The sequence below is a fragment of the Eumetopias jubatus genome, unplaced genomic scaffold, assembly GCF_037043125.1.
Source record: "Eumetopias jubatus isolate StellerSeaLion01/CBP00866 unplaced genomic scaffold, mEumJub1_p1.0 scaffold_6, whole genome shotgun sequence".
NCBI lineage: Eukaryota > Metazoa > Chordata > Mammalia > Carnivora > Otariidae > Eumetopias > Eumetopias jubatus.
Genome location: NW_028274812.1, coordinates 51,448,010 through 51,668,045, shown reverse-complemented (window position 1 = coordinate 51,668,045; position 220,036 = coordinate 51,448,010). Strand labels below are relative to the sequence as shown.

At 41.2% G+C, this 220,036-nt stretch overlaps 1 protein-coding gene and 1 pseudogene across 4 annotated transcripts; one reads left to right on the top strand and one right to left on the bottom strand.

The window, feature by feature from the left end:
* Positions 1 to 8,457: 8,457 nt before the first annotated feature.
* FIG4 (FIG4 phosphoinositide 5-phosphatase) lies at positions 8,458 to 138,041 on the top strand. 4 transcript variants are annotated; one of them, XM_028104172.2, is made up of 24 exons: positions 8,458 to 8,741; positions 23,780 to 23,878; positions 25,339 to 25,462; positions 32,812 to 32,968; positions 36,709 to 36,759; positions 41,604 to 41,752; positions 45,164 to 45,292; positions 47,607 to 47,707; positions 48,929 to 49,091; positions 49,507 to 49,604; positions 53,326 to 53,459; positions 54,950 to 55,066; positions 56,828 to 56,873; positions 57,551 to 57,699; positions 58,915 to 59,081; positions 72,560 to 72,698; positions 80,487 to 80,545; positions 81,931 to 82,078; positions 85,099 to 85,182; positions 87,336 to 87,531; positions 90,073 to 90,155; positions 95,902 to 95,988; positions 102,021 to 102,060; positions 137,707 to 137,793. In XM_028104172.2, the coding sequence occupies exons 1-23, from the start codon at positions 8,676 to 8,678 to the stop codon at positions 102,037 to 102,039; spliced, it is 2,565 nt and encodes an 854-aa protein (XP_027959973.1). In that variant the 5' UTR covers positions 8,458 to 8,675; the 3' UTR covers positions 102,040 to 102,060; positions 137,707 to 137,793. The 4 variants fall into 4 exon arrangements, with proteins under 4 accessions (XP_027959973.1, XP_087880019.1, XP_027959974.1 ...); XM_088023893.1 differs by lacking the exon at positions 137,707 to 137,793 and adding an exon at positions 102,550 to 102,642; XM_028104171.2 differs by lacking the exon at positions 102,021 to 102,060 and having other exon boundaries at positions 8,459 to 8,741; positions 137,707 to 138,041.
* A 7,916-nt stretch (positions 138,042 to 145,957) lies between these two features.
* Positions 145,958 to 147,235, bottom strand: LOC114209934 (large ribosomal subunit protein uL4 pseudogene; annotated as a pseudogene).
* Between the last annotated feature and the right edge of the window lie 72,801 nt (positions 147,236 to 220,036).

The window sequence follows — 220,036 nt, the reverse complement described above, 5'->3', positions numbered from 1 at the left end:
GAGGTTTGCTTTATGGCCTAGTACACTGTAGTTTTTTAAAAGATTCCCTGATTCCTTGAAAAGGATATGTGATTTATGTTTTTTTGATGTAGTGTTCTTTAAATGAGGTTTACATCAAGTTTGTGAATTTTATTGGTTAAATCTTCCATAATGCCCACTGATTTATTGTCTACTTGATCAAACAATATTAGACACAGAAAGGAGGAAGGACTACAGAGTAACAATGCTACAGATATAATATAGATAAGGCAAGGATATCATAAACAAAGTTATACCAAATAAATTTGAAAATTTAAACAAAATTGATAAATACCTAGAAAAATCAGCTTCTCAGGAAAAAAAAGAGAAAATCTGAGTGGTTCTATAACTATAAGGAAACTGAGTCAATAACTAAAAATCTTCCCACAAAAGAAACCAAATGGTTTTTTGAAGAGCTCCAAGTCTTAGAATCTTACACTCTTTCAGAGAAAAAATAAAGTGGAGACTTCTTACATCAGTTTATTGATCTTATATAACCTTTACCTAAATCAGAGAATAGTGTGAAAAAGCAAAATGATGTACTAATTTCATTCATGAACAAGATTTACAAAATCCTAATTAGCTAATTGAATCCAGCAATATATAACAAGATAACATCATGACCAAGCTGGGCTTTCCCCAGGAATTCAAGTCTGGCTTAATATGAAAAATTAATTTATCATATTAAAATAAAAGAGAAAAACTGTATGATTGTCTTAATAGATGTAGAAAAAGTATGAGACAATCTACACCTTTTAATGATTAATAAAGGATAAATCTCTTAGCAACTAGGAATAGAAGGGAATTTCTTTAATCTGATAAAAGGTATTAACAAAAGACAAACATTACATTTAATGATTAAATATTAAAAATGTTCTTTTCAGGTCATGACAAGACAAAAGAAAGAAAACTGTGATTATTCCCAGTTGATATGATTGTCTACATAGGAAACTAATATATCACAGATAAATTTTGAGAATTAATCTGATAATCCAATTTGCTGGATTCAAAATTATACAAAATTCAGTTGCATTTCTATACAGCATGAATTGCTAGAAAATGTAACTAAAGATAAAAAGACTTATCTTTGCAGCAAAATAATAAAGCAACCAGGATTAAATATTATAAAAGATATATAAACCCTTTAGGGAAAAATCACAAAATCTTATGAAATGACTTTAATAAGCAGACTTCAAAAATGGAACAAAACTATGTCCCAGTGGTCTGGGACACTGTTCATGGAACAATGAAAATGTATTATGGGGGCTATATGCTTCCTGGTAAATGGGATATGCTTATATTTCTCTGTGGAATTTAAGAATATTCAAATGGGCTTAATATACCAATATTACTTTAAGATGTCATTATGAAACAAGACATTATAAGAATTATTACTAGTATGTTAAAAAGATTGAGATGAAAACTTCATGACAAAAGAACTAAAATTTCAAGTTATTTTTAGTACCAAAAAATAAGTAATGCTACTATAAAATGTAGTTATAAAGGAGACAATGCATCTAAACCTTTTAGAGAGATGGTACATTTATTAAAGAATATTAAGTACACTAAAACCAGGGCCCTAAGGCCTGGGATGGAACATTTAGGTGGATATTTAAGTACTTTGAACCCCATGATTACCTGTGTTAGGCAGGAAACTAGGCATGAGTGATAGGAGGATGGACCTTAGACATCCTGACAGAGAGCCCCAACTGAGGACTGCCCAGGGACCATCCTCTCCACCCATCTAGCAGTCTGTTTGCAGTTACAACATCTCAGCAGGGGAAGAGTTGAGTTTGTTGTGCTTATTGCACTTGTGCAGAAAGTAGCCTCTTGTCCTTATTTAACCTATGCCTCTAGAATAGCAGAATATGGAGTAGGGTGTGAAAGGCTCACAGAGGTGACATGTTAGATGGATTTGTTAAATGAGGACGTTAAATGAGGCGAGAGAATGCATCAGCCAACTCCGCTCTTTGGGATGGCCAGAGGATACTCCCTTCTTTAAGGCTACAAGGAATGAACTAGTAAGGAGGCGCTAGTATCATTAATAAACTCAGTGGTGGCTATCCTTTGTAGGCCAGGATTGGAGGTAGGAGAAAGGCTGCAAAGTAGGTGTAATTACTAGAATGGGCAGCAAGTCCAGAATGGCAACAAGCAAGACCCACAGAGATCTGTGGTGACAGCTGATAAGCCACAGAATTTCTAGGGGTGAAACAGATGAGCAGTAAGCAAAAATGCTGATGAACTTACATTTCTAAAAATGACAAAGGGCAAGTGAATCAAAGGCTGATGTCAGCAGCCAGAGTGGAAAATCATGATTCCTTGCCCAACTCTTAGTTCCAAAGCCCATTTACTGAAGGCGAGGCAAGGAGCCCTCGAGAAGAGACCCTACAACACCTAACAAGTATGCACAATAGGAATTCCCCAATCCTTCTCCAAGAGAACCTACAACCATTAACTGGGAAAATACACACTGAGGAAATGGGACTATCCTCTTTCCAACTCAATAGGACACAGGGTCTGAGCTGACACCAACACCAGTGGATTCAAAATGCCATCATGGCCCCCTGTAGGAGTGAAAGCAAATGGAGAACCAGTAATAAATGGAGTCTTGGCTCAAGTCTATCCTATAGTACAGGGTCTGCAGAATCATCTCATGGTTATTTTCCTGGTCCCTGAGTACATAATGGGGATTGCAGCTGGTAAAACCTTCACAGTGGTTCCCTGCCTGTGGAGTAAGAGCCAATGTGGTAGAAAAGCCAAGTGGAAGGTCATGAAATTGCTTACCTGCTCCTTGGCCCCTAGGCCAGATAAATAAGAGTAAATCATTCTGAATGAATGAAATGGAAAGGTGCTACCCAAAACTATTTAAAAGATGCATAGCCCTGCTTAATTCTCCAGTGTGGCTTTTTGAAAAAACAAGATAGATCATGACAAATGATGGTGGACTACTGAAAACTTAAACAAGGGATAGCCCCATTTGTAAATGCTGTGCAGATGAGACCTTTACTTGTTGGACACAGCTTCTTGTACTTGGTATGTAGTTATTCATCTGGCAAATGTGTTATGTTTTTTTAAATCCCTGTCAGAATAGAAGATTAGAAGCAGTTTGTATTCACTTGAACAGTCAGCAAGGGACATTCAGTTTTACACCAGGACTCTCCTGTGTCTGTAGCAAATATAGTACAAAGGGGTCTTGTTGATCTACAATATTGGGTGAGCAGGAAGTGGCAAGTGTTCTGGATGCCTTCATAAGACACATGAGCAGCAGAAAGTGGAAGATACATTTACAAAGATTTAAAGGCCTATTACTTTGGTGAGGTTTTAAAAGGTCAGAGGTCTGGGTCATTCCGAGATATTCTCTCCAAGGTAAAGGACAAGTTATTGTACCTTACGCATTCTACCTCTGAAAGAAGAGGGGCAGTATTTATAAGTCTCTAGTTTTGGGAGACAGCACGTAGCACACTTGGGGATACTTTCTGATCCATTTAATGGGTGACTTGGAAAGCTATCAGTTTTGAGTGAAGCTCAGAGCAAGAGAGAGCTCTGCAGCAGTTTTAGTGTATGATACCAGAGGCCTGCTTCTTAGGCCTTATACCTGGCCTGATCCCATGATGCAATAGGGAGGTACTGAGAGTACGTAAGAATACTTTTGGAGTCTTAGCAAAGCCACGACAGAAACCTCTCATGTATATCACTGCTGTCTGTGGCAGAGAACCATTCCCCTTTCAAGAAGCAGCTCTTGGTAATACTCTGGGCTCCGGGAAAGAATGAATGCCTGGCCATAGGACATCAGGTGACTATGGAACTGGACGTGCCCATCATAAGCTGGGTATGTCAGATCAAGTCCTCAAGTTGGGCAGGCAAAGCAGCAATCCACCAAATGATAAAAATGGAACATTTCCAAGTGTTCAGTTCCAAGCAGGTCTGGAGAGTACAAATAAGTTTCATAAATAAGCAGCCCAGAACCCATGTCACCTATCTCTTGCTCACCAATGTCTCTCTTTCAGCTCACACCTCATATGGAATTCCCTAAGAATAGCTGATAGAAAATTTTTAAAAATCATAGATGCATCATGATATATTGGTGCAAGCTGTAAATGGAATGCTTCCAAACTTTAATCCCACTCGGGGGTAGCCGTGAATGATGATGATTAGGGAAAATCCTCCTTGTGGGCAAAGATTTTTTTTTAAAGATTTTATTTATTTATTTGAGAGAGGGAGTGAGAGAGAGAGAGAGAGAGAGAGCACAAGTGGAGGGAGGGAGAGGGAGCAGCAGACTCCCCACTGAGCACGGAGCCTAATGTGGGGCTCCATCCCAAGACCCTGAGATCATGACCTGAGCCAAAGGCAGACACTTAACCAACTGAGCCACCCAGGCACCCCTGTGGGCAGAGATATAAGCAGTATTCCTAGGTCCTCTGTTTGGAGGACAATATTGAATGGTGTGGTCAAGGGCCTGAGAGGAGCAAGATTGAAAGACAAGAGAAAGAGTTCTGGGGAAGAGGTACGTGAATGAAACTATGAGAGGGGTGTACAAACACACTCTATGGTAACCCCTAACAAGTCACACCCTGTGTGATTATTCCCTTCTCTTACGTGCGGATGGAATCTTTGACTTGCTTCTAAATCTAGTGAAAGTGTTAGAAATATTATTCTCATGATTACACTATATTACATAAGATCCCATTTAGTATACTAGAGAGACTTCCTGGTTGGCTTTGAATTAAGCTGCCATGTTGTCAAAGGACTGCATGGCAAGGAATAGTGGGTGGCCTCCAGTCACTGAGAGCAGCCCCTGGGCAACAGCCAGGAAGAAAAGTGGGACCTCAGTCCTACAACCACAAAAAGATGAATTTTACCAACAATCTAAATGAGCTTGGAAGCAAGTTCTTCCCTAGTCAGGCTTCCAGATGAAAATGCAGCTCAGCCAACACCTGACTGCAGCGCTGTGAGACCCTGAGTGGAGGACCCAGCTCAGCTATGCCAGGACTCCTGAACATGGAAACTTGAGATAATATATGTATGTTTTAAGCTGCTAAATTTGTGGTAATTTTGTTATGTCACATAGAAAATAAATACAGGTGGACACAAAATATGTGGATTTTTGTGTCTCACAAAGCAGGATGATTATCCAGTAAATGCCAGCCATTGTTTATCCTTGTCACCTCAGTGCTTCCAAAATGGCTCATGAATGGAGGAGGCATGATAGTGGGGATGGAGGCAATGGAGGCCATTCATGGGCTCATCAGGCTGATTTAGCCACTTCTACCACTGAACACCTCACCTGTCTGCAGCAGAGACTGAGGCTGAGCCCTCAATACGGTATATCCATTCAGTGAAACACTGATTACATGGGACCCCTTCACCTGGGAGAGGGCAGCAGGTGACATGTGTCCCTAGTATGGGTGTGCCTTCCCTACCCACAATGCCTTGGCCAGCACCACTATCTGAGGGTTTGGAGTGTGTCTCATTTATCACAGTGAGATCCATATAATATTGCCTTGGATCAAAGGACCCTCTTTATAGTAAAGGAGATATGATAAGAAGGTTCCACTGATTCTACTACATACCACTTTATCCAGAAGTTGCTGGTCTGACAGAATGTTGGAATGGCCTTTTAAAGGTACAATTAAAGCTCTGTTTGGGATCACGTGGGATTGAGATACTACTTCAAGATGAGAAATATGCTTTGAACCAAGGGTTAGGAATGGTCCCTCCTACCATCACTCTGTGATTGACATGAGGAATTTGTATCACCTTTCCTCATGACTTCAGGCTCTGCCGGACTGGAGGTCCTGGATTTGATTGATGGGAGAGAGATGCTTCTATCAGAGGATCCCCTTAGTTAGGTTTCACTAAACCTAAAACTGCTGCCTGGTCATCTGTGGTTCCACATGCCCATAAGGAGTTACTACACTGGCAGCTGAGGATAGAGTTGCTGCTACATACTTGGAGGAGGGAGATGTATGTCTTGAACTCAGGGATTTCTCTAAGACACCTCTTGTAATTATAGCAAGCACAACCTGACAAAGACACGGTAACAACAGGCTTACACCCCTCAGGGATGAAGGCTGATTACCCTACTGGGAAAACAACAGAGACCAGCAAAAGTGCTGGCCAATGGTAAGAAAAATCTAGAATGGGTGGTAGAGGACAGAAGTGATGAATTATCAGTTACAGACCTAGGATTAATTGCAGTAGTGGATTCTGTAGCTTGTCCCACTAATCATCTTTTAGTAAGTCCTTTTCTTTTAGAAACTGGGATCAGCCACCACCGTGAAGAATTGGTGAGGGGATGGTGTGAACTTAATGTGGGGGCAGGGTGGATATGAGTAGTGCAAAGGTTGGAATGTACCAGATGCTATTAGTACCCATAACCACTTGACATGTACCTTTTCCATGCATGACCAGCCTGACTTCCAAAGGCTAGCATGTGTGACTCTTTGCCTAAGGGCTCTTTCCAGCTGCCATACCTAGTCGGCCTGAGCACAGGGCACACTGGAAGTTCCAGGGAATTAATGTTCTGCCATAGCAGGCCTCAGACAATAATTGATGGCAGTTGGTGAATAAATGCCCCAGCTCTTTTGCCCTTAAGAGAGAATTACTCTGAGACATACATCTCAGGATTATCCAGTGAATTCAGCCCACAGAGAAATTTGCTTATAATATTCCCTTGATCAGCTTCCTTCTGCTCACTGATGTTTCCTGGGATTACTTCCCATATAAAGCACTTGCCGTCGAATTTTTGTCTCAGGATCTGCTTCTGGGGGAAACCAACAAAGACAAAGTTCAAATGGAAGTGCTATATTACAGTATAACATAATAATTGAAAGCTAAATATTGGAAACCAGAAGTCTATTATAAGAGTTGTTATCCTAAACAAAAACATAGTGCAAGTATTTAATGCTTATATTCAGAAGAATTGGTTTCCATTAGGAAACAAAACAGAACTAAATATTCTTCCCAGTTGAAAGATCCAGGTCAACCTAAAATGCCAGAACTAACGTGATGATCTTTCTAGTTCTTAATAAAGGTAGGACTAAACTATGAAAGACAATTAAAATACTAAATAAACATTTATTTTTTAAAAAATTGGTAATCTCTCAATTTTAAATTTACAATATGATCTCTAGCATCTTCTTGTTGTGTAACATAACCTCGAATATCACATTGCGTTATGCGTTTATACTATAATTCAATAGAATTTTTAAAAGTTCCCTCACATTTTTAGCTGTTGGGAAACCCTCCAGCAGTGGGTTCTGTGGTTTACAGGAGGCCCCTCTCCTGGGAAACCTAGTAACTTCTGCTGTGGCGACGCCTTATACTCTCCTAATAGGTGCTCAGTAAATATTTGTGGAATGAAGACATTAGTCGTTGGAAGGGAAAATGGCTTTAAAAGTACTTTACCGAGAGACCCCAAAGTTCAGTTTTGTAAGAAAAGGAACTGGTCTGGGGTCCCCGCAGGAGGTGAGGTTCCATTCAATTGATACAAAAGGCGTCAGGGCGGGGGACTACTTACTCCGCCACAGCAGAGTCGTCAGAAGCCCACAGGACCCACTCGCTGGCGGCAGCAACCGCCTCCCGTGCCTCTCTGTCTGTGGACCGGTTGCCTAGGGAACCCGTGGCGGGGCTTCGCGCAGAGCCTCTTGGGGAACCCGGCCTCGTGAGGCGGGGCTGTAATTCATTCATTTTTTAAAAATTTACGTATTCACTTTTGCACTTAACTTTGTATTTATAACACATTCCTTTTCACAGATATAGAAGGTGACGATTAGAGACGGTGTGTACACTACCCACTTCTGTTCACTTACATCAAATGGAAGAGACCTTATTTTAACCCACAATTGCCCGTCTCCAAAGCCAGTGCCGCACCACAGGGCACTACACTTGGCAGGCAGTCCATTTGTAGAATTTACAAATGGCCAGTCTCCGCCACAAATACGTGGCAAAGTCCAAAATGTCCAACTTCAGGTGATTTTTTTTTAAAAAGGTGATTTTTAAAAAATTCCTTGAACCCCACAGCCTCAAAACAATATGGTTTTTGTTGGCTCTCACAAGGGTTAAAATGGATAACAATGAGATGCAAGGGGAAAAAAAAACACCGACACTCAGGGAAGAGCTATCAGATATGTTTCTAGGAAAATAAGGGCAGAAGTAGGCAGAGAAAATAAGACCAACTTCTATTGGATCTATCTACAACTCGGAGAACCGCTTCAAAAGAAGCAATCCAGTCGCAAATCGTCTCCCTTTTCTAAAAAGGGAGACCAGATGAAGCGAGAACCGAAACTAACCACGCGACTTTTTCTCCGCCCACTTTTTCTCTTGCCCGCACCAAAAATGGCGCCCTTAGCTTCCTCCCTAGGCAGCACGCAGGTTCTGGGAGCCTCTACACGACCTCTCTACGGTATATCCTCCAGTCCCGCCCCCGACGCGCCCGGGGCGGGGCTTGCCTGGAGGTGGGGGAGCTGGGATCCGGAAGCACCTGAGCTGTACCCGGTCTTCTGTATGTTTAGTGTCCAAGTGGTGTTTTCTGGCTGGATCTAGTGTCGGGGGTCTGAGGTGTCTTCTCTCCGGGCCTCCTGGGACTGTCTGGAGGCTTGCCGCACCCTGGGCTGCGGCCTGGTGCCCTGTCGTGGGAGCCCCAACTTCCTCCTACCATGCCCGCGGCCGCCGCCCCCATCATCAGCTCCGTCCAGAAGCTGGTTCTCTATGAAACCAGAGCTGTAAGTTCCCCGCGCCGCGGGGCACAGTGGGGCGCGCGCGGGATCACGGTGGTAGAATCCCCCTCCCTGGGTCCCTAATCCCAGCCTTGGGCATATGTCTGAGGAGGCTTCGCCTTGTCATCGCACCCAGGGCACTGCTGCTTTTGCTTGTACATGTTTCCACTTAAAAGTCACGGTTGGAACGCACTGGAAACAGGTGCTTGTGGTATCTCAGAAACTGTTTATGAAGTTCTGAACGAGTTACTGGATTTTTTAAAAAAACTTTCAGAAAGCCTGTTAGTGTTTTGCAGTTCTATACTTAGAGTACAGGCAAGGGTATGAAAAAATATTTTTGACCTTTGAATGGGTAATTTGTGTGTTTTCCTATTCCATGGCATACCAGTCACTATGAATTGATGTTAATTATGTGCACTTTTGTTGCTAAAATACTTGGTTCTGTTTATTTGAAAGGAAAACTTACTTTGTTTAAAGACATTTGTTTGGATAACATTATTTTGCTTTTCACTTTTTTACAACACTTTTTGTTTGTTTTATTACTTCGAGTGGCCATGTAAACAGGAGTAGAATAGATCAGTTTTTGTGTTTAGATTCTAGGTCCCTAAGATTTAATGGAATAGTGTTTATAGAAGTACATACTTTGTCATTTGTGTGGTTGGAAAATAAAGTATAACTTTTCTGAGTTGAGGTAACAGTGATGTTAGGATCTGTGTTTAAAATTGCACTTCATGGTAATAGAATTGCATATGCCAGAAACCTTCCTATTGTGCTGTAGAGTGTTTTATAAGGCATATTCAACGGAACTTGGGTTGTCTTCCATTAGATAAAGTAGGTACTTAACAGTTTCTTGGTTATAACATGGTTCTAATAGCACATCTGCCTCGGGTCACAATTAGTGAAGAAACATTGTTGACCCTAAGTTAATTTTGTTGGCAACTTCATTTGATTGGATCCAGTCCAAAAGATGAAATTATCTAATATTCATAGATTCTTCAGTTCTGTGAGAAGAGTCATACAGAAGTATTTTGACATTTAAATAAAACCTTCTGCTTTCTGTACAAAGTGCTGGTAAATGTCCCTGTAGGAAACATAAATACTATACTTAAAACACAGAAACTTCAGCTCCTTTATAAGCTGAGCATTCATTAGGACTGGCTGAGATGTTAGTGTTTTTTGAAAGCACAAATTGTATTATAGGGCTCTTCTCAGAAACCTTCAGTAGCCTCCATTTGAGGGGAGTAGATTCTGAATCTATTAGTTTGGCATTCAAAGCCGTATGTGATTTGTCCAAAACCTGTCTGGTCTTATATCTAATTTAATATTAATTCAACAAATATTTACTGAGGATTAACTCTGTGCCTTTATGTGCCTTATTCTGCAGCAAAACTATATTGCTTTCAGTTCCTTATACCTACCCAGAGTATTTTCTGCAGCTCTCTCTTTGTAAAGTCCCACCCCTCCTTCTCCTGTCACAACCTGCTGGTCCTCACAGCACAGATCTGGTACAGGGCCTTGCAAACAGTAGGCTTCCAATAGATGCTGGTTGAGAGTGTCTAACATGAAGATATCTGTGTTCTAGAACTTAGTTGTTACCCCTCTTGGTCATCTAAGGAATGGAAACTAACTCCAGCCAGCTTAGAGATAAAAAATGAGTTTATCAGAAGGATGCTGGAGGAGCCATTGCATGGAATCACTGGAAGAGCCTAACTCCCTAGCTTCTGGAAAGGCAGGGTAAGAGGACCCACTCAGAGTGCTGCCAAGGGCATACCATAGGTACTAGGAGAAGGAATCTGATTGACTCAGCTATGATTGGGAATCTGCCAAAGTCTGGTAGTACTGACTTTGTTCCGAGGAATGGTTGGAACCAGGGCAACCACCCTGAGAAATGTCTGCTGCATTTAATCTTTGAACCTCAGTTTCCTCATCAGTAAAAGTATGTGACTTTTCTTTTTTATATTTTTGACTTAAAAATTTAAGCAGAAAGATTTATTTGAGTAATAAGCTCAAAGTTTAAGGGACATAGATAATTCAGAAAAAGGCATAAAATTACTGGCAACTAAATAGATCCTAGGAATTAAAAAAAAAAAACTGTAGCAGGTTTTATTAATGAGAAGAATAGCTAGTGTCTATGGAACTTCTATGCCAGCCACTGGCCAAAGAACTCAACATATATTTTATTATTTAATCCTCATAAAACCTCGAAGAAGTAAATCCTGGTACTACTACTATGATTACTATTCACTATTATTCAGCGAAGAAAAGAATGAGGCAGAGAGGACTGTGCTATTGAGAGTATGGGCTGATACCTGGTGCCAGGCATAGATAGTTTATAACTGGACTGGGACAGATTATATTTAGAAACTGAGAGTCAGTGGTTAGAAACTTTTATGGCTGTTTGACAGAGTAATTGTATTCCTGATGAACCAAATAATTTAGAACATTGAATTTGTGGTTTGTGTGTCTTTGGGTTTTTTGTTTTTAGCTTTTTTATTATGGAAATTTTGAACAAATACAAAATAAACAGAATAATATAATAAACTCCCACATATCTATCACCAGCTCCAAAATTACCTTTATTTTTTAAGAAGATTTATTTATTTTTGAGAGAGAGAGAGAGACAGAGACAGAGAGACAGAGCACTGCAGGGGAAAGGGGCAGAGGGAGGGGGTGAGTCCTAAGCAGAGTCCATGCTGAGTGCAGAACCCGATGCCGGGCTTGATCTCAAGACCCCGAGACCACCACCTGAGCTGAAACCAAGAGTCAGACACTCAACCAACTGGGCCACCCAGGTGCCCTCAAAATTACCTTTATTAGCTATAACTCGTTCCACTCCCCACCCACCACTTATTTTATTATAAGTTTCTTTTTCTTTAAAATTTAGATAAATTGAAATGCACAAATCTAAGCTGTAAAATTTGGACAGAAAGTATACACATATGTTAACCATACCCCTGTCTTGCCCCAGAAAGTTGCGTTGCATCCCTATCTGGTCAATTGCCCCCTTTTCCTTACTGACAACTAATATTCTTTCCTTTTTAACCTTAGAATAGATAGGCCTATTGAAAAATTTCATATGGGTGGATTTATACAGTACATACTCTGTTGAGTCTAGCTTTTTTTGCTCAGCATGTCTTTAAAGTTCATCCATATTGTATCAGTAGTTTGTTCCTTTTTATTATTGAGTAGTAGTCCATTGTATACATATTCCACAGTTGGTTTATCCATTTTCCTTATTGATTTAGACTTGTTTCCACATTTAGGCTGTTGTCAGGCCAGCTATGGACAGTCTTGAACAAGTATGTTTGTGGACGTAACTTTTCATTTCTTTTCGTAAATACCTAAGAATGAAATTGCTACTCACAGAAGTGATGTTAGGTGCTTACAACAGCAAGGTATGAAAATCTTCATTGCTCCATATCCTTGCCAGGATTTGGTGTTGTTAGTCTTTTTAGCTTTAGTTATTCTCGTGCCTGTATAGCGGTATCTCATTATGGTTTTGATTTGCATTCCCCTAATGACTGATGATATTGAGCATCTTTTCATGTGCTTATTGGCCATTTTTATATCTTCCTTTGTGAAGTGTCAAAGTCTTTTGCCCACTTAAAAATAATTGGGCTGTTTGTCTTTTTATTTTTGATTTGTGGTTTTTTATATATTCTGGAATCAAGTCCTATGTGATATATGTTTTGTGAATATTTTCTTGCAGTCAGTGACTTGCCTACTCCATTTTCTTAATTTTTTTTCAGCATTACTGTGATATAACTGACAAAATTGTAAGGTATTTAAAGTGATCTTTTGATGAGCTAAAGTTTTTCATTTCAATGAAGTTGAATTTATCAAGTTTTTCTTTTGTGTTTATTGCTTTCTGTGTCCTAAGAAATCTTTACCCACTCCCAGAGCACAAAGATATTTTCCAATGGTTTCTCTGAAAGATTCATACTTTTAACTTTTACATTTAGAGGTGAGTTTTATATTAAAATAATTTTGTATGTGGTTGTATTACTTATCTAATGTGGTGTAACAAATTAGTCCTAAACTTAGTGGCTTCAGACAACAATAAATAATATTTCACAGTTTCAGCAGGTCAGGAGCCTGGGAGTTATTATATGTATAACCACTCAGGACTTAGCTGAGTGGTTCTTGCTCAGGGTCTCATGAAGTTGCAGTTAAGATGTCATCCAGGCTACAGTCATCTGAAGGCTTGACTGGGCTAGAGGATTTACTTCCAAGATAGCTCACTTCACATGCTTGGCGGGTTGAGCTGGTTGTTGATGAGGCTTCAGTTTCTTACCTCATGGACATTTCCACAGGACTCCTGTAGTGTCTTTATGATGTGGTAGCTGGATTTGTTTGGCCAGACAGGGTGTTCTAAGAAAGAAGGATGATCTGTTCTAAGAAAGAAGGATGATGCTACAATGTCTTTTGTGACTTAGCCGCAGGATTCACACTCCATCATTTCCACAATTTCTGTTGGTTATGCAGGTCAGCTCTGTTTAGTGGGAGAGGACTATGTAAGGACATGAATACCAGGAGATGAGAATCATTAAGGATTCTTGGAGGTGGCAGCCACAGGGCTTGAGGTTCCATACATCAATTGTCCAGCCTCATTTATTGAAAAGATCACTCTTTCTTTATTGAATTCCTTTGGTACTCTTGTGAAAAATTAGTTGGAGAAATGTGAGTTGATTCTTAAGCTATTTTGTTCTCTTGATCAGTTTACTTTTCTTCATGGCATTACCACCTTGTCTTTATTATTACAGCTTGATAATAAGTCTTGAAATCAGGAAGTACAAGTTTTCCAACTTTCTTTTCCAAAGTTGTTTTTGCTACTCTAGATCATAGGCATTTACATATGAATTTTACAATCAGCTTGTCAATTTCTAATAAGCCTATTGGGATTGGGATTTGGGTTTCATTGAATTTATAGATCCATTTGGGGAAAACTGAATCTTAGTAACATTGAATCTTTTTTGAAATTATGAGATTATTATTTTAATTGAAATATTTCTATAAATTAAAATTATTTAAAATGAAGATTTATTAATATTTGAATTATTAAGATATTTCAAATCTGTATAATTCAAGTTTATATAAAATGAAACTCTATGCCCATGACCTACTACAAGAAGATTTTCTTCTTTTCATTTTTGCTTCATACATAGGGCACTTTTTTTCATATAGAAATTTAAGCAAGCAAGCAAACTAACAAGATGAAACCAAAAACCTCTCTTGTAAGAGTAATAGTGAAGAAAATAGGAGCAGGGAAAGAAAAACAGAGCATAGCAAACATTGATAAAGGAAAAAGAAAAATAAAGTTACCTTTAGGTGATAATATGCTAGAAGGACACTCAAACCATGTATATAGAGACTATTTTCTTTCAGTCAGTTTAGAACACATGGACTCTGCATTACAGATTAAAATGTTTGTAATTGGGACTATCTAAAATTATACATTTTGGGATGGTATAATATTGAATCTTTTAATCCATGGTATATCTATCCATTTATTAGGTGTTTACTTTCTCTTAGCAATATGTTGTAATTTTCAGTGTAGAAATTTTACTACTCCTGAGTATTTTATGAGTTTTGATACTATTGCAAATGGGATTTTAAATTTGATTTGACAATTGCTTGTTACTAGTATACAGATATTGAGTTGATTTTTATATATTGACCTTATATCCTGAAACTTTACTAAAGTCACCATGTTGAGAAGCTGTAGCTGGTGTGTTGAATTAAAAATATGTGGATTATGACCTGCCGAATTGGGGGGCACAAGCCACTCACATGGGGTCAGCAGATAGCTCCCTCAACACTGAACTTTCACTTTGGGAAGTGAAACCCACGGGGTCATTTTGATTGAAGGTACAGTTTCAATACACCTACACAAAGGACGTGAAGTCACAGGATTTAGAAGTGGCAGAGGTGGGAGGGAATGATTTAGGAGAAGGGCAGTCCTCTGTCCTAGGTCACAGGTCACATGTGAGCAGCAGATAGAGAGCAAGGTAGCAAGTACCTATTACTTAAAAGGTGGCAGGAACAGAGGTCACTAACTTTTTGTGGGCTTAACTCTAAGTAGTTATTTTAAAAGGTATCATGTAAGAGCAAAGTGGGATGGTGGGAATCCTAAACTCAGGTCCTAATCCAAACGTTCAGACTCTGGGTGTGAACAGGGTTATCATACTGTAAAATACCTAGGCTTTGACACAAAATAGTTGTTTTTCTCATCACACTCACTTATTAGTTCTAGTAGGGTTTTTTTTTTTTTTCCGTCATTTCCTTACTTTTTCTACATAAATAATCATATCATTTAGGGAGAGGAACACTTCTTCCTTCCCAATCTGGTTACCTTTTTTTTTTTTTGCCTTCTGGCATTGTCTAGGATCTCTAGTACAAAGTTGAATAGAAGTGGCAAGAACAGACATTTTCTTGTTAGTTCCTGATCTTATGGGGAAAACAGTCTCACCATTAAATGTGATATTAGCTGTAGGTTTTCAGAGATGCCCTTTATCAGATTGAGAAGGATTCTTTTCTGTTCCTAGTTTGCTGAGTTTTTTTAAATCATGAATAGATACTGAATTTTGTTGCATGTTTTTTTCTGCATCTGCATATGGCATTTCCTTTATTTGCTTAGTATGGTGGATTACATTAATTCATTCACAAAGGTTACAAGAACCTTGAATTTGGGGGATATACTCTTCTCCATTATGCCCGATTATTGTTTTCATACATTGCTAGATTCTATTTACTGATAGTTTGCAGGGATTTTTATGTTCAGGATATTAGTCTATCATTTTCTTTAACATCTTTTGTCTGATTTTGGTTTTGGGGTAACTTGGGTCTCATAAAATGAGTTGAGAAGTGTTCCTTTTATTTTCTGAAAGTGGTTGTGTAAGATTGATATTATTTCTTTGTTTAAATGTTTGCTAGAATTTACTACTGAAAGTGCTTGGAGTTGCTTTGTGGGACAAATTTTGATCATCAATTTCTATAGCAGCTATAGGGCCGTGAAGATTTCCAGTGGGTCTTGAATCACATTTTTTTTAGTGGGGGAGGGGCAGAGGGAGAGGAAGAGAGAGAATCTTAAGCAGACTCTATGCCCGAGGCAGGGCACAGTCTCACAACCCTGAGATCATGACCTGAGCCAAAATCAAGAGTCAGACTCTTAACTGACTGAGCCACCCAGGTGCCTCTTGAATCACATTTGATAAATTGTATTTTTCAAGAAATTTGTCCAGTTCATCTTAGTTGTTGAATTTATTGGCGCCAAGTTGTTCATAATATTCTCCTATTACACTTTTTTATTTTATTCTAATTTTTTAAAGATTTTATTTATTTATTTGACAGAGAGAGAGGGCACGTGAGCACTAGCAGGGGGTAGGGGCAGAGGGAGAGGGAGAAGCAGACTTCCCAATGAGCAAGGAGACATGGGGCTCAATCCCAGGACCCTGAAATCATGACCTGAGCCGAAGGCAGATGCTTAACTGACTGAGACACTCAGGTGCCCCTCTTATTAAACTTTTGATGTCTCTAGGATTTGTAGTAAAACTTCCACTTTTGTTCTGATATTGGTATTTTGTGTTCTCTCTCATTTATTATTGATCCATTTTGCTAGGCATTTATCAATTTTACTACTCTTTTGAAAGAATCAACTTTTGACTCAGTTAATTTTCTCTATTGTTTTTTATTTAATCAGTTTCTGTTCTTAGGCTTATTATTTTTTTCCTCTTATGGATTTCAGATTAATGAGTTGATCTTTTTCTAACTTTATTTATAAGGTAGAAATTTAGATCATTGAGATTTTTTCTTTTCTAATAGAAGGCATTTAAAACTATAAATGTAGAAGAGTCAAAAGACTATGAAGAAAGTATTAGTAGCCTGAACAACAAATAAAGCAGTATATTCCTATATACAGAAAGTTTTGTAAACCATTCTGAAAAATAAAACACCCACCAAAGAAGGACAAGGACATGAATAGGCAATCTGAAAAAAAGAAGTATGAATATAAAAAGATAATTCAACTTGCTAATAATTAAAGCAATAAAATGAAAATAGATTCCCATTTTCACCTGTCAGAATGGCAGAGATGTGAAAGATTGACAAAAGTCATTGTTGGCAAGTGTATGAGTCAGAATAAGGGCATTCTTATTTTGGTTGATGGGAGTGTATTAATTGGTTATGAAAGAATTAGGGGAACAAAAGAACAGACGAGACAATGGACAAAATGGGCTGCTCTTGTCCTGAGCCTTCGTTTAGAAGGATAACTGGGCAGAACTGCTCCTGAGGTGACAATCAGGTGGTCATTGTTACCTGTGTTTGGAGGTGGATTTTGAGGACGCTGGAGAGGAAAGGGGTTGGTAGATAGCATGCAGGAGTTGTACTTCTGGCCCACTGGCGGGGGGGTGGTAACCAACCTAATAAAATTAACTTCACAAGGGGGTTTGTAAACTATACATGTTTGTTAGCAATAAAGGAAGCCACCTTCTTGGGGGTCTGCTTCCTCCCAAAACTTACCTGTTCTCTCTGGCGCCCAGCCCTCATGCTGCCCTTTGGCTTCCGTGCTGATGCCCTGGGCCCTTGTCTGTCCTGTGACCAAAGCTTTCAGGTAAACTAAGGTCAGATCCAGCCCTACTGCTCATACAGTCCAGTGCAACTACGAGTTGCCCACAGGGGATTTAGCAGCCTGAAGTTGTGCTGGGTGAAAGTGCAGTTTACCTTAGGTCATTTCCAATTTATAGCCCTTACTTAATATATAATGCCCTAGGGGTCTTACATTGCAATAAGTGACCATTTTCTAACAAATTAACATATAGTGGTTGAGTTTAAAATTGGTAGCTGAACAGAACTGAGGTGGATTTTTGTGTCTGTATGTGTAGGGATGAAGTTGTTAGGATGATCTTTACTCTTACTAGTTCAAAATTGTTAGTATGTATGTATGTGTGTGTGTTTATTTAATTCCTACCTTGTTCAAAAGGATTCAAGGAAGCTTCTCCCTCCTCTCCATCCTATCATACAAAATAGAATAAAATAAGTAAGAACCACATCATGAAGAATGCAAGCTTACTTAGCCCAGATGTCAGCCTCAGTTTGTGTAGTGAGGGAACAGGAGAGAACAATATAAGATGTGGTTGGCTAAGGGATTGGAGCAGGAAATCAAAGGATATAAAACGGGAGAGAGAAGCAGAGTGATTCTAGCTGATTTAGAAGGTAAGGTTGAAGGTGACCAAGTTTCCACTTATTTCTAGAGGGGATTTGAAGCTTCTCCAACAGTAAAACCCTGAAGCTATAAAGAGTGAAGCTGGAGACATCCTTTTTGACTTATTAGTTCTAGTAGGGTTTTTTTTTTTTCCGTCATTTCCTTACTTTTTGACTCTCAGAGGCTCATTTCTTTCGAGCTGCATTACTGCTTGTGGGATTGCTGGAATAGGTGAAGAGGCGGGCCTGCAATACTGTTAGGTTGTGAGAAGGAACTTCATGGTGATCTTTAAAAATAATACTTTTATTCCAAAAGTTCAAGTGAAGTTTAACATTAATTGAAGCTGTCAGGCAACCTAAAATTTCCTCTCTTTGAAGAAAGCTGATTTTCTTCCCTCAGATGAAAAGTGAGTGATTAATTAGCCTGTCATTATAAAAGGAGATAATAATGTTAGTAGATACTGAATTTCCTGTTAAATGGATTACCTATTATATTCCATTTGCAGTTCCTGTATATATTTTAGAAACACCTTCATCTTCATACTAAGTCACCACTGTTAAAGCTACATATTAAAATGTTAAGCTTTTTCTTGAACAGTGATACTTCACTCTCAGAAGAGGGCCAGCTCAGATCATCTTCCATCTTAATGGGCATTTAATGCAGCTTTCTTGGGGTATCTTACTTCTCCACCGCCATTCCTGCCAACCCCCACTCCCCCGGCATATATACAAACACACACACAAGTGTTTTCCCCAGTGGGTGTTGGGTCATACGTACCTGCATGTGCGTGTGCACTCGGGCAGTCCAGCTGGAATGATTTCCCAGATCCTACATCTTCCTCTTTCCTGATTTACGCCCTCATTTTGGTGGTGTACCTCCTCCAATTGCTTCATGAGAAACGGTTCATGGGCAGAACTTTTTTTGAGCCTGTACATTCTAAAAATGTCCTTATCCCATCCTCACATTTGATTGTTGCCATTGAGAATTTCTAATATCATTCTGTTCTTGATGTTTGGTTTGAAGCATGTTCTTTGTTTTTTCCTCTTTAGAAGCTTGAGCTATCTTCTTTTTATCTTCAATTTTCTGAAATTTTATACTCCTACCACCAGAGATAAGAGATGCCACACATTTCCACGCCTTTTGGAAGTTCTGTAGTGTAAATTGGATTGTTTCTAGACTTCTCCACTGCCGGCTTAGAGTTCAGCTTTCTTGGGCGTGCTTTTCAGTTTCAAATGATTTTTTTTTTATTGCTATCTCCACTCTTCTCTTTGCCCTTGGGCCTTATGTCTAAAAAAATGAACATAAAAAACTTTACTATAGTTTTAGTAAGGTTTGGGAGGAACAGAGGTGTTCACTTCTTCATCTTTATCCAGATGACTATTCATTTGCCCTTCAAACACCTGCGTTGTGCATTTTGTCCCCACCGTATCACTGAGATTGCCTACAGAATGGCCACTCAAAAGATCCTGTTGTTAGATTCCCTGGGCATTTCTGTGTCTTCATCTTCCTTGACCTCTCGGGAGCATTTTTTGTTTTCGTTTTTGTTTTTCTCTGTTTCATTTCCTTTTTAAAAATTTTTTTTATTTAAATTCAATATAGTTAACATATAGTATATTATTAGTTTCAGGAATAGAATTTAGTGATTCATCAGTTGCATAGAACACCCAGTGCTCATTACATCAAGTGCCCTCCTTAATGCCCATCACCCAGTTACCCCATCCCCCACCCACCTCCCCATCCCAGCAACCCTCAGTTTGTTTCCCAGAGTTAAGAGTCTATCTTATGGTTTGTCTCCCTCTCTGTTTTTAATCTTATTTTATTTTTACTTCCCTTCCCCTGTGTTCATCTGTTCTGTTTCTTACATTCCACATATGAGTGAAATCATATGGTATTTGTCTTTCTCTGACTGACTTTGTTCACTTAGCATAATACTCTCTAGCTCCATCCATGTTGTTGCAAATGGTAAGATTTCATTCTTTCTGATGGCTGAGTCATATTCCATTGTGTGTGTGTGTGTGTGTGTGTGTGTACCACATCTTTATCCATTCATCTGTCGATGGACATCTGGGCTCTTTCCATAGCTTAGCTATTCTTTGTGGACATTGCTGCTATAAACATTGGGGTGCATGTGCCCCTTCAAATCACTATGTTTGTACCCTTTGTATAAATACCTAGTAGTGCAATTGCTGCGTCACAGGGTAGCTCTATTTTTAACTCTTTGAGGACCCTCCCTACTGGTTTCTGGAGTGGTTGCACCCAGTCTCAGCAGCATTTGATGTGGATGTGACTTCTCCCTCCTTTTCCAAATGGTCTCCTCCCTTTGCTTTGATGACTCCATGCTGTCCTGGGGTTTTCTCAAAAACACTGGCCATTTTTGTCAGTCTTCTAACCTGGTTCCTTCTCTATATCCATCCTCTGAATAATTTTATATAGAGTGCTTCAGGCTAGTTTTTTGGGGCTCTCTCTCTATCTTCACTCTCCATACTAGGTTTAATCCAGTCCCATGACTTTAAAGGCCGTGTATGTGCTGCTGACACACTCTAAGATCTCTCCTTGCAGAAGTCTCCTCTCAGAGACTCAGAAGTTCTCACTTGACCTCTTTGGGCATGTTGTAACAGAACTCTTGGTTTCCCCTCAAATCTGCCTCCCTGCAGTCCATCCCTAAATCAGTAAGTGTCACCACCAGGCTCAAACAAAAGTAATTGGATTGACTAGGCGCTTAAAAAAAAATTGGTGTAAAAGTTGATGGTCAACTGCCCACCAGAGGGCAGTGCAGGCAAGTGATTCTATCCGCAGCAGGCCAAATGAGAATTGTGATTTTCTTTCCCACATAACTGGCTCCCCAAGAGGTCGCTCTTCTCTGCACAAAACATTTTTAGGCTTCTTGGACCACTTTGGAAGAAACAATGTGGATAGTTAAACTGCTTCCTGTTTCTTTTTCCCCACTCAAATCTATTTGTAAATTCTGTGGATTTTAGCCCTTGGTTCCTCTGCTTCATGGAGTCTTTGGAAGAGTCTGGATATGTTAGGTGTAGGTCTGCCCTCCCATGTGGGTGCTCTAACAGCCCATAAATCATTGGCCCACTAGTACTCAGGAATCACAACTGTCTTTTTACGAGAAGCTGCCAAATCATAGTCCTACTGTAATTACTCCCTAAATTTCCTAGGATCTATTAAAATTCTAGGAATTTCATTCAGGGATTTTACCTCTCTTAAAGCTGTGATGTGCTTCCTTCCTGAGAGACTGACTTACCGTAACAAAGAAGATGGGTTCACGCAAACCTTGTAGAAAGTTACCCAGCAAATTAAATGATTCATCCGTGGTGGGTGCTGCTCTTTACCTAATATTTACTCAATGCCTGAGGAACCAGACTGTGCTACCAGACCAGGGGTAACAACCACAGAGATTAGGGAGTTAGCCCCCGTCTCTCCAGTGCATATAATTAAGTGAAGGGGGCAGACATCCTAAATGAATTTAGATAAGGCCTACAGAAGTAAGTGCTATAGATATAAATGAAAGTGCTTCGGGAGGGAGCAGGTGATGAGAGAGGATTGTTGCAGGCGGAGATGGTAGGTATCACTCATCTTACCTTGGCTCCAGACATGGAGTCCTTTTGAGAGGTCCTTCAAGGCCAAACTCAGCGTCAGGACACTAGCCACTGGATCGCTTGTTCTGACCATCCCCAGATGAGTTAAGTGCCCTTCCTGTGTTGTCACCATCCAGTTCATCTGTCTATTACAGCATGCTATTCACGGTTGTTCATTTGCAGTTGTTCTTTTCTGAGGACAAAGACTGATTCCTAGTAGATTTGTGCATTCTCCTATTCTGGCTCCATTCTGGTCCTGTACATGTTTTTCTTTCTCTAAAGTACTCTCTTTTTTCCTTCTGTTTTTCTATCACTTTCTAAATGCAATGGCATAGACTCACTGACATCTTAAAAAGTAAAGCGGAGAAAAGGAACTAACAGCCACTGAGTGCCTTCTTTGTGTTAAATGCTATTCACCGTGTTAGCTGTTTTATGAGCATTTCCTCACTTAACCTTGTTCCTCTAACAAACACACCAAGCTTCTTGTCTTTTAGGTCTTTGCATTTGCTGTTTCCTCTAGTGGGGACTGTTTTCCTCAAGTCCTCAAGAAGGTGGCTTCCTTTATTGCTAACAAACATGTATAGTTTACAAACCCCCTTCTGAAGTTAATTTTATTAGGTTGGTTACCACCCCCCCCCCCCCAGTGGGGGCGGATCACAGGGGCAGGAATTAGCTGAGGCCAGGCCAAGAATCTTTGACCTCCTCCCTCTCATTGTCCCCGCCCTTCTGGTTGCTCCCCACGCGCCCCCCCCCCCCCCCGTGCATCAAGTCCTGGTCACTGGATGTCTCAAGTTAGTTTACTAATTTTTATTAAAATTGCTGTATTTATACTTCATTATAACTGGTCGTGTCCTTCAGACTGTACCCCTTCCTAGGAGATAAGGGATTCCTTTTTTTTTTTTTTTTGGCTAGCTTTCCTCTTAAGATTGGGCTAATCAATCATCTTTTAATTGAATTTGTGTTTAATAATTACAGGCACCATGCCTCCCCCCGCAACCTCCCATCCACGCGTTAGCAGGGGTGGTGCAGGGCCTGGGGCATATGCCCCCAGAACCAATCATCTTTTAATATATAGTTTTGTTCTGTATAGCCTGGAAGTCTAGAACAGACCTTTGTAAACAGATTTATACTTAATAAAAAATTCACCTATTTCTGCAGATCTGGTGTTAAAACAATATAACTAAGTGCTCATCTTTTGATGTACACTAAAATCTTACTTTTAAAAATCTTCCCCATCCTTTAAGGCTCAATTCAAGTCCAGACTCCTCTGACATTTTCTATACCTATAGTACTGCACATTAATCTTTCCTGCTCTGAATGCCCATGGTCTACATACTTAAGTTTGGCCATTAATCTAGAGGATCTTATTTGTTATTTGTTTTGTGGATCTAAATCTTAACTGACCAATGAGATGGTAAGATGCCAGTTGATTGTAGCAATGTTTTCTCAGTTTTTGCTATGTTGAAAAAGCGCCACTTTTAAGGACATTTTTAGAGCGAAATATCTTTATGTATTTTTCCTAATGGGTTTTACTTATTTTCTTAAAAATTACTTACCTTGTTTAAATTCTCTTAAAAACATTTTCTTTAAATTTAAGATTATTTTTTTATATTTTAATTATTAATTTTATTCTTAGTGTTTATTTAAGAAGACTAATGTGCTCAGGTAAAATGCACCAAGGAAGTATTCAGAAAAGAAAGAATATTAATTATTTCCTGTAGCTTATCTGTAAAAAGCCATCTCAGAAGCTACACTTATTTAAATCTTTTATAGGACCTTGGGGTTCTTATAGTTGCTATATTAAAGGCATTTTCAATGTTTTGCAGAAAATTTATAAAGATTTATTTGATAAAATTTCAATATTTTCATAGCTATAATTGTCTGAGCATTCCTAATTACATGTTGAGCTTTCTAATTCTTACTAGAGCTGCTTCTTCCTGGCAAAGTTTAAACATCAGTCTCCAATCAGTTAGGTTAATCTCTATATAATATAATTAAATTAATCTGACCTGGTTACTGGGTACATTTCAAATACCAGACTGATATTTATCGTGACTTCACTAAGAATATTTCAATTTTAAAATTGACCTTTTAGAATCAGCCTTTCTTTACTCTGCCAGTTATATTTAACAGAAGTATTTCTTTTCAAAAGTAACCCAACTTTATTACAGTATTTAATTTCAAAAACCAAAGTGGTTTTAAAATGTGTAAAAGGAAAAGTGCCTTAAAAAACTAACGACATTTCTTTTCATTTATAGAGATACTTTCTAGTTGGGAGCAATCATGCAGAAACAAAATACCGTGTTTTAAAGATTGATAGAACAGAACCAAAAGATTTGGTCATAATTGATGATAGGGTAAGTATCTTGGAAACATGAATGCAAACAGTAATTTTTGTACCTGTTAAAGGGTGTGAACTATCTTCACAGCTTTTATTGATATATTTTTTCCTTTTTTCATCAGGCATCTGAAAATTTTAATTATTTTTCATGGTTGGCTGGAATTTAAATCTCTAATCTGGCTTCTAGGAATTACTGATGTTACAAAGTATGCTGGAATTATACTTTATACTTCATTTTGATTTGTTTTACCAAGCAAACTCTTTGGATAAGATAATGAATATATTTTTTTAAAGAAGTGGTATTTTAAGGATTTAATCTAACTCTTAATATTGCATATATTGAAGAGATTATTTATTACTGTGCTTTAATATGAAGCCACTTGAAGTCAGGGCAGACTTCTGTGCTGCAGACTTTTAATGATGCTGCTAAAAATCACCTCTAGTTGATCTTCTGGTGACTTGCTATGCATGAGAGAAATGTGAAGCTTATCCAGATGTTATATTATCCAAAGCAGGAATACAGACTTAATTCAGGTAGCGCAAAAACATGAGACTGTTAGTCAAAAGTGAAATACAGCATGGTGGTACTGAATAGTTAATTTTAACCCTTTCAAATGAGAGAACCTAACTTACCCTTTGTATTGAAGTTCTGTCTGAATATTTTGAATCCGTGTCGATTGCTGGTTTCTCAAATATGTTGGTAGCTACAGTTTGCAACCCATTTTCACTAAGTTCTTTGCAAAACTATTTTCTATGTTATAATAATTTTGGATAAATTGTATGTTGTGATTTCCAGCACTCATGGGTGTTTTTCTTCATTCCCCCCCATTCTGGGAATTTTTATTAGTATAATGTATTGATTCTTGGTTTCACTTGGGGATGGGAACAGTTGATCAGGGATTTCTTTAAGAATCTAAGAAAAGCTGTGGGCCTCATAAAAATACACATATGTATGTATAATCAAAAGTTTGCACACAGTTCTAAGGAGTTCACAGATTTCTTGAAATTTGCCTATCTATAATCCTTTAAATGTGTGGTTCAGAAGGTAAGGGTTTTTTTTTTATTTTTAAGGATTTTATTTCTTTGCGAGAGAGAGCATGAGCGAGCAGGGAGGGGTAAAGGGGGAGGGAGAAAGAATCTAAAGCAGATTCTGCACTGAGCACAGAGCCCGACACAGGGCTCGATCCCATGACACCTGTGAGAGATCATGACCTGAACCAGAACCAAGAATTAGATGCTTAACGGACTGCTCCACCCAGGCGCCCCAGAAGATGAGGTTTTGACAAAGTTTTTTGGTATAGCGACTTGTGATCCAGTAACCACCCATAATTGCTAATGTTAGGGAATTTGTTGGCTTTTAAAATTATAACTTGGTTATGCACTATTATGTACTTCTCTATGAAATAGCTAATGTTTCTTACAGGCAATAAATAAAGAATAAGCACAACCTTTTGGATTAAATTTGCTTATTTTTAGCACGTATATACTCAACAAGAAGTGAGAGAACTTCTTGGCCGCTTGGATCTAGGAAATAGAACAAAGATGGGACAGAAAGGATCCTCCGGGTTATTTCGAGCTGTTTCAGCTTTTGGTGTTGTAGGTAAGAAATATACCTCCTTCTTACTACCTCTTTTTTTTCCTATATAGACTACTAAAAGATTGTTTTATGTAGTTTTATAATTATAACCCGTCAGCTATGGCTTTGGTTGTTTAAAATTTCATTATCCATCAGTCAGATATCAAATAGCCTTTATATAGCATCTGGTATGTGCTGCTCAGTTTCATATAGGATATGAATTAATATAAAAGTGATTTTGGCCTTTTTGAAGTCTGTTGTCTAGCTTGATAAGGAATGAAAAAGTAAAAAATTAGCTTGGACTATAAACATCTGCTTCACAGCCCAGACTTGATGTTGATCACTTTACATACAGTTCTGCTTTGGTTTGAACCTCTCTATTTAAAGTTTACTTAAATTCCATCATTCCCTCAAATCCGATAATGACTCCTTTACTTCATTTTTTCACAAATATAGACTTGGTTTTGGCTTTTAAAGATTCTGTTGTCTAGCTTTGGGACAGCAGTGAGATGCCCTACAGTTCTGGTGTGGATACCATCTTTCTTTGCAGTGAGTCAATACACGTGTCTTTGCTGTCCTGTGGATCTGTCCCTGGGAGTCTTAGGCTGACGACACCAGGATGAGGGACAAAAACTAACATACACGAGGTAACGCCAAGATTGCGGTTAAGAGCCAAGCTGTGTAGTGAAAGTAAAATGGGAGTGGAGATTATACAAGAGGTAGATGACTTGGACCAGGGACGTCTAGGAAAGATTTCCTAGGAAAAATGAGACTCCAGCTAGATCTGAAGGAGGAACAAGATTTGGATGGATGTGGGGAAGAGGTGAGAGAACCCCAGTAGGGATGACGGCAGAGGCAGAGGCGTGAAGACGTCCATGGGTCCTGGAATGTTGGCATGGAGTTGGGTGAGGCCAGATTGCATGGGGCCTTGGAAGTCAAACAGAGGGCAGTTATATCTCTGCTTCTCTGTTGGCAGAGCCTTATTTTGAGTCTGATTTTTTTTTAAACATTTAACAACGTTATCTTTGTATTTTTTAAACCTCTGGACTGTATGCAATGTTGAATGATTGTTATCTATAGATGTTAACAAAATTAATATGGACTTAACTATGCTATATAGTTTCAAATTCTTGCATTTTTCTGATTAGCACTTTCTATTCTGTGACTCTGTATTTGTTAAAACTTTGGTTACGTTCTGCCATATTTGAAGTTTTTCTCATTGTGCTCTCAGAGCTCTTCATAGGTAATCCCTTCAGGTCTATTTTGTGTCTAGGTGGCTGTTAGGGAAGGTCAAGAGTGGTAGGGAGGTTTAGTTTCTTCTTGGGACTGGCCCCTTTTCTACATTTTCAGCTCAGTCTTGACAAGTATGTTGAAGTTATATATTCAACAGATAAGTGCTTGTAGATGGATGTCAGGTGAGTTCATGTGTTCAAATTCCATAAATCCTCTTAAGTGTTAAGTTCCACTTTAAGTGTTGCATATATTTTATTTTATTTTTTTAAAGATTGTTTATTTATTTATTTGACAGAGAGAGAGAGACAGCGAGAGAGGGAACACAAGCACGGGGAGTGGGAGAGGGAGAAGCAGGCTTCCCGCGGAGCAGGGAGTCCAATGCGGGGCTTGATCCCAGGACACTGGGATCATGACCTGAGCCGAAGGCAGATGCTTAACCGACTGAGCCACCCAGGCACCCCTGCATATATTTTAAATTAAAAAAAAACCTGGAAATACAATGTGTCTTAAATACAGTAGGTTTAATTTCAGTATTAGTTACTTATTAGGTTAAACTTATTTCTTTAAATGCCGATACTTTATTATAACTTTTTCAAGTGGAAATTTCCTAAGGTGTATGTAATATTGAATGCCTCATTAGCCAGGGTTTATTATCCAAAACTGAACCTTCCTTGAATGATTAAGAGTAACGAAGTGAAGATCAGTTATTGAACCATTTAAAAATAGCTGCCCTTGGGTATTCTGGAGTTGTATTGGGCAGTTTGCCTTTACATTAAATGGCCTCTAGACCGCTCTATTGTTTTGTTTTTATGGTTCTTTAGTCATCCTTCAGTGTTCTTGGCATAGTTCTTCTAGCAGTATTCTTTGCCTCATTTTAAATCTATTGATAACTAAACTTGTAAGACCAGAAGCTTGATTTTTATCAATTGATAACTAGGTTTATAACCAGTTATTTATTGTATACACAAGTATTAGTAAACTTTGGGTGAGAGCTGAGGGTTTCTTGTTTCTCTGAGAGGTGACATTCTTAGATGTTGTGGTAGCTGTTTCTCTTATGGTTAGAGGCCTCTTAGGATTGAGACTGTCCTTGGGTAATGAAGTCACTGAAAGACTGACCTACCAGTAAAGTGACACAATAATGTACTATGTAAGGATTTATTATTTTTATGGAAATGTATTTTTTTGTATTCTTGTTCAACCATGTAAATAAAGCTTAGAATGAGTGAAGAGTAAATAGGGAGTTAATGAAAGTCTATGATTTGTCTAGTAAGTACTGTCTTAGAAACAATGAGGGATACATAATAGCAAAACACAAAATGCCTGTCTTTGAAAAATGTGTAGTCTGATTGTCAGAATAATGCGTTACGAGAAATGACTAGAATGGTTGCCTTCTATTCTGTGGCCAAAATATTTTTCAGTTAACTTTTTCAGCATGCTTAATTTGTGAATAGTATTTTGCTGGAATGTGTTTAGATAATTATCATGCTTAGTTTACTTCATCATCTGTAAGAATCCTAGAGCAGTTTGTCTCAGTTATCTGTAGTAATGGACCAGATTTTTTCCACCAATATGTCACAGACCAACACATGATCCTACTGGTCTGCAGCTTGGAGCACATGTGACACATCACATGTTACAGTTACAAGTTCAGTAATCCCCAAACTAGTCTATGCCCTATTCAAAGCAAGTTCATTGGTCATGCGCTTGGATGTTGTAGCAATCTCAAATTGCTCTAAAGTTTCTAAACTCTTACTTTTTATTTACTTGTCTTTTCATGGGCTTAGTACCCATGAAAAGCTCACAGATCATTGCTGGTCCCTAGACATGGGACATTTGTCTACCTTGTACATTTTTGACCTGCTCCATTGTTATTTGATGGCCAGTAGGAGGTTTGGGAAACCACTGAATGGGATCATGAGCCTCCCTCCTAAAGTTGTTTTATCTGGTCTTGGGGCACATGGATGGAGTTGGTGGATGGTTACCTGTAGTCTTTTACTTTCTTTCTTTCTTTCTTTCTTTCTTTCTTTCTTTCTTTCTTTCTTTCTTTCTTTCTTTCTTTCTTTCTTTCTTTCTTTTTCTTTCTTTTCTTTCTTTTCTTTCTTTCTTTCTTTCTTTCTTTCTTTCTTTCTTTTCTTTCTTTTCTTTCTTTCTTTTCTTTCTTTCTTTCTTTCTTTCTTTCTTTCTTTCTTTCTTCCTTTTCTTACTTTCTTTTTTCTTTCTTTCTTTCTTTCTTTCTCTCGTTCTTTCTTCCCTTTTTTTTTTTTTTTAAGAGAAGGGGAGAAGGGGGTGTTGGGGCAGCGGGAGAGGGAGAGAGAGAGAATCCAGCATGGAGCCCAATGTGGGGCTCATTCTCACAACCCTAAGATCATGACCTGAGCTGAAATCAAGAGTTGGATGCTCAACTGACTGAGCCACCCAGGTGCCCCTGGTTACCTGTGGTCTTCACTAGACTTAGCTCTGTGACCATCCCAGCCCCTTTTGGTACATAGCTTCAGGTTTATGGCCTTTTTCTGCCAATGTCACCTGTCAGAGGATAGTCTTTTTAAGCTGCTAGTATGTTGAGGGGGAGTGGTAAAATAAGTATCCTTGTAGCCGACTAAGTGGTGGACTCAGTTGTTATTTAAAGCAACACCCTTAGAAATGGATTGCAGATCCAAGATAATAATGAAGACAACAACAACAAAGTGTGAGCCTCAGGCTAGTGAGGAAGCAGTAGATGTGGTGTTAGAGAGTCACTTTGGTTCTAGAGGGCTCTGTTGTGCAAAGGTCCTATGTACCTTGTGGAGGTTTTTCATGTTTCTCTGCCAGAGTGCTATTCTCCCTGAAAGCTTTTAAGATAATGACTAGCTGGCATGGTGACCCCTGAAGCAGGGATATTGCATTCTTCACTGTTGGTGGACTGGTGGGGTCCTCTCCAGCCACCAGCACGCTCACTACATCTTCTTACACTGTCCTTTTTTATGTACTTTGCTTGGTGTCCATTTCAAATGAAACAGCCTTCTCTACTTGGAGAGAGACAAATCACTTTTTCATGATGACTGTCATCTTGGCTTCTTGGAAGTACTCAGTGAAATTGGTCTGGGGTCAGAAGTACACAGAATGAAGATGAAAAAACTTGTTCTCATTTTAGTGTGTTAAAGTGATGAATAGGCTAACTCCTGGCAGATGTCTATGCCATACTAAAGTCTTTTAATTGTTGGCTATCTTTAATAGGAACATTTTAAAAAAGAGAGCGACAATTCCCATTGGTAGTAAAAAGGAAGAAGAAAATAATTTCATTTATAATAAGCTGAAGACATTTGTGCTGGTAGAAGAGTCTCCTTTGTGCAATATATTGGCTTCCCTTTATTCAAATTATGAAGAGAAAGGTAGAATGGTATAAATAGTCTTGAGCTAAAAACATAAAATTAAAATTCAGTTAGAATGTAGGTTGAGAAATTATTGCAGAGATTTTTTTTTGTATAAAAAGTAAGTATAACAAAAATAAAAGGGAAACTCATTCATTTTGGAAATATTTATTATTTAAGCCCTTGAGTGTTTTTATGCTGCTTCCAAGGGCTTTATTTTTATAAGTTTTATCCTTCTAAAAGGATAGCTTTTTTCTAACTTGCTTTTAATGAGATTGTCATCAGCTTTTTTCCTCCCTATTCCTATGTCCTTTATCTTTAATCAGGGAATTTTTTGCTAGTCTCTAAGGCAAAGAAAGGACTAAATGAACATTTTTAAAGCAGTTTGTGCTTTGTGGGTCTCTGAAATACAAGTATTTTTCACTATTTTAACGACATCTTTTCCTCAGTAATCTGGCTCGTAAAATCCTTGAGGCATCTTTTTCTTACATATTTTAGCTCATTTATGTTAATATAGTCAATTACTAGTTTCCTCTTTTTGTCAGCTGAGAACAAGACACATTGGGAATTTGTCACTTCTAGAGCAAAAATTCATAGCATCAGGATCCTGGCTCAGACTTTATAGAATATAACATTCTGAGAGAAACAGAGAGAGAGTGCAAGGGTGCATGAGCACATGCACACACGCACATGAGAAAGTTAGTTTTGAAAGATAGTTATGCTAGATATAAGATTCTTGGTTGACAGGTTTTTTTCTTTCAATGCTTTGAATATGTTATCCCACAGCCTTGTGGCCTCTGATGTTTCTGATGGAAAGTCAGCTGTATGATTTTATTTGACTCATCATATGAGTGAGCTAGGGTGAGGGCAATGCAGACTCAGTATTCTTGACCAGTCCTGCTGGGGTAGAGCCTCCACTTTATGAGTAGGAGTTGGGGAGAAGAAGGAAGCCTCTGATCCCAGAGGGGCTTGCCTGGGAATAGAGTTCCAGTTAACACTGAGCTGGAGACAGATGAGACATTCTGGTGGCCTGCACCTTCTGAGCAGGAACCCTGGCCTTAGACTGAGAAGTGGGGAGAGAAGGGAAAGCACTATCTTCTTGGCTACTTCTGCTGGGAGTAGATATTCTGTCACACTGGACTGGGAGAGAAGCAGGTTATGACTCAGACACCACACACTTGCTGTTCTTACCAAGGTTTAGTAGGTTTTCTTCAATAAATATTTCTCCATTTGCTATATGCCATTAGGACAGTTCCCAGAAACTTCAGTTTTGTTTTGTTTTTATAAATTTCACCAGTTATGTTTGTTTTACTGGAGAGAAGTTCTGCTGGGCTCCTCATGTTGCCATTTTGGAAATGACCCCTACCCCCAAAGGGAGTTAGTTTTCACTCCCAAAACAAAAGTTATGGGAGCCAAAAATTTTTTAACCAAGACTATAGAGTAATTGGTGTGTTGCTGAGAATTTAGTGCTTCTGAACATAATACATATGGTCTTTCTTTAACCATGTGTTAAATGTACATTTGTGTACTCCAATGATTTGACATAAAATATAACTTTATAACTCTCCAACATTCATAAAAAGCTTAACTATCACAAATGATACTTGTGGAAGATTGCATGAAGGATGTGCAATTTACTGGATATATTGTTTGCTGAAACCATCCACTTTTCTGGGATCTGGCACCACCTCTCCTTGCTCCACCTAAGTCACTTAGTTATTGTATAAATGGCTTCCAGTGCAGTGTGAGTCTATAGCTTGGCAACTATTGATTGGTCCAGGGCTGGGCACCCAACCCAAGTTAGGCCAGTCAAAGTCCTTCCCTAGGAATTCTGGAATTGAACTTGATAAAAAAAGTTGTTTCTTCCCAGTGAAGCTTTTGGATATAAAGCCTAGAACTATTAGGAGCTGTGTTTCCCACCATATCACCCAGAAATCGAGGAGGCTAGTCTGTGGAGAAAGACAAGAAGAGAGCACATGTTCAGAGATGCTTCTTGACTAGGTGTTTTTCTGAGGCCCAACCATATTGTTGCCTTTTGGTGTCATGGATCACCTCAGTATGCTTAATATAAATTTCTTTTTTTTAAAGCTGCCTCAAGTTGGGTTTTGCCACTAGTAATCAAGAGTCTGTGTAGTTTGTTCTAACTTTTGAGTTATCCCAAAGTATGTTCCTCAGAACATTTATTCATTGGTTAATTTCTTTTTAAAAAATAGGATGAGGTTCCATGATTAAATGAATCTAGAGAGGTGCTTAATCTTTATCCCCCATTGAGGTTCACAGTGCATGTTAGCACAGTTCTGTAAGTTTCTGAGAACCTATTTGGTTTTCTGTTTGTTTTTATAGACTTTTTACTAGTATACATATTGATTTATTTTACATGTATATTACAGTCTTAGCCATTTTTAAGTGTACAGTACAGTAGTGTTAACTATATGTGCCTTGTACAACAGATCTCTAGGACTTTTTCATCTTGGGAAATGAAACTCTATACCTATTAAATAACAACTCCCCTTAATCTTGTGTATGTTTTTGCTTAAAGCATCTCAATCCTATTTGGAATGAGACTAAATATAAAAGAATGAATGAAATAAAATTGTTTAGAATGATATTTTTTAAGTGAGATAAATGTCAGTATAGATATTCCTAGAGATTATAATATGACTGAAAATTTGTATAGCTTTAAATCATAGAAATAAGGTAGGAAATGTGTCAAAGATCTTCTACCTTCCAAATATGTATCTAAAAGCATTACTAAGTATAGGAAACATTATATTTGTCTCTCTTTTTGTGTAGGTTTTGTCAGGTTTTTAGAAGGCTATTACATTGTGTTAATAACTAAAAGGAGGAAGATGGCAGATATCGGAGGTCATGCAATATATAAGATTGAAGATACAAATATGATCTATATACCTAATGATTCTGTACGAATTACTCATCCTGATGAAGCTCGGTATGTAGTGGTGGTAGCTTCTGTTTGGTTTTTTTTTTTCTTTTAATGTGATAGACCAATTAGAAGACAAAATATACTCAAAAGATTATAGATATTATGTTAAAAATGTAAAATACTAGCTCACAATTCTATAATTTTGTTCAAGGTCTATTATTAAGCTCCATTATAACATCGATTTAAGTGAAAATCAGCAAAAGCTGCTAAAGCCATTAGGTGAGATGTTATCATTGAGGAACAGAATATTCACTCAGTCTCAACATATACTTCACGAATCTCTTTATTTACAAAGAAAAAAATGGCAAACATAATTACCCAAATGTTCAAACTTAGCATCACCAATAATGAGAGAAAACTGACATTATTTGCCTCTCAATATGAAGCAGCAGGAAGGACACAGATTACCTGTGTAGTTTTCTTGCTAAAAATATATATTTTTTTGTTTTATTATGCTGTGCTTACCACAGTGAGTGCAGTTACCATCTGTCACCATACAACGTTATTATAATATTATTAACCATATTCCCTGCGCTGTACTTTTCATGCCTGTGACTTATAATTGGGAGCTTGTACCTCTTAATCCCCTTCACTTACTTCACCCATCCTCCCCTCTGACAATACTTCACTAAAAACATTTAACCTAAATCTAAGCATGGGAAATAATCAGACAAATCCATCCTTGTGGGATATTCTGTAAGACAACTGGCCTGGACTCTTTAAAAATGTCAATGTCATCAAAGACAGAAAAAGCCAAAGGACTGCTAGATTTTAGAACAGGCATGACAACCAAATGCAGCACCTGAATATCTGTTGGATCCTGGATTAAAATGTATAACTGAGGCATGTATGCACACCCACACACATAGGTGTAAAGAACTTTATGGGGACATTTTGTGTATGGATAATATACCAGGTGATAGTGAATCAATATTAAATTTTAAGTGTAAAAATGATAATCTTCTTTAAGAGATTTTGTTTTTTCATATTTAGGAGTGAAGTGTCATCATGTCTGCTACTTACTGAAAATGGTTTAGGAAAAGAAAATGGAACTTGTGCATTTAAAGAGAGAGAATGTATATGTGTGTGAGAGAGATTTAATAGTGAATTCAGATGAAGGACATCCTGGAATTTATTGTACTGTTTTTCCTTCCAATTTTTCTGTAGATTTGTTTGGAGGAAAATTATTGGAGCCTTGGGAATGTGGGAAAAGTCTATTAAGTTGGTAAAGAGTAGAATTGATTTATTTTAATACATAAATATATTTATTATAAACATAAGGGTTAAAACGGAACAAAGTTAGGCATGCTTATTAGTTTTTTTCCTTTTTTAGTAATTTTTTTTAAGGAAGAGAGAGTGGGGGAGGGGCAAAGGGAGAGGGAGAGAAAATCTCAAGCAGGCTCAACCCCCAGCATGGAGCCCAACATGGGGCTCAATCTCATGACCTTGAGATCATGACCTGAGCCAAAATCAAGAGTTGGATGCTTAACTGACTGAGCCATCCAGGTACCCCTTATTAGTTTTTAAGTTTAGATTTTAATTATACTCTGTACTTTTATAGTGTTGTTCTAGATACACAAACCAAAATTTAAAGGTGGTGTGGCTCTCTTGCTTAAGGCCCTCTTAGATTGTAGATTTTGGACTCTGGTGATACTGTCTTTGATGATATTTGGAAGTGGGGTTGTTAAAAAATAATCTGTTTCATAGATGAAAATAAGAATTTAATAGATAAAATGGTCCTTTGTCTTACACTAACTGAAAAAATTATATCTTACATAGTTTACAGGCAGGCATGGTATATTAACTAAAATTGAATTAGGTACTCCCCAAAGAAAATAAAAACTTTGATTTGAAAAGATACATGTACCCCAGTGTTTACTGCAGCATTATCTGTAATAGCCAAGATGTAGAAACAGCCCAAGTATCCATCAGTAGATGAATGGATAAAGAAAATGTGGTACACACACACACACACACACACACACACAAATACACACAATGGAATATTAGTCATAAAGAGAAAGAGCTCTTGCAATTCATGACAACATGATGGACTTAGAAGGTATTATGCTAAGTGAAATAAATCAGACAGAGAAAGACAAATAACATATGATTTCATTTATATGTGGAATCTGAAAAACAATACAAATAACAAACCAAAAAACAGAAACAGACTCATGAATACAGAGAACAAACTGGTGGTTGCCAGAGGGAAGGGGTGGGAGGATGGGCAAAATAGGTGAAGGGAATTAAGAAGTAGAAACTTTCAGTTTCTTTCAACTTCATGAGGATGAAAAGTACAGCATAGGGAATATAGTCAATAATATTATAATAATGTTTTATTGCAACAGATGGTAAGTAAACTTATTATGGTGAATGCTGAGTAATGTATAAAATTGTCGAATCACCATGTTGTACACCTGAAACCAATATGACATTTTTTTGTCAACTATACTTCAGTAATAATTTTTTTTAAAACAGTGAATCAGACTAGCACATATGAATCCAAGGGATGGGAAAAAGTTGAAAAGGTTTATATTATTTATAAACCTCATCTTTATGATTCTTTAGCCAGGAGTAGTAAAACAAATTATGTTGTTCTATGTAGTGATTTGACTTTCTTTAGAGAGTGAAATTATTTTAGGATTAATACTGTGTAGCACTGGACATTATACAGAATAGGATAAAATTATATTAATAGCTTGTTATAGGTAGACTGAAGTACTATTACTAGATAGGTAAAACTTTTAACATATTTATAAAACTATATAATATAATAATTCATTTAAGTAAAAAGATTTGGTGGGGTGCCTGGCTTGCTCAGTTGGAGGAACGTGTGACTCTTGATCTCAGGGTCATGAGTTTGAGCCGCATGTTGGGTGTAGAGATTACTAAAAAAATAAATAAATAAAGATTTGGTAAAATATTAGGAAATAAAATACAGTACTACTAAACATTTCATATATAATGACAAGTTGAGGTTATTCCTGCCACGCATGGTTGTATCAACACTGGAAAATTTTGCTAGAGCAGTTCACTACATTAAAATATTGCTGGGAAAAATTATGATCATCTTAATATTTGTAGAAAATATATTTGACAAATTCAGTACCCATTTGTGATCAAAAGTCTTTAAAAAGTTGAAGGAATATGAAAGAAATGTTAACATTTATTAATCCTGAGGGGTAGATAGGCAGATATTTTATTCTGTACATTTTTTTCAGTTGCAAACTTTGCAATTTAAAATTATGGTTTTTGTAAACATCTTTGCTTGTTTTTGCTACTCTCCTCTCCAACCTCACAGCATTTACAAAGCACATAATAGTAACAAGAACAGTGTTTACTTCTTGCCCCGAGTCTAAGTTACCCACACATGTAAGTGCATGACTTTCCCTCTCTGGCATAATCAGTGATGAGGAAATGGTCAAACTGTAAAGTTAAGGGACTCTGAAGGGACAATCAACAGACTTAGAAATTGCTTCAGATGAAATCCCTACTGCAGTTCTGGATTGAATTCTCAGTTTTTGGTTTTTTTTAATATTTTATTTTTAAGTAAACTCTGTACCCAACATGGGGCTTGAACTTAACCTCGAGATCATCAGTTGCATGCTCTACCGACTGAGCCAGCCAGGAGACCCTGAATTCCTCAGTTTTAATGAGAGCATTTACAAGTATAAATGTCTATGTCAAGCTATGAAAAAATAATAGTATTATGTGACTGTGATATGCTTTTTTTTTTTTTTTAGGTATCTACGAATCTTTCAAAATGTGGACCTATCTAGCAATTTTTACTTTAGGTAAGTTTGAACTTAGTTTTTCTCCTGACAGGAGAAATGTATTTATATTATTTTCCAGGGTGGAAAAACAGAATCAGAGGACACAGTGGTACTTCCTCTATTTTTTTTATCGGCCAAATGATTTCATCTAAAAACATAAAGATAAAGGTATTTCTTCCTTTTAAAAATCTGATGTTTGAATATTGAAAGGACAAATTACAGGGGAATTATTCTCACTATAAAAATCATCTTTGTTTTAGGTAGGATTTTAATGAAATATTCTTGTATTGTAATTTTTAATTACAAAAATGAAATTTGCATTCAGTTTCTAATACAGAGTTTTAACAATTTCACAGATTGTTTTAGTTAACAATCTAGTAAAATTAGGTAAAAATAAATCCATAATAGAAAGAATTGTTATAATACCAACATACCGCTAATGAGCGTGTAAATTAATAGTTTTCCTGAAGGGGAATGTGGCATAAAGTATTTATGAAAACATATCCTAAGAAAATAAATTAGGAGAGAAAATATTAATTCCTACTTATAAAGAGACACTTATAGCTTCTCTATTTATGATAGTCCCAAACCAGCAAACCAGCCAATTCAGGGACAACTCAAATACCAGTAACTGAATGATGGGCAAGTAAATTCTAACAGCGCATTAAGTATTATACCACCACTGATGTGACCAATATGTAGGCCTAGGAGATGCAGTTATTGTGCTAAATGGAAAATTCTATCAGCTGTAATATCCAAGCTAAAAACGGAGAACACAAAATAGCATGTACCAAAAAGGACTTGAGTCCCAAGGATCAAACAAGGGCTTAGAGTGTAGTAGCTATTGGTGCTGTGCACTGATGGGGTACTTGCATTATTTTAAATTTATTTTTAAATTGTTTCTACAGTTAACCATTTATTTATCTGTGAAATAAAGAAAAACATGTTTACTATATAGAATGGGTTATGTCTTCATTGTTGTGAAGCTAAAGGAAGTTCATTATTTTAACAGTGGTCTAGTGAACGGTTCCTAAAGAAAGAATTTTTGCTTTCACAAATGTTTGTTGAATGTTTATTTCCATTATGTTTATCTCAGTCATCTGCTTTTCTGTCTTTATGGCTTCATTTTATGTGTATAGCATCTGCAAGTTGTTACTGAAACTTGGTGGTACTGTTAGAAATGGTTTTCTCCACGATTTCAACTTCATTTGCATCCTCATACTGAGCTCTGGGATCAAGTCATCCCAGAAGTAAAAGTATGTCAGTTATGGTTTTTGTGTCTCATAAGTAAGTTTAAAAAAGGATATACTACATTCTAAAGATTAGGCTGGAATAAAGCAATTATTCTAACTAGGAAAAATTGATATTTAAAAAAGTTAAAAATCAACATCCTCCCCCCACTGCCGCCTGTTGCGATATTATTGACATATAACATGTGTAAGTTTAAGGTGTACAGTGTGATGATTAGATACACATATGTATTGTGACATATTACCACAATAAGGTTAGTCAGCACCTCCATCCCCTCACATAATTGTGTGTGTGTGTGTGTGTGTGTGTGTGTGTGGTAAAAACATTCAAGATGTACTCTCAAGAGACTTCAAGTTATAATTCATTAATGTTAATTACAGTTACCATGCTATGCATGAGATCCCCAGATACTATTTATCTTATAGCTGGGAGTTTGTACCATGTAACCAGCATCTTCCAATTTGTCCCACCCTACCCTTTTCCCGTGCCCCAGCCCCTGGCAACTACCATTCTACTTTCTATTTCTATGAGTTTGGCTTTTTTAGGTTCTGCATAGAAGTGAAGAACATATAGAAATAATTAGACTTATTTCCCTTAGCATACTGCGCTCAAATTCCATCCCATGTTGTTGCAAATAGCAGGATTTCTTTCTTTTTTTATGGTTGAGTAATATCCTATATCCATTCATCTATTGCTGGACTCTTAGGATGTTTCCATGGCTTGGCTATTGTGAATAATGCTTACAGTCAACAGGGGGCTGCAGATATCTCTTCAAGAGGGTGATTTCATTTCTTTGGGCTATATACTCAGAAGTGGGACTGCAGGATTATATGGTAGTTGTATTTTTAAAATTTTTAAGAACCTCCATACTGTTTTCTATAGTGGCTGCACCAATTTTCATTCCCACCAACAGTGCACAAGGGTTCCTTTTTCTCCACAGCTTAGCCAACGCGTGTCTCTTATCTTTTTGATAATAACCATTATAGGAGGTATGATTTGCTATCTCATTGTGGCTTTAATTTGCATTTCTCTGATGTGATGGTGAACATTTTTTCACGTATCTGTTGGCTATTTTCTTTGGAAAAATGTCTATTCAGGTCCTTTGCCCTTTTTTAATTGGATTTTGGGGGTTTTTTGTTGTTTGTTTTGTTTTGCTCTTGAGTTTTATGAGTTCCTTATGTATTTTGGACATTAACTCCTGATCAGATAGATGGTTTGTAAATATATTGTCCCTTTACATAGGTTGCCTTTTTATTTTAACTTTTTTTCCTGTGCAGAAACTTTTTAGTTTGCTTGTTGTCCCACTTGTTTATTTTTGCTTTTGTTGCTTGTGTTTTTGGTGTCATATCCATAAAATCTTTGCTAATAGCAATGTCAAGAGCTTTTCCCCTTTGTCTTCATCTAGTAGTTTTATAGTTTTTGTCTTATATTCAAATATTTAATCCATCTTGAGTTAATTTTTGTGAATGTTGTTAAGACAAGGGTCCAATTCATTCTTTGCATATGGGTACCCAGTTTTCCCAGCACTACTTATTGAAGAGATTATCCTTTCCCCATGTGTCTTCTTGGCTCCCTTGCTAAATAGTTGACTCTCTATGCATGGGTTTATTCTGGGCTTTCAGTTCTGTTCCACTGATCTATGTGTCTGTTTTTATGTCATGCTACTTTGAATTCTGTAGCTTTGTAAAAGAGTTGGAAATCTGAAAGTGTGATGCCTCCATCTTTGTTCTTTCTTAAGATTGCTTTGGCTATTAGGATTGTTTTTTCTATTTCTGTGAAAAATGTTATTGGAATTTTGATAGGGATCTATGGATGGCTTTGGGGAGTATGGACATTTAAACAACATTAATTCTTTTGCTCTATGAACATGAGGTATCTTTCCATTTTTTTGTGTGTCTTCAGTTTATTTCCTCAGTATCTTATAAATTTTCAGTGTAAAATCTTTCTCCTCCTTGGTTAAATTTATTCCTAAGTATTTTATTTTTTTTGATGTTATTGTAAATGTGATTGAAAAGTCAATGTCTTAATACAATATTTATCCCTGAGATTAGATGCTAGTAAAATTAATGGCTCCATCTAGCAAATATGGTAAAATTGAATTTCACAGATGAACCAAATTAATTTCAGTCAAATTATATGAATAAATTAAAGAAGAAATAATAATTGAAATAATATGTAAGTCTCCAGGCAAAATTGTAACCACCTTGAAATATTATTAAAGTACTTTATGAATTTGTGTAAATCTAAAGAATTCTAGATACCTTCTGAAATTCTGTGCTAAAATATATAGCTAGAGATACTTTAAAAATTATTAATTATGTGAAATCAGGATTGTAAAATGGGTTTCTTTTGGCCTCAAGGCCAAATTTTATTTGCAAAGACTTATAACTTTTTGGATGGTTGTTACTCTCCTACAACATGTTTTATCGTAATGGCTTGTATTGATTGCTTATTCCTGTTTTATTATGAAGTCAGTTATGGTACTGCCACTAATAATTAATAGAATTATTTTTGTTCATATGTAAACTAGAGTACAGACCGTGCACTATTAGATATTGTGGATATTGTAACATCTATGGAATTCCATTCAGATATGTATGAGAGTGTGACCCCTTTACACAAGGCTGTGAAGTTAGAGTGATTTCACTGTGAAGCAAAAACTGCAAATTGCAAGTCAGTGAATGTTGATCATTCACATTGTATTGTATATTTCTAATTGTGCAAATGCCTAAGCCATGCAATAATTTTTTTAATTGAAGCATAGTAGACATATAGTATTATGTTAGTTTCAGGTGTACAACATAGTGAGTTGACAATTCTTTATATTTCTCAGTGTTCACAATGATATAGTCATCTGTCATCATACAACATTATTACGATATTGTTGACTATATTCCCTGTGCTGTTCTTTTCATCACTGTGACTTATTTTATAACTGGAAGTTTGTACCACTTGATATCCTTTACCTGTTTTGCCCATCCCCCATCCCCTCCCATCTGGCAACCACCAGTTCTCTGTATTTGTGGGTTTATTTCTGTTTTTTTTGTTTGTTTGTGTTGGTTTTTAGATTCCACATATAAGTGAAATGGTGCAGTATTTGTCTTTCTCCGTCTGACTTATATGACTTATATATCACTGATTTAATGCCCTCTAGGTCCATCTATGTTGTTGCAAATGGTAAGAGCTCATTTTTTTAATGGCTGAGTAATATTCCATTGTATAGATATACCACATCTTCTTTATCCATTCGTCTATCAGTGGACACTTAGGTTGCTTCCATATCTATATCATGATTATTGTAGATAATGCTGCAGGAAACATAGGGGTGCATATATCTTTTCAAATTAGTGTTTTTGTTTTCAATTGGTAAATACCCAGAACTGGAATTACTGGATGTATAGTATTTCTATTTTTAATTTTTTGAGGATGTAGTGATTTTTAAGTTTCTAATTATATTCATGGTTTACTGTGTTTTATAGTGTTTATTTGAATAGTTTTGCTTCCAAGTAATTGAACAGGTGCTAATGTGGTTCAGTTTTTAATTCCATATAGGAGCCAAGACTGAAATATGTTTTGCTTTTATAGTTCTTACTAAGTTTCAGTTATGTTCTCAGTTACAGCTATGATTTGTCCCACTCACTTCAGTATAATCTCACTGTCTTGCGAATGCCCCTGGAGATGTTAAAGTCAGAAACAACCCAGCCTCGCCAGGAGAGTTTCGACATCTTTGAAGATGAAGGATTAATTACACAGGGTGGAAGCGGTAGGTGGTTTTCAGCACATCTAATGTAGGTTAATACAGCATCCGTGAAATGGCATCTCATTAAATTAACTCACATTTCCTTCATATTTCTCTGTCCCTTATTGCTCTGTGTCCTTATATGATGTTGTTTTGGATATATAAACTTGACCAATTCATTTTTATAGAACTCATTAATTATGATGTGATTTCATTTGTGGGCCAGCCAGAAAATTGTATGCTGACATTTCCTAGCAAATATTCATGTATTTTTAATGGAATACATTTAGGTCTAGGCTTTTGGTGAAGTTTGAATGGAGAATTGGTTTTTTTGAATATTGGAGAATACACACCACCACCTTATTTTCCTTCATAGAGAGTTTTGGCAAAGATTCACCATGGATTATCTCTTGCATCCTAGAAATTTACTACAATATCTCTAATTCTTATAAAAACTCTGCTCAGTTGGTATGATGCCACTTTTAAAGAAATAAAGACTAAGTAGGAAACTGAGGCGTAGAGATTAAGATCACATGGCCAATGTGCCAAGGAACCAATGCAGCGGGTCAGAGGTTGTTCTTATTTTGATTGGTCCCAGCTTGACCCAGGTGTCCCTCACAGGCCTTGCTTCTGTTAGGACCACTGTAGGATCACTACAGAACCACATGTGGGGGTCATCCTGGAGATCCTAAATGAACCCGTCACACAACAGGATGGTTACCTTTTATCCCTAGATTTTTGGGTTGGCCTAGAACTTTAAAGCCTGAGGCATTGCTAAAATGAATGTTGGGAAGGAATCATTTCAGACTTAAAGCTGTTTAGCTGACTTGGATGTACTTTGGAAACATGGTAGGTCAATAATGTCTTGGGCACCTTGCTCTGTGCAACCTGAATAATAGTGATGACAATGTGGGTGCAGAGTTAGCATGTAATATAAAGTTCCAAAAGGTTTGTCCTTGCAGTACTCTCAAAAAGCCTGTGCTCTCTTACCATTTTGCCAAAGGTTCTTTTTTTTTTTTGGAAGATTTTATTTATTTATTCATGAGAGACAGAAGGGGGGAGAGAGAGAGAGAGAGGGAGAAGCAAAGGGAGAAGCAGGCTCCCAAGGAGCAGGGAGTCCAATGTGGGACTCGATCCCAGGACCCTGGGATCATGACCTGAGCCGAAGGCAGATGCTTAACCATCTGAGCCACTCAGGCGCCCTGCCAAAGGTTCTTGTTCACTCTAAGAAAACTTAGAGTGTTATTTAAACTGGATGCTATCCCTGGCATTGCCCTTAATCTATTAGATTGACTGTCCCTTGCACTAAGGCCAAACTCAGTGCACCCTCCCTGCCTCAGAACCTAAATTTGCCCTGGTTTAGACTCCCAAATTGTAACCTATACTACTAGAGACAGGTGGAGATCAAAATAATTTGTGCCTAAATATTTGCTTGCATCGTTTCTTCTAAATATCCCACTTAGGAATAGGAAAGCTAAAGGTATTACTAAATTTGCACTGGATGTCATCCCAAATCTGAATTTGAATATTTGTTCTGGAATCTGAATTAAGCCTCTAAAAGCTACTTAATTTTTTTACTATCTCTGGAGCAGTTCTACGTGATGGATATGAATAACAGTGTGTATTAGGTTTTTATAGCTGCTATAACAAATTAACAACAAACTTAGTGACTTAAAGCTAGACAGATTAACTGTTACAGAAGTCAGAAGTCCAAAATAGGTCTCAGTGGACTAAAATTAGCGTGTTGGCAGGGCTGCGTTCCTTTTTTGAGACTGTGCAGACATTTTCTTGCCATTCCATCTTCTAGAGACTGCCCACATTCCCTGGCTTCGGGCCTCTTCCATGTTCAAAGTCAGTAATATAATGGCCAGCCGAGGCTTTTCTTTCATTACATCGCTCTGATACTTAACATTCCTGTTTTCCTCTTTCACTTACAGATGATGACCCTGTGATTACATTGGGCCCACCTGGATAATTCAAAATACTCTCCCAATCTCAAGGTCATCTGATTAACAGTCTTAGTTCCATCTGCAAATTTAATTCTTCCTTGCCATGTAACATAACATATTCACATGTTTTAGTGATTAGGACATAACATCTTTGGGGGGGCACTATTCTTCTATCACACAGGGGGAAACTGATAGGAAACAGAGTGAGGGTAGAAGATAGAGGGGTAGGTAGAAAAGGAAAATAATACATTTTTTAAAAAGTCTCTACTATGTCAGGCAGTGCACTTTGCATGTATTATTTAATCTGAACCTATCTCTGAGGTGAATAGTAGTATCATTGTTTTACAGTTCAGAAAATTGAAGTTCAGAGATGTTAAATAACTTGCCAGAGGTTACAGAGACTAGTAAATGGCAAAGACAGGACTCTAGTTCTTGTGTGTACTATTTGTGCTCTGTGTAAAGCATTGAAAGGGCAGAGAAGGTTCAGTTTTTAGGAATCAAACCAAGTGTATTTGACACAGTATATAAACACTTAACATACCATGTTTTGAGCAGAAAAATAGCCTGCTATCCAGAACTGTTACAGTCTTTTTTTAAAAAAATATTTATTTATTTATTTGAGAGAGAGAGAGAGAATGGGCATGAACAGGGGGAGGGGCAGAGGGAGAAGGAGAGAAATCCTCAAGCAGATTCCCCACTGAGCTCAGAGCCTGGCCCAGGGCTCGATCTCAGGACTCTGAGATCATGACCTGAGCTGAAATCAAGAGTTGGACACATAACCAACTGAACCACCCAGGTGTCCCACTGTTACAGTCTTTTAAGCCATAATCATAAATATACTTATTTCTTATTTTGCCCTTTATATAAGTTTTGTAAAAGTCATCAATGTTTAATAAACGTATCTGGATATGTTGAAATGATGTTTGATGAAATTAATTTCTTCATATAGAAAAAGCCTGATATGGTAATAACTACCACTTACAGAAGTATCAGTAAGGCACCAGGCTTGTTTGAAGCACTTTGTGTGCATTACCAACATTACCATCTTTACAACAACCACGTGATACAGGTACAGATGAGGAAATGGGCACTGAGGCAGTAAGTAACACTCTCGGTCACAGCTGTCACCCTGCTGACGAGAGTCAGGGCCTGTATTTGGACCCAGGCACTTGGACCCAGGAGCAGTGCTTCCAGCCACTGCCCAATGCTCTCTCTCAGCCTTAGTCATGTATTTGTCCATGTGTCCTTAATTTCCCTCTTGTTTACTTTCCTCTTAGGTTAAAAAACTCTCACAAATCAGAAAAATGTGTTTATTCTCTTACTTTGTACAGAATCAGCGCAGTGTTCTAGGTGATAATATGGGTTATATCCACTGAAAATGGCAATTCTATTAATCAGGCATTTTATTTTGAAGTTAAAAACAAAAACTTAAAGATGAATATAGACCAATTTCCTTATATTTCTGGTACCAACTTTTATTTTTCAGGTGTATTTGGGATCTCTAGTGAGCCTTATATGAAGTATGTGTGGAACGGTGAACTTCTGGATATAATTAAAAATACTGTGCATCGTGACTGGCTGTTGTATATTATTCATGGGTTCTGTGGGCAGTCAAGTATCCTTTTTTAAAAAAAACTAAGGTATATATTATTAAACTTATGCTGTATCAATCTGTAGAAGACTGTATAGGAATTATAAGATTGTTAATTACCGTTCTGTGCACCCAGCAGGAAAACTTACTGATGATATCAGATAGTAGAAATACAAAGAGGAATGCAGATCATTTGACCAGATCTCTTATGTACACAGAAAGATAAACATCAGGAAAGAAAATCTATGTGCACAGGAAGTGATATAGGCAATGAGTATCATTCATACCTGAGAGGAGGCACAGAATCACTGATGGGTGGGGAGGATGGGGCAGGCTCATAGGAAAAAGCAGGCTTGGCCTGGGCTCTAAACAAAAGTCAGACCTTAGCAGGAAGCAGGGAGCAAGCTCCTAGGTGGGGAAAGCACCATGAGTGTAGGGGTAGAAAAGTTCATGGGAGTGTTTTGCCTTGGGTATAAAATCCTTGGGAGGTACAATGTAGTGGGTTGTGGGGAGTCAGATTGCAATTCACCAGATTGCTTTGGTGGTCAGACTGCGTAAGCATTTTGGGTTTGGTGCCTGAACATTTGAAAGTTTTTTTCAAGAGGGTAATGTAGAGGGGAGTACTTAGAAAAGTTGAGTTGACAGCTATTTTCAAGCTGGATTAAATAAAATGTGACTAGAACAGGGGGCATGAGTTAGGAAAAGATTGCTGTGGTTCAGGCATAATGTGATAAAGCCCTAGATTGGAAAGGGACAAAAGAGATTAAATAGATGTAGGTTGAACCTTGGGTTACGCTGATTTTGAGTTCAATTTTACAAATACTTTTTTCCTTTTATTTAATTTCTAGCTATGGTTTAAACTTTTCCAGAAAGTGCTGTTATGCTATGAGGCTTAGAGAGGCAGTGTATACTTTCTAGGAGTAGTTTCCTGTCCCTTTTTGAGATCATGTAGGGCATTTGTACACCTAGCTTGTTTTCCAGTTGACATTCTTTCTTGTGTCTTAGGTTGTTTAAGGCCTATGGTGAAAACTTTAAAGGAGTGGTCGTTTTGAGATCATTAAGTGGGTAAACGTGATTACTGATATTTTTTTCTTGCACTAGAACATTTGGGAGGAGTGGGATCAAGGGGTATAGCCGGAGAGGTTAGTCCTAAAGAGGACTGGTGGTGCTTTCTTTCTGGCAAATGAGGAAGAAGAGAGGCTAGATGAAGACACAAAGGAAGCTTAAAATGAGGATGAGTGAGATTTATGCACCACACTTGCAAGTAAGGCTCATTACTTTATAATCATTTCCAAGCAGTGAGTAGTATTATCTGCTTGGTTTGTTCACTGAATAATGAGATTTGGCCCTGAATTACTTTTTCTGCTTCCAAAAGTGAAATGAACCTGGAAAGAACACAAGGTCTTCACCACCAAGGACACCAAGAAGAATGTGCTACAGTTTCTAATGGCGTTTTCCAAGAGGTAGTTCTAAACTATTTTGTATCATCAAGAGCTAACTCAGGGCCAGGCATATATTAAGCACAGTAAATGTTGGTGTTTTTAAAATAGCGAATAGCACCATGGATTATAATTTTAAAGCTCATTAGTTTAGATGATGAAACTAGTTTCCTAGTTGTCAAGCATTTAATGAATTCCAGAAGTCTTTATGGTGATAAAAGAAATTGCTATATATTCAGCACTCACTATAGGACAGGCACTGGTTTACACACATTACCTAACCTAGTCCTCCTAACCACCTCATAAAGTTAGTTACTTTACTAGTACTTACACCATTTTACAGAAGATGAAACTGAGGCTCAGAAAGCTAAATAAGGTGACATAATTGATAACCTGCATATCAGTTAAATAATTCACAGTGTTTAGTTTTCGCAATTAGGTGACAAATTTGGGTAACTTTTACAGTATTATACTTACTCCATTCCCTAAGTATTATATATTCCTTCATATTTAACCCCCTGTTAAATGACATATGCTCTCTTTGAGAGGTGTATGATCTCTGAAGACTAAAGAAGGATTAGTTGTACCCATTTACATCGTTTAGTTGGCAATAAGGAGAGACCAGATCTTCCCTTGGCCGCTAACCCTACACCTTTTTACCATTTCCTCTGAAATTCATGGAAACCACTCCTTAGGGAGGCCTGTTTTTGCTTTAATACCTGCCTCATTTGGAAGAACAGTTAGACGCAATGCTGTTCCATTCTTGGGTAGAACTTTTTGATGTTCTTTAACCTTCCAAACAAGATATATTTAAATGCATATTTAAGGTCTAAGGATTCTCTTGGTGTGGTGTAACAGTTCGGTGTGAATGCTCAAACAGCTTTAACTTGATTTCTAAGAGCTGTTGATCTACGGACGACCAGTCTATGTGACTCTAATAGCTAGAAGATCCAGTAAGTTTGCTGGGACCCGCTTTCTCAAGAGAGGTGCAAACTGTGAGGTAAGGTGGAGAAGCAATGGCACTGCTGCCATCTTAACCTTTCACATCAACCTTGCTGACAGAGGAAGCCAAGGGACATGATCAAGAGAATATTTAATGCTCTGGAGTATCTGAAACTTGTGAGGAATGTGACTAGTATACGGATGTTCTGAAAAATCAACTATCTTGGAGCCGGTTATGCATTGCCTTGGGGAGTTATGACTTGTCTCATGTTTTGGAGAATGAGCCATTTCTGTAAGATATGAAAAAATGTAGTGCATATTTAGTGTAGTGACTAAAATAGCAAAGCACCTCCATCAGAGGAGTAAGTGGAGGGGAGCACTCATTGGAAATGCATCCTTGATGAGAAGACAAGGTAGAGCGAGGTATGGAAGCCCCTTCCCCCCTTGCCTCTGCTTTAGTTTGGCTCCAGGGAGGCTCCTATTCTGCTCGGCCCTGGAAAATAACCACAACAGAAGTCCTATCCTGCCACCAGTCATGTCATCTCCTCCAAATGTTTCATCTCTATTTGCAGTAGACAGCTTGAGTCTTACGCAGATGTGTGATTGGGTAGACAGACTGAGTGAGACACTGGGTTGGAATCCTGGGTTAAAATAGCAACATTGTTCTTAAAACTATATCAACAATGAAAATAGTTATAACTGGTGCCCTAAGAAAATTCACAGTTTTGCTATGTTACTTGTTTTTTAATATTTCACAGATAATCAAGCAGACATGTTATTAATGCCTCAAATTATTCTTTGTCGTATCCTTCTATACTTTTATAAGTCAAGCTAACTCAAGACCTTTTTTCCCCCTTCTGTCCGTCAGGAATTACTTGAATCTCACTCTTTTGTCCTTTCATTCCTCCCTGGTCTTCAGAATTGAGGTTTTATATTCTGCTGGTCTTCCTAACCTCCTGTATAATTTCATGTAATTGTTTTCCTTTTCTCTCCCTCTCTGCCATTTATATCACTCAAGCTGTTCTCTGTCTGCTACTTGTATTATTAGCTATTTAATTTGATTTTTTCCTAGTCTATTCTCGGCTATTTTTAATTGCCTTTCTTTGTTGCATTTTAATGGTTTTCCTTTCCTAATGTGCACATTGAATATTGATCAACATTTACCTCTTTTAAAATGCTCTAAGGATGGGAATTATAATTTCATTATATCCTTGGAAATTTTTTCCACTAAAAAATTCTAAGAACATAAAATATCTTTAAATGCCCCCTTTCTTTTCAGGGTGATGTTGCAAATGAAGTGGAGACTGAACAAATACTCTGTGATGCTTCTGTGATGTCTTTTACTGCAGGAAGTTATTCTTCTTATGTCCAAGTTAGAGGATCTGTCCCTTTATACTGGTCTCAGGACATTTCAACTATGATGCCGAAACCACCCATTACATGTGCGTGCAGCAGTCTTTTTAATTGTGACTCTTCTTTACCCACACTTTGAGATGATGAACTGTTGTCACAGAAATCCATAAATTCTTAGATGCTAACAAAGTTTTAGTACTGGAAAGTAGATAATTTAGAAGAAGGACTTCTGTTAACTTTATTCAATAACTTTATCATTTTTCTTTTGTTTTGGCTGCTAGTAAATTATATTTTACTTCAGAAATGTAAGAATCAGTCAAATTCAGTAAATGCATGAAGAATGAGTATCTGATAAGCTCAGGAGGAACTTGGGAAGTGGAACTACTAGATTAGCTGAATTGCATTTCTTTAAACATTAAAAAAGAAAATGAAACCCTATACTTCTTTTATTCTTGCTTTATGATCTTCATTCTGGTATTTATTCATCCTTTTTATCTCCCTCAGTGGATCAGGCAGACCCATTTGCACATGTGGCTGCCCTTCACTTCGACCAGATGCTTCAAAGGTTTGGCTCCCCCATCATCATCTTGAATTTAGTGAAGGTATGATGTGCTCATCTGTTTGGTTATGAAATTCAGTCACACTGGAAAATTTTTTCCTCAGCACAAAGGGGTTATTCTTGTAGCCTGCTTTACCTCTCCCCAGAGGAGAGGTTTATAGACTTTCTGTGTTGTGACAGAGCACTGTGTCTGACCGTCTAAGCCACCGTCTAAGCCTTAGGTTCAGTGTGGCTTCTTCCCTGGGTACCTGGGAGAAGCAGCAGTATATTTCCAAGGGAAGAAAGTTTTGCTGTCAGTCTTCTGATTTCCTTGGGTGAACTGGAGATGAGTGAAATTCTGCCTTAGTTTCCAGGAGAGCCTGGAGAAGGAAACATGGAGATCACAGAGCCACAGCCTAACCTTGATACAACCCATTTCCTTGACAGTCCAGAGATCTCTTAGGAAGGTTAATATGTAGTAGTAAGATCTGAAGGCTGGATTCAGAAATTGGGGTGTTGCCATGGTTCAAGAACCAGGTGGACAAAGTTGTGGCTTGGCCTTATGGTTCTGTGCTTCCTTGTGAGAGTACACTGTCTGGTCAACATAGCTCGTGTATATGAGTAGGCCTTCGGGTCAACAGCCTAGGATGGAGAGCAGGGGGACCAGATAATAAATTGTATCTGTATCTGCCACAACTGTGTGCATTGAAAGAATTTCAGTCCACAGCCAAGAAAACCCTGAAAGGAGGAAAAGCAAGGGTTTTGTTATGTTATGGTTGTAGCAGTGGCCAACGACTTAGAGCTGAGATTATTCTGAGAGGTTGATTAATAAATGTAACTCAATTGAATAAAAAAACAAGGAATCCTGTGTCCATTTAGTTCATTATTTAACAAGTATTCTTGAAGGTTTCCTTTGTGCCAAGGTGGTCATAGAAATAATTCATGCCTTCACAGAGCTAACAGTGTCAGGGTAAAGTAATGCAGAGGTACCAACACCAGCTAAGCGGTGCCATGAGAGCTTATAACGGCAGAGAAGTTTCCCCTGAGGCGGTGATGAGTCTGTGCAGACTGAAGGAAGAGGCGTTAACTAGGCCAAGAAGAGAGAGAATAGTATTCAATTCAGAATAGCAGGTTCCAAGGCCCTGGGTCAGGAGGGGATATGGTGTGTTTGAGGAAGGAAAGGCCATATGGTAGGGGTCCTGCCGATGAGGGCCAGAGAGATGGTGAGCGTACTGTTGTGGGATGAGGCTGAAGAGATAGCTATGGCCAGACCATGCAGAGCCTTGTAGGGTGTGTCGATGAGTCCGGTCTTTATCCTGAGAGTATAATGGGAAGCCATTGAAGGTTTCGCATGACTGAGAAGATTGTGATCAGATTTTTATTTTAAAAAGACTATCCTGACCTCAACAAAGAGAACATATGGATTGGCAGAAGGTTAAAGAGTGCTGGAAGACTACATAGAAGGCTATGCTAATTGTCCAGGGAAGGGGTGACCCTGGCTTAAACCAGGATGGTGTGGTAGAGCTAGAGAGAAGCGTGTGGAGGCCGGAGACTCAGTGATGGGCTGGCTGTGAGCTGAAGGAGAGGGAGAGGTCTGGCTTGACTCCGAGGTTTCTGGTTACTCAGGTGGCTGGATGGTGATGCCATTCACCGAAATGGAGCAGTGACTTTTCTCCATGTTTTACAGAGTCCTTATACTGCCATCAAAAGCTATGGCTAAATGGAGATTCAGTCTATGATGTTTGAAATAATTCTGCATTAAATACACAGATTCAAAACATAATATCCGATACATGTGATTGTGAAGTGTTCTTGCCCAGGTTTCTCAAATGTACGTTTATTTTTTAATCTTTAAAGGCTAGTCGGTGGACTTCAAAATTGTACTTGTTTCTCATTCCATTGCCATAAAAATCCGGGTAATAACTGGATATTAACTAGAAAAGAGTTTAGAGATTAAGCTGCTGTTTTGTGGAATAGAAAAAAAGGTTTTTTTGTTGTTTTTGTCATTATTTTATTCATAGGACAAAAGAAGATGTTTATTCAGTTCAGTCGGGATAGTATTAATTTGTGATTAGAGTCAAAGAATGCATTTGTATGTGGAATGATACTGAGGGATCCTCACTCTTTATTCTGCCTCCATATGAAGTCACTAAAGTAGAATACTTTCCTTGATTTCTTTTCTCTCTTACCATGTGTTGTGAACCATCCCTCTCCCCTCCTTCCTTGGTTGTGGAAGTTTGAGGCGCTGCTTGACATTAGGTAGCAATCCACGCACCTTTGGTGCTGTTACTGGGGAATCAATAGGAAGTCAGCCTGGAGTCAAGCAGTAACTGCATTTGGAGGTTTTTAGTCCGAGGGCCATGGATGGTCATTGAGGCAGTCTCTGAACCCTTGGGATGACAGGCAAAACCACTTGTACATGTGATGTTTTCATTTGGTTGTAAAGGGGTCTGTGACCCTAAGGAGGTTGGCTAAACAACCCACTAATGCTAATCCACGATGGTCAGACAGTGCACAGAACAGATTCTTTACACACAGATGACCAAAGGTTGATTAGATAACCTGTTCTCTCCATCTCATGAAATGTCAGATTTGATCAAAGAATTTCAAATGGCTTTTGTTTACCTAGTTGATTTAAGGTGCTTTTGAGAAAAATTCCGGAGATATAATTTAATTTTCTCAGATGTAAAAAGCTAACTACATGTTCGTCCTAAACTGATTTAACACCATTCTTAATCAGCTCTTTTCTAATTCCTCCATTTGATTTACTCAGCTGTGCAAAATAGTTACCCTTTTTGTTTCCACAGTGGTTATCTAATTAAATTCATGACAACTGATAACTAATCACCATGACTGAAAACAGCCGAGACCCGTTTTGATGCCAGCAATAGTGCCCCACACCATGTCAGTGGTACTACCTTGTTTCTAAGTGAAGTCCTGAACAGGATAACAATAAGAAGAGTTAATTTTGATGAATAGTTCCCATGTGCCAGGTGCTCTGATAAGAGAGTATCGTGTTTTATCTCTTGTAAACCTCACATTATTGCTGTAAGGAAAATACTATTGTATCCATGTATTGTATTGTGCCCATTTTATAGATGAAGAATTAGAGGACTAGGAAAGTTGAGAACCTTGCCCAAGACTATGTGGCTAGCAGGTAACAGAGCCAGCATTCCAGCCCCAGAGCTCTGGAATGAGAGGCATGTCATATGTAAGGGGGTACAGCAGGCAGAGGCAGAAGGTAAGATTCGGTCCCGTGAACTCCTCTTACTACCTCATTCAACCACAGTGTAAAAGGGGGGAAAAGGGCCTGCCTTGGCTACCTCACAGGGTGTTTTATGAGAGTTAAATTTAAAAACACATGTAGGCTGCAGAAGCACTCTCAGCCAGTTGAGGGATGATCCATCCAGACCCAGTTGATTTCTGTGTGGTTCTTGCCTGGCTGGAATTGGGGGTTTCCTTCTTCTGGTACTTGGGGAGTTCTCTGCCAGAGTGAGATGTGGACTGTGTAGACCAGGCCCAGGAGGGTGAACAGGGCTTCTTAGGGCTACAGGAAGTTATTAAAAAGAAATCTCATCTCCTTGAATTTTTGAAGCTAATTATCTGTTGATTTTAATTCAATGAAGTGTTTATTTCTTTGCATTTATATTATTTTTATTTTAGGTTTTATTTCAGTATATTTAAGACTTAGGCTTCTTGTCTTAGCTGAAAAGTAAAAATGTTAAAAGTCTGTTCCTCTGATTTAAAGTAATTAGAACCCTGAAAATGTTAAATTTTTGATAAAGGAACGAGAGAAAAGAAAGCATGAGAGAATTCTGAGTGAAGAGCTTGTGGCCGCTGTGACGTACCTCAACCAGTTTTTGCCTCCTGAACACACGATTATTTATATCCCTTGGGATATGGCCAAGTACACCAAAAGGTGACTAGATATTCATATGTTTGGTTCTGGTATTTTCCTTTTCTTGTGGTATAAAATAGCAGGAAGCTGACCTCTATGGTAAAGTAACTGTGGGTGCCTGGGTGACTCAGTCGGTTAAGCGTCTGCCTTTGGCTCAGGTCATGATCTCAGGGTCCTGGGATCGAGCCCTGCATCGGGCTCCCTGCTCAGTGGGGAACCTGCTTCTCCCTCTCCCTCTGCCCCTTCCTCCTGCTTGTGCTCTCTCGCTCGCTTGCTCTCTTGCTCTCTCAAATAAATAAATAAAATCTTAAAAAAAATAAATGGTATCTTTTAATTTCCTTCAAGAACCTGCTGAAGGGCTTTTTTTGCTACTGGTGTATAATTTGAGTGTTTAAATTAATTGACCAGACTCTTTTTTTTTTTTTTTTTTTTGCCCACGACTTAGACCATTTGCACATTCTCTTTGAAGTAGCTAGTCATTTCAGGACATCCCTCCTCCACAACTTTCCCTCACAGATACTGGCTTCACTTTTCCGTGTTTCATCCTGTCCCCTGTTTAATCACTTTCTCAGACACCACTTTCAGATGATCTCACTTGTGGATGAACCTGCAGTAACTTCTGAGTGTTCATAGTAAATCCAAACTCCTCAGTGTAGTGTTAAAGCCCCATCGCCTGATTGGTTCCAGAACGTAATAACTTTTTCTTTATTCTGGGGCCATTCTGTTCCTGAAAAATGAAACTGCATGTTCAGCCCCCAGCATAGCAGCCAGGGTCCCATTCCTGAGCCTTTGTTCCTGCTGTTCGACCCCCACCTTCCTGGGGTGCTTTCCCACCCCTCCTTTCCTGCCAAGATCTGACTCAAAACATCTCATCCAAGGGACCTTCTTTCATTAACTTTGCAGTCTCCTTTTACGCATTTCCTAGGCATCATATACACACAAGGTTTATTTTGCGGTCTCGTTAATTTTTTTAATGTTATTGTATTGTTTTGTACTTTAACTCATTGTACTTTTCTCTGAATCATTTTGTGTAGTTAGATACCCATGCACACACTCACACACACATATGCACACATTTTCCTAGAGTCTAAGCCTGATTACAGGTGGGCACCATTTATATTTATTCTCCGGGGTTTTTTCCCCCCGCCCCCCACACTGTGCATCACGCTGTCCTCACAGTCATCTTATGAATGCATATGGACTTGATTGATGTGACTCTTAAGTAGTGAAAGGCTTTGGGAAAAGCTCTCCAGGGGATGGAATGTGCCAAGATTAAGGCTTGCCAAGAGTTGATACAGGCCTTCATGTCTCTTTGCACCAAATCTTGTTATTGAGTAGACATCATACTACAGAAACTAATTATTACAATGTTCCTGTTGGATACAAACCAGAGATTTTAAAAATTAAATCGCTGAATATCATTACTATGAACTTCATTTGCTTCAGATGTAAAGGTAAAAATATATTAAATGGGCTCTTCTCACATTTCTCATTCTTCCTCCCCTCATCAGCAAGCTGTGTAATGTTCTTGATCGACTGAACGTGATTGCAGAAAGTGTGGTGAAGAAAACAGGTTTCTTTGTTAACCGCCCTGATTCTTACTGTAGCATTTTGCGGCCAGATGAAAAGTACGTATGGTATTTAAAAACTGAAATCAAACATTTTGCTCTTATGGATAAAAATATTCTAAATATGAGCAGTTTGTACTTCTTGAAAGATGGATGAATTTATTGGGGCAGACAAGATATTCAGGTGATTGTGGAATGAACATTCACTATGGGCACAGGGTTTCCTCTGGTTTTATATCTTGAGATGGAAGCCACAGAATCTTTATCTCTTACTTTGTGGAATAAACATTACATAAAATTTTTCTGTAAAGTAAAATTTTCTGCAGTGAATTCTATTTTTCAGCATTAAATAGGAACAGGAATTCTTTTCTATTGACTAAATACTAACATTTTTATGAAAATAATGTTTATCATTGTATTATAATTATTTGCTCACAAATCTTTCTTCATTACTACTCTGTGAGCTTCTTCAGATCAAGGATCAGGTTTTATTTATCTTTTAAGGAACTAATATTGTATATCCCCAGCATTTTATTTTCAGCTAACAAAGTTAACGATAATAGTTTAAAAAAAAAAAAGCAAAGAGCGAAAAAACACCCAACTATATATAGTGTGTATGTCTTCAGAAGTGATCCTTTTGTTATAGTTTGAATTTTAGGGTACCTGTGACAGTGGTTCACAAGACCGTTCCCAGGCTCAGTGATGCACTAGGAAGACTCAAAGCACTCAGCATATTGTTGTTCTCATGGCTGTGATTTATTAAGATTAAAGGATACAAAGCAAAATTAGCACAGGGAAAAGGCACATGTGGCAAAGTCCAGAGGAAATAGGTGAAGCTTTCGGAGAGTCCTCTCCTAATGGAGTCACACAGAACATGCTTAATTCCCCAGCAACTTGTTGTCACAGCATGTGTGAAATGTTGCCAACCAGAGGAGATGATTAGATAATCAGTGCCAGGGTTTTTCATTGGAGGCTGGTCCTCTAGGCAGCTTCTGCTTGGCACATACCAAAATTCCTGACTCCCATAAGGAAAGAGGATGTTCAGCAAAACACATTGTTTCAACAGACAGTTGAGGCACAGTGAGCCACTCTTGTCCATCTGAGAATGGTGGGAACACAAGTTCCCAGATGCCAGGCAAGGGCCAACCGTATAAGCAGGCCTTTCTGAGGATAGCAGTTAGGCCTGTTGTGTTAACTGTTCTCTGTACTGCACCTTCTTTGAAATAATGATATTTTAAGAAATTAAAAGGTTTTAAATCATTAAAATGCTTTAACTCATTAAAATAAAATATCAATATCATTATATAGTACTTAGAACATATTCCCAGGCATTCATTAGCACATGGAGAAAATAAGTAGGAAGAATAATAAGGAGATCTGTAAAAACAACCAAAGGAATGCAACAAAGCTCCACGAAGAAATGCTGGAGGAGGTGGAGAATCTTAATGTTGAGGGGAGAAGGATAAGGCTTAATGCCCTGCAATTACTCTTCATGTCTGTAGAAACCAAACAGGAAATGGGCTTAAATTAAAGCAAGAGAGATTTTGGTTGAACATGGGTGACAAATGCCTGAGTGTGGGACACTGGGGCAAGATAAGATGCTTCTTTTCTGGGTTCCCTGTGAGGAAAGAGAGCATGGATAGCATTCCATCTCAGTTATTTGCATATTCACTTACCAGAAAGTATGAAAGTAAGCAGAATCAGTTGATTATTCCGGCGCATTCGGCCCTATTACTTTGGTTCTTTATAAAGAGCTGGAACCAAAAATGAATGTAGATTATGCTATTAACTTTTTTCTTAAACATCTATTTTTAAACACAGGTGGAATGAACTAGGAGGATGTGTCATTGCCACTGGTCGCCTGCAGGTATAGATGATACTATATTAATAATAAAAAGAATCTGTATTCCTGGTGTATGATGTTTTCTGAAAGCAGCCGTGAGAGAGAGATACTTCTTACTTAATGCAAAATTATTAACTGTTTGGGATAATGTTTAAAAGCCTAATTGCTAGTATTTAACTCTTACAAATGATATACAGCTAAAATAATGCCTGTGGAGTTTTTCTATACATAATAAATTTTATTATTGGAAATCAAAACATTAACAGAAATGGGAAAAGAATAAATTAGAATCACTTTGGAAAATGAGCCAGAAACAATCACTATATATATATATATTAATTATGCTTTAAGAAAGATACAGCCTCAACCACTGAATATTTGGTTTGTACAATAAAGGAGGTGTATCAGGGAAAAAAGCATATATTTTACCTATTGGTACATGAGGAAAATATTCACTACCTATTTTATTTTAAGCTCAGGAAGAAAATTCAAATATAGACTAGAAGGTGTAAGGATGCCATTGCAGCAATATTAAGTGGGCAGCAAATAGAACCTTTTTATAACGTTCTTCATTATTTGTTCAGGAGTAATACCCTGCCTACGGTTTTTCTTCTATTTTTTAAGAAAAGAAATCTAAAGTGGGATAGAAGCAGGTTTGGCCACTGAATAATGGTTGAAAGTCTTACGGTATTTCTCTTCAGACGGGTGTTCTTCGAACCAACTGTGTGGACTGCTTAGACCGCACCAACACAGCACAGTTTATGGTGGGAAAATGTGCTCTGGCTTACCAGCTGTACTCCTTGGGACTGATCGACAAGCCTAATCTGCAGTTTGATACAGACGCAGTTAGGTAAATCTTATTTTCTACCTTTTGAATGCTGGTAATGACAGAAAGCAAAACTGATTAATAATAAGGACTTCTATGAACTTATTTCTTCTTTTAACTTCTCACAAATTATGTTGCCAAAAGATATTTTTCAAATTAATTCTGTAATAAATATTTCCATTAAAGACCTGTGTGTTGTTGCCATGGTTTTTATTTTTTTGTGTTGATTATGAATAAATGCTGTGCTCTTTATATAAATCCAAAGTGCTTTAGATAAATACAAACTCGTGGGTTTTTCCAAAAACAAATCCAGGGGTGCCTGGGTGGCTCTGTTGGTTAAGCATTGACTCTTGGCTTTGGCTCAGGTCATGATCTCAGGGTCATGAGATCAAGCCCCATGTTGGGCTCCGTGCTCAGCATGGAGTTGGCTTGAGATTCTTTTCCCCTCCTTTTCCTTCCCCCTTGTATTCTGCCTCCCCCCCCCCCCGCTGCCACCGGCCCTGCTCATGCGTGCTCTCTCAAATAAATAAATAAATAAATAAATAAATAAAATCTTTAAAAAAACCCAACCAAATCCAGACTGCATTAGAAAGAAAAAATCACGTGCCTTCATACATTTTGAACTAAAAATATAAGATACATGAAAGATTGATTCTTCATTAAGGATTACTGTTTCTTCACTGTCCATTGGATCTATGGCATTGCATGAAGTGCTATTTCTTGAAAATACAATAACGGTTGTTATTGGTCATCTGAGGTAGTCATAAAGGCTCTGTCGAGGAAAATGAACAACTTCCAAATGGCCAGATCCACAGATATCACAGCACTGAAAATCTTAACAGGCACTTGAAGAAATACAAGTTTCAAACTTATGTTTTTAGGAAAGAATATGGTTTATCTGTCAGAGACAAGAGCATGTCCTTTTTCCAGAAAGGTGGAAAATTCTGTTGTGGGAGGTAAATTGATCTGGCAGCCTGAAGAAAGTTAGGAGTCTTTCGGTAAGGTTAGAACCACCTTGGTCTGGCTTTGGTGGTAGTGGTTTTTGGTGCTCCTACTTCCATTTTAGTGTTTTCTATGACTTTTTTTACTTATTAGACTATTACTATACATATATTTTGCATGTGGATTTATCATCAAGAGTCTACTTGAAAGGCTCATAGGAGTTCATATGTGGCTAACTGAACAACGTGTGTAATACTTCTGGTAAAATTTTGTAATGTTTGGTTTTCTTTGGTTTAGGTTATTTGAGGAACTCTATGAAGATCATGGGGATACCCTATCCCTTCAGTATGGTGGTTCTCAACTTGTTCATCGTGTAAAAACCTACAGAAAGATAGCACCATGGACCCAGCACTCGAAAGACATCATGCAGACTCTGTCTAGATATTACAGCAATGCTTTTTCAGGTAATTTTGGAATAATAAGCATCTCTAAAATTTTACCTGATACCCATTTTTCTTCTTATACATCTGCCTTTTTTAAGCAATCTGGCTAAGTAAGATCAAAATTAAATATTTTAAAAGTTTAAAATAGAATTTCACTTAGAAGGTGCTTAATAAACATTTCAATAAATGAATGAATAAATTTTGTGTTTTAAATAGTTTAGTTTTGCATTTTGCCACCCATAAGAGGAGCTTTTAAATAATGCAGAAGACTTTTTAAAAATTTTTTTAACTATTTTATTTATTTATTTGAGAGAGAGGGAGCAAGAGAGAGCACGAGTGGGGGTGGGGGAGGGGCAGAGGGAGAGAGAGAAGCAGGCTTCCCGCCAAGTGGGGAACCCGATGCAGGACTCGATCCCAGGACCCTGAGATCATGACCTGAGCTGAAGGCACTCAACTGACTGAGCCACCCAGGCACCCAGTAATGCAAAATACTTTGATTCCTTGGCTTCTGTCACCTTGCAATACATAAATTTGTTTTAGGGTATTTAATCATTATTTTTAAAATAGGGTTCATAGTCTTTTTTTTTTTTTAAAGATTTTTATTTATTCATGAGAGACAGAGGGATAGAGAGAGGGGGAGAGAGAGAAGCAGAGGGAGAAGCAGGCTCCCAAGGAGCAAGGAGCCCGATGCAGGACTCGATCCCAGGACCCTGGGATCATGACCTGAGCCGAAGGCAGACACTTAACCATCTGAGCCACCCAGGTGCCCCAAAATAGGGTTCATAGTCTTGACAAGCTAATTTTTAAAATGTCAGCTAGAAATTAATAGTAGCATTAGCACTAAATTGTATCTTTTTTTTGTTTTATGACTTGTGAATACTCAAAGTAACAAGTTGCTAAAATGGTACTTCTGCTGCCTCCATTCTGATGGAATTTCCAACACAATAGATATCACAGATCAAATCCTCATATTCTGCTATTGGAGGGACCGCATAGAGCTGTTAACTTTGGATTGCTATATAGCAAAGTTGAAGTAGAGGGATGGGCTGAGGAGAGGGCTGCTATGTTGGGAAGGGCCTGCCCTCCTAGATATGGTTGGGCCAAAAGATCCTTTTTTTTTTTTTTAATTTTATTTATTTATTTGACACGAGAGAGAGAGAAAGATCACAAGGGAGGGGGGCAGAGGGAGAGGGAGAAGCAGGCTCCTGGCCAAGCAGGGAGCCTGATACGGGGCTGGATCCCAGGACCCTGGGATCATGACCTGAGCATAAGGCAAACACTTAACCGACTGAGCCACCCGGGCACCCCAGGCCAAAGGATCTTTGAGTGTTTACTGGTGACCAGATGTAGGCTTCATGAGGGAGGGTAGTAGCATGGGATTGACCTCAGTACTGGCCAGAGGGACCCTAGCAGCAAGAACCAGGAGGTGATCACTGGATTCCTAAGGAAGGAGTTGCAAGAAACTGATAAGAAAAGATGCTTGGCCCACACCAAAGGAACTGTGAGAGAGTCCCCAGTGACGGGAACTTCTGAAGCATGCATGAAAGCACCCATAGAGTCAGCTTTCAACATTTTTCATTCCCAGAGAGAATGCAAAGTCAGTTTGCTATGCTACAGTATAAGTGTATCAGTTTTTCATACTGTGTAACAAATTATTAAAAACAGCCTAAGACAACATGTGTTTACTATCCTACGATGTCTGTGTGTCTGTGGGTCATCTGTGTGTCTGTGGGTTGGAAGTCCAGGCACAGCTTAGCTGGATTTTCTGCATAGAGTCTTACAGAGCTGCAAGATATCGGGTCAGGCTGCAGTCTCATCCGAGGTCTGACTAGGGAAGGATTTGCTCCCTACTTGCGTGTTTGTTGGTGGAATTCAATTCTTTGTAGTTTTTTGTGACTTTGGGACTCTTAGTAACTTGCTTCTTTACAGCCAGCAAGGGAAAGTGAGTCTCTAGAATGAGTCTGCTAGCAAGAGAGTCTTGTAATTGTGGGAGTGATGGCCCATCCCTTTGCCATATCCCATTGTTTAGAAGCAAGTCATAGATCTCACCCCCACACAAGGGAAATCGGTATCAGTTTGCTAGGGCTCCTGTAACAAAATAGCACAAACTGGGTGACTTAAAGCAGAAGAAATTTATTATCTCACTATTCTGGAGACTGGAAGTCCAAAATCAAGTTGTTGGTAGGGCCAGGCACCTTCTGAAACTGATAGGTGAGAATCCTGACTTGCTTTTTTCTAGCTTTTGATAGTTTGCCAGCAATCCTTCATGTTCTTTGGCTTGCAACAGTAGCACCTCAGTCTCTGCCTCTGTGGTTACATGGCCTTCTTCCTTCTTGTGTCTATGTCAGTGTCAGATTTCCCTGGTCTCACAAGGACACTAGTCATATTGCATTAGGGCCCATCCTAATTTAGTGTGAAATTTTAACTTGATTACATCAGCAAAGACCCTATGTTCAAATAAGATTATACATTCACAGGTATTGGGATTAGGCCTGCAATCTATCTTTTGGGGAAGACAGTTCACCCCAAAGCAGAGAGTATCACACTATGGGGTGAACACCAAGAGGGAAAGGTGGGGATCATAGGGTCCACTCTGGAGCTCACCACATCAAGTGAGACCTTCCCTATTCACCCACTTTGGAGGAGCCAGAAGCTCGTTGGTAGCCTGGTGGGTGTGGGAGGGAAGTACAAGGCAATCTGTAGGTCTTACGTGGTCTCCCCTGCCTACCTCTAATGTCCTGTCATTTACTCCATTCCTATCCTCCATTGCTACTCTCCAAACACACTGACCCTCTCACAGTTCCCTGAATAAATCAGGCTGCTTCTGCCACAGGCTTAATCGTATGTTGTTCCACCCACTGGAACACAGGACTGCAATCTTCTCCTAATTCCTAGCCAGCCTTTAGAGCTCACTCTACTTTCACTTGCTCAAAGAAGGTCCTCCAGTGTTTGTTTTAATGGCATTTTGTGCTTTTCCTTGTAGCACTTAGCACAATTGCAGTGAAATCATTCATGATGCAATTAGTTCTTGCCATGAGACCTGAGAGCCCCATGTGCAGCTTGTTCACCGCAGTGTCCCCAGTGCTTTGCTCATGGCACACTACATATTTGTGGGATGAATTAATAAATGCATGAGTTCATTTATTACCCATGTTCTACCCAATTCCCCCTTTTCCCTGAATTACAAAATTGATAGGACCAAGTATGCCAGCCTAGTAGCATGTAGCTTATCAGCGATGCTCTTAGGCGGCTCAGATTATTTCTTTTGAATTCGCTGAGCCCATTGTAGTATTCTGGGTAAGCTCAATGTATAACATAAACCACAGAGTCCACTGTGGACCTTATGAGTATTTAGATATTCCTCTTTATGCCTGCTCCTTGAACTGGGTTTAATACTTACAAATCAAAGTAGAGTAATCCAAGCAAAAATTGAGAGTTAGGGAAATAGAATTTAGAGATTCTGGCCAGTGGCATAAGTTTAAATTTTAAATTTCTAAAGTAAAAACATTAAAGCATTTCCATCATCCTTTATTATACCTAATGCTCTGGTCACCAGTGAAGACATTAATATGTTTTGATGTATTCAAATTGGCTACAATGCGAGTTAGAAGTAATTGGTTATTATCAATCACTAAAACACAAAGTTACAATTGGTTTCACTTGTTTTTACCAATTAGAACCTTGATTAAATTCAGGTTATCTCTCTGAAGGCATTCTCACTGGCTCTGCTTTGTTGCACTAGCTTCCTAGGGCTTCTGTAACAAAATACCGCAAGCTAAGTGGCTCAAAGTAGCAGCGGTTTATTATCTCCCAGTTCTGGAGGCTCGAAGTCCAAAATCAGGGTATGAGCAGGGCCATGCTCCCTCTGAAGGCTCCAGGGGAGGACCCTTACTTGCTGTGTAGCTTCTGAAGATTTCTGGTGATTCATGGCTTGCAACTGCAGCACTTCGATTTCTACCTCTGACATTGCCTGACATTTTCCCCTTGTGTCTGTGTCTACATGACATTTTCCCTTCAACTCTCTCTCTCTTCTTGTAAGGACATGAGTCATACTGGATTATGGGCTGCCCTACTCTAGTGGCACTACATCTTAACTGGATTATATCTGCAAAGACTCAACTTCCAAATAAGGTCACATTCACAGGTCCCAGGGCTTAAGGCTTCAACGTATCTTTTGGGGGAGGGGGGGACACAACTCAGCCTGTAACACTTGTGTAAGTTGTGTGCCAACAGTACATATCTCTCTGGGGGTGGGTTACCCTGGGAAAGGTGGAAAACTGCCCCGATGGAAAGGAAACATCCACTCTTTTGCCCTCTATCATCGTTGTCCCTGTAATGGGAATCATTATTGACAGATGAGGACCAAGTGAAGTGATTTTTAATAATACTAGGGGATAGAGAGAATGAATGTGGAGCTGTATGTGATTTAAAAAGCAAGGAGGACTATTAAAAGATAGAAGATGGTCATGAAAAAGTGTAACATGCACATAATGGAAAGGTAAAGCAAAACTGTACAACTGAAAGAGGAGCTACTTTGAAAGCAATTATTTTATGAATAATGTGGCTAAAACAGACTTTATATTGAGAAGCATGGTGTTGTCCTTGGGGCATACAACTTACTTTAAAACTACAGTGGATATCATATAATGTTAATATTATTTCTAGAACCATTTTCTTTAAAGCACTCAAGATAACTTTACAGAATTTAATCTCCTCATGTTACTCCTCTGGGGTGGGCAGGAAGACACTTGACATTAGGTTGTTAAGAATTTTTTTCCTCTCATTACCAAAAAAATGTAATACAGACAGACAAAGAGCAAATTAAGTCAAAAGATAAGCTAAGGAGAAATTTGAAACCTACCAAAAAATGCTAATTTCCTTTAGATGTAAAGAGCCAGTGTTTCCTTTAGATGGACTAAGCCAATATAAAGAGACCAATAGTTCAAGAGAAAAAACGGGCAAATGACATGTACAGTTCATTGGGAAAGCAATGCAACTGGATTCTAAACATATGAAAGAGCTCAACTTCACTCATAATAAGAAAAATAAAATTATAGTAGGTTACTACCACTTCATGCATCAGCAAAGATCAAAAAGGTTGGTGCTACTTTGTTGGCCTAGGGGGAAGCAGGACCATTCATAGAGTGTTTTTGTCATTGAAGTGTAGTTGATGTACAATATTATATTAGTTTCAGGTATATAACGTAGTGATTCAGCATTCATATATATTACGAAGTAATCATCATGGTAAATCTAGCTACTATCTGTCACCCATACAAAGTTGTTACAATATTAACTATATTTTCTATGCTATACATTGCAACCTCCATGTCTTATATTATAATTGGAAGTTTGTACCTTTTAATCCCCTTCCCCTAATTTGCCCAGTTCCCCCTCTCCTCTGGCAACTACCAGATTGTCCTCTGTATCTATGAGTCTGTTTCTGTTTTGTTTTTTTGTTAATTTGTATTGTTTTTTAGATTTTACATGTAAGTGAAATTATACAATATTTGTCTTTCTATGACTTATTTTACTTAGCATAATGCTCTCTAGGTCTGTCCAGATTTCATTCTTTTTTATAGCTGAGTAATATTCCATTTTGTGTGTGTGTGTGTGTGTGTGTGTGTGTGTGTGTGTGTGTGTGTGTGAGAGAGAGAGAGAGAGACATCTTTTTTATCCATTCATCTATCGATGGACACTTAGGCTGTGTCCATATCTTGGTTATTGTAAATAATGCTACAATGAACATAGGGGTACATCTTTTGGAATTGGTGTTTTTGGGTTTTTTTGGACAAATACCTAAAAGTGGAATTGCCAGATCATATGGTAGTTCTAGTTTTACTTTTTTGAGGAACATTCATGCTGTTTTCCATAGTGGCTGCACCATTTTGCATTCCCACCAACAGTGCACAGGGGTTCCCTTTTCTCTGATTCCTCACCAGCACTTGTTATTTCTTGGCTTATGATACTAGCCATTCTGACAGATGTGAGGTGATATCTCATTGTGGTCTTGATTTGCATTTCCCTGATGATTAGTGATGTTGATTGAGTATCTTTTCATATGTCTGTTGGCCATCTGGATGCCTTCCTTGGAGAAGTGTCTCTTCAGGTCCTCTGCCCACTTTTCAATCAGTTGTTTGTTTTTTTGGTATTGAGTTGCGTGAGTTCTTAATATATTGTTGGTATTACCCCCTTATTGGGTATATCATTTACAGATATCTTCTCCCATTCAATAGATTGTCTTTCATTTGTTGAGGGTCTTCTTCCCTGTGCAGAAGCTTTTTAGTTTGATGTCGTCCCATTTGTTTCTTTTTACTTTTGTTGCCCTAGGTTGTTAGGAATTTTATCATCGGTTTGTATAGACAGATGGATGCTTTATAGGCAACCCACCTGACTCGCTTTCAGGCTCATTTAAAAAACTGTTCTTTAGGCTTCACATATTAGCATGCTTTGAGGTTTGTCTTTAAGAAGTACCTTTGGTTTCTAACATAGCTGGTTACATCGGCAGTTGAAGAATGCCAACAAGAGATACCTAGGTACTCCCTTCAGATGTTAGGAAGAGTTTTCTAATTATAACTGAAAGACCTTGTTAAGCTCCTTCTAACCTTTTTTTTTTACATTTACATTTTGATAAGCTGAATTTTCTTGCTGAAGCTTATTGAATTTAAATCCTGTTATAAGAAAGAAAAAAAGATACAGGATATCTTCAACAGTTAATAATAGATCTGCTGTGTACATGCACACATGCATACATACATACACACACGTGCAATTTAAAATTGTGGTGAGTGTGTGTGTGTGTGTGTGTGTGTGTGTGTGTACGCATGGAGGGGAATCATATCCTTCTCAGATATTTTAAAGAAGAGACGTTCACAAAGTAAAGACTATAAAACTCACCACACATGGGAAACATGTGTAGGTGGCATCACTCAGCTTAATGATCATGCTGTAAGGTAGTGGAACAGTTTTTCTCCCTTTCTGCTCACCACTGGAACAGGGGTGTGCAAGGGAGGAGAACATTTTAGTTTATCAAGACTAGTGAGACAACCTTCTAAGGTCATCATTCTAACAGCAGGTTTAGAGTGGACAAGCGTGTTTGGCTCTAGCGGAAGAAGGTACTTGGCAAAATGTTTTGTTTTAATAACATTTTAAATAACATTAATAACTATTCACCTGTGCTGCAACCAAGGCAGTTAAACATGCAAGAGAAAAAGTTGTAACTAATTACACTCTGTTTTAAACTGATTGCATTTCTCCAAAGGACACTCAAAACAGTTCTACTACGTTTCTCCAATATATTCGTTTGAGAGGAGTGACCATATGGAAATGACCACTTTTATCCATTCATCTCTCAATGGACACTTAGGCTGTGTCCATATCTTGGTTATTGTAAATAATGCTACAATGAACATAGGGGTGCATCTTTTTGAATTGGTGTTTTTGGGGTTCTTGGACAAATACCTAAAAGTGGAATTGCCAAATGGTCCAAAAGGACCATTTCATACCATTTCATGTCTTCTCCTAAAATCTACAGCACCCCAATCTCAGCCATGGAGCTTGCTTGTACTTCACTGAGAATGTGTCATTGAGGTGAACTCCCCCTTCATCGTTCCTCTCAAAACAGAGCCTGTCCTTATCTGCACCTAGTTTCTGTATTGTGTTACAGTGGTTGGAGTAGCCCCGTCCCATCTTAGGCCAAGCCCTCTGCCATGCTTTGAATCCCATCCCTTTGTGCTTTCCTATAAGTAGACTCTCATTGCTGTACATCATCAGTTTCCCCTTCTCTGCTGCCTCATTTCCATTAGCATGAAAGCGCTCCTTAGTATTTTCCATCAGACCTTTCCCCAGTCCCACGTCCCCCTCCAGCTACAGTCCTTTTTCCTTACGTTCCTAAGCAAAACCTGTTGAGTGATCTGCGTGCCTGTTTCCTCTCCTATCCCGTTCTCTCCTCCTGCTTCACCGGGCATCTCTCCACCACTGAACCTGTGCTTGTTAAAATCACCAGCCATCTCCATATTTAGCCAAATCCAGGGTCACTTCTCTGTCTTCATCTTGCTCAGCCTTGCAGCAGCTTTTATCACGGGTGACCACTCCCTGTTTCTTAAAACTTACCTCTGTGATCTCTCAGTCTCCCTAGTGACATCTCCTGCCCCATTTATAAATCCTCTTCTCTTTTCTCTTTACACTTTTACCTTAGGGGCATCTCATCCAGCTTGTAAATACTGTGCATTTGACACTCATCTTTGTGTCTCTAACCTTGACTTCTCTACTGAACTCCAGACTCATGTTTTCCAAAAGCCCACCTAGCTAGCATCTCTTCTTGAATATTGTGTTAGTTTTCTATAGGTTCTATAATAAATTAACACAGTATTGGTGCCTTAAAATAGCACCCATTTATTATGTCACAGTTTCTGTGGGTCAGAAGTCTGGGCACAGCATTACCCAGCTGTGTTCTCTGCTTAGGGTCTCACAAGGCTGGTAAAAATGAAGGCAGTGAAGTCAAGTAAAGTCAAAAAGAAGCCAAAATTAGGTCGGTGTCAGACAACTGGGCTCTTACCTGGAGGCTTCCAGGCTCATTCAGGGCAGAATCCCATGCAGTTAAAGGACTGAAGTCCCTATGGCCTTGCTGGCTGTTGTCTGGGGGTCATTCTCAGTTCCCAACGGCTGCTTGCTTTCCTTGCCTTACAGCCCACTCCGTCTTCAGAGCTAGCAGTGGTACATTGAATCCTTCTTGTGCTTCTAATCTCTCTGCCTTCCTTTCTACTTTCCTCTTCTGCCTTTGCGGGATCCGTGTGATTACAGTGGGCCCACCTAGGTAACACAGGAGAATTGCCCTATCTTGAAGTCAGTGATTAGTAGCCTCACTTACATCTGCAAAGTCCCTTTTGCCATGTGATATAAACTCTTTATGGGTATGACACTAGGGAGGAAAGGTCTTGGGGCCCAATTTCTTTTTTTTTTTTTAAACATTTTATTTCTTTATTTGTCAGAGAGAGAGAGAGAGCACAAACAGGGGAAGCAGCAGGCAGAGGAACAAGCAGACTCCTCGCTGAGCAGGGAGCCCAATGCGGGACTCGATCCCAGGATTCTGGAATCGTGACCTGAGCTGAAGGCAGACACTTAACCGACTGAGCCACCCAGGTGCCCCTTGGGGCCCAAATTTCCTAACTACGGATATCTAACAAGAATCTCAAACCAATCATTTCTGAGACAGAAACTCCTTACTCTGACTCAAACCTATTTCTCCACTTGCCTTTTCCACCTCAGCACCCGTTGCTCAGTTCAGAAACCTTGGAATCGTCCCTGATTCCTTTTTTTTCCTTACTTATCCTTGCTGTCCCAGTCCCATCTCTCTGCAAATCTCATTGTCTCAACCTCCAAAATATACCCTAAACGCTTCTGTTTTTCATCTTGGCTGCTGCCGTGCTGGTACAGGAAACCGTCAGCTCGTATCTGAACAACTGCAGTCGCTCCTGCTTCAGCTCTCTGCCTCCACACGTGGGCCCCTGTTCTTCACAGCAGCCAGAGGGGTCTTTTTAAAACTGAAGTCAGATAGCATCACGTGCCTCTTTAAAAGCCCTTCCAGGGCTTTCCATCACACTTAAAATATGACTCTTTGAGGTAACCTAAAGGCCTTGTGCGGCCTAGCCCCATCTGTCTCAAATATGGCTGTCCCCTGCCCGCCAGCCTCCCAGGCCTTCTTTCTGCTCCTGGAGCTGCCCAGTCTGTTCCTCCTTCAGGCCTTTGTGTGTGTTTGTCCTTCTGTGTGGGTACAGCCCCCAGAGCTTTGTGTAACCACCTCTTCCTCATTTGTACACTTCAGATGTTACTGCCTCAGACCCTGCAGCCTCTACCCTGCCCTACGCAACTCAAGGGGTCCCGTTCTCTCCCTTTGCTCTCCTGTCACTCTGTGTCATTGTCTTCATAGAACTTACATCCCCTGAATGTACCTGGTCCATTATTCACTTGTGTATATGTTTGTTTGCCGCCACCCAGAGCCAGAGTCAGTCTTGTCTATTACTGTGTCCCTAGTGCAGAACATAGTAGGTTCTTGGGTGAGTGAATGAAGGGTAGTTCTTCTTTTCAATGATGAAAGTAATATATGTTAATTATAGAAAGTACAGAATAACTCACAATGAAGTCAGATAATCTTCACCTTCCAGAGACAGCCATTTGTTCATATTTAGAACACGAGCCTTCCTTACACATAATATTTATATTTTGCTTTTGCCCTTTAGATAATGTGAGTAATCTTTATGATCTTAAATATTCTTCTGCAACATGATTTTTAGTAGCCTTATGGCAGTCTATCCTTTAGAAACATTGTAATTTAGTTATTTAGTTATTATTTTGCATTTAGGTTCCTTTTAAACATCTTTAAACATACTTTATTTTTTTGCATATCTTTGATGTTATCTTATGGAAATTCCAGAAGCATATTTATTAGGTCAGATAGTATAGATATTTTCAGGGCTTTAAACATATATATATAATATATTTATATAATAAAATATTTTATTTTCAGGGCTTTAAATGTATGTTTTATTATATATATATTTAAAGCCCTGAAAATATCTATATCTATACATAAGTACATATGTATTTACACACACATATATATGTGTGTGTGTGTGTGTGTGTGCGTGTGTGTGTATACCCCATGAAAACTTTGGTAAGCTGAAATGGCATAAAGGGAGGAGTATCCCCCCACTTTCCAGAAGTTTGAGTTACACCACTTTGCTTTTAGGAAAGACCTGCATTAGTATAGTAACAGCTATTTTCATAAAAGTTAAAATCCTCTTCAGATTTCTTTCCATTAATGTGAGCAAGTACTAATGTAGGTCTTTCCCAAGCAGAGTGGCATAATGCAGACTTTCAGAAAGCAGGGAACACCCGTGTTGCCAAATTGCCTTAGAGAAAGGATGCTGTATAGCAGTTAATGCTCCCTCAGCAGAGTATGGAAGTGCCCATTTTGATAAGTATTTGCCAGCTTAAATAGGTAAAAAATGGTATTCTGTTTTAATTTGCATTTGTTTGATAACTAGTAAAGTTGAATTTTGGTAGGTTTGTTGTCTATTCCTGACTTTCAAAAATTGCATGTTTCTCTTTTTCTATTAGAGTGTTGATCTTTGTCTTTCTCACATTTAATTGGTATTTATTTCATTATATAGTATGAAGTAGGGATCTAACTTTATTGTCCTCTCCCCTGCAGTAATTAAACAGTACTATTTATTGAATAGTGTTCTTTTCCATTATTGATTTCAGAGGCCACTTCACCACAAACTTAATTTAATATTAGAATAATGAATATTCTCGTTCTAAAATATTTTTTTGCTAATTAAAAATAAAAAGAATTGTTATATTCAAGCCTGATCTATTTAATATATACATAATAAAACTGGTTAGTGTTTAGCTATTTGAGTGAGTGTGAATGCTACATTACTCTTTTTTCCTTTAAAGCATGATTGAGTACAAAAATAGGTAATCATTGCCCTCTTATTATCCACAACTACAGAGAACCCACCTGTGTTAAGCTCTTGTCCATAGCCAAAGTTCTGCTGTCTTCCTGAGGGTAGTTGTCTTATTTGCAGTCAAGAGTAGCCAGGAAAAGACCCTCAGGCTCATTAAACTGGCCTTAGAGTCCTTAGTTAGGGACCATATGCATCATAGATATATATTTATAGAAGCAGCACATTCAGCAAGTCTTCATTACGATCCTTTGAAGGAATATCCTTTATTTGGTTATGTTTTTCACATCTTACATTTTACCATACTTGTTAAAAGTTAAAGGAAGCAACTATGAGGTTTAAAGGATGAAAGGCTCCTTGAAAACATGGCTGAAAATGGAAAGCTTCTCTAGATAGTATTAAGATATCTTGAGGTAGGTCCTGCATAGTATGAATTATTAAGTGCCATTAAGCCTATTCAGGAAGCATAAAGAATGTAATTACTATAAAAGCATTATGGGGGTACCTGGTTGGTTAATCATCTGACTCTTGCTTTCAGCTCAGGTCATGATCTCAGGGTCCTGAGATCGAGCCCTGCATTGGACCCCATGCTCGGTGTGGAGTTGGCTTGAGACTCTCTCTCTCCCTCTCCCTCTGCCCCTCCCCCTGCTCTAAATAAATAAATAAAATCTTAGGGAAAAAGCAGTATGTTTACTTTTGTGTTGTGTAAAGAGGGTGCAAATTGGGGCGGTAATGTCTGCATTATTTAATACTTGTTTTCTCTCAAAAGTGGCAAAAAGGCCCCAAATTTGCTCAGCATATAAACGCATCCCTTTTATATATTACTTTTGGCCTGAAAGGTAAATGCTGCTTTAATGGAACACTTCCTGTCAAAAAGTAATAACACTAATACATGTTTGATGTGCCATATTTCATTTATTGCTTTTGCTGAGATGACCAAATAGTCCAATGAGAACAATGTTGCTAATTTTAGAGATATCTGTGTTCACTATAGCTGTTGGAAGATTGATTTTATGGTAATGTTATCTTGTTTCGAAAGCAGTCATTTCTACTGTGCTGTCTTTTTAGTTCTATGCTCATTTTCAGAAAGAGGGTATTATTTAATTGTGGATGTCTGCCCCAAACTTGAATACACAGGGCTCTGAGACAAGAATGGAAGGCAGGAAATGAGGGGAAACAATGAAGGATGCTGGGGGGGGAGATGGTGCAGAATGGGAAGGGTGCTTCATGAAACCCTCTAGTGCTTATCATCATTTTTACCAAAATATAATTAGAAAAGGGAGGAAATACAATATATGTGCATATGTCGTTAGTAATTTTGGAGTGGTTGAATAGTTAGAATGAGGCTGTTATCCATGTGCCCACTCTGCCTTCATTATCAAACACGGAAGGGAATGGGCCAGGCCCATAGCTGAGGGGACAGAAAATGTTGTAAACATTGTTTCTGCTAGAGAAATGGAGAATAATCTCTCTCTCAAATAAATAAAATCTTTTTAAAAAGAAAATAAAGAAATGGAGAATATCTTTTCAAGGATTAGAAGTGGAAACTATGCAGACCAACTTGTTCAAGGTTGTACAACAGAATACGGATAGCGTTGGATCGTTTTGTTTATTTGTTTCTGACGGTCTCTGCTTGTCATTGTAACAAAGTGAAGATGTATTTGTTTCTGGTAGACTAAAGAATGGTGAAAATGTGCTCTTATCCTAAAAATAAAATCACTATGGTATTATGGCAGTTCTTGAAGATTTTTAAGAGTCTCAAAATTCAAGACAGTGTGTTCACTGTCCTCTAGATTATGAAAGGAATGGAGCAAAAAGGAAACATTTGGAAGCAAGATTTTAATTCTGCTCAAAATCTTGGTGACTATTTTAGATTTTGTGTATGTGTATGACTTCTGACGTATAAATACTATTATTTTCAAAGGTATGTTTTATGAAATCACAGTTGTACTCTTCTCCTCCTGAGAAAACATTCTCCTGAGTTGTATCCCTCAGTAGTGATTTCCTAAAATGTCTATTTTTGCTTTTTAGATGCTGATAGACAAGATTCCATTAATCTCTTCCTGGGAGTTTTTCATCCCAGTGAAGGGAAACCTCATCTCTGGGAACTCCCAACAGATTTTTATTTGCATCATAAAAATACCATGAGACTTTTACCAACAAGAAGAAGGTATTTTTCTTCTAGTCTACTATGTAAACTCAGATTTGATGTTACTTTGAGTATGAGATGCTTTCATTTTTGAGCAATAATCGCATAGGCTAAATAGTCTTACTACATGTTTGCTGTGAGGAATTCCGTATTGTTGGTGTCCTGATAACTAGGTCGGGAAATTGTCATTAATAATTGGTGGCTTGCATTTTTCGTGAGATAAAAGTTCCAGAACTTCATCACTGAACATAAGTTGTAGCTCCACTAAGACAAACCATCAACATTATTTCTGAGTGCTTCCTACAAATGTGGAACTTGAAAGAACCCTCCCATTTAAGGATCCAGTCTTTAGTATTTCAAGTGAGGCGTCTAAGCAGCATCACTTTGGAATTCTAATGTTCTTTCTTTCCAGAAGCACAACCAGCTCTTGGTGACACTGGTGAAGACAGGGAACTAGAGCAGTGACTCTGGTGGCAGATACCACTTCCACATCTCCTTCTACTCAGGCCTTTCTAGAGTCAATAGCTGTTTCAGGTTCTGTTCATGACAGTTGAATTGATATTAATATTCTCAAAAGAAATAAGGTACTTACCTGTAGTGTGGTCTCAGGGTCAGTTTGACTCTCTGTAGTTGTCTGACCTTGGATTATTTAACCTCTCCCCACCTCATTTTCCTTACCTGCAAATGTGAATGATGGGACACACTTCACAGAGTCATTGTGAGGGTTCAGTGAGGGTTTAGTGAGAAGACTCTTGAGTGTTTTTAACTGAGGCATCACGTACTAACATAGTGAATTTTGCCACATGAGCAAAATTTTCACACACAGGAGGCTGGAGACTGGTGTATTCCGCTCAGAAGCCTACAACGTCAAGTTCTCTCATAATGCTTTTTCTCACAGCATCAGTTTAATATGGCCCTTATTTTGTGCAACGGTGCTTCCCAAATACTAGGGGGGGGGTCACTGCCAGTCTGGGCTTAATTGTGTGGATAGGCCACGGGCAACTGGACAATTAGCAAGTGCTGATGTTAAACAGCTGTTACCAAATTCTGTGTTACTTCAGGAGTGCTTAGAATATATAGGGATGGGTCAGAGTTTCTGTTTCTCAGATTTGTTCCTCTAAGTGCCTATTGTTGGACTAACCAACTTACTATCTGAGTTTATTTTCCCTGTTAATGAAGCACTGCTGGTTTTCACATTAAATGATTGCCTCTGAATTTTTGCTGATAAAAGAAGTGGAACTAATTATGTTTATTGGGTGAGAGATGAGTGTAAATACCCATATTTAGCTCTGGTGATGCAATTGACTATGGGTAAATGTGGGTGATTTTCCGAAATTTTATATTACCTTCCAGTATTAAAACTATTAACACAAAGGTTGGGAAGAACCAAAACTCAATTTTCTACTGCAGAAATTAGCTCATGTATTACAAGTGTACATTAAACCACTTGCGTACCTTGAGTTACATAACTGATAACGAAGGCGCGGCGGTGTTGGAGCTTATTTGTGACATCAAAAGAAGCTGCTGTTATAGCCCCATTTTCTAGGGAAAAAAAAAGGAAACTGAGGTTGCAGAGAGAATGTGTCTTGACTGAGATAATTCAGCTCATTAGATGATTCAGCAAGAATCAGCTACAAGCCTGCCACTGAAAATAAAGTTTTATCAAAGTAGATAATATGGCTCTCTTAGTTGGTTTGGTCTCCTGTTTTTGTGGGGTTTTTTTTTTCTCCAGAATATCACAATTCCAAAAATCAGTTTATACTATCAACAGTAGATATTGCTCATAAACAGTACTTACAAATACTGTAAGATAAATTTCAGTGTTTTTATTTTGGACTTTTGGGTGTCACCCACTTATCCTGGTTATTTTGGTGACAGTTAATATTATAATTCTCAGATAAAATGAATAGTTTAGCCAGAGGCAGTTAACTGGGTGAGAGCATGGACTTCAGGGCTGGGTGGGGCTGAGTTAGAATTTCTGTCAGTGTGTGACCTCTGACCTATTAAACTCTGGAAATCCTTTTCCTCATCTGTAAAATGGAGAGGACTATGCACACGTCATGGGTCATTTTGAGGATTAAGTGAGAAAATGTGTGGGAACTACTTAGTACTGGGTCTGACACAGAATCAACACAGTCCTGAAGCTGCCAGGCTTTGGAGAGGTGGCCTCCGGTTAAAACCCGTGTGACTGTGGGCAAGTTACATAACTGGTCTCAGTCTCAGTGGCCATTATCAGTAAAATAGAGATAATAATACCATCTAACTTGTACATTTTCTGAACATCAGATGGGATAATATAAATGCTTAGCACATAGCAAATCCAACAGATGTCAGTACTGTGATTATTCTCTAAGGAGAATGTATTCCCTAGTTGTAACATTTATGAAAAAATCATACAGGATGACCATAAAATCTGGAAACTTAGGTAATATTATTTTATCATTTATTATAATATAATATCAGTAAACACTTTATATGTATTTGCTTGTGTTTCCAAACTGGGTGACCATCCTGTATTTTATATTGTGTTTACCAGTGATTTATTCTGGTATATTTTTATTGAATGGTAAGGGAAAGGGGAATAATTCTAGCTCAGACTAGAGTTCATCCAAACCAGGTCCTCTTGAGGTAACTACTTCTGTTACTCAAAATCCCACATTTACTGATCTGCCTAGAACCGCTAGATGAAGCTTTGTTCTGAATTAGGTTAATATGTCATACATCATCTAAGATGCTATTTATTGATACAGTGTTTATCATGTCACCAAGATGTTTTTAGATATTAAGCACTAATTACTTCATTGACTCAGAGTTGGACGGCTTCCTGGCTCTATTCACTGTCTGATGTGTGAGTTCCCTCTGTGTCTCCCCGGGAAAGGTCATCCGGCCTGTGCATGACTAGTCCTGGTTTGTCCTCTGGGCCATGTCTGGCTGAGGCAGTTCTTCTCAGACAGTCCACTTACACAGTTCTTGCCCACATTACCCTGAGCTCTGTTGCTAATCCCAGTTTGACCCGCTGAGACCTTAAGAACACGATTTCCCTATCCACTTTATAGTCTTTTAATTATTTGAAGACAAGTTCACACCTTCTCAAAATCTCTTCTTCGGGTTAAATAGCCCCACTCTCTTCAGCTGTTCCTCACAGACTGTGATTTCAAGTCTCTTTGGGGTTCCGAATGCTCTCTTATGGATTCCAGTGCATGTCAATGTTCTTTTTAAACTGTGGTACCCAGACCTGGGTTCAGTAATGGTCACAGTTTGATCTGATTTGTGCCAAATGTTATGGAACCATTAGAGCCATTACTCCTCTTGTCCTGGTTACTCTGTGTTTATCATTAACTATAAGATTGCACAAGCTCTTCTTAGCAATGCCATCATAATGTTGACTCTCTGAGCTTCCTGTCCATTAGAACTCTCAAGTGTTTTTAACATGGCCTGCTACCATGCCTTATCTATACCATTCTTGTATGCTCATTCAGGCATTCTCGGTCATGTTCATATATGCTTTGCCTGCTTCCAAAAGAGAGGGTTTAAATGTATATCCTTTTTATTAACTATTACTATAGATTTGCAGCTTCTTCAGTCATCTTGATTCTAATACAAATCCTCGATGAAAAATGTTTAATAGAATAAGGTAGATGGCAGAGCCCTCTGGGACACCAGCAGACAACTCCTTCCACCTTAACATTGTTTCATAATTTTTGGTTTGGAATTATTTAAATGGATGTAACTTACTCTGCTGTCACCATTTAACTATATTGCCCTCCTGCCCCCATTTCTCTCTCTTGTTCACAAATATTAATTGCTTTGCTAAAGTCCATGTGTTATTTCAGAGGGCTCCCATGTTTGTTAGGAGAATGAAAGAGTCTTTTTTTTTAAGCCTCCCTAATCTTCCTATGTGAGTGAGCCAGTGGAATTGAGCACTCTTCATACTAGGGACTCAAAGAAGAGAAGAGCAGCTGACTTACTAGGTATTGTATACGAAGGAAGAAGTGGCACCAACTTGCAGTCTCAGTCCTCTGATCCCTGGTCCCAAAGCAGGTTTCTGTCCTGCTTCCGGTGCTCTTCCTCTGAGTAAACGTACTCAGGGGTGGGCTGAGTCCTCTCAGATGCTCTCAGCTTCTATCCGTCTCAGCTCATCTTCCCTGGGGCGGGGATTTCTCAGGGGCTTCTGTGCTTCTGAGACCCACCCAGTGGTGTTGGACTTTTTAAAAAGTATTGTTACGTTGCTTTATCTTGCTTAGGGAAATAAAGTTTAGAAACATTCAGAAAAAAAATCTATGGCCTGTTTCAAGTCACTAACAGATTCTCTCTTAATTCTTTTTCTCCACATGGTACGTTCTGAGCTTAAACACATTCTTTCTCATGTTTACTTCTTTATCTTAGGTAAGCTAATAGTGAGCAACATTCTTTAGAAAATTCCTTATGTACTAGCTGATACCTTCTTTATTTTCCTCCTCTGCCAAGATTAAGTGATTACAAAATAGAATTTACACATGTGTGCACATGCATGTGCACACGCACACACACACACACACCTTAAATAATTAGTCCACACTTTTTCATTCTTCTGATCTGATAGTCTGATTCTCCTATGATAAAAGCAACTGAGATTAGACTGGTGTATTTTGGATGTGGATTCATGGAAGTCACTGGTCATCTTTTTAGGTTACTCACAACACATCTCTATGTAATACTTGATTCTGTTATCTTGCCGGAATTGACATCACACTCATTGATATGTAGTTTTTGGAATCTATTACCCTCTCACTTTTGAGCATCAAGACTGCATTTGCCCATTTTTAGTGTAAGTTCCATTCTTCACTCTTGGAAAGATGACTGATCCCAGTGGTACCAGGACACTTGAATTCTTTTAGAGATGCTCTGCTGTTCCCTTTCATCTCTTGGGCTGTGCATGCTTCTCTCTTTTGTTTTTATCTTTCCAGCATGAAATTTCTCATGACTGTTGAAGATAGAAAGAAAGCTGGAATTAAGTAGCTCTCCTTTCTCTGTCATTATTTTCAACATGGCATTTCTAACACCGTTCTATGTGTCAGACACACAGTAGGTGCTCAATAAATGTTGAAAGACTGAATTATCCACAAGCAGCAGGCACAACCCTTTTCTGTTCTTTTCATGCTATAAACATTGCTATTCAGAAAGCAGCGTGAGGACCTGCCCCTCTGGCCTCACCCAGGAGCTTCTCATCAATGCAGAATCTCAGGCCCCACCTGCTGAATCAGAATCTGTCCTTTTACAGGATCTCCCAAGTGTTCGTGTGTGCACTGAATTTCGAGAAGGACTGTTCTAAGCATAACTTCGGTCTCAAGCAAAACTTGAAGAGCCTTTCATATTATCATCTCACTTCCCCCCCTTCACAGTTCATTAGGCGTCATGTTCCTTTTTTCCATCATCCTTGGTTATGTATTCTGCTTGCCATCTCTAGAAGAGTTCTCTCTGTTGCCTGTTTCATTTAAATACCCCCTATTCTTCATAATTGGGATTATTCAAGATTGTAATGTCAGCGTTTTATTTTCAGAAAGTCTTTCATTTATTTAAAATGATCTTTGTAGCATCCATCTTGGCAGAGGAGGTTATAGGTTCTTTTTTTCTCTTCTGAACCTTCTGAAAAACTATGTCTTTAATACACTTTGATATACCATTTCACATCATTCCCCTTCCTAGAGCTCATGAACTTTGATATAGCATTTTCCCCCTAAAAATACAGTTTATCAGAATTTGATTTAGTATTAAATCCAATGTTTCAGATTCTCGGCTCACAGCAGATGACTCTTCTGGCGGAAATCCAGGTGATTGAAATTCCCTACTCTCCTCTGCCTGGCCTCTGTAATCAAGGAGTGAATATTTACAGTTAAAGATTAACAGGGCCTCTACTATTTTCTTAGGGAACTTGTTCTTTAGGACTATCCATTCACTTAATGATTTTGCTTAACTGTTGTAATTAGCTATACACACAGACCCATATACATAGAGCAGAGTGGCGGGGGGAATAATCTAGTTCTCAGAAAACCACGTGCAAGAGAGTGTTGGTGGTAGAACTTGGATCAAGGTCCTGCTGCTCATTGGCTTGCAGAGTAATGCAGGCACATTCTCTGGGGAGAAGTAAAGAGCAGCTCCTAGAGTCTGGCTTAGTATACCCAAATATTTTTTAGCTAAAAGCCGATAACATCAGAGCATCTTGACTCTCAGGTGTGTTCGTGGCATTTTTGTAGATCTTTGACACAGTTGAAACAAGAAAGGGGTTGGGAAATAAATGAACGTGTTGAAGACCTCCTATGCCAAAACTTCACAAACATGTTTTAAAAAGATAAAAAAGGAGAATACAGGTAGCAACCTCTTCGACCTCAGCCGCAGCAACTTCTTCCTAGGAACATTGCCAAAGGCAAAGGAAGCAAGGGCAAAAATGAACTGTTGGGACTTCAGCAAGATAAAAAGCTTTTGCACAGCAAAGGAAACAGTCCGCAAAACCAAAAGACGACCGACAGAATAGGAGAAGATATTTGCAAATGACATATCAGATAAAGGGCTAATATCCAAAATCTATAAAGAACTTATCAAACTCAGCACCCAGAGAACAAATAATCCAATCAAGAAATGGGCAGAAGACATGAACAGACATTTTTCCAAAGAAGACATCCAAATGGCCAACAGACACATGAAAAAGTGCTCAACATCGCTCGGCATCAGGGAAATCCAAATCAAAACCTCAATGAGATATCACCTCACACCAGTCAGAATGGCTAAAATTAACAAGTCAGGAAACGACAGTTGTTGGCTAGGATGCAGAGAAAGGGGAACTTCCTACACTGTTGGTGGGAATGCAAGCTGGTGCAGCCACTCTGGAAATCAGTATGGAGGTTCCTCAAAAAGTTGAAAATAGAGCTACCCTATGACCCAGCAATTATACTACTGGGTATTTATCCCAAAGATACAAATGTAGGGATCCGAAGGGGTACGTGCACCCCGATGTTTATAGCAGCAATGTCCACAATAGCCAAACTATGGAAAGAGCCAAGATGTCCATCAACAGATGAATGGATAAAGAAGATGTGGTATATATATACAATGGAATATTATGCAGCCATCAAAAAACCGAAATCTTGCCATTTGCAATGACGTGGGTGGAACTAGAGGGTATTACGCTAAGCGAAATAAGTCAATCAGAGAAAGACATGTATCATATGACCTCACTGATATGAGGAATTCTTAATCTCAGGAAACAAACTGAGGGTTGCTGGAGTGGTGGGGGGGTGGGAGGAATGGGGTGGCTGGGTGATAGACATTGAGGAGGGTATGTGCTATGGTGAGCGCTGTGAATTGTGTAAGACTGATGAATCACAGACCTGTACCTCTGAAACAAATAATACATTATATGTTAAAAAAAAAAAAGACAGTAGGAAGGAAAAAATGAAGGGGGGGAATCGGAAGGGGAGATGAACCATGAGAGACTATGAACTCTGAGAAACAAACAGGGTTCTAGAGGGGAGGACGTGGGGGGATGGGTTAGCCTGGTGATGGGTATTAAAGAGGGCACGTACTGAATGGAGCACTGGGTATTAGACGCAAACAATGAATCATGGAACATTACATCAAAAACTAATGATGTAATATATGGTGATTAACATAATAACATAATAAAATTTTTTAAAAAATTAAAAAAAGTTAACTTTGAAGTATGAGGCAGCATCTTACAATAGACCATAAACCCCTCTAACACAGTGAATTATAGAAAGCCAGCATTTAAATTTGGTCCATCTTATCCTTTTATTTATTTTTTTAATTGTATAGTTATACTTACTGGTGGACACCAGAGGTAATAAAACATTTACCACTGCCGTATGATGAAGGTAGGTACTGTTTCTCTTTTAGTTTTTATACCAACGGATTTTGGAATTATTCCTAAATGAGCTTGAAGCATTAAATTCTTGGCATGTAATATTTCATTAAAAAGGAATGACTACTCAGTTTTATGTTGCTGCTATAATAGGGGATTGTAACATCTTAGACAACTTTTTTAAGGGCAGCGATTGTGTTATACCTCTTTTATCCAAGTAGGCCAGTACTTTGTACTGTGTTTTATAGTTATTAGGTATGTCCCTGAAATGTCTAATGGATATATTAGTTTACCATTTTAAATTAGTACTGATTATATTTCTAGATATTTGGGGGTAATGGGAAGGAAGTGAAGACCCACTCACAAGGAGAAATAAAAACTTCCTGTGTCTAAGCAGTGGAAAAAGATACAGATGTGTATATAAAAGTACATTTTAGTCACTGAAGTTTAAATTTCATTTCATTAATTTGTCTGAAGGGCAGGAAAATTTTTATGTTAAATGAATGAACTCAAATGTACAATACATTCGAATGATGTTTCCAGTTGAAATAATTGCTCGATTTTAAATAGAGTGTAGTGCTGTTACTGATTCCCCTGACCTTGAACAAGCCAGTTTTCCCAGTTGTGAAAGGGCACTAAGTAAGAGCGACTCCCAATCTGGAACATTCTGCTTGAGGACTCCCATCTAGTCATGGTTAGGTATTCCAGCTTTGGGTGGTAAAGGCCATAAACCAAGATTACAAATGGTTTTTAGTTCTTAATAAATTATTAATTTTTAAAAAGTATTTGTAACCTTGAAATTCTGGGGAAAATCATAACTCATATTGCAAAGGTTTGTTGTTCTAGGAGAAATGAAAGGACTTTAACAGTCTAATGTTGGCCAAAAATAGGATTTGAAATATAAAGGAAAATTTAGTGAAATAGCTACATGATTTTTATCTAGAAGGCAGGGGGTATTTATTTAAGAACAAAAAGGAATTTAAAGAGCTGAGTATTTTTTTTTTAAGATGTTTATTTATTTGAGAGAGAGAGAGAGAGTACAAGTGGGGTGAGGGTCAGAGGGAGAAGCAGACTCTCCGCTGAGCTGGGAGCCTGATGCAGGACTTGATCCAGGGACTTCAGGATCTTGACCTGAGCCCAAGGCAGATGCTTAACAACTGAGCCACCCAGGCGCCCAGAGCTGAGTAGTTTGGTTTCTAAAACAACTCCCTGCTCCCACCCAGACTTTCGGGGGCCCTCCTGCCTCCTTGGAGCTTGTCACATTTGGCTTTGCACTGTATATTCTGTGCACATATCTCATCTCTTTCCCAAGTATATGAGTGCTAGAGGCAGGAGCTAAACATTGTTTGCCAGATGTCATCTAAAGAGTTTACGGAGTAACAGGCTTATCTCTCTTAGTTATCTGTGCTGCGAACTTAAAGAAGCTGATAGTGAAGAAGTTCCACAAATATGAAGAAGAGATTGACATCCACAACGAATTCTTTCGACCATACGAACTGAGTAGTTTTGATGATACCTTTTGCTTGGCTATGACAAGCTCAGCACGGTACGTTGTGAGTGCCCTGAGACTGTTGTAAGGATTTGGGAACTTTAGTTTTCTTGGTCTATATAGGTATGTCTTGCTTTGCCGCAAGTCCATTCCGCAAGCCTGCTAGTGGGGATTGTACAGCCTCTGAATACCACCTATGATGGGGAGCCCGCTGCTTCAGGAGGCAGTCCGTTCTAGTGTTAGATAAATGGAGTTAATTTCTTTCCTTTGGTAAGTTGAAACCTGCCTCTCATTGGTCCTAGTTTGTCATTTGGAATAAACTCGCTTTTTAAAATTGAACATAGAAATCGAGAGCCAGCATAAATTAGTTGGAAAAAAGCGTAGTCTTTGGTACCAGAAAGGTAGGAATGTGAATCATAGATCAGCCGCTGCCTACCTGTGTGACCCTGAGAAAATTATCTAATTTATCTACCTAGAAAATTAGTCTCAGTTTCTTCTTTTATGTAGATAAGGGCGTGTGCATTATACACGTATATACACATACATGCCAAGTGCCTTAATGGGGTGCCTGACACAGGTGGGTGACTAATAAATGGTGGCTCTCATTATATTATTATTTTTATTAGGAATAGGACAAGTGTGGTTCTTTTTCTGTATGATAGCCCTCCAGATATTTGAGGAAGCAGTGTTAATTTTTTTCAGGTAAATATCCTTCATTCTTTCTTTTCACAATTACTGTGTCATTGTTTCCAGACTCATCATCTTGGTCTGTCACTTTTGAATATATTACATTTTTTCAGAATTTGGTGGGATCTTTTAGAAAAGTGTTGGGACAAGAGTAAGAAAATTAGACAAAGCAAATCACTTCTTGGTTATTATATTTTATATTAAAGTTTGCATTTTTGTATTTTACATTTTCTTCCAATGTGATATAGGTATGCTAAACTTAATGTACATGTAGAAACATATCCTATGGTTTTGTTTCCGAGAAACCATTCTATATTTTGCTTTAGTTTCAGATGGAAAGTTTAGAATTTTTACTTGGTTGACTTTCAGTTAAACTTATTAAAAGTTTAGAAGTTTTAACCATAAGGTTATTGTCATTTCCAGAATATTTCACCTCAGCAAAGGATGAATGATTTTATGCATATGTATATATACAGTTGATTTTTTATTTGCAGGGGTTATGTTCTGTAAAGTTCCTGAAACAACTGGATTAGAGAGTACTGAACCATTGCTTTTTGGGGAAATATAGGGCTAGGTTCCTGGCAAGCCTCGGGTCACAACATTTTTATCAGCCAGTCAAAACATAACCATGGGGGCGCCTGGGTGGCTCAGTCGTTGGGCGTCTGCCTCCGGCTCAGGTCATGATCTCAGGGTCCTGGGATTGAGCCCCACATCGGGCTCCCTGCTTGGCGGGAAGCCTGCTTCTCCCTCTCCCACTCCCCCTGCTTGTGCTCCCTCTCTTGCTGTGTCTCTCTCTGTCAAATACATAAATAAAATCTTTAAAATATATATATATATATAACCATGTTATGTTGTTTCTGTTTAAAGATGCCTTATTAAATATATATTGTTGATTTATTAACATTGAACTCATAGCAGAGAACACTTTTTATTAACATTGAACTGACAGCAAACAACAGTATAACTCATATGAGATCAAAGCTTCTCCAACACACGTATTTCCTTTTTTTTTTTTTTTGAGGTTTTATTTACTCATTTGACAGAGAGAGAGAGAGAGAGAGTGAGCACGCACAAGCAGGGGGAGTAGCAGAGGGAGAGGGAGAAGCAGGCTACCCGCTGAGCAGGGAGCCCAATGTGGGCCTTGATCCCAGGACCCTGGGATCATGACCTGAGCTGAAGGCAGACACTTAACCGACTGAGCCACATGGGCACCCCAAAACACATGTTTTCTTTCTAACACACAGCTCTCTTGTGCCTAGAAACGCTAGAGAGCTTCAACACTATGCTTGGGGTCATTTGAGACAACAAGGTTACCAACAAAAAGCACAAAAAGGTGAAAAACATGGCAGTAAATAGACCGTGGAAAGGACACTTGCTTATAGCATGAGAGGTGAAACAAGAAGGCCGAGTGTCGCCTTCTTCTCCATCAGCTGAGAACATGAGCTTTGGGTTACTCTAATTTTTCACTGTTCTACACGTTTGCAAGTGATCATGAAAGCTCTGAGTGTTGGTTTTGGGGTTACAAGTAAATTTTAATGAGCAAACAAATTCTCAAATAAGGAGTCCACAAATAATGAGGATCGACTGTATATGTTCAAAAAGAAAGAAAAATTAAACCACTTACATTTTTAAAACAACATTTTCTCTTGAAGAGGCATTCTGGATCAGATTCAATTTTACTTTCTTTTCCTTCAAAAAATGTAGTGGGTCACACTTGGAGCGTTATCCTTGCCAAAGCCATAATTCTCATCAGCATAAACCATGCAACTCTGGTCTTTCTGGCATCTATGAGGAGTTTGGTCTGGTTATAGCAATAATTAGGAGGTAGGTTTTGCACAGTGCAGAAGTAGCTTCAGCTTATCTTCGTATGTGGTAAACTAAAAGTTTCTATTTAAAGTGTTCTAGTATTTTAATGAATTAACCCCAGCCTAATGAGGTAGATGCTGATACTTCAGTTCCAACACTCCTGTGTTTTTGATTATTGTGTCAGCCTCCCTGAGTAGTATAGTGTAATAAAAACATTGTGCTTTGCCATTGGTTTTATGAATTTAGTTTTACCTGAAAAGTAATTCTGATGTATAAACAAAGTGTATACATTGTGGCAACAATTTAGATATAACTCTGTTCCAACAGAGAAAATCTTAAATTCAAAACCACTGGGTCTCATAATCACGAAGAAAATTCATAGTGAAGACCGAGAGCTTGAAGTTACCTGGTGCCATTAGTTCATGGGGGTTTATGGCCTGGATCACCTAAGCTCCCCTGAACATTTGGCTCAGAATATATGTAGCTCTGAGGGCTAAGAAGGAATAGTATGAGAATGTGAATTGAACAAAAGTATCCTGTGGGTGGACAGTGATTCATATGGAATTTCTTTCCTCTTTCTTCAGTGACTTTATGCCTAAGACCGTTGGCATTGATCCAAGTCCATTTACAGTGCGTAAACCAGATGAAACTGGAAAATCAGTATTGGGGTAAGATTTGCATATAGAATGAAATTTTAAAGATTCATGTAAAATAATATGGCACTTGCAATATAATTTTCACCAAAAAGAATAACTTCAAGTCACATAGTTTGGAGCACATTCCATTTATTGCATCTGTGCAGGTGATTTATTCATAGTTCTGGGATCACTAAAGAATTCAACATTGAAAGAATTTATAGGAATTTCAGCAACGTGGTGCATTTTATTATTTTAAATTAGAAATATCACAGATGGCATAGGGACAGGTAGCAGATATTATGTGTTATATCCTATAAATAACTCAGCGTTCTCAGTTTCCCACAACATAAAATACTTAGGTAAAAATTTATAGTCATTTTATTTATTTTTGTTGGCATCCTGAGGAACCATTAAAACAAATATGCTCAGGTAGAGAAATTAATAGATTTTCTGTATATTACTGTAACATTGTTTTGGGGAAGACTGTTAAATCCAATAATTTGAGGAAGAAGTCAAATCATGTCTCCATCTTCATGCTTAGAAACTGGAGTGAGATGTGATATGTTCTGGCATGAGAATCTGTTACTGCCACTGACCTGAATAATCCCAGTGATGAGATTTTTTTTTAGACTCTGGCCAGAATCCCTGGCTAGACTGTAGATATTGAGTCCTAATTGTATTTGTGAGTGTGTATGGGATCCTGGTTGGACTCCAGCTACATGAGTGGTTTATGCAATGGGATGTACATTACTATTTCCAGATATACCATTTCTGTGGCTTTAAATAGCTGCATGTTAGGCCTTGGACTGGAAACTATGGAATTTAAGAGATGTTCTCAGGAATTCAGAATTCAAGGAGTTCCTGGAATAAATACATAAATAACCAGCTACATTATTGTATGGCACAGAAATGCCACTGACTTTAATTTTTACTTTACAGAAAGTCAGAAACTAACTTATTTTCTATAATATCTAACCCATAGTCAGATAGTACTTCATTTTCCTTTCCTAGAACGGTTCAGGATATTATGGCATTTTAACTCTTTTATAGAGAGTAGTTTTTAAAGAGTGAAATATTAAACATTTTTCATAAAAGCCAAAAATTTTACTATAAAATATTTTATTTTTTTAAAGATTTTTTTATTTATTCATTTGTCAGAGAGAGGGAGAGAGCACAAGCAGGGGGAGTGGCAGGCAGAGGGAGAAACAGGCTCCCCCCTGAGCAAGGAGCCCGAGGACCCTGGGATCATGACCTGAGCCAAAAGCTTAACCGACTGAGCCACCCAGGCGTCCCTATTTTCTGAGTTTAAAAGTAAACAGTATTCTTAACTACTCTCATACTTGGAACTAAAAGTAAATACTTTTATAAGTCTGAGTTTTGGGTTTTTTTTTTTACCCATCTATTCCCTACTATTAGTAGGAATGTCTAGCAGATATAGTTATTTACTAATAACACAAATTTTAAAATTTAGTTTATGTTCATTGGTTGCTCATTACTATGGTACAAATCATCAGCTGATGCTGTGATTGATAAAAATCATAGAAGGAAAGGAAATTTACATGGATTTGGCTATTGACCTTTTCTTGAATGTTTTACAAGTTGTAGCAAGATAATATTACTAATGTCCTAAACACATAGTTTACTATTATTGTACCATAAATTTTGAAAATAATGATTTCACTTACCAAAGGAAGACACAGTAACCAAGTGGTGAGAAGACTTTTCTGCATTGGTTTACACGCACTTACTGGTTTATTTTCTGAATTTATTTATTTATTTATAAAGATTTTATTTATTTATTTGACACAGTAAGAGAGGGAACATAAGCAGGGGGAGTGGGAGAGGGAGAAGCAGGCTTCCTGCCGAGCAGGGAGCCCGATGTGGGGCTCGATCGCAGGACCCTGGGATCATGACCTGAGCCGAAGGCAGACGCTTAACAACTGAGCCACCCAGGTGCCCCTATTTTCTGAATTTATAATAGGGCTTAAATTCATTTAAGGTCAGTACATGTACATGGTAAAACGTTAAGGTTTTCCCTTAATCACAACTTGAACCCAGGAACTAGTTTCTCACAGCCATTTTCTTGTGCTTCACTAGCACTAAGGTTTTGGACAGAATCATACATAGTGAATGTCAAGGATTTGGCTTAAAGATGCTTTATATCAATATTCATCTTTTTAAAGGAACAAAAGCAATAGAGAAGAAGCTGTCTTACAGCGGAAAACGGCAGCCAGCGCCCCGCCACCTCCCAGCGAGGAGGCTGTGTCCAGCAGCTCTGAGGATGACTCTGGGACCGACCGGGAAGAGGAAGGCTCTGTGTCTCAGCGCTCCACCCCAGTGAAGATGACGGACACAGGGGACAGTGCCAAAGTGACCGAGGTGTGCGGGAGAGGAGCTTGTGTCTGGCATGAGGCTTTGGACGATGATCTCTAAAATCCTACTTTCTGTTAAAAGGCTGAGAGAAAAGGTCGCATTATCTCATGCACACCATTCTAATGTGAGGTGTTTGAGGCACTGCAGAGATGAATACTTTTTTTTTTTTTTGGCTGAAGTATAATTTGACATACAATATTATATTAGTTTCAGATCACAACATAGTGATCCCACAATTCTATACATTATTCAATGCTCATCATAAATGTAGTCACCTATGACCATACAATGTTATTACAACATTATTGACTATATTCCCTATGCTGTACTTTTCATCTCCATGATTTATTTATTTTATAACTGGAAGTTTGTACCTCATAATTTCCTTCACCTTTTTTTCCTATGCCCGTACTTCCTCCCCTCTGGCATCCACCAGTTTGTTCTCTGTATTTATGAGTCTGTTTCTGTTTGTCTGTTTTTTAGATTCCACATATAACTGAAATCATGTGGTATTTGTCTTTTTCTGTCTGACTTATTTCACTTAGCATAATACCCTTGAGGTCTATCCATGTTGTCAAAAATGTCAAGAATCTCATTTTTTATGGCTGAATAATATTCCATTGCTTGTAGTATATGTGTATAAATACCACATCTTGCATATCCATTTATCTATTTATGGACACTTAGGTTGCTTCCATATCTTGGCTATTGTAAATAATGCTGCAATAAACATAGGGGTGCCTCTATTATCTTTTGAATTTGAATTGTTTTTGTGTTTTTTAGGTAAATATTCAGTAGTAGAATTACTGTATCATATGGCATGTCTGTTTTTAATTTTTTGAAGAACTCCATTCTGTTTTCCACAGTGGTTGCACCAATTTACATTCCCACTAACAGGGCATGATGGTTCCCTTTTCTCCACATCCTTGCCAACACTTGCTGTTTATTTCTTGTCTTCTTGATACTAGCCATTCTGACTGGTGTGAAGCGATAGCTCATTGTGGTTTTTATATGCATTTCCCTGATGTTGAGAGATGTTGAGCATCTTTTCATGTGTCTCTTGGCCATCCAGATGTCTTCTTTGAAAGAATGTCTATTTATGTCCTCTGCCCATCTTTTTAATCAGATCATTTGTTTTTTAGGTCTTGAGTTGTAGATGTTCTTTATATATTTTGGATATTAATCCCTTATTGGATATATCATTTGCAGATATCTTCTCCCATTTAAGAGGTTGCCTTTTGATTTTGTTGATGGTTTCCTTTGCTGTTCAAAAGCTTTTTATTTTGGTATAGTCCCAATAGTTTATTTTTGCTTTTGTTTCTCTTGCCTGAGGAGACCTATCCTTAAATATATTGCTAAGACTAATGTCCAAGAGATTATTGTCTATGTTTTCTTTTAGGAGTTTTATGCTCTCAGGTCTCACATTTAGGTCATTAAGAGATGAATACATTTAGCATAGACATTATTGAAATGGTTTCATTTTGAAATAAAATCAGTGTTTTTCAGGATGAAACCAGAGAGGGAGACAAACCATAAGAGACTCTTAATCTCAGGAAACAAACTGAGGGTTGCTGGAGTGGAGGGGGGTGGGAGGGATGGGGTGGCTGGATGATGGACATTGGGGAGGGTATGTGCTATGGTGAGCACTGTGAATTGTGTTAAGACTGATGAATCACAGACCTGTACCCCTGAAACAAATAATACATTATATGTTAATTTAAAAAAATTAAAAAAAATTGATGTTTTTGTTCCCATGTATAACAATAAATTTCTTATCACTTCAGAATTTTTAACCTGTCCGCTTTTGAGCAGCACATCCACTTGAGGTCCATTTATTTCCTTGCTTAGCACGTTGTTGGAATGTAGGGTTTGGACCTGGATCTCACAATCTTTGCATAGCCCCAGTGGGAAATTCATCCTGTTCAATTTGACATTACCAATATAAGGGAACATAAAAGGAAATAAACTACAAAAGAACCAAATCTAGCTTTAGGTAAATTTAATTCCCGGAAGTAGCCAAAAGTCATAGAAGTAGATATGGCAAGTAAAATGTGATAATATAAGAACTGAATCCATAATTCCAGGAGTTGGCAAATGACAGCCAATTGTCAAAATCCAGTCCACTGCCTTTTTTTATAAATAAAGTTTTATTGGAACTCAGCCATGCCTACTTGTTTACATATTGTGTATGGGTGCTTTTGCACTCTAACAGCAGAGTTGAGTAGTTGCAGCAGAGATGACATGACCCAAGGAACCTAAAATATTTACTATCTGGCCCTTTGCAGAAAAAGTTTTCTAATTCCTGCATTATACAAAAGGAACTAGTAATTATTTAATAGCTTTTTACCCTAAAACAAAGTATTTTTAGTGGAAACAAAATCAGATTTTTAAAAAACCATTCACTGAGAAGTTTAATGAATATATTGAAGAAATATTGTGATTGCTTTTGTGGAAAATTTCCCAGGTTCATTTTCTTCATCTTTGGAAATAATTAATATGCTAGATGTCTAAAAATTCTTCCTGGTTCCTTTTTGTTTTTAATTCCAGAATGTGGTCCAGCCCATGAAAGAGGTATATGGAATTAACCTCTCAGATGGTCTCTCAGAAGAGGATCTCTCCATTTATTCAAGGTAAACTACTTCTATGTAGAAATTAAGAAAAAAATGCAAATGTATTATTACAATACCTTACAGCTAGTATAACTTCTAAAAATGAAAATGGTCAACAATACAGAAGGAAATGAATTCCACTTGGAATACAGTAAAAGGGGGCGCCTGGGTGGCTCAGATGGTTAGGCATCTGCCTTCGGCTCAGGTCATGATCCCAGGGTCCTGGGATCGAGCCCCACATCAGGCTCCTGGCTCAGCAGGGAGCCTGCTTCTCCCTCTCCCTCTGCCTCTCTCCCTGCTCATGCTTTCTCTTCTCTCTCTCTGTATCTCTGTGTCTCAAATGAATAAATAAAATCCTTTAAAAAAAAAAAAGGAATACAGTAAAAGGTCAAATTCTGAAACATTGGTTTCTATTTGGAGTTAAAGGGCCTATTGCCTAAGACTCTCAGTCCCCTCAAAGATAAAAATTTATGATGTGTCCATGTATCCCAACCAGCTATGTATAAGCTGCAAGCTGAAGTACACATATATTTCTTTTTTTATTTTTTTATTATGTTAATCACCATACATTACATCATTAGTTTTTGATGAAGTGTTCCATGATTCATTGTTTGTGCATAACACCCAGTGCTCCACGCAGAACGTGCCCTCTTTAATACCCATCACCAGGCTAACCCATCCCCCCACCCCCTCCCCTCTAGAACCCTCAGTTTGTTTTTCAGAGTCCATCGTCTCTCATGGTTCGTCTCCCCCTCCAATTTACTCCCCTTCATTCTTCCCCTCCTATCTTCTTTTTTTTTTTCTTGACATATATTGCATTATTTGTTTCAGAAGTACAGATCTGTGATTCAACAGCCTTGCACAATTCACAGCGCTCACCATAGCACATACCCTCCCCAATGTGTATCACCCAGCCACCCCATCCCTCCCACCCCCCACCACTCCAGCAACCCTCAGTTTGTTTCCTGAGATTAAGAATTCCTCATATCAGTGAGGTCATATGATACAGGTCGTTCTCTGATTGACTTATTTCACTCAGCATAACACCCTCCAGTTCCATCCACATCGTTGCAAATGGCAAGAGCTCATTCCTTTTCATGGCTGCATTGCATTCCATTGTGTATATATACCATATCTTCTTTATCCGTTCATCTGTCGATGGACATCTTGGCTCTTTCCATAGTTTGGCTATTGTGGACATTGCTGCTATAAACATTGGGGTGCACGTACCCCTTCGGATCCCTACATTTGTATCTTTGTGGTAAATACCCAGTAGTGCAATTGCTGGATCGTATGGTGGCTCTATTTTCAACTGTTTGAGGACACTGTGCATTAGGTCTCTTTGGCTTATTTATTACACATTACACATTTGTACCCTTAAATACTATTCATCTTATCCTCCCCCTACCCCTTATCCCCTGGAAGCCACCAGTTTACTTTGTTTTTTTTCTTTTTATAGGTTTGACTTTTTAAATGAACTAAATCAGATAAAAAGCTGGGTTCAAAAACTGGTGACAATGACAACTAGGACTTATTTTAAAGTTGCTCTCATTTTAGTTTACTACCGAAGCAGCAATCAAGCAGTACAAAGGATACGCACCAGGATACAACCCCAGTTCCCGACAAGGTTACGCATGAGGCTCGGTGGTCAATGCAGCAGCCCTAATGGTAAAATCTGTCAGGGAGAGAGAAGCCCACTGCCCTGTGCTCACTGCATGTTTCACCACTGGCTCAGGAAGGGGCCCCATCAGCATGCCAGGATCTACCTACCAGCATAAAAGGCAATTCTCACACTATTATACTTTCATTCTCCCAGGTTCTCAGTCTTATTGAGTAATCAGACCTGCAACACGCCTGGCTATGCCTAACCACTTAAGAACATACCACTAGACATCAACAACATATCATTTTACATGCCAATATTATTTGTGGGATTATCTATCCCAATGCTACTCTCCATTACGATATAATATTGAGAATTGGCCTATATAAACTATTTGCTTAAAGCAGTTTATTACATATTGATTCCACAAACTATTACTTAAATGTAATTTGAATATATATAAGTTGAATAACTTATTTATAAGTGCAGAACAACTAAGGCTTCAAAGTAAGTTTGTTCATAATAAAAATAAAACATCGGGGTGCACATACCCCTTCGGATCCCTACATTTGTATCTTTGGGGTAAATACCCAGTAGTACAATGGCTGGATCGTAGGGTAGCTCTATTTTCAACTTTCTGAGGAAACTCCATACCATTTTCCAGAGTGGTTGCACCAACTTGCATTCCCACCAACAGTGTAGGAGGGTTCCCCTTTCTCCGCATCCCCGCCAACGTGTGTCGTTTCCTGACTTGTTAATTTTAGCCATTCTGACTGGTGAAGTACACATACATTTCTGTATTCTTGCATTAACAAAGTCCCAAGAGCAGATACCTTCTTACAAAATGAACCTGGGATATTGACGATTGAGGACCTTGCATTTGCGTTAGCTCTGGGGTGCTGGTGGGAGTGATGGTTGAGGAGGAAGAAGGAAATGGTGATATAAGGGCATCAAGTCAGAATGTTCTAGACCTTATTAAATAGACTAAGCTGAAAGAGGATCCACTGAAAGGTTTTCCCTGAAATCATATACATAATTTTGTGTGTGTGAGTGTGTGTGTTTCTGAGGGGAAACACAAAATTATAGTATCAGATTCTCAAAAGAATCCCTTACCTAGAAATCCTCAAGAACCTATGATAACCACTGTAAACACTTCCTCAGCTTAATACATGCACTGAGAGGACCTAATTATTGCATGTGAATACCATCCCACTTCATTCAAAGAAGTTTGGCCTATGTCAACTCTATAATATAAATGAGCACTGATGTTAAGGGGAGTATTTCATTTGCTGAATCCATCAAACTGGATATTGACAGCTTTTTACTTCAAATTAGTAAGATCTGCTATAATATGTAGAATATAAAAGTGCACAGCATCTCCTAATGGCAAAAGCACTGGTATGGCTCTCTTACTATTACTATCTTAACAGAAGCCCGTTTAGTCACCCAGAATTCAGGTCTGAACACACAGGTGCACAGTCACTTCTCCATCACAGCTGTCCCAATAGTGTGGCTAAACTCTTCAGCATTTGAAGTGAGCCTTTATAAGCAACATGATCTGGAAGAAGGAATTGTCTGGGGTTAGTGACTGCATAATAGCACTTTGCTTATTGCAGAGAGCAAGAGCACTTCAGTCAAGGACTGAAATTTTGGCTCACATTAATTAAGACAAAAGAAAGTGTCTCTTGCTTCAGGCATGACTTTTGCTTGGAGACTTTTTAGCTCAGACTGCCTCTGAGGCCCACTTTTAGTTCTCCCTTCTCAGGGAGTGAGATGCAACCCTGTTCAGCCACAATATCCCTGGGAACCAGTCTAAGAAGGGGACAAGGGCAGGCCCACAGGGAAGGGAGTATGCAGGGGAGGAAGGAATCCATGTCCTGGAATAAGATTCTGTGTTTGATATTCTGAAGAACAACACCTCCTCCTTTGATTTGTGTAACACTTTACAGTGTTTTATTTCTTCTTTGGACAACTGCGTAGTAGGCTGAAAAGATATTATTATCCCTCTTTATATGGGGCAAGAGCACAGAAAGAGCCATTCAGTGACTTACTTAGGAGACCTTTCCTGTGCTTCATGGGTACCTGTGATTTTAGACTATGCAATCGTTTTTATTCTCTTGATAATAGCTGCCCCTGCTTATGATGCAGACCTGGGGCGAAGGGGTGAAACAGACGTCTGGTCATCTCTTCCCCTCTCTGCAAGGCGCTCTTTACTGTGGGCAGACTGCTTCTCCTGGCGGCAGGGGCATCTCCCCTCCCCACCTGTCATGGACACTGTGATGGCAGAAGAGGCCTCCCTCCATCAGTACTGGGGGTGTGGCTGTGCCAGGGGGTGGCCAAATCCTTGGATTTCAGGAACTGACTGGTACCCTTTCTTGCCCCAGCTGGGCTCTGGGGCTCTCTTAGTGCCTCCTTGGATCCAGAGGGCAGAGCTTCAAGGGCAGGGCGAGAGTCCATGTAGTTCTGGCCTAAATTGACCTCAGAAGTTCTGCCTTCTCCCACTGCAGTTCTGCACCCAATTGGCTAGTATCCACCAAAGATTGTGTGTGTAAATACAGTGCCCTGGCCTGGCTTGCCTGTCGCAGCTCCCAACTGGGCAATCACAGGACGACGTGGAGAGAGAAGGAAGGCATTGGAACTGGCATCCGTAGCCTGTCTTCTAGCTTCCTGTTCTCCTGCTTGTTTTTCCTACTTTTGGCCTCAACCACCTTCGAATTCCTGAAGATCTCTTGGTTTTGTAGTTTGGTTCTAATCGCTTAGCCCTATTCTCTATACCTTCCTTTGCCCTCGGCTTTTCTGATATCTTTGGTTTGCTATCTCAACCGGACCTGGAAGTTTTCTACTTACTCCCCAAAGCCTCAGCCCTGTGCCAAATCATCTTTAAAAAAAAAAAAAAATTCTGGCAATGATTGTGCACATGATTTGGGAAGTTTAAAGTTCTGTACAAGTAACAGGTGTTATGTGACATTGTTCCCCAAAAATGGATCAAAAATGTTTACTTACTAAGATAAAAATTGGATAAAATTAAGTTATTTGAAAGTTTTCCAGTAGCACCCTAACAACTTAGTAATTGGTAATTTCTGCAGCACTTTTCTTGACCTTTAAAAAAAAGCTAATAAAAAATAAATTATTGGGGAGGCTATGTGCTATGGTGAGTGCTGTGAATTGTGTAAGACTGATGAATCACAAACCTGTACCCCTGAAACAAATAATACACTATATGTTAATAAAAATAAATAAAAATTTTCAAAATTTTTAAAATTTTTAAAAAAAGAAAAAATAAATTATAAAAGTATCAATAATTATCAAAGGAAAATATTTTAAATAGTAGAAAATTGGGAAAGGAGTCAGCCCTTTAATCGTGCCCCATAACCTCCCAGGGCACATTAGAACAAAATTACAAGCCATGCCCCTGAGGGGAAGATGGATGCCTGGAGCACAGCCCACACTAGGACAAGTATGCACTTGAGAAATAGTGGGTGGTGCTTGGCCTATCAGCCCATTGGCCCATTGCAAGGGATCCTCCTGTCCTGTGGAGCTGGCTGGGGGCGAGTCCCTGTGACTCTTAGCTTTAGGGCTGGATGAGTGTTGTTCCGGGCTTCTCTAAGGAGGGGTGGTGTGGCTGTGGGGCTCAGCAGGTGGTCTCCTCCACCCCCCCCCGCCCCGCCCCACAGTTGAAAGTACGTGAGTGGCTGGAGTACACTTGGGGATTCTTGTGGCCCTAAGGAGACAGAGTCCACATGCTGGGTTTTCAGCAGTGTCCCTGCTTTGGGAGATGGATCCCCGGCCTGATCCTGTTCTTTGTCATTTGTCCCACCGCGAATGCCTCTGCTCGTGTTCTGCTAGCATCCTGCTGCAGTTACCCTTAGATAAGGGAGGCTCTGAAAGTTCATCCTCCTGGCTTCAGAAACACTTTGGTTCAAGTTCTGTGTCACATTGAAGTAAACTGAGACACAGAATTCCTCCTTCATTTGTAACGAACCCACTGTAAAATCAGGCCCCCACTTGTAAGGACAGTCTTGGGTTGCATAGGGCACTCTCGTGCGCTTTTCTAAAATAAGCAGACTGCTGTCATTTGAAAGCTCATACCATTTTGTGTAATCTGCTGCATTTATTGCAAGTGGTTCCTTCTTTAGCTTAGTTTTTATCTATTGTAATTTGTAGATTTGTTCAGCTGGGTCAGCGTCGACATAAACAAGACAAGAGCAGCCAGCAACTCTGTTCCAGGTGCCCAGATGGAGTTATAAAGCTGTAAGTACTGGATGAGACCTTTCAAAAATCTTTGTATTCATGCTATTCACAGTACTTTTTTTTGTAGACTTTTTAAAGAAAATTATTCAGTCTTGTCACCATATTAGTATAAGCACTAAAGCATCTCTTCCTGATGTCTTATCCAAGAATAACTGGGTAGCTGTGGGGATGGGAAAGAGATCAGCAGCTTTGACTTGAAATGTGCCCTTTGGAGGTGGGATTGGAGTTGCTGGAGGCTTCCCTCCATAAACTTGGCTCTCCACTGGGTAGAGATGGGTTTGACGAAATAGCTCTGATCCTGGAGACAGGATCCTTGGGTTCAATACAAGACCCTTGAGGGCACTGATGGATTTGTCTCTTCTAGCTGTATATCCCCACAGTTCTAATGACTTGCTGTAAGTTAAACAGGTGTTTAGTAAATTTTTAAACAGAATCGGGTTCATATCCTAGATCACAGCCCTACTACTTATTTTTTTAACCTTGATTAAGTAATTTAAGTCTATGTGGCTATTTCCTCATCTGCAAAATGGGATGGTAATAGCACCTACTTTGTAAGAGGGTGGTAGCCTTAAAAGCAATAATGCATTCAAAATGCTGAGAAACAGTATCTGGAAAAAGTTCTCAGTAAATTGTAATCACCACCACTATCATCATCATCTTCATCGTTATTCTCTGCTTTTTGGGACCAAACAAAGCAAAGGTTGTGACCAGGAAAGGCTCCTAATGCCATATGCCCAGTTGAGTTTCTTCTAGAAAATGGGTCGCTGTGGATATTAAATGAGGTAGTATACGTGAGGTGTCTAGATCAGTGCCTTGCATATAGTTGACATTTAGCAAATATTCTCTTCCCTTTTCTTAGAGCAACTTTATCAGATTGTTTAATACATTTTTGATCAATATTGATTGCCTAACGTCTCTGTGTACTACGTCTGCATGTTCCTGATTGATAGTTAAGAGGCGGTTATAATAATGCAGGCAAAGACTGGAGCCTTGGAGAGTACTGGCTAGGAGGAGTTAGGAAATGGAATAGATTTGGGGAATATTTAGGAGGTGAAATGGGACCTGGATACTGATTCATCATGGAGGGAGAGAAAGAAGTCCTTATCAAGAATGACCCTTAGATTTTTTGGTTTGTGTAACAGGTTTCATTGATTGATTGATTGACTGATACATTTATTCATTTAGCAGATAGGTATTGAGTACATCTGTGTTAGGACCATTCCAAGCTTTCATTTACTGAGGTAAGGAGTGCTACGGGAGGATGCAATTTGCATTTACAGTAGCATCCAGGTGGCCGTGTTTAGGAGGCAGTTGGGCCAACTGATCTGGAAGTTCTGGGGATAGAAATGGGGATAGTCATTTCATTCTGGGGATGTGCATGCCTATGGGTGATAATTAAAGCCACTGGCTAGGGATTAGACCACCTGAGAAAAGAAAATAGAGTGAAAAAAGGTCTTCAACTGAGTCTTGAGGGGATCTGAGTCTAGCAGCTGAGAGAGAGAGAAACTCCCAATGAAGGCAGAGATGGCTAATCCAAGAAGGGGAAGGAATGGGACAGTGTTTAATCACAGCCTCCCAGAAGGGCTGCTTATCCCTCCCTTCTCTCCCTGTCACTGTTTTTTTCTTTTTTTTAAATATATAAACTCCTATTAATTTAGAGACCATTTTTTCTTTAAGTCTAATTAGCAAATGGAAGTTTGGGCTCCCAAATGAATTGAAATAGATTGGCTAGAAAAGGAAAGTATTTAAATGTGTTAGTAACAAAATAGACTCTGTTAACTAAATCATATTATACAAATTGATTATTCCATTAAAATAGTATGGCACAACTTGGGAGAAAAAGATGAAGTGACCAGAGCATACAAAATAAAAGTATTTTGTGTTTTCTTCCATATTGCATCTACTTTGATCCACAGTTGGCCTTGCAGTAGTTACTTTTAAATTCTTTTCTTAAAATGTTTAGTATTTACTTTTCTGAGTCCTAGACCTTATGAAAACCTTATGGATCTAGAATTTTTTTAACCTTTGCACTTAATTAGTAAAGAATCTAACATGAGTGTCTTTTTGCACAGCATCTTCAATAGGGTAACAGAGCCCAGTAGGTTCAGCATTGTGTTGTCATGGCAACTGCCCAAGAGTGTTGTTGTGGTTGTTTTGGGGGGGATGTCTTTGTGTATGTGCATGGGTGCCTGCTTTAAACTGAAATTCTCTAACTAGAATCTTAAAATGTCAACTATTCATTTTTAGATTTTGAAAGCTATGCCAAAACCAAGAGCAATTAGATTTATATGAGATTATTGAAATCCTCATCTTGTTATGTTTTAGGTTCTAATTTTAAAACAGTAATGTGCCTACTCATCTCTAGATAATTTGCAGTCTTACCAATTTTTCTTAAAATCCTGAGGCAAACCAATATTCCTTTTCTAAATGTGAGGTCAATACAACACCAAATGTAAAAATATCAGCGGTAAACAACTGACAAGCCAGTGTAGCAGGGGCCCTCAGTACGTATGGAGGTGCAGAAACCTGGATGGGCTAGCTGGACACTTTTCATCCAAGATTCTGGGGACATTTCTTAGAAGTGGATGTTGAATCCAAACTGGTCCGTGTCTACACTGTTAGCCCAAATATCAAAGCTGTATTTCATTTGAGTGTGCCTCTCCCTTTGACTCTTACCACTCCTTGAGTGTATGGGTGGCGACTAGGGAGAAATGACGTCAGCTGACATTCACTAACACTCACGTAATACCTTAACCTGAATTAACTCAATTCTCATAGTAACCCTATTATCTTCCTATCATCCTCACTGTACAGATAGGGAAACTGAAGCATAGAGAAATTGTGTAGTTTGCTCAAAGTCAAACAGCTAGCAAGTGGAAGAACCAGGATTCAAACCCAGACGGGCTGGCTCCCCATTACTATACATGCCTCATGTTACCAGCTGCTTTTATAACCACAGTGGTAGAAATACTGAGTAATTAGTGTGAATAGCCCTCACGTTGATCCTCTGACCTCATCTGGGTTTGTAGACATCTCTGCATGCAGACATAATGTTTCTGCTCTGTTAATACTGAATTTTGTTTTCATATTTAAATATAATATACCTTTATTCTTTTCTCAGGACCCAGCATATTGTCCCCCATGTAGACACCCAGCATATTGTCCCCCATGTAGACATGCTTCTTGAGCAAGGGTAGTTTGCTTGACGTAAAGCTCGGTATAGAGGCCATTTAGCCATTATCAGAATAGCGCTACTGCTATTTATGATGGTTGCTATCCCACTAGGTTATAAGTTCCTAGAAGGCAGCCCATCTTTGTACGGGTTGCCCTCAGAATAATATGTTAAATTGAATGCTCAGTAAATATTTGTTGAAATGTCCCGAATCTCGTCTCCTCGCCCCCTGCCCCATTACTCTCAGAGTCTGTATGAGGCCCTGAGCATCCCTACCTAGAAGCTCACCTCACCAGCATCTCCCTGGTTTTCAGCCACCCTCCCAGTGGCTCCTTTCTCCCCCTATCCTTGAACATTCTTTAGTTTTTCCCCTTATTCTGTTTCCTGCTCATAAGCCCTCTGCCCTCCCCTACTTCTTTGTTCCCTTCTGATGGAAGAAAAAAGCAAGCAAGCACACCAAATTTTTAGCTTTTTTTTTTCTCTCTCCTGTTTCCACTTGCACCTGTGACCCAATGCAGAGTGAGAAGGCCCCAAGTGGAAGGACTGGCTGTGCCAGGGCAGGCAGGGTGATGTGCGGCCCGGCAGTGATTCACTGTATTCATGCAAGACCAACCTGTTCTCATTTTACACTCCTACCAGTTCTCTGCGAGTTTTTAACTGAGCAACAAATGCCAATCAGTGTAGGTTAAAAAGAACATGAACACACATATTATTAGTGCCTACTATTCTGAGCCAGGAATAGGTCTCACTCGTTTAAAAACTACCTCTAAGAAATGGTTCAAAATATAATATATAGGGTTTGGATAAATACTATCTAACTTAGGGTTCGTCCAACACAGGGTGAGCTGAAATGTAATATAAGGTAAATAAGGATGTTTACTCTTTCAGGACCATCAGGTTAATTTATTCCCTAAGTCCATTTCACAGTAAGAAGCATTTCATATACTGACCTTACAGTGAATGCCCCCAGGTAAGGGTTTCTGTTAGGGGATGCGCTTCATGAATCACAGAGTGCTTTCACACAGTGAGAATTAGCGCACCTTTTCACACTGATGAGATGAGCGTGGCACAGTGGCCGTGATGAACTCAAGTTTGTTTTCTTTTCATGAGTCGTTTTCAGTAATGTATCCCCAATATGCGAGGCACTCTCTAGGGTCCCCTGCACTGATCTCATCTAGTGCCCTGCAGACAATGTTCTGGGCTCTGGGCTGCCGGCGCAGTATTTCTACCTTAATGGGTAACACTTGTCACTTTCCTAAACACCTGAGTACAGTCTTTAAAGGTTTAAGGATTTAGAGCAGTTGGGAGGCAGTGGTCAGTGATTCATCAGCTAATTCCCTCCACACTTCGGAGATGAAAGGTGACAAGGAGGCCCGTCTGTGACCTCTTCCTCATCCCAGAAGTTACCACGACAGTCTCTGCCCCTTTTTCCTTCTGGGCTTTACTTTTCTCTCTTCTTTTTTACCCTCTTTAGCTTTTCCTTTTTATCTTTTCTGTTCCTAAACGCCCTCATTCTGTCCACTCCCTCCCTTTCTATATTTCTTTTACTTTTACCTTCCTCTCTCTGGCCACTCCTCTCCCTCGCTGTCCTCTCTCCATCCCTCCAGGGTAGTTTTAACTATTTTTTTTCTTTTTAATACAGTAACTTCTCCAAAATGCAAGTTTCCTTCATGTATTTTACAACAGTGCTTTTCAGGGATGCCTGGGTGGCTCAGTCGGTTAAGCATCTGCCTTTGGCTCAGGCCATGATCCCAGACCAAAGGATTCTGGGGTCAAGCCCCGAGTTCAGCTCCTTGTTCAGCAGGGAGCCTGCTTCCCCCTCTCCCCACCCGCTCATGTTCTTTCTCACTCTCTCTCTCACACATAAATAAATTCTTAAAAAAAAAAAAAAGAACAGTGCTTTTCAAACTAATTCTTACTCATAAGTGGGCCACGAAATTATTCGAGTGGGCCTCCCACACGGTGAAATAAAATAAAACTGAACTGAATCCAAAAGAGAATTCCAGTGCATGGCACAAAGTATAGTTGTCTTGATGAGTGGAATTTTCTTTCTCTGCATAAATACAGCTGTATATTGGTTTGCTATGCAAAGCGCATTTCTTATTGTAGGTAATAGTCACAGGTTGGATTTACGTGAATGCACCTTCTCTGGCACTATATGAATTAAAAAACTTAGCTCAGTTCTTGGCATGCAGGCATTTAATAAATGTTTGTTGATTGAAAATGTGGTGTGTGTGTGTGTGTGTGTGTGAGAGAGAGAGAGAGAGTGTGTGTGAGAGAGAGAAAGAGTGAGTGATTTCTCTTGGGAATAAGTAGAAACAGAAGGGAGGTCAGGAAGAAAAGGGGTCAGGAAGGGATGAGAGACTATTCTGTGGTACGTCCATAGTGGGTAAAGTAAATGGAGGCCTTGAAAAATATACTCTCATTATGTAAAATGAATCAAGAGCTAGGATGGGCCTGTAAAAGGGAAGAGGTAGCAGGAAGCTGCAGCTGAAAGTCAGAATGAAAGAGCCATTAGATACATAGATAAAGTGAATGTCTCTTTATTTGAATGTTATCTACAATGGCATCTACCTACAATGTTAAGATAAACTTAATGGAACAAGGTGAATTTGGTGAAACTTTCAGGGAGGGCTATCCTGAAAGATTTCTAGCATATAAGGAATAGTAAATATAAATTTAATTGTAGGTACTTAATGTTATTAATTTAAGGTATCAAAATGACTTTATTGTATATTTTTTAAAATTATGTATATTGCCTATTTTATTTTGGTGACTCCCATTTATGGGAGCTTTCACAGGTTAACATGAGGTCTTAAGTACCCCCTTAACATGGGTTTTGTTGTTGTGTTGTTTTCAGGAACATAGCTCTTGTGTAACGTGAGGTTAACTTCTGTAAGGTAAGCTCTTACCTTACTCATAAAACATTAAAGGCATTAAATGGCGGATATTCAAAGCATGCTCACAACTGTGTGTTTGCAGTGCACAGTTGAAAGGGATACAGTCCCTGCCTCTGAGGGTTTGCATTGACCCATGGGGTCAGTGTTCCTAGGTGGTGGGGAGGTGCTATGAAGCTGTTAGCAGAGCAGGCTTTGGGGGTGCAGAGAAGAACCCAAATCAGACAGATTCCTGGGTAGGCTTTATTCTCAGGCTAGATTCTAAAGGAAAGATGGAGTTACTTGGTTGAAGAAGACAAAGAGGGCTCTGGGCAGAGGCTCCAGACCATGCACCGCTTTTGGAGATCCATACATAATTCTATGTGTAATGTAAGGGGATTGTCAGGTAGGTAGGAACAAGATCAAGCGGAGATGCCAAGTGAGAGAGCATGACCCTTATCCTTACAAGTGGGTTTTAATCAGAGGAGTGATAGGCTTATATTTGCATTTTAGAAAGGTCACTCTGGAAATAGCGTGGAGAATGGATTGGAGGCTGGGAGATAAACAACGTATCTGTCGGAAACATCAGGACAAGAAAAGGATTGGAGTCTGCTCTTGGCCGTTGAAATAAAGAAGGGGCTTTATTTTGCAAAGGTAGAATCTATAAGACTTGGTAGGACTTGGTAAGACTCGGTGTAGTGGATTGGGTGTGAGGAACATGGAGAGGCCAGGTGTTTTCTAGTTTGGTTGACTAGATTTGGCAGTGGGTTACTGGGATTGGAGATACAGGACAGACTTAAGTTTGGGGGCTAAGATATTTCATTTATGACAGTAATAGCACTTACAAGATGATTTATCTGGGGCTCAGGAGGTTTTAGATTATAGAGATTAGATAAATTTCAGTTTCGGGTTTTGTTGTTTGCTCTTGATTTAAACAACAAGCAAGTTAAATTTCTTTCTCTAAAGGGGTTCCAAGTTAAATAGATTATTATACATGCTTTTACATTTTTCTGGAGACCCATGTTCAGATTAGAGGACAAAAAAATCCTTCAATTGCTGATAGAGATGAAGAATTCATTAGAGTTTTAAGTGTATTTTTAGCCCTTAAAACACTGTCTTATTTTGTATACGAACAAGCTGGTTAATCCTGAGCAGATTTGGATATCTGATATGGCCATGTGAGGGGTATTACTCATTGGTTTTCTTCGCTCTACATACAGGAATCACATTTTGTAACTGTTTAACCTTTTGTTATTTTGTTAGTTTACCTAGTTATCATCAGTTTTCTGTATGGAAGTTGAGTGGGATGGTTTTGGGCAGATGGGATGATGGTTGAGCCTCGTGCTGTGTCACCGTGGCTTCCCCACAGCCATTCCTTTTGCACAATGAGAATGTGTGCCCAGGTATGATGCATTCGTGGCCCCTGCCTCCTTTGATCATATATGAGAAGTCTTTTCAGTTGAGATAAATTTTTGGTTGAAAGATGAAAAAGCTTCTGATTTCTTATTTAAACATAGCTGTACTACCCAATGTGTTACTCAGAATCCATTGGTGCTTTTACACATAATATAAAAAATGAAGTGCAAATCCCATTAAGTCCTGATCGTGTTTTAATATTCACCAACAGGTGTCAGTCGTCTTTTAATGTTATAGAAATAATTTTCCTTATTTATCATTTTATATTATCACTCATTTTCCTTGTGGTCTTATGAAGAAATCTGAGGAATACTACCATGGAAATCACTTGCATTATGTTTTCATAATTAGAAGTCTGCTCATATTTTATAAACATCCTTTAGCCATTCCCTCCCAATTTTATGAGAATAGAAAGTCCTTGGTAAATAGAACCCAATATGTGGTCTTTTTTAAAGAGATTTATTTATTTGAGAGGGAGAGAGGGTCCTAAGCAGACTCTGCTCTGAGCAAGGAGCCCAACACAGGGCTCAATCTCACAACCCTGAGATCATGACCTGAGCCGAAACCAAGAGTTGGATGCTTAACTGACTGCGCCACCCAGGTACCCCTAATATGTGGTATTTTTAATCTAAAACCAATCTAGGGATGACTGGCTGGCTCAGTTGGTGGAGCATTCGACTCTTGGGTTGGGGTTGTGAGTCCAAGGCCCACGTTGGGTATAGAGAGTGCTTAAAAATAAAATCTTTAAAAAAAAAAATTCAGAAATAAATAAATAAATACTTGAGGGCTGTGCTTATCTACTTTTGAATTCCCAGGCCCTAGGAGGATACCTGGTACACAGTAAGCATTAAATAAATTATGAATGAGTACTAGTCAATATTTAATAGTTTTACCTTTTTTAGGAATATCATGCCACAATTAAGTTTGAGGGAGTAGTACCAGGGTTAACCAATATGAAGCAAATGGCAAGATAAATGACAACTATTTGTAAGTTTTGGTAGAATCTATAACCTTGAACATAATGGGGGTTAGGGGTGCCTCAACACCCCCTGTCCTGCACAACCTGAAATCTGTGTTTTATCTGCAGACTTTCCCAAAGCTTAACTACTAATTGTCTACTGTTGACTGGAAGCCTTACTGAGAACTTAAAGTCGAGTAACACATATTTTGTATGTTTTATATTTTATATATTATATTCTTACAATAAAGTAAGCTGAAGAAAATAAATTGTTAAGAAAATCATGGGAAGGGGCGCCTGGGTGACTCAGTCGTTAAGCGTCTGCCTTCGGCTCAGGTCATGATCCCAGGGTCCTGGGATCGAGCCCCGCATCGGGTTCCCTGCTTGGCAGAAGCCTGCTTCTCCCTTTCCCACTCCCCCTGCTTGTGTTCCCTCTCTCGCTGTGTCTTTCTCTGTCAAATAAATAAAATCTTAAAAAAAAAATCATGGGAAAAGAAAATATATTTATAGTACTATACTATATTTATAAAAAAAAAAAAAAACTGCCTACAAGTGGACCTGTACCGTTCAAACCCATGTTGTTCAAGGATCACCTGTAGTTTATTTTCAGTTTTAGAGGTAGCAACTCAAATTTCTTTTTTTTTTTTTTTAAGATTTTATTTATTTATTTGACAGAGAGAGACGGTGAGAGAGGGAACACAAGCAGGGGGAGTGGGAGAGGGAGAATCAGGCTTCCTGCTGAGCAGGGAGCCTGATGTAGGGCTCGATCCCAGGACCCTGGGATCATGACCTGAGCCGAAGGTCCTTTTGTGTTCCTGTTGGCCATTTTGTATGTCTTCTTTGGAAATATGTCTGTTCAGGTCGATTGCCCATTTTTAAATTGGGTTGTTTAGGTTTTTTTGTTTTTTACTTCTGTGTTATATGAGTTTTTGTACATTTTGGATGTTAATCCCTTAGTGGATGTGTGGTTTGCAAATATTTTCTCCCATTCTGTAAGTTGCGTTTTCATTTTGTTGATCATTTCTTTTGCCGTATAGAAGCTTTTTAGTTTGATGTATTTATTTTTGCTTTTGTTTATTTTTGCTTTTGTTGCTTATGCTTTTGGTGTCATATCCATAAAATCATTGCCAAGACCAATGTCAAGGAAATTTGTTCCTGTGTTTTCTTCTAGAAGTTTTATGGTTTCAGGTCTACATTGAAGTCTTTAATCCATTTTGAGTTCATTTTTGTGTGCAGTGTAAGATAGGGGTCCAATTTCATTCTTTTGCATGTGAATATCCAGTTTTCCCAGCACGCTTATTGAAGAGATTGTCTTCTTCCCAGAGTATTCTTGGCTCTATTGTCATATATTAGTTGATTGTATATGCATGAGTTTATTTCTGGGCTTTCAATACGATTCTGTTGGTCTCTCTGTTCTTATGCCAATGCCATACTGTTTTGATTACTGTAGCTTTGTAAAAAAAGTTTGAAATCATAGTGTGATGCCTTCAGCTTTGCCTTTCTTTCTCAGGATTGCTTTGGCTATTCAGGTCTTTTGTGGTTCCATGTAACTTTTAGGGTTGGTTTTTTCTATTTCTGTAAAAAAAAATGCTATTGGAATTTTGATAGGGATTATATTAAATCTAGAGATTACTTTGGGTAGTATGGACTTTTTAACAGCTTATAGTCCGTGAACATGGGATATCTTCCCACTTATTTGTCATCAATCTCTTTTACCAGTGTTTTATACTTTTCATTGTATAGATCTTTTACTTCCTTGGTTAGATTTATTCCTATGCATTTTATTGTTTATTATTATTATTATTATTTAATATGCTCAATAAACCAGCTATTACTGTGTTGCTGTTTATCTCTCCTTTTAGTTCTGTATTTGCTTTATATAGTTAGGTGCTTCAATGTTGGGCGCATAAATATTTACAATTCTTTTATCTTTGTGGTGGATTGATCCCCTTTACCTTTATATAATTACTTTCTTTGTCTCTTTTGACCATTTTTAACTTAAAGTTGCTGCTGTCTTTTTGGTTATCAGTTGCTTGAAATATCTTTTTCCATCCCTTCACTCTCAGTCTGTGTGTGTCCTTAAAACTAAAGTGACTTTCTTGTAGACAGCATATTGTTGTATCTTGTGTTTTATCCATTTAGCCACTCTATATCTTTTGATGGGAGAATTTAATCCAGTTATTTAAAGTAATTAAAGATAGGTAAAGACTTACTGTTGCCATTTTGTTCATTGCTTTCTGTTTTGTACTTTCTTTGTTCCTTGCTTCCTCTCTTGCTGTCTTCCTTTGTGATTTGATGACTTTTGTAGTAGTATGGTTTGACTCCTTTTGTTATCTATTTTTAAATAACAACAACTTCAATAGCATACAGAAACTTTATACTTTAACATCTCTTCCCCTTTGCATTTTATTAGGTTACCGATGTTATGGTTTACATCTTTTTAATATTATATATCCAATAACCTGTTATTGTAGTTATGTTTTTTAGACACATTTATTTTTTAACCTTAAACTAGAGTTGCAAATGAATTACACACTACCAATACAGTATTAGAGAATCTGACTTTGATTATATATTATTACCAGTATTACACATTCATATGTTTTCATGATGTTAATTAGTATCCTTTTATTTCCACTGCCCACCAAGCCCCCTTGCCAGACAGGGCCACCAGCTTGGCAATGCAGATAAGCACAGCCACTGCCTAGGATTTCTGCTGGGGCACAGCTGCAAAGAGAAATGTGGCCTGCCAAAATTAAGCACTGGTTACTGTAAACCCTGCCTACCTTCCCTGCTTCTGATTCTCAGTAGTCCAGGCCTGCAGAGTTCCTTTGACCCTGGTGAGGCAAGATCCAAATGGGCCTCCTGGGAAGGACCCTGCAGTGCTGGGGGAACTGGATGTCTACTTTGGGCTCTTTTTTCCTCCTACTGTAGAAACCCCTGGGGGCCCCTCTTGGGTATGGCACTGTGCTGGCCTGGGAAGGGGCAATGCAGTCAGAGTGTAGCCACTCCTCTTAGTCTTTCTAAGGTCATCCTTCTCAGTCTTTGTTTTCCAGGGGGGTGCTTCAGCCTCATCCCTGGGTTCTGAGATTTTCACATTGCTGTCTTGTCTATGGATATTTGCCAGTCGGTCTTGGGAAGGGGACTGAAGTTGGGAATGATCTATGTCACCATCTTGAGCCATACTTTCTGATTTTCAGTTCCCTGCTGCTACCAAGTTGCTGAAGCTCTTCAAAAGAATTCTTCAAAAGAATTCCTTCCCCATATGTAACTAGCTCTTAGAATCCCATGATCAGCATGTCTAGAATAGAACCATGACTTCCTGATTTCCATTTGCCTGTTGTTTTCAAATACATGAAGCTCTAAAAGTTTTCTTTGTTTTTATATTTACCTTACCCTTAGAATCTTATGATTAAAAAAAATTATGGCAGTTTGATCTCAGTTGAAAAGAATGAAAATTTTTCCATTTTTAAAAATCTTTCCTCTCAAACACACTTTCCATTAGTTTGTAAAAAAAAAAAAAGCTCTCTAAGATGGTTTATATCCATTAGTAGAGGGTCATGGTTTCTACTCTGTATGTGTGATGTCACCAAAGCACTAATTAAGCCCCAGAATATCTGAATAAAATGTATCTTGTCCTTCTCCAGAAGTAAAAAGGGATTGAGACTATCTTGACTTTCTTAACCATTTTGTTTTACTATGTATAATTGTGTTAGGAATTTGTTACTTACTGTTAAAGTCAACCAGCACTGTACCTCAAAGTGATATTTCTTTGAAAATAAAACTTTTAGGCTTATTTCAAAAGATGAATAGCTAAATTGATAGTTCCGTTATGATTTGGTTAGAAAACAGAAAAATAAATTGACTACAGTTAATATGTTAGATACATTTAATTTTTTTGAGTCTCACCCACTTCTTCCCTGCTTTATTTTTTTTTAATTTTTTATTGTTACGTTAATCACCATACATTACATCATTAGTTCTTGATAATAGTGTTCCATGATTCATTGTTTGTGCATAACACCCAGTGCTCCACGCAGAACGTGCCCTCCTTAATACCCATCACCAGGCTGACCCATCCCCCGACCCCCCTCCCCTCTAGAACCCTCAGTTTGTTTTTAAGAGTCCATCGTCTCTCATGGTTCCTCTCCCCCTCCGACTTACTCCCCTTCATTCTTCCCCTCCTGCTATCTTCTATTTCTTTTTTCTTAACATATCTTGCATTATTTGTTTCAGAAGTACAGATCTGTGATTCAACAGTCTTGCACAATTCACAGTGCTCACCATAGCACATACCCTACCCAATGTCTATCACCCAGCCACCCCATCCCTCCCACCCCCCACCACTCAGCAACACTCAGTTTGTTTCCTGAGATTAAGAATTCCTCATATCAGTGAGGTCATATGATACAGGTCGTTCTCTGATTGACTTATTTCACTCAGCATAACACCCTCCAGTTCCTTCCACGTCGTTGCAAATGGCAAGATCTCATTCCTTTTGATGGCTGCATAATATTCCATTGTGTATATATACCACCTCTTCTTTATCCATTCATCTGTCGATGGACATCTTGGCTCTTTCCACAGTTTGGCTATTGTGGACATTGCTGCTATAAACATTGGGGTGAACATACCCCTTCGGATCCCTACATTTGTATCTTTGTGGTAAATACCCAGTAGTGCAATTGCTGGATCGTATGGTAGCTCTATTTTCAACTGTTTGAGGAACCTCCATCCTGTTTTCCAGAGTGGCTGCACCAGCTTGCATTCCCACCAACAGTGTAGGAGGGTTCCCCTTTCTCCACATCCCCGCCAACATCTGTCGTTTCCTGACTTGTTAATTTTAGCCATTCTGACTGGTGTGAGGTGGTATCTCATTGAGGTTTTGATTTGGATTTCCCTGATGCCAAGCGATGTTGAGCACTTTTTCGTGTGTCTGTTGGCCATTTGGATGTCTTCTTTGCAAAAATGTCTGTTCATGTCTTCTACCCATTTCTTGATTGGATTATTTGTTCTCTGGGTGTTGAGTTTGATAAGTTCTTTATAGATTTTGGATACTAGCCCTTTATCGGATGTGTCATTTGCAAATATTTTCTCCCATTCTGTCGGTTGTCTTTTGGTTTTGTGGACTGTTTCTTTTGCTGTGCAAAAGCTTTTTATCTTGATGAAATCCCAATAGTTCATTTTTGCCCTTGCTTCCTTTGCCTTTGGCGATGTTTCTAGGAAGAAGTTGCTGCAGCTGAGGTCGAAGAGGTTGCTACCTGTGTTCTCCTTTAGGATTTTGATGGACTCCTGTCTCACGTTTAGGTCTTTCAACCGTTTGGAGTCTATTTTTGTGTGTGGTGTAAGGAAATGGTCCAGTTTCATTCTTCTGCATGTGGCTGTCCAATTTTCCCAACACCATTTGTTGAAGAGACTGTCTTTTTTCCATTGGACATTCTTTCCTGCTTTGTCAAAGAGGAGTTGACCATAGAGTTGAGGGTCCATTTCTGGGCTCTCCATTCTGTTCCATTGATCTATGCGTCTGTTTTTGTGCCAGTACCATACTGTCTTGATGATGACAGCTTTATAATAGAGCTGGAAGTCCGGAATTGTGATGCCGCCAGCTTTGCTTTTCTTTTTCAATATTCCTCTGGCTATTCGGGGTCTCTTCTGGTTCCATACAAATTTTAGCATTATTTGTTCCATTTCTTTGAAAAAAGTGGATGGTATTTTGATGGGGATTGCATTGAATGTGTAGGTTGCTCTAGGTAGCATTGACATCTTCACAATGTTTGTTCTTCCAATCCATGAGCATGGAATGTTTTTCCATTTCTTTGTGTCTTCTTCAATTTCTTTCATGAGTATTTTATAGTCTTCTGAGTACACATCCTTTGCCTCTTTGGTTAAATTTATTCCTAGGTATCTTATGGTTTTGGGTGCAGTTGTAAATGGGATCGACTCCTTAATTTCTCTCTCTTCTGTCTTGTTGTTGGTGTATAGGAATGTCACTGATTTCTTTGCATTGATTTTATATCCTGCCACTTGACTGAATTCCTGTATTAGTTCTAGCAGTTTTGGGGTGGAGTCTTTTGGGTTTTCCACATAGAATATCATATCATCTGCAAAGAGTGAGAGTTTGACTTCCTCTTTGCCAATTTGGATGCCTTTGATTTCTTTTTGTTGTCTGATTGCTGTGACTAGGACTTCTAATACTATGTTGAATAGCAGTGGTGATAGTGGACATCCCTGCCGTGTTCCTGACCTTAGGGGAAAAGCTCTCAGCTTTTCCCCATTGAGAATGATATTGGCTGTAGGTTTTTCATAGATGGCTTTTATGATATTGAGGTATGTAGCCTCTATCCCTATACTCTGTAGAGTTTTGATCAAGAAAGGATGCTGTACTTTGTCAAATGCTTTTTCTGCATCTATTGAGAGGATCATATGATTCTTGTTCTTTCTTTTGTTAATGTATTATATCACGTTGATTGATTTGCGGATGTTGAACCAGCCTTGCAGCCCAGGGATAAATCCCACTTGGTCATGGTGAATAATCCTTTTAATGTACTGTTGGGCCCTGTTGGCTAGTATTTTGGTGAGAATTTTTGCATCCAGGTTCATCAAGGATATTTGTCTGTAGTTCTCCTTTTTGATGGGGTCTTTGTCTGGTTTTGGGATCAAGGTAATGGTGGCCTCATAAAACGAGTTTGGAAGTTTTCCTTCCATTTCTATTTTTTGGAACAGTTTCAGGAGAATAGGTATTAATTCTTCTTTAAATGTCTGATAGACTTCCCCTGGGAAGCCATCTGGCCCTGGGCTTTTGTTTGTTCAGAGATTTTTGATGACTGCTTTCCTTAGTGGTTATAGGTCTGTTCAGGTTTTCTATTTCTTCCTGGTTCAATTTTGGTAGTTGATACATCTCTAGGAATGCACCCATTTCTTCCAAGTTATCTAATTTGCTGGCATAGAGTTGCTCATAATATGTTCTTATAATTGTTTGTATTTCTTTGGTGTTGGTTGTGATCTCTCCTCTTACATTCATGATTTTGTTGATTTGGGTCATTTTTCTTTTTGATAAGTCTGGCCAGGGGTTTATCAATCTTGTTTATTCTTTCAAAGAACCAGCTCCTAGTTTCGTTGATCTGTTCTACTGTTCTTTTGGCTTCTAGTTCATTGATTTCTGCTCTGATCTTTATTATTTCTCTTCTCCTGCTGGGTTTAGGCTTTATTTGCTGTTCTTTCTCCAGCTCCTTTAGGTGTAGGGTTAGGTTGTGTATTTGAGACCTTTCTTATTTCTTGAGAAAGTCTTGTATTGCTATATACGTTCCTCTCAGGACTGCCTTTGCTGTATCCCAAAGATTTTGAACAGTTGTGTTTTCATTTTCATTAGTTTCCATGAATTTTTTTAATTCTTCTTTAATTTCCTGGTTGACCCATTCATTCCTTAGTAGGATGCTCGTTAGTCTCCATGTATTTGAGTTCTTTCCAACTTTCCTCTTGTGATTGAGTTCTAGTTTCAAAGCATTGTGGTCTGAAAATATGCAGGGAATGATCCCAATCTTTTGGTACTGGTTGAGACCTGATTTGTGACCTAGGATGTGATCAATTCTGGAGAATGTTCCATGGGCACTAGAGAAGAATGTGTATTCTGTTGCTTTGGGATGGAATGTTCTGAATATGTCTGTGAAGTCCATTTGGTCCAGTGTGTCATTTAAAGTCTTTATTTCCTTGTTGATCTTTTGCTTAGATGATCTGTCCATTTCAGTCAGGAGGGTGTTAAAGTCCCCCACTATTATTGTATTGCTGTCAATGTGTTTCTTCGCTTTTGTTATTAATTGCCTTATATAATTGGCTGCTCCTATGTTAGGGGCATAGATATTTACAACTGTTAGATCTTCTTGTTGGATAGACCCTTTAAGTAGGATATAGTGTCCTTCCTCATCTCTTATTACAGTCTTTGGTTTAAAATCTAATTTTTCCGAAATAAGGATTGCCACCCCAGCTTTCTTTTGGTGTCCATTAGCATGGTAAATGGTTTTCCATCCCCTCACTTTCAATCTGGGGGTGTCTTTGGGTCTAAAATGAGTCTCTTGTGGACAGCATATTGGTGGGTCTTGTTTTTTAATCCAGTCTGATAGCCTGTGTCTTTTGATCGGGTCATTTAGCCCATTTACATTCAGGGTAACTATTGAAAGGTATGAATTTAGTGCCATTGTATTGCCTGTAAGGTGACTGTTACTGTATATTGTCTCTGTTCCTTTCTGATCTGTGCTGCTTTTTGTCTCTCTCTTTGCTTAGAGGACCCCTTTCAATATTTCTTGGAGGGCTGGTTTTGTGTTTGCAAATTCCTTTAGTTTTTGTTTGTCCTGGAAGCTTTTTATCTCTCCTTCAATTTTCAATGAGAGCCTAGCTGGATATAGTATTCTTGGTTGCATATTTTTCTCGTTTAGTGCTCTGAAGATATCATGCTAGTCCTTTCTGGCCTGCCAGGTCTCTGTGGATAGTTCTGTTGCCAATCTAATATTTCTACCATTGTAGGTTATATATCTCTTCTCCTGAGCTGCTTTCAGGATTTTCTCTTTGTCTCTGAGACTCGTAAGTTTTACTATTAGATGTCGGGGTTTTGACCTATTTTTACTGATTTTGAGAGAGGTTGTCTGTGCCTCCTGGATTTTCATGCCTGTTTCCTTCCTCACATTAGGGAAGTTCTCTGCTATTATTTGCTCCAATATACCTTCTGCTCCACTCTCTCTTCTTCTTCTGGGATCCCAATTATTCTAATGTTGTTTCGTCTTATCGTATCGCCTCTCTCTCGAATTCTGCCCTCGTGATCCTGTAGTTGTTTCTCTCTCTTTTTCTCAGCCTCTTTATTTTCCATCATTTGGTCTTCTATATCGCTGATTCTCTCTTCTGCCTCATTTATCCTAGCAGTTAGTGCCCCCATTTTTTATTGCACCTCATTAATAGCCTTTTTGATTTGAACTTGGTTAGATTTTAGTTCTTTTATTTCTCCAGAAAGGTTTCTCTAATAACTTCCATGCTTTTTTCAAGCCCAGCTAGTATCTTTAAAATCATGATTCTGAACTCTAGGTCCGACATCGTACTAATGTCCATATTGAGTAGGTCCCTGGCTGACGGTACTACCTCTTGTTCTTTTTGCTGAGGTGATTTTTTTCGTCTTGTCATTTTGTCCAGAGGAGAATAGATGAATGAGAGAACAAAATGCTAACAGGTTAACAACGTCCCCAGCAAATATACTCTATACAGATCAGAAAAGACCTGAAACCAGGGGGAAAGAAAGGGAAAGAAAGAAAAAAGAAAGAGAAAAGAAAGAAAGAAAAAAAAAAAGAAAAAGATTAAAAACAAAAACAGAACAATACCAAATAAACCAAATATGATCAAATATGATCAGGCTAGTGCATAGATCAGTGCCACACACTTGATTTTGGGCGTATTTTGGTCTGTTAGAAAAAAGGGCCTCCTAAAAGTTTGAAGGAAGAAAGACTTATATATGTACAAAATAAGGGTTGATACAATGAAGGGATGGAAGATGACTGTAAAGATGAAAATTATAAAAGATTTTATAAAAGGAATTGATACGATAAGAAGTTGTTTGAAAAAAGAAAGAAGATTTAAAAAAAAAAGGGAGAGAATGTGATCAGGCAGGAGACTAGAACAAAGCCATACACTTTGTATTTGTATTTGTTAAATACACTAGTGATTTAGGGTATATTTTGATCTGTTAGAAGAAACTGTATCTCAAAATTTTAAAGAGAGAACAGCTTATATATATATGCCAAAAATAAGGGTAATTACTATGAAGGGATAAAATATGACTCTAAAAATGAAAAATAAAAAATGTTTTTTAAAAAAAAGGGATTGATAAGATGTTGGTTGAAAAAGGGAAGAAGAGAAATTAAAAAAATAGTTAAAAAATTAACTTTGAAAAACTAATGAATCATGGTAAAAAACGCCATGAATTCTATGTGCAGTATTCCCCTAGTGCTGGAGTTCTCCCGTTCTCCTTGATCGGTAAACTTGGTCTTGGCTTGCTGGCTGTTCGTGCTGATCTTCTGGGGGAGGGGCCTGTTGCCGTGGTTCCCAAATGTCTTTGCCGGAGTCGGAATTGCCCCGCCCTTGTTGGTCCCAGCTAAGCAATCCGCTCGGGTTTGCCCTCAGGAGCTTTCGTTCCCTGCATGCTTTCCATAGGGCTTTGGAGGACGACAGTGAAAATGGCGGCCTCCCAATCTCCGCCCCAGAGGAGGCAAGAACTCCAGTGTACCCCCAGAGAAAAGCAGCCAGTCACTCCCATGTCCCCGGTCTCCAGCCACACTCCGTGCTCACCCAGCCTGTGACCGAGCATTTCTATCTCTGGCCCCCGACCCTGTGTGGAGTCTCCAAACCCAGCAGATCCCTGCGGTGCGCTCCCACGCCGCTCCTCCCCGGGGAGGAAGGGGAGTCTCCCCAGCTCTGCCGCTTGTTGGGTCCCTGCTGGAGGAGCAGTGGCCCGACTGGGCCGCGGATCACAGTTTATGGCAACCCCGAGCTGAGAGCCCGCGCCTCGGCTCCGTCTCTGCAGCCGGCTTCCCCGCTCCGATACCTGGGAGCTCTGCCGCAGTCAGGCACCCCCGGTCTTTCTGTGACCCCGAGGGTCCTGAGACCACACTGTCCCGCGAGGGTTCCACCTCCCGCTCAGCCACTGGAGCGACGTCCCTCCGCGGAGCCGGCTTCTAAAAGGTCTGATTTTGTGCTCTGCGGCTCTAGCACTTGCCAGAAGCGGCCAACGGAGGCTCCCTCCCCCACCGTCTATCCTCTTGAATATCGCCTCGGATTCACTTCTCCGCTCCTCCTACCTTCCAGTAAGTGGTCGCTTCTCTGTTCAGAGAGTTGTTGCTACTCTCCTCTTCTATCTCCTGTTGAGTTTGTAGGTGTTCAGAATGGTTTGATCCCTATTCAGCTGAATTCCTGAGACCAGATGAAATCCAGGTCTCCTACTCCTCCGCCATCTTGATACATTTATTTTTAATAGAATAGAGCTAGGAAAAACATTCTGATAATCTCAGAAGAATCAGTAAATGTTTAACAGATAGAAAAAGAGCAAAATGTTATTTTAGGTATCTTTTTGGGGACTCTAAATAAAATTGCTAGCATACCTCAGATATGCGTTTGGTTTCAGACCACTTCAATAGTAAATATTGCAAGGAAGCAATTCAAATGAATTTTTTGTTTCCTAGTGCATATAAAAATTATGTTTACACTACAGTGTAGTTTATTAAGTGTACAATAGCATCATGTCTACAAAAACAATGTACAGACCTTAACTTAAAAATACTTTATTGCTAAAAAATGCTAACCTTTTAACAAGTCATAATCTTTTTGCTGGTGGAGGGTGTTGTCTTGATGTTGATGGCTGCTGACTGATCAGGGTATGGTTGCTGAAGGCTAGGGTGGCTCTGGCAATTTCTTAAAATAAGACAACAATGAAGTTTTGACACATTGATGGACTCTTCCTCTCATGAATGATTCTCTGTAGCATGAGATGCTGTTGATAGCATTTTACCCACAGTAGAACTTCTTTCAAAATTTGAGCCAGTCTTCTCAAATCCTGATGCTGCTTTATCAACTAAGTTTATGTCATATTCTGAATCCTTTGTTGGCATTTCAGCAGTCTTCACAGCATCTTCACCAGGAGTAGATTCCATCTCAGGAATGGAGCTCCTCATGAGATTAACGTTTTCTCCTGAGATTGCAGCAATTCAGTCCCATCTTCAGTCACCACCTCTAATTCTAGGGATCTTGCTATTTCTACCACATCTGCAGTTATTTCCCCCACTGAGGCCCTCAGAGTCATCCTTGAGGGTTGGAATCAGCTTCTTCCAAAATTTGTTAATGTTGATATTGTGTTGTACATCTCCATTGCAACTAGCCTTTAAGAAACTTGTCAAGGGGCACCTGGGTGGCTCAGTCGGTTAAGCGTCTGACTTGGGCTCAGGTCACAATCCCGGGGCCCAGGGATTGAGCCCCGTGTCAGGTTCCATGCTCAGTGGGGGGTCTGCTTCTCCCTCTCCCTCTGCCCCTTTCCCCCATTTGTGTGCTCACGCACGCGCATGCACTGTCTCTTTGAAATAAATAAAGTCTTAAAAAAAAGAAACTTTTCAAGTTATAGTGCAGTATCGAAGAAAAGTATTCACAATTATCTGGAACGATTATTAAAATACTCCTTCATTTTCTAACTACACATCTCTGTGAGGTCAGAGTTTCTTCATATACTTCATATACTTCGACCAAAACAACATATCATGACAGATTCAGCCAGATGCAGATTTAAGAATTCAGACGCAGATTTAAGAATTTAATGTCTTAATTAAAACATTAAAGAGATCATGCATATGTCAGACATTACTTCCTTTGTCACTAATTTTCTTTTGTCTTGGAAAATGTAGCTATTTTTCATTAAAACATATTATGTTAACATTTATCAGGTTTTCTATTGTTATTTTAAATGAATAAATATTTTTTTAATTTCTTAGTTTTCATTTCTCATAAATATCAGTAGATGTAACCCATATAAACCAAGGCTTATTGGGGTCCTCAGGAATGGTTTTAAGAGTGTAAAGGGGTCCTGAGACTAAAAAGTTTGAGAACTTAATGGCATAGAATGCTTGACCATGTATGTCAGCATGCAGCGCCAAGGCAAACAAAGCATTACTACATTGCAACCTTGCTCAGTCCTTGCCAGCAGAATGAAATCCCTGATTGGTTGAAGAAGTGTTTATTTTCTGGTTTTTTATTGTTTAAGAACTCAAGGAAGCAAATATTTTCTTTTTAAAGGTTTCTATCAAAAAATGGTTTGAACCTCTCAGGATACTTCCAGGTCCAAATAACAGAACACCTAACTCAGCTGATGATTTATAATTTCACTTCACTGAAGGATTGCAGATAGGGCAGGCTCCAGAGCTGGTTGGTTGAGGAGCTTCATGGGATCATGAAGCGCCAGTTTCTTTCCATCTCTCTGCTCTCCCTTCTTCAGTGTAGCCTCATCCTCAGAGTGGTAGCAAGATGGCTATAGCAGGTCCACGTGCCGCCGTCAGACATGGTAGTGCCAAAGGGAAAAGAGGGATGTTTTCCCTGTGTCTCCTTAGTAGCAGGGAGCTCCCGAATTTGCTTAGCAGATTTTTCCCTCATGCCTCAGTGGCCAGGATTGGGTCACATCCAGTCCTTAACTGTGTCGCTGCCAAGGGTTGTGGGCTTACTGTGTTGGTTAAAATAATCATTTTTGGGGAGGCGGATATGAAGAAGTCATCTACAGTGACCTAGTTGTTCAAAACAAAACAAAACAAAACAAAAAGTCCTTTGTGCCTATTCAGTTAACTGGAAATTGATTTGCACAGAAGCCCAGTAAGAGAGGCAGCATGAATCTGTGGAAAGTGTTCTAAGCCTGAGAACCAGGAGCCCTGGGGTCTGGTCCCGCATCTGACACTTTTGGGCCCTGAGTCCCCTGTCACAGCCTGACTTCCTCATCTGTCAAAGGAGAGCTCCGACTAGAGCACTAGTTCCGAGACCCTCTGGTTCACTGGTTCCTTCATTCACTCACTCCCTCTTCCATTCAATAGTATTTATAGAGTGCTTACTCTATTATGGAAGTCACTGGGTACAGATATGCACCAGACTGTTGCCTGTTTAACCACAACCATCTGTTCTTCCTCCCGCACTACACACAAAATGAAAGCCCCAAAGGGAGTCGGATCCAAACTGGTTTTTTTTTCTCAGAGAATAAATTGTTTAATGCCCTTGGCAAAGAGCCTGTGCCACACAGCTCATTAGCAAAGAGTGACATCACAAGAGTTGTCTCTCATCTTATTAAAATGTGGAATTTATCCAGAACTGAGAACACAGGGCCACAATCATATTGTGACAGAGATGGGTGTTTGTCTCAGAGAAGACACTCCTGGGCCCGTGATTGCTGTGCTTCCCTCAGTACCGGGAAGGCTGTGAGGCAGGGGAGCAGTCATGAAGAGAACAGGACAGTCGTGAGAAAGCACGCTGTGTTCTCTGGATACTGAAGGGCACTCTTACGTTTTATTTTTCAGATAAGACGTCAGAAAGGTTTTACTGTTTTAAACCAAATTGCTAAAATTTTGCAGGCCTTTCTCAGACGCTGTGTTGGTTCATTTTTCATGTCACACAAAGCGTTGAGATAGCTGCGAGTATTTATCTGGGAGAAGAGAATTCGGAGTCATGTGATCACTCCCTCAAGTGATATTTGAGTCGCTGTCAGGTGAAGTGGGGCTTTTTCAGTTGCTTTAGGGACTAATATAAGTGGAATGTAGAGGGAAGAAGATCTAGGGTCACTGAAGAGAAAATCTTTCCAACACATAGAGCTCTCAGCAATGACATGGAAATATTCCATTATGAAAAGTCGTGAGTTCTCCCATTACTGAGAGTGCTCAGGCAGGGGCTGGATAACCTTCTGCCAGCCGTGTTGTGAAGAGGTTCTTCATTTGACCTGAGTGTGGACAAGGTGACTTGGGAGGAAGGTCATCTCTTAGATTCTGTAGTTATAGCTGTGAGACCTCTGACGGCTTGAGATCAGTAGCAGTTTGAAACAGAAAGCAGGTGATTCATTTACTTACCAAATATTTATGAAGCACCTACTATGTGTTAGGCACTGTCCCAGACACTGGAGATACAGTAAAGAACAAGACTGGCAAGACACTCAGGGCGCTTGTGTTCCGGGGTAGACAGACAAGCACTGAACAAATAAATGAATAAATAAGATCATTTCCTATTAGGATATATCCTCTGAAGAACACAAGCCAGCATGATGGGAGAGAAGGATTGGGGCAGGCAAGGGTGGGGATCTGTTTTAGATTAGGTTTTGAGGGCAGGTCTCTTTGAGGAATTAACACATGAGCTGAGACTGGAATGCAGACAAGGCATCTGCCCTGCGATGACTGGGGAAGAATGTTTCAAGCAGAGAGGACCTGCATGGAAGAGCAGGGTAGGAACAAGCTTGGCAGGTTTGAGAAGCAGGCAGAAGACTGAGTGAGAGGCCAGGGGGATGCCTATGGGATGGAGTGGGCCCGGGCAGGGGCCAGATCTCACAGGAGCTCCCATGAGAGCTCAGTGTTCCTCCGTCCGGTGGGAAGCCACTGCAGGGTTTTCTGTAGAGTGGCATGCTCCAGTTCACATCTGTACAAAATGACTGTGCATGTTTTCTGGAGGGTGAGTTGTAGGGGGCGAGGATACAAACAAAGAGGAAAAAAGGAAACTCAAGAGAAATGTGGTTTCACAGAAGCCAAGAAAAGAAAATGTCTCAAGAAGGAGGGAGTGGGCAGCAGTGTTGAACAGAAAAATCAACAGGAAAGTTATTGATGGCCTTGATGCGCAAACGTTTATGGGTGGTAGCTTTGCAAACCGATTTAGAGTGAGTTTAGGGCAAAATGGGGAGTGAGAAGACATGGGGAATAGAAACCATTCTTTCAAAAAATGCTGTGAAGGAGTGCAAAGAAATAGGAACGTACCTGGACGGGACTATGAAATCAGGGGATTGTTTCTAAGATCAGGTTATTCCAGCAGCTTCTCTGTGTGCTTATGGAAGGGGGTCTACAGAGAGGCGGATGCTAGGGACGCTAGACAAAGAGTGGGGGGGTGGCAGGAGAGAGTTCCTCAAAATTGTTTTGTCTTTTTATTGAAATCCATAATTTCATTATCTTTGATACTGATTAGTTTATTGGGGTATTCTTGTATTAAGTTGAACCATATGGAATTACCAATATTCACACATTTTTGACCTACAAAAAATTACTATCATGTAATTCTACCTATAGTAGAATTAGGATTTTCCCCCTTAGACACTTAAATTTCTGTCATAGGTCTTTATAATTCATATACATTTTTAATATGGAAACAAGTTCAAACTTCCCTAAAAGTTGCAATTACAGAAGAACATCTCCCTCCCCAAACCATTTGAGAGTAAGTTTCAGACCTGATGTTCTCTCTCTCTCTCTCTCTCTCTCTCTCTCTCTAGCAGTTGAGTGGGCATTTCCTATAAATAAGAACATTCTCCAACAAAATCACAACTTACAATCTAGTAAAATTAGGAAACGAACATCAATACGTTGCTACCAACTAATCCCCTGACCCCGTCCAAGTTTTTGCCAGCTGTCCCAGTAATATCCTTAATCCCAAAAGGATCTGGTTTCGCATCTCACATTGCATTTAGTTGTCAGGTTGCTTTAGTCTCTCTCACTCTGGAACAGGTCCCCCCCGTTCTTTCTTGATTTGCATGACCTTGACACTTTGACGGATACAGGCCAATTATTTTGTGGAGTAGCCAGGGATTTGGGTTTGTCATGATTATCTTCAGGTTATGAATCTTGAGCAGTGTGATAGCCAACCTTCAAATTGGCCCACCTCCTGTTATCCCCACCCTTATGCAGTCTCCTCCCACCTGATACCAGAGTTGATCTTTGTGACCCAGAGCGTGTAGCAGAAGTGATTAAGTTGTGAAGCAATCTCTTGGATCACTTGCTCTGTGTGAAGCAAGCTTCTGTGTCATGAGCAGCCCTGTGCATAGGCCTACATAGCCACTGAAGCATCTAGCCAACAGCCAGTGAGAAACTGAGGCCTGCCAACAACGTTGAGTGAGCTTGGAAGTGGATTCTCCAGCCCTGGTTAAACCTTGTCAGTTGACTGTCACCCTAGCCAACTATTTGACTTCAGCCACAATCACCTGACCCCCAGAAACTATGACACAGAAAATGTTTGTTGACTGAGGGTACAAAATGAATACATGCAGAAATATCACAGAAGTGATGATGGTGGGTTCTTTCCATTGCGTCCTATCAGGTGGCACACAATTTCAATTTGTCCCATTGCTAATGATCTTTATTTCCATACCTTGGTTAAAAGCGGCATCTTCTGGGCTTTTCCCCTATGAAGGTGATCTTTTTTCTTTTAATCGATGAACATTTTGTGGGAGATACTTTGAAACTATGTAAATATCCTGTTCTTTATCAAACTTACAACTTTTTTAGTTATTTCTCTCAGTATGAGGTCTTGGCTTTCTATTTTATTAAATGGGATGTAATCTGTTACAGTCCTGATTTATTTTGATGCTCAAATTGTCCCAAGTTTCACCTCAGCCCCTTCAACCTGGCTCCTATGTTCTTTGGACATGTCCTCATCATTCTTTGAACACTTCCCTTGATTTCTGGCACAAGATGTTCTAAGCTCATCATGTTCTTTGCCTGCCCCGGTCATTTCTCCAAGGATCCCTGGTTCTTTTTAGTGGAAAATGGTATAAAAGCCAAGGTCTGGGCACTAGGTGTGTCTGTTGTTATTGAGGGGGATGTTGCTGCTCCCAAGCCCACTCAAAAGACACACACACATTTGCATATGTATCTGTGTAAATATGCATAGACATATGTATAAATACAGACACATACACAAATATACATATATGTATATACAAGTATATACTACATGTATGTTTTTATATATTACATAATACAAGTGTATATATTTATAAATACAGTAAATTTAAATTACATATATTTAAATCTGTAAGTTCTTATTGATACCTCTAATTGTAGGGTATCCAGGGTTTCTGTCCTTCTCCCTTTCCATATTAGTGGCTCCTTTCGTCAACAGTGAGAAACTTGGCTCCTGTTACCCTTATTATGTTTATTTATTTGATTAACCCCTCTGATATAATCAGTCTTCCATCTCCATTACACCTACCCCTTTCCGCATATGGACACCCTCCATTCGGGCTCTGACTTCTATTGCAAAGGTACCCACCCTCCTGAATGGCCTCCTCATCCCCTTGGACCCTAGGCCACCCCTCCCCATGGATACCCATACCTGCTTCTCCCTGCTCAGGCCCTGACATAGCACCTCAGGCTGCCCCTACATGTGGATACTCTCCTCACCCACTAAGGCCTTAACTCCCCTCAACCTGCCCTCTGTAGGGACGCCCTCCTTCCCCTGCTTGGGCTCTGATTCTCCACTTTGAGCCTTCCCTCCCGGTGGGGATGCCCTCTTCACCCCACTTGGGCTTGGACACCCACAGGCTGTCACAGGCCACCTCTCCTTGCTCTGCCCCATCTAATGGCTTTAGAGCTAACTTGTTCAGGGGAGGCAGGGGAAGAGCAGAGCTTTATGATTTTATAAAGGATGTCATTCTGAGAGGGCCATTCTGTCCCTCCATAGCTGAATTGTGACTTCTTCTGTAGTGCTGAGTTCTGAATTTCTGATGACACCAGAATATCTTGGGAAACTTGTTGGAGTACAAATCCCAGAGCAAACAAAAGACAACAATAGAAATGGAACAACCAAAATATCCCTAGAAAATGGTTAAATAGATTATAGGGAGGCATTCACTTTTCATTTTGGACTTTTGGTTACTCTTTAAATTTTCTACACATACTTTTATTTATATTAATAATACTAACAGACTATGGGCCATGCTTTATAATTTTCTATATCAAAAACATAATTAACATTATTATTTTTTTAAAAGAGATACAAAATACAGAATTTAAGACCCTGTTGGTAGAGATTTTGATTCAGTAACCCTGGGCCAGGGCTGGGAATCTGTGCTTTATAAAGTTCTTCACTTGAATGTAATGATCAGCCAGGTTGGGGAGCCCCTGCTCCATAGGCATTCCCTCAGCAGCTGTCCACATATCCACCGGGCAGCGCACCCAACTTTCCATCACAGCTGAGCATGGACAGAGATAAAGCCATAGGAGTCTTTCTGAAAACTCAGGACTGTTAGGTTTTGTTTTGAAGGCTCATGATCCATCTAATACCTTCTTCCAAAAGACCATTTTCTCTGATTCTCCTTGTTAGTAAAGTGAAGGACAATTTTGAAAAGATGCCAGCTAAGTACTCTTCAAAACTATCAAGGCCATCGAAGACAAGGAAAATCAACTGTCACCGCCAAGAAAAACTAAGGTGACATGATGACGAAATGTAATGGACCTTGAAGGGACCATGGACCAGAAAAAGGACACATATGGACTTTAGCTAATAATAATGTGTCAATATCAGTTCATTAATGGCAACAGACGTCCCAGACTCATAGGTGTGAATAATCGGGGAAACTGGGTGTGGCTATGTGGGAACTCTCTGTACTCTGCACAATGATTCTACAAGTCTCAAGAGGTTCTAAAATAAAAAGTTTATTAGAAAAAAAGACGCAGGATACAAGAGATGCAGTGATGTGATATAGCAAACTCAGTGGTAGCATTTGGTAAATCGACAAGGTAAAAATACCCGAGTGGGCATGAAGAATGTAAGTTGGGTGTCATCACCTCTGTGAGGGAGAAAAGACACATGACCATACTGTAACCGATTGGCCTGAGTTTTCAGGAGTGACAGGCCACTGCTGCTGATGTTCCGGGAAGTTTGAGGACAGATGGGACACACTGTTCCCAGAGGTCACTGTGTAGTGTCTGATGGATGACCGGTTGCCCCGAGAGAGAGTCTGGGCCTGCATACAGGCAGGGAAGAGCTGACTCTGGGAGGTGAGGTTATGTTCTTTGCCCTTTGAGAACAGCTGTTATGTGCTTGATGTGCACCCTGTCCTTTGTTGGCAGGACAGCCCCGGTGCTGTGCAGGATAACCAGCCCCTGTTGCCCGTGGCTCAAAACCAAGTGTGCTCACATTATACACCAGCTGAAATGTTCAGGTTATAGCCTGAAAACAATGCAGCCAAATATCGCTCGCTGCTCTTCTGGTGTTTGTAATAAAACATAGCTGAAATAGAGGAAAAACTGCATTTCTTTTTTTTTTTTTTTTAAGATTTTATTTATTTATTTGACAGAGAGAGAATGAGAGAGAGAGAGCATGAGAGGGAAGAGGGTCAGAGGGAGAAGCAGACTCCCTGCTGAGCAGGGAGCCCGATGTGGGACTCGATCCCGGGACTCCAGGATCATGACCTGAGCCGAAGGCAGTTGCTTAACCAACTGAGCCACCCAGGCGCCCCTGCATTTCTTTTTATATGAAGATAATGTGTGCTGCAAATGGGAGGGAAACCATACAGTTTATAAATTCCATCCTAAATTGGAGGAAGCCTTTTACATATTTTAGATCTGAAAATCTTCCCTCTTCATTTCTCTAAACCCAACAGTCTTTTTTTTTAAATTTTATTTTATTATGTTATGTTAATCACCATACATTACATCATTAGTTTTTCACATAGTGTTCCATGATTCATTGAACCCAAACGTTCTTTTAAAAACACAAATGACATTTTTATTTGACAGTTCTCAGAGAGAATGTGCAATGTCGTTCTGCCATACGTGGCTGAACAAAAATATCAGTGGGTATGGCCAAAACATAGAAAGTACCAGCATTGCTCATCAGTGTGCTTGTGGTAGGCTGTCCCTTCCGTCTCCTCAGGCAGCAAGCATACACATGCCCAAGTGCTGGAAGTATCCCCTCCCTGCCAGGACCATCTAGGAACAGGGCTCACCTGGGAAGGTTGGCTGCCTGCCCCTTGGTAAAGAAAGCGAGAGCCGGAGCTGTATGCGTTTTGTTCATTGGCTGACTCTGTTGGTCAGAGATCAGTTGCAGAAAACATAATCCATTCTAGGTAGAATAAACTGGAAGTGATTTATTATAAGATTTTAAGTGACTTTCAGAATCACTGGAGGGCTGAAGAAAAAACTCTAGACCAGGTTTTGAGGAACAACTCCCCAAAGCATATGGCAAACCCTCAGAGTGGCTTCTGCATTTGCCCTAATCAGGAAACTATCCCAGGTAGCTGCTAGATGCAACACCGGCCACCTCAGCTCTCATCAGGAAGCCACCACCGCTGCGGCCAACTTAAGAATGTGTTGCCTTTGCCGCAGTCTGTTGAACTGATACCCAAGAGCTCACTTCTTTCCATATGACTCAGTTCTAAATCAAAGCCTCCTGTGACTACAAGTGGTGAGTAGAACCTAAACCACATTTTGAACCCGAATTGCAGGGGAGTGTGGGATTTTTTTTTTCCACTTTTCAGCTCCTGCACACTAGAAGGGGGGAGTTCAGGTAGATATGAGGGAATGTAAATGCTGTTATCTGTTACAGTCTGCCCCTCCAGCCACCCAGGTATCCATGCATACTCCTGTGCTGTTGTGCAACCCACTTCCTCCCCCCTACATTACTGCACCCCCATCAACGCCCACGATCTCGAGGTTCTGTGCAGCTGTCTTTATCAGGTTCAGATGAGGCTTCTTGTAATCTGCTGACCTATATACAAAAAGACTCCCTGTCTGCTCCCAATATACAATGGTTGCAAAGGAAAATAAAAACTCTCAGAAAGGGAGAAGATAGGAAACATAACGGCCGCCATTTGCATTAGCAGCCTTCACTCCCATCAGGCCAGAATGGTGAAGGCACCCTGCTCAGATAGTGGAGTGAGGTCCTGGGGCAGCCCTCTGGAGGGCTGCCTTGTCCACTAAGCTCCGTGACCCAAATCTAACCAGTATACTAGCCGTCTCCCATCCACTGCAATAAAAGAACAACTGATTTTCCTAACTCTGCTTGGACTGCTGCTGCTTGGGAGGTGCTGCCTTGTTAGCCAGATGCAGGTGAACCAGAAGATGAAGGGCTCCACCACCTTCTGCCTACTTCCCCCCTCTCTGCATCACTGAATAGCTGCCACATCTGGACATCTGTAGTATACTGCTGTCTTGGAGGAGAGCAAGTCCTGACCGAGGAGAAGCGGCAATCAGGCTGGAGAAGACTTGCCCCCAGAGCAGCCCTGGATGAGCAGAGGTGTCGTGGCAGTGTCTGCCTTGGCAGCAAGGACAGTGTAACCATGCAGGCAGTGACGTATCAAATTTAGAGATCAGCTTTAGAGATAGATGAAAAATATTCTTTTAAAAATAGCTATGTCTAGGGGCGCCTGGGTGGCTCGGTTGGTTAGGCATCCAACTCTTGATTTTGGCTCAGGTCATGATTTCAGGATCCTGAGATCCAGCCCAGCATCAGACTCCACTGCCCTGGGCATGGAGCCTGCTTAATATTCTCTCTCCCTCGGCCCCTCCCTCCCCTCTAAAAATATAGCTATGCCTAGTTGGTTCTGGGAAGAAGACAGCAACAACATAGTTTTAAACTCTGAATCCTCACATAAAACTGAACAACCAGGTAGCAAAACCAAATACCCATAGGCGTTTACCTCAAAACTATGTGATAAGGTATCCCCACAAATCCCTAAATATAAGCAGGCGGTGGTGGTAAACCACCAAGAGCCACCAGACTTGCATTTTATCAGGGTTTATACAAGAGGAAGGAGCATGGAAGGAACAACAGGGTATCCGACACATGTGAATAGCTAGCAGGAGATCACTACAGGCCAATTTGAGCACAGCAGCTGAGACTGGGGAGGGCTTTTACCTGATTCAGTACCAGCTGAGTGCGGGGGCTTCCGGGTGGGTTCTGAAAGGAGCTGAGGCAGTCTAGGCCACATCAGTGTTTGAAACCAAACCACCAAAGCTCCCTTCCAGGCCTGGGGACCCATCTGACTCCCCATGGAGTCAAAATTGAGCAGGACAATGACAGTAGATATGAAGGAAAGAGAAAAGCCAAGAAAGGGAAGAGGTGCAGGACATCTCAGAAAGCAGTGTGCCATGGTTTTGAATACTTCACAAAAACAACCCAAGAGGGAGTTCTGTCAAGTCACTCAGATTTGCTTGAATCACACCTTCTAAAGGTTCGGGAAAACTCATTTTGCATAATGAGCATCAGAAAAGTATCAAGATCCAACGTCATATAAAGTGATGAGAAGAACAGAAGAAGACAGAGCAGGGATGTTTCCCTGCAGACCGTGAAAGCATGCCAGGAAGACATCAGTAAAAGAGATCAAAACTGAAGTGTGCTGTTTCAAAATGTGCTTAAAATACAAAACTTAAAAATGCAAAAAGAAAGGAAGAAAAAGATTTTAAGAGAAAGTGTCAGATACTGGCAATAGGCAAAGAAGATTTACTATGGATAATAGGAGTCTTGAAGAAGAAAAATAAAGCAAAGGAACAACAACAAAAAAATACTAGGGGCGCCTGGGTGGTTCAGTCCATTAAGTGTCCAACTCTTGGTTTCGGCTCACGTCATGCTCTCAGGGTCATGGGATCGAGCCCTGTGCTGGGCTCTGCTCTCAGCAAGGAGTCTACTTGTCTCTCCCTCTCCCTCTGCACCTCCCCGCCCCCACTTTCTCTGTCTTCAAAATAAATAAATAAATCTTAGAGAACAACAACAAAAAAATACTAAAAACTGTAATGCCAAAAAACCCTTCTGAAATAACTACTTAAAACTATATATTGAGAGAGCACACCACATACATGAGAGTGGTAACCCAGAATGATACAGTATAGTAAGTAAACTAGACTTTAAAGGGAAAAAAAAGTCCTTTAGATATCAAACCAAAGGAAAGACTTCTAAGGGAAAAAATTAGATCATCAGATTTTTTACATGTAACTCTTTATATAAAAAAAATGGAGTAATATATTTAAGATTCTCAAGGGAAAGAAATGTGAGCTGAGGATATTATTTCCAAATCTTTTAAGTATGAAAGCAGCGATAAACTGTTACAAGTAAGAACTTGGCATATTGTTCCCATGAGGCCTTCCTGTGCGATGTAGAGGAGAAGGAGCTTGAGACAATCCAAATGACTAGAGAGGCAGTGACATGAAGACCACTGTGAATTATAAACTCATAGAATCAAAATGCAGGTTAAAAGGGGGAGAGTATAGTATGTGGAAAAAATGGGGAGGTACTGCGGGGAGCATAGGCAGATAGAGTGTCTCCAGGAATCATATTGGTGGTGGCAGTATTGTTACTCTAGTGTTTAGATGGAGGTTCAGTATGGGATAAATCAAATGAATAATTACGGGCTGTTCTAATTCTGTCATCTTCTTTGTCCCTGAGAAGCAGGATTCTCTCCAGCGTGGCATAAACACACACAGGTATATGTGTAGGTGCCTGCATGTACACATACAGTGGCCCAGGAACAAGGAGAATCCCTAGTACCCACATTGTGGCCTTAAAATAACCAATTCCCCGCTAAAAGGAACCAGAGCTCTGGGTGAAGTAGCTGATTCCAGGTCAGTGTCAGGAAATGGACACAAGGATCCTGGAACATCTTGTCAATCCAGATAGCAAGAAAGTTATTAAAGATTGCTGGGGTCATATCAAGAGGACTCAGGAGTGAACTTGAAGAGGCTCCCCCTGGACAAAGATAGGATGATTTGAACTTCAATAGTAATAATAGTTGCAGTGGAATGGAACTCATCAAATATGTTTAAATCCATGAGTTTATAATTTAAAAAAAAAATCCTAATCACTTTGGAAGGATATAGGGAACCATTTCATTATCCAGAAAACTGGAAAATAAAGGGAAAAAGAATCAAGTATATGACACTTTGAATCGTATGAATTACACCACTGGATAACCAAATAAGAGGTGAGGGAAAGCATCTTTAAAAAGAAAACATAACAGTGTTTCAACTAATTAATGAAAAAGAAATAATTAACATTGGCAGTCCCCAGTGTTAGCAGATGTAGGCATTGAGCATTATTGGCTGTTAACATCAAAAGAGATAAACAACTTAGACAGTATGGCCCTCCTGATGAAAGAGCATACCACCACCCATAGACTTGCCAAAGCAATTGAAGCAAATTCTCACCAAGCTTCTGGAGGCAATTGCTGACTTGCAGAAATATAAAGGACACAGGAACATTTTGAACTGCATTATAAATACGCAGTCAGCAAAATCCAGGCTGAGAGAAACTCTACAACCTGGACTCTTCAACCGATGAATTGTAAGGAAAAGAAAGGAGAGAGAATCTGTAGATTAAAAGGCATATCACACTTTTGAAATGGGCAAGATTAAACTAACATCTAGGGATGCACATTTAAATGAAAAAGTCGTTTTAAAAGTGCAAGGAAGTGATTACTATACAAGTCAGGATAATGGCTACTATAGTTTTGATGGGAATGGGGCACATGGAATTTTGGCTTAGCTGCCAAAATTTCTGTTTTTTGACCTGGTGGTGTTCACCTTATAATATTTCTATGTGTCTGTTTTGTGTGGTTTCCTGTATCTGTGTTTTATTTTGCAATAACAATGTGAAATGCATTGATAATTCTGAAGCACAGTTTTTCCATGGTAAGTATTGGGTAAACATTGTTAATTTTTTATGTTTAATTGACGTATATATAAGGCAGTGATGTAATATCACCAAAAACTGTACCCTGACAAACCTGTAACAGGCTTTAAGGCCCTTATGTGTATTACATTGATTCTTTTATATATAACAATATAAAAAGTCACATTTTAAGAGCAAGATGTTCCAACTCTATCTAAGAAATAGTAAGTATTACAATATGTTATCTAAATTTACTGGCTCCAATACCCCAGAAGCTCATCAGCTATACTTTTTGTTCCAGTATCTGCACATTGTAAATGTCCATAAAATGGACATGGTAAAAATGAGTTCACATGGGGTCATTTGGAGTATATCATTTTGTGGGGAGGGATGAAATATATGGATTGCCCTTCCCACAGCATTGTGTTGAAAGAATACGTGTGTGTGTGTGTGTGTGTGTGTGTATATATATATACACACATATATATATAATGTACATAAGCATAAATATGTATTTTAGTGTATATGAGCATCAATCTATATTATATATAAATATTTTATATATGTAGCATGTTTGTGTGTAAACATATGCTATTTCTTCATCTAGTAGATCTGATGAAAAATGACAAATGAGTCTTCAAAAGATAGAGTTTAGCAGCCTTAGATGTGACATATGCATATATTTTTTGAGACATGTTAAGGTCATCATGTTCTATAAATAATTGTTCTGTGTTGTTGCTTAGGTTTAGGCATAAAATCTTCCTTTTCTGTGAGACTGCCGTGCTTTCTGGGTGGCCTGTCATTGACATGGCTCCTGACAGGTTGAAGGCAGATGAGTGTTTGAGAAACACACCCAAGAAGGGTTTTGCTGTCTTCGTGCTCTCTCCATTACCAAAAAGCCACCTACTCCTGTCCTGTCAAAATCTTTAAAGACCTAGTCTGCTGTGTGGAGTCAAGGTTCCTTAGTGCTGAGCCTTTGAAGGGCCTCATATACAGACCGAGCAGCCTGCATCTCTAGTGTGTGAGATTATACATTTTATGTTCCACCATCACAGATTATATTCTTCATTTCCTTCTCATCACCACTTTTTGCTTCTTCTGTGGTAGATTGTTTAAAGACTGGCATTATTGTCCTCTTCTCCTTAATGAATTTTAACCTGCCTATGAGATTTCCAACCTCCCTTTCAGTGTCTCTGCTGGAGGACAGCCCAATCATCTTGTTATAATAGCAGCTATTAAAAGGATTCAAAAATGTTTGTGTATAAAGAAATCAGATTTGTTCATTATTCTGTGACATGCTCATTAGCTTTCAGCGGCATAATAAGGCTGAAATAATTGGACTTTGTTAGGGATCATATATTAGATTCGTAGCATTTTTTAAAAAGATCTATTTATTTGAGAGAGAGCGTGTGCGCGCACAAGCAAGGGGAGGGGCAGAGGGAGAGGAAGAGAAGTAGACTCCCTGCTAAGCGTGGAGCCCGATGCAGGGCTCGATCTCATGAGCCTGAGATCACAATCTGAGCCTAAATCAAGACTTAAAGGCTTAACTGACTGAGCCACCCATGGGCCCCCTAGATTCATAGCATTTTGTGTGTTAATATAGACTTGCTGTCTTTTAGTAGGAATAAAAAGGAAATTAATTTCTTTACCTTGATAATGTTTAGAATGTCACCAGCAGCTACTTACATGGCTTAATTTCCCAATACGTGGGTAAGCATTTGCCCCTCAAGCCCATCACCTTTACTCTATGGTATCACATGTATATACCCAAAGACATGTGAAAGTGTCCTAGAGGGGCAAGGCAGCAAATAACGAGGGCTTACCCATATTTCCGGTGTCGAAATGGGCATGAAAGGTATGTAAAAGTGAATAGAGGCAGTGCCTGCCTTCTCAGATCCCAGAACAGAGGGGTGTATTTTGTCTTTTGTTGTATTAGAGGTGATTTGAAGATCGACACGTTCCTCTTGATTTCAGCCCGTTTAGTAACTTCGTTAATCTGCCTGAGTCACTGTTTTCTCACCTCTAGAGGGTAAGGACCCACCCCTTCTGCCTCACCATTGTTTTTTGAGCAACTTTGATAGCTTTACCCCACTAGAAGGCACTCAGTTTCCTTGTCCACTTATGGATTATCTGAAGAAAGGAACTGAAGAGCAAGGCTTCTGATGGGAAACCCTAGCTTTCTTATCATCTCAAGTAATCCAAATCACACTGAATTTAGGTTCTGAATTTAGAAACCCAAGATAAAATCTTATTCCTTAACCAGAGGTCATTCATTCATTCAATGAATAACTTTTGAGCGCTTACCGTATGCCAGATGCTCTTCTGGGCATTGGAGATAAAGAGGTGATCAAAATGGAGTTCGTATTCCTAGTAAGCATATAAATACACAAATAAAAGATCAGAGTGTGATAAATGCCATACAGAGATATATTAGGGTAATGGGCTTAGAAAGACCTAAAATTACCCAGAATTTGTGAGGAAAAAATAATAGGAAAGAGGTTCGAAAACAGTCTATCCAATAGATCTTTCTGTGATGATGGAAATATTCGATATCTACACTGTGTGCAACAGTGGCCATTAGTTGCATGTGGCTATCAGACACTTGAAATGTGACCAGTGCTACTGAGGAACTAATTTTAAATTTTATTTAATTTTAATTAAATTTAAATAGCCACATGTGGCTAATGACTACCATATTGGACAAGTGCAGTTTGAGAGCTACATTTTGGATTTAGGTGTCTTTATGCACAGAATGTGAGTAATATGCCACATTCTCTTGAGATTTTAACATGATAAAGCAAACACATTCTCACCACATCATCTTGGTAAAATAGATTCATGACTAGGCTTCACTATAGGAGTACATTATTGGAAGAATACAAGCAGCCTAATAAGGCAACTAAAGACAAGCAATGGATGATCAAAAAAAAATGTTAGATTGGCATCCACACACCGAGGGCTGAAAGCTCTGAGCAGCAGTAAAGGCTAGAAAGAGAGAAATTTATTTCATGGTGATGTGTATCATAGACCCCTCTGCTGGTTAGGTGATAAGGGCTATTGTTTTCTAATAGAAATTATAAAACCTGCAGAAAGACAAATAGACGAATAATCAAGGGCTGGTGCTTTTAAGGCATTTGCTGAGGTTTTACTCCACTGAGACCAGAGCATCTGATCAATTTTGAACCTGCCCTTGTTATAGTTTTCTCTTGGAAAGCAGAGGAAATAATGAAAGAAATGACCTAAGGATCAGTTATGACCAACAAAGAATTGTTTGGTGCTGTGAAAGAAGCAAAACTGATAGCAACAGAAGGGAAAGAGATTCTGTGATCAGAAGCATTACTAAATTTTCTGGAAATGCCAAATGGGGTTTGATGTATGCCAAAATGATAATCATAGGAAAAATAGAAGATTTTAACAGATGCGCAAGTATCACATGTATAATATTATTGAAATTATATAAATATTGTCCCGTTTTTCTTTCACCAGCCACAAATTACCTGGACATAACTAAATTCAGAAGACATTTCAGTCTGACCAATTAAATATTTTCTTGTCAGATCAACCTGTTTATTAAGTATTCAGTGTGTGTTAGGAAATAAGCCTCAGTAGGAACTGAACTTTAAAAGGGACTCAAACATTAGTTCTGCATCCAAGGATAAGATAGGTTATTATCAGACATGGTCATGTTATAACCAAATGAGTAAGACCACGTTTAAAAAAGAGCATAAAAGGGCATCAGTAAGTAGTTCTTTAAAAACATGTGGTGCACCTTATGAACTTCTGCCTGAAGTGTGTCTCTTCTGTGAATGGGAACTGCAGTGAAGGCCAAGTGTCATTGGTCTTTGGTGTTTGAGCACACTGAGCAGTATGAGTTAAGCAGCCCATAAATGAATTGGCAAATATATTATTTTAAATAAGACTGTAACATTCCTTGAGGGGAAATACAAAACTCTTCTTTGAAGATGGAACTAGGTTCTGTAGATAAAAAGAAATGAGCCTGCACATTTGTAATTATAATATTTTATCTCCAGAAATACTACTGGCATTTGGATTAGGGGCAGGAGGTCTTTGGGGGCTGTGAGGAGAAGTTGAAAACAAAATCCCCCTCTGTTTATGGTCGGGAGAGAAAAGTGGAGCCATTTTTTCCACCATGAAAGTGTAGTAATAAGCCAGCTTTCCCCAATAGAATGAATAAAAGAAAGCAGTTTCACAATTTCCACATCATTTAGTGTTTAAATACTGGTCTTTTTATCTAGAAACAGATGCCATCTAAGCTAGTAAAAAGACTGTTCCGTGTAGTACTGAAAGCAATCTTCATTTTAAAGGTCCAGGTTAAAAAGGTTTGATCCTGAATATTATCTGTCATTAAAGAATTCTAGCATTCTGGAGATAAAATATTATAATTACAAATGTGCAGGCTCATTTATTTTTATCTACAGAACCTAGTTCCATCTTCAAAGAAGGGTTATCCATCTCCCTCCAATACCCTCAGAGACAAGGTGCTGACCAGCAGCCCCTTAATGAGGGTCTTGGATGTTTTTGTATTTCTTTCCCACCTTGTAAATGTGTAAGCTAATGGGGAAATCAGACGTATCTCCTCATTAGGAAATGTGTGGTGCATCTAATATTACTGCTCGTATATTTACAATTAAATGTCAAATTATGATTCTTGATGGAGGGCTAGTGGTAGTATATCATTTGAAAAGAGATTTCTTGCTTACCAGTGTTCAGTGCTGCTGACTGACCACAAATAAGATGTTCTTTAGCATTTTAGATATATTTTGGTTAGACCAAAGAGTCTCAAGCTTTGGCAAGTGTCAGAATCACCAGGAGGCCTTGCTAAACATCTTTGCCGGGCCCCACCCTCAGAGTTTCTGATTCAGTAGGTCTGGAGTAGGACCTGAGAATTTATATTTCTAACAAGTTCCCGGGTGATGCTAATGCTCCTGGTCTGGGGACCACACTTGGAGAACTACTGCCTTAAGACCGTGGGGAGCTCGTCATCACTGACTTCTTGACATCTGAGTAAAATGAAGAAACAAAAGTTTATCTGTGAATCGGTTTCTTCCTCCTCACTTGTCTGATTATGCCAACAAGATTGGGTATGTCTTAAGCATCTTTCTGGCCCCAATCCAGTAATAACCATTTTGATATTACAACTTTGTTGTTTAACATAGACTTCGAATCTAGAAGAATAAAAAGGACAAAGGGGACAGTTGAAGCATTTTCGGACTCCCTGCGTTGTTTTGAAACCCCAGTGAGGTGGTACTAGAGCCCTAAACCCACCTGCCACTCAGTCTGATGACATTTCAGGCTGATGTCTGGCATTTCATATTTAGTGTTTGTAATGGTTTCCATTACTCCACGCGGCAGTGAGGTAGTTAACCAAGAAGTAGGGTGAGGACTGGTCAGAAAGCAAAGGCCCTGGGTGGAAGTGACTGGTCTCCGGCCCCATTCAAGGTTGTCCTGGCCCCACATCTATGGGTGGTCACTGTGCCCAGGCGCTATGACATTCCGCAGCCGGCCCACCTGCGTAGTCAGCGGAGACCTCTGAAGGATCAAACAATGCCTTGGTCACTTGGCATTTCCCCTTTCTCAACCCAGGAAGGTTTAGTACCCAGATGGTATCTTCCTATATCTGTTGACTGTCTGGTGTGATTTCTGCCAAAGAGGTCGTCCTTAATGCACAACGGGTCCTGGGCAAAGGTCTGGCTTCAAAGACAGGACAGAAACCATTAGTTCCATTTTTAAATTGACTTTAAATATCTCCTCTGTGGCATGGAGGGTATAATCCCAATGCTTCCTGCCTCCAGGATGAATGTGAAAATTAAGTAAGATCATATATGTAAAAGGGATTTGAGAAGTTGAAGACATTAGACAGGTGTAGATGGTGTGGTGTCAGGGCTTGTTGCTGTGTGTGGCTGGTACTTTGATGACAATCTCTAAAAACCATAATGGAATCTTCATTTTAAAGGTTCAGGTTAAAAAGGTTTGATCCTGAATATTATCTGTCATTAAAGAATTCTAGCATTTCAATGTGAATTATGTAAATGACTGGAGAGTTACTATGTTTTTGTGAAAATTGAGGAGAAGAGTTCATATTATTAATCATCCTAATTGTTCACCATTATAATGTGCTCTCCCCAGACATCAGAATAACTGTAACTCGTGTATTTTGAAGAAAGCACTGCAGCCAGGCTGGAGGACAGATTTGAGATTCAGACATCTCAGGACTCTTTCACCTTTGTCTTTCATTTTTTTTAACTTTAAGTAAATCATTTTCCTTTGGTTTTTATTTACTTAAATAAGGTCACATTCTAAGACTGTGTGAAATTATTTAAGTGCTTTAAAGAATGGGAGCATTTCACAAACTATATACCAAGTTTGAGTTGAAATATACTATCCTGAGGTGAAAACAGTTGAGGCTGGCTTGCAGAAAGAATACTCCACCTCCAGTTATATTTTATTTTAACGTAATTTAGTACATCTCCAGCCGTAGCAGGATGTGTTAGCATTCCAGGTAAAGACAAAGCACGGTGAGCTACCTTGACTGTTTTCTGGGTAAGAAAGACCCCCATTTGATGGTAATGCGTCCTAAGAGGATGGGGGAGTTACTGTACAACTCCTGCCTTCCACTGTGTGTCTGCATTTCCTGATGTCTTTTGAACTGTTGACATCCCAAGGCCAGACCTAGCTGGGGCTGAGGCCTAATTCTGCCCCTGACAGCAGAGAGTCTCCCCCAGCCGCAGGGGTCCCAGCTAACCCAATAGCCACACATCCAGGATGGCTTCCTGACACCTCTGGTATGATGAGCAGAGCTAGGGTCCAGCTCAGCAGAATAAATTCTTCGGATCTTCTCTCTCTGTGTTATCTTGGTGCCCTGGTGTAAGAAGTGCCTACCTCCCAGGGCCAGCCCTGGGGTACGTGGTGGAATGTGTTGTCATTGTACACCAGTCCCTCACAACACCATTTTCATTGATTGTCCTCCCCATCAGTGGCCCCTTCTTGACCTTCTATTCACACTCTACACACATGCTCACTCTGCATCACACCTGACTTGGCTGACCGACTCATCCCTCAAAGGCCTGCTCTCAGCTAAGGATAGAATAACTAGTAGGTGCTCAATCTTCAATGAGTAAAGGTTGTGTCAGACACCAAACTGCATTTTGACAAGGCCTTTCTGGAGACAGCACCTTCTCCAGTGGGTGGAAGGAAATTTCATGCATTAAGTTAGGCTGGGTGGTTGGGAATGGAGGGATATTTTTGAGTAAAGAGATTCTTGGGTGCTTTTCAATACCTTCCAGAAAGGAAGGAAGCTGCCTCTTGCAGATTACAATCCCTCAGCAAAAGCCTGAGGCCAGATGTGTTTCAGAATTCACAATTTTGGGGGTGTTAGCATAACAGGATGGTCCATCCCCAGTGTGATCTGAGGACTTGTCTGTTAATTAAACACATTAATATTCACACAAAGTAGGATGAATGTTGTTGGTTCAGGTTAGGATATGCCACCAAATGAATTTCAAATGGGTCAGGTTTTACCATCAAAGTAACATTTGGTTATTAGAGCTTTTAGGATTTCAGAATTGCAGATAAGGAATTATACACCTGTAATTATTAATAATAGTTCACATTTACTGAGCACTTACAGTGTGCCCGGCATTATGCTAAGTGAGCACTTTATACATATAAACTCATTTGCTCTTCTTACCAATGTGAGGAAGGAATTCATATCCCTTACTTCACGGATTCCTACTAAATCTTCCTTTAAAAACTATAGATAACCCTTAGAACTAACAAACAAATTCAATAAAGTTATAGGCTACAAAATTATTATAACAAAAAAAATTGAGTTCCTATGATGTGTCAAGGAGGAAAATGTACAGCCCCCACCTGAAGTTAGTCCAGTCACGTGAGGGAGGCATGGGTGCACAGGCATAGGTGTGCCTGGGGCTGCAGGAACAGAGGAGGGGTGCCCACCTAGCCTGTGCTTCAGGGAGGACTCCCTGGGCAGGAGACGAAGCCAGCTTAGAGGATGGGGAGGTCAATACCATCACTTATTACTATTAAGTCCACATGGTCAAGGTCAGCGGCTCTCAAATGCTTTGAGACCATAGCTCCCTGTGGGTCCTTCACTTTATTTTCTTTAATGTAGCCTTGTCTTCTCTTCCCTTTTATAGAACACCTATCTCCACTTTCTCGCAAGACAACATCTATGAAGTTCAGCCTCCAAGAGTAGACAGAAAATCTACAGAGATCTTCCAAGCCCACATTCAGGCCAGTCAAGGTATCATGCAGCCCCTTGGAAAAGAAGACACCTCCATGTACCGAGAATACATCAGGAACCGCTACCTGTGAAGAGAGAGCAGGTCCACCCATGAATTTGGTTACACTGTAATCTGTTTTGTCTCATCTTAAAAAGTTCATTTCCTAGGAGTCCTTAACATCTAAAAGTTTTTCCTTTTTGTAACTGGGGAACTATAAATTATAGGAAATAAAGACATGATTGAATATATTGCTGTTATTGCCTTTGCTTTATTTTAGAAGTACTTTGTTTAGAAATATAGTCAATAGGGGCGCCTAGGTGGCTCAGTCGCTTGAGCGTCAGACTCTTGATTTCAGCTCAGGTCATGATCTCAGGGTTGTGAGATGGAGCCCCATGTTGGGCTCTATGCTCAGTGCAGAGTCTGCTTGAGATTCTCTCTCTCTTTCCCCCTCTGCCCCTCCCCCCCACTTGCAATCTCTCTCTATGTCTCTTTAAAACAAATAAATGAAATCTTTTAAAAAATGCTGTCAATATAGTATCACACCATAATTAAGAAATTAACAGGTATTTGTCAAGCTCCTGCTGTGTACACAAGCACTATGGTAGAGTCTGGGAGTATCACAGTAAGCAAAACAGGCCAAGAAACTCCTCTCTTGTGCAAAATGAAGTCAGAATATTTTTTTTTGTAGTTCGTGTATTTTTTTTAATGTATTCTGATTTTATGTTAACTTTGTGGTTTGATTAAAAAAAATGTATTACTTTGAAAACCCTTGTTCTTGGGAAATAAACGCTGAAATATTTATGGATAAAGGGACAAGATGTCTACAGAGTGCTCTCCAGTGGTTCAGGAAAAAAGAACAAATGGAGCAAAATACTAATAATCAGTAGATCTGGGAAAGAGTAAATGGGCGTTTTTTTGAACAATACTTACAGTTTTTCTATAAATATGAAATTATATCAAAATAAAACATTAAAAATGTGTTACCCTGCATAACTTCTGTGGTGTGCAGTTGTGTTACCTGATTAGACATTTGGTATCCAGTCAGGGTTGACTCGTCATGTACACGGATTGCTCTCTGTAGAGTCATATGTAACATGGACAACGTCCTGCATTTTCTGACAGTTTGACACAAATGATGTGATCTCATTATGCCTATGCTTTTTTTTTAATAAGTTGTTTCAGTTCTCCCTCCTCACAAATAGAACAGAGAAGAAACCCAAGTTGTCTAATGGGAGAAGGAAAACTGACTAACTGCCTAAATGACCTTAAGGTGTCTCTAAACCCTGAGAAGCTCGAATTCTGTGGAAGGTTCTACACTGCAGGTAAAAAAACCCCTAATTAGCAGACCTTTTTTTATTAATATCATCATAAAACCAGGATTAGAGAATGACAGCAGGCAAGAGAAAATTTGTGTTGGCGTGGTTTTGTTACCTACCGCGGTAACTTGCCTTACTGCATGTGGGATCTCTCCCGAGTCTTCCCAAGTCAAAAAACTATCTCAGATTGCTGGGAAAGTGTCAAGCTATAGATCAAACCCTGATCTTCATTTTTAAAATTTATTTTTAACATGCCTTTTGGGAGGTCTATCTCTTTATGATGAGAATGAAGTCTTTGTGAAGATCTAGAACCTAGGTCTTCTTTCTTAACATTCTTTAGCTGTGAAGTAAGGCTCACAATGCCTCCTTTGTTGGTATGTTGTGAAGTTTAGAGGGAATGTGTGTGAAACATGTAGCCATGATTCCTGGCACATAAATGATGCTCAGAAGGGGGTGGGGGGATGGGTTAGTCTGGTGATGGGTATTAAAGAGGGCACATTCTGCGTGGGGAACTATATTGTGATACTATATTGACAGCATTTTTAAAAGATTTCATTTATTTGTTTTAAACAAAAAAAATTATTAAAAAAAATGATGCTCAGAAAATGGATAGTTGCCGTGTGCAGTGGTGATGATGGCTCGTGATGGGGGCGGTGCCGACAGTGTTCTCAATATAAGGCAGCAGCTTAAACATGATTAACATGGTTTTCAACATAACAAATTAACATTATCGTGACATAACAAAGATGGGATCTGAACTATTAATTTTGCCATTAATTCAGACAACTACCACTTTAGCTGTACAAGGAAGGCCTTACAAATTGATGCCAAAGTAGATACAACATTTAATCTCTAGCAAGAGGTTATTGAACTCAAGGAGCATGTAAATGAAGTGAATGTATATATGAAAACACTAAAAAGCTAATATGTGAAAGAAAGTATAGAGGCTCCTCTAGATTTTAGAGCCAAAGAGAAGAAACACATACTGGTTAAGAGCATGAGCTGTGACCCTTGTCACTTACAAGTAATCTCTAAGCCCAATTTTCTCATCTAGTATAGAGGGTGGTTGAAAGAAATAAGAGAATACCTATAAAGCATCGGGCATGGTGTCTATCACGTAGCAAATATTCAGTAAATGTTAGCTCAATAAGATCACCAATAATACGTAGTCACCACCACTTGCTCACCTGGTGCCGAGCATCATCTCAGAGCAAGACCCTGTCTGCATTGTCACCATGCCATTGTCACTGAAAACAGAGAAGCCTTCCTGCATCAGCTTGGCATTGTCGATTTTTAATTCTTTAGATCAAGCAATATGAAAGAACCTTGAAACACAGTAGATCATAAATTGAAATATTAGCAAACGATGATGACATCCTATGACATAAAATTCTGTTGACCACGTTATCATACCTGAGAGCAAAGTAAAAACATTCATATCACAGTTCAGTGCGAACTTCTTAGGAGTGTGTGTGTGTGATGGTGGGGGACATGCTTTCTTAAAGCCACTTTGTATAAATCTACGCACTACAACAGAAGAAGGTATGTCTTATTTCGGGAAACCAAGAGATGCTTTGGTCCCGGTTGAGCTTTTCCAGCTTACACGCCATGCTGTTGAGAAGGCTGGAAGCATCTATGGCACAAATGATCGGGCATGAAAAATCATTCTGTGGTCGTGAGGCAAAATCCCTATGACTGTGACCTGTCCTCAGAAAAGTTTAATTTTAGATATTGTGGATCCAGATTGAAATTGTTTTATGTGAATTCCATTTCTCCATAGAGAAACAACTCCTGTCAGAATTCAAATTGATTTTATTCTTACATGTGAATAAATTAATTGCCACTTGAAGATGAGATTCCAACTTTGTTGGGTTTCTGCAGGTAGAGAGTTCAAAAATCATCCTGTATCTTATTATATGTTTCACAGTAAAACTTTATTTTCCCAACTCCATGGGTTTTCTCCTTCCCAGAATTTACCAGCTGCTGAGTCCAAAAGTGTTTTCTCCTTTTGGGAAACAATGTGCCTCACCATTGTCCTCACACATGCCACTGGGGCTGGCTGGTCAGAATAAATCGCTTTAAGTAGCCAGAGAAGGTAAAGCTGGCTATTATCCCAAACACGCTTTTCTAGCAAATCATGTTTTGCTCTTTTAAAATCAGTTTAAAGATGCATTCCCTTTTTCTGGTTTGTACCCCTGGCGTTTTTTATTTGTTCTGCTGAGATTTGTACCACCTCTCAGAATCTCTCCTACCTGACAAACAATAGAGCTAACTAATGATGATTTTGGCTAAGTGAATCCTTTACTGAAGGAAAAATGATCTATTTTATTTCTGTATTGAAACTTAATTCGCTCCCTTTGGAAGAGATGATAGATTACTCTGGAAACTGCACGTGTTCTGACGTGCTCCTAGCAAAGGTCAGGTTTCTCTATCTGCGTGCACATGAGCAGCTTTCTTCAATGGACTCTTGAGTCCCCTTTTCATTTTCAGAAGCTGGAGGGCCATTTACAATAAAGAACAGTAAGCTACCATTTAACTCTTGCTACCCCCACACACAATATTTTATGGGTTCATTTCTTCAGTACATTCATCTGAGTGGACTCCCAGTGTAATTGCCATCCAACCGGTAAGTACAAACTAGAGCCTCCATCATTGAAGAAGACTTTTCATAAAGAAAATCACAAAACTAAACCACTGGTATTAGTTTATAGAAAAAAGGAAAAAAAGAACTGGGAAATAGGATTTGCTAAACCAGGCAGTAGCCAAGATGCTGACCAAAGAGAAACATGGCTTGGCTGACCGGAAGAGGATCACAAATCCTGTCACCCCAAGCTTAGTTACAGAGACAAGAAAGTGCCACCATCTGCATTTTCGTTGCTGCTGAAAGGTAACTCATTCCAGCACTCCTCAAATCATCACCATTTTTCCTTTTGCAATGGGAATTCCAATTTAAATACAGAGTTTTCTTCTCTTCCCTTGTCCCTCTCCTCACCCCTCAATCATTGGACTTTGGAGGTGATTGGGCTGATGATAAAATTGACCATCTCGTCCCAAGGTGGCAGAATATCTAAGGCAGGTGCATCCCAAAGATCCGGCTGTCAGGGAAGAGTGGTGTCATGACATCATCTCTGGTGACTATAGGATAGGATTCTCGATGATTTCCTCTGGGGCGGGAGTGCATGCTTAAATCTGTTGGGGGGGGGTCTCTGGCTTCTGTTAGAAGACATTTCTGGAAGTACCTAGGGGAAGGAAGAAGGTGTGCGTGTGTGCTGGGCAGCTAGGGTTCAAGTGTGTGTAACACAGGCCCTTTTCTGGGGAATGCCCTGCCACACCTCCCGCTATGATCCCTGTCTCTGCCCCAGAGTCCTCAGGTCAGGGCAGGAGAGTGAGATGAAATTCCTCTCCTCTGCCACTTTTCTTCTTGAATTTGTTGAGCATCAGCAGTGTGCTTGGAGCCAGGCTAGCTGCTGGAGTTTAATGAATTAAGGGTGAAGAAGATTGTTCCTTGCCCCGAGGAGCCTACAGCATAGAGGGAAAGACAGTTGTGTAAACAATCTCATACAAAATGATTTCTCAAGATCCCTACTCTGCACAAAGCCCCCGGGAGCCCGAGGAGGGTGTAACTAGCTCTGTAGGACAATGAGGGAAATTTTTACTGAACCTGATTTTAAGAGAATGAATAGAAGCCTGAGAAGGAGGGATAGCAGAGAGGGCATTCAAAAGAACAGTAAGAAAAAAGAGTGCAGCCTATTTGGGGGGCCAGAAAGGCATTTGGCATTGCTGGACAGAGGGATGGTGACGGAAGGAGGGGAGGGTGATGGAAAGGGAACGGTCAGGAAAAAAGTTGGAAAGATTGTGAAGGGCCTGATAGGCTAATGCAGTGGTTCTCAAACTTTTTCGTCTCAGAACCCCATTACAATTTTAAAAATTATTGAAGACCTCCAAAGAGCTTTTGTTTATATGGGTCTTATCTATCAGTATTGACCACATTCGGAAACTGATAACTCTTTTTTTTTAAGATTTATTTACTTATTTTAGAGAGAGAGAGCACGAGCAGGAGGGGCAGAGGGAGAGCGAGAGAGAAACTCAAGCAGACTCCGCAATGAATGTGGAGCCCGACCTAGGGCTCGATCTCACCACTCTAAGATCACAGCCTGAGCTGAAACCAAGAGTCAGATGCTTAATCAACTGCACCACCCAGGCACCCCAGAAACTGGTAACACTTACATATTTATTAATTCATTAAAAATAGCAATAATAAAACCATCCCACCTTAACAGCCTATTTTTAATGAAAAAGAACCTTTCCAAAACAAAAAATAATAAACCCATCGCATGTCAACAGAAATAGCATCTTTTATGAAAAATAACTTTTCTGAAAAAAAAATTTAATGAAGATTGGCATTATTTCACATTTTCAAATCTGTTTAACATCTGGCTTGACTTAATGGAAGACAGCTGGGTTCTCATATCTTCTTCCTTCAGTCTGTTTTAATATGTTGTTTTGGTTAAAACATTTGAAGAAAATCCATCTTCAAAGATACAAAGTTGAGAAATGGAAGCGTATTTTAATAATAGTTCTTTTGGATTATTGTGGATTTTTTTTTTTTTCCAATACCAAAACTCAGTAAGTGGTAGTTTCTTAAAGGTTAGTTTCATTGTGAAATCCAAAACTATTATCAATGAACTTTTCACAGTCTGTGACATTAAAACTGGTATATCTTATACTTGGAATGGATCTTTTACCCAAGCTTGATTTTATAACATCACGCATTGGTCATTTGGAAAATACTGGTTCGCTGAAATAGGCGGATCTTCCATATGTTGCCACGTTCGTGTATAGCCAACTTTCAGAATTGAGAAGCTGCCGAGCACATAGAATTTCCAAAATCCTAATGTTTGCTTGAAAGCTCAAATGTTATCATTGGCAACAAATACAGCCAGTTTTCTATATAATGACAGACATGCTGATTTTATTCATTTTCAAGAAAAGAGGCTGCCAAATATCCAAGCCTGATAACAATAATTTGTCTGACAGTCCTTTTCTCAGGTAAAAATGGTCTTCCTTGGAAAGAGTGGCTAATTCAGCTCACAACTCAACAATTGCAATATTCCTCAAAGGCAGTCACTGTACTTGGGTATGCAGCCGCTTAGGTGCCCTTCCCCTATCATCACACAATATTTCAAAAGACTATATTCAAGGGTGGAGCTTGAATAAAAATTTTTACTGCTTTCTCAGGGACATTCTTAAGTGAAGCTGGCTGTTCGTGGAAGGCGGCAAGGCACAGCAGACTACCGTGTATCCTTGCCTTGATTCGTGCTCGGGCTCCAACAATTTTCTCCCCATTGCTTTTGTACCCTCAGTGCCATTGTCAACACAGTGAGAACAGCAAAGAGTATCTTAGTGTCGTTATGAAAATAGCGTGACCTGGCTGACTCCCTGAACGAGTCTGAGGAGCTCCCATACACCCATGAGCCATATTTTGAGGACTAATACACTAAGGGATTACAGGCTTTGAGTATCAACTTTGGGACAGGTGGGACCCACTGACAGGCTTGAGGAGAGTACCTCAGTAGGACACATTCTCCTCTGGGTACTCACAGCATCCTGGCTTCTTATAGCATGTACCACACTGTTTGGTGGAGTGAGTTAGGTGTCTATCTCCCCAAGAAGACTGAGCACTGGGAGCATAGAGCCAAGCCACCCTCCTCTGCATCTCCCAGCCCAGAGCCCCTCTAGCCGGCCCTCAGTACCCACTGTGGAGTGAATGCTCAAGGGCGACTCTGGCAACCATATGACACTGTGGAGGCTCAGGACCAGCAGGAGGCTTGAATCATCCTCTTGCCTTTGAGTGTCAAACCCATTAAAACAATGTTCATTCATTCCCGCTTTCAAAGCCATCCAAGGGAGATTTGAGTGCATCTTCCTTTAACCCCTACTCCCCAACCTGTTGCATGCCTCTATCTACTACCACCAGGGGCGTGCTACGCACAGACTATAAACCTTGTCTTTCTGGAGAAAAGAGATTTATCTGAATATAGATTTTGCTTTTATTTATCACATCCAAAAGAATCAGCCAGTGCCAAACCCTAATTTTGTCGGATTAGGTCACTGTAACATTAAATACTGTACTGACAAAGTTGAAAATTCTTACCTATGTATATTTTCACCTTGTGTATTTACTTTTGTTGGCTTTTTAGCAGGGGAAGGTATACTAGAGGTTGTATTAATGTGCTTTCTTTTTTTTTAACTATTTACTGAACTATGGAGAATTATAGTGTAATTTTCCACTTCCAGTTGAACCATAAAGGTCTGGGTTTTTCCGAAAGATATGGATAAAAATTCTGTTAAGTTTGGCATTGCCTCAATAAAGTCTAATGCCTCTGAAAAATCAATTTGAGAAAAGATACCACATGTTGGCAAATCACGTGTGATAAAAGCTTTTATGAATCTCTCTTCCCTGATTATGAAGTCATCTTTAATTCAGTTCAATAAAACATTTAATTTTGTCTATATCTTCAGAGACAGAAATTTGCAGGTCAGCTTGTTCACAGAAAACATTTAGTAAATGGAAATATATGGCCTTTCTAATCATCATTTTAGGTTAATGAAGGTTGTATAAAAAATCTGTTTTATCTTTTCCTTATGAAATCTTTGGGATAATAGAATTAAATGTCTCTGCATTTAAAAAAAAATGGCCTATTCAGGAAACTCAAATTACTACCTGCATTAAGGATCTCCATTTTACATGCTTCTGAAGATGAGTTTTTTTTTTTTTGGCTTTGATCAGATCTTTATTAAAAATTAGCTGTCCAAAATGATTTGACTTTTAGAATAAACGTAAGTTTTTAGGCAGCAGGCTTCTCCGCAGTGGGTTTCTTTTCTGCAGGCTTGTCAGCTGCTGGTTTCTTGGTAGCTGCAGCCTTTTTCCCCACCACAGGTTTCTTCTGCTTCTTCACACCAACAGCCTTCTTTCCTTTCTTCCCTACCACAGGCTTCTTGCCTGGAACCCCCTTCTCATCTGATTTAGCTTCAAAGGCTGCTGCCACCTTATCCATCTGGAGTTTGTGATTCTTGGCCTGGCAAAGAATGGTATTCCGGCGCATGGTCTTTGCATATGGGTTTAGCTTCAACATGATTCTCAGGTTCTTCAGTGGATTCTTCTTCAGGACTCTGTGATGAATCTTCTTCCGTGGTGCTCGGAGGACTCTTTGGATCTCTGAACTTTTCAAGATTCCGCTAAGGTCTATATTAAGCATCTTATATATGGGAACGTTGTAGTTACTCTTGAGGGAGGCAGCCTTACGCCAAGTGCCATACAGATCGTCTAACTTGCAGAAAGCACTTTCAGTCCAAATGCAGAAACGTCCCACATGCCCACCAGGAGCAAGTTTCAAAATGTTCAGTTTGCTTACATTAAGTCAGGTAATTCCAGGGATGTTTCTGAAGGCCTTGATGATACCGCTGTCTTCACTGTAGATGATGCAGGGCCCCCTGCGCTGGATACGACAACAGTTTCTCATTCTGCCCTTGCCGGCTCTCATTCGCTGAGAGGCATAGACCTTTGTGATATCATTCCAGGCTTTAAGTTTCTTAAGAAGCAAAACAGCCTCCTTGGTCCTCTTATAGCCTTCAACTTTATCTTCAACCACCAAAGGAAGTTCAGGAGCTTCCTCAATATGATGACCTTTAGACATGACCAGCGCTGGTAAGGCTGAGGCAGCCTGGGCAGAGCAGATGGCATATTGCTTCTGTGTTGTGTTCACTCTGCGATGCCAACGGCGCCGGGTTTTGGTTGGTGCAAATACGCGGCCCCCATGACACATATTTCCAAAAGCACCCTGGCCAGAACGGTGGGTCCCTCTGCCTTGAACTCTGGGAATTCGAGCCACAGCTCTGCCAGTACCCCAAGACTCAGCACGGGTTTGATGACCTGCTAATTCACTGACAGCATATGGCTGTCTGTTTTGCGCAAGTTGGTGTGAACAAAGTTCACGATATCAGGTCGAATGGGAGCCTTGAACACAGCAGGCAGAGTAACATTTTTGCCAGATGATTCCCCCTTTTCGGAGTACACAGATATCAATGGATGAGCACATGGCCATCGCGGGGAGAGGAGAGGGCCACGCTCCAAGTTTATTATTCTTTTAAGTAAAACTTACAGGGTTTGGCAGCCTGGGGCTGCCAAGGGCTCATCTGGATCTGGGTTGGACCTGGCTGTCAGTGGAAACGTCCCACACTCACACTTGCCCAAGGGACTTCATGTACTCCAGGGAGCTAGGATCAATCCAGAACTATGGGAAACTATTCTTTAATAGTGGCACTAATCTCCACTTCATGCCCTGGGGTGTGGTATTTTGGATTCATGACCTCAGTCCATGGGGAGGGAGCCATCTCAAGGGTTTCCACTCAGCCATGCTTACTCTGAGAATTCTTAACCCGCAGTCAGTCCAAGGATCCAGCATGGAGATTACTCCAACTGCCAAGTACATCAGTTCCAATGACACCGGGGGAGGTGGCCACTGCAGACCCAGTGGGTCCATGGTGAGCTGGACTATAGCCTGGTCTCCATTTATTACCTGGCCTCTGTGAGCGGCCACTCACTCTGACTGGGGCGGGGGGTGGAGCACAATGACACTCTGCCTCTCCAGGTATCAGTGTCAAGCCAGCTCCTTGTCTAAGACGCTTTGAAAGGTCTGGGTCATTTCTTCTCCCCAGGGTCTCAGGTCAATGGCCATAGGTCACATGGAGGAAAGTCAGGAGGAAGGGCCATGGAGGACACTTGTCAACACAGCCCCTTGCTCGGTCAGTGGGCACTACATCTGAAATTGCTCAGGTCTGGGAACTGAGCAAGGCATCGTAGCTCTTTATTTTTATTGTGGCCTTTTTTATTGGGGTATCCTCAGCCTCCTGCTCCTTCAGTCTCTCTCTGCTTTAAGTAGCATGCTTGCTGGATGCCCATTTATCCACCCCCCCCCCCCCGCCAGGGACATCGTGCTTTCTCACTTTCACCTTGTGGGGCAAGGCCCTGAGCTGCTGGTCCCACTTTATTGGTCATTACAGCAATCGTGGCCTCCTGGCTCTGGCAGGTAAGTGCCACCACCTGACCTCTACGGTTTCAGACCCCCGCGACCCCTGGTTATGGGCAAGCTCAGCTCTGCGACCACTTCTCCTGCCTACGCTAGTCCTGGCCCACCAGAGGAGGCCGCTGCAGCCCTTCCTGGTGATGTCAGCACCCTTCTCACCAGCCCATTCCTGACAGCCTTGCTGAAAGCTCTGTGTTCTGGCCTCACATAAGAAATCCAACCCAGGGTTCCCACTTCCTTGAGCCTCTCTATTCCTTCCTCTAACACCTGCCAGGGCAATCCAAGCATTTCCATTTTGCGCAGCATGGAGCATCACTTTTCCTGGGCTTCTAAGAGCCACGCCAGCAGCAACTTTGTCTCATCCTATAGGGTCCCTGCTAGGAAACAGAGTCCTGTTCCTGAGAAAGTGTCCCCAAGTCAGTGTATTCTTGCTTACCCAGGCTTTCATTCTGGCTTCTTGATCAAGCCCCGCGAAGAGGTGAGTGTCCTTGCAGATACAACGATTTAGGCATCAAAATCCAGTTCTGGGGCACTGCCTAGTCCTGGCTCCTGCCACCCGTGCTGACTAATATAGCTCCTTTTGTGTATAATCCCTCTTCTCCCTTACCTGCCTCGCACACCCCCACCCAGGTTATACTGGGACTTAACCCTGGTTATAGGCGTGGTGACCTATTACAGAAGCTGTAAGGGCAACTCGGAAGGGGTCCCCTGTTGTCTTGTTGGGGACAGGCCTCAGCAGCACATTCTGGCATGAGAGAGGTGCTAGCTCTTCCTAACAAGAGTTCTGCAACCCCTGAGAGTTCCGGGGGTCTGCAGAGCCAGTATCCTCCCAGAGGCATCCATCCAGATGTTTCTATCCCATATTTCAGAGTCCCAACTTTTCTCAGTCAAGCAGCATAACCAACCTGCCTGGACTGAGCATTTAAGCATTTCTGGAGCTCTGTGACTCAACACTTTAGTCCTCAGGATGCTGCTTGGCTGTGTTTGCTCTTCCACTATAGGAAAAAAAGGCCACTCTTTGGCTACCCAAGAGGTCCTCTGGCTTTCAAGTAACCCTTGAGAGGGGTTGTTACTGGCCTTCAATTTCTCATTGTCCCTTGCAGAGCGTCAGTGCAACCCAGCAGTAACCAGCCATCCCCACTGTCCTTGTAGGCACTCTTCCATCCACATCTTCCAAGGGCCTACATCATCACACCTATATGAGTCTTCACTCCTGCCAGGACGTTTTCCCAGTTCACCACCAAGGAAATCTTTAGCAGTTGTGCCCTGCTCAGGTATGTGGAACACAGTGTCTTCTCTGCGCACCAGGAGGTGCATGAATATATCTTAATGCCTATTTTCTTGGATTACTCCTGTCTAAGTTTGCCAGATAAAATACAAAACAGGTAAATTTGAATTTCAGATTAATGATGAATTTTTTTAGTATAACTATATTCCATGCAATATTTGGGATATACTTAGGCTTTAAAAATTTATTATTAGTCTAAAACTCAAGTGTGACTGGTGGAATCCTGTATTTTTATTTGCTAGACCTGACACCCATACTCCTAGTACCACTTCTATTAGTTCAGGTTCTCCAAGAAGCAGACAGATTTATTGGGGACGTGTCTATGAAGGGTAAAGGAGAGGGACCCAGGCAAGTCTCTGACACTTGTGAAAGGGAGAATGGATGGAAGGAGAACAGGGGAGGAAGAGTCCCAGACTCTGGCACCGTTCGTGGAAGGTTTGGCCAGGCTGCCGGGGAGTCCTCAAGCCAAAATCACCCATCAGAGGGGTTCTGTATCACTCCCCCACCTTGCTCTGCATATCTCGGAGCAGTCTGAAGGAATGTGGCCTCAGCACGATTGCAGTGGTGGGCCCAGAGGGACGGTGGCTGAGGCTGAGGCTGAGGCTGTCAATCAACTATGCTCCCCGTGGCAGGAGATCTGAAGAGCATCACATTGGTCACTCTGTCGATTCAGGTCCTTCAGGCAGCAGAGGCCAAGTTAGGAATGTAAGAGGTTTATTGGGGGCAAGCCTGTGAAAGATTGAAGGAGACAAAGCAAGACTGGGCAATGAAAGCCTTCAGATCGCAACGTTAGTCTGACCTCCATGTGAGGAAACGGGGAAGGAAGCAGAATTTGGCAGATACCTCCCAGTGTGATGCAGGTACGACAAAGTCCCATCCAACTTGACAGGGAGCTCTAAGGGAAGATTGCCCGGTAAAGGAACGCCATCTTGAAAAGAGATGACTAGACCTTAGTACCGTCACCTGCCCAGTGATGGGCTGGGGGCTCTCCACAAAGAGCACAGTCTCAGCTCCAACACCATGCAACTGCAGCTCGGCATTGTCAGCCAACTGCACTCCTCACGGCTGGATGGCAGATTCTTGAAGGTAGTTGTGAAAGGTGTACCCACATGGCTACCACAGTCACCACTAAACAGAGTTCTACACCATTTATTAAGTACCCGTGACTGTATCCAGGCAGGGAGTAAGACCTAGGAACATCCCTGTCCTCAGAAGCTTATGGTTTAGTTGAGCAGGGAAGAAAACCAGGAGGAAATAACTAACACAATGTAGAAAGTTAGGGGTGCTGGCATGCTATAATTTCAGGGTATAAAATTGGCCCAAGCTCAGTCATTAGGTTGCTGATGACTTTTAAAAGGTGTGATTACTGCTCTGAGACTGTGTACCTAGAATTGGATTTAGAGTCAGAGATCCTGGGTTCAAATCCCTGGTCCTGCACTTAGTGAACAAGGACTTTGAGCAATGTTCAACCTCTGTGGACCTTGTTTTCTGTTTCTATTATATGGCATAGGATGACTTTTAGAATAGTATGAACCTCATTGGGTTTGCTGTAAAGATTACATGAGACATTTCATTCAAAGAGTTTAGAAGAATTCCTGGCCTGTAACAAGCACTTTAAATGCTAGTATTATTACTAGGAAACTCAAGGCCATGGAGATTCTACAGCTGGGGAACACTTTGCTGAAAGTTTGAAAAGTCTACAAAGATGAGGCAATCCTCTATAGCTCAGAACCTAGTTCCACTCTGATTTAAAGATGAGAAATACAATGGGAGGTGGTGAGAGGTGAAGCAGCTGATCTCAGTAAAGTTTCTGACAACGGTATTCACACACAAGGTGCTGGGGAGGGGTCCTGACTCAGACACTAGCCCTTGGGCGTCACTAAACTTCTGCCAACTGGCTGTGCTCTTGTGTAGCAAGGAGATATATACCCAAGAAAAGCAGGGCCCAGAATGGTTCTTTCATCCATGCAAGAGTCCCAGGCTCCTTTTTGGATTAGAAAATATTTGCTAAAGGAAGTGTACAGAACCGCCAAGACTGGGATTTTGGACAAACATTATGGGCTTAGAAGAGTAGCCTGAACTGGATGGGCGGGCAACCTACCCTTGCAGGGAGGGCACGGTGGGTTGGCTTTATCCATCTGCATATAGCGGAGTGGAGCATGTTTACTCACTCCAGTTCCAGAGTGGCAAATTCTCACTAGGAAAGTCATCAGGGGAAGATTATACACATGCTGGGGGCACGGAGTACGTGAGCAGTGAGGTCTGGTGGGGAAGCAGACGGGGAGCACGTAATGGCAAGAGAAGTCTTCACTGGGAGATGTAGTACAGAGAAGGAAGGCCGAGAAAAGTCTTAAAAGGATTGTCAAGAAATGAGTTTGAGAAGGAATTTCACTAGGCTGTGTGTTCGTATAGGTATTTTTTTATATAAACATATTTTACAAAATATATATCTGGACTACTTTTTGTAATGTGACATCACAGAGAGACACCTGGGTGGCTCAGTCGGGTAAGCGTCTGCCTTCGGCTCAGATCATGATCCCAGGGTCCTGGGATCGAGCCCCACATCGGGCTCCTTGCTCGGCGGGAAGCCTGCTTCTCCCTCTGCTGCTTCCCCTGCTTGCACTCTCTCTCTCTGACAAATAAATAAATAAATTCTTTTAAAAAAACGTGACAGCCCCTTGAGACTGGTCGCCAAGTTGTATCTGGGTTACACACATGTGCCCCAAAGGCTGGCGGATGCCTTGGGTTAGAACCTGAGGACAGTTGCTGTTTCCACAGTGCCGGGGGCGGGGGCGGGGGGATGGGGGGTGGGCGGCAGCCCTGCCTCTCTGTAGACTCACTGCACAATTGGGACCATCCCCCTTGGCCACAGCGCTATGAAGCACAGCTGAGACTGCCTCTCTGACCAGACACGTAGCACCTTCCAGAACCACAAGAATTCAGGGCAATGATCCCGAGTTCAGAGCAAATGACCCCAAGACTTTCCCTCAGCTTAAAGCATGCAGATTAGGATGGGGCAGGCTGTTTTCCGGTCTTTGGGATGCAGTCCACCTCTCAGGCCCTCTCCACCAAGAGCTGCTCTATAGAGGGGAACAGTAGGGTAAGCCCTTAACCTCAGCAAACATCAGGATTCCAACTCCTGGGGACGACAGATACTTAGGAAAGAAGGGGGGCTTCTCATTATTGGGGGTGAGGCAGGGCAAGCCAGGAACTGAGTAACTGGAGGAGGCCAACAGGACCAAGTTGCTTCCTATGGCAGGCTGAACTTAGAGTCGCATATGCCAGGGACAGGAGCAGAACGCCACACCGGGGGATGCTTTCCTTAACACTTCAAAGAGACCATTTCATTTTCATTTTAAAAAGTCATTCTGTTGGGCGCCTGGGTGGCTCAGTTGGTTAAGCGACTGCCTTCGGCTCAGGTCATGATCCTGGAGTCCCAGGATCGAGTCCCGCATCGGGTTCCCTGCTTGGCGGGGAGTCTGCTTCTCCCTCTGGCCCTCCCCTCTCTCATGTGCTCTCTCTCTCTCTCTCTCGCTCTCTCTCATTCTCTCTCTCAAATAAATAAATAAAATCTTTAAAAAAATTTTAAAAAAAAAGTCATTCTGTTAAGGTTGTGGATAAACTCATCTGGCACCATGAAAAACCCTGTATGTGAAAATCCTTCGCTCATTTAAAAATGATGTGATGAGCCCTGGGTGTTATAGGCAACTGATGAATCACTGAACTCTGCCTCTGAAACTAACGATGGCCCATATGTTGGCTAACTGAATTTAAATAAAAAAAAAATAAAAATTATATATCGCGGGAACATTTTTTTGTGTACTTAGGGGGTGCCGGGCGTGTGCCGATGGGCAGATCTCACATCGTAGTTTGAGGCCCAGCACTGACTAGAAAGTGCTCATTGTTAAAGGAGCCAGAGCATCCTGGTCTGTCTGATATGCAACTCGGGGTTCTGAAGAGAGTGGCTCTTGGTTGCCCTGGTTTTCTGACTCTCCCCTTTAGTACATGTCAACGCCATGGGTTTTGAATGAAACTGGTTTATGAGGCAGTTACTGTGTGTGTGCTAATGCACTGAGGTGAGTTTCAAATTTAAAAATGCCTACATATTTGAAAAACATAGGTGTGGTTCCTCAACACGAGAAGGCTTTCTGCTTGCAACTTCGGGAGCCACCTATGTCAACTATTTCTTTCTTTGGGAAATATGTTAAGAAATAGCATGTGGAATTTGCCGTGGGGCAGACATTTGCTGTGGAGAAATCTACAGGAGAGCTTCCTTCCTCTTTTGGAAAACAGTGTTCTCTGGGGCCCATATGGAATGGAGAGTTCCACCCGGCCTCACGGGGTGGAGATAACACTGCAGGAAGGTGGGGCCATGGTGCCCAGGTCTGGCTGATGGGAGCCCTAGTACCTGGAAGGGAGCCCAACTAGACAAACCTGGAGCCCTGAATAACTCCTCAGCCTTTGTAGTGAGCCACAAATCTCTACTTCCAGACACATTTCCAGAGATGAGCACTCCTGGGGGCTTCTGAGGCTAACGTTTCTGGGCATTGACCCTTCCCATCCCCCACTATATAGCCACCAGCCTTCTATGTGACTCTTCCTGTCTTAAGAGGTCCACATCCTCCTCCAACTGAAATCCCCAAAGACTATGAGCAGATGGCTGCTGAGCTAAATGAATGCATCCATTTTACTCTTGGACTTAAACACACCTCCAGCTTAATTCATTCACCAAACATTTTTTTTTTTTTTTTTTTTTTTGGTGCATCTGCTATGTGCTAGACTCGGTACAAGCATAGAGAGACTATAGAATTAGGGATCAGGTCTCCCCAAGTGTGTCTGCCAGTTACCAAAAGAAAAATGCAGCTCAGTAGAACCATTAATTACAGGATTAGACCTGAACACCTGCTAGGTGTAAGGCCGTTTGCTAGAGACTGGGAATACAGCGGCAAGCAAAACATTCCTTTCCTCAAGGAGTCTATGGTCTGATAGGGAAGACAGGCGAGGAAAGGGTACTTTGGCTGCATAATGGCAAACATGGTGGTATCTGGTGAGTACAGGGCATCAGGGGAGAGCATGTGGGAGGGCACCCAGGCTGGTGGGATTTTGCTGGTTAGGTAGAGATTAATACGTCAAACAAGGCTTCGTGTGAACACATTATCCATTTGTGCGGGAATCCCTTCACAAACGTGCTAACGGGTTGTCCTCGGTGCATATAACTCATTTGACGACCACTGAGTGTTGGCACAGCAGGGCCATGCGGGCAGACGGCAGGCGAGCTGGGCCGATCGGACCCAGGAGATGCGGAGTGGGTACCATGGCGGCCGAGGTAAGAGGTGAGGCATGGAACACAGTGGAGCCCCCTGCACAGAGAGGACTCCTCCTATGGGACTGGGGGAGAACGTGGCCCCAGAGCACCTGAGAGGCAGCCCAGGCGGCAACCACTCTGTCCAAACACCCAAACGGCCCAGACAGTGACCGCAGCGTCAGACAATCACTGTGCTGTGTGGTGGTCAGGTTTGTGGGGCAAAGGCTGTTGGCTGGTTTTGCATGGATTGTCGCCTTTCAACGGCTTCACATAGATCGCCAAAGAATTTGGTGTTAGAAAGAATGTTGTGATCACAAAAGCATCGGCTGAGAATTGCCGCATTATAGCCGGAACCACAGAGAGGCAAAGGTGTCACTTTTCCTGCTTCCAACAGCATGAACAACAAACTCCCCTGTCTGAGCCCACTGCAAGCCTCTTCCCGGCCCGGAGAGGGTAACCGCGCCACCAGTCAAAGGGTTTAGGCAAACTTTCCACTTTGCCGTACATGACAAAGCAATTTCTCCGCACATTTTCTTGAAAAATTGTTTTCATTATGAGACTTGACTTTCCTCCCATTTTCTGAAGAAAGGGCAGAGGAGATGGTAGCAGATTCTCTGTCACTGCAGGCAACAGATTATCCAAAACATTGTTCAAGGCAGGAGCCCTGCGTGGACACCACCAGTGGCTGTGTACGTCCTGCAGGTTGGCTGCCTGAGGAGGGGACAGGTGACTCCTTGCCAGCAGGGGTGACATATGTTCCTACCCTTTCTGTCCTCAGCTGCGGGATTTAGTGGTCACTTCACAGGCTGCAGCGCTTGAAGACTCCACTCCTGGGGGACCCAGACATTGAATTTGAAAAAGCACCACTCACCCCTAAGCCCAGCCAAATGCCCCCCAGAGCGGGCTTCCTCGGCAGCTCACACAGATGGTCTGGTCTGAAATGAGGCGCTGCCAGAGTGACTCTTGGGGCGCTGCAAGGCCAGTGAGTGGAATGGTTCTGAGGCAGTTTAGAGCTGTAAAGGGCCTGAGGAAACAGCATTTCCCTCTCCAGATGCTCTTAAAGGACTACTTACGAATCTCTACCATCAAGTCCAAGTTTGTATTAATTCACTCTCCTCAAGTCAACCCTGCTTAGCAACAGCAACTCCGCAGAAGGGCTATGCCCTGCATGAGGTTGTCTCTACAGAGGAAGGGCAGACAGGTTCAAGTTCAAGTGTGTTGCGAGGGTTTTTGTGTATGTTCTCACTTTAATTCTCACAGGTCTCTGGGATCCTTGTTATTTTCCTTGTGGTGGGAGAGTATCTGGAGAGATACCCCTGATGGTTCCCACCAGGCCATTTAAGGACAGCAGCCATTGACTGCAAAGGAAACAAGAGGAGCATTTTTTTTTTAGATTTTATTTATTTGAAAAAAAAAACACCATATAGATTTTATTTATTTATTTGACACAGAGACAGAGACAGAGAGAGCACAAGCAGAGGGAGAAACAAGCAGACTCCCCACAGAGCAGGGAGCCTGATGCAGGACTCAATCCCAGGACCCCAGGATCATGACCTGAGCTGAAGGTGGACACTTAACCGACTGAGCCACCCAGGTGCCCCAAGAGGAGCATTTCTATCTTGGTTTCCACAAACCAGTGATGGGGAAGAAAGAGAGGACTATTAGAATCACCAAAATGGGGGCGCCTGGGTGGCTCAGTTGGTTAAGCGACTGCCTTCGGCTCGGGTCATGATCCTGGAGTCCCGGGATCGAGTCCCGCATCGGGCTCCCTGCTCAGCAGGGAGTCTGCTTCTCCCTCTGACCCTCTTCCCTCTCGTGCTCTCTATCTCTCATTCTCTCTCTCTCAAATAAATAAATAAAATCTTTAAAAAAAAAAAAAAGAATCACCAAAATGTCCAAGGATTAAAAAATAAAAGAGGAGTCCTCTTTTGCACCCCTCCCCCCACCCAGCCACGCTAGGAAAAGATGATGGAGAAACCAGAATAAACCTTGGAGAGTCCTGGAGGGGCTGTGGCTGGTTACAGTTTCTAAAGATGGTCACAACAATGTCTCCCATCCCACATGCTCTCCCTACAATGTGACTGTGGCAGGCTTCTCAAAAGGAGGGTCTATGCCCCCTCTCCTTGAGTCCAGGAAGGCTGGAGGACTGGTGGCAATAGCATGATGTGGGTTCTGAGAGTCGTCTTAAAAGGCCATGCAGCTCTGCTTGGGAGCTGAGACACTCGCCTGTGGAGCCCTGAGCAGCCATGTTGTGAGGGAGCCCAGGTCACATGGAGGGGCCACAAAGAGGTGTCCTGGCCAGCAGCCCCAGCTGAGGTCCCCACTGCCATCCACAACCACACACGTGAAGGAAGAAGCCTCCAGATGATTCCAGCTCCCAGCTATCAAGTTGTACCTATCTGAAGCCTCAAAACAGAGAGAGGTAAGGTATCCCCATATTATAGATTCCATGAGCATAATAAAACGGTTGCTATAAGGCCCTAAGTTTTGGGATAATTTGTCATGCAGATGTCACCAGAACAGGGCCCAGAATTCTTTTTCCAGGGCCGAGGAAAGTCTTAGATCCTATTGGTGGGTTAAAGGATTCCAGAACTCAGGATCTGTGCTTCTTGGGAGTTCTGGGGTAAGATCTCAGAGACATATGGCTACATGGTGGTAGACAGGGCTTTGGGCAGCCTCTCAGATTCTAGAACTTAGCATGCTCTGGAGTTAGCAGGACAATTCCTCTATCCTTGAACATGGCATAGATGGAAAGGGATGGAGAGAAGTGGTCACCTGTGAGGGCAGTGACCAGGGTCAGACAGGGTAGTTCAGAAAACATCCATGTGGCCGGATGGCACTGAAGACCAAATGCCACTCTCTGCTGCAGCCCCACCGAATGCTTGGCAACATGTGAGCCCCCCAGAACTGAGACACAACTAAGAATCTGTGGCTGTGCTGCTAGCACAGCACAGAGCCCTTCCGGATTCCCAGGATTATAGACTAGGGACAAAATCTTGGTCCCAGGAGAGAACCAGTGTGCTGAGAAAAGGGAGAAACATCTCATATTTCAGTGTCCAGCAGGCATGTGTCTCACATGGTAGCTCCTAGCTGGAGGCAATGCAAGCATGCTTCTCTGGCTTTGCTTGTGGGAAAACCAAGAGTCTCATGATGGGCCATACCCATAAAGAGCCCACAGGTAATACCAAGGAGGCTAAGGTGCACTCAAGTGAAGTTATCTGGGACACCAGAAGGAACAAAGGTGGGAATTCTGAATCTACAGGAGTGCGGTACTCACTTCCTTCCCTGCAGTAGGCTACCAGAACCTGGAAGGAAAAGGCTGATGGGTTCCACAGAGAGTTTCCTTGATAGAAGCCCTGGAAGGGGAAATGGCCACATGGCCTCCTGAGTGAGATCTTGAATATTTTCCCATATGAACTTTGGCCTTGAACTTCCCCAGTGAGATCCCTGAACTCTAAACTCTGTTCTAGCAAGTCCGAAGTCAAGAGAGACTTAGAAGCCGCAAACTGCCAATGGGTACGGATAGCTTGCCGAAAGGAACGGGAGGGTCTCAGCAAGTGACTTGGGCCACTAATGGCTGACAGATGTTCAAGTAGATTGAGAACCTAGTAGGACCTTCCCCAGCACATTGCCCAGTATGTTCCCCAGTAACATGTGGGCAAGGACACAATTCTGGAAAATATGAATGGGCTAGGACCCTGGAAGAGATCAGGACATGCCACCCGAAAATATGCCACTTTGGCATACTGATAATTTTGACCTGAAGACAACCAAGGAACATCGGATGCAGGAATGGCTCTCTGACCTCCCCATTTCTACCTAAAAGCAGGGCATACATTTTCTGAGAAAGATGACCTCCTGGTGTCAGGAAGAGGAGAACATTCTTATTACTGGAAATGGGGAGTCAAAGCAGAGATGAATCTGCATAAACAAAAATCTTCCATTAATTTCCCCCATATGTTTCCAAGTCACTTTCCCCCTGTCTCCTGACCCAGCCCAACTGCCCTTTTCATTTGTCTTGTCATCTGCACAATGCATAGTTTTTTGTTAAAATGGGATAGAAGCTCTCAGGCCTACTTACTTCTTTAGGGCTTCATTTCTAGTACTTGAAGGCCTCCATGTACATATAAAAATATTCACATGAAATAAAACTTGTGCTCTTTTCTCCTGTTAACCTGTTTTTGTCAGTTTAATTCTTAGGTCCAGTCACAGAACCTAAGAGGGTAGAGGAAGCCTTTCCTCCCCTTTAACACAAAAGTGTCAGAAAGTCAGCCTCCGACAACTTAAGGGGATGGGGGACCAAATACAGAAATGGAGTTACAGAGAAGCAAAGAGATCTATTTCAGACACACCTGAGTTTGTGGTCCGAGATTTGTACCAACTATCACAAGCTGGCTCCCCAAAGACCACCAGGAGACTCTGTTGGTAAAACAAAATTGAATTTATTCTTTAACGCAGGAGATAACACTAACTCCACCCTGGTGGTGTCTCAGATTGGGGAGGGGAAGGTCACAATCAATTGAGAATTAGAAGTTTGGCTCAAGGTGGGTCTTACAATTTGGACTGGGTAAGAATGATATGACAGCCCAGGACTGGTGGAAACAGCAAGGTGAGGATCTGGAGAGGAAAGCTTCAAAGGATCTTTCCTGTTGACGCTTTCCACTGAAAAGCTGATGCATCTTATAGGAAGTTCCTACAATGGGCAATCAAACTTTGCCTGGTCCTAGAAAAGTCAAGTCAGGCTAATGAAGACATGCTAAAGAATTGCCAATGAAGACAGCAAAGTCATGTTACTAGACAGTAAGGGTGGTTTCAGTTCCGGGTGTGTGGGCTGAGTGTGGGAGTGGATCGTTCTGTTCTCACCACTACAAAGTATACCCATTTTACAGATAGTAAACCTTAGGTTTAGAGAGGCTAAGTAACTTACCCAAAGTCACAAAGCAAGTAAAGCTTAATAGTACAGTGGTTACAAGCACGGGCTCTGAAGTGAAACTACTTGGGATCATATACAAGTTTAGAAAGTTACTTAACTTCTCTGTGCCTCAGTGTTATCATCTGTAAAAGGAACGCACCAATGGTAACTAGCGTAGCCTTGCGGTGAGGATTCAAGACAGTGATGGCCGGAAAGCCCCCAGCACAGCGCCTACCGCTGAGCCCAGGAAATAATAGCTAGCAGTAGTAATAGTTGCGCAAATAGTAAGAACGGTGGTAGTAATAATAATAAGTGTGGATCAGAGTTCACACAAGTTCTGATTCCAGAGCAGATTCCGCTCCATAAGTTGCCCAGTACAAAACAAAACTGCAGACCCCCTTGTCCAAAAATGAAGGATTTCCAGACAGGGACAATAGCACATTAAACCTAGCATGGGACCCTTCTAAGTGCCAGGCCTTGGGTGCTTGCACAGGTCCCACACCCATGAAGCTGGCTCTTCTCCAGAGCTCCTTTGAGGGAAATCTATCCTGCTTTCAACTAGCACTGCATTGTACCAACTGGTTTTTCCCACATCACGACTACCATCTGAAAAGTCTGGAACCTCAGTGCAAGGCTGCCTTCCTGCAAAATCTATAGCTGTTTTACCAATGCAGATCATGCAAAACCTGACCTTCCCATACCAGACTAAGTTGCACCAAGAAGCAAGTATCCATGGCCTTTTGGACAGACTCTTCTGTGGAAAGGAAGGTAAAAAAGAGACTGGGAATATTTGTAGCCCTTACCCCATGTCACCAAAGCACACCAAGCTCAGACTTCAAGTCTGGTTCTCTACATCTTTCATTTGAAAATCAGCAGAGTCTTTTGGTGGTCTTTGGGGAGCCAGCTTGTGATATTATATCTTCCCCTGATTAGAGGAATTGTGGGTGAATCAGTTTTGAGATGAACTTGGTGAAATTGTCTAGTTCCATTTGGGACAAAGCTGAGGGGAATGTTTTACTTGGTAAAAGCCATTAGCAAGAGAAAGCAAAGCAAAAGAACCACAGTAGAAGGTGACACAAAAAGTTGATGTTTGGTTGTGGCATCAAACTGCTCCCTGGGCATCTAAGACTTTGTGCAATGACTTTCCAATTCCAGCTTCACTGGGAAAGAAAATTTCGAATGTTACTTTACGGCATTGGATCAAATGAGGTAAGACTCCTTTAGAAAAAACTATTAGAGGGGCACCTGGGTGGCTCAGTTGGTTGTCTGCCTCTGGCTCAGGTCGTGATCTCGGGGTCCTGGGGTTGAGCCCCTTGTGGGGCTCCCTGCTCAGCGGGGAGTCTGCTTCTCCCTCACCCTACTCGTGCTCGCTCTCTCTCTCTCAAATAAATAAAATCTTAAAAAAAAGAAAAGAAAAGAAAAAGCTCTTAGAGTTAAAATGTCATTGCTTTTCCTGATTCTTGTAATTAAAGTCTGTAGCTTCATTTGGGGGAAGATGATAAGTTGTAATGTTTTTCAATGAATGATGCAGTTGGGGAACCAAGGAATATGGGGGACAATGACGTTCACACATGATTATTGCTGCTCGCTCTTCCCAAGCACCTGATTTGCCAGTTGGTTCTCCCCGGGAGCATACCTCTGTTTTCTAGATCCAGGGCAGTATTTCCAGATGGGTGGTCTGGTACCCAAGCTCCCAGCAGGGAAACGGGGAATGAAGGATGTACAGTGATAGCTGGTAGGCGGTGGAAGAGAAAGCCAAGAGGAGGAGAGAAAAGGGAGAGGGGCGGGCTCTTGTGGAGCCTGGCTCGGTGCTGATATTCTCAGGAGCCAGCCACAGCTTGTCACCCGGATGGCAGACATGTCCCTGGGTGGGAACAGGGCAGTGACATTTTGCCATACATGCAAGTAGGGTCTGAAAACTCCAACTGTCCAATGATGGGCAGGTGGACAACTCTTCAGTCTGTATTGCCGCATAAAGCCCAGAGATGAGTGAGACTTACACACGTGGACTCACTCACATGACTTACACTCTCTGCCTCCTTTATGAGAGCTCCTCAGTCCCTGAGCATCTGCCATCTGTAAATGTGCAGATGCAAGTATACATTGAGCACTTACTATGTGCCCAATGCAGTTCCGAACGTTTGACGTGTGATATCTCAATTAATTGTCATGACGATCCTTTGAAATAAATAATGTTATCATCCCATTTGATGCAAGAGGAACTGAAGCCCAGAGAGAAGTAATTTGCTTCTAAGTAGAGGAACCATGATTTAAACCAGACATTTCGGCCCTGGATCCTGAGCTCTTAACCACTATGCCCAAACTGTAGTGTCTCTCAACAAACCTTCTGGCAGGACAGGGTTTGTGCCTGGGTGAGCACAGGGGCTGGGTTCAAGAGCACATGTGTGACCCACCTCAAAATCTAAGAGATACCCCAAAAGGGGCTTCCCTGAAGAGATCCAGGGGTGCCCCAAGTGGGGAGGTGGAGAAGAGCAAGACGTTCACTTTCTAATTGTTCGTGTTGCCCCCAAGCCTAGTGAGAACTAGGGAGATAGAGTTTGTGTCTAGGATTTCAGGTTCCAGGGCACAGGTGCTTATAGGAAACTGAGTTTCACTAACAGTGACAGGAAAAGAAGCTTGGCATGAATATAAAAAGTGGAGTGGAAGCAGCCTCGCTTCTTCTCCACCCAAGCCCTCAAAGTATAAATGGGCACACTGAGACCTGGAGACACTGCATAACTTTGAGATCACACGGTTAGGGTGTGTGAACGCCAGGTCAGGCTCTCTCGTGTATCGCCCTGTGTTCTTCGGTCTGCTGTTACAGATCATCAGACTACAGACATGAGGGTGGGATTTTGCCTTCTTTCTTTGTATCTAACCCATACCCGATGTATAACAGGCCTCAAGGAATGTGGGCCGAGGGAGGGCAGGACCGCTGGTTGTTCTAGAAGTGCAGCTGGAGAAACAGGTGTCTATAGCTACTTGCCCTGGGCCGTGCTCCCACCTGTTCCCAGCATGTGCGTGTGGCAGAGACTGATCCACAGGCTTTCTCTGGATGATCTTTTAACCCCTGAAAAGATCTTACCTCCTAGAAAGTTCTGGTTTAGCAATTCACTCCTCACTTTCAGGACAACTTTTCATAATAGTTGGTCTCTGAGATTGGCTGAATTTGCATTTCTTTATTTCATAGAGTTTATTCTTCAATGTCTTTGCATTTCTTTATTTCATAGAGTTTATTCTTCAATGTCAGTGCTCCCTTCAAGTTCTTCTTTTCCAAAAATTGGTCTGTCAGTGTAGCATTTCGATCTCCCCCTCTGTCCGGTTACTCTGAAGCATGTGTCTGCACCCTTAGGAAATACGCTGTCTCAACTAGTGATCTGGGCTGTGATCCCTCTGCGGGAGCCAGGTTTATTTATGTCACAGAGGTGTTTTTCCTTCTTTCCCTGTTGGACAGTTTTATGTTGCCATGAAGTATGGTTTTGTGATTTTTGAATGTGGTGGGACAGCGAGGGCTGGCCTACAGCACCCACCCCTTCCTGCCATCATGGTCGTCCCCTGCTTGGCTCCAAGTCCCCCACAAGTGGACACCCCAGCCTACATGTCCACACACCTGTGAACAGCCACCCTTGGCTACCCCTTAGGCCCAGGGATACAAGTCCCAGTGTAGTAGTCAGCGATGGTGGTGGCCTGAGGAAGAGACCCACTCGGGACCCAACAGGGGGCTCAAGGACACTGGGACGGTCCCCAGTTAGTCTGTTTGAGGTGTTATAACAGAATACCATAGACTGGAGGGCTTAAACAACAGACATTTATTGCTCATACTTCTGAAGGCTGGGAATTCTAAGAGAAGGTGCTAGCTGATTCATGTCTCTTCCTGGTTTACAGATGGCAACATTCTTGCTGTGTCCTCACGTGGTGGAGACAGAGATCACCTCCCTCGTGTCTCTTATAAGAGCACTGATCATGTAAGGGCTCATCATAAGGGCTCCCTCTTACGACCAATTAATTACCTCCCAAAAGCCTTACCTCTGAATACTATCATACTGGGGACTAGGGTTTCGACACATGAATCTGGGTGGGGGGACTCAAACATTCCGTCCACAGCAGATAGGGAATACCAGGTACTGGATTCCTGGAGGCTGGCCCAGAAGGAGAGGGTGCCCAGGCTCTCGGGGGGCGGGGGGGCACATCTCCTTGACTCAGTAGATGCCTGGCCCATGGGGAAAAGACCAGAGCTGGGCCCTCTAAAGCTCAGAGCTCAGGGTCGGCCCCTCTTTCCTGGTCCAAGGGGATATAACCTAGCTCCCCATGTCTCTAGGCTCTCACTGGCTGATCTTCAGAGCAAATTGAATGGCCAGATGCGAGGCTGTCTGACAAAGATATGGAACAATTACTCAGAAGGCCACCTCGCAAGTGAGAAAAGAGAAACTGAGGGCAGGGCCACTAATTTCTATTCTACTTTTTGTACTTAAGTACAAAAGAGATCCTAAACTTGAACCTGGTCTATCCAAGTCATTATGAAGATATATTTGTCAAAATAGGACACTAGAACATATACTGGGAAGTCTGTTAGCTTGACATATCTTTTCAAACATTAGACTTGGGGGTACAGGCCTTCCTTTGTACTTCTGTGTGGAGGTTCAGCGTGCAATGCTCAGGGGCACACAGCACCACGTGTATCAAATACATGACCTAACTCTCTTCATGTCAAGAGCCTTTCTGCATTTTTACTGGATATTATGAAGAACGTTGTATATAGAGGTCATTTCCAGTTGTTGAGTGTTCTAGTCCTCCCTAACTGATTGTCTACCATTTGACTTGGAAATCATTGTGCTCTCACAGTTGTATGAAAAGCCGTCACTTTACAAGCAATGTGTCGGTGTTAAGATCTTATGACAGCGTTCTGAAGAGTCAGGGGAATATTAACAAGTAAATCCTTTCTTCTTTAGTGGAAAACAATTCTAAAAGCACCTGCTTCCCAGGGTGCAGTTAGTCACTCTTGCTTTGAGTCCAGGAGGAGCATATTTCACAGCATTTGCTGAAATTTGTTTTGTTCCTGTCCTCTCCATTAGAACCTGAGGTCCTCAAAAGCAAGCACTGAACCTTCTTCCTTTTTTTAGATTTCCAGCACCCAGCCCTGTGCTAGGCATATAGATAACGAGTATTATGTTGTGCTGTAGTAAAAAAATATACATATTTGTTCTTTGTCTCTGGTTCTTAGCATACAGTCCCTAAAACCCTTGGAATTTCCTGAGTGATAGGAATGTCTTGCCTGCCAATGACCTGACTCAATGGGGGGCCTAGATAGCTTCAGGATGGGGGCTGGTGGCGAGAAAACCAACCATGTGATTGGAGTTGGGACTTTCAGCCCCACCTCCCAACACCTATGGAGGGGAGAGAATCTGGAGATTGAGTTCAATCACCAATGGTCAAGGATGTCATCAGCCAAGTCTAGGTAATGAAGTCTTGATCAAAGGAGGAGGAAATTTTGTGTTGGTGAACATGTTGATGTGCTGGTGATGGAGAGGGGGCATGGAAGCTCTGTATCTCCCACCCTATGCATCTCTTCCATTTGGCTTTTCCTGAATTGTATTCTTTATAATAAGTCAGAAATCATTAGCAAAGTGCTTTTCCAAGGTCTCTGAGTCATTTTAGCCAACTATCAAATCTGAAAGGGGGTATGGGAACCCCCAAATTTGTAGCCTAGTTGGGTGGAGTAGGGGTAGCCTGGGGACTCTGGTGTTGCAACTGGGATCCGAAGTGAGGGGCAGACTTGTGGAACTGAGCCCTCAACTTCTGTCTGTGCTACTCCAGATACTCAGTGTCAGAATTGAATTGAATTGCAGGACACCCCTTCTATTGAGAGATAGAGGCCATGTCCCCTCCCTTGCATAGGGGCAGGTTTGCAATTGCTTCAACCAATAGAGTATGGTGGAAGTGACACCATTTACCTCCAGAGCCAGATCATAAAAGATCATGCAGCTTCCCTCTGGTTCTAGCTTAGAATTCTCCCTTTGGGGATGTTCCCTTTTGGAACCCAGCTGCCACGCCGTGAGAAGCCACAGCTGCCAAGTAGAGCCACAGGAAGGTGCCTGGTTGACTGTCCCAGCTGAGGCCAGCTGTCAAGTGTCTGCCAAGTGCCAGCCATGTGAGTGAAGAGGGCCCCACACATTTCTAGCGCCCCAGGCACTCAACTCCCCAGCTAGAACTCCAGAATCCTGGAGAAGACACATGCTATTCCTGCTGTATCTTATCCAGATCCCTGACGCACAAAATCCAGGAGCGTAGGGCACCTGGGTGGCTCAGATGGTTAAGCGTCTGCCCTCAGCTCAGGTCAGGATCCCAGGCTCCTGGGATCGAGCCCCGCATCGGGCTCCCTGCTCCACGGGAAGCCTGCTTCTCCCTCTTCTACTCTTCCCCCTGCTTGTGCTCTCTCACTCTCTCTGTCAAATAAATAAATAAAATCTTAAAAAAAAAAAAAATCCAGGATTTTTTTTCCACTGTGAAAAGCTGTTGTTTCTGCCACTGTGTTTGGGGTAGATTCTCCCAGCAATAGTACCTGGAACACAGTGCCACTGTGTAATGGCCAGATTCCTAAAACTCTTTTTCTTTATTCTGAGTGAGTCTGTTTATTAAAAGGGCTGTGTATATAAAAATTAGGCCATCAGAATTTGGTTACCTGATAGTTATTGAAAGAACAGGTGTTTTTTTTTAACATACAAAATTATGGCTTTTCAGGATGTGGGGAAATACCTTTTGTGTATGGCAAGTCTCTTAGGACGTAAATCTTTCCACACATCTTTGATTATTCTCTTAGATAAATTCCTAGAGATGGATCTGCTGGGTTAAATGACATGCATATTTTATTACTGATTATTGTTATTTTTGATCCACATGACCAGATCGTTGAGTCGTATCCCCAACTCAATGCCCTACCTCCCCCCAGGCTTGGGGAGCTGCCTGGGGAGAGGGCTGGGTCTGTTCTTTCCTGCTTTTTCCTCCTCTACATTCACTGCTTCTAGGTCCCCTGGAGCATAGCGTGGGGAGGAGTGGAAGAGATAGAAAAGGGACAAAGTCTTTGTACCTGGTATGGTTCTGTCTTGGGTGGCGTTTCCCCTATTGCACATCCAGGTGCCCACTGTCCTGTAGGGCACATGATAAGTCCTTTGGGAGGTCTTTGGGACGCTTCCCGTCACGTGGGAGATGTGCCTGCTTCAGACCTCATCCTTTCCCCTCAATTCCAGCCCACACTGGAAAGCCCGCAGGCTTTTGCTGTTGGTCCATTTCCCTGCAGCCAGTTGTCGCCTCTGGGCAGGGTGCCAGCAACACAGCACAAACCTGGCTTCCTGCCACAGCATGCACTTGGCCACAGGCAGCTCATGCCTCCTTATCACTGCAGATGGTGGGTGGGGCAAGGTGGGCTGTTCCCCCTCTTTGCAGTGCCATGGCTAACCAGTTCCTTTCTCCTGCTCAGTCAGCACAGGATGCAGATCAGCAACTGCTCTCTAAACAAACGTTCAGAGGTGAGGGGCCTGTCTCTCCTCGAAGATGCTCTCAAATGCTATGATCCATCTGGATGGGGGGCCAGGGGAGCACTCTCCCCTAGGTCAGGAACTCCCTATCTGATGCCTCCTCCAATTTCCACACCTTGGGCTTATAGAAACCAGGCTGGAGTGGCAGGGAGGTTAGTGGAGCACTGGCGATGGGTCTGGGAGCCCTCCCTCTCCCTAGGATGGAGAGATAGGGCATCTGCTTCTCAGCTCTGGGGCTTACCCCATTAATCAGGCAATGGGAGGGTGCCTGGGTGGCTCAGTTGGTTAAGCGACTGCCTTCGGCTCAGGTCATGATCCTGGAGTCCCAGAATCGAGTCCCATGTCGGGCTCCCTGCTCAGCAGGGGGTCTGCTTCTCCCCCTGACCCTCTTTCCTCTTGTGCTCTCTGTCTTTCATTCTCTCTCTCTCAAATAAATAAAATCTTTAAAAAAAAATTCAGGCAATGGGAAAAATTCCATTTGAAATTCTCTTATAGTAGTTGGTTAAATAATTATGGTATGTTCTCTACAAAGGAATAAAATTAGGCATTCATAATCTGAAGGCTAATTAATGGGAAATAATTATCAATATGTATTTATTGACATTTATTTAATGGTATATTGCTAAACGAAGAACTTGAACTCCAAAGCCACATAATTCCATATTTGTAAAATACACATTATGTAATTTATCTATGCGTAGAAAAAAAGTCATTAGAACATTCACCACACCATTGTTTTCCCAGGAATTTCCCAGGATAGAATTATAGGTGATTTTCTTTTCTTCTCTATGCTTTTTGAGGGATTTTCACTTTTCTATGAGCACACGCTCCTTTGATAAGCACAAAAATTATCTCTGAAAAAATAAAATTACATGTTCACCCCCCTCTTGTCCACATCCCTCCTCCAAATGTTCTCTTTCCTTATTAACTTTTGAGTTTTCAGTACGGACGAAGCTGTTCTCCTTCAAAGCAAATGCAGGTACAGAAAGAAAACCCACACTTGCTGGTGTTAACTTCTCAGCAGTCAGCAAGAGCACTCATGCGCCGGACCTGCCTCCATGGGGACCCGTGGAGCTCGGAGCTTGGTAAGGCAGCCTCCCTGCAGCTGTTTCCAGGACACTGCCTGGAGCTGAGGTCTGCACGCTGGAGCCACTGGGGAGGCTCTAAAACCAACCGATGCCACGGCGGCAGCAGTAAAAAGCAGAGTGGGTTCGGTGTGCAGCCCAGGTAAAGAACCCCTGCCCAAGGCCAGGAGCCTCACCTTCTCTGGGAGTCCCCTATGTCTTTCTCCTACATTAACTGTCTGAAAGTATTTGATTACAAATGCAGTCTCCAAAATTATAATTAGAAGTAGGAAGCAAGAAGATAAGGGTTTTAGGGTGTTTTCCGGATTGAATAGTATCCTCAAAAGATTTAAGTCTGGGCATCTGGGTGGCTCAGTCGGTTAAGCGTCTGCCTTCAGCTCAGGTCATGATCTCAGGGTCCTGGGATCGAGCCCCGCTGCTTCTTCCTCTACTCCTCCCTCCTGCTTGTGCTCGCTTTCTCTCTCATGCTCTCTCTCTCTCTCAAATAAATAAATAAAATCTTAAAAAAAAAAAGATTCATGTCAACCTAGAACCTTAGAATTCGAACTTGTTAGGGTTTTGCAGATGTAACCAGGGTAAGATGAGCTCATACTGGATTAGGAGGGGCCCTGAAGCCCATCTTCTTGCAAGGACGGGAGAGTTGGAGACTCACACAGTGGGAAGAAGGCCACGAGCCACACGCAGAGGCAGAGATGGGCGTGATGCAGCTGCCGGCCAAGCTACGCCGAGGATTGCCGGCCCCCTCCAGAAGCTAGGAAAGAGGCATGGCATGGACTCTCCCTCAGAGCCTCTGGAAGGAGCCAACCCTGCCGATTCCAGACTTCTGGCCTGAACTGTGAGAGAATAAGCCTGTTGTTTTAAGCCCCCCAGCCTGTGGTAATTTGTTCCCGCAGCCCTAGAAAATGCATACCAGCCCTTTCAGAGGTCTCCCCCAGAAGCAGAGAAACGACACCCCATCACATCTCTGTAAGAGGGAAATGCTCTCCTCAGCACAGCCCTTTTCTGGACCTCAAAGGTCTCTCCCTTGCGTGTCCAGTTCTCTCTATGCACATGGGAAAAATGCCTCTTGGATAATACATGTCAATTTTCTTTCAATTACGTGTAGCACAGGAGCTATTTGGTTAGCAAGGTGGGAAAAATCCCCACTATACATTTTGTTCCATTGCTTTTCCCAGCTCAGTCAGAAGACTTCTTATTAGATTCACTCACCTGGTAACTAATGAGAACTGCCAGTCTTTGAAAAGCAATTACTTCTAAGTAAAATAAGCACTTCTCTGAACAAGTCAGAAAAAGCTGTATATACTGTAAACAAAGCACTACAGGAGTAGCATTTTGCTATTTCTGCTTCAATCTTAAAAAACGTCCCTTACCAGGACCATCTTTAATACAGGATGGGAGAACGGCGAGGCCTTAAGTGGTCATTTACTTTATTTTCCAGCTTTCCCATGGGCAACACCAACTAGGTAAATTAAGTTCCATTGGGTTGAATAAATCATTACGGCATGTCCTCTCTGGGAGGGGTTGGGGAGACAAGGAGACCGCTGTCCTCAGAAAAACCACAGTCCACAGGGAAAGCAGACAAGCAGCCACGGATTAGAGCCCGAATGTAATGCAGAAGCATCTACGTGCTAAAGAGGTGGCATGGAATGACCTTCCAATGAGACAGGGTGGATTCCACATGTATGTGTATCTCTGCTCCCATGCAGTAAAATGAGAGTAACAGAAAAAAAATCTATGCACAAACCAAAAGGGGCAAAGAGAATTGGAAAATAGACCACAACAAATGAGAAACGTCATCAGATTTGGTAGGACAGAGAATAGAGGAAAGAGAGGAACAGAGCAATCTGACCATCAAGTGCCCACAGAGGGTGCCCACAGATTTAACATTGAAAAAAGCCCGCCACTCTGGAGTTGTGAACTATGGGAGGCGGGGGTGGGTAAGAGGTGAAAAACAAGAGGTTTGGTTGAAATTCTGTTTAAGGAGAAATTAGATCCCAGGTTGCTCTCCAACTGGAGCAGCAAGCAGGGGCCTCCCCTCCCCACTCAAGTAGGGGATTTCCTGTTGGAGAGCCGAACCAAGAGGGCTGAAGTCACAGCAGAGAGGTGGGGGGCAAAATGCTGTTCTGAGAGTGAATGCTGACATCTGAACAGGAGGCTCTCAGCCTTGCGCTTCGTTCCCCACTCCCAGGAGACTGACACCAGGCATAGAGCCCGCCAGCGGGAGACTAGTACATTCTCTATGAAGACAATGAATGGTCCCAAAGAAAGGGTATAAGGATAATGAGAGTTGGGGCTTCTGGAGGGGAAAAAAAAAGGAAAAAGGGGGGAAAGAAACCCAAGTCTTGCCCAAATCACCTTGTAGATCCTTGCCCTGAACCCTACACATCCATGGACAGGTGCCTCCCCACAGCCCACAGAGTTCAACCTTTCAGTGTTCAGTGAGTGACCCAAGTATTCTCAGACATTTGAGGAAAGTTTTCCATATGAAAAATAGAAATAAAAATAAGTAAACAGCAAAAAGCAAACTCAGTAGAAGGAGAAAAGAAAACTATCGCCGCCCCCAATCCTATAGTTAATAGCTTTGGAGACAGAAGGCATCCCCAACCGAAGAAGAGCTTGCTGTTCAAAAAAGAATGTTATTCACAGGAGCCGAGAAGTGGAAACAACCTAAATGCGCATAAACAGAGAAACAGTAAAGAAAATGTGGTATGACTACACACAATGGGATATTATTCGGCCTCAAAAAAGAAGGAAATCCTGTCACATGCGAAACACAGATGAACCTTGAGGACAGTCTGCTAAGTAAATAAGCCAGTCACAGAAGGACAAATACTGCATGATAACAATTACATGTATCTGAAGAAATCGAATTCATAGAAACCGAGAACAGAATGGTGGTTTCAGGGGCTGGAGGGAGGAGTTGCATTTCAGTCTTGCAAGATGAAAAAGTAGATTTGCTATACAGTGAGCATATAGTTGACAAGAGTGTACTGTACACTTAAAAATTTGTTAAGAAGGCAATTTTTTACCACAATAAAAAAAGAAAAAGAAACGGGGTGGGGGGAGGTTCCTGGGTGGCTCAGTCAGTTAAGCATCTGCTTTCTACTCAGGTCATGATCCCAGGGGCCTGAGATTGAGTCCCGGGTCCGGGCTCAGTGAGGAGTCCCCTTCCCCCTCTGCCCTGTGCCCCTCCCCGCCCCACTTGTATGCGCATGCTCTCTCTCACTCTCTCTCTCAAATAAATACATAAAATCTTTGAACAAACAAAAAAACCCCACCATAGCTCTGGCCCATGCTGGCTGTGGTTCTCTTACCACAGGTTCTGCTCTATGTTACTTTGTTCAATCCTCAGACGTACTCCTTTTACACCATCATTTGCTTTTTCTAAGGAAAGGAGTTTAAAGGGATGTGTTTACGTCATTGTATGCCTCCAATTTAACAGACTAAAATAAAATTTGATTTTAACATTGAAAAAAAAAGTTGTGGTCCTTCCAGTTTCCCCTCAGGTTTTTTTTTTTTTTTAATTTTTCTTTAACTCTAGGATAATTCATGTGCAGGATTATATTGATGTCAGGTGTACAATATAGTGATGCAGTCCTCAGGTATTTATTAAAGGGTCGTCCAAACTTAGTAAGTTCCTAACGAGACATTTGTTCTTAATCATGTGGAAATTTCAATTCATTTTCTAACAGCAACTTTTGTTTTAAATATAAAAAATGATCAATTAACAAAGAGGAAATGATTATCTTGAGAGGAACTACCAAATTCTATAATTCTATGAACTCAAAAGAGCCTTTTTGTCTGAGCTTAGAAATTGAAACAGAAGAAAACAAACAAAATAGCTAATAGGCAAAAACCTTAGGGAAAATATTTTAAAATCAAAGTGTTTGCCCAACCAGAAAAGGAAGTAGTTCAACTTATTAACATGGCAGATTGCTACAGATATGTTGTGTGAAGAACCTTCAGATCAAGCTTTTTGCACTAGAACATTTTTTAAAAAGTCTGTTCTTCTAAAAAAAAATCATGGAAAGATATACATAACAAAAAACATGTTGTAACCATTTTTACATGTACAATTCAATGACATTTAATTACATTTACAATGTTGTGCAACCATCACTGTTATCCATTTCCAGGACTTTGTCACCACCTCAAACTGACACTCTGTACACATTAAACCCTAACTCCTCCCCTCCCCCACCTCCCCAGCCCCTGGTCATCTCAGTTTCACTTTCTGTGAATGTGTCTACTCCAGATCCCTCAGGTAAGTGGAATCAGACAATACTCGTCCTTTCGTGTCTGGCATATCCCACTCAGCAAAATGTCCTCAAGGCTCATCCATGTTGTGTCGTGAGGAGCTACATTGTATGAAAACAAGTCAACATTCCAAAGATGACGAGGCAAGAAAAAGAAATCCTTCCCACCTAATTTAGCAGGTCTAACCCTCCACCAGCACCTTCAATGACCAATCTTTTTTTTTTTTTCCCAAGATTTTATTTGTTTATTTGAGAGAGAGAATGAACACGGGCTGGGGCAGAGGGACAAGCAGATTCCCTGATGCAGGACTCGATCCCAGGACCCCGAGATCATGACCTGAGCTGAAGTCAGATGCTTAACCGACTGAGCCACACAGGCGCCCCTTCAATGACCAATCTTACTGAGGTTTGATACTCACCTTTAGAGTGCGGGGGTGCACTTCAATTTCCTCTGTGCCCCTTTCATTCCCCACTTCATCAAACAATGGTTAGAGAGGTCCTTCCTCTCGCTGTTTATTAAGCCCCAGTATATCCTCATATATGTACTTTGGGGTCCGGGAAAGAGCCCCAGACTTGTGACCTTGGGCAACTCAGTTAACTGCTATGAGCTTCAGTTGTCAATGAGATGAAGATAAAAGTCATGACCTAAGAGAGTTGTTATAAGAATTGAAAGACATGCAAAATGTACAATATTATACAAGTATCCTGGTAGGCTGATCAGACCGGGCTGTGGTGGGGCACGTGAATAAACAGGAAACAGCCCAAACTGTTTCACACTGTCTTACCTTTTAAGCTAGAGTCATGACATACTAGGATGGTTGTGGTGTCTGTTTTACATGAGAGAGCCCTCCTCCTGTCGTTTCTGCCATTACACTGAGGGTAACAACATAGGCGGCTCTCTGAGTTATTATAGAAAGTAACTAATACCTTAAAAAATTCCGTGTTGCTCATTGTTCTGTGAGACCAGCAGACAGTCCACTCTGGGTGACATGCAGATGGCAAAAGGACTAGATGGATAACCATGCCCCCAGAGAAGCAGACTCTCATTTTGCCAATAGGGTCAATCTTCCCACCACTCTCTGCCCAGAGTTGCTAATGAGTGGCAAAATTGACTGCTCTCACCTCTTCTCGCAGCAAGGGCTTGCCTCTAGTGGAAGTGCTAATGAGCCCTGACACTGTCCTCAGCAGGAAGCTGAGGAGAAGAAGTAAGAGTCCTGAATAATCCACTCAGTGTTGCAGAATATTCCAGAACCATCTATCAAAGGAGAACAACCATCTTCTCCCCAGCTTCTCCTGCTTGGTCAGATGTCTTCAGAGTCTGCTTTTTGCATGGGGGTCAATACAAGTATCTCGTTTGTGTCAGTCCTCACGCCTTCAACAAGCTCAGACCAGAGAGAGACTCAACGGCTCGATTTATTTGACCACTGGCCCTTCAGGAAGCAGAGAGCCCTGCCCCGGGGAGCTCAACCCCGGGACTGTGTCTCCTCCACCATCCTTCATCCCATTTCCCCAGCAGATTGAGTAACGTCTACTCTAGAAACGCTGAGCACAATAGAGATGTCACTTAGGAAGAAGGAAGTGTTAAAAGCCTGATTTCCAACTGAGAAGGTGGGAGAGGCCCACAGAAGAGGTCAGAACTCAAGCTTTGCGGCACCGGCATGGGAACGCCGGAATGTGTGTGGACAGTCTTTGAGAAGGGCGTGAAAGGATGCACATTAGGCTAGGACACACTTGCCTGCAGGGTGAAGGGTGGTGGGGGGCGCCCCTGTCAAATGTCAGCTTGCTTCCTGTCCGATTTGTAATAACAAGCATGGGCAACTTTTGTATTAAAAAAAAATTCAATAAAGTGAAGGAGAACAAACAGCGTAGGGGTTTTCTTGTTGAACAACAGTATTTCACATCCCGTAAAACACTTCATTTTACAGTGGAGATGAATCACTCCCAGGCTCCTGAGAGCCTACACCAGGAGCATGGGTGGATTTGCCCCTTTCTAGGTAAAAAGAAAGAATGAATTTCAAAAGAACATTGGTTATTTCATGACACCCAAAGGTCCCAGTTATCTAAGACGAAGGTGTCGGAGATGGGAAAGCTGAGCAGCTCAGAGAGTGAAGAGTTGTACGGCCTGCAGTTAAGGTGGCTAACCGGCCTGACCTGCCAGTCCGGGGGCATTGCCCGGACGCGGAGTTCAAGGGCACAATAACCTGGGCAGTTGATACAGTTAAGTTGCTGCGGCCTTTTGCAGATTTACAGCTGGAGGGCACTCTGCGGGCCAGCAATGACTTAAGCTTGGTTCGCTCAGAGGCAGCAAAGGCCCATTCTTGGAGTTCCTCCTGCTCAAGGCTCCCTGTCCCTGGAAGTCACAGCCTCAGAACTTGCTATAAATTTCGCTATAAACCAAGCAGTGCACACGTATCCTTTGCCCTAGAGCTCATCTCCTCTGGCCTGCTGGAATCTCACCAGCCACCTTAACCATCTTTTCTATGCTCTGTGGAATTCTGCAGGGAGAAATGATAGTCAGCAGTCATATTCATAATGGAGATGTTTATAATTTAGGGAAGGAATTCATGAATATTGTTGGATGAAGCATCCTTCCCAGCAAAAATGGTAACAAATACAAATAGAATAAAACAAAACCTACACTGATCTTCTGTTGCCTGGCTCCAGAGAGTTCTGAATCAAATTATGCCTCTCAAAGTAGAACAGCAACATCAATTATGTGATATGCCAATCCTGTCTCCCAACAGCAATACCTAGGGAGTCTGGCCATAGATGTTTGCTCAAGAAGATAAAAGATGAGAAAAGAAAAAGTAGGGACTCCGCAGACAAGGCAGGTGCTTAACCTGTATATTAATTGTAAACAAGAGATTAAATTAATATGACAGAAGGCCCCTTCTGAGGGCAACTATTCTTAAACTGTGGGTTGGACCACCAAAACCCACCAGATTTTTTTCCTGGCAGTTAAATACTTCTTTCTCTAAGTTGCCGTAGATCCCTCCTTGCCTGCAGAGATTAAAGGCACTGGGACTATAAGGACTCTTCTTGTTTTGGTCCCTAGAACTTTCTTCCTTTCTGGCTTCCCAGTATTCACCTTCCACTTGTTTGTCAGTGATTCGCGTATGGCTTCGGCTTCCTCTAGAGCAATGAGAGCTCTGTCCTGCCCTGAAGACTTAAGAAAAAGTATAGATTCCTCAGGGTTCCAAGAAGATCCTTCATGATTTCTTTTCTCTCCATCACAGGGATACGTTACCAAGATGTGGTCTATTCATATTTATCATTCCTTTTTCAACTTTTCCCCAAAATATATTTTTGCCCCTTGTAACCTGCTTGGCCTGACATCACATGTTGAATGAGTCAGCGCTGTCTCACTTAAATGCAGCTAACACTAAAATTGTGTTATCGATTTCTGATGCTCTCTTGACTTTTTCCTTTTTGTTGGCTTGTAAAAGTTGGCTCGACTAATATTACTCTAAATATGTAATGCTGGCTTTGGCCCTGCCTCGTTCCCAACTCGTCTTGCTTACTGTCATTTATTGGAGTCATTTACGTCAAAATGTATTTTTTTTTAAGATTTCAAGTAATGGATTTTTCCATTCTAAAATAGTTCCAAATGTTATCCAGTCTCCTTCTGGTCACAATAGAACACATTCGTGCTGATGTGGTGCATTCCTTCTGACATGCATAGGGTAATAGTAAACCAGTATTGATAGTATACATGGCCAAGCATCGGAAGACCTGGGAGAAATCCTGGCTCCGTTACTTACCACCTGCATGATTTTAAGCAAGTTGTTTAACTCCTTTGAGCCTCAATTTCCTCATTTATAAATTGAACTCTTTGCATTTATCCATAGGGTTTTTGTGAAGTTCACATGAGATTACGTAAGCAGGGGTGGTTTGTTAATATTATTGCTAATCTCCAAGAGCTCCACTCAGCTCTCTCTTAAATGGAGAACACAACCAGGTAAGGTCAGAATGGTCTTGTGTAGACTATGAGAAGAACGTGAGTGTGAAAAGGACCTGCGTCTCCTTCTTAGTCTCCCGGCTGATGTCATCTCAATCTTTGAAGACCCAGCCTAAAAAAAATCACCCCCTGAGAAGACAGCTTTGAATGCCCCAAGTCAACAGGGGGTTGCTTTTCTTTGTTCTCCAATAGTATCTATGGTAAGATTTCTCTCCAACCGTATAACATAGGCATCAGAAAATCCCTAGGGAATCCAATAGTTAGGAGCTTAACACCTTATATGAAAATACACATTGGGAAATAGAGGTCCAAGTGACTCTATTAAACTCTTCATTACATCCACTAAAATAAAATAATAAAGATGGCATCCTAGCTAAAGAGAATATTAGTAATATTTACACATCCTACGTTAGTAGTAATGTACACTGTGTAATTAACATCCATTTGTTAAGAGAAAAATCTTTAGGCTTTCCCTTCCTCGATGTGTCAGTGGAATGCTTAAAAGTAAAAATTTTACTTATTTATAGATAAGTATGCCCAATAAAAGGGTTTGCCTTTCTGCCTACTTTGCCACCCAAATGTTCAAAGTGTTTCTGATTTTATATCTTGGAGTTGTTGGCTCCTGACATCCAGCTCTCACTTATTCAAAATAGGTTGGAGAATTGGTAAGCCTAGCTGCATAGAAGTATATCAACTCTTTCCCCTATTACACAAGGTCATTCAGCCTTGGCTCTGACCATGATAACTTCATGGACATCCCTTCTGTTAGCCTTTCTTGTAACATCTCCACTTCTTTCCCTCCTGAGGGAGACTCCCAGTTTCCTTCTTCTCTCCTCCAAGGTTGCAATGAAAACGTCTCTGTTTCAGCCTTGCCACTCACAATATCCCCTTTCTCCATTCTCGCCCCAAGCTCTAGCCTCTTCCCCAGCCCCAATCTAATGACCTCAAATGGGAATGATTCAATGCATAAATACTAGGACTGGAATTCCTAAGATAGATGCTAGAATTTCATGTAAGGGAAACTGAGCCTCTGGAGAATTATCACTGTCATCACCTCTTTAGTGTCTATCTCTCCCATGGACTGTGAGCTTCTAGAGCTGAAAGTGGGGGAGAGCAGCATTTTCCTATGCCTCATTTTATCTTTAGCACCAGAACGGTCTCTGACACGTGGGAGGGCTTTGATCCATATTGGTTGAGGGAACACATGCTTGCCAAGAGATCACTCTTGTGACCTAGTCTACCTGTCAATTTCAGACAGATATGTTTTTTAGACATCCTTTTCCTGATTATAATTTCAGCTACTAAATTAGCTACAGAAAAGAGGTATAGAAGGGCAAGAGGAAAAGAAGACAAAGGAGCTAAAGAAGAGTTCAACTTATTTCTACCTAGCTCTACTTAACTAAAGGGAGTTGGTGTAGGAGACCCAGGGCTGGCCAGGGAGTTTTGGAGAGCAGCCCAAGAGGTTGGAAAAGGCTTGGTGCCCTTCAAAGGAAACCTTCAGAAATGTGCCACACATCTCCTGCTGTCTCCTCCCATAGTCAGGACTGCCTGGTATTTGGATCTCCCTGCAGGCTGACCTACCCATATTTAATGCCGGAGGTGTGTCCGAATATGCGGTGGGAAGCCCAGGACCAATACGTCTACACAGGTTGTACAGCCACATCCCTCTCCAGCCCTTCTCCAAGGTCCAGTCTCACGGCTTTTTGGGAAGCCATTAATACAAATGTTCACTCTTGAGCTCTGATTTACCCTCACCTGGGTGTTCTCCTGGGCTGCTCAATACAGTGGGAGCAGACTGTGTTATGGGAACTGAGCAACGCCGTACCACTCTTTTTCTCGCATATGAAAGGGGAAAAAGCTCAAAGAAGCCAAGTTTTCAGAACAAACCGGGAAAGCCAATGCCCTTCCATCAGTAGGAGCAGGCTGTGCCGGGGTGGGGGTGGTATGCAGGGAAAGAGCCAGAAATGGTGAGACTCTTGGCCCTGGGGACAAAGGGGACCAAACTTTCATAAAGAAACCACTTCTTCACTATTTCAGGTCCTGAACATTTCCCAATGAACCATAGCAAATTTATGGATATTCTCACAACAGAATTAACACATGGAATCATGTTAGTCAAAGGTCTTAGAAAACAAATAATGTCCCACAGAGTGTCATTACTCCCAAACCATGTCAAACTGGGTCTACTTTTTGAGATGCCAGCTCAGAGAAACAATTGGCTTGACTTTTTTTTTAATTAGTAGACTTTATTTTTTTATAGCATTTTTAGGTTTACAGAGAAATTGGGCAGAAAATAGAGTTCTCGTATACCCCATCCCTCATTTCCTCACCCACATTTTTGCCTATTATTAACATGTTGCTTTAGTGTGGTACATTTGTTACAGTTGATGGGCCCAATATTGAAACATTGTTTATATTGCAAATTTATAGTTTATTTTACATTTATGTAAATATTATGTTTATTGTATATTATTGTTTTTAATTTTTATTATCTAATTAAGGTCCACATTAAACTTATATCCTTTCTATACACAGAAGTTTACATTCAAATTAATTCTTTGTATTTTACATTCTATGCATTTGACAAATGTACCCATCACTACAGTATCATACAGAATAGTTTCATTTCCATAAACATCCCCTGTGCTCTACCGATTCTTCCCTCCCTCCCTCCCCAACCCCAGGCAACTATTGATATTTTACTGTTTCTATACTTCTGTTTTTCCCAGAATGTCATATTGTTGGAATCATACACTATGGAGCCTTTCCAGACTTTTTCTCACTTAACAATATGCATTTAAGTGGTGCCTTAGTGGTGGCTCAGATGGTTAAGCATCTGCCTTCGGCTCAGGTCATGATCCCAGGGTCCTGGGCTCGAGCCCCGCTTCGGGCTCCCTGCTCGGCGGGAAGCCTGCTTCTCCCTCTCGCACTCCCCCTGTTTGTGTTCCCTCTCTCGCTATATCTCTCTCTCTCAAATAAATAAATAAATAAAATCTTTAAAAAAAATAAAAAATAAAATCACAGAAATTTATTTTTTCATTATTTAAATTCAATTAAGTAACATATAATGTATTATTGGTTTCAGAGGCAGATGTCAGTGATTCATTAGTCTTATATAACACTCGGTGCTCGTTCCCTCACGTGCCCATTCCTTTTTATTGCTGAATAATATTGCATTTTCTGGATATACCACAATTTATTTATCAATTCACCTATCGAAGAACATTTTGGTTGCTTCCAAATTTTGGCAGTTATGAATAAAGCTGCTATAAACATGTCTGTGCAGGTTTTTGTGTGGACATCAGTTTTTAACAACTTGGTGTAAAAACCAAGGAACGTTATTGCAGGATTGTATGAGGAGAGTGTGTTCAGCTTTGTAAGAAATCGCCAAACTATCTTCCAAAGTGGCTGTGCCATTTTGCATTTCCACAGCAGTAAATGAGAATTACTGCTGCTCCACAGCTTTGCCAGCATTGTTGTCAGTGTTCGGGATATTAGCCATTCTGATAGGTATGTAATGGTATCTCATGATTTTTCTAATTTACAATTCCCTAATGACATATGAAGATGAGCCTCTCATCATTTGCTTATGTACCATCTGCATATCTTCTCTGGTGAGGCGTCTATTGGTGAGATTTTTGCCCATTGACTATTAATCAAGAAACACTCCCCCTCCTTTTTTCCTTCTGTCATTTTGAAGTACCACTTTTCTTCCTCACTAACACACTAACACATTTTACAAAAGAAAAGGAAAACCCCAATCATTTCTTGAGTACGTAGTGGAATTTTTACTAAGCAAATGCCCGAGAGTCCCGCTTTCAGAACAACTGGCTCCCAGAACAAAGAGGGAAAACTTTGTACTTCAAGTTGTGTGGCATCAGCAATTCTGATAGGATATGGCTGGGTCATTTTGATAAACACAGGATGTTCCTGACTTTGCGGCTCATTCAGGATGCAGAGATTTGTCCCCTTTTTGTCCTTCAGAACAACTCTTATTCAGGGCTTGTGCCTGAATGCAAGGCTTTCCGGAATGTAAGCTTTCCCCAGCCACCTGGTGTGCATGGTTAACACTCGGATAAGTATTTCTACCTATCTTCCCAAAACACTGTTATGATTCACGTGCCTACCCTAAGAATGTAGGGTACCGGCATCCTTACCAACCCTGAATAGTTTAACAGTTTAAAATCTCTGTCAATTGACACAGGAAAAAAAAATGGCTTCTTGTTTTAATTTTCTTCTTCTTTTTTTCAGGCTTTTTGCATCCAGGGACCCTGGGCCCTCCAGGCCCTCCCATAGCACTGGTGTCATCCACCACTTGGTGTTTTCTCAAAGAAGAAACATTTTTTTAAAAGGTTTATTTATTTATTTTAGAGAGGGAGTGTGGGGGGGGGTGGGGAGAGGGAAATCTCAAGCAGACTCTGCACTGAGTAGGGAGCCCTACATGGGGCTCAATCTCACAACCTTGAAATCAGACCTGAGCTGAAACCAAGAGGGGACACTTAACAGACTGCACCCCCCTGGTGCCCCAACCTTTTCTATCTTGTTAAGCTAGTGGTCTATTTCTTTAGAGAACTGCCCATGTAAGACCATGTAAGTAGGATTATGTCTTTTGTGGCTTCCTCTAAGGAGAGAGGCAAACATAACAGAAAGGGGCTAGTGGTGCTTCACTGGGGTGGGTTATAAATGATCTGCCACAGAGAGCATCTTTCATTCTGGGGTCCCCTCAAGTAGGAAGGCCCCAGTTAATAAGGCCTGCAAGGTGGACCCACTATTTGAAAAGACTGTAATCTGTGCCCCACAAAAGAAAGAGTCAGACTATGGATGTCCGTCTTATCTAGAGAATACACCATCAGATAATAAATGCACATATCAAATAAGGACATTTTTGTTCCCCATTCTTCCTCTGCCCCCTTGCTTCAACCATGCACAATCCGGTGAGTGAGGGCAAAAAGAGGTAGCCAGTCAGGCGGGGAAATAGTGGAGAAACCAACTATGTTGCCTTTTACCACTGTAGGTTTGTAAGCTTGAGTTAAACCTACAATCGGAAAGGGAAGAATTTTTAAATGGGTTGAGGACTGAAATTTTGATTTTAGGCAGAAGGGGACTTTTCATATCTCAAACTGACCAGAAAAAGCTATGGGATCTGAGATTTCATGCAGGAGTGGGCATGAATAGTCTAACCGTGTGGCTGTGGAAAGACAGTAGAGGGAAGGAAATAGAGTTGGTTTTTGTTTCTATCCTACAGAATCCATGTGTTAGTTTCCTTTGGCCGCCATGACAGAGTACATCCAAAATCGAGGGGTTGGCAGGGTCGCCCCTAGAGGAGGATCCTTCCTCACCTTGTCTGGCTTCCGGTGGTCCTAGGTGTTCCTTGGCCTGTGGCAGTGAAACCCCATTCCATCTCCATCCTCACATGGAGTCTTTCCTCTGTGTCTATATGTCTCCCTGTCTCCACATGGTGTGCTCCCTGTGTGTTTGGGTCCAATTTCCCTCTTCTTAGAAGGACACCAGTCATATTGGATTAAAGCCCAGCCTAATCACTTCATCTTAACTTGATTGTATCAGCAAAGACCCTATTTCCTAATAGGTCACATAGGTCACATTCACGGGTACTGGGTTAGGACTTCCGTATATTTTCTCTGGAGGCGGGGGGGGGGGGCGGGGGGCTAGGAACACAATGAACTCACGACAGTCCCCCTGCCAGTGCGCATCCCTCCGCCTGGGCTGGGCTGACTTCTACGCCAACCCCCGTGTGATGACACTCTGCGGCCGGCTCAGCAACACAACAGGCTCGTCGTTTCGCCCTTTTTCTTTTTAAAGATTTTATTTATTTGGCAGAGAGAGACACAGCGAGAGAAAGAACACAAGCAGGAGGAGTGGGAGAGGGAGAAGGAGAGGGAGAAGCAGGCTTCCCGCCGAGCGGGGAGCCCGACGCGGGGCTCGATCCCCGGGACCCTGGGATCACGACCTGAGCCGAAGGCAGATGCTTAACCGACTGAGCCACCCGGGCGCCCCATCATTTCACCCTTCTTTTCCTCGTGTCCTTCCTCTTGTGCTCTCAGGCGGTCTGCTGCCTCACGGTTCTCCTGGAGAGTAGACAGGGCAGAGACCACTCTGAGCAACTTTCGGTATCAAGTCAGTTGCTGTATTTCACGTACAGGGGGCCCTGCTGAATGCATTTCGGTTGTGACCCTGTGTATTTTGTACATATCTCCCTAAAACACACTTCGCTGGTCAGGTAAGTTAGAATGGAAATGTCAGCCTCTAGGCAGGATGGGACGCAATCTTAAATTTCACAATCTACAGTGCATAATATCAGAACGCCATTCAGCAAATCTTACATTCTTTGGGATAAATATTAAGAAAAAAAAAACCAGCATTAAAGACATTTTTAAAGTAATATTTCCAAAATGCAGAACTGTATTTCTGAGAAAAGAAAAGGAAGAGATTTCCTCCCCCAAGTGAATCCTCTGGCATGGTTTTGTATGGTGGGGAAGGGAAATTAAGGATAAGGGGGCATTAAAAATAAAGCCTCAGCCTCTCTCTCCTGCAAACAGAGGGTAGCCTGGTGAAGAGCAGCCTCATAATGTGTGTGTTGGCAGCTGGGGACCCAACTGAGCTTCTTCCTCCCAAACTGCAGATTGGGGAAAACAAATCACTGAGGACGTGACACGTGTACAAAGATTAAAATCAACGATCAGTCTGGTTTTGTAATTTTACCACTAAAACATATCAAAAATGGTTACTGATGGAAGAATTTTGGACACGATGAGTACTGAATCCAGAAACTAGAATGAAAAGGGCAGGAAGAAGGAATTGCCTTGCCGCACTTAGAGAAAATATTTATCTTCACACAAGCGCAGTATCTTGTAGACTTCCCACAAGCCTTCTGCAGCAACTTCCAAATCCAATTGCAGTTTGAAAAACTCCTCATCCCTTTCCAGGTCCCAACCAACCATCTGTCCCTCTCTTCATCAATCCACTCATCCACAGTGCTTGCATTTAATCCTGGCTCTACCTCTGAGTGACCTTAGACAAGTAAAATAATCTCCTTGTGCCTCAGTTTCCTCCTCTGCAACATAGATCCATAATTTTATGGATCTTATAGGATTCTGTGAATATTAAATTAACATCTATTTGTCATTTAGCAAGCTCTTAATAATTTTTATAGTTGTTGTAGTTTTTATCATAAATTTCAAGAGCAGGTACGTATGAATTAAAAATAAGAGACTTCATTCTCTCTGTTGAAAATAAGGAAAGAGATTTCTCTCTCCCTCACTGTTTTGTTTATTTCTCTGTCCTTTTCAGATGTATGTAAATACTTATAATAACTAAGTTATTTAGTAAGGTTTGTTATGTGGATCCTTTGGTGCCATCTCTGGGCTGTAAGAATCTAAAATTGTCTCCAGTGATTAAGAATTGTCCGGCCCTTCCTGGTAGAAAGGGGAGGGTTGAGAGTTTTTCTTATGTTTGCTTTTTCTCAATTGCCTCCAGCTGAAAATAATCATTATGCCAGAATGGCGTATTTTGGGGTGGCATACTCTGAACCCCTTCAATGCCTATCACATTCTCATTTAACACTTATTCAACTACCTTTGTGGTATAGGTCTCTACTCCCCTTGTGGAGGGGTTTTCTGGGTTGGGAGAGATTTTGTTTTATATTTTCCCAATACTATCCAATAAAACTTTAGGCCCAGCCTTCCCCTTCAGCATAGCCGGGAGCTGGGAGTACCTACCGCAGGAGGTCAGCTCAGCTCCTTCTCGACCAATCTCTGACAGGACAAAACTCTGCTTGCTTCCAGAGAGCAACCCTGTGTCCTGTGGGGTCTTCTTCTCCTCTCTGTACACTGTCTTTGAGTGCTCTCATAATTAAATTATCCCACTGGTTTAAAGATTTCTCTTTAGTGAATCTGGTTACTGTTTACCAAATGCCCGCTACGTGCCTGCCACATGTAATGCAGTTACTTACATTATCTTATTTAATCTTAATATAGTACCACTATAAAGTAGGTACTATAACACTCGCCATTATATAGATGTGGAAGGTAATGGAAACAGATTAAATAATTTGTTCAAGGTCACAACCGTGATAGAGCTGAGAGTCAAACCTGGGACCCTCGGGCCCTCAACCTATGTCAGGATGGAGCAGATGTGAGCCATGAAGAAGGAACAAAAGCCAGGGAGGCTCCTGGCAGAGGGTGACACCCAGGAATTGGGCCACAAAGGAGAGGAAAGGGAAGTGGAGGACTGAATAGGGCGTCTCTGACCCACCTCAGCTCCCCCAGTGCCCTTCTCCAGAGAACCGTGATCGAGAGGCTCTCATGTCTTTCCACAGCTGGGGGAGCAGGGTCCTGGTGTCCCTCCCCCGGTATCCAGGTCCCACCCTCTAGTCCTGGTTGTGCTTGGACACTGCAGGGGTGTGGAGGAGATATATATATATTACATTAGATTGGTCAGAGATGGAACCAAATTATGGGGGTATAGCCAGGGTTCATCCTGGGGCTGTGGGCAGGCACCCAGCTGGGTTGTAGGAGTCCTGTCACCGGGTTGCTGGCCTAAGGCATGGCTGTCTTGGTCCCCAACAAGGGGTGCTGGGGCTGCTGGCTCCAGAGCCATCGTTGGCTCTCCCCAGGCTCCAGGGCCCGGCAGGTAGCTCCTGGTGGGGAGCCTTTGCCAAGTCCACCCTCTTGACTCTTTCCACCTGGCAGGTCCAAGACAAAGGAAGAAAATACAAGAAAAAAGACAAACTTAACTAAAAAGTTAAAACCTCAGATTACCATTCAGCCCACAGCGTGCACGTACCCTACCCATCCTTCTATTTTACATAAACAGGAACTCACTACATTGGTTTTCTGCTGCCACCTGCCCGCTTCTCTTTTTTAACAAGATGTTGTAGAGCTATTTCCATATTGGTACATACTACTCTGACTCGGGATTTTTAATCATGGCTCATTTATTGAATGCTCATCCTCCTGACAAACTGGTGAGGTACGTGCATTCTTATTTGCATTTTATAGATGAGGAACCCATGGCCGCAAAAGCTTGAGTCATGTGTCCCGGTCCCACAGCCTGTGAGTTCAGGATAGCAGCACCAGCACAGGTGTCATGGGACACGGTGGGAGGGAAACTCCCAGCTCGGGCTCTGATACCAGGTGATGCTCCGTAGAGGCTACTCTGCACTCTCCCTCAGAAGCGTTCACTGCGGGGCTCTGGGCAGAACTTGAATGGAATGCTGGGTGCCAAACCTCAAATTTCAGCCATGAGAATGCTAGACATGGTTGATTTTCTTTGGCTCAGAGGGCAGTCACTGAGGCAGAAGGCAACTTGGGGCAGCCTTCCTAATCATTCCTTTAACCCCCATCATGGGGGTTATTCTTGCCAGGGCAGCAGAGTGGGTCAGGCACTCCCAACACCCCTTACCGGCTACAAACTGAGTACCTGTCCTCACAAATGGCTCGGGAACTGACAGTTTCCAGAAACTCCACAGATCTACCTGCTGGAAGAATCTCCTCCCCCATCTCCCACTGCTGACAAGCTAGGGGAGCAGCTGGAGCAGGGGGCAAATGGGGGTGTGAGGGAGTCAGCCCACCCCTCCTCTGTGTGCCCTGTGGAGGGGTTAATGTGATAGACTGAGGCCAGGCCCTTGAGGGAAACTGCATTCTTGCTCTCTTCCTTCACAGATTTGCTTTCATCTCTTTGGCTTTTCTCTTGGGATCAAGGAAAACATTGGGAAAGGAGGCTTCTACAGTCCTCCATTGTCTGCCCCATCCCCACTATCATTTGTCTGCAGCCCAGCTGCCTTGGCGAAGGGTCTGAGCTGTTTTGTGCAAGAAAAAGGCAAAAGCATGTGGAAACTTTGTGGACAGAGGGTATTCAGAGACTGACATCTTTTCATTCGGAATGACCTCACCAGGTTAGGAATTGGAAAACCCACTATCAATGTGGGCACAAGCACTTAATCAACCCCAGGGATGCACACCAGGCTGTGTGGCATCTCTGGAGGATCTCTGGAAGGGCATTGAAGAATTCCCGCAGGAAAAGCTAACATGTTGTATGTGACCCAGACTCAAATATTCATTAGGTAAAAATAGACTCTCCTTTCTTTTGAACGGACTCATTTTCTGAAGCCCTGCTCAATTCCCAGTAAAATCCTTTCGGTTTGGATGCTCATTATTCCCCTGATGGTGTTTGAGGAAGGACCACAGCAGGCTGGCCCCAGGCCCGTCACTCCTGTAACCAGCCCTGCCCACAGGCGGCAGAGAACCAAGGGAAATGACGGGATGGTGGCAAACAGGGATTTGAAATCTTACCACGCAGGGAACTCAGTCCGAAGGTATGGCTTTGTCTTGTCATCCTCTCTGAAAATTCATGGATAAGAAATACTGGGTTGTGTTAAAATCAGAAAATAAGTTAAACTGAAACCTGCTGAAAATCCTTTCACTTTGAGAATAACCACTGGAAGTGTATCCTTCAAACCTTGCTAGGACTTCCATAACAAAGAACCATGGACTGGGGGACTTAGAAAGCAGAAATTTATTCCTCACAATCCTGGAGGCTAGGAGTCCAAGATCAAGGTGTCGGCAGGTTTGGTTTCTCCTGAAGCCTCTCTCCATGCCTTGCAGATGGCCGCCTTCTCCCTGGGGCCTCACATGGTCGTACTTCTGTGTAGGCTCATGTCTGTGTCTGAATTTTCTCTTCTCATGAGAGCATTAGTCGTATTGGACTAGGATGCACCCAAATAACCTCATTTTAATTTAATTACTTCTTTAAAGACCTTATTTCCATATACAGTTACATTCTGAGGTACTAGGGGTTAGGGCTTCAACATATGAATTGGTGGGGTACACGATCCAGCCTACTAATCTTTATGTAAAAATATACTTTTCTCCCCAAATGGAAATCATAATGTAATAACTATTTTGTAACCTGCTCTAAAAATTTTTTAATATGTACTATTTCTATGCCAATAGACACAGAATAGGTTCTGGTTCAGACTGATGGACTAAGTAGATGCATTTGCCTCCCACTCCTTCCTAAGACTGAGTTAATAATAGCGCACATTTATGGGTGCTTATTATGTGCCAGGCACCGTTCTATTTTACCTGTATTCGGTTATTCAATTCACACAACTCTGTGAGATGGGCATTATTATCTCCCTTTTCAGATGATGAGGGGTGAAGAAAGAGCCAGTGGTGTCTCGTGTGAGGGACCAGGAGGAGTTTCTTTCCTGCAGGGAGAGCCCAGAGTGTGTTTATAGATGCAGAGAAGGATTGGCAGAGGGGGAGGCTCAGAGGTGGCTCCCCCCATGGTCAGGGTCTCCTGTGTCTGGCGTCTACACCCTATGGTCGGGTCCTGTCCCGCTGCAGGTAGCTGCATGTCCTGACTCCCACTCGAATCCCTCGGTGCACCAAATTTCCAGCACCTAGCAGTACACCTCATGCATAATAAGCTCATATAAATATTTTTTGAAATAAATACACATTAATATGAGCATCCTGAAAATGTCTCTGATAGAATCATTCTTATATATTTAAAGGTCTTAAAAACATTTTTAAATTTCCCAGAGGTAGGGAGCAAGCATTCTCCGTTCAGCAAGTTCCATTTCTAGCCGCAGTTGAATGTAACACATCTTTCTTATTAAGTGGGAGAGAGGAACAAATAAAGGACAGAAAATCCCTCCGTGTTTCTGAAAAAACAACAACACCCCCCCCAAAAAAGCAAAGCAAAACAAACAAAAAAAACCCTTAGCTAATGGCAACAGCATTAGTATTATTTCGCTTTACCATTTGCAAATCATTTTCAATTGGTGGAGGTTCTGGGCCTCAGATGGAAAGCATGGTTGACCCAGTATGAATGACAGGGCTCTCACTGTCCCCCATCGCCATCCAACTCCATTTAAGACAACTTGTTTCCCCAAGCCTATCATCAGCTTGGATGACACTACAGCGCAGCCACTTTGCCTGCCCCTCCCCTCCTCCAGTGATGCACGCGCAGCCTAAGCACAAGCCAGGAAGCCCTCCATTCTTCTTCACACCACCTCTCTCCACTAAAATCTAACAAGAAAAGTAACTTCCACCACGAAGCTCTCCCAGACCTACTCTCCCAGCTCCTCCTGCTAAGCCCTACCTTTGCCCCCTGAGTCCAACGGGCACCTGGATCCCTGGATGAAAGAGTCAGCCACTAATTCTCCTGCTCTCCTTAGCACAGACACACAGAAGTCCCACACCTACATCACCAGTCCCAATGAATCCATCTTACCGGAAACACAATGCTCACTACTGCTGAGTGCAGGCCCAGTGCCATGGTTATGTGCTGGAAGGATGCTTTGCCATGAGGATCGATAAGCATTGTCAGGGATGGCCACTCATTGTCCCTGTTCTTGCCTCCTGTTTTACCCAGCTGCTTTCTAAGAGTTCCAAATCCTGCAAAGGCTCCTCAAAGGGAATATTACAAACACTCACCACCCTCATCTTAGTGATCAATATATTCTGATGCTTCATGTTTTTTCTTAATACATATATTTCACATGCACACATGCAACATTTACAGTTTTATTATAAAGGATACAACTCAGGAACAGCCCAGTGGAAGAGACAAGAGCCAAATGGAACAGGGCCAAGTCTGGGCTGGGGGTGAGAAGGTCCCAGCATAGGAGCTTCTGCCTTGTGGATTAGAATGTGCCTGATGCTTAGTCTGTGTTTTAAAGCCATTCTGTCACCTTTTTTGTATCTGTCTCCTTATTGCATGGAATAAAAAGAAATCAAGAGGTGAAGGAGGAATGAGCGGCTGTGTTTTCCTGCAGCTCCTCCCTCCTATTTTCCTATAGCTACTCAGTCTGGAGAAATTGATTTCAGTCACAGTTGTGAAAAGAGAATCCTGATCATGCCACAAGCAATTTCCCATCTATCTTAACAAAAAGAAAATTTCCAGATTTTGAGTGATCTGTACACACACACACACACACACACACACACACACACACACACACACACAACACAAATTGTTAAGAGAACAAAATGTGCATGGTCCTTATTAGCATGGTTTCTCTATGTCCCCTGAAGAGGACATACTGTACAGGAAACACAAAGTAGTACATTTAGGGGAGTATAAACAGGCAATTCTGAAGAAACGATTTTAAATAAATAATTGCTAAAAGAACAGAGCTTGGAAGTCTTTAAAAAAAAAAAAGGAAGAAACCCACAAGATGCATGATTGCCTGTTGTCAGAGGTCGCTTGTCCTTCACGGAGAAAACAAGGTTCAAACTTCCCTCTATTGCCAACCAGTGTGCACAATGGCCATAAGCCACTATTCTCCCTCTGCTGTTCAGCCTTCCCCAGGCCCCGTCCCTGTATTACACAGGCTCTCACCTGGTGAGAACACCCTGGCATCCACAGAATGGCGCAGCGTATGGGACACGGTGCTGCTGAACAAGGGCTTTTCCATCTCCATGATAACTGTGGTCTGAACAAATGTTGCCCCATGTGTGGAGTGCCAGGCATTTCCCCAAGGCTTTCAGGAGAAAGATGGTCTCTTGTTCCTACAAAGGCAAGGGTGAAAGGGGTGAGGGGTGGGTTGGGGAGGAAGAGGTGAGCAAGGGGCAAGGGTCGCTACAAGCAAGCCCTGAGTCAGAGGTGGGCAGTGGGGTTCACTGCATGGGAGAGGTGTGTTGGAAAAGGTGCCAGCTGACAGGGCCTTTTGACAGGGGCCAGAACCTGGCAGGGGCTGTGACTCTCAGCAGTGGTGAGGAAGTTTTCCTCTTCGCCGTCAGGAAGTACACAGTTCAGTCTGGTGACCACGGGGAAGTCACTTCACTTCTTGGAGTCTCAGTTTGCTAAACTGAAATATGAGATTCATCCGAGAGACTCTAGAGCTTTCCCCTAAAGATAAAACCAGATAATATGTATTAAAAACACTTATTAAACTAAGCATAGTCTTACCACGTGATTCACCAATTCCACTCCTTGGTATTTACCCAAAGCAGCTGAAACCTTATGTCCATATAAAAACTTGCACACAAATATTTATAGCAGTTCTATTCATAATTGCCAAAAATCAGGAGCAACCAAGGTGTCCTTTAGTAGGTGAATGGATAAACAAATTGTGGTACATCCACACAATAGACTACTATTTGGTGATAAAAAGAAATGAGCCGTCAAGCCAGAGAGAGACATGGAGACATCTTAAATAGTGCTAACGTGAAAAAGCTACATTCTGTCTAGTTCCAAGTATATGACATTCTGGAAAAGGCAAAACCATGGAGATGGTAAAAAGAGCAGTGTTTGCCAGGGGTTTGGAGAGATGGACAGAGAAGAGATGGAGCACAGGGGGTCAGGGCAGTGTGACTATTCTGTATAGTAGATACATTTCACTAAACATTTCATTCAAACCCATAAAATAAATGTACATCAAGAGTAAGCCATAACGTAAACAATGTACTTTGGATGCTTATGATGTGTGCACGTGGGCTCGTTGTTTGTAACAAAGCCACTACTCTACTAGTGGGTGTTGAGGACTCTCTGTACTTTATGCTCAATTTTGCTGTGAACCTAAAACTACTCTAAAAAAATCAACTCTAAACTATAATGTTTAAACATGTGCCTGGTAGCATTTAAAAATTTTTTATTACTCAGACTGGTGACTTCAGTTGTAGAGTGGGGCCGGTATTTTTTGACTGAATCTTTACGGATTTATTTTGATTGAATCTTTAACCACAATCATATTGTCAACTAATGTTCCCTATACTTCAGACTTTATAATTAATAGTAACACCTACAGGGATAAAGACTATTACTCACAATACGCCCCAGATCAAATTAGAGATAGCAACGTTTGGAAGCTACCCTAAAAGTGAGCTCCCCACCACAGCTTGGATCTCACTTTCAAATAGGACAGCAGGTGGGAAGAGCCCTCTTGTCTTCTGGGTCCCTTCATCCAGGGTCCCTCCTCATGGCTGTAGGAGGGAGTGCACAGGTTCTCTTAGAGAGCCCCAGGGTCTGAGGGAGGACAAGCTCAGGAGGACACAGGCCAGGGTAGGACACAACATCGGTGGTGGCTCCGTTAGGGTGAAAATGAGGCCCTCTGCCTTACACACCCCTGCAAATGCCAAGGGATCACCCAGTGGCTGGGAAAGGTAGGGTGCAAAGCCTGGAGTTGGGTTTTGACCTGAGAGGGGGAGGGAGGCAAGGGGTTTCGGCAGTGGCCTGAGGCAGGGGAAGCTCTTGCCCTGAGTTCTCAGCCCCTGAGCAGGGGCTGGGCAGAGGTAGGCAGGGGAGCACAGAAGGATCATGTGGAGACAGAAGCAGGCCTGGGGCGGGTGGAGGAGAGATGGTCAAGCCTCAGCTCGGAAGGGCCCTGTGCTCTCACTGACCTGCCAGGCCTGCCCCTCCCCATGCCCGTGCACAACTCACTGTTGGCTTCTGCCCAGCCTGCAGACGAACTTGGCTTTTTCCAGCACCACAGATAAAGCTACGGGCCACCACTTCTCATGTTCAGGAGAGCTGGAGGCCTTTTTTTTTTTTTCTTCCCTCATTCTACACTCTTGTCCCTCACTTCAGCTCTACCATGCCCACAGGGAGGCCTGCATGTCGCAGCCCCTGTCTGTTAAAGGCCACATCTCGATCATGGGTGTGGTGGAATAGCTTTTTCTGTTAAAAGGGACAGAAGCACAGCTCAACACCACTTAAGGTGTTGAGGAATGATGGAGGAAATGATGGAAAGAAGAGGCAGGAATATCACCAAAGGCTTCAGGAAACCCTGGATGGAGGAGACCCAGAAGACAAGAGGGCTCTTCCCACCTGCTGTCTCTCTCCTGCCTCATGCTTATGTCTTGCTATAAACTGGCTTATCTTCTTGACAAAACAAACAAACAAACAAACATGATTCCAATAAATTTGAAAAAGCATGATTTCAATAAAAAAAGTCCAAGTTTTACAATCTACAGTTTTGACTTCTGAAGACATTCTTGGTCTTCAATCCAAGTGTCCCCATGAAAGCCCTTGATGGACAGACAGCTGAGGTCCAACACCCAAGCCTAGACAAATCAATGATGGCCCCAAGCCACAGTCATGTCATATATTGCCTGGAGCCAAGATTTATTAACCTGTTGGCATTTCTGACTTTTCCTGTCTTCTCCTCCTGCATATTAAAGAGAATGTTGCCTTTATCTACTCAGAATTAAATTAGAAGGCATATGATAAAGTACGACATACACGTCCAGTGACTATTTTTACTCATTGGGGAAACCTCCAGTCTGCTGCCAACCAGCTCTGATCTACACCTTTCAGGAGGGAGAATTGGGTCCAAAGAGACTGTATGGGAGAGGTTGCAAAAGTTGTAAATGAGGCAGGGGTGGGAGGGAAGGGGAAGGGAAGACTTACATGCCAGATGTGGGAGCGATTTGGAGTGGTGGGTCACTTGGAAGAGGCTCTGGGGATGCTGGTGTAGTAGAGGAACTGGCGAGGACAGGAAGTGGGATTTGCCAAGGACTGGAATGGACCATGGACTGGAATCTCTTGAGTGTTCTCCAGGAAATGAGACTAAATCTTGGAATACCTTTATTTTTCTTGTTGGCTCCTAGATAATATGTAACTCCATGCAGAGAATAAGCCACGTGGGGCTTTATTAATGGGAGATACAAAAAAGGAACAGGGGCGCCTGGGTGACTCAGTCATTAAGCGTCTGCCTTAGGCTCAGGTCATGATCCCAGGGCCCTGGGATCGAGCCCCGCATCGGGCTCCCTGCTCGGCGGGAAGCCTGCTTCTCCCTCTCCCACTCCCCCTGCTTGTGTTCCCTCTCTCGCTGTATCTCTCTCTGTCAAATAAATAAATAAAATCTTTAAAAAAAAAGGAACCGAATTCTGGGGGTAATCAAAATGCTGATGGTGGTGGTGGTGGTGGTAGTAATGATGATACAGACATTCATTGAACATTTCCTATGTGCCAGGCTCTCTGCCAAGTGCTTTGCCTATATCTGATATCCCAAACAACACTACAGAGCAGGTATAATTATGATCCTTCAAAGAAAAAAAAATAAGGAAATTGAGGCCTAAAGAGGTTAAATGATAAGTCCAAAGACTCATGTTTAAGTGGTAGAGTTGGGATTTGAATTTGGGTAGTGTAATTTTGGCTATGAAATAGGTAGGTGTATGAGGTGCTGATAGGATAGGTGTGTAAAGTTGCTTCATGGGAAGAGATTAGGTCTTTCCTAGAAAATGGGTGCTAGTTGGACAACCCCACTTAAATAGATACTTTTAAGCCCAGCAGGGTTATAGCTTGCGCTGGCTTTTCTCGGTAGAGGGCTGCTCCTAGCCATTTGGGTCAGATTAAGATGTTCTCATGCTCTTTCAAAGTCCTTTGACAGGCCCCATTGACCTGAAACCCAAGCCCTTACCTGGCCTCACCAATCAACACTGGCAAATATGGTCCAGTGGCTCCTTGAACCAGCCATCCAGCCCCCCAACTATCTTACACGCATGCGTTTCTCCAAACCAGCCAGTAACACCACCTGTCCCCCAACCTGTATCCTTGTTCATTTAGAGCAATATGACATCAGAGGATTGAGCTGCATCACAGTTAGGGAAAGGAGGGGAGTGACCTTCAGGAGGCTTTGTAGTAGCACTGGAACCACTTCCTCTGGGTGAGCATCAGAGGCCTGGCAGTGGACATGGTGGTGAGAACCCAGAGAGAGAAGAGGGTAATGATGGCCACCACTCTGCAAAGAAAACTGGGCTTGTGAGCCTGATGGAACCCGGGAATAACTGAGGCAGCAGCAGGTTCTAGGGAACTGAAGTTCCTGCGATTTCAGGTTGAGGTGAAGACAATGAAATGTTTTACTCTGAGACTGATGTGACCTCAGAATCATAGGTCCTTTTTAAAGATTCTATTTATTTGCCAGATAGAGTGGCTGGCAGAGGGAGAAGCAGGCTCCCTGCGGAGCAAGGAGCCCAATGTGGGACTCGATCCCAGGACCCTGGGATCATGACCTGAGCCGAAGGCAGCCGCTTTACTGACTGAGCCACCCAGGTGTCCCAGAGTCATAGGTCTTGCTGCTAACTTGTTTGTTTCAGGATGCTGTATTTTTACCAATGTCTTCCTGAAGGTCACATTTTTGAGTCCATATTCATTGTTTGAGGCAGCTCCAAGCCCAGAGTGACCACCCACAGGGCAACTCCCATCTTACATGTTACACAGAGATGTATACCGTGCAGCCCATGATCAGGGGAAGAATCTGAAACACATAGAAATTTCCTCTCTAGCAGAAAGGCTACAAACTGGCTGACTTACTAGGGTGCTAGTTAGCCCAAACTCTTCTCTGAAAACTTCTTGATGTATTAGCAAAGGCCTCATGTCTCTATCCCTGATTACCACTGTCTGCAATGAGGACCAGACTTCCCTTGGAGCAGCAGGATGAGGCTGAAGGGAGGACCCCATGGGAACATTGATTCCCCCATCATTATGGGTCAAGGCAGTTGTTAACTATGACAGCCAAAGACCCATTAGCGATAATGCAGTCAAAATGGAAACTCAAAATGGCTCAAGTCTAAGACAAGAGCAGAATCTGTGAATTAAGAGATTGAGTCATCCTTTCTAAGCCTAGGAAAAATATATCAATTTATAGATTGTCACCTCAGTACTTGGAGGGAGCTCAGAGAAACAGAAAAAGGAGAAATATGTAGAGGTTGAAGTTGGCTTATATTCTGCTAGGTCATTAATAATGATAATAATGATACTCATATAATAGTACCATGAGCCAGGCCCTGTTCTAAGCATTTTACATATAGAAACTCATTTCATCAGACCAGTATGTAGCCACCTCACTGATATGACCAATGTGGGGCTGCCCATTCCTTAAAATCTTTCCTTGATTTTTGCCCTTTAAAGGTGACCCGGGCTCATGTGATGTAAAAAATAGCTTAGTCATGGGACACCTAGTTGGCACAGCATTCTACTCTTGGTTTTCGCTCAGGTCATGATCTCAGGGTCCTGGGATCAAGCCCCATGTTGGACTCCATGCTCAGTGTGGAGTCTGCTTGAGATTTTCTCTCCTTCTCCCTCTGGCCCTCCTGCTCCTGCTCTCTTTCTCTAAAACAAACAAATAAATCTTAAACAAAGAGAATAGTTTAGTAATTAGCCTATAGTGAATGCTTGAAAATCTATCATGAGCCACTAGATAAAGATATTGTCATTGGTTAAATGCAAATCCATCTGTAATGGGATAACCCTTTACGTTAAAAACAGAAAAGTTGTGTCAGATATCTATGGGTTAGGCACTATCATAAATATTATTTCATTTAATTCTCACAGTTCCTACAAGCAGGTGGTATTTGGTGGAAACTGAATTTAAGAGAGCCCACAGAGCTCACTCAAGTTCTCTCAATTAAAAAGTAGAAGGACTAGGATTTGAGCCCAAGCATCTAGCTCTCAACAACACCCAATATGTTCTCGCTACGATATGTTATGGCTTTAGCCCTATGTTGATATATTTTCATTTATTACTCCTTCACCATGAATTTTTAATATGACTTTTTCAACATAACCACAACACAATTTTCATACCCAACAAAATGAACAATTCATAATAAAGCCCTGGTTGTCTCAAATATGTCTTTTTAAATTGGTTTGTTCAAATCAGCATCCAAATATGAGCCACAAACCCACCTCATTTGGCTGATTAGTCTTTTTCTCCCTTTGATTAAAAAAAAAAAAAACTGAACAATGTGAAACCTACAGAGAAGTCAAAAGAATAGTATAAATTAACACTTGTGTATCTTTTAATAAATGTCACCAAATTTGGTATGTGTCTTAAATCTCTTTTCATCTATAATTGTTCCACTTCTCTTTAAGAAATGTCATTTATTTCTGGATTAAATTAAGTCATTTGACCTGTAGAATTTCCCACATACTTAATAATTCTGGCTAAATTACTTATGGTGTCATTTAACACGTTCCTCTATACGCTCTATTTCCTGACAACTGAGAGTTAGATCTAGGATTTGATTACATTCAGATTCTTCATTTTTGGGGTGGGGGGAGAATAATCCTTTATAGGTGATGTTGTATACTTCCTGTTGCCTCACATCAGGATGTGCATGATACCTGCTTCATTTGACTTTGATCTTTGGGTCCAGATGGTGTCAATCTGATCCATACATTATAGAATTCCCCACTAACCTTTAACCTAATGGCTTTAGCAACCATTTGTGACTGTTGCCTCAAACCATTATTTTGTCAGGGTTTGCAAACTGGTGAGTTCCCAATGTTATCATTCCCACTGCACTTACTAGTCGTGTGTCTTCTGTAAAGAACTTCCCCACAGCAACTATTTGGTTGCCATGAGGTATAGTTTAGGAAAGGCAGGAGAATTACAAGATTATTTTCCTTTATTTGTCAATTTTCAGAATAATGAGTTGTGTTCTGGCAACTTCCACAGGTAACTAAGAAGGTTTCATCTATTGCGGCAGTGGGAAAGGGGTGTAGGGGATATGGAGTATCATGATGAAGCCAGGACTATTACATATTTCAATTCACTGCAGTATTTTCTTTATGTTCAAACTGTCTCATCCTTGGTAAGTGGGGGCCCCTTCATGTTGACTACCATGTCATTTTGATGTGATCATAGTAATCTTTGACAGCTTCTTTGTTTTCAGGCATGACACGATGTTCCAGCTCAAGGAGCCCTTGTTCTCTTTAGTGGGGAATGGCATCTAGAAAGTACAATCTGGGCACCAGGGCTGTTTATTGTTATTGAGTTACCATTGCTTCCAAATCTTTTCAGTGGACATCACTAGGAAATACCAAATTTTTAGAAAATGAAAAATAAATCATGAGTTAATACTGATATTTTCAATTTGAAGTAAGAATGACAAGATTTTGTTTAAATTTCCTGATTTTAGTCATTTATATGTCTATGTTTTATCTCCTTGCACTGAAAATCTTGGTTTCTTTTTAATAAGATTAGGGCAAATATATTTTATGTTTTATCCCATTTTTTGGTTTCAAAATAATACCAACATTACCATGGACAACAAGACTGCTAAATGCAGAGTCAGGTCTCTGGAAATCTCTGTGTCCTTGGGATAGATCCCAGTAGGGGTGTAGTGAAAACACTGTGGCATTTGAAATAACCCTCCTACAAGTAGTTATGCCATCAACTAGATATATAAGGTGTTTTTGTTTTTGTTTTTTGCTTGCTGTCCATTTTTAGGGGACTCTATGTAATTAAAAATTAGATAAAATATTTACTGGTTCCAAAATTGAACTATAAAACAAGGCACATTCGGAGAATTCTATGGAAACTTTTTTAAAATGAGCGTCTGTGTGTCTGTGTGTGTGTGTGTGTGTGTGTGTGTGTGTGTGTGTGTGTGTGTGTGTGTATCCCGGAGATCACTCCATAGCAGTTTGTGGAGCTCTTTCTCATTCTCTTTGACAGCAGCATGGTATCCAATTAAGTATGTTCCATCGTTTATTCAACAGATTCCTTGTTTACAGACATTTGGGCTTTTTCCGGTCTTTGGCTATTAGACATTGTGTTTAGTGACTAGTTTCATGCATACATCATCAAGAATTTTTTCCAGGGTATCTGTGAGGTAGAATCCTAGAGGTGGAGTGACTAGGTCAAAGGGCAAATTTATTTGTAGTTTTGCTAAATATTGCCAAATTCCCATTGCTGGTAGTATCGTTTTGAACTACTCTGAACTAGTGTGTACTGAGTTCCTTCAGTAGGCTCCACATTGTGTTTGTGAATATTAACATTTGGGGGATTCTGCTGTGCTAGATCTTTGGAAAACTTGACTGCTTTGTTAATCAGTGAGGTTTTCAGCCAGCTTGAGCCTCCTGCTTCCATTCTTTTCTTCTTTGAAATGGCAGTCCGGTTTGGTGTTCTAAGCACATGTCACGGACTGCAGGTATGAGCAGAAATGTGTTCCCTGGAGTGAGTTCAAAGACCTTGTGAAACTGTGACTGCAGCCAGAGATAATACTTATTTTTTTTTAAAGATTGTATTTATTTATTTGACAGAGAGAGAGAGTGCGAGCACACAAGCAGAGGGAGCGGCAGGCAGAGGGAGAGGGAGAAACAATCTCCCCACTGAGCAGAGAGCCCAACATGGGGCTCAATCCCAGGACCCCAGGATAATGACCTGAGCCAAAGGCAGATGCTTAACCAACTGAGCCACCCAGCTGCTCCCAGAGATAATATTTATATGTATTGAGCCTAGTGGGCAGATGGTTATAAGCACAAAATTCATCACACATGTGGGACTTACTCATAGCAACCAAGAATGAAAAAAAAAAAAAAACCCCAAGTGAGTCATGATTTCTGGGTGCAGATTCTGACAAAGGTTATACTAGAGATTTGTACTTGGGAGATGAGAGGAGTAAGGCCTTATGACCTAAGTCCATAGCCATCAGGTCCTTCTTGCATTTGCTTTCCAAGGTCTTCTTCTATGATTAAAAACTGCCCAAGGTGGGGGCTCCCATCCTTCATTTTTTTAGACCACCTTTCCATACATGAAGTTGTGGGTGGGAGTGTGGGTCTTCCCCTGTATATGACTTACCTTACTTAACCCTCACAACAATAATTCTGAGGCGGGTCTTGTTATCTGCACTTTCTAGGAAAGACACCTAAGGTTCAGAGTGGGTGACAAGCCCATTTTCCAGTATTATGTAGATAGCGAAGTCAGCCTGTGCTCTTAACCACTGCACTGAGGTCCAAATCCTGTGAGGGGGATAAAACACACAGAAGCTAACTCCAAGAGCCTGGTAATTATCACACCCCCTAATTCCCATATATTTCTTATTCTGAGGAAGGGGACCCTAGAAAGGATATTGGGCTGAATAAGTAGCCTGCACTGTGGGCTTGTTTTTCTCATGGAGGTCCCAGAGGTCATCACTGGGCTCTGTTCACTCTGATGTCCAACAACCATAGACTCAGGCCTCTCCTGCTGCCAAACCCAGGGGAAGGACAGGCCAAGCAGGCCAATATCCTCAGTGGGCAGAGGCTAGAATGCACCTTCATGACCCATGGCAGCCATATGGCGCTTGTATGAATACCAAACTACATCTTTTCTCCCTTAATTCTTGTCCACCTCCCCATGTCCTTGTTTCTGATCAGATTCATGATCCTCATGTCATTGCCAACCAGAAATGGTCAGTTCCCATCACTCTCCATGCAGCCCCCTAGACTGAACCCTGTGCTAATCTGGACAGCCAGCCCTGGGGTTAGGATGTACCCAGCCACCTATAAGTACAGAAGCTGACCACAGAGTCCAGGTGCTGGGTGCCTCTATATACTGGGCCAATTCTCAATGAATGTTCATTATTACTATTATTGGCAGTAGTATATAAATTCTTAGATTTGGTATGTGATCATTTCAAGTGATAACCAAGACCTACAAACTCAGCCTTCGGATTCCAAAGACCTATGGGACTGGTGGGGAAAGTGGGTGATCAAGCAACATCTGGGAAAAACACTGCCCCATGGCTTTTGATGGTCATTAGGTCCCAAGTCACCAGCCAGGAGATTCCCTTCACCACTGTAATGGGGAGGTTTTTCTGGGCCAAGGATCATATCTTCTCTTGGTTTATGGTGACTTCTGAACATTTGGAGTCTAACAGGATCCGGATTGTTACTACTTGTTGTTCCAAGTGGTATGACTTCACCAAAAGTCACATGTGTGTGGGGCAAAGCCTAGGTAGACTCTGATTTCACAGTCCAACCTTCTCGAAGGATACCTCGACCATTTTCTTCATCAGTGGGGCAGCAGGGCCATGAAAGACTCATTGGGAATGATTCTAGTTGTGGGGCTGGACCCAGGCTGTGGCTAAGAAAGAGTGTAGGGAAAGAATCTGGAAGCTACAACCTGTGGACTGCACCTTTTACTGGGTGTAACACTAAGCTCATTTGGGAAATTGACAGAGGGGAAAAAAAAACAATAAAAAAATCTATCATCCAAACCCATCTACTCTTCAGAGTCCTGGTTAATGATGAAATGACCTATATAGTCACCCAAGCCAAAGACCAAAGAGTATTCTAAATGCATTCTTGCTTTTCTTTTTCTCCACTTATATAAATAGCCACTAAGTCCTCCAAGTTTTATCATATTAACTTTTTCCTATCTCATTGCTATGGCCTTAGTTCAAGGCTTTAGTATTACTCAGCTGCTTCAGTCACCCTCCACTTATCTCTGTCCTCAGCCACAGCCTTCCATCTAGCCACCAAACCCAATCATGTCACTCTCAAGTTTAAAGCACCTTTAACATCTCTCCAAGGCCCAGAGTATCCAAACTCCTAGCACAGAGAGAAACTGCCCCCTAAATGTCCCATCCAAGACCTATGCCCTCCCAGTCTCTCCAGCCTCACTTCTCACCGTTCCCCACATGTACTCTATGAGTCAGGATAGGTTGGGGCAGGCTGTTACTACCGTAACAAACAACTCCCCAGATCGCTTGTTTCAACACACCACACCCTCAAAGAAGGTAGGAAGTGTGACCTCAAATGTGCTGGACAAGAAAGTAGAACTAAATATGGTTCAACACTAGCAATGTCAACTTGTGCCCCTTATGCCCCAGGTATTCCCCAAACCCATGGCCACTGTAGCATCCCCTGCCATGTGATGCCTCCATGGCTTTGCACATGCTTTCCCACTCTCTGGAATGCCTCTCTTCTCTCTAGGTTCCCGCCTCTCCCAGCCTTTGTTTCTCTGCCAACTCATCATCTGGGAAACTCTCCTCCTTGGTTTTCAGAAACCAGACTGAGTGTCTGCTCTATGAAGCCTTCCCTGATAGCCTTAGGCCCCAACAATGAAGGGTTTGCACCTTCCTTAATGCCACAAGGACAAGGACAAGTTATTGAGCTTACCTTTCCATGTTGACATCATTTATTGATGTATTTGTTCTTCCAGCTTCCTTATGTCCTATGGTCCTGACAGTAGCAGTTGCCCAGTAAATGTGAATTACATTGAATGAATGAATGTGGCACTTTATGGGGGAGGGCTCAGGTCTTTCCTCATGGGCCCCACCCCCAAATAGACTTTCCAAGTCCGAGGAGGTTGGACTCAGCAGCCCACATCAGAACTGGTATCCTCTTGTCTCCCTAAACTCTGCCTCTATGTCAGATGGTCCTATGTCTCCTTCAGCTTGCTAGGAAGGAGGTCCTACATCAGTTCTCCTTTTCCTCAATTGCCTCCTAACTTCTACCACTAAGGGAGGCTGCTTCAACTGGCCTCTACTTCTTCTAGGGCCCTGCCAACTGGCTCTCAACGAACCCCATTCTGTAAACAGGGTCACAAGCCACCTGGTTTCCTCCTTCCTGTCCTTGAAAACTAATTTTCCAACTAATATTCCAGTCCTCTCTGGAGATCTGATTTGTGGGCTGGACCATGCTAATGCAGTGTTCTTGGTGAGCTGTAAGAGTAATAACTGGTATTTCCTTCTTCCTATCATCTTACCAATAATCTGTGCATCTAGGATATTTTCCCCTCATTTTCATTCTCTGTCGTCAAAGCTCATTTTGTTGTTCTCCCTCCACGTACTTAAAAGCTCAGTGAGTTAGTGTGGTGTCTGTGTTTCCCCCTGGCTAGCTGTGCCTCCCAGATTAGTATCCACAGTAGATTAAATTAGCACAATATTTACCTCTGCTTTTCGCTCATTAATAAAGCTATCACAGCAGAGCAACTCCCATGACAGACCTCCTGAGCCATATCCAGGTGTATGAATGTGATGAGAAGAAGGCCATTTGATTATTTGTGTGATAATTGACATAATAGTGTGTTCATAACCATTTTCCCAGAGGCTCAGCAGCCTCCTCAGAAGCAATTGTCATACAATTATTAGTTACTTTCAAAATTTGTTCTAAATCAATAAAGCATTTATGAGATCTTTCAAAAATATTCTCTTCACTGTTCCACATATTCTAATTTATCCAGAGGGGCCCCCCTCAAATGGAAGACTATACAAACAAAGTCAAAGGTACAGAGCTCGAGGCAGAGGAAAGAAATAATGAGCAAGCCTCCCGCGAGGTCACTCATGGCCCCCTGCCATGGGTTGGAACACACATGGTGGGCTGTGCCTTGAGAGTTGCTTGTTGGCACATTTTTGGTTACCCACTCATTTTCTCATCTAGGCCAACTGGAATTCACATTTGAGTAGGGAAATTTCACAACCTAATTCAGACACCTCTATCTGAAACGCTGACTGTGGACGCTTCAGTTATTAATCCCAGAGCTCCAAGAGTATTTGGACAAGGCAAAAAAACTCTTTTATGTAAAACATTATAGTGGGGGCATTGAACACAATTGTTATACATCATCAGTATATATGGTGACAAAGAACATAAACTGCCCTCCCACAAAGATGTTCGTAAGACATCTGTGAACACGGTGACAGTGACATAGGATATTCTCTTCTGCATTTCCTCTGTGGCTGCTTTATGGCAGTGACTGTTGTTTCTTGGTCCCTTTTGTTAGATCCTCTTCCTCAACATCATCTGAATGTTGGAGAGGCCGACGGCTCAGTCCCTGCATATCCTCTCTCCTTTGGTGACCTCATCCAGTCCCACGGCATTCAATATCTCCTCTATGCTGATGAATTCGTCATTACTATCTCCAGCTAGGACTTGCCTCCTGAAATTTGGACCTCTAGATCTAATTGCCTAGATGACATCTCTTCTTGGATATGTAAAAAAGACCTATTGCAAACTTAACGTGTTTAAAATAAAATAGAATTCTTGATCCCTCCAAGCCTGTCCCTTCTTAGTCTTCCCCATTTCGCTCAACCAGCTATGCAAGCCAAAAATCTAACCTGCCCTCTATTTGTCTTTTCCCCACATGGCCAATCCATCAACAAGACTCTGTACTATCTGTAACACATAGCTCAGAAGCATCCATTTCTCTCTTTCTGCTATCACCCTAGACCAGCCCACCATCATCTTCAGCCTGGACTCACGCAATAACCTCCTACCTGGGTTTCTTGTTTCCACTTTCCTTAGTGTGACCAGAGAAATCTTTTAAAAATAAAAATCAAATCATGATATACTGCCCCCCGCCTTCTGAAAGCATTCTCATGACTTTCTATCTCTCCTAGAATAAAATCAAAGTAAACCAGTTCCTGGGTGTACAAAGGGCTGCAGGACCTGGACCCTGTCTCCCTCTCCTTTTCACTCACCATGCTCCAAGCTCATTACCCTTTTTTTGGTTCCTCAAATACTCCAAGTTAGTTCCTTAATAGGCTTTTGCACTACATGTGTCTTCTACTAAAGGACTTTCCCCCTCGTCTTTGCATGGCTGGTTTCTTCCTATCATTCAGATTTCAGCTTTAATGTCACTTCTTCAGAGATACCTGCTCTGACACCTCCCCCCGCTCCTAAAGCAATCATCCAACCCCTTCCTTCACATTTTCTGTTCATTCATCTGCACGCTATTTTCTCTCTTCTTATTATCTTTTTCACTAATTTATGTACTTTAGAATGAGAGTAGATACCTTGTCTCACACTCATTTGAAATATTCCCAGCCCCAGATAACTATGGAATGAATAAATCAATTTACTTAACTATAGCAAGCTGGCTGTGAAGGAGGCTTGATCATCCTTCTTTACAGATGAGAAAAATGTCATCCAGTTGGGCTATATGACTTCCTCAAGGTCCTACCGCTAGATCAGTGATAGGGCAAGTCTTCTGAGTCTTAGTCTAGCTCTCTTTCCACTTACATTGAGGCTGCCTCCACATGGAGAATTCTACCTTGCAAAAAAATGTCCTCGTCTTCCTTTAAAAAATTAGATGTCTGAACACTAATGCAAAATAAGAATAGTGTGCAGACTGGATGTCAATGCAGGGAGAAACAAGTTTTGCCTGAATCCTAAGATCTGGTGGATTTCTCTCTACCAAATGTGATGTGACCTCCAGGAAGGGAACATGGTGGAGCACAACAATCATATTGGGGGCTGTGTGCGTGTGTGTGTGCCAGGAACGAGTACCTGCACACCCCACTTCTCATCTGCAGCTCCTTTGTGCCTGCACTGAATCAAGGCTCCTAGGATGAGTCACAGTCACCAGGATGCATTCCTTGAACTGAACCCACAGCATCTCCCTCACCAATCATTGCTCTCCTAGGAAACAGGCCCGAGGGAAAGCTTGAGTGTACCACCAGGCAGAGTCTGCAGGCACCTCTATTATTAGAAATGGGGTTGCCAATTAGTTTTCAAGTTGGAGAGGAGGGCTTTGGGTTCTACCTTTGGGAGGTGATCACCTGGCCATTCTTTTCCAGGTGAGCCAGCGGCAATACAGGCATTGACAATGGCAGCATTAACTCAGACCTGAGTATTTCAGAAAACGTGTAAGGAATTGTTCCTATGGCAACAAGAAGATGGCAGTTCAAGTCTGCTGCTCCTGCTAGATCACAGAATGCGGCAGCCAAGTTCTTCCTCCTCAGACTAAAGCTCTCCTGGAAAAAGAAATAATCACATTCTCAAGCATACCTTCACCTCCACTTAGCTTCCAGATCTACCAGTTCAGAAAACACAGTCAGGGTCCACCAGGCTGCATTTCCAAAATCTCCTAAGGACATCCGAGGAATGCAAAGGCGGAGGCTGGAAACCTGCTCACTTCCTGCTGGCTTTTCTTAAGCCTCCAAGCTTATTCTGGGCTCTCCGGTCAGTTGTTTTGTTGGCCGGCTAATTACAGGTGTTACCACCTGGGCTTGAAACCGCAGCTGCCACCGTCCATTTCCCTTGGTCTCTGAGCTTGAGCCACAGAGATTGTCATGGATATCTGTGAGGATTAGCAAGCCCCTGTTGCTCTGGGGACTCTACCCTGAACGGAAAGAACTGACGGCAGAGCATGGGAAGTCAGCTGGGGGCTTCACCAGCTGTTATGACGGTGAACAAATCCCCTAATCTCTCTGAGTTTTAGCGTCCTCGCTTCTAAAAAAGGGTTTATGTGTTACAGTATTATTACAAGCATTTAGTACAAAAAACAGAGAGAGCATCTAGTGCAGTGGCTGGCCAGTGGTGGCCCTCCATAACTGCTGGTTATCTCCCCCTGGATTCCCCACTCCTGAGACCAGAGCTCCTTCAGGAGGACAGACTTTCTAGACAGAGGCAAAGATTCATGGGAGGAGAGAGCTTCCTCGATGGGCAAGGAGGGAGAAAAGAGGGATGGTGGGCACCAAAGGATGCTACTCTTTGGGGTAGGGTTGTGGGGGGTGTGTTGGGTGGAATCCAGAGAGAAAAGACACAAGATGTTTGGGAATATTTGGTAGAAATCTTCCAGGTGGTTTTTTTTAAAGGCTGCTGAATAACACTTTCTTGGTTAATTGACATTTTCCTTGGTCCTGTATTGCTTATGAGTTTCACCAGAGCTGTACAAATGAGGTTTGAAATCTTGAGGGACAGGAGGATGTAGAGTGGAGCAGGTGAAGCAACACAGGGCAACCTTTGCAGGCCTCTTGATGGAAGCCACACACCTCCTTTTCATGAGGAGAGGAAAGAGGAGGGGAGGGGTAGAGCGGGTTATTTAATACTTCGCTTCTTAATTCTGTAACCTGCTCATCTCTGACCACAGAACTTTTTTTTTTTTCTTTTACTCTATCAATAACACATTGCCTCCTGTAGGGGAGGAAAAAAACTTTTCTCCTCACCCTCCTGGGTTCTCTGGCTGGGGCCCCGGAAATTAAACTGATAAAAGACAGATTAACAAGATAAAAACCAGTTTTTATTATGTGTGGGGGTGGTTAGAATTTGGGGGCTCGTGTTCCAATCCAAAGGGGCACAGAAGGTGGAGAAGAGGTTAGACAAAGGAAAAGGGATTTGGGGCTTTTTTTTTTTTTAACCAAAAGTATACCTACTTCGATTGTGACTCAAAACGAAAACCAATAAGCCTTTTTCTAGCTTAAGTATGGACACAAGAGGTATTCCACAGATGATGCAAAAGATGCAGCCCTCATGACCCAAAGTCACTTCCGAAGATATCCCAAAAGAGGAATGACTTAGACGAACCCTCTGAATGCTGGCAACGGTCAGTAGGAAGTCAGCCACAATGGGGTACAACCCACGTTTCTATCTGGCCATCTATAAATTCATGGGGTCCCCAACCTAATGGTTGGCCACCTATAGACACCGGTCTACCAACCCGTGCCCCTGGCAGGCAGAGAGCCCAGCCAAGCTCTCAGGATGTGAAGCAAGATAAACAGGAAAACAGGGACCATCCCTGGGAAGGAAAGGACCAATAATCAATGAGAACTCAAAACCAAATTCACAAGAGTCACAATGCAGATAATAAATTCTTATCAATATTTTTCTCTTCTTAATCTAAATTTGGCAAGACAAAGAGACTCTTAACTGCCCTCTGTCCATTACATTATGTAGGCAGAGATCTGTGAGGCTGACTTAGTAAGAGTTTCTACCCCTTGTCAGACATTCCAAGACTTTAGTTGCAGCCTCTGGAGTGAGTAAAGTGTCCCAGGTTCATGGCTGCCAAAACTGTAAGGAGGAAGAAAACTCTTCCTTTACTTTTGTAGATTCAATGGCAGAGACCCGTGAAGCAAACTGATAAAAAACAGATTAACCAGAAAAGAAATGATTTAATTATCTATGTATGCACAGAAGCTCACAAAGAAAAAGGTCACTCAAGGAGGCATTTAGAATTTGAGGGCTTATAAACCACCCCAAAGGGTGACAAGGTACGGACAAGAGGCTAGATAAAGGAAGATGGGTTGGGGCTTCTGGGCAGGGGAGGAAGTTATGGGAAGGGGACCAGGAAAAGTATGGTAAGCAAGGGTTGCTTAGTAGGGTTTGCCATGCAGATTTAAGCCAGTGCCTTCTCCACCGGTAAGCGTTAATCAAGCATCCTCCCCTTTCTGCTATGCGAGAGGGGGACACATTTGCACACTGAAGTTTCCTTTACAAAAGGGAAACTTAGGCTTCATTTTTAGTTTTTCCTGCATCTGCTATTACTCAATTGCCTTCAGATCGAAATAATGCTTATGATAAAGAGGCATATTTTGGGGTGGCATGTTCTGGTCCCCTTCATTCTCAAACCACCAGCAGCAAAATTTTGGCTGTAACATAGGTTACTCTTCCATGCCCAGAAACGTCTGACCCCTAAGCAGAAAATGGCCAGAAGGTAAACAGCATGAGGGAGAATAGGGAACCCAGATAACCCATGCCTAAACTAATAAACCTTTCTATAATGAGTTGCCTCTGGAATATACATATTTTTGATGTTAAAAATGGTAACACCAGGGGCGCCTGGGTGGCTCAGTCGTTAAGCATCTGCCTTCGGCTCAGGTCATGATCCCAGGGTCCTGGGATCGAGCCCCGCATCGGGCTCCCTGCTCAGCGGGAAGCCTGCTTCTCCCTCTCCCACTCCCCCTGCTTGTGTTCCCTCTCTTGCTGTCTTCTCTCTCTATCCAATAAATAAATAAAATCTTTAAAAAAAAAAAAATAGGAACACCAGGGGTGCCCGGGTGGCTCAGTCAGTTGAATGTCTGACTCTTGGTTTCAGCTCAGGGCATGATCTCTGGGTCCTGAGACGGAGCCCCGCAGTGGGCTCCCGCTCAGTGGGGAGTCTGCTTGAGATTCTCTCTCTCCCTCTCCCTCCGTCCCTCCCCCCACCCCCTCTCTCAATAAATAAATTAATAAAATGGGAACACCAGCAGTATTGGAAATTGAAGTCACCCAACAGGCAGCAACTGTCTCCTCTTGGAGGAAGGACCCAAGTGTCCTTGCAGGGGTCCTACAGAATCTCTGGCCCAGGTCTATCCATTCAGCTTCAGGGAAGATGGACATAGAGACAGGGGATCCAGGTGGAGAAATCTAGAAACTAGAGGGAGGATGTCAAGATGGCTTGTTTAGCAACCACCATGAGCTCCCGTGAGGACTGCTGGTGAGGAGAACAAAAATGGAAAGGCAGGGAGACCCTGGGCCTGTTTCTGAGGGAACTCTGGGCGCTGCGCTAAGCAAAGTTCTCCCTATCCTACACAGACCCATCTTTACTATGGAATAATGGAGCACTAAAAATCTCCTTTAATATGCAGTGATGGAGCCCTAGAGATTCACCAGCTACCGTGGCCGAAAGGGGGCTATCCTGTACCTGCGCTACCTCGAAGGCCAGGGCTGCTGAGTTGGGGAGAGGCTGCCTGCTGCCTGAAGGAACCAGACTGGGCCTTAGCCTGCCCCAACCTACAGGTTCCTGGGACCCTAGTCCTCCAACACTGGCTCTCACTCTCAGGTCGAGGGACAACTATTAGATGTAAAGTTTATAACAAACACAGCTGTGAGGCTGAGGACCCAGGGATCTGTAGTGTCCATGGGGGTTATTAGTCACTGGAGCACCCACCACTGGTCTCGGTTCACAGATGCTTCAATTCCAGAACAACCAGGAACTCTGTGCCCATTGGAAGGTGCGGAGGTGATTTAAGGACACGCACTGTCCTTACCCTAATTGATTTGCCCCAGAAAAAGAGAATATTTTACCGTATCTATTATTGCTGGTTATCACTACTGTTACTGCTCAGACAAAATTTTGCCAATTAATCCTTGTCCTAAAAGACTCTCAGCCTAGAAACTATAAAACCAGCAACATGCAGCCCCCATCCTCCCTGCCCCCATGCCATGTCCTAGGCCCCAGACCTCTGCACATGTGGAAAAATCAAACGAATTGGTTAAGTACATGGATTCTAAAGCGAACCTAGATTCATTTCCTAACTCCACCCCTTACCAGCTGTGTGATTTTTTGGATGAGTTTTATTAACCCTTTCTGTGTATCTTCTTGGAATTTGTAAGATAAAGCTCATTTCCTTTTTGCGGTGGTTAAATGAGATGATGTATATCACTTATGTGCATGCCAGGCTCATAGTTCTCATGGATGTGGCATTATTTTCATTATCATTCTCTGGTACCCCTGTGCCTAGTGTAATGGAAAGAAAAGCCCCTTTGGTCTAAAGTAGTCTTGGGTTCAGATTCTGCCTCTGCTAGTTATCAGTGCGGTAACCTTAGACAAATCTCTTAACCTCAGGCTCCGTTTCCTCAGCTGGAACTTCTTTCCCACCAGCAATGCAGTTGGCCCCAAGGAGTGTCACACAAATAAAACCTGTAGCCTACAACAGTTTGGCACCTGGAAGATGCTCCGTAGCCATCTGCTTAAGTCCTTTAATTTCCTCAAGACCAGCTTACATAATACCTCCTCCTCCAAGTCTTCCAGACCCCACAGAAACAATGATTCTCTCCCTTACCTTTCCATAATTCTCATTTATTTTTACAGCGAAGTATTAGTTATTATTAGTATGTATTAGTTTTCTAGGGTTGCCATAGCAAAGTACCACAGACTAAGTGGCTTTGACAACAGGAATGTATTTTCTCATAGTTCTGGAGGTGGGAAGTCCAAGATCAATGTGTCAGCAGGGTTAGCTTCTCCTGAAGTCAGTCTCCTTGCCTTGTAGGTGACCACTGTATCCTCACATGACCTTTCCAGTCCTGTTGGATTAGGACCTCATGTCACTGATTTAGGTCACGTGACTTCATTTAAAGTTAATCACCTCGTTAAAGGCCCATCCCTACATACAGTCCCATTGAGGGTTAGGGCTTCAACCTGTGAATGTCGAGGGGCCACAATTCAGCCCTGACCACGTCCTTCCCGCGGTGCCTGGCACAGTTCACAGCGAAGATGGGGACTCTGACTTAGTCCGAGAAGGTGAGCTCTCCACTGCTGGGCAAGCAGGTCAGAAGTGGCCTTGTCTCAGTCAGGGTCATGCTGGTGAAAGGGGGACAATATATAATGATAAAAGAATTTTATAAAACTCTTCCAAGTTGCAAGGGCTGCTCAAAAACACTCATTCATTCATTCGACAAGTATTATGTGCCAGGCATTGGGCTGGGGTCTCAATACGACACATTCTTTTTTTGTGGATCTCGTGGTCCGGTGGAGGAGGAAATCATTAATAAGAGAATCCTTCCAATATGTTGCAAACTCTGGTAGTGTGTGAAGAAAAACACAGCATGTGAGAGGCAGTTTGAAATGGTGTACCTGATCCAGGATGGGGGAGTCTGGAGCTTGCTGGTGGGACCAGATGACAGGCTGTCTTCCTTTTGCCGGAAGCACCCTGAGTCCATGCCTGCCCACTCCAGACAGCTAAGCTTTAGTGAAATTGGTCTGGGAAAGCCCTGGCTAAGGCTCCCGCCCCCATGCAGGTCATCAGGGTCTCCTGATACCCTCCCATCTCCCCAAAGCAGCAGGTTAGTCGATTACCTGTTCAGAATCTTAGTAAAATTTCTTTAAAGAGGAAAAAAGATTGAAATAGCAAAAACAAAAGTGATCCTATGACACAACTTTCTGGTAAGTTTGAGCAGGAAGGTGGGCCGGCTGCTGAGCTGCAACTCCATTAACAGAGCCCCCTTCCTGTTCACACACACAGGGTGGGCAAGAGGAAGATGGTGCACTGGCGCCCCTGCTCGTCTGCTCCAACACAGCAAGGCCAAGGAGCCCCAACCCCAGCGAAGTGCTCTCCAGCTGCATGGGATCACTTGGGTCTTGTGAGAGCTCCCTTCTGAGAGAAAGACAATTCTAAGAAAAAACAGGCAAAGGAGGCAGGCAGAGCACAATGAAACACTTAAGAGGGATCTCAGCTTTGTCTAGAAATAAGGAAGAAAAATCTCTCGTTCTTGTGAGAATGCTGGCCTGGGGCTAATAAAGCAAGGCCAGCCATAGGAAAGCTGTGAAACCAAAAGACATTCTGCCGTCTCACACCTCCCCTTTCCTGGTGCACTCAGACTTCTGAAGATGCCCTTCACCTTCACTTCCTCTCACATGGGGGAAGGACAATATCACATTATTCAGCAGGTGCTAGCAGTTTGCCGTGCACCACATCTCAAGGAGCATTTTTTGTGTGACCACCATGTGCCAGGAATAAGGGAGATGTGGCTCGGACCCAGGAAGGGCCTAACCAGAGATCTGCCAGGCCCTGTGCTGGGGCCCATGGGGGGCCTACATGAGCCTGGGAGGAGCCTGGACAGACTTGAGAGAGGAGGCAAGGGGTGCCAGGCTGACAAGTAGGGGAAAGGTATTTGAGGCAGAGGAAACAACATGGGCAGAAGCTTGGAGGTGCGAAATAACATGACCTTTTAAAATGACAAAGAGGTGTATATTGCTGGAGAGGCAAAGAACGAGAGAGAGAAAAGTGGAACTCATAGAAACAGAGTAGAATTGTGGTTGCTGAACTGGGGGTGGCGGTGAGGGAGATGGGGAGGGTCGGTAAAAGGGTACAAACTTTCAGTGATAAGACAAAGTCTGAGGATCTATGTATAACGTGGTGGTTATAGTTGATAATACCGTGCTGTATAATTGAAATTTGCTGAGAAAGTAGAACTTAAGTGTTCTCACTACACACAAAAGGTAGCTATGTGAGGTGATGGGTTAGTTTATTGTGGAGTTGTGGGCATCTTTCACAATGTATATGTATATCGGGTCATTACCTTATACACTTAAAATATAATTGTACTTGTGAATGGTACCGCAGTAAACCTGGGGTGGGGGTGGGGAAGGGGAGAACAAGGGAGAAAAAGAAAGAGGAAGGGAGAAAGTGCTAGACAGAAAGGTGGATGCCAGATCATAACAGACCTCAGGTGCCATCATGAATGGATTTTAAGCAGGAAAATAAAAGATTTTGTATGATGAGATTTGCAGTTTAGAAATATCTCTCTGATAAAATATAGAGGCGGGGAAGTCTACTGGAAGATCATGATAAAAATCTAGACCAGGGATGAGGAGAGTCTGAACCAAGGCTGTGGTGACAGGAAATGAAGAGAGGGGGAACTGTAGATATCTCAGCCTACTAGTATCAACCTGGGGAAAACTGACGTAGAAACAATGTGATTAAGAATGTGGATGTTGGAGTCCGCTCCTGTGAGTTCAAGGCCAGCTCTGCTACTTACTAACTGTGTAGCATTGGGCAAGTTGCTTCATCTAGGATTTCCATTTCTGCATCTGTGACTAGAGATAAAAATATTACTTGCCTCACAGGCTTGCTAGAATGATAAATCAAACCAACGGAAGTAAAACACTCAGAGCAACCTATCTGGCACAGTGTGAGCACCCTATAGACGCTGGCTATTGTTTAGTACTATTGGATGCTGAAAGAGAAGAGGCATCTAGGTGAACAACCAAGCGGAGGAGGTGGACATGCCTGTTTTAGCTTGCACTTTGTTTCAGGGCAGAGGATGATCCTCACCCCGGTATGACCCTTCTCTTAATGACTTTTCATCCTCAGTTCAATGCTTGTGGTTCTCAGCAAGTTTGCTCAGTTCAGTCTGGGTCCAAACTCTTAGGTGTCCCAGCCTGTGCAGTCTTTGAAATCTCCACTCAGCCCTCAGCCCTGAGCATCATGAACCCACACCCTGCACCCTGAATCCTCCAACACTTGGTAGGAGCTCCCCCATCCACATCGTCACACACATTCCAGCCCCCTAAATAGCCCCCATTTCTCATCTCTGGTAAAATTGTAGCTTTCCACCAGAAAACAAGAGAGGATGAAACACCTCCCAGTTCATTTGATGAAACCTCCCTAATCTTGATACAAAATCTAATAAGGACATTATAAGAAAAGAAAATTGCAGATCAATAATCTTCATGAACATAGATGCAAACATGTGCACAGCAAAAGATTAGAAAATAGAATCAAGCAATATATGAAAGGGAGGTTTCTCTCTTTTTATCCGTTTATTGGTTTATAATCAATGTAAAGTCTGATCCACATTCAAAAATACATCAGTGTAATCCACCATGTTAATAAAATAAAGGAGAAAAATATATGATTATTTCAACAAATAAAGAAAAAAGTATTATTAAGTTTTAACACCTATTCATTATAAAAACTCTGAAAACTGAGAAAATAAGGGAACTTCCCATTATGATTGAGAACATAAAGAATGTCCACTTTTATCACAACATTCCAACATGTTACTAGAGGTCCTGGCCAGTGCGGCGGGGCAATAAAAATAAATTTATAACATAGAAATTAAAAAGGAATAAGCAAAATGTTATTTAAAGGCAACACGGTTGTATTTATAAATGATCTTAAGGAATCTACAGAAAATTCCTAGAACTAAAAAGTGAATTTAGCAAGGTCACAGAATAGCAAGATCAACCATTCAAAAATTGCTTTTTTTAATATTCTGGTGAACAAAAATTAGAAAATGAAAAATTCAGATATTTAAAATAGCATCAAAAACTTAAAAACTTATAGTTTGGAAACTGTTAAACATTGTTGAGAGAAATTGGACTTAAATAAATAGAGAAATATATCACGTTAATGAATTGGAACATTTAATATTGTTAAGATGTCAATTCTTTCAAGATTGATCAATAGAGTTAATACACTCCCAATCAAAATTCCCACAGAGTTTTATTGTAGAGATTGGCAAGTTGATTTTTAAAATGTGTGTAGAGGGGTGCCTGGGTGGCTCAATCGTTAAGCGTCTGCCTTCGGCTCAGGTCATGATCCCAGGGTCCTGGGATCGAGCCCCACATCGGGCTCCCTGCTCAGCGGGAAGCCTGCTTCTCCCTCTCCCACTCCCCCTGCTTGTGTTCCCTCTCTCGTCCTGTCTCTCTCTGTCAAATAAATAAATAAAATCTTAAAACATAAATAAATAAAAATGTGTGTAGAAAGGCAAAGGGCCTAAAACAGTCAAAACCATTCTGAAAAGAAGAATAATATTGGAAGACTTACACTACCTGAAATCAAAACTTACTTTAAGTCTACAGAAATCAAGAGAATGTGGTATTGACATAAAGACAGACATTTGGGTAAATGGAACAGAATAGAATTCAGAAACACACACCCCCCACACACGCACACATATACATATATGGTTAAAAAAAATTTTTTTAACAAAGGTATCAACCCAATTCAATGGGATAAGAAATAGTTTTTACAGTAAATGGTACTGGAACAACTAGGTATTTATGGGGGTGTGGGGACTAAACTTAACCTCAATCCATATCTCATGCCATTACAGACATCAATTCAAAATGAATCAAGACCTAAATGTAAAGTCTATAAAACATCTAGACGAAAATATAGAAGAAAATCTTTGAGACTTTGGGGTAGGCAAAGATTTCTCAGGACTCAAAAGGCATCTACTATAAATGGAAAAAAATGGATAAAATGGGCTTCAAAATCAATATATCTTGTGTTCTTTAAAAGACACATTTAAGAAAACAAAAAGTCAAGTCACAGATTAGGAGAAAATATTCATAAAATATATAGCTGAAACAAATCACTTTACCTAGGATATAAAAAAAACTTACAACTCAATATGAACATGACATGACAACCTAGTTTTAAAATAAGTAAAATAGGTAAAACATTTGAACAGATAAAAGAAAATTTGTGAATGGCTAAATAAGGACATGAAAAAATGCTCAACATCAATAGTCATCAAAGAAATGCAACTTAAAACCACAATGAGATATCACTTCACACTCACCAGACTGACTGAAATTAGTAAGACTGAAAATTAATAAGACTAAGTGTTCATAAGGATGTGGAAAAACTGAAGCTCTCATAAATTGGCTTAATGACTTTTTATAAACTCAAACACATGCTTTACCACATAAACCAGTCATTCCACTCCTACATATTTACTAACAAAATGATAACATGTATGCAAAAGACTTGTACACAAATATTTCTAGTAGCTTTATTCATAATTGCTCCAAACTGCAAGCAGCCCAAAAATATCTATCAGGAGGTGAATAGAAAAATTGTAATATAGCTAGTCAGTTACTCAGCAATAAAAAGGTACAACGTGGATGAATCTCAAAAACAAGATGCTGAGTGAAAGAAGCCAGACACAACCAACTATGTACTGTATAATTCTATTTATACGAAGCTTATGAAGAGGCAAAACTAACCTATGATGGTGGAAATCAGGGGGTGGTTGTGTTGGAGGGCAGGGATTGCCTATAAAGGAATAAGGAGAACTTGAACATGAACGTATTGATTTGCCAAAAGACAGAGAATCATTTACTTGATATTTGTGCATTTCCCTCTATGCAAATTTTATTTTAGTTTTCAAAAGAGCAAGAAAAATAAATTACAAAAACCCCCACAAAACCAGCAAGCAATTCTCTTCAACTTCAAAGTAATCTTTTTGATTTACCCAAAGTAGTTAAAACTTTATGTCCACACAAACCTGCACACAGGTATTTATAGCAGTTTTATTCATAATTGCCCAAACTTGAAAGCATGGACCAAGGTGTCCTTCAGGAGGCGACTGGATAAATAAACTGTGGTACATCCGGGCAATGCAATGTTAGTCAGTGCTAAAAGGAAATGGGCTATCAACCATGAAAAGACATGGAGAAAACTTCAAGGCATATTGCCATGTGAGAGAAGCCAATCTGAAAAGGTGACATTCTGTATGATTCCAAATATATGGAATTCTGGAAAAGGCAAAACTATGGAAACAGTAGAAAGAACAGTGGTTGCCAAGGATTTGGAGAGAGGGATGGGTGACAAGATGGACCAGTTGTCACGAACGTGCCGCTTTGGTGGGGGATGTTGACAGTGGGGGAGGCTGTGCACGTGAGGACAGGGGTATATGAGAAATCTGCATTCCTTCCCCTCAATTTTGCTGTGAACCTAAAATTTACACTCTAAAACTTAAAGTCTTTAAAAAAAAAAGTATTTTTTCAACTCTGCAACACCTCATCAGAGGTTTGATATAGCAATTTGAAAGAAAAAGAGCATAAATAATTTCCACATAGCAATATAACATACAAGGGGCGCCTGGGTGGCTCAGTTGTTAAGCGTCTGCCTTCGGCTCAGGTCATGATCCCAGGGTCCTGGGATCGAGCCCCGCATCGGGCTCCCTGCTCCGTGGGGAGCCTGCTTCTCCCTCTCCCACTCCCCCTGCTTGTGTTCCCTCTCTTGCTGTGTCTCTCTTTGTCAAATAAATAAATGAAATCTTCAAAATAAATAAATAATATAATGTACCAATGTCACGTAGCACATAAAACTCCAATTTCTGTCCTTTGTCTTGGGTGCAAAGAAGACTAATGAACACGTAGCACAGACTCCGCCCTGGGGAGCATACGGCCCTAGTAGAGGAAAAGCAGAATCGAGTATGTGAGCGGCTATAGTCAGACAAGCGTTGTCAAGAAAAAGTTCAGGAGGCCGAAGATTACAAGGGGAGCGCCTCCCCTAGGTTGCGGACCCGGGAAAGATTCCCCGAGGAGGTTGACACACGTCGAGGCTCAGAAGATGTGTGAGCAGCGCAAAAAAGTTGGGGAAGAGGGCTCCAGTCGGAGAGAGAGCCCACGGGGGGGAAAGAAGGCGGGTGGCCAGTGTGCCCAGAGAACAGACAGGAAAGGAGACCAGTCCTGGCGGGGAGGCTAACAGCAGGTCCAGCCCACAGAGCCTTCAGGTAAAGATGTGGCCTGTTAGCTTTGAAGCAGCATGCACTTATTGAAGGAAATAAGCATGGCATGGACATGGTCAGTTTTGTCCTTTTAAAAGATTAAAAATTACTTTGGGTGCAGAGTGAAAAGGGGTCTATCCCCGCACTATCTATTAGAAATATAACACAAGTCAGGGTACCCGGGGGGCTCAGTTGGTTAAGCGACAGACTCTTGGTTTCGGCTCAGGTCATGAAATCATGAGGTCATGGGTCAAGGGATCAAGCCCCACATCGGGGTCCGTGCTCAGCTGCAAGTCTGCTTGAAGGTTCTCTCCCTCTGCCTCTCCGCCCCCAATAAATAAAAATAAATCTGGGAAAAAAGGAAATATAACACAAGCCACAAATGCAAATCACATATGTAATTTTAAATTTTCTAGTAGCCAAATTTAAAACCAAATGTAATTGACCTGAATAATATGTTTTATTGAATTAAAAAATCCCCAAATATGGTCATTTCAACATGAATCAATATAAAATATTAATGAGACATTTTTACCTTCTTTTTGTTGTTGTTCTAAGTCTTCAACATCCAGTATGTACCCGCTGCACATGTCCCTTCAGGCCGGCCGCACCTCAGGGGCTCAGGAGCTGTGTGTGACTAAGGACTACGGTGAAGCCAAGTGCCGGCCAGCCAGAAGCGGAGCTGGCTGAGGGGCCAGGGAAGATGGAGGATGGTGGCCTGAGACAACCATGGGCAGCAGGGTGGATCTGCGCGGTTGTTTGGAGAAAGAACTGCCAGCACTCAGGACTGATTGCCAACACCTCAAATAAACTTCTTCTCCCAGCACTCCCTGTCACACCTAATATGCAGCAGCATTTGGTAGCTGAGCATCTTTTCCTTCAAATAGTCTGTTCCTTGACTTCAAGCACATCACACCCTCCAACTTTTCTTCCTACCTCACGGGCTCCACCTTCTAAGGCTCCTTGGCTCTTTTCTTCCACATCTGTCTGTCCCTCACCATAGGAGAGCTCTAGAGCTCGGGTCTGCACCCATTCTCTATCTATGTCCACCCACTCCCCTGGTGAGCCCACCAGGTCCCTGGCCTTAAATACCATCTACAAGCTGGTGACTCCCAAATGAATATCCCCAGCCCAGATCCCTTTCCTAAACTCCAGATTTGTAAATCCAACTCCTGCTCAGCCACTGCACCTGGGCGTCTGATAGGCATCTTCAACTTACCATGTCCCAAACTAAATTCTTTGTCTTCTGCAACCCATCCTTCCAGCTGCCTTGAGTCATCCTTGGTACCCGTTTCTCTCTCATAACAGATATATCCAGTCCTGCTGTCACTTCCTCATACAACTCATTCCCCTGGACCACAGCTATCAGCCTAGTCTAGATGCCCATCTTTTGCCTGCATGATTGCAAGAGTCTGCTAACTCAACTTTCTGCTTCTACTCTTTCCTCCTCAATACAGAAGCCAGAGTAACTTTGTTAATATACAAGTTCACCCCTTTTCTTTCAAAACCTTCCAAAGGCTCCTTACTCCACTCATGATGAAAGCCAAAGTCTTCCTAATGGCTAGGAGTCCCAAAGCAGCCTGTCACTTAAACTCTGAACTTTTCCTTCTCTCTCTCTGGTGTCTAGCCACACTGGCCTCATTGCTTTTCCTCAACATACCAGGAATTTCCTGCCGCAGGGCCTTTGCAATTGCTGTTCTCTGGAACGTTCTTCTCTAAGATAGCTGCTCCCTTTCTCACCTCTTACATTTTTGCTCAAAACTTTTCAATGAAAAGGAGGCTGAGCACTCTCTCGGCTTCTTCTCTGTTATGTTTTTCTTCATAGAACTTATCACTTTCCAGACCATGTAATTACCTATGAATTTTGTGTGTTGTCTATCTTCCCTCACTAGAATATAAGAAATGGAGGATTTTGCTGTTTTTTAAATATATCCCCAGCACTAGAAGAGTACCTGGCACACAGTAGACCCTCAATGTCGGATGGATTAATTAAGCAAGTAAGTAATGAGATGAGGCAAGATGAAATGGAATGAGGGGAGGAGTCAGTCAAAGTCCGCTCCCAGATTCTTAGCCTCTAGAACATGGTAAGCCTCTGTAGCCTGAGAATATCTTCAGATATACTTCAGAGAGCCATTCAGGGATCATGGGATGCTGCTAGCTTCAAAAGCCACACTTGTGTGAACCCTCTGCTCACTGCTACTTCCTGCAGAACAGAACAATCTTGGCCCTCAGGTGCTCCCAGGAAATATGTCATCCCTAAGTAGCTGAGTTTCTCAGTAGTTTCAGCCCTGAAGTATTTTTATATTAACAATTTTGATGGGAAGTTCTAAAACACACGGCACACTCTCCAGCCTCCTAAAAAAGTGCTCGAATTAACTTTTTCTTGATGAGTTCTGGGTCAGCCTCATGAGTGAGAGTCCTGAGAGAGGAAGCGCTCCTGAGAGTTTGCAGGTAGAGGGATATTTGCTCCTGCACTGAAGTCCCAGCTACGCTACTCACAGAGTTGGTGTCTGGTCATGACAGTTTAATTATCTTTGCTGTCAGGAGGCCAGCTGTCCTTTCTGAACATGGCCACAGACCCTTTCTTTACTCTCTAAAATGGAGCCTCGAAACACAATTGAAGTTATTCTCATTGTGGTGAAATGAAAAGTAGATTCTAGTAAGAGATTTGCCCGTGGTTAATGAGCGAGAACTGTTGCACATAAAATGTGGAACATTAGTTGTCTGGGATCTTGATAGATGAGTTTGCCAGACAGCTGGTGTATTATCGTACAACTCGTAATTGAAATCAACTTTTGAGAAAGTCAGCTTTCTTTCAGAAATGGGGGTGGGAGGGCAGGGAGGATGAGCCTCAGAATTCTAATTGGCTATTGGCCCAAAGTCCAAAAGAAGAGAAATGAGGTTTCTGGGATTTAACAGGGACCCATCAGTTTCTCAGCAGATTTTGCTCTTCTCTGAGTCCTCACTAACGTTTCTCACCATTTCCCACCTCCATCAGGGATTGCCAGCCACAACCCTGCCCTTCGTTCTTTAAAAAAAAAAAAAAAATTTAATTAAAAAAATTTTTAAAGATTTTTAACATTTATTTATTTAGGGAGAGA

Coding starts and splice junctions, on each gene's coding strand:
- FIG4 (XM_028104171.2), top strand. CDS start 8,676: ATGCCCGCGGCCGCCGCCCCCATCATCAGCTCCGTCCAGAAGCTGGTT. Junction 32,969..36,708: donor ACTCATCCTGATGAAGCTCG/GTATGTAGTGGT, acceptor TTTTTTTTTTAG/GTATCTACGAATCTTTCAAA. Junction 59,082..72,559: donor TTACAGCAATGCTTTTTCAG/GTAATTTTGGAA, acceptor TTTGCTTTTTAG/ATGCTGATAGACAAGATTCC.